This window comes from Zootoca vivipara, chromosome 1 (genome assembly GCF_965207765.1).
Source record: "Zootoca vivipara chromosome 1, rZooViv2.hap1.1, whole genome shotgun sequence".
Taxonomy (NCBI): Eukaryota; Metazoa; Chordata; class Lepidosauria; order Squamata; family Lacertidae; genus Zootoca; species Zootoca vivipara.
Genome location: NC_142582.1, coordinates 49,481,413 through 49,685,795, shown reverse-complemented (window position 1 = coordinate 49,685,795; position 204,383 = coordinate 49,481,413). Strand labels below are relative to the sequence as shown.

At 44.7% G+C, this 204,383-nt stretch overlaps 9 protein-coding genes across 28 annotated transcripts; 4 read left to right on the top strand and 5 right to left on the bottom strand.

Annotated features, from left to right (window-relative positions):
* The first annotated feature begins 562 nt into the window (after positions 1–562).
* On the top strand, positions 563–9,946 carry LOC118082506 (olfactomedin-like). 2 transcript variants are annotated; one of them, XM_088663142.1, is made up of 6 exons: positions 643–703; positions 2,043–2,111; positions 3,343–3,513; positions 5,296–5,511; positions 6,354–6,525; positions 8,463–9,946. In XM_088663142.1, exons 3-6 carry the CDS (start codon positions 3,505–3,507, stop codon positions 9,569–9,571), a joined length of 1,506 nt encoding a protein of 501 aa, XP_088519268.1. In that variant the 5' UTR covers positions 643–703; positions 2,043–2,111; positions 3,343–3,504; the 3' UTR covers positions 9,572–9,946. The 2 variants fall into 2 exon arrangements, with proteins under 2 accessions (XP_034966064.2, XP_088519268.1); XM_035110173.3 differs by lacking the exon at positions 2,043–2,111 and having other exon boundaries at positions 563–703.
* Positions 9,947–13,722: 3,776 nt separating this feature from the next.
* On the top strand, positions 13,723–22,625 carry LOC118082564 (olfactomedin-like). Its single transcript, XM_035110300.1, has 5 exons — positions 13,723–13,761; positions 15,119–15,292; positions 15,763–15,972; positions 20,334–20,505; positions 21,700–22,625. Exons 1-5 carry the CDS (start codon positions 13,723–13,725, stop codon positions 22,623–22,625), a joined length of 1,521 nt encoding a protein of 506 aa, XP_034966191.1.
* A 487-nt stretch (positions 22,626–23,112) lies between these two features.
* On the bottom strand, positions 23,113–32,323 carry BCS1L (BCS1 ubiquinol-cytochrome c reductase complex chaperone). Its single transcript, XM_035127478.3, has 9 exons — positions 32,183–32,323; positions 31,895–31,977; positions 29,442–29,818; positions 29,155–29,294; positions 28,343–28,537; positions 27,563–27,626; positions 27,211–27,380; positions 25,708–25,825; positions 23,113–23,536 (listed from the first exon to the last, which is right to left on the bottom strand). Exons 3-9 carry the CDS (start codon positions 29,759–29,761, stop codon positions 23,284–23,286), a joined length of 1,260 nt encoding a protein of 419 aa, XP_034983369.1. The 5' UTR covers positions 29,762–29,818; positions 31,895–31,977; positions 32,183–32,323; the 3' UTR covers positions 23,113–23,283.
* Positions 32,263–48,752, top strand: ZNF142 (zinc finger protein 142). 9 transcript variants are annotated; one of them, XM_035127491.3, is made up of 10 exons: positions 32,263–32,406; positions 32,987–33,070; positions 35,510–35,820; positions 37,304–38,017; positions 38,577–38,813; positions 39,346–40,158; positions 41,202–41,379; positions 42,900–46,116; positions 46,827–46,932; positions 48,011–48,752. In XM_035127491.3, the coding sequence occupies exons 3-10, from the start codon at positions 35,559–35,561 to the stop codon at positions 48,496–48,498; spliced, it is 6,015 nt and encodes a 2,004-aa protein (XP_034983382.1). In that variant the 5' UTR covers positions 32,263–32,406; positions 32,987–33,070; positions 35,510–35,558; the 3' UTR covers positions 48,499–48,752. The 9 variants fall into 9 exon arrangements, with proteins under 9 accessions (XP_034983382.1, XP_034983393.1, XP_060134209.1 ...); XM_035127502.3 differs by having other exon boundaries at positions 32,987–33,074; XM_035127521.3 differs by lacking the exon at positions 32,263–32,406 and adding an exon at positions 32,476–32,497.
* Positions 48,753–50,470: 1,718 nt separating this feature from the next.
* PLCD4 (phospholipase C delta 4) lies at positions 50,471–84,898 on the bottom strand. Of its 6 annotated transcripts, none has more exons than XM_088663125.1 (16): positions 84,641–84,898; positions 72,689–72,747; positions 71,344–71,502; positions 68,516–70,256; positions 67,428–67,557; positions 66,334–66,565; positions 65,764–65,965; positions 62,765–62,909; positions 62,051–62,203; positions 61,306–61,476; positions 60,177–60,333; positions 59,552–59,668; positions 58,066–58,244; positions 57,162–57,297; positions 55,835–55,984; positions 50,471–54,230 (listed from the first exon to the last, which is right to left on the bottom strand). In XM_088663125.1, exons 4-16 carry the CDS (start codon positions 68,539–68,541, stop codon positions 54,127–54,129), a joined length of 1,902 nt encoding a protein of 633 aa, XP_088519251.1. In that variant the 5' UTR covers positions 68,542–70,256; positions 71,344–71,502; positions 72,689–72,747; positions 84,641–84,898; the 3' UTR covers positions 50,471–54,126. The 6 variants fall into 6 exon arrangements, with proteins under 6 accessions (XP_088519251.1, XP_088519235.1, XP_088519230.1 ...); XM_088663109.1 differs by having other exon boundaries at positions 68,516–68,744; positions 84,641–84,890; XM_088663104.1 differs by lacking the exon at positions 84,641–84,898 and adding an exon at positions 73,098–73,350 and having other exon boundaries at positions 68,516–68,744.
* A 6,501-nt stretch (positions 84,899–91,399) lies between these two features.
* On the bottom strand, positions 91,400–102,708 carry CNOT9 (CCR4-NOT transcription complex subunit 9). Of its 2 annotated transcripts, none has more exons than XM_035127701.3 (8): positions 102,527–102,708; positions 98,656–98,835; positions 98,176–98,291; positions 96,897–97,006; positions 95,325–95,434; positions 94,445–94,543; positions 93,853–93,944; positions 91,400–93,060 (listed from the first exon to the last, which is right to left on the bottom strand). In XM_035127701.3, the coding sequence occupies exons 1-8, from the start codon at positions 102,548–102,550 to the stop codon at positions 92,892–92,894; spliced, it is 900 nt and encodes a 299-aa protein (XP_034983592.1). In that variant the 5' UTR covers positions 102,551–102,708; the 3' UTR covers positions 91,400–92,891. The 2 variants fall into 2 exon arrangements, with proteins under 2 accessions (XP_034983592.1, XP_088519172.1); XM_088663046.1 differs by having other exon boundaries at positions 91,400–93,067; positions 93,854–93,944.
* A 91-nt stretch (positions 102,709–102,799) lies between these two features.
* On the top strand, positions 102,800–132,160 carry USP37 (ubiquitin specific peptidase 37). Of its 3 annotated transcripts, none has more exons than XM_060278237.2 (24): positions 102,800–102,899; positions 106,127–106,336; positions 107,376–107,544; positions 107,709–107,806; positions 109,663–109,844; positions 110,113–110,184; positions 112,088–112,185; positions 113,207–113,291; positions 114,942–115,103; positions 115,992–116,123; positions 116,668–116,791; positions 117,989–118,194; positions 118,977–119,094; positions 120,484–120,563; positions 121,002–121,166; positions 121,688–121,753; positions 122,821–122,965; positions 124,240–124,495; positions 125,485–125,651; positions 126,588–126,651; positions 127,940–128,055; positions 129,280–129,349; positions 129,801–129,939; positions 130,733–132,160. In XM_060278237.2, exons 2-24 carry the CDS (start codon positions 106,181–106,183, stop codon positions 130,818–130,820), a joined length of 2,958 nt encoding a protein of 985 aa, XP_060134220.1. In that variant the 5' UTR covers positions 102,800–102,899; positions 106,127–106,180; the 3' UTR covers positions 130,821–132,160. The 3 variants fall into 3 exon arrangements, with proteins under 3 accessions (XP_060134220.1, XP_060134216.1, XP_060134226.1); XM_060278233.2 differs by having other exon boundaries at positions 102,853–103,231; XM_060278243.2 differs by having other exon boundaries at positions 102,853–103,231; positions 126,591–126,651; positions 130,733–131,474.
* Positions 132,161–136,281: 4,121 nt separating this feature from the next.
* VIL1 (villin 1) lies at positions 136,282–167,592 on the bottom strand. Of its 3 annotated transcripts, XM_060278249.2 has the most exons (21): positions 167,470–167,592; positions 161,411–161,560; positions 157,393–157,498; positions 156,072–156,146; positions 153,157–153,353; positions 150,936–151,044; positions 149,936–150,046; positions 149,038–149,240; positions 148,128–148,206; positions 147,623–147,721; positions 146,148–146,301; positions 144,784–144,884; positions 143,325–143,462; positions 142,659–142,817; positions 141,367–141,546; positions 141,041–141,186; positions 140,007–140,151; positions 139,273–139,461; positions 138,785–138,853; positions 137,668–137,805; positions 136,282–136,468 (listed from the first exon to the last, which is right to left on the bottom strand). In XM_060278249.2, exons 2-21 carry the CDS (start codon positions 161,542–161,544, stop codon positions 136,355–136,357), a joined length of 2,646 nt encoding a protein of 881 aa, XP_060134232.1. In that variant the 5' UTR covers positions 161,545–161,560; positions 167,470–167,592; the 3' UTR covers positions 136,282–136,354. The 3 variants fall into 3 exon arrangements, with proteins under 3 accessions (XP_060134232.1, XP_034983603.2, XP_060134235.1); XM_035127712.3 differs by lacking the exon at positions 167,470–167,592 and having other exon boundaries at positions 161,411–161,697; XM_060278252.2 differs by lacking the exon at positions 167,470–167,592 and having other exon boundaries at positions 157,393–157,503; positions 161,411–161,559.
* Positions 167,593–170,066: 2,474 nt separating this feature from the next.
* On the bottom strand, positions 170,067–198,308 carry CTDSP1 (CTD small phosphatase 1). The gene is made up of 7 exons (XM_035127732.3): positions 197,321–198,308; positions 183,363–183,511; positions 180,191–180,292; positions 178,754–178,810; positions 177,364–177,456; positions 176,567–176,752; positions 170,067–175,608 (listed from the first exon to the last, which is right to left on the bottom strand). Exons 1-7 carry the CDS (start codon positions 197,385–197,387, stop codon positions 175,480–175,482), a joined length of 783 nt encoding a protein of 260 aa, XP_034983623.1. The 5' UTR covers positions 197,388–198,308; the 3' UTR covers positions 170,067–175,479.
* Between the last annotated feature and the right edge of the window lie 6,075 nt (positions 198,309–204,383).

Below are 204,383 nucleotides of genomic sequence, written 5' to 3'. Positions count from 1 at the left end.
TAGCTCCTCCAGACAGCAATAATAAGGTAGCATTGGGAAGTATCACGGAACAACTGATAAGCAGAATAAATAATTCACCACTAATGCACTATTATTGTGGCATGAACATTTTGAACACATTGCTGAATACAACTACAATAAAACACCAGTCTGGAGGAGGGACCTTTGGGCAAAATCATCACCATTTGAAAAAAGACATACTTTCTGATTTATAGTACATATCATGCATGTAATATTATTGGATTAAACAAGTCACAACCAGATAAATGCATAAAATCTTTTCTTGTATATCTAGCATCAAGACAGAAATCTAACCCGAGTTTCTTATCCCTGTTTAAAAGTAGGATAATGACTGGCATTTGAACTTCATTTTTTTCCAGTTTAAGGAGGCAGGAGAGATTTAGCGTGGGGTGCCCAGCTATAGCACACACAGCCATCAGCTTTAGTCATTTATTTGATCAATCCTAATTGCACACAGAGGAGGAGATAATCATTTGCAAGCAAGATCAAAGATACATATGCAAGCAAGATGACAGATGGTAACATTTTGTCCCTTCCCTGAAGCCATTCAAATCTGGATCGTACTGTTCATCCTCCCATCAACTTCCCTGCTATAAAGTATGCACAACCCACAATGCAAACATCACATACTCCAGTGAGGATGAAGACAATTCTGCAACAGCTGCTCTGTGTGGCTTCCTTTGTAAGTACAGTATATACTTCAAATAGCTTCTGGCTGACCTGGGGTGGCAAGACCTTGCTACATTGTAGAGGGTGAGGAGAATAATCTATTGACTTTCTGCAAAACTAACAGAATGAAACAACACACATATAATCCCTGAAGAATCTGAAGAAGTGTGCATGCACACGAAAGCTCATACCAAAATAAAAACTTAGTTGGTCTTTAAGGTGCTACTGAAGGAATTTTTTTTATTTTGCTTCGACTCAGACCAACACGGCTACCTACCTGTACATATAATCCCTGTTGAAGAAACATCTGCCCAGACATGATATACAAGGCAGTAGTGATATTTTCTGATAATGAAATACTGTACTAAGACAATTAAATAAGAACAGGGGGACTGTATATGTGTGCAGAACAAGGGAAAGAAGCTGAAAGAATACTGTATGTAGCAAGTAACCAAAGAACAAGTATTTAAAATATTTAAAATATAAACTTACATTTCATCTAAATGATAGTGAGGTTGATACCTGGTGGATTTCCTTGAGGAGGGAATCGCACAGATAGGATGGTACAGCTGATCACATCTTCTCTCTGGCCAGCACCCATCTCATCTCAGGTGTTAAGGGCATACTGAGGAACGCATCATCAGGTGACCTTTGCATCTAGGCAGGAGCAGTTGTCTAGAGATTTGATACATGTGATTTGACAACTGAGGTGTTCATAATCTGAAAGATAAAAGCACAGAATTAGCTGCAACTCTTAATGAGCGATGTTAGAAACAACAAGCCGGCATTTCACTATTTTTTCAAAGGAGAATTGTGACTGAAGTCACAGAACTCAGCTGGCTAGCAAGTTTGTAGAATCTTTTGATATTAAACATAAAAAGCAGGATGGTGGGCAGGCTTCCACCAAGGTAACTCTCAAGTATAATATAGTTGTCTAAAACAGCAAATTGGATTATATTTGTGTTTAACTCTTGCAGTCCAACTTTGTGCATGTTTACTCAAGAGATGGGGAGAAATTAGATTCAGTTTGCATTTAAAGGTGCATCTATCAAATTCACATTCACCAAAACACGGTCATCTTTCAAAATTTACACTTGTCCAAATTTTGTGATGCGGTTCTCCAACTAATGTTTTTAAAAATGTGTATATTAGGTGAAAGTGTGCATACAATGTATTACTGAAAATAACATACAAAAATGCAAAAATATTAGGGGGAAATGCTTGAAAAATGTGTACATTAGTCAAAACTGCATACAAACATCTGTTTGTTAGGAGGAATGCTTAAAAATGAGGGGGTTTTAAAAATTGAAAATTAATGAAGCTGTCAACATTAGGTCCATTAATTTCCATAGGTCTACTCTGAATAAATCTTAGTTGAATACCACCCAAAGTCCTACTGCTCACAATGACCAGGACAGAAGGTAGGAGATGGTTTTTCACTCTTTTTTGCTGCACCATCTCCAGCCTGATGCAGCTGAGGGATGCAAGGATCACAGGATCTGTCAAGCAGTGGATCAGGGGATCTGTAGATCCAAAAGATCCAAACCATCAATGCCCTCTCTTGATTATTGTACTTTGGGGCTTGCTTCAGGCTGCCACCAGCAGGAGAACCACCAGTGACCTATGGGAGAGCCATCCCACCTGCTAGGCCAAAACCTGAGTCATCCACTGTAGTAGAGCCATCAACACCACCACCAGCAGTCTCCTCTACTAGCAGAGAGTCCACAATGAACTCTCCTAATCCTCCCCAGCCATCAACATTGGGTGTGTGTTAGGACTACACTGCTACTAAAAAAAATAGAATCAAGCATTCTATTTTCTGTCACAGTGAGGTATGGCATATTCTTTCCACAACCCATATTTCTCCACACCCTTCATTTATTCTACTGATTAATCCCACTGCTGACACTTGTTCCACTGCCAGGGCCGACCCTCCAATAAGGCTGGGGGGGGGGGAAGGTAGCTGCCTTGGGTGATGGAAGCCCAAGAGTTGATGCTCCTGTGGGGACCCCATCCACCCAACCACTCCACTGCTGGTGGAGAAACAGTAGTGGTGCTGGCTTCCAGAAAAATCTCATAAGATCTCGCCAGAACCCACTGGTGCTGCTGCTTTGTGGGCAACATGTTCCCATTTTGCCTCAGGTGGTGAAACAGGGTGTACTACCCCTGCCCACTGCTTTTGGGATTATGAATGGAGCCTCCCATATATTTACATGGCTCCTTTTATCCTAGGATTGCAAACATTCATAGGTTAAAGAAAATAACAATTGGAGACTGAGATCCACAGAATGTCATGTCAGGACAAACCTCTGGTCTCTGTCACCAAAATTATACAAATTAGTATTAGGAAAAGGATGCTTATTAAATTTAGGACAGAGGTGCGCTCATCCTTGAGGGAAGTTCTTCAGAGAAAGGTTAAATTCGCCATTATTTATAGTCCTTAAATCAAATAGAATGTGACTCTAGACTTTTGAGTAAAGACAACTCAAGGTGCAACTGCTGATCAGATTTGTTGCAGAACTGTTCTTGATCCAAGCAAGTAAATAACATATCCATTAATGGCATTTGTATTTGGATGCCAGAGAGGAAGCTGCAAGAATGATTGACAGTACTTCCCCAGTCATCCTTCCTACTTCCAATCTACCTTACCAGGTCATAGTCAACGGTGGCCATATTCGGCAAGTAGTAGGTGTGAAGGATGCAAGAGGTCAGTGTCTTTGCAGCATAGAAGTCAATGATATTATCTTCCCTGTGGAAAAAGTGGAAACATTGGAGACTAACTTCTACAACTTGACAGGATTGCTACAGAATCTCATGAACCAGGTAAGTAGCAACTATATCACCATGGGGTAGTAGTTAAATGGTGCAATGTTTACAGTAATCAAATACTTATAATTCCACAGTCATGGAGAATGATAAATAAAGTGAAAGCCACCACAGAAGTCTACTTGGTTGGATTATGACAGGTCCCCAAGGACTACTGTAGTGCGTACGTATATTTATTCAGTTATACAAATACAGTATCTATATTCTGCTAATCCATTAAGAAATATCAAAGAAGTTCGCAACAATACATAAAAACATACAATCAAAACTAAGTTAAAAAATTATAACCATATTACTATTGTGGAAAGATGTGTCCTTAATTGTCTGCATAAGCCTGATGGAATAGAAAAGTTTTCAGCAGGCATTTAAAAGCTGAAACAGAAGATGCCTATACCAGCTATCTCCAAAATACAATGAAAAACACAACCCCCTATTTATCTCCCCCATTAACCATGGTGACAACTTTGGCCAGCAGGAAATAATCAAGCAGGCATGATAGCTGCTCCAACAGAAGCCTACTTGTGACCAATTGGAGCAGTCATGTTGGCAACAATGATGAGCATATTGGTGAAGTGGTGTGCACCCTGTCCCAGAAACATTTTAAATTATAAAAAGAGGAGCTATGCTGGATCAGGCCAAAAAGTGCACAAGCAGGACACAAGAAGTGCACAAGCAGGACACAAGAAGTGCAACAGCACTTTTCCCACATGTGATTCCCAGCAACTGCTTCCAACAGTGGTGAGAAAACGTAAACATTGTGGCCAGCAATCACTGATAGCTTTGTCCGTGAATATGTCTCACCCTTTTTAGAAGCCATCCAAGTTGGTGACCATCACTTTCTCTTGTGTTAGCAAATTCCACAGTTTAGCTTTGTGCTGTGTGAAGAAATGCCTCCTATTGTTTGTCCTTGATCTTCCAACTTTCATCTTTGTTGGGTGACCCCAAGTTCTAGAATTATGAGAGCGAAAAAAAGGTTCCACCCTACTTCCTTTTTTCTAAACTAAAAAGCCCCCAAGCCTTTCCCCACAGTGGAGTTTCTTCGGTTCTCACTATACCTCAGCTGCCTCATAGGAGAGACATAAAGGATGCAGAATCCACAAATATTCCACAGTACCTTCGCACAATGTATTTCCTTTTTGGTACCAGGTCTTGTCTTGTCTTCAACATGAAGTATTGTAATTTAGAACAGATATTTCATTAACATGAAAACACCCATATATGTACAACATCCAACAACTGAACTTAACCTTCTCTAACCGAGTAAGCTCACTGAGGGGTTTGCTCTATAGATTCCATTAATCATAAAGATACAGTAACATAATGGGACCCAGGTGGCGCTGTGGTTAAACCACTGAGCCTAGGGCTTGCTGATCAGAAGGTCGGCGGTTCGAATCCCTGTGACGGGGTGAACAGTTAAGCTGATCTAAAACTGATACACACTCACAGATCAACTGCACCCTCACATAATGAGCCATACACATCATAGTGTTATGTGACGCAAATTGATGGCAGTATTACAAGGCGACTGCAGCCAGTGTAGAGACATGGCCACAGATGGGTGGCATCATGACTCTGACCCAGTTAGAAACCTACAGTATGGTGTTGGTAACTGAAGAGAACCACAGATCTGCACCTGACCCTTACACTTAAACAGCTGCAATACACAAAGTCACAACCAACCTCTCAGGCTCACCAGTGTGCAGCAGTGCTCCTATGGAGCAGCTATAGGAGCCCTTGGGCTAACAAAGTGACCTGACCTTTTGTCTTCCTGGCTTCTAGATTGCTTTAGACAAAGCATCCATAGATAACACAGCAACAAACCTCACTGACCTGGAGAAGCGTGTGAAATATGCAAAGAGCTTTGGCTCCCACCATGACCTGAATTTCCAGCAGCTTATCAATGACATTCAGACAGTGGTGTCTCTAGCCATTTCTATGCAGAAGAATGCAACCTCACCCAGCACTAATCTAACAATTAACGATTTGATGAAAAAGGTAACTGCAAACCTTTCTTGGCATTGATCCTTGAGGGCTCCATGCAGGTTGATGGAGAGTTTCCTCTTTTTATTTCGGAGGCTCAGTAAGGCTGACTTCTTTATACTTCATTGCATACTGGAAGCCAGTGAAGGGACCTCAAGGACTGGAATCCACAATGAGTTAGAAAGCCATTAAGAACTAAGTCCTACACAGATTAGATCCACTGAAATTAGTGAACCTAGGTCAGTCATGTATATTAACTTCAATGGGTCTGAGTTGGACTAGCATTGAATACTTGTTTTCTTGATTCAAAATTAATGGAGTGGGAGCGGTAATTGGTCTGGGTATCAGGTACTTCGATTGAAAGTTATGGGAGGAATTCAATAACGTGCTAAGGCAGTTGTTCCTTCATGGCAAAATTCAACCTGCGCACTGTTCTGGGGGGATTCTCCCATCACCCCAAGCCAATGTTGGGAGCACATGGAGATGGGGGAGGGGGGAGCCCCATTGTGTAGGCATAAGTCATTCCACTGACAGGACTCAGTTGAATCCCACCCTATGTCAGGAACAGAAGCAAATCTCTGAGAACAATTATGACCCATCTGACCCTGACTCAATATGTTTGGCTAACAGGGTGGTATCTTCTGCTCCTGGTCATGGGGTATGGAGGGTATAGAAGATCAAGGATCAATCCGAGGTAGGAACACTTGAGCCCTGGAGCATTTAACTCAGGTTGAAGATAAATCTATCCATATCATCAGTTCCCAAGTACTGGCTCCTATTCATATAATTTCCTTTGGAAATGGTGCAAAACAGCTAATCTACGGTAGTCAGTTCTTATTCTATGTCTGGCATTTCAGATCAACAATATCAGCACATTAGTAACTACAATGCAACAGTTTGACAGAAAAAACATACTAACAGCACAACGTGAGATTATTGCTCTCCGGAAAAAGCTGCAGGAATGCGAGGAAGAAATTGTCCTTGCCTCCGGCATAGACACTGCCAAAGCGCCATCGTCATCACCAACTGGTTAGTATAATCAACCATGTTATTGCTTTGGGCTAAGCAAGAGAATCCGCAGTCGTACGCATTTCAGGTAGTGATACGGATAACACAGTTAAGGGTTATGGAACAAGTTTGATGTCTTTCATTTTGGAGTTATTTGAAGAGATGGGATTTGGCAACCACTATTCATGCTTTTGTGTATGGTCTTCCCCAAACAGATGCCCTTGAGATGTTTTGGGCCACAACTCGCATCAGCTCCAGCCCCCATGATCAGTGGTTAGAGCCACTAGACTAAAAGCCTTAGCTTGTATAGAAACTAAATTAATACAAGATGAATGGGATCATTAGGGGGGGTTTCTACAAATGTTTGCAGACAGTGATCTGGCCGGTTTATAAGGAAGGCCTTCGAATACCCTAGTCCTAGGCCATTTAGGGCTTCACAAACCTTGAACTTAGCTCAGTAATGTATTGGTAACCAGTGCAGAGCTTTCAGCATTGGTGTAATATGCTGCCAGACTGCAGCATTCTGCACAATTTCTGAACCAACCTTAAGGGTAGCCCCATGTTGAGTGCATTGCAATAGTACAATGCAGAGGTTACCAAGGTCCAAACTAGCTGAGTTGTAGTCCAGTTTATATAGAGTGCACCAGTGCAGGGAAGGCTGCTTTTGTATATCCACAGTTGGTCAACCTGCAGCATTTTCTTCATTGAACTGATCACAAAGAGTGTATGTACACCTTTACAAAGGGCAATTATCACCCATAACTTAGGAGAGGCAGGGCTATTTTTATGATTGTCCTACTCTAAAAAGGGACCCATACCAGGAAGGCCCAGATGTCTGTACAGCATTAGAGCTATTCAGGGAGCAAGTGAAGTAAGGTGAAGAGAAATGTTATGTTAAGAACAGCTTTGAATTTTCTGTAAAGAAACGGGGTACAAATAAAAATCCTGTTCATTTTACCCATACTGTGCTAGTATCTCAGCACATCACTGATGCCCAATGCCTAATTATTCCCTTCAAGGTATACAAGTAACAGAAGCTTGATGAGATGGACAAGCATTTCCCACAGTCATGCAAGTTGCATGCTTGCGTAATTTGCACTGTCCTATTCATGCCTCTTTCTAACAGCCTTTGAGGGGGCAGTAGAAGCGGGGGAGATTCCCCAGGCCCATCTCTCCAAATGGACCAGCTTAACCCCATGCCTCCTACACCCTCCAGGAAGAGGAGAGAAGCTAAGAATTTGGGGTGAGGGGAGGACTCAGACTCTTTCCTGGAGGGTTCATTTCTTGGGATTGGCTGACAGGAAATCCTCTGGGCTTTGCCTTCCCTTCCCTGATTACTGAAAAGGCACAGTTCCTCAGAAGTAGGGTTGGCACATCTATAAGAAGAAAAAAAATCAAAGTAACTGTTCTATTCATTTCACCCACACCCACACACAGTGGGATATATCAATTATTTGATATTTATGAATGGATTCTTCGTCTATCCAGACTGAAATACATGAATGTTCAACAAGAAAAAGATAACTTTTGCTATTCTTATAGTTGCTTAGTTCCAACTGTGTAATAGCTGCCCTGGTGATAGTATCTTTGGTTTGTGGAGGTAGGAGGGGCAGCTTCCCTGAGTGGTTCTGGGAAGGCATGTGTGAACTAAGAAGGATGGAGACCTAGCAAGGAAATGGGAGCTTCAGGGTGCATGGCAGCACATCCAACCATATGTGGGCAGCAATAAATTCCACTCTAGAAGAAATGGGACCACCCTGCAGCTCTTTAAAGGGCCTTTCAGGGTTAGCACAATGGATGCAGGAAGGACTAACATTACCATGCCAACTTTTCAAACAGCCATCACAGGAGGAGAACTCTTATTCTTCCTCTTCAGCCCTCCTAAGTTTGCAGAGAAGCAGGACACAGTTATTTAGGTATAATAAAAATAAATAAACCCACTCCTTATTCCCCTACAGGTAAATGTGACCATCAAGGGATACAGAAGATCAGTGACCCAGTTCTAGAGAAGCTCAACTGGAAAGGTTCAAATTTTAAAGCTGGATCCTGGGGGAAAGATTTTGCCCTGGGGACCAAATTCTCAGACTACTATTGGGTTTTCCCAGCCAACCAAGATGGGCGCACAATGGAGAACTATCGCCTGTATGCTTCACACAAAAAAATGTTACTTTACTCCCCCATCCGGGAATTTAGCCTCAATAATGACGATAAGTGTGAATATTGTGGACAGGGGGGTGGGGTGGTTTTTTTCAATGGCTCATTTTTTTACAACTGTTTGGATAGTCGGGCCCTATGCAGGGCAGATCCATTTAACATGCGAATGGCTCATCAGGAGTTGAAGGACCAGGATCCTACTTCTTTCAATAACTGGTTTTCCTATAAGGGTGTAAAATATCAGGACATGGACTTGGCAGGAGATGAAAAGGGCCTCTGGCTTATTCATGGCTCCACAGCAGCGAATGGCAATGTAGTCATCAAGAAAGTAGACCCTGTCACCTTGACTGTAGGGCCATCTTGGAATACTACACAACAAAAGGTCACCATGACCAATGCCTTCATGATCTGTGGGGTCCTGTATGCCACCAGGAAAAAGAACACAACTCATGAGGAAATATATTACATGTACGACACCAACACATCTAAGGAACGCAACATACAAATATTTATGGAGAAACCTCTTCCTAATGTGCAGAGTTTAAATTACAATCCCAATGACCAGAAACTCTACTTGTTCAATGATGGCTATCTTGTTTGGTACAATCTCGCATTCACAACTCGCAGAGCGGGCAGGTTAGGAGAGCCTCCTGCTGTTGAGCAAGGTCAGGATTCGAACATACAAATAGGAGGACCAAGCATGGTGCATGAGGGAGAGGCAGCTTTGGTTAGCATGGGACAGCCCAGTTCAAATAGTAACCAGCAGCAAGACTCAGCACACCAAAGAGAAAGCAGTGCCAATCAGGAGGAAAAATCTATGCCTATGACCCCAGTAAGGCAAGACACTGCGAAGGAAGAAGGCCAGAATGCTGTTAGCGAGGGAAAGTTTCATGAGGGAAGGCAGGTGCAGTGAGCAAAGCAATCTATGTTGAGGTTGGTGAAGTGCAGACATCTTTTGTAAATAAAGGGATTATATGTAGATACCAAAGAAGCATGGGTGTTGTTACCCCCATTCCCCAAACTGCCACAATGATCTATAAAAAGAAATGCAGCACACAACACATACATACTTACCAAAGGTATGTTCATGGTTCTCTCATTGGTTGCTTCGGCTGCAGCAAATGTTCAACTATCACAACAGCAAAACTCAAGAATGGGACAAAATCTGATCTGTTTTCTTGCATAAGCCATCCAATGTCTTAATAAAAAATAAAATATTGCAGTGGTGAGGCACATCATTCTCATTTGAAAAAAAAATATTTTACAAATAAAATGCTTTTATCTGGTATTTTGCTTAATGTTTTCCTTATTTGCAACTTAGTCTACTTCTGTTACATATTTCTTCTAGTAGCACATTGCTCAAAGTCATCCTTATTCAAACTGAGCACTTCCTTAAAAAGAAGGAAAAAAAGAGCTGTCATGGTGGCAGCTGTCCCAATGTTGCAGTCCGTAAGTTTTTGGACTACCGCTTCCATCATCCATGGCCATTAGCTAAGCCACCTGGGGATGGTGGGTTTTGTAGTCCAAGAATATCTGGGGACCCAAAGTTAAAGAACACTGACCTAGTGGGAGTGCAGATGGACTACTAGTGACGCCCTCTGTTTTGCTGCCTGCCGCATTATCCTTTCAGTGCATTGGGTGCTCTATGACGGAGAGGATTTATTGTCATCATTGATTCCTATGATAGTGCTTCTCGCTTTCCCCTTCATGAATAAGGGGAATTAAAGTGTGTGTGTGTGTGTTTGTGTGGCCAAGAGATGCAAGCAGTCCTCAGGAGGAATCATAATTGTCCAAATATCTAACCTTTAAAAACATCACCTTTCTTTCTGTGTCCAATCTTACCCACCCATTCCTCTGCATTGGGAGGAAATATTTGACCACCTCTTGAAATCTCACCATCAAACCCGGCACAAGGATTCCTGAGGTGGGGGTGGTAGACTCCATTACCTTTTGGGGGCTGGGCACCATTTTGAATCAAGAATGTGGACCAAAACATCACTATGGCATGACTTGGCTTGTGTTTTTTTAATATAGGCTGCCTCTTGAAATATCATTGTCAAACTTGGCATGTGGGCGGCAGTGGACTTTGTCACTGTTTAGACACAAGACGCCATTTTTAATCAAGATGGTGGACTGATACCTCACTTTGGTGTGACATAGATTTGATTCCCTCTTGAGACGTCATCCCTAAATTCGACACAAGTATTTCCAAGGTGGGAAGAGTGAGGGTGTACATTGATGTTTGGGTGCTGGGCACCATTCTGAATGAAAATTGTGAACCAAGACATTATTTTGGTGTGACTTTGCCCATTTTTGGCACAGGTTCAGTCATCTGTCGAGATCATAATGAAATGTTGCACAAGGGTTCCCAAGATGGGAGCAGCAATCTTTGGCAATGTTTGGATGCTGGATGCCAGGCCTGTGCAGAGCTTGTCTGAGACCCATGGCAGAAGTCCCCAGTTGGCTGGGAGGAATGGGGTATTATTGTCATGACAGTGTATGTCCAGCAAGCCCCTGCCCTGCCCCCCCAGCCGGCTTAGCCCTCTGAGGCCCGGGGCAGGTATGCCTGGCTCCCCCCACTCTACACAAGCTTCCTGGACACCATCTTGAATCATGATGGCAGACCAAAACATGACTTCACCCAATTTTTAGTGTGACATGTATAAACTAACAAATTACACTATCTGTTTAAAAATAACAACAACAACAGGTTTCTAAAAATCCACAGGCAGTGCCAGGCACACCCCGCTAATAAAAGTGGGGGAACCATCTTAGTGATTTGTTGTTGTTGTTTAGTCGTTTAGTCCTGTCCGACTCTTCGGGACCCCCATGGACCAGAGCACGCCAGGCACTCCTGTCTTCCACTGCCTCCCGCAGTTTGGTCAAACTCATGTTCGTAGCTTCGAGAACACTGTCCAACCATCTCATCCTCTGTCGTCCCCTTCTCCTAGTGCCCTCAATCTTTCCCAACATCAGGGTCTTTTCCAGGGAGTCTTCTCTTCTCATGAGGTGGCCAAAGTATTGGAGCCTCAGCTTCACGATCTGTCCTTCCAGTGAGCACTTGGGGCTGATTTCCTTCAGAATGGATAGGTTTGATCATCTTGCAGTCCATGGGACTCTCAAGAGTCTCCTCCAGCACCATAATTCAAAAGCATCAATTCTTCGGCGATCAGCCTTCTTTATGGTCCAGCTCTCACTTCCATACATCACTACTGGGAAAACCATAGCTTTAACTATACGGACCTTTGTTGTCAAGGTGATGTCTCTGCTTTTTAAGATGCTGTCTAGGTTTGTCATTGCTTTTCTCCCAAGAAGCAGGCGTCTTTTAATTTCGTGACTGCTGTCACCATCTGCAGTGATCAAGGAGCCCAAGAAAGTAAAATCTCTCACTGCCTCCATTTCTGATATTTTATATTAAATCCTGATGGGGTTGTGTGCCTTGTGTCTTACAAAACATTTCTTACATCTAATAGATAAGAGCACAGGTTAGACATAATGGTCACAAGTTATCTCTGCTTTGTTGCCTTTGCAGTAAGTTTCACTCACTGTAGGAAGCAGCATTGCCAGATCTCCAAGCCAAGTCACAATAAAGAGCTTCTCAGTCCTTTTGAAGTTAGCTAGCAGTTCCAATAACTGTAAGCAACCCTGGGCTAGTACATACTGTCTATGCTTCCATAGATAGCCAGGTTTCCCCTGCAATGAGTACCTATTGGCACCAGGAACAGAACAAACAGTGAGCTTCTTCTAAAAATATCCCATGCACACATAATGTGTAGGAAGTTCTCTCCATTCAAAATAGTGATTAGTAATGGACAATCGGTGTTATGTTTAATAAATATAATGAAACTAGTAAGGAAGTATCAACAGAGTTTCTATGGAATCTACAGTGCAATCCTATACTCAGAAGGGCAGTGAGCCTTGCTGAGTTCAATGGACCTTACTCCCAGCTCAGGCAAATGTGAATGGTATGACATCCTTAGAATCCCAGTATTTTTCAAGCTGACTAATCAGCTCTTTCCCCCATTAAATCTGGGCACCAAATTAACAAATGCATTCTATTCAGCTCAATATCCATTCCGTGTTTTTAATCATAATCTTGGCTGGCAGGGATGAGGGACTAGCCTTCAGAAATAGGTTATGGACTTAGGTTTGCTTGGCATTCATGGAATTGCCATGGTATGCAGGGGTATGCATACCCCTAAACATTTTGTGAATCTTTGTACTTTCGTAATTTACTGTTTATATTTTCCCCAATTTGAACTATAAAATGGTGATTTTCTTGAGTGAAAATGAGAGTACCCCAAATGGTGGGGTTTTTTTGGGGGGAGCCCTGATAATATGTTTGCATGGTATATAATAATTGCCTGAAATAGTGGGTTTTCGCCATGACACATGTGGAGTACGGAGCCGATGTGATGTGTGAGGTGGATTCCATTTGATACATTTCTACTCACAGAGAAGGCATTTGATAATGGAAGAGGTGGGGAGTTCATCAATTCTCTGTGTTCTAGAGGTTCTTCAACCCCCTGGAACGGATTATTTGGAGGTGCAGGGAGAACTAGCAAAAACTGCCATTCCCTCCTCCTCCATTGGGCACCATGGACATCTCTCCCAGACCCAAAGCCCTTCCACGAGCACAGGTACACCGACTGGATCCCACCATGTGTATTTTTTTGTTTTCTGGCCCACGTTTTTATCCTTCAAGGCCTAGCAAGGAGGACCGGATCAGGGTAAAATCTGAGGCATTAAAATATTCCAGTGTTCTTTGTTCTTTATTTCAAAATGTGGTCCTAACAGAGGCAGAGGAGGCACAGAGCACATGAAGACTTCTTGTAGCCCACTCACACATATTCTTATTTTATCTGATTGGGCCTAAACACCTCCTCAGAGGGGCAGATCAGTGTGCAAACAAAACTCAATTTGAAATGTTCATAAAATCCAGTCCAATCCCAGGAAATTCCACTCTGGCTCATTCTACTCCTTCCCCCAGTGCCGTCCCTTTTATAAAGAGGGTTCAACAAAAACTTCCCAGACCAACTTAGCAAACCCTCTGAAACAATTAGCATGTTTGGGCTGCTCCTGTGCCTCGCTGTGGCTTACTTGGTGAGTATTTTGTCCAGAGAGGGAATGCTAACCAGCTGGCGGAAGTGAGATAATCTAGGGTTGCCATTTTTCAAAAAGTAAAAACCAGGACACCCCGGAAATTGTTGTTGTTGGGGTTTTTTTTTTTTTTTTACAAAAATGCCCCAAACACATGATTTTTCGATTGACTTGCCTAAGATCCAGGACAAAGTGCTGCCTTTCGGAAATTCCCTTGGACATCAATCCTGCCTTTGAAATCCCTAGATACCCCAACCCACCCTTCAAAATGTAGTACTTCCAGAAAGTGGCTTAATATTGTAAATGGGTTGTTCAGATATCACCAATGTAGTGGTGTTTTTTTTAACTTACCAGATTTTCTGTAGCAAGGATAAATCCAGATTAACTAGGAGGGAAATACAGGCTAACAATCTGATGCTGATGTACCGGGGATGCTGTGAAAATTATTCCATGCATGAATGAGGAACACTTACCTGTGATTCCTGCATAGCAGGGGTGGAATAAATGACCTTTGGAATCCCTTCCAAGTCTACAATTCTATGACCCCACAATAAACACCCATCTGGAAGCACCCCAAGAGCCCAAGACATAGGAGAAAACAAATTATTATTTCCCTTTGGCTTTGACACATCAAACAGGGTTTTAAATGCAATAATTCCTACTTGGTGGTATAAAGAGCATAAAACAATGCAAAGACATGTGGGAGCAAAGAAGGCATGACATGGGTTGGGATATTCTTGCATTTCATTCAATGTTGTGAAACAATGTTTTTGTTCAGGAATCACATGAGATGCAACCAGAACTTAGTACTAAAGCAAGTTACTTAAGCTGCATATATACCTTTAAAGCATATTCTGCTTCTAGGCACTGTCCTTTACTCCTTGCAGAGTTACAATGCCCAGCAACCCTTAAAAAACTGCAGTAGCTAGAATTCATTGAGGGAAGGAATGTGCTTCGAATATAAAGGTGTAGTGGATATACTCCGGTGGGATGGGAAGGGCAGGAGAGTAGAGTGAGAAGGGATTGTGGTTTAGCACCAGCATGCGTAGTTTGAACGGAGCGGATTGAGGCTGTAGGAAAGCAATCAGCTAATAGGCCAAATGAACTAGAAGCTTTACTCTTTCAAATGGTAACTACCTAGACTCAGTACAATCTGTTGGAAGAGACTTTGCCCAAAAAACACAATGTAGAAGGCTCAGCTTAGTGCTGAAGGGGGAGCATTTGCTGGCTAAAGGATGTGGTGGGGACTGGTTGCTGTTCTCAGGAAACTATCCTGACCTTAGTTGACTATCAGGTTATGAGAAAGGGCTCAATCAAGTGATAAAGCATCCCGTTTGTATTTCTGCACCCATCACCCCAGGTTGCTGCAGATCAGATCATCTTCCACGATGGACCAATAGAAAGTTATGATGAAGACAATAAATGTATCTGCAGCATAGAGCTCCCCGACACTACTTTCCCTTCACATCTGATGGTTATCCTGGAAAACGCTTACAAGAACCTGACTGGTATTTCTGAAGAAGAGGCGCTCAAGGTAAGGCACGTAGACAGCATGCCAAATATTTATTCCCTGCCTTGAAACACTAATTCTGTCTAGTTCTGACTGTTTCCAGCAGCTGGCAACACTACACAGGGGAATGTTACTGGTGAGGGTGTGTGTGTGTGACAGAATGTGGCTCTTGCAAGGCATGTTAACCCTTCCTTCAAACCACTGTTACTGGATAGCCCTGGTAAGATAGTCCACCACCACCCACTATAAACTAAACTTGTCAGTCACAGAAGTGCTCCGAGTTCTCCCCTCTCCCCACCCTAATGTTTGTGAAAGCGCAAAGTTGAAGTCTACTCATTGTCTGGATACACCTTCAAAACTGAGTGATAAAAGAATGGTTGTTCCAGAGAAAAGGACAAGCGTGGAAGCAACAATTGTAATGAAATGGTTGTTCATGATTTGTGGAAAGATGTTTTCAGTATCCTGCTAAGTGTGTGTCCTGCAAATTTCTTTAGGTTATGAAACTCCAGACAGACTTGGCAGCATTTAATGAAACTATGAAGAAATTAACCGCAACAGTGGAGAAGATTGAGATGGAAGGTGTCAAGGACGATGAAGCTTATAAAGACATCCTAGAAAAAATTAATAATACGAAGCGATGGGCTCGGGATCTGTCTCAAGCTCTAAGTGAAGCTGGTGTGGGCATTGCAGCTTTATCCGATCAGGTAGGTACAAAACGTTTGGGAGCACAGAAGTTTGAATTGTGCTTGGACATTGTACCGAATACACTAAGAGTGGTGCTCCTGTTTGGGAAGATTCAAACCTGCTTTAGAAAGGGCATTTGGGGGACTGTTTGGGGCTCTCAAAGGAAACTTTTAAAATATTTCTGCGCAATGCTGAGTTTTCCATGGCTAGAGAGCTGCTTCAGGGAGCAGGAAAACATAGGTCAGATCACTACCTGGTGCAACTGGACTTCTCCGCGACCCTTCCCCTCTGCAGGGAGGTGGGACCTATTCGGATGGTCCGCCCCCACCACTTAATGGATCCAAATGGTTTCCAGAGAGTGGTAGGGGATGCTTTATCCCATGTTGATGGCCTCTCAGCCGATTCCCTGGTGGCCCGCTGGAATGTGGAGTTAAACAGGGCTATTGACTGTTTGGCTCTGAAGCGCCCTCTCTGATTGCATGGAGCCCGGACAGCCCCGTGGTTTTCCCCAGACATAGCTGCCAAGTTTTCCCTTTTCTCGCGAGGAAGCCTATTCAGCATAAGGGAAAATCCCTTTAAAAAAGGGATAACTTGGCAGCTATGTCCCCAGAGCTGAGGGTGATGAAACAGTCGCCAGGAATGGCTAGAGCACTGGTGGCGGAAAACTCATTCTGAATCTGACCGAACACGGGCTAGAGCTCAACTTCGAGCCTACCAAGTGGCAATAGCGACGGCGAAGAGGACCTTCTTCGCCATTTCTATCGCATCTGCAGAAAACAGCAGCAGAGGACTGTTCCAGGTGGTTCGCAATCTATCCGAACCACCTTCGGCATCGGGGCCTGATAGGGACCCCAATATCTCCTGCAATGCTTTTGCAAAGTTTTTTGCAGATAAAGTTGCTCAGATTCAGAGGGAGGTAGACTCCACCGTGGGAGCAGGGCCGGGGCGGGAGAGTGCTGGAGCCCTGTCTAGTCATGTTTCATGGGATCAATTTCAATCTGTTACCTCCAAGGATGTGGACAGGCTGCGTGGACGAGTGAAACCAACCACCTGTCTCCTTGACCCTTGCCCATCCTGGCTAATAAAAGCGAGTCGGGAAGGGCTGGGCGATGGACTCCGCGGGTTGGTAAATGCTTCTCTCCATGAGGGAGCCTTCCCAGACCCGCTGAAAGAGGCGGTCATTAATCTCTTCTTAAAAAACCATCTTTAGATGCGGCTAATATGGCCAACTATCGCCCAGTCTCAAATCTTCCATTCTTGGGCAAGGTGATTGAGCGAGTGGTTGCTGAACAACTCCAGGCACGCCTGGAAGAAGCGGACCATTTGGATCCCTTCCTGTCGGGGTTCAGGCCTCATCATGGGACTGAAACTGCCCTGGTCGCACTGGTTGATGATCTCCGGCGGGCTAGGGACAAAGGCGAGAGCTGTTTCCTAGTTCTGCTGGATCTTTCAGCGGCTTTTGACACCATCAACCATAACATCCTTCTGGACTGTCTAGAGGGGTTGGGAGCTGGGGGCACTGTTATACAGTGGTTCCGCTCCTTCCTCCTGGGCTGTGTTCAGAAAGTGGTGGTAGGGGATGAGTGTTCAGACCCCTGGGCTGTCACTTGTGGGGTGCCTCAGGGTTCTGTCCTCTCCCCCATGCTTTTTAACATCTACATGCAGCCGCTCGGAGAGATCATCAGGGGGTTTGGGCTGGGTGTTCATCAGTATGCGGATGATACCCAGCTCTACCTTTCTTTCAAATCAGAACCAGTGAAGGCAGTGAAGGTCCTGTCTGAGTGCCTGGAGGCGGTTGGAGGATGGATGGTGGCTAACAGATTGAGGTTGAATCCTGACAAGACAGAAGTACTGTTCGTGGGGGACAGGAGGCGGGCAGGTGTGGAGGATTCCCTGGTTCTGAATGGGGTAACTGTGTCCTTGAAGGACCAGGTGCGCAACCTGGGAGTCATTTTGGACTCACAGCTTTCCATGGAGGTGCAGGTCAATTCTGTGTCCAGGGCAGCTGTCTATCAGCTCCATCTGGTACGCAGGCTGAGACCCTACCTGCCTGCAGACTGTCTAGCAAGAGTGGTGCATGCTCTGGTTATCTCCCGCTTGGACTACTGCAATGCGCTCTATGTGGGGCTACCTTTGAAGGTGACTCGGAAACTACAACTAATCCAGAATGCGGCAGCTAGACTGGTGACTGGGAGCGGCCGCCAAGTCCACATAACACTGGCCTTGAAAGATCTACATTGGCTCCCAGTACGTTTCCGAGCACAATTCAAAGTGTTGGTGCTGACCTTTAAAGCCCTAAATGGTCTCGGTCCAGTATACCTGAAGGAGCGTCTCCACCTCCATCATTCTGCCCGGACACTGAGGTCCAGCACCGAGGGCCTTCTGGCGGTTCCCTCATTGTGAGAAGCCAAGTTGCAGGGAACTAGGCAGAGGGCCTTCTCGGTGGTGGCGCCTGCCCTGTGGAACGCCCTCCCAACAGATGTCAAAGAGGAAAACAACTACCAGACTTTTAGAAGACATCTGAAGGCAGCCCTGTTCAGGGAGGCTTTTAATGTTTAATAGATTACTGTGTTTTATTTTTCTGTTGGAAGCCGCCCAGAGTGGCTGGGGAAACCCAGCCAGATGGGCGGGGTATAAATAATAAATTATTATTATTATTATTATTATTATTATTATTATTATTATTATTATTATTATTGGATGAGAATTTTGCCTATTTTAATGCTTACCTCTAGCATAAAGTCTCAAAAGAGGTTATTCCTTCCTTACCTCTCCCCATTTTTTATTTTTAAAAAACCAGACACTTTCAACATTCCCATGGCTCATGGACCTAATTAAGAATGTTGTGAGCAAAAGCAAGAACCTCTGCTCTTGCATGTAAGATGGAGCCAAGCATCATTTTCATCAGGGATTTTGGGACTGGTAGTCCTACTAACTTAGTAGTACCAAGCCCATCCCTGTGCCAAAGAATGCCCTGCCAAGGCTCTTTGAGCACCTGCTGCCACAACCACTACCCTCTTTCGTGGCCTCAAAGGTGATTTCTTAGCAATTGAGGACAGGGAAGTGAGGTGGGAGGCCGTGCAGAACACAAGTGCCTTCAAGCCTTTTGCAAGTGCTTGCAATGACTTCTTGCAGAAAGCTTAAGCTCACAAAAGTGCAATCCTTTGGAATTCAAACAGTGAGATATTCATGCATACCTAAACTTAATGACTAGATGCACCTAAGTCCTGTTCAAATGTTCTTCAAAAGTGGGTGAGAATAGCATGTGGAGGGGAGTTGGGGCCATGCACTCACATCTCCACCCACAGCATCCCCACTGCCCCTCCTCTGACATACAAACATTGAATGAGGAGGTCTGAAAAGGGGACTCAGTGGCTGAGCATACCGTAGATCCTCCCTGCAATTGGAAAACCAGTACTAGCAGGTTTCCTGATCTCAAGGAGGATTCTAAGGGCATTCCCTTAGGCAACATCCACACCATACATTTGAAGCACATGGCTTCCCCCAGAGAATCCCCCAGGAAATGTGTTTTGTGAAAGGTACTGGGAATTGTAGCTCTGGGCGGTGTAAACTACAGTTCCCAGGACACTAACTGCCCAATTTCTGGTTGAAGCCAATTGAGCCTCTGGTTGATCTCAGTGATGGGCTGAGATATAAGGGCTCAGGCAGGCCTTAAGACATCCTGGACCCAAGTTGTTCAGGGTTTTGAATTTTTGTGAAAACTGCAGGTTCTTTTCACACATAGTACATCTTTATTGTATGATGCTTAGCTGGTGTGTGTGTGTGTGTGTGTGTGTGTGTGTGTGTGTGTGTGTGTGTAGGATTTGAGAAATAAAGGCATGCCCCCTTAGCACCTTTGAGATATTTCCCAGCCATTCAGTAACCTTGAAGAAGATCCAGCTATTAAGAACAATCAGTCAATGTCCCTGGGTCATAGAATTATAGTGTTGGAAGGGAACGCAAAAGTCATCTAGCCCAACTTCCTGCAATGCAGGATCTTTTTGCCCAATGTGGGGCTCGAACACATGTCCCAGAGATTAAGAGTCTCATGCTTAATCTATACATTAACAAGAGAGGTACCGGTACTTGGTAACATTGCCAGGACTGTTTAAAGGAGCTTCCAGCAGTAATTCTGACTCCACTAACTTCCTACTTTCCAAACTCCCCATCTTACATCATCTCTCTCTCTCTCTCTCTCTCTCTCTCTCTCTCTCTCTCTCTCTCTCTCTCTCTCTCTCTCTCTCGTGTGTGTGCATGCTTTACTGTCTCTCATTCAATCACTCATGAAGTTGTCAAACACATCTACTACCACAACACACAGGGAGATGCTGCAGTAGAAAATTGCTTGGGGCTATATTAAACATGTGCTAATATGTTTCAGGTCTCCAATATCTCCAGTATTGTGTGGGAACTAGAAAAGTTTGATGACAACAAAGTGTTGCTGACACATAGGGAAATAGCCTCTCTCAAGAAACAACTGGCCGATTGCGAAGACTCTCTTAGAAATCCCAATTCTGGCCTCTCTGCCTCTGGAAACTGGACTCCAGAGTTTGGTGAGTCCTACTGTGTGATTGTGGGCTGGAACTTCCTTGGAGACTCCTTACGTTGGCTTGTCTATGAGCTACATTATTATCATCATCATCATTATCACCATTATCACCGTCACCAGTATTAACATTTATGTGTTGCTTTTTTCACAAAAGTGACCGAAAGCAGCTTGCGCTGTAAAAACCACCATTAAAAACAAATCTAAGAACAAGGATAACATCACAACATAAAATGCTTGTTGTATATAAAAGCAGATCCAAGTCAATCTGCCCCACTAAAAATGTGAGTGGAAGAAGACACCACAAACATATTTAAGTACTCTCCCAAATCAAGGGCCAAAAGCCTAGGAGAATAAAAAAATGTTTTTGCCTGGGACCTAAAAGCAGATACTGTAACGATACCAGGCATGCCTCCCTGGGGAAAGCGCTCTACAAATGGGGAGCCACCACCGAGAAGGCTTGTTTCAGTCTGGACACCCCACAAACTTAACCCAGCTTCTTCTCATAACTGGCACATCCTTAGCGAGCTTTTTGAGGCACCACCTGACCCAGGAAAACTTTACGGTCATTTAAGCCTTGAGCTCTTTCACTAGATCACTTCTTAGTCTGTCCTGGTAGAGATCAGGGTAAAAGGAATTTCCTAATAATTACTGGATTACCTCCCACTTAATAGTTCTTTATATTATAAAGAGGCCTGCAGGGCCCTTCTGGTGCCACAGGGTCCCCCATGCCATTTGACATTAGACTTGAAAGAAGCATTTAGTAGAATAGAATGCAGCATGTGCTTGTGCTTAGTGCTCACGGCAGTTCTCAGGTTTGCAAATGAGCCCCCAAAGGGATGATGACCACCTGCTTTACTGAGAACTTTGGAAGGCAAACATGTAATGAACAGGTGATCAATGACAGTACAGAGGAGGAATTAGGAAGCATTATGCAGAGAAAACACGGCAGGGCAGGGGAGTCTGGGTTGGGGGCCTGACCTGTTTTCTAAACGCAGTGGGATAAAATTTGGCAGAGCTTTTGAAACCAGCAGAATGCCTAACATGGTCACAGAAAACAAAGATGATCTTGTAAAATTTATGCACCGCTTGATTGTAAAAAAGCAAAAACAAATACAAACCTCGGAGCAGTTTGAAGGCGGAGAAAAACATGCCAAGAGGAGCCATGAACAAAAGTAATTCCCTTTCTATTCTCTGGCAGGTAAATGCGACAACAAGGTGATGTTAAACATTAGCAAGCCACTTATAGTGAAACTCAACTGGCGAGGTTTAAGCTACAAATTCGGAGCTTGGGGAAAGGACTTTGCTGTTGGAAACAAGAATCCGGATAAATACTGGGTTGCCCCGCTCAACACAGACGAGCGTTTGTTGGAAACCTACCGCATCTACAACTCCTATTCCGAACTGCTGCTCTACAAAAACCAAATAGAGAAAACCCTTTCTCAATTTGTTGGGTTCACCTGGAACTACATCAACTGCGGGCAGGGAAGCGGAACCATTTTGTACAACGGCAGCTTCTATTACAACTGCTACAACTCCAGGAACCTGTGCAAGCTGGATTTGGCAACCAACAAGGTCCAGCGCAAGGTCGTCGAAGACGCCGTGTTCAACAACTGGTACTCTTATAATGGTGTCAATTGGCAGGACTTTGATTTCTCCGGGGATGAGAATGGACTGTGGATCATTTACTCCTCGGAAAAAAGCAAGGGGAAAATAAAGATTGGGCAGCTGGATCCCAATACTCTGACAATAGTCAAGTCGTGGCAAACTTCACTGTACAAGCCTAAGGCAACCGGCACCTTCATGATCTGTGGGGTGATGTATGCCTTGATGCGGGAGAGTGACCACAAGGAGAAGATCTTTTACAAATACGACACTAACACGGCCACAGAAGGCACTATGGACATCATCCTGGAAAAGCTCACAGGCACACCGCAAAGCATAAACTACAACCCCAATGACCACAAGCTATACATGTACAACGATGGCTACTTGGTCAGTTATGATGTGATATTCCGACGCGTACCCCTGTTCCAAAAGAGGAGCGTGGTCAGTGTGGAAGAGCCAGATACTTTTGCGGTGGTCGGTAAAAACCACTTCAGCTCGCGAGACTTTGCCATAGCCTGAAAGAGAAACAAGGCCAGGCACAACATTTACCTAATGGCAAATACGTATTTTAAATGGTAAAAGTCTTGATTGTAAGGCCAGCAGACAGATTCTATCTTTAAAGGGTATAATTAAACAAGCCCTTTTCTTCACAGCGCAATCAAGTGTCTACCTGTGTGAAGAGAACGTGTCACAGGGCTGGCTGCTCTCACCACTGAACCTCCACTGCTTTCCCTCACACCAAATGATTCTGGCAGTAACAGGATTAGGGCTTTGGTGTGGAATCTGCTGTGGGTCATGCCACTGAGTAACTAGGAGTGCATAACAGCAGACATACACCCTGAAGTCACCTTGCGTGTGTTGTGTATGTGTGTGTGTGTGTCCCCTCCGCCTAGTTATGACACCTTTTGGGCCTCTCCTCGGGTGTTAACATTTGCCATCTGGAGGACATAGTTCCACAACACCTGAACTTCACATTTATTCATTTTCAAGAGGTGCAATGGAGGAGTTATGTTGGTTTGCTCTTTATTTTCTTTACAAAAAGGTGACCTTACTGAGGTGGACATGCGGATGGCATCATCCTCATGATTATCTTGTCCCGTGTAAACAAATCCATGCATGCAAACAACCCTTTTCCTGGGAAAGCAGTATGCACAGCGCTCTCGGGGTTTGTTCAACATCAGGATATAAGAGCTTGCACGTTCTTAAGGGCTGCGTCCGGATCCGCCTTGTATAGCATGAAGTGGCCCTGGACTTGTGCGGCACTGATCCGATCAGAGGCAGACACGGCCCGTTTGGCAAACTCCTCGGCCGCAGCTGCTGGCTGGTCTGGGTAGAACCTCTGGAACATGCGCCCGAGCTGCCACTCTGAGCAGTGCCCCACGTACTGCTTCAGGTCCACCCGGCCAGGGCGAACCAGGGCTGGATCGAGCCTACAGGGAAAGAGGAGAAGACAAATGAGGCTCAGCAAATGCTCAGGTGGAAAATATGGTTCTCTATGCTTCTCTCGCTTGGAGTATCATCTCATTGTTCTCTCTCCAACTCCAGGAAGACACGGGGCTAGGGGAACCTGTTCTCCCCTTTATTTCCTTTGAGCTAATCTCTAAAAGAATATAAAGTAACAGTGCCTTGTAATTTAACTACTGTACACCCATGTCTTGCTGCACTCACCCATCATGCTCCTCTTTCTCCATACCTGCTGTGTCCTTGCCAAGTTACCCATCCCCTCCTACAATCTCAGAGGAGCCTGCATGGAACCAGGAACAGTAAACAAGGACAGAACCAGATCTTCACGCTTCTGTGTTAAATGCTGCAAACCAGCATGACCAGAGGATGCCAAAGTCCATACTTATACGCATATATTCCCCAGACCACTCTCTAGCAAGCATTACCCCAGCCTAATAATAATAATAATAATAATAATAATAATAATAATAATAATAATAATAATAATAATATATTTATACCCCGCCCATCTGGCCGGGTTCCCCCAGCCACTCTGGGCGGCTTCCAACAAATTATTACAATACAGAAATCCATCAGACATTAAACATTAAACATTAAAAGCTTCCCTAAACAGGGCTGCCTTGAGATGCCTTCTAAAGGTCTGGTAGTCTTACCCAAATTAAGTTGTAACTGGCTGACCCTGCATGTTGAGCCTTTGCTTTCCTACGCTGCACATGGCTCCTTCAGCACCAGGCTACAAGAATGGCAGAGGTCCCGTGCTTGTGGGAGAGGATTTGTCACAGGTCTTGGAGACTACAAAAGCCCCAATATAAGCTTCTCTTCCGTCTTCTCCTATATAGTACCATCTTTTGGAACAGGAAGTGTGTCTTCATTCCTGCTGCCTTCCTCCTTTTTATACTTAAAATAGTTACCAGCTGGTCCCCAGAAAGGTAGATGTTGCCTCATAAAGACAGCACTTCCAAGGGGTGGGAAGCAAACTGCCCTCCTCTGTTACTCACTGCAATCTCCTTGACTGAGTTACAAGGAACCTCATGGAGTTGCCTTGTGTGAGCTAGGGATGGACGGATCAGTTTATTTGGGGTCCATGTCCAAAGTGTTACAGGTGTTAAGTCTGCTCTGTTGCTTTTCCACTTTAAGAACTGTATTTTTTTTATTTAAAAAATCCATATAAAAATTTGTATTTAAAAATGCATTTGATCATAAATGCATATTTAAATAGTATTTATCACAGGGTATGCATCTCTAAATGCATTTCCTCCTTAAAAAACCCACAAATCTTAATGCATTTTGGGAGCCAAGGATTGTATTGCAAAATTTGGAGGAGTGGGGAAGCTGGAGGATAATTGTGAATTTGTCTGGGAGGTACAAATTTGGCTAGCTTGCTTGAAAATGCAGACAAAACAAAACTCTCCTCCACCCCGAGCTTGTCTTCACCTCAAAAACACCAATGGAGAAATCTTAGGCACTGTGTTACTTGAGGAATCCTTGGTCCCACCAACGGAAGTGAACCCTTTGGATCGAAGCGACTTACCACCAAAGGGACTCCATTTGCAGGCTTCCTCCCAGCCACTGAGCGATGAAGTAGGCTGATTTTCTGGAATACTGGCCCTTCCTTTGTGTGTGTGTGTGTGTGTGTGTGTGTGTAGCTGTTTCCCTGGCAAAACAACAGTCCTGCTGCTGTCTGCGCTTGGGCTACCAAGGGATTCAAACACCTGCCTCAGGAGATCCCTAGCTTCTCCTTGTGGCATGCTTCGGCACTGAATGTGTGAGGGTTGCGTGGAATGGGTTGGCGAGGTTATCATGGTGTTAGCATCACATGCCAGCTGGTGCTTTCAATATGTCACCAGTGTGGGACTTCATTGGGAGTGACGTTGTGAGGGGAAGGTGATGAAGGAATTTCTCTATGGGACTGTCAGTTGTTCCTACATCGTCTCCTTCCCCTGCCCCTTCCCCCTTCCTACTTCTATTACAACAGTTTTGATTTAGCTGCTGGAGGAATGTGGAATCCTAAACCACTGTAGACTCCAGCCACTATCTTCCTTGGGTGCCATTAAATGGATCCTTCCCAAGCAAAAGGTTATCTTCTGCAGCTAACAACCTCTCTATCTGCCCCCATTTTCTGTGCAACGCTTCTGACCTGTCCACATGATTGGTGGTCATGAATACAATCCTTGCTTCGGAGGAAGCCACACCATCCAGCGCGTTGAGAAGGCCACTGAAAGTCAGGCGTCCCATGCCTTGGTATGCGGTGGGGTCTGGAGGGAAACACAGCGGCACAGAGACAGCTCAGAGGGAGATCAAAGAGGAGTGACACTATAGGTACAGTTGTGAAAAGGGGCTGCCCAAATTCTGCCTAGGTTTATAGCCTTCCAGGGGAAGGGCAACAACCCCACTGCCATGGTCTTATGTGGCATTAGTACCAGCTTTATGTTCTCTGCCTGATGTGCAGTGGCTTGTGAAATGTTCCTGACACACTGCTGTCCAAATAGATACATGAAGGGGTCAGAGAAAATCAAGCCACCTGGTGGCAAAATGCAAGTCGATAGAAAGCAGGACAATAAACAGTCAGGATCCTATGTCAAAAGAATGCTGGCAAAAAGAATTGCCTCTAGACCAGGCATCCCCAAACTGCGGCCCTCCAGATTTTTTGGCCTACAACTCCCATGATCCCTAGCTAACAGGGCCAGTGGTCAGGGATGATGGGAATTGTAGTCCAAAACATCTGGAGGGCCGAAGTTTGGGGATGCCTGCTCTAGGATCTCTGCTGGCACACCTCTTCCACAGTGCGAAAGCTGCAAACTTGTCCCCAAGCTCCTGTCTTGTTTCAAGTCTCTCTTTGTATATTGATAACTTATTTGGAATAGGTGTCACATTAAAGCCTGCAGATAATTATTTATCATTATATTTACTCAATCTGTTGGTAGCTTGCTACGTAAAAAGTATCTAAGTAACTCACAAAGTTTTAAAGACATACATAAACAAAAGACACAAAAAAACTCAATAAGAAGAAAAGAGAGCAATACGTTGCACTTTAAAAAAAACTGTACAAAAATCCAGAGAACAGACACTGTAAAGCAGCAGGGGGGAAAACTTGGCGGCAAAGCATATCATCCAGCAAATCATCACCATCTGTCAAATGCCTGAGTTAAGTTTTTACCTAGTGCCAAAAGAATTTTAATGATGGCCCCAGGAGGACCCCACTGTGAAGAGCATTCCACAAGTGGGGAGCCCTAACTGAAACACCCTCTTCCTTCTCACCACACTCCAAACCTCCCTCAGAGTGGGCACCAGTAGGGGAATCAAAGATCAAAGGGTCTGGGTAGGTTCGTAAGGGAAGACGTTTTCCAAAAGACATTGGTGTCCTGAGTCATTGACTCCTCTTTGTCAGCACCAGGTCACCAACCCGAATCCCATTGCAAAGTGCAGCTTGGAGGAAGGAGCTGCTATTCAGGTCTCATTCCCCCCACTCTGAATGAACGATTAGCTTGGGGAAGTTGCTGCAGTGCAGCACTTAATGAGGATGCCTCCACAGAGTTACAACACAGGGGTGATGAACGCTTGGTCCCAGGTCAGTCAGAGGCGGCAGAAAAGGGCAGCCTGGAACAAAAGAGTGGGGAGGCGCCATCTGCCTGTCACTCACTTTCGGCAGCAAGATCCCGGCTGACGAAAGCAGCATCCACGTCCTCCAGGAGGATGATGCTCTGTTGAGGAGCTACGCTCAGGAGGTGGTTAAGACGATCATCAGAGAGGCTGCGGTCGCTCAGGCTCATGAGACAGATGCTGTACTGAAGTTCTCCAGCAAGGGCTGTGCTGTGATAGACAGAGGACAATGTTTCCATTGAAGAAAACAGGGTAAGCTGGAGGGGAGTGATTCCTAACCAGGAGCTACACAAGGTGTCCAGAGAGGTATCCCCAGAGACTGTATCCATGGTCAACACCCTTGAGAAAAGGGGTGTTTTTTGTTGAAGGAAAGCTGAGGACATAGTACTCACATGAAACTGCTCTTTCCACAACCTGGGGGCCCGTATAGCAGGTATCCTCTCCGATAGGGGATTCCTACAGACAAAGAGGCTAGTTTCAAAAGGCAGAAAACTCAGCCTATTCCAACTTCTTATGGAATCTGAGCTACCATCATCACACCCGAGAATAAGAATGAGCTGATCAATGATGCCTTGAGCTCACTCCACAGTGGCCAATTCCAGTTGCGAGAAAGAAATATATTGCACAGGGCCCTGACAGAGTACCCAGTTTCCTGCCACCCTAAAGGTTTAGGGCATCTTGAACAAAAGCACTACTTTAACCAACTTGGCAAAGAGCTGATACAAAGTTTTGTGGCAAATGCTAGAAACTTGGTAAACATTTGGTTTATCAGTACTTGGCTGTGCAGAGACTAGCCAGCACAGTCTCTCTCGTGGGAAAGTAAGAGGTAGTTCCTAATTCTCAAGGACTGGGACTATGCAGGGGCTGTTGTAGAGACAGCAATGAGGTTAGAAGAGGCTTCCTGCTGCATGCATCAGAACAGAGAGGCATCAGCACCATTGAGAGTCCAAAGCAGGAAGAAGGCACAGACAGGTTGGAAATGACAGGGATGCAGAAGGCAGCAGGGATGCCTTTGGGCGCAATAGCAGAGGGCATTGGGAATGATAATCTGGGCTAAATAATGCGATATGCTGGCTCCATAAGTGGCATCCCATGTGCCTTAATTTAGCTCATAAAGGAAAAGCTCAGGTTGTGAGGGTATCTGAATGTCGCTCCCTGAAAAGGAAACTCACCTCGATCAATGTACCACTTGGGGTTACCAGTGAACTCTTTCACATCCTGCACAATTCTCTCGGACACTCCTTTCTCGAGCACTACAGAGGTGAGCGGACGTCGACGTCGTGGGAAACCAAATGGCCGCCATTCAGTCCCCATGGCTGTGTACATGACCGTCTTTCCTTCTTGCTGCCTGAGAGCCAATTCTTTGGCTGCAGAGAAAGGAACAAGGCTGAGGAAAGGGAGATAACTGCACATCTGGACACAGATGGGAAGGAGGAAGAGGGAAATTGCCTGTCTGCTAAATATAACTAAGAAGCAAGGAAACATCACCAAAGAGGACGGCCCCAGCTCTAAGTAGGGGTACCTGAGGCATGGGAGTTCTGTGAATTCTGATGCAGAGTGATATAATTTGTACCTCCTGGAATCAGGTGCAGAACAGAACATAACTAGTCAGTCATCAGACTTTGGCCTTCTCTAAATTTTGAAATACAGTTTTCAGTTCAAAAAATGCCCAAAGGCATGAAAAATGCATAATTTTGAATAAAATACATTTAGAAATGCATACAATGAGCTACATTTGTAGCTACTTCATAAAAATATATTTAGGTATGTATTTAAACATGATTTTTTGCATATTAATTTTTTTAAAAAATTGCAGATTAATGCAGAAAAATGGAATGGGCTTATGAAAGAACACATGTAAAACAAACCTGGGCCCAGAAATAGACAGATCTATTTATCCCTAGCGCCATCATCATCATCATCATTAAATGTATTACCCACCCTTGCCAGCAGGTCCCACTACAACCAAGGAGTGCTATTGTACCTTCCTGCAGGATGTTGAAGAAAACTTCTCGGTTGCTACCGATTGCTGTGAAGGTGACAGATTCCCAGGGGGTGCCCGTATGCAGGTCAATCATTTGTTTCTCCCGGTTCCGTTCTACGCGGATCCACTTCCTTTTATACCTGGAAGCAGAGCAGGGAACATGTGAACAGGAACTGGTGGTGGGGAGACAACTGGACGAGCAAGTGTGCAATATTCATGACCACCACTTCCTTATTAGCCTTGCAATACTTCTGCCCCTCCCAAAGACATTCCATGGCCTCACTTACCAAATGAAATGGTTCCCAGGGCTGGGGATAAAGTCAAACTTGGTACTGATACGGCCACTCTCATGCTGCAGGTATGAGGTCTCCACACTCAGGTGCTGGGTGTGCTTTGCATGGTGAGAGATCCAGCTCAGCAGCCAGTGGTAACTCTTGTCCTTGCTTGGCACCTCTAGGGTGATCATACAATGACGCCTGAAAGCCACCAAGCCAAACTGTGCCCCTTTACGGGCCAGGGCCAACGCTGTACCTACACCCACCAGGCCAAAGCCTGCTCCGAAGTATGGATTGTCCTTCAGGGCCGAGAAAAAGTCAGAAAAGGGCATTGTTGTGGATGGGGAAACAACTCCAGTGCTAAAGACCCATTCCCAGGAGCATTGCTTCTAAACATCATAACAACACATGGAGAGGAAGAGAAAAAAACAACAAATTAATTATGAAGTTATGAGTGGCAAGTGCATTGGTCACCTAATTACTTCTTCCAGAAGAAGAGCTTTCTTAACAAATTCTCTTTAGCCCAGGTGTGGGGAACTTTGACCCTCCAGATGTTGCTGAACTACAACTCCTTCCCTGGCCATTGGCCATGCTTGCTGGGGCTGATGGGAGTTGGAGTTCAGCAACATCTGGAGAGCCAAAGTCTCACCACCCCTGCTTTAGCCTCTTCCATGCTACCTTATTTTAGAAAAATAAATACCCTGGCAGATCCCTCCCCACTGAAAAACCAGAATACAAATAATTATGCATACATACTCACAAATTCAGCTTCCCTCTCTATAGTAATTTGAAATATTGCAAAGCAAGGTTGCCGCTATTTTGGCTTTTGTAAAGAAAACTGGATATTCCCTAGCTTGCTTTTGTTGGAAAAATTGGTGAAATTGCACTCCGTGCTTGGGCTATGTCTTCAGCAGCCCATTCCCCATTCTGTTAAGTTAGCACACTGGCTAACTTACAAACAGTCGAAGGCTAAATGCCTGGAGCATCACTCATTCATCTTCCCTTTCTCTAATGTGTGTACGTGCAGAGATGGGTATAAAGCCAAGGCTGCAGAAGCATTGGCAGGAGTATGAGGTATTCACTGAGAAGAGGTTTTGCTCAGTGCAAGGTACCAGCAGAGAAGCTGAAGGTTATATGTTGTGTGGTTCCATATAGCATGCTGAGCTAGCATGGTAAAGTGCTAGTGGAGCTCTCTGTATACTTGTACCTTTACAAGGTTTACTTCTAATTACAGTCAAACCTTGGTTGTTGAACATAACCTGTTCTGGACGACCGTTCAACTTATGAAACGTTCGATAACCGAAGTGTGGCTTCCGATTGGTTGCAAGAGCTCCCTTGCACTCAAGCAGAAGCTGCGTCAGACGCTTGGGTTCCAAAAAACATTTGAAAACCGGAGCATTTACTTTCGGGTTTGACTGTATAGTAGAAAGGTTCACAATGTACCAGCATCTCTTAAAAGTTTGTGTAGCTCGGGAGTTTATGCTAATCTTGTACCATGAGACAGTAAACACTTTATACTGTACTTTGAATTGAGCTGAATGGGGAAGGAGTCTTCTTAACCAGGAATTCTATCTGTTTTCTCCACATCATGTATAATCTTATATCCGACCCCCACTCCCACCATTGTAGCTCTTCATCATAGGGAAGTTGCTTAATTGGTACTGCCTTTCTAGCATAAATGCTTAAGACGTGCCCAATGAAGCTTTTGATTTTTTCGGCAGGACCCCCCCCCCATGCCACCACAATCAACTTTTGAAAGGTCACTCAAAAGTAGCTTGTTGTGTGGCCCAGAGAGCTGGTTATTTGAGAAACATAATCCGAAAGTGGTTCCTCGGAACTCAGGAACTAGTCACTTGAGTAAAGACTGTAACAGTTCTAAGATGTGACCTCCACCAAATACATGGGTGCCAAATTGTAGATCAATCATGTTTTGCAGCACATATTCTTCTGTTTGTGAGTTAGCATTATGTCTGCTCTGTGGAGCTTGATGTTTATTTCCAATACCATTTGTGAAAGTAGAAACGGAAAAGATGCTCTCTTAACAATTTCATTAGTGTGTGTGTGTGTGTGTTTTTGGAAGCCCAAATATTGGTTGCTGGTATGGAAACATTTGCCTACCACGACTAGAGATAGGAAGATTTACAATACTTTTCTCCACACTTTTAAAAGGGGTGCGATGCTGAGGAGGAAACCTCTCTATGGAGTTAAGCCCCACTGAGTCCAATGGAACTGACTCCCGGCTGAAATGATGCAGGATCTCAGGCTCAATTTCCTGTCTGGAAAGTAGAACCGCCTGAACCTGCCGCCCTTTTCTCTTGCAGCACTTAATCGCCCCCATAGCATCAAGAGGGTCGTCTCCTTCGTGCCCCCTTCCACACGCCTGGCATAAAGGAATAACACCCGCAGACATGGACTATGGAACACGCTCTCTACGCATTAAAGATCGCCTCCCCAATAGACCTCACCTCCGGATAGCGCCTCTCTTGCCTTGCTTTTCTCTATGGTTCTTTTGACCGGAAACAATTCTTTTCTCTACTCTATCGTCCCCCTAGAAATAGAGATATGAAAAGAGTTACAGTAAACTTATACTGCAAATGTATAAACCTATTAATGTATATTAGCATAAATATACTTTGATGCATAATGACAGTCGTTTTGACATCTTCGGGGTGAATCATATGTATATCTTGCAGCAGGAATGAGAATTCGATCCTAAATCAGAAGTTACGATAAGCGTAGTGCGCAACTCTCACCTTTTTCTATCTCTACGATAACCCCCCAGCTTCAGAAGGCGGAAGTTGGACCGAAGTCGGCATTTCCTGTGCTTATATGTGACAGGAGAGCGGACGCGTTTTCCGGCACTCTATGGTCCCTGAGGGAGCGTTACGTGTCTATATTTTTTCCTTCGCGGTCGCGCCAGCCCAACCATTTGCCTCTGGATTTGCCTGCCTGCCTGCCTGGGTTCTGGACTTGCGAGGTGAAGATTAACCCCTTTAAAGCGGTTACGGCAATCCCTGGAAGTCGCTCTGGAAAGCTTCCCTTTATGGTGCCGCCTCTGGTCCTGGAACGTCAGTCAGCAGTTACCATAGAGTTGCGGGGTGGGAGCGGGCTCTGGGCCACACAAAGGTGGGAGGGGGGATGAGTCTCGCTCTTCCTTCTGGGTGGGGGGGGGTGGAGAAGTGAAAGGAAGAGCTTTTGTTTTGTTTTAATTGGGGAGGGGCTGTGGGGGAAGGCGGTGGGCAAGCAAGCCAAAGAGGGAAAGGGAAGGAGGTGCCCGGTGGTGAGTTGACTTGGGTGGCCCCTCCAAGACTCGCGGAGGGGTGCAAGGAAGGCAAAAGGTGCTCCCAAAGACTCGTTGGCCCCCTAATGCTATTGTATGTGTGCTTTGTAATGGGGTCGGGGTGGGTGGATCATGGCCTGAAAAGGAAGCCCCCCCCCCCCGGACTAAGCTGAGTCCTGGAGTTGGATACTGGTCATTCTGCCTCAGGCATCCTCGTTCATTCTTTCCCTCAAAATATCCGTGTTTTTTCCTCTCTTTCTCTTCTCTTGCACTTCAGAGAGCAGTAAAGATGGCCCACGCCTGGCACCGGGAGCCTGGGCGGCTGCAGAAGAAGCCCACCAGGAGGAGGAGAGGAAACTGGGTGTGTAAGTTCAGCCTCATTGCCTTAAAGCCCGCTTCATCACCCAGTCAGGTGGCTAGATTCCTGCAGGGCTGCTTTACCCCAGCTAGTTGGGATCACTTGCCAGCTGCTATCCAAAAACATGCAAGAGAGGGGATATGGTAAGATGTGTATAAAACGATGCATGGTGTAGAGAAGGCAAACAGAAAAATGCTTTTCTCCTTCCCTCCTAATACTGGAACCTGTGGCCATCTAACAGAGCTGAAGGGTAGGAGATTCAGGATATACTGTACAGAAGGAAGGACTTCTTTATACAGTGTGTAATTAAGGTATGGAACTCACTTCCACAATATGTACTGGTGGCCAGCAGTTCGTGTTACTTTAATAGGGAAGCTAGACAAATTCACAGACAATAAGGCTATTAGTGGTTTCTAGGCGTGATGGCTATATTCTGCATCCAGGTCCAGGGATATCATGTTTCTAAATACCATTTACAGGGGAACAACAGTGGGAGAAAGTTTGGCAGAAGCTGACAGGACTTTTAATTCTAAATGGGCAGTACCCTTCATTTTTTCTGGAAGTTTTATTAATCATAGAAATAACTATATCATCAAGCATACATGGCACTTGCATATCTAGCACGCTGTTACTTATGTTAATTTGGTCTGGAATCTTTCCTCTAAACCAGGCATAGGCAAACTCGGCCCTCCAGATGTTTTGGGACTACAAGTCCCATGATCCCTAGCTAACAGGGCCAGTAGTCAGGGATGATGGGAGTTGTAGTCCCAAAACATCTGGAGGGCCGAGTTTGCCCATGCCTGCTCTAAACAGTCTTGGGGGTGATTATCTGCAGATGCATGCCAAAATGATTAGATAGTTGTGGTTTTTACTGTGTGCCAGTAGGCAGTTCTGTGTGCTGTTCTTACAAGAAGCTAATTCAAACCCCCAAAATGTATGTCCCAGTGTGAGTCTAATCCTGGAAATTAGCTTTTCATCCAGTTACAACTGCCCATCTCTGAGCCAGGTTTATCTGGAATGAATGCAGTGGAGTTCAGCTGTAAATGAAACTATTACCAAGGTGTTTAGACTCCAAGCTTTGAAGAAAGAAATCTGGAGAGAGTGTTCCTGATTGATTAAAGTACTGGGCTTTACACACGAAGAATTAACATACCTTTACCAGCTAGAGTGAAGAAGAACAGCTTGGTATTCTATATATAATCTAGTTCAGGAAGAAGTATGCAGGATTGTAGTGTTGGGCTCTGCTGTGTTGCTAAAGCAGAACATTCTGCATATTGGTTCTGGGATGTAAAATGTTTTGCAGTAATGGAGATGCTTTTAACTGAGCTAATAGAAGACAGTAGACTGTGCTGGCCAGTGGAAGTAGTCTGGCAAAACCTCTTCAGGCTGTGAGGGTGGGCTGGAAATATCCCAATAAATTGCTGTCTTATCTAATGGAAGAGCAAGCCCTATTATGTTTTGACAGCCTAGATGCTGTGATAAAGACTATCAAAGTGTTTTCAGCAAGTGTTTTCAGCTCTAAATTCTTCAGCAATTTGCCTTAAGCCTCCATACAGTTGGGTTTTGGTCTGTTCCATAGTTCAGTGATAGGCAACCTTTTGAGCTTGGTGTGTCAAAATTCACCAAAAAACCGAGCATAACTTGGGTGGTGTGTCACTTCGAGAAAAAAAACCATAATTTCGTGATATTTATAGTTTAAATAACAAAAATGTATAATTGTAATATATAACTGCAGCATTCCACTGCTCCCTTCTCCCTGACCAAAGTTTTGGAGCTTTGGGGGGGGGGGAGAGAGAACAGAAATAAATGACGAATAATACCTTCACTGGAACTAACATGCAGCACCGACATAGTCTGCCAAAGCGCCAAAAAACCAGCACAGAAAGGGTTAAATCAGAAACAGCCACTGACTCAGCAAATTGAAAAACAGACCAATTGCCGAACAGAATCTCTGGCTACCAGCAACAACAACAAAAAGGATCCGGGGGTTTTACGTGAGGAGGAGCAGGAGAACAAATGGGGAAAAAACAACAGCAGCAGCAGCGTGAATGGGCCATCACGTGTGCCGGCAGTGAGGGCTCTGTGTGTCACGTCTGACACGCGTGTCATAGGTTCACCATCACTGCCATAGTTGATTATAAAAACCACTGACCTAGCTGCATAAACTTTCATCTTTCCTCTGTGCTTCTCTTCTGCAGGAAAGCAAATCCATGACTATCCTGAATTTTCCCAACCTGAGCCAAATACTGTCCTGTTGAGCTTTCTACTTAAGCAGACATGGTTTCCAACTCCAACAACTGCCTAATACTAACAAAGCTAACAGTTAATATTGGGCATTACAAAACCACCCATACTCATTTATTTTGAAAAATCCTTGTTTAATCCTTGGTTGCTTCTCTTCAGGAAAGCAATGGTACCATTTTCTTGCTATGTTTTTAACAGGAGCCGTACCCCACTTTATGTCATGGTGCAAGACTACATTGAGGAGTGAATGACAATGAGCACGGGAGCAGTTACAACGGAACCTGTGGGAGGAGACAAGATGAACACACTATGCCAGGAGCTCTTGCTACCCGGCTCAACAGATGCAGGAAATGAGAACAACCATAGCATCTCCAGTGAGAACTTAGTGGTGGGACAAAGCTTGCTTTTAACAGAGGCTTCTGTGGTAGGAACAGAAACTGCTGGTGTTGAAATATTTGTAGAAGCCGTGACTAGCAGCATGTCCCTCAGCAATCCTGGCAGCACTACAGGTATGTTGTGCCCAGATAGGTCTTCGTAACCATGTAACAATGAACCACTTTGTCACTGTCATCTTTTAGTGTGAGTGGTTTCTGTCATGTAGCATTTGTATTCTAAAGGAGCAGCAGAGAGAAGCCGTAGGATCTTAGGTATGGTACAAAAGAGACTTGTGGAAGAGTAGCCTGGCTTTTCTGCACCTGATGCTGTATTCTGTAATGAAGGTTGCTTTGAGACATTTTAAGTAGTCAGCAGTGAATAAATGCAGGAAATAATGAGGGTAAGGTTTGTACATCTGTTATCTGGGAGAAGGGATACCTGCCACATTCTGTTATCTGCTCTAGAAGTGGAGGGAATGGAGATTGTGTTCTAATCGGGGTTCCTGGGTCCTTGTTATTATCAATTGTCCAGCAAGTCACCATGATAAACTATGACTGTGGCTAGATTTGCTTGAGGCACTGTGAGCAGCTGAGATGGAAAAGGTGCAAGGTGTATTTGCCTAATAGGAGGAGGCAGGGATTTATTTTCATCATATTTGATGGGATAGTGCTGAGCTTGCAATAGGCATGAAGCTTACCTTGGATCTGTTTGCTGCACCTTCATAAGGCTGCTTATGGGAGCTACCTTTCAATGCCGTGGTGATAAGTATTGGACCAATGCCATGGAATTTAAGGACCAGAGGCCTTAGTATGTTCTTTGAGGTCTGCAGTTTTGTCTGCAGTGCCTCTGCCATACTCAGTACAAATGACTGAACTATCTTTAGGGCTAAGAAGTTTATGTCAGGCAGCTTGCAAAGGGGCTAAAACTGTGTGCTTCAACACCATCCTCTGCCCCTGTCTCTTTTAGCAGCACAGGTGCTGAGGAGCATGAGGGGTACAGGAGATGGGAGAGTACAGTGCAGTGCCCTGGAGCACATCAAGACCATAGGATTTGCTAGGGTACCATATTTATAGCAAAGTAGGGTAGGGTGTTTAATGGAGGAGAAGACACCACTAGCAGGGATGTTTCGGTGGTGGCATGTGGGAAGGGGGCTTGGGTGTTAAGGAGTTGGAAGCTTACAAGGGAGTGATTGGTCTTGTAAAGGAATTTGAGAGGCAAGATTCATATAGGTGGTGCACACTGAGACAGGATAGTAAGGGACACATTTGAAAATTAAGTACTGGGCCTACCATTGCCCTCCTTCCAACCAAACTGGTGATCTTTTCCTGTGAAAATGTTTGGGCATGGTTCTAAACACCTGAAGCATGGAGAGTGCCCCCCACTCAGCCCATTTGAATTAAATCCTGTGTTCTGATAACAGTTCTTATAGATGACTCTCCACCTATATGCTGATGGCTGTGACAGAGCTTTGGAGAATCCTTGCCTGTAAGCTGACACGATTTTTAGTAAATTTTGCCTCGGACAAAATTTGAACTGAGGCATGAGGTAGGTGTGTGTGGATTTTTTTCTACCTTATTCTCAGCTGGTTTTTGGTTTTTTAAAAATATCTCCTTGCAGAGGTTTTGGTCAAAGTTGTGGAGCTCTATTTCTGCGAACGGTGTGGGCAGAGCTTCTCTGACCCCGGCCTGCTTTCCCAGCATCAGTGCATTGAGCTCCCCAGAGGACAACTTGCAAGCATTCCTCAGCTCCAAGAGCTACCACTGGGCCTTACAAGCCAGAGCCTGGCTGTCTCTGGAGAGCAGTCTGCAGTCCACGAGGTACAAGCACAGGGCTTGCTGGATAGAAGCAGGCAGGACCCTGAATTCTGCACCGATCCCCTTTTGTGCCCCGTTTGCCAGGTGGAGTTTGCCTTGCCCACTGAGCTGAAGGAGCATTTTAGGGACCACCAAAAACCTATGGGTCCCCAAGTCTGCTTTGAGGAAGGCTGTCATTTCAGCTCGGAGGATCGCAAGCAACTCCGGGGGCACCTGCGTCACATCCACCAGGTGTGCCCGGTCACCTGCAGCTACCGTGGCTGCTCACTCTTGTTCCGAAGCCGAGAGGACATGGACCTTCACCGAAGAAGCCACTTCCCATTTCACTGTAGGCGCTGTGACTTCATCAGTGGAAACACCAAGCAGTTTGGGCAGCACCGACACAGCCATCTGCAGGAGGCCACACAGCAGGATGTGGAGGCAGTGCTGGAGACGGGAGCAGTTGCTGAGAACAGTGAGCACAGCTTCACTGCCATAGTGGGAAAGCGGCTCGCCCATCATCTGCTTCTAACATCAGGTACTTGGGGCTGAGGAAGAGACTAGGGTGGGCAGAAGGGGGAATGCTTTGGAGTGATGCCAGCCACCTACTTCTTAAAAAACCCCACTGGATCCTAGGGGTCTCTTAACTCACTTTTGTGACAGCTTCCACGTCACTTAGAGACAATGCCATAGGCAGGGGTAAAGGGGTGAAGTTCCATTAGCCAGCCGGCTTTGTGGAATGATATTATTTGTGGATGTGGAAAATTATAGCATGAAAAGGTGGTGGTAGATTCTGAAAGGTGAACAATGGCAGGGAAAGGGATTTGAAACGGTGGGAAAGTTGGGGGAATGCAGTAGCCGAGAGCAGCTCTCCCTTTGAAAATGCCTAAAGTTTAATCCTCCTCTCTGTCAAACCATGAAGGTCTTATCCCAACTTTTTATGTGTCTTACTTTTAACCCTCTTTTCTAGTTCCTGTTCTACTTCCCTTTGCCTGGTTCTCAATTTGCATTTATTTGCATGTTATCATTTGCTCATCTCAAGCCTTTTCTCTATAAACAAATCAAGTCCCTGGTTTATGTTTCATTTTCTTTCCAAGGAAGGGAAGAACCACTGAGCAAGGCTGAGAATTGCTTGGAAGTTCAGAGTGGTTGGAATGTGACTGAAATGCAGCCTGACCTGGGGGCACATGTTGGTAGCAGTCATGTGCCCCCTGAGGACTCAGGACCCAAGGAAGACACAGGGGATGAATTTCAGGAGGAGGAGGAGGTGGTGGTGAAGGAGAGCTTTGAGAAGAAAGCGTCTTCTAAAAGAACAAAGGCTCAGCTGATCAAAGGTAGAGACTTGCATTCATTTGCAAGCAGTACAGTTTCTGGCATTTCTTAGAAAAGCTTTGCCAAACAGCAAATGCACAGGCATATTACAGCATGCCCTATATTTGAAGAGGGTCTGCCTGCCTGAACTGCTTGTTTTCTTTCCTGAGTTCAGAGGCAAACTATTTCACACATTAGTTCCCACTTCTGCTTGGAAATCTATTCGTGATGCTTTCTTTTCTTTGGAGTGGGATGGAGCATTGAATGCATTGGCTATTCTCTAGTGGGTGCTAACTGATTCCCAATTATCCCAAAATCTCAAAATCATAGGGTGGGGGTTCTAGATAAATTTTACATCTGTAAAAAAAAATCTCTACTGTTATAGGCCGTTGCAATAAATCTTTATTGTAGGGTAGAGAGAACACGGGAAGAGATTGCAGTTCAGAACAACTATTATTGCTAGAGATGAGAGGCAGGCAAAATAGACTTCTGGAGCATTACCAAAGGCCCTTTTATTCATTCCTCTGCACTTAAGGCATGCTCCTCTCATTGCAGAAGGTGCGGTCGAGGACTCCAAATACCTGTTCAAGACCCACATGTGTCCAGAGTGCAAGCGTTGCTTCAAGAAGCGGACTCACCTGGTGGAACACCTTCACCTCCACTTCCCTGACCCCAGGCTGCAGTGCCCAAACTGCCAGAAGTTCTTCACCAGCAAGAGCAAGCTGAAGATCCACATGATGCGTGAGAATGGGGAGAAGGCCCACCGCTGCCCGCTCTGCCACTACAGCTCCGTGGAGAAGAATGCCCTCAACAGGCACATGGCCAGCATGCACGAGGACATCTCCAACTTCTACTCGGACGTTTACTCCTGTCCTGTGTGCAAGGAGACGTTCAAGCTCAGCCACGCCCTCAAAGAGCACCTGAAGACCCACAAGGCAGAGCCCAAGCAGCTGAGCTGCTTCCAGGCTGACTGCGGCTACTGCACTGAGGACCGCAAGGACTTCCTGCGGCACGTCAGGGAGGCGCATTACATCAAAGCGGTGGAGTGCAAGTACTATGCCTGCTCCCTGCTCTTCCCCACCGCAGAGGCCATGGAAGCGCATCGCAAGACGCACTACGCCTTCCACTGCCAGCAGTGTGACTTCATCTGCTCCAACAAGCACGTCTTCCGCAAGCATAAGAAGCAAGGGCACCCGGGGAGCGAGCAGCTCCAGTGCAGCTTCTGCCCCTTTGCCACATTCAACTCTGTGGAATTCCACGACCACGTGGGCAAGATGCACGCCAGCGAAAAGATCCACAAGTGCACCGAGTGCAACTTCGCCACGGCGCACAAGAGGGTCCTCATCCGCCACATGCTGCTCCACACAGGCAAGTTTGCTAACCTGCATAGGGACTCCTAGGGAAGTTCTGGAACGTGTCTGCTTGTTTGCTTGTCCCCTTTGTCTCCTGCTCTCTCATAGTGCTCTGAATGGCATGCCTGTAGTCCTAATTTTCCTACCTGCTCCTACTTCTTTAGTTCTACCCTTTCCCACTATGGAGTCGGTTGCCTTATTTGTATACTGCAGGACTAGGGAGACCTAGGTTCATATTCCTGATTCTCTGAAGCTTTCACTGGGTTTTTCTTGGGCCAGTCACATATTCTCAGACTTAACTAGCCTCACAGGGTTTTTGTGGGGGCTGGGGGGGGGGAACTACAGGTGCCGCCTCATGCTCCTTAGAGGAAAGGTGTGAAATAATGAAATTCATATATTCTAAACTTGAAATGAAACGCCTTCCAGACCTCTGACTACTTTGATCATTGTGATGAAGGGAGACTTAAATTCAGATATAGATTGATCACCCACAGGTTAGACTTGTTCTTCTTGTACAGAATTTCCCAGCAGCCTTTCCCTTTCCCAGCTAGCAGCCTTGGATGCAGCTAGGTGAAGGTGCTTAGGGCACTGCCGCATTTACCTGCCCACCCCAACCTCCCAGCAAGCCCCTCCAGAGCAGGAAGGGGCAGAAACGTGGAGGACTTTCCAGTTTGTGGCCCTGCATGGCGAAGGCACTCGCAGTGCCGTGGTAATGCAGCGGCCAAGCAGCATTAGTCTTCCTCCCTGCTTTGGAGTGAGAAAGAGGCAGGGATTGCTGCTTAGCCAATGGGATCATTGCCACTCACCTCTACACTTACACTGTGGGAAGGCATGATGGTTGAGGGCAGTGCCACACATGGCTGAAACCTGGGCGGCATCCATTTGCAGTGACAGTATAGCAATATGCTGTGGGAAGGAAATGCTACTGTTTATTTTGAGGTTTTTTGTGGGGCGGGGCAAAGTAGTAGGGCCTCATTTTAAATTGAAATCTGCTGCCCTCAAGGGGCACGGCGGGCAGGACTGTCAGTCCACAGCTTCTGGTTTGCTCTGTGACTGTAGGAGAGAAGCCTCACAAATGCCAGCTGTGCGACTTCACTTGCCGAGACGTGAGCTACCTTTCCAAGCATATGCTGACCCACTCTGACGACAAGAACTACATGTGCACCGAGTGTGGCTATGTGACAAAGTGGAAGCACTACCTGAATGTTCACATGCGGAAGCACACAGGAGATCTGAGGTACTGAGAGACCCCCTTCCCCTTCCCCTGGCTTGTTTCCTGTATCAGGAAGTAATCCGTACACAGAGCTGAAGCCATGTTTGGGTCAGTAGACATGTCTGTGGATCAAAGAAACCACAGGTGCCATGATATTTTAATGGTGGATTCAAGGGCTGAGCTGGAGTAGTAGTTATGCTGAATTAACCTATTACATAAATTGGATGATAGCTGCTAGCATCTGGGTAGACTTGACTAATATGAAGCCACCAAAGGCTGACTTGATGTGTGTGTGTGTGTGTGTGTGTGTAAACCTGTAAACTACACAAGCACATGGTGAGACTGTTGCTCCCCTGTTAGTCTCACCATGTGCTTGTGAAGTTATCACTCAACCCCATTTTCTTAAGTTCACTGCCATTTAAATCTACCCCAAGTCACCAAAGACCATTGTTTCTCAGGTAGTGATACAGAATGGGGCCCCAGCCTGGGAAATTATATGAGGTCATTGTATCTTTATTTGCCGTGTAATGATTTAAGTTGGCAACCTGAATGTGTGAATTAGATTCAGAAACCAGTCTGCATACATTCAAGCAGGACTGATGTGAGACAACTTGGGAGCAATTCCTAAATGCTGTGACTGGCAACTTGGATTCTACTCAAGATGTCTGTGATTGATGGTGGACTTAGTCTTGGAAGATCCATCAGCATTTGATGGTTGGTAGCACTAGAGCACTAAGAGGCAAAACTAAATGGATTAAAAACAACAATTTAGCATGCCTTTTTGATGGATTTGTTTTATTTAAGGGCTTGTCACATGGCAGAGTTTCAGAGCTGTGGAAATGCTCTTCAAGCCCCTTCCAATCTGGATGGTAGTGGTGGTGTTTTCTGTAAGGATAACAAACATAACACTCTAGAAACAAGATTGCAAAGTTATAAGTTCCTTACCAGGTCCCCACATTTCAAAATCTATTCTTTGAAATACTTTTTATATATATATAAAAAAACCAGTCCACCCCTTGTCTCCTGTACCAGAGTGTATATTAAGTCTTTTTGAATAAGAGGAGTGCATAGACTTCCCCCCATTGCATACAAAGACTATTCCACTCCTTCATTAGAATGGTTGCATGACTGTTACAGAAGGAGAACCAAAAGGGAAGCCACTCCCATTGTTCAGAAAAAATGAGCCTTTGCTTACAAACTCAGAATTTGCCAGGGACACCTATCCCTGGGCCTGGAACCAAGGTCTACTAGATTCCACAAGCTGGCATGAGAGCCATGAGGTTTCGCTGTGGGGAAACCCAGATTCAAATTCCGGCTTAGCTGTGAAGTTTTTGGGTGGTCCTTTATTAAGTATTTCCCCACTCTCGCCTCCTTTTGCCCAGTTTTCAAAATGGGATTTAATTACTGGCTTCACAGGGTTGTTGGTGGGTGACAATTACCGGGAAGTGTTCTCTTTGCTTGAAAGAGCTGTGTGAAGCAGCTCTGCGCCGGCAATTCTTTCTCCTTCCACAGCCTTGACCCACTCTTGTTTTGTGTCCAACCAGGTATCAGTGTAACCAGTGTTCCTACCGCTGCCACCGGGCCGACCAGCTGAGCAGCCACAAGCTGCGCCACCAGGGCAAGTCCTTGATCTGTGAGGTGTGTGGCTTTGCTTGCAAGCGCAAGTATGAGCTGCAGAAGCACATGCAGGCGAAACACTCCCAGAACTACCAGTCTCCCATCTTCCAGTGTCAGTACTGCAGCTACCAGACCAAATACAAGCAAGCCCTGCTCAACCATGAGAATTGCAAGCACACCAAGCAGAGGGAGTTCCGTTGCGCCCTGTGCCCTTACCGCACCTTCAGCAATACCAGCCTTTTCTTCCACAAGCGCAAGGTCCACGGCTATGTGCCCGGTGACAAGGGCTGGCAGGAGAACTATGCCAGCAAGGAGCTGGAGGTCACCTCGACCGAGGTGCTGTTCAGTTACAACCTGGCAATGACTCTCCATGCTGAGCCCAGCCCCTCCCTCCCCAGGAGGCATGACAACACCAAGGCCCTTGTTTCAGAGGTCCAGGAGGAGGATGGCCCCCAGGAGACTTTCATCATGTCTCTCTTTGGGAGTGAAGGCAGTGCTGAGACCGGGAGAGAGGAAGTGGTGGGAGGGCAAGACCATAGCAAGACAGATGCAGCCCCTTCAGAGGAACACTCAACCAAAGCCTTTCCTAAGGGCTCAGGGGAATCGGGCAGTACGACTTGCACACTGCATCTGGAGACCCTGTGCAGCTCTCACCCAGAGCAGCTGGCTGAGGAGATGCCCACAGCAATGCCAGACAGTGGGGAGGCCCTGAATTGTAAGGCGGTGGAATCGGCCTATGAAGCATTAGGTTCCAAGGAGTCCCTCCTCTTGGAGGACAGCGAATCTGCTCTCGACGACATCCCTGACTTTGAGGAGGAGGCAGAGGTCCATGAGGACAGAGAGATGGAGCTGGAGAAAGGTGCTGGGTCAAGGACTGGTGAAGAGAGCAAAAAAGATGCTCAGCAGGATCTGGGGAACAGCAAGGATGATGGGCGGGACTCTGAACTTCAGCAGGCACCACCCAGCCCTGAGCAGGGACTGGGGTGCAAAGAACCGAGTATACAGGAAGCTTGGCCAAAGGGGTCAAAGCAAGATTCTCTTCGACCTGTTACTGGCCATGAGACTCTCCTTGCCCCAGAAGATATGCTTCCTCCCTCTGAAGAAGGCTCCGATTCAGAATCTGTGCTGAAAGCTCTAAGGAGGCAGGACAAGGACCAAGCGGAAACCCTGGTCCTGGAAGGCAGGGTGCAGATGTTGGTGGTTCAGTCCGAGAGCCGCGTCTTCAAGTGCGAGAAATGCTCTTACATCACCAGGAAGGAGAAGTCCATGCTGGTACACTGCAAAGCTGGCTGTCAGGGCAGGAAATGCCCCTTGGTGTGCCAGGAGTGTGGGGCCATTTTCAAGCAGCAGAGAGGCCTGAATACCCACCTCCTTAAGAAATGTCCGGCCCTCGTGAAGAAGACTGGCGGGAAAGTATCCTGCTTAGACCAGCCTGCTGTTGTACAGCCCAATGGCAAGAGCCTGGAAATAGCGGAGGTTAAGAAGAATGGGACAGGAGTCCCGGACGAGGAAGTGAGCAAGCTTCAAAAAGCTTCCTGGGAAGCAGAACCGAGGCCTGTGAATGCTGAGTCTATGGTCGCTGTCCTTCCCAACACACAGCCCTTGGCCATCAGTTTGCAAGAGAAGCCATCTCAGGATGTCCCTGAAACCATGGTAGAAGAACAGTTGCCAGGAGCTACCGCTGACACAGCTAGCTATTCCTTGGAGAAATACTATGTGGAGCAGAACAAGTTCCGCTGCAAAGCCTGTTCTTTTGCCTGTTCACGGGCATCCACCATCCGCTCCCATGTAGAGGATGGCTGCCGTGGCTCAGAGCAGTTCTGCTGCCCGTTGTGCTCTAAGCCGTTCCGTTCTAAGAGGGCTGTTAAGATCCACCAGTTGGAGGGGCACGTTGAAGCTCATCCCACCCAGCTGCTGGAAAGGACCAAGCACACGGCGGACTCAGAGGGCGGAGATCAGCAAGCAAATGGACAAATCATCTGCAAGGAGATGGGTCGGGCCAATGAGCCAGAGGGAGCAAGCTCTCCCCGCCCTGTGACCGCACACAAGAAGCGACACTTCTCCTGCCCCTCCTGCCCCTTCACGTGCCACCAGGAGCGCGCCCTGAAGACCCACAAGAAGCGGGGCTGCCTGAAGCTGGGCGAGTTCCGCTGTGCGCTGTGCCCCTTTACCTCCAAGGCCGCGGCAGCGCTCCGACTGCACCGCAAGCTCCACCGCAAGTACTACAGCAGCCGGCCGCAGCTGGCCTGCCGCCAGTGCGACTTCACCTGCAAGCAGGTGCGCTGCCTGCGCCAGCACGTGCGCATTAAGCACGAGGGCGAGAAGCCCCACAAGTGCCCTTACTGTGAGTTCAGCACCACCCGGCGCTACCGGTTGGATGCCCACCAGTCCTTGCACACAGGTGTGGGCCGCATCGCCTGCCCCACCTGTGGCCAGACTTTCGGCACCAACTCCAAGCTGCGCATCCACCGCCTGCGGGTCCACGAGAAGAAGCCCACCCACTTCTGCCCGCTCTGCGACTACAGCGGCTACATCCAGAACGACATCACCCGCCACGTCAACAGCTGCCACCAGGGGGAGCTGAACTTTGCCTGCGCCCACTGCCAAGCCCGCTTCAGCTCGGAGACTGCCCTCAAGCAGCATGCCCTGCGCCAGCACGAGGAGAAGGTCTCCTACGCCTGCCCTCGCTGCGCCTTCGTCTGCCACAGCGAGGCTACCCTCAAGTGCCATGTCCAGAAGCAGCACCCGCACCTGGAGTGCGCCACCTGCAAGGCCACGCTGGGCACCCGCGAGGAGCTGGAGGAGCACAAGAAGCTGCACTTCAGCCACCGCTGCGACATCTGCAGCTACGCAGCCAAGGAGCGGCAGCAGCTGGTGAGCCACTACTTGGAGGCCCATGAGCCCCCCGCGGCCAGCGAGAGGCCGCTCAGGTGCTCCTTCTGTGACTTTGGCTGCTGCCACCAGCTGGTCCTGGACCACCACATGAAGGGCCACGGTGGCACCCGCATCTACAAGTGCTCCGACTGCGAGTACGCCACCAAGAACAAGCAGAAGATCACGTGGCACATCCGCATCCACACCGGGGAGAAGCCTTACAAGTGCCACCTGTGCCAGTACGCCTGCGCTGATCCTTCGCGCCTCAAGGTGAGAGCCATCCATGCTTGGGATGATGGATGATAATGATTGCCTTGCCTGATTTGTCCACCCCCTGCCCAATATGTACCTATCTGTTTTCCCTTTCGGAGGGACTTAACTTTAGCTTCATTTGTTCTGGTTTTAACCTATCCAGTAATTGTCTAATATGATCGCCATTTAGTGACAGACCATATGAAACATCTGTTGCTATCTGGGGTTTTTTCAGCCCAGCTAGACTGGCTGCTTCCAGTCTGTGATTCTGATCTCTTCCTCCTCTCTTGAAATCTTACAACTCTCTCTTATGCTTCAGCCAATCTTGCCCCTCTCCTGCATGCATTTTGAAAGGTGGAAATGAAAAACAAAAACAAAAAACAAGACTAGGGAGTGCCTCAGATGCGGTGTGTAAGTCTGGCCTTTGTTACTGTGACTTTTCAGTGCCTTACTGTGCGTAGAATTCCCTCTCTGTCCTCATGCAAGAAGACTATCATCCAGGTTGCCTTCTAGGTCCACTGGGTGAATTGTTTTTCTTTATTCAGTTTATCTCCTGCCCTTCTTCCCAAAATGTACCTTTTGATACATTTGCTTCACTGTTTGGTCTTCCTTGTTTCCTGGGTTCATAATAATGTTCCAATCAAGTACCTGGATTAAACCACTTCTGAGGTTGGTGTCCCACATGTTTGACCCCCCCCCCGTTTGTTTGTCTCCCTCTCTCTGCCCAGTATCACATGCGCATACACAAGGAGGAGAGGAAGTACCTTTGCCCGGAATGTGGCTACAAGTGCAAGTGGGTGAATCAACTGAAGTACCACATGACAAAGCATACAGGCAAGTGATTCACTGGAATGTGGAGGTCTGGGCACTCAGGAGCTAGAAAAGGCAGCCTCTGTCCCTCTTGGGGGATAAAGCCTTGCAGGGCCATGTGTTTTGTTCACATGATGTGAAGAACAGATCCTCTTGTAAGCTTTCAGAAGCTGTATGCAGAGGCAAACAGTTGGCATGGTCCAGATTTGATAGAAATTTCTTTTGTCACAATTAGATTTATGAGAGTAGGCACGGTGATCTGTAGATTCTTGAAGAAATGTGACAGTAGTCTGTTCTGTGAATAACTAGACAGATTATTGTCCCTTGTGAGATGGTGCTGGTCCACCAATGCATCTATTTTGGGTGGGGACATCAGAGTAAAGAACTGACTGTAGCTTTTGGAAGTGTTGGTACACATCAATTTTTGAAATATGTATTTCAAAAGGCATATGTATTTCAAGGCATTCCTTACATGTATATGTACATGAAATATGTATTTCAAGGCATTCCTTACATGCTAACAAGTTTAGTCCTTACCAGTTTCATGGCTGTGCCTGGGAGCCATTGTTGGACCCTTGCAGGCCTCTTGCTTTCATTGTTCCATCTCCAATCCTTCTGGTTAATAATGCACTGACTGCCACACTGATGAAACTTGGGCCGTGCTTAGAGTTGTTGTTGAGTAGTCATTTAGTCGTGTCCGACTCTTCGTGACCCCATGGACCAGAGCACGCCAGGCACTCATATACCCATTGAAATCAACAGGCTTAAGTTAGCCATGTCCATTGATTTAATAGGCCTGCTCTGAGTCTGATACAACCGCTTATTTCCATTTGAGAGCATTTCTGCCTGGTAGCGTTTGGGCTGCTGAAAGAGTTTTCATTAGAATATTGTAGCCATAGTTCAAGGCCAACATATGAGGCTGCAGTACTGGGTGGAGATTTGGGGACATTTCTTTCGCCAGGGCATGCACCATCCTGCAGAACATGGATGAGCGGCAATGTTGAGCACTGTTGAGGTGGAAGACACATGGGCTGTGGCTTGGTTTCGATGGTCTGGCATCTCCCACCTGCTTCCAATGTGTTGCTCTCTGCTTTCTACACAGGGATCAAGCCATATCAGTGTGACGAGTGCGAGTACTGCACCAACCGTGCCGATGCCCTGCGCATCCACAAGGAGACGCGCCACCGCGAGGCCCGCTCTTTCATCTGTGAGCAGTGTGGGAAGGCCTTTAAGACTCGCTTCCTCCTCAAGACGCACCTGAAGAAGCACAGCGAGGAAAAGCCGTACGTCTGCAACGTCTGCTACCGGGGTTTCCGGTGGGCAGCCGGCTTGCGGCATCACTATCTCACGCACACCAACGAGCACCCTTTCTTCTGCCGCTACTGCAGCTACAAAGCCAAGCAGAAGTTCCAAGTGATCAAGCATCTGCAGAGGCACCACCCTGAGCAGGGCGGGACGGAGGGGGATCTCAGCAAAGGGGTGGGCAAGGACCCTAGTACACTTCCTGTCCACCTGCATGATGCTCAGCTGGAGATTCCTCCCTCCAAGCACCCAGAGGTGATCGAGGCCCAGGTGTCACCACATGGCTAAGTCAATCCTGGGGGGGGAAATGGACTTTGCACATTGAGGTGACACTTTGCTGTGGTTTCCATGAACTGGAAGTGGGTGGAAGCCCTTGGCCTGGAAGCACATGATGTGCCCATCCAAGTTGTTTGAAGCCCGCTAGGACAAACACTGGCCTCTATAGGTCAGGCGTATGCCATTGTGTATATTTTATAGTCATATCTGTACATGGGATGTAAAATATGTGACTGTATAAAAGGGATCTCCAGCTTTCTTTGCAATTTTGATGGTGTTGAATTCTTTGCTTTGTCCAATAAGGCAGTCAAGGTGAAGGGGTGAGTGCTGGGAGAAACAATATTTTATAGAAGTTGGGAGGGAGGATTGAGCCTGGCTTCTGAAGAAGGGTCTTGGTATGAGAAGAGTTACTCATAAGGTCCCATGTTTTCTAATAAGTCTGCACTATTGGGAAATGGTCTCCCCACTGAAAGTTGCATCCAAGGACCTCAGGACAGAGCTTTGTGGTGCATAAAGTACATTTTTGTGCTACCAGCCTTCTGCCTGATCCATTTAAAAAATGAAGCTACTCCTTTCATATCCACTTGGACTTAACCATCCAGGAGTCCTTTACCTTTACCTTTTTTCACCTCAGACATTTGTGTTACTGTGGAATGATGTTCAGACAGTGCTAATTTGCAAGAGCTGCTTTCTGCTTGCAGGAATTTCAAAATTAGCATGGAAAGTCTTGTATATTCTTCTTGCCAGTGGGTATAGTGGGAAAGGCTTGGCATTTTCTTCCATTCTTCTAGGGAGTGCCGGGACGCATGTCAATCTTACTTGGAAGTAATCAGTTTGTTCCAGCTTGCAAATGATGAGAGCAGGCCAGGAGCACTTAGCTCCTTATGACAGGCCAGGAGCACTTAGCAGGTTGCTGTCTTGGAAACCCTTATGACCAAATGAGATTATAGGTGCACTTAATTGATTTTTGACATCGTAGTACTGTGCTGCAAGCCTTTCTGGGCAGCTTTCCTAAACTAAGCCTTGCCTTTCAGGTTCACGTACCCCCCCCCCAAGTGTTTCCTATGAAGATTGTTCATGACGTGTGTGTTCGCTTTTGCTGAAAGGCAAGTTAGGTGCTGAGGCTGCAGAACACTGAGAGTTGTAAAGCTTTTGAGCAATAAGGTCATGGCATACTTGTCCATTTTTTAAATTTCATGTGTGTTTACTAACTCTCGTGTCCACTGTGATATGCACAGATAAGACACTCGCCCATCCCTTATTTCCCCATAAATGATGTGTTTGAGACCAGAAATGTTCATTCTGGGCAACAGAACTGGCACCAGGACCCAGAGTCATCCTTTGCCTCCTAGTTTGAGCTGCTACTACAACAGCTGTGTTATGAGTGTGAGTGTGCGATGCACAAAAAGAGAGTCTCCCTCTTGTTCTTGTATATGCATATAGTTGCTGTGAATGAAAGATGTCCCCTTCTATGGAAACTCAGCTAAGCCCAGTCTTCCTCATTGTATGGTAAACTCCAGGGGTTTGTGTTTCCTCTTTTTCTGTGGCCCACAACATTTACGAAAGGCTTTTCAGCTATGATTATGTCATGGAATGGATGTCTTCTAACAGAAAATTGAGTAGGTACTGCCATTTCCTAAGAATTGCGAATTTAAGGTTGATTTCTGCTGCTGTGGTAGTCTTAAACATTGCTTTTTTGTTCCTACATGCTCATGTTTTGCTTGTGGGTTTCTCATTTCTCATGGGAAATGGAATGCTGGACAACACAGGACTTCTTTGCTTCTTTTCTACAGCTCTTCATTTTTCCTGTGTTTTAATCTTTATTCTCAACCTTCAATTAGCCAAAATCTAAATTGTGCAATGAAACGAAGCCATGAAAATGTGCATAAATTATCCCATGGCAGAATTGTATGTCTCCTCACTTTACAGTGTTTGTAACTCCCAGCATTCTAGGCACATTTTGCAACGGAGAATTTCAGACCATTTTTAACTTGTCTTTTTTATTATTTTGATAAAACCAGTTTGCATATGTAGGGTCTTGGCCCTTTACAAAGTAGGAGTATTTGCGAAGTAGATGACATTCCATGCATTGCTATAGATATTTTTAGACATATATTGCACCTGTAAACATACCTGAGTTAAACAAAGATGTACAAGTAGGAGGGTTGTGACTAGGGAACAAGACAAGCTGACTGGATGCATAGGCATGCTGTAAACAGGCAAGCTAGCTTGCAGGTAACTGTGTCACATCTGTCACAGCCAAAGTGCTGCTTCCACATGAATTAGGTTTCTGTTCTGTGAGACTCTAGCCCAAGGGCAGCCAACATGGCACTTTCCAGATATAGTTGAACAACATCTCCCATCATCATTAGCAGATAGCATGCTAGGAGTTGGAGTCCAGCATTGAGGGCATCATGCTGACTATCCCTGATCTGGGACTGGCAAAGTCCAACTGGCCTCCTGTGGGGTCATACTGGGTGTACTTCAAATGTTGAGGAACTACAACTCCCATAATCCCTGGCCAACAGTTAAGGATAATGGGAGTTGTAGTTCAGCAGCCACCACATTGGCTGCCTCGCTGCTCTAGCCCATTTAGACTTAAGATGGAGACAGCTTTTATAGTATCAAATTCCTCTTCTCTTGGTTACCTTAGTGTTGCGGTGAGTTATCCTGCCTTTTGATTTTTGAACCAGCAGGCCTCTGTAGTTCTATCTGCTATTTCTGCTTCCCGGCAAAAATCATTCCACACAAAAGGGTTGCCTTTCAGGGGCAGAAGCCTGTGGCTGCTATGTGGAAGTTGTACATGCACTATTTTGTGTGACTGGATAATTTAACAACTGAAATTGCTAGAGCATAAAAGCATTGGAGTATACCTACTGCGAGATCAGACTAAATGGTAAGCTGCTGAGACATGGCTATAGGGGCAAGCAACCTTGTTTTGCCTTGGTAATGGACTGGATGAGAGCAAACAAACTGAAGCCCAATCCAGCTAAGACTGAAGCACTGTTAGTGGGCGATTCCCTAGACCAGATGGATGGGAGGTTCTTGATGGGGTTACACTCCCTCTGAAGGAGCAGATACATAGCTTGGGGGTACTTCAGGGTCCTTTGCTGTCGCTTGAGGCTCAGGTGGCCTGAGCGACCCAGAATGCCTTCCATCAGCTTTGGCTGATGGCCCTGCCCCTATGCCCCTATCTGGACAGGGATAGCCTAACTTCTTTCATCTATGTTCTGGTAGTTTATTGCAACGCATTACATGTAGGGCTGCCTTTGAAGATTGTTCGGAAACTTCAGCTGGTGCAGAATTTGGCAGCCAGGTTGCTCACTGGGGCAAAACAGGTTGAGCATATTACATCAATCCTGGCCCGACTGCACTGGCTGCCAATTAGTTTCCAGGCCCAATTCTAAGTGCTGGTTTTGATCTATAAAGCCCTAAACTGCTGAAGACTGCAATACCTCAAGGACTGCCCCTCCCCACACAAACCAATGTGATCATAATCTGAGGCCTTTCTATGTGTGCCTCCACAAGAGGTCAATAGGGTGTCAACATGAGAACAGGCATTTTCTGTGGTGGCTCCTTCTTTGTGAAATGCTCTCCCCAGGGAAGGCCACCTGGAACCTAGGTGCCAGGCGGAAACGTTTCTCTTCAACCAGGCATTCAAGTGATTAACATTCTATAGCCTTTTAAATGTATTTGTGGGAGGGGAGTTAATGGTTTGCTTTTGTTCACGTTTTATTATGCAGTTTGTATTATCATTTTGTATTTTTATATCGTGAACTGCCCTGGGATTTTTGGATGAAGGGCGGGATACAAAATTTATTAATAACAGTAATAAGAATTGTGCCGTTGGGTACATTTTTTGAGGAAGCGCTGCAGGTACCAGTCACAAAAGGGCTCCTGTAGGAGTGTGGCATAACAGAAAATGACTACCACATGACTAAGAACAGACAAGGAAGACCACAAATGGTACAGATAGCCCAGCCTCCCCACCCATCATATTAGGGGGACACCAAAAGTGTGTACAATCCTAGTATCTAATGAAAAAGGGTTGAACAAGAAGCTCAAACAGTCTCTTGCACATTATGGATTTTTTAGATGTTTACTGAGACCTTTTTTGAGCACCATAGGAGGAGCTAGTTGGTGCACTGTCTCCTGTGGGTTCTGTGTTGGTGACCACTGTTCTCATCACATTTTTGTGGGGCTAGCATCTTAATTGCATCAGAAAAAAGGTGTTATGTTTATGGAGGCTTTGAGAATGCCAAGGCATTCCTACTGTGGAAGAATTCTTGAGTCAGTTGTATGAATATTATTAGTGCCGATGTAGAAAAAGACAAGTTCATCTATAAGAATCTTATCACTTCCTACTTGGAGTTGATTTAGAGGATGTTTCAAGTCTAGCCAACATCTTTCTATATAAAGGCAGAATTAGACTGTCAGAGCTCCTTGGCCAACACATACTTGACAGGAAGCCAATGGTTCCTGAGCTGAGAAAAGGAGTTGTTGGCATTCCTTCCATCTTGGTGGCAGTCCTCAAGGAATCAGTGGGATAAGTCCTTTCTACTCTTTCCCTGAGGACTGATGATCATAGGCACACACTGTACATCATTTGGTGGCTTCTACCTAGCTGTGCAAACTGCCTCCATTGGAAAGTATTGTTAGTGACACAGTGGAAGGCTTTTCATGTGCCGATGTCAGTTTCCCAGATGCATGTTGTCAAATGTTCGCTAAGCAATGCAACATCCATATATACAAGCACCCTATTAGCTGCTAACTGGGTGGCGGCAACTAGGAGATGAGGAAGGGAAAATCTTGGCAGTATCTCAGTACCATTCAGATTGGGCAAGGGGAATAAATTGAGCAGGGTTTCCCCTTTCTCATATGCAATCTGCAAGGAAAAAGCATGTGGTCCAACAGCTTAGCTTCTTCCTGTCTCTCTTGCTCAGTTAGAGATGCTGCCACAAGAGTCAACACCGGAATCCTTTCTCTCTTCTCTCGGTTATTGCCAAATCTTGTCAGGAGCATCCAGGAAAAGCTGATAAGCTTCATCAGCTACATTCTGATTCTGCTTTAAAGCTGGCTGGCAGACTGGGCCCAGATCAGGAGAGTTGCTCTTGAAGACAGGTGGAAAAATAAAGCCCTTTGGAAAGACTTGATGGTTGGCTGATGTTATTGAAAGAAATTCACTCTTCCTTTTGGATATCGTTCATTCTGCCTTGGTGTAGGTGCCATTTGCGGCTGCAGTAGCCTATCCTGTCCTTTTTGCACAACGGAGGTAGATTTTAAAACTGAACCATAAAAGTGGACAGATTTAGTTGGAGGGTCTGGGAACTGTGCAAATCACAATAGTTTAAATTCTTTCTTTTAAAAAAATAGCAGCAAAATGATACAAAACTGTTGGGTTTTTGTTTTGAAAATAATAATAATAATAATAATAATAATAATAATAATAATAATAATATATAGTAGTGCAAAGTAACTCTTCAGTCCAGTGCTGTGTAGGAACAAGAGAGGCAGGCAGATGGAGTGGGGTATGGCATCCATTCTTAAGAAAGCTCTTGTCCCCTTCCCTCCCCCTCCCCCCACATTTTACAACCTAAATGGGGCAGAGAGGAAAGAGCTGTATTTGGAGACACAGTTGCTTTAGTCGCTCTCTGTTGACAACTCCCTGATTCGGATATGGACAAATAGGGAGGCTGGTGGTATCCCCGTCCCATCCTTGGAAAGAAGGTGGATGTGGCGGTATCCTGCATGGGAGACAAAAAGAAAAAGAAAAAGCCACACACAGTGTTTGAAGCTGCCTTGTGTTGAGTTAGGCCCAAGGGTAGCCAACCATGTTGTTGGGCTCCAGCTGCCATCAGCCCCAGCCAGCATGGCCAATGGCCAGGGATTGTGGGAGCTGTACTTCAACAACACCTGCTATCCCTGAGTTAAACTACAGGTCCATCCTGCCCAACTCTGCCTACTATAACCAGCAGAGCCCTGGTGGGATCCTAAAAACACACACAAACCTAGATGCCAGGGCTCATCTGCATGCATAGCCTGTGCTTTCCTGCTGAGCTCTGAATAATGATACAGGCAGAGACATGGGTGTAGCAAAGGGGGGATCGGGGGCAGCCACCACCCCAATCCACAAAAAATATTGTAAAGCATTGAAAGTCCTTAATTGATTGAGGTCCCTGGCTACACCCAGGGGCAGAGAGCACATTTGTCTCTAGAGTCAGCTTTTCCTGGCTGTCTCTCGAACTTCTGGATGGTTACAAATTCTGGGTTTCTCCCATTCCTTTGAGTAGATTTGATGTTTTATATATTCTGCTGTGCCCTGCAGCAGATGCATTTATTCGGTTGATCGCAACTACAGCCTGTAGAAGTCTGTATTCTAGCACCGATACAGGGCACAGTATTTCTCTTCTCCACTAGATGGAGGCAACATGAGCTCCCTCCCTCCCCCTACAAAATAAATAAATAAATGTATGTACACGGGATGGGGATGCAAAACTCTGCAGTGTGATCTAGGAGCAGCTACAAGTATGGTAATAACTAATCCAAATACTAAGGAAGCAAATCCATTGACTCTGAGGATGGAATCATATACAGTCTCCTCCCCCCCCCCCATCTTGCAAAGTGAGTTGTACTTCTCATGGGGAGTGTTAACTTGTGGGCTGTGATAAACTTCAGGCCTGCTTTGGAATTAAAAGTAAAAATAAAAAATCAGGGAGCAGCTGTACAAGTTTAAAAGGGCAACAGCTTTAACTGCATCTCAATCAAACTGATTGATTGAATCCAGATTTAACAATGCACTCCTAATTCCACTTACTGGGTAAGCCTCACTAAACTCAGTGGGATTTACTTCTGAGAAGACATGGTTAGAAGGCCCCTGGTAGTCATTAAGGGCTCCTCCACACTTTCACTTGTCTTGTGCCTGGAAAATGGGTCCAAGCCCCTTTGCCTTTGCCCCACTGCTTTCCCCTGGAAAACCTGCTCTTTACTGCTGATTTGGAACAAATGGCAATTCAACAAAAACCTGATTGCTGTTTGGTTCCATTTAGCAGTAAACCACAGGTTTCTCCAGGGAAAGTGGCAGGGCAAACGGAGTGTGAATGAGCCCAGAGTCTGGATCTAATCCTATGTACTTTTGTGTTGTGCTGTGGTCATAATATCCATGTGCTGATTTACTGAGTTGTTACAGTCTCTGTTGAAGGGGGTAACTTAGTCTGTCTTCCTTATGTACACAAATAACTGTCTCTGGCTAACCTTGACTGATCTGCCAGGGATGCATTCGTCTCTTGATCTTGGCAGCAGACTGGCACAAGGTAGTCACACCCCACAGGGCAAAGAGGGAGATTCTCACCTGATTTGACACTAGTAAGAGGTAGAGTGTACTGTCCCACAAAGTCATTCCGAGATGCCTTGTCATAATCCTCCACCACAAAGCGCAGAAGTGCCAGCTCTGGTACCCAAACCTGGAACTGAAAGGCCTCATTCCATTGTGGGTTAAAACCTATCCAGGGAAATTAAAGTGAAAAGAGGGTGTTGTCACAGCACATAATCTGTATGTGTCCCCCAGCCTCTCTCCATCGTCACCTCCATAAAATCTCACACAACTTCCCTCTGCATTGCTGCTTCTGAGACTCCTAAACTGCTCTGGTCAGTTTATTGTCTTACCTCAAAAAATCTGCCCTCTTTGCATCACTTTTCTCCCACTCTGAATGGTCCAACTGGGTTTTTGGCGTTTTGAATGCCCCAGGAAAAAAGAGAGAAGATGCCTTTAAGTGGGAAACCAATGTCCCCACTGTGGAAGGACATGTGGATCCAGAATTGGCCTCCACAGTCACTTACGGACTAATTGTTAAAACCATGTTTATGGAAGACAATCTTACTCGGCTACGAGTGGTGCCAAAAAAGAAGAAAGAAGATATGCATATACAGTACTATTGTAGGACCTTGGTGGGGAATTTGCCTTTTTGCAAAGTTCAACTTCCTTTTCATAATGACTCTGCACATTTCTAACCTGTCAGAGTGCAGAGGAAAATATTAAAATGTAATGGAGAATGGACACATGTTAGTCATGAGGCGAAGCTTCACTGAAGTCAATGGGACAAATCGGCTGCAACTCATTTTATTTGTTTTACTTTAATGTATTTATGGGCTGCTCTTTGGGTAAAACCTTTCAAATTGGCTAAAATAATAAATACAACACAACACTAAGAACAGCATAAGAACATCAGCACATACCAATCCACTGTTTTCAAAGAGGCTTAGTCATTCAACTAACTTTTGCTGCATTGTGCCCAGCGTGGTAGGCCACAGACATGGAAACCCTACACATGAGTTCTTTGGGGCTCCAAGTCCCCCTAGTAAATCCTTCCCCTGTTATCTGTTTCCACCTCTGCTGCTTCCTTGCACTTCACCACCCCAGCTCTTACCAAAAACAAAAACATCACAATTTAAAATCATGCCTGACATGCCTAGTATTTTAAGGACATTCATTCCTATGGAATAATTTGGTTTTTTTAAAATGTAGAATCTGAGTTCCCTTGGCACAGATAACACCAGGATATTCATTCATTCATCCTTAAGTAATTAAGAATGAGGGGCATCTGTGTTGACACATGCATGAGGTCCACGTAAAACCCCATCTCAGCAGTTCTTTACAATGACCAAGAGAATTGCCTCACCGTTATCATCGATATATTTGGTCTCCTGCTTGGCACTATCAGCAGGGACCCCATGGATCTCCACCCGCACTAGTGGATCGATGATGGAGCCTTCTTTGCTGTTGGGCATCTTGGGGAGTTGCTGCCCACTAATGATCTGGAAGAGAAGATTATGGTGAGCATAGAAGAGCAGTCAAGTCCACATGTGCAAACTGCAATGTGTCAGCAGCTGCACCCTGCAACTCACGCAGCTCAAAACAGTGACAAAGGAAGTTGGTCACTATGGCATATAAGCCCAAAGACACAAAGGACTTGGAACAACACTCTGCCTGCTTGATGCAGTGGTACCTCGGTTTTCAAACATAATCTGCTCCGGAACACAGTTCGAATTCCCAAACGTTCAAAAACCGAAAACTCAATAGGGAAAACTCAAAACGGAAGCCGTGTGGCATATTCAACTTCCAAAAAGTGCTCAAAAACTGAAGCATTTACTTCCGGGTTTACGGTGTTTGAAAACCAAAATGTTCATCAAGGAGACATTTGAAAACTGAGGTACCACTTTATCCCGAACTCAGCTTTCCCAACAGAAGTTGATCTTTGACTCAATCAGGTATGGGGAAACTTTGGCCCTCCAGATATGGCTGACCTACGACTCTCATCAGCTCCAAGAAGCATGGCCAGTGGCCATGTTAGTTCAGCAACATGAGAGTCAAATATTCCCCACATCTGCAGTAGGATAGTAACACTGAGTAGCTATTAAAAGATAGCAGTGTAGATAGAGCCTCTCTCTAGGTCAGATGGAAATTTTTCAAGATGGGGGCCACATTCTCTCATGGACATCTGGAAGCTTCTTATTCCAATGTTATTCTCTAAAATCCTAAAAGCCCTGTTAGGTTAAGGTATGGGCAACAAGCTCACACAGTACCTTAATGGCTATGTTCAGGGGGCTACCATTCTCCCTGCTTTGGGGGTTCTCAGGACTGAAGGCTGTCTCTGGGTCTTTCATGAAGCTCGGCTTTAAGACGTAGCCACAGCGGCCATTTTTACTGAAGAGCCCATCGCACAAGTCCATCTCTGTACCAGCCGTTTGAAAATTCAAGGCCACTGAGAGGAGGAGGAGGAGGAGACAGGAATCTTTCAGACCAGCAGCAATTGGAGGCAAACGAGAGAGCTTCTTCCATGCAAGGTATCTTAGAAATACAATTTAAAGCCCAAACTGCACATTGTGGAGAGACGGCCATCAACCCACATCTCCCTAATAATGGGGGGACGACGACGACACACACATGACATATCATTGTCTTAGTGTTTCCTTCCCTACACCCACTTTCACTGGCTGCTGCTTATTCCATTTCTGGATCTCTTATCTTCCCTCAGTTCCTGCCTTTCAAATCTGCATTTGCTAGCTTGAAGAAAGCTGAGGAAACCAACATTCTGAAGAGTTTGGGGAAAACCCTTCCGCCATATAAGAACAGCCATGCTGTAAAGCCCAGTTTTGACGGCTAAGGCTTGGCAATAGCAGAATAAATAACAACTACTATTTATATAAAGCACCACTTTGAACACACTAAAGCACATTGCATTTTTGTTTTACATCTTGCCTTTCTGCCATCATAGAACCCAGTGTGGCATACATATAGCTCCTAGACAGTCACCCCCAGACCTGCAATGTCATAAACTTATGTGCCTTCAGACGCTGGGATCAGGTTTACTTATTTACTTACAATACCCAAGGGCGGAACTGCATGCTACTTCAGCAAAACATGACCCTACACCTGTGTTCTCTGAGACACAAATGCAGGAGGGGACTTCCAGGAGAGGATCGGTGTAGTGGGAGTAGTTAACCCTTTCCTAGATTGCCATCAGCAGGAGTCTGGTCACTAGGCAAACGAAGGGGAGGCAGCATTTATGGGAATAAGTGGATAAATAGAGCCCTGTTGGCTCAAGCTAAAAGCCTGTTTAATCAGCCTCCTGTTTCCCACAATGGTCAATCAGATGCGCAAGTGTGCGCTCTCTGTCTCTCTGTGTCTGTGTCTGCATCTCCCTCTCCTTCCCCAGAGGAAAGCTGCTGCTGATTCTCAGGTAGCAGTCAGACATTATGACTCATAGCCATCAATGGCCTTATCCCCCAGCAGTTTGTCTAATCTCCCTTTTGCCCCATCTGCGCTTAAAGCAGTATTGCACCACTTTAGTCCTGGCTTCCCACACACACACACAAAATCCTGCAGTCTGTTAGAGGTGCCAAGAGATGCTAAGCTAGGAGACTCTCTATTCCCTTCACAATCCCCATAGTTCCTGGGGAAGAGGGACTGATGGTTAGACCACTCTGGGAGCTGCAGCTCTGGAAAAAAAACACACAAGGGTGACTTCCTCACCCACCCACCCCTTAAATCCTTCTGGCGCTGGCATACCCAGCTGGCACCCCACATTCCACATTGCCTGGGGGTTGTAATTGGAGGAGTCCGTCCGCAGACCGTGGGGGAAGATGCGTGTCAGCTGCCAGGCATTATGGCGGATGAAGTCATTTCCTGCAGGAGGTAGTTAGCACATCAAAAGTTTAGAAATCTGGTATTTGGGGAACCCCATCTCCAGTTATTAGTCCTTGGAGAATGTGACCATCTGCAACTAAGTGGGGTGCATGCGTGTCAGAGAAAAAGTTTGCATCCAGTTTACCTAAAATGTAGACAGAGAACGTGGAATTTCTAGCTGGTTAGTTGGAATTAGGGTGCGCACCCCACCCCAATGCACGTGCAGGTCTTCACAAACTGCTTTCTGGGAATTTGATGCAGAATTAGAGTGGCTTTGCTGCCTGCTTACGAGAGGTTGTTTGCTTCCACTATCCTGTGCTGGTATGTTCTCTGACCCACAGGAAACTGAATCGGGGAGTGCTGCCTCTGACTTTCTCACTGTTTGGCAATATGGGGCAAATAATTAACATCTTTGTGTATGTTGGGGACGAGTCAGAGGAGTCACGGGCCCATCAATGCATGTTTCTAATGTCTTGCCTGCTGGCTGCCTCCATCCCCGGTTTCTCACCAGCCTCTCGGATGAGCTTGCGGGCCTTGGATTCAGCAAAGGAGGACATCTCGTAAGACTTGTAGTGGCTGCGGGAGTGCTGGAAGCTGTGAAAGGGCACGCTCTTGCAGTAGATAATGCAGTCAGAAAGCTCCTGGGAGAGGGACTGTTTGGCCTTCTGCAAAGAACGTGAGACCAACTTGTAAATGATGACCATGTGTACTGCAGACACGGGAGTAAGATTGAGTCCCACACCTGCTAAAAATAAAATCAAAATATCAGGCTTTGTGTGTGAGAGGGGGAGGCTTCTTTTGCCTTTAACTGGTGAGGGGCAGGTAGAGTTTTGGCCCCGGGAACTTTACCTGTCTTTTGTTAGAATGTTTGGGAGGAGGAGTCATACCTCAGCGGGTATCCCTGGCATTTCATCCCTGGCATTTTGCATCCCTGGCATTTCAAATTTTTAAAAAGAGTAATTAAAAACCCTGCCTGGGAGCTTGGAGAGAGCTGCTAGTCAGAGAACACAATGGACCAGTGGTCTGGCTCACATACAAAGGCAGCTTCACATATTCCTGCAATAGGAGAAGAGCCCCTTTTTGCTTCTGAGAAAGAGCCACTATCTCCAAATGGTTCAAAGGCTGTAGTGCAGTGTAAGCACGTTTGCCCTCTCTTCACATCGGGGTCTCGGGGTTTCCCAGTAGAATCAATGTAGCTCACATTCTATCAAAAATTCACCTGTATGTGTGTATTGTCACCAGTCACTCCTGCTTATGAGGGCAAGTGCCTCCCACCTGTCAGTATCTGGCAGGTGAGGTTCAAGCACATATCGCTCTACGGTGCTAGTGCAACCATTTTTTAAAGCAAACAAACCTCAGACTTTTAGCAGTTTGGGAAATGATGGCGAAATGCATTGAAATTGTGGGATGAGCAAACAATTAATGGGAATACGTATCAACACTTGGCTGGCAAATTGTTGCATAACCTCCCCACAAACACATGGCAATGAATGCTCAATAAAGACCGGACGAATTTTAACTGTTTTGTAAGCTTTGCATAGGCAACTCCAGGATGGATGCTGAAAACATAGGTTGTCTGGCGGAACCCTGAGCTGCCATTACCTCTAAAGAGCCAACTAACCAGGGTTTCCATGTACCTTCTCTTTCTTCTTGTCTTCATTGCGCAGGACTTCTTCCTCTGCCTCTGGTCCCTCTTCCTCCTCCTCCTCCTCCTCTTCCCGCTCAGGCGGCTCATCCAGATGCCCGTTCAAAGAATCCTCCAGGTGTCCAATCTTCTTCCCTTTCAGGATGATCTTGCCCTTCAGTTCCTGCATGAGGACACAGGGTGGGTCATATCAGGGCAGACATGGTGGTGCCTTGAGTTCAGGTGATGGGGAAGGTCCTCTAGCAACACCAGCTCAGGTAGGCTGTCCTGTAAAACTCTGCCTTTCTCCACAAGTATGCAGCCTCTTAAATATGCTCACAGCAAACATCCTGCTCAATTAAAGGTCCCCCGATGCACTTTCACTCAATCTTTCACCATGACTTCAACTATCAACCACTAAGTGTCCCCAATACGTCTCCCTCCAGTACCTCTGCTCCTCCAGTGCAACTGCTCCTTTCCGCCTTTATTTCTCTTCTTGAAGTTCCCCTTAGTGGTTCTGACAAAAAAATGCTTTAATTCCCACAATAAGCTCCTTTGGAACCCCCTCCAGTCCCTTCATCTGCCTTGACCTTCACCCCTCACCTCTGGCTCCTCCCCTTCCTATGGCCACCATTTTAATACTTCAGACTAATAAAAGAATTTGGGTGACCTGAGTGTTAACATAACAGTCCTAGGATTGCAATCAAGCTCTGTAAGCCCATGTTAAGGGAAGACAATTGACAACACCATGTCTCCACCTCTGGTGAAGGCAACTGCACTGGGACACGTCCATCAATGGTGGTGGTGAGGAGCTTCTCTCCCAGAATCCCCCTCAGCTGCTGTGCCATGATGTCCTGCTGCTCTATGCTGCAGTGGTTCTCAAGAGACAGGATAATGGGGTATTTAGAAGCCTGGGAGAATGGAGACATAAGAAGTTAGAGGCAGTAATAGCCCTAAAGTGTGGGAGGTTGAAGGTGGAGTCTGGTGACATAAAGAGGGGAATGGAGCTGTTTGAGGGATAGCGAGCCACCTTCAACTCAGGATTCCCGGAGAGCAGACAAGTAGGATAGAGGGAAACGAAGCCACTGCTGGGATGTGGCAAAACTGTGGAACCACAGCTGTTTGGAACAACAAGAAGGAAAGATGGTGTGCCGAATTTAAATCTAAAAAAAGGGATGGGTTTGGGGACAACGGGAACTAAAATTAGGCTCTCACAACTTTGATGTTCTGTCTGGAGGATGGGGGAATTTAATAAAAACAACACCTTGATTAAATGAGGGTGGATTTGTGTGTATTGGGGGGTGGGAGGTTTGTGTTATGTTGTAAATAAAATTCCAATAAAAATAATTTTTTTTAAAAAAAACAAGAAACAAAAACAAAAAAAGCAACTCCTTGAATTGGATAACAAATCAGCAGCCTTCACAATTCCACCCTACTGACCCCATTCCTTCTGGCAGAAAAGTCCAACCTACCCGGAAGGCATATTTATCGAGGGTTGTCACAACTTCCCGGAAGGGGATCTTAGAGGTGAAGGTATGGCCGTGGTAGACAATGGGCTCCCCATTAGCTCCGTCCCAACAGTCCACCTCTAGGCACCGGCAGCCCCGCTTCAGAGCCCTGCAGAGGAAAAGAAGGCAATTCACGAGCCCTTCCTAGCCTCTCAGTTTGTGAGCAGCACCCTTTGCTGCTAGTCTGAAACATGGGTTTGGGGGAATCACTTTTTACAATGCCAAATCCTTTGAGGCAAAAAGGCTCTCAGGTCATACTCTGCCTCATAGCTGCCAAGTTTTCCCTTTTCTCGCGAGGAAGCCTATTCAGCATAAGGGAAAATCCCTTTAAAAAAAGGGATAACTTGGCAGCTATGCTCTGCCTGTGCTTGCCTGAAACTAGTATTGGTTGCACCAGGCATTTCTCCACTTTGGGGGCATTTCCAAATAGCAATTTCCTGTGCTCTCAGCTCGGTGCTTGAATATTAAAGTAGAGGGGGTGAAGACCGAGGTAATATTAAAAAAAGAGGTCTGAGTGGGTCCCTGAGTTACAGGGTGAGAGCCCAGCTTCCTTCCAACTTCATCACTGAAATAACAGGTGCACACGCCAGCAAATCAAATAATATCAAATGCTGGGTCACCTACTAATTTTCCCTTCTCACCAGGGTTCAGCTGGGGTATTATTATTTTTAAGTGTTGCATGAATTTTCATGCATTTTATCCATTCATTAATCACCTTATTACTTCAAAATGGGCACTTCTGAAAGTACAAAACTGCTCCAGGGATTGAAGGGTCTTGGTAACATTACAGGAATGGGTGGGGAAGCCAGTCAGCACTGTACAAAGCTATATTCTACTTGAAACTTGCGGAACCATTTTTCAGAGGAAATAATAAGTAGCATTTCCAGCTCAGCTCCTCCCCTCTGTACACATTACATCTGTCTTCAGTCTAAAGGCAGGAAGTAAACATTGTGGATAACATGAAAATGTGGGTACTTTTTTGTGAGCCCATAATTCACACTTTTCAAAACAATACACAAACTGAAACATAGGTAGTGTTTCTTTGAAATTCACATATCTCTGAATTTTGCAGTGTAGTTCTCCAACCATGTAATGTGTACAAAAATGTAAAGTAAGCATAAAAATGCATATATTCATGAAAATAGCACACCAAGATGCATTATAGTAAGGAAGGTGCTTTGCAATGACCGCTCCACACATCAAATGGGGGGCGACTTTTGCGTGGTCGCGTGCAGCCCCCTGATCCCATAGGGCGACTCCCTGGTATTTCGGGGCTGGCACCGCCTTCCCAGGTAGGATGCCAGGGGTCTCCGCCTACCCAAGCCTAGCGTCCAATCCTGCCTTGGGAGGTGTTGCCAGGGGATGGCCAGGTAAGGGGAGGGACTTAGATTAGGCATAATGTATTTTGGAAGAAATCATCACTAAAATGCTGGTAGATTTTCATGAAGACATTTAAAAAACAAACAAATGCAAACTGATGTGGAAATATGATGTGGAACTGAACTTAAAATTTTAAAAATTAGAAATTGAGAGAAATTGACAGATTTCTCCAACCTTAGATTTGCTGAACCAGGAAGTGAAGAAGAAAGTCCGAAGAGTAAAACAGCTGTGGGGAACATCTGACCCTCCAGATATTGCTGAACTACAACTTTCATCATCCCTGGACATTGGCTATACTTGCTGGGACAGATGGGTGTTATAGTTCAGCAACATCTGGAGAACCAAAAATTCTGCACACTTCGAACTAGTGGCTGTTCTAACCCCACAAGGGCCAGTTATTTAGTGATAGCAAACCTGTGTATTGGTATTAGGAAGAAGGGATGACAATGCTGCCCCTTTATGAAAAGATAGTGCCTTTTAGTGGATTTTGACTTCTTGTAACCCTACCCTAGAAGGCCTGTGGCTTCCAACACACAAGCAATGGTTCTGGAAACTGGGCTCCAGGCCTGGTTCTGGAAGGCCCAGAATTGAATCCATACCACCAGTAGCTGACTTCTCTGGTATTCTGGTGCCTTTGTCATGTCATTGCTTTACTGTAGAGGAACTGCACTCTCAGGCATAATAAGTGAGGAAAGTTTTTTGGGGGAAGAGGTTGTAATGTTGAGGGGATCCAATCTATGCATGAGGTTCACCAGTGTCTGAAGCAATTCCAGTCAGTTTTTAATAAAAAGCTCAGGAGATCTGGGGACTAGGCCTTGAGATGTAGATTTCTAGTGGGCTTTTCTCCTACTTAAACATGTACAGTGGTACCTCAGTTTACAACCACAATTGGTTCCGAAAGTGCACTTAACCTGAAGCGTTCTTAACCTGAAGCGAACTTTCCCATTGAAAGTAATGGAAAGTGGATTAATCCATTCCAGACGGGTCCGTGGAGTACTCAACCTGAAGCGTACTTAACCCAAAGTATGAGTGTAATTGGTTCTGGAAGTCTGTACTTAAACTGAAGCGAACTTTCCCATTGAAAGTAATGGAAAGTGAATTAATCCATTTCAGATGGGTCCACGGTGTTTGTAAACCGAGGTGGTTGTAAACCGAGGCGGTTGTAAACCGAGGTATGACTGTACAGTGGTGCCTCGCTAGACGAATTTAATTTGTTCCACGGGTCTTTTCTTATAACGAAAAATTCGTCTAGCGAATCCCATAGGAATGCATTGAAATTTTTTTGAAATTTTTTTTGCCCATAGGAACACATTAATTGAATTTCAATGCATTGCTATGGGAAACCGTGATTCGCTAGACAAATTTTTCATAAAATGAATTCGTCTAGCGAGGCAACCTCCGGTCGAAAAATCATTTCGTTAAGCAGAAATTTCGTTAAGCAGGGCATTCGTTAAGCGAGGCACCACTGTATTTGAATTTGCTCAAGTGGTTTGGTCACCAAGCTTTGTGTAAAGAGTACATCTTACAGAGGTCATAATTGTGAAAGGTATCTTCTGAGTCAACTGCCTTTTGATTGTGATTACCTGATATATCCCTCCACGCTGCTTTGTCCTCTCAGCTGGTCCTCCATCAGGTATGTGTTGTGGGAGGAGGAGATGAAGTAATGACAGAGGGGCTGAGACATATCCTGAAAGACTGTCCTGTGCTCAGGGTTGAAGATGGAGCCATCGGGGGAGCAGAGGTACGTGAGGAACCCATCAATGCTCAGGATGTGGCGAGCCTTGGCTGTGGGAAGAGAGAGCCAGTTGGAGAGAGAACAATATTGAGGAGGAATTAGCCTCCAGAAAAACAAAAGACACTGAACTGGACAAAGCCAGTGAAAGAGGAGCCATTGGAGTGCTGGGGGAAAGCATCAGTTTCTATGGCAATAGGTGTCATGAAACTGATGCAGGTGGTGATAAGTGCTTTGTGGAGATCTAGTGGGACAAGAGAGACACACAGACACCCTCTCCCCCTCAATGCCTGGGAGCTCCTATTCTGAGAGAGGATTTGGCACTATTCAAGGGCCAACCTGTGCTAACCGTGGGCACTTGTTCAAGTTGTGGGCACGCCAGCTCTCCCTCCTCCTCCTCCTCCACCCCCACCCCGCCAACCTGTCTCAGACGGCTCATATCTGTCAATCAGCTCCATGGCGAGCTCATCAATGCCAGCCCCCTCCATCTGCTCCTGTTGCAAGAAGTCCACAAACTCCAACAGTGTCAGCTTTTTGCCATCCTCGGAGTACTCCTGGAATAACTCGAGCACCTCGTCCCGCTGAGTCAGTGCTTTGTAGAAGAGCACAAACTCCTCCCCTTCCAGTGTACCTGTCTCTGATTTGTCGGCAATCTGCAAGGAATGGAAGGGTCTCTGACCAAGGGGGTCCTTTGTGCAGAAAGGAGAACATTGCGATAAAAGCAATGGGGTGAGGCAGAGCCAGCCAATGTGAGGCCTTCTAGATGGCTTGGACTACAACTCCAACCTGTCAGCTTGGCCAGTGGTTGAAGGATGGTGATGGGAGTTGGCAGTCCACAACATCTGGAAGGCACCACATTGGCTACACAGGGCATACAGGATCGGAGGTTTACTCATGAGGATTCTTGAGACACACTACTGCTGCTGCTGCTACTACTACTACTACAGCACTAAATGTGCACTGGCTGATGCATAGTACATCATAGCCATGTGGTCCTTGCCCAAGGAGCTTTAAACTACCACAAAATGACTAGATGGAGGCAGGAGTAGTAAAGGGTCAGGGATTAAATGAAGAGTGTGGGTAGAATGGGGGGGGCAGCTTCTGGATCTGGGGTGATCCACCACTGCTCTTGCCAGAGTCCATTGTCAGCCCCCACTGAGATCAACAACATGATGGAGAGACTTGGGGATGCCATGAGATGTCTTTGCAGGTGACCTGCCGTGATTTCTGTTCTATATCACTGAGTTTGACTAGACAACAGACAACACACAGAGATGGGCAAGGAGCCACAGCCAGGTGGGTGATGCTTTGACGGAGAGATATCATGATACTGTACAACAGAATAGCCATGTTTGGGGGCACAGCGTGTAAGCAAAGAAAAACAGAAGTGAATATATGTGCACTAGGGTGTATCATGGGTGGAAATGAGGTGCTGTTATCTTTTGAAGAGCAAGCTCAGGGATCCCTCTGTGTAACCCAGTACCGTAACTTCCCCACCCCGGCACCCAAATTTACCTGGAAGAGCCGGAAGGCATGGTCTTCATTCATAGCCACGTTCATCATCCTGAGCAAGTGCTGCACCTCCTTGAAATTCATACGCCCATCCTTGTCCTTATCAGCTTTCATGAACCAGTCACAGATCCATGTGCAGCCCAAGACATTGGTCAAGGAAAACAGTATCATAGTGGCCGAGCAAAGCTAAGTCTTCAAAACTAGCCATAGCGCAAAAGCACACTCTAGTGTTGCCAAGCCAAGATGCTTCGAGAAACGTGCTTGTGTGTACTCCTCATCAGTCTAATAATCCCTAGAATTTGGCAACTATTAACAATTGCACCTTGTTGAGATGCACCAACACGGGTTTAATTTTCATAACATTCATTCAAAATGTTACCTATTTATTTGCCAGTTCATTTATGTATTATTCTCCATTTAAGATTGCAGAGTAGTTCACAGCAGAAATCAATAAAATACAACAACTGGCACCACCTTCCCCCTCCCATACATTCTATTCAGAATCTGTTATTTGCAGTTTTGCATGGCTTCAAGTAGTGTATATAAAAAGAGGAAAAGCCAGAACCAAAGCAGACTGGAACAATGGGCAGTTCAGGCAAGATATGGCTGGGTGGTAGTGAAGAAAGTTTGGTTCATTGCAGGGAGAGGGACACGGTGTGACTGCAGAAGTACAGTAATGAATTGATAGGGAAGCACCACAGAAGAGATAGTGGAGACAGCTGAAGCTGTGAAGGGAGGGAGAGAAAGAGATCCAAGTGTCAGAAATTGAACACAGGAAATTACCTTATCTCAGGTCAGATCCACTGGCCCTCTAGTTCAGGATCATTCACATGGGCTGACAGCAGCAGTCCAGGATTTAAGGCAGGAGTATTTGCTAGCGCTACCTGGAGACACCAGAAATTGAACCCAGTATTTCTGTGCGCAAAGCTTGTGCTCTGCTACCAAGGTACAGTTGATACCAACCTCATATTTGATATGGATCCTGAGTCGTATGACCAGTATTGGAGAACAAATACTGTACAAAGTTGAGCTCTCGAGGGCAGGCTTTCCAGGCATGGAAATGGACAATGAATAATTCAACGTAAGGATATTGATCCATCTTCTCCTTCTGGTCCATGTTAGTGACAATCTCCACAAGGCGCCGCAGGCCTTGGATCCAGCACTGAGCTTCCTCCGCTGAGCTGGCAATTAGGTCTAGATTGTTACGGCGCCCATGGAAGACGACCGTGAAGCAGCATTCGGCTGGGAACTCCTCCGCCAGACTTTGCAGGACCTCCGACTGGTATCCCTCGCGCACGGTCTCCACATCACTCACTGAGACTTGAGAGAGAGGGATAACCGCCAAGAAACATCAGCCTTCATGCAAAGGTTAGAGCTTAAGGTACAAAATTAGACCCTTGCTTCTTAGGTTGGACCCTGCACGTAGCAGCATCAGCATCATTACCTAGCATTCATCTATTCACATATTCATCTTATTTAGTCTGTATGTCTGTCTGTCTATTCACCCAACTCTTAACTAGCGGTTGTCAGAGCAGCCTCGCACCTGGATTTTTCTGTAACACGGTTATATCCAAAGCAGCACTACATGAAGATGCCATCAGCACAAGGATTTCAGCTTGTGCAGTGGAACCCTCTCCACTTCTTCTCCCCCTGTGCATGCTCCCTAAATATGTTCTAGGGGTTTTTCCCCAACCCTCTGGAACTGATTTTGTGGGGCGCAGGACCCACATTGGGGGAGCAATGGGGTGTGTCCTGTTGCAGAAGTGGAAATCCTTGCCATAGCTGCCAAGTTCTCCCTTTTTTTAAGGGAAATTCCCTTATGCTGAATAGGCTTCCTCGTGAGAAAAGGGAAAACTTGGCAGCTATGATCCTTGCACTGATGAGATGTGGTAATGGGCTTAACCGCCATGGGGTCCTTTATCTTTACCTTAGTTCAACAACCCTGTAAGAGCATAGAAATCTGCCTTAGACTGAGTCAGATCATTGGTCCATTTAGGCCTTTATTGTCTATATTGGCTTGCCAGGATTTCAGATAGGGGTCTTTCCCAGTCCAATTTAGAGATGCTGGGGATTGACCCTAGGATTTTCTGCACACAAGCCCTTCCTATCCTGTCCTGAGCTACTGTGCTGTCACAGAGTTTTGTCCTCCGCAGATCACAGGGGAAGAGATGCAAAAGCATTTTATTGGATCAATTAATGTTGGGACATAATGTACATCCAGCATAAACTGATGGCAGAAGACATCTTAAAGTTGCAGTTGTGGGCAAGATGGTTTCACCCAGTGGACCATTAGCCTGGAGAAGTTCCAGCAGCAGGGCGGGCATTCAGAGAAACTCCAAGAGAAAATTAAACATCTCTGTGGATGACAGAACGAAAACATCCAGTACTAGAACAGATTATGCAACAAACAGAGGATAACTTCCAGCACTCAAGGCTAAATCCAAATATAGTATATTCTCTTCCTGTGAAACATATTTTAATGACTAAGGTAGAAAATCTAAATTGCACCATATGCATAAAAACTTCAATTAAATTGGCTGGCAATTTGATATTCAATTCCTGCTGCCTGAGGTCATCACCTCACTTTACTTCGTGATAGGATCAGTCCCCCTTCCAGTGGCACCATATAGGAAAGTCAGGTTCAGTACACCATACCCAGTGCTCTTTTAGTTTTCAGATAGGCACATCTAAAATGCCCCTTGCAAGACATTCAGAACATAACATGCACACAAGCAGATGCACACAAACATTTCCCTTTGTAGTACACATTGTGATGATCTGTTGCTGGATATCAGATGATGACAGGGACTTGCAAGTAAGTATTGGCAACAGCTGGATGGAGAAAAAGCACACACACACACGAAAGAAAGAGAAATCATATTAGATGTCAGACAAGACTTGCAGTTTTAATAAGTACATAGGCAGCAGTATGTTGAACCAAAGGGGAATTGTTCTGGAAGGCATGCAGACACCATCTTGGTAGTTGAGATAACCCCAAACTAACTGGTAGTTGTTGCAAGAATGAGCTCATGTGTGTTTACACTTGCTTTGATGTATACTAAGTGGCTTGCTTCGATGCTATGCTTTTCTGTGAGCCTTGGGATGCTGGGCTCTAGCCCCTGAGAGGGGAGAAGCCTTGGATAGCTGCCATCCATGGTCTCACTGGCCAGGTGTGATGAGCGCTTCTGAGTAAACTGATGTATGTTGTTTTGTACATAAAGGATGTCTACATGTTTGCTTGGGTGCGGACAAGCCATCGCCTTGCTGCAGTGTCCATCCAGCATCTGTAAAGGCTAGGAGACCTGGCAGGTTGATTTGCTGTAAGTCTACACCTTCTTTTAATAAAGCACTAGAACTGATCACTCTGGCGTTTTTTGACATCCTTCTTTGGTATCCCTGCAACCAACCACTCCCACAAGCCTTCTTTTCAGCTGGTGGATCTTGCCAAGAGATTGAGGATGGGTCTAATCCAATTGTATTGTTCCCAGAACATCCTGTTGGCACAGTGTGACATCAAGAATCAGAGTTTTCACACCCCAATCTGAAATTCAATCTAAATTTGCATCTAAATTGGCATCTACGTTATGGGTCTGTGCCTTGAATCTCTTAAATACCTAGCAGTACTCTTGTTCCCCGGTGGAAGTCTGCTGCAGCCCAGCACTTTTTAAAAATCAAGTTAAGTAGTCTTTTGGCTTGGAATTGTGCAATTTTTGCATTCTGATCTCTTCCAATGACTGGTGTTGCCAGACTGTCATTAAACAGTTTCATGTGGGGGCTTCTGCAATCTGGACATTCTGCAACCCTTATGAAAGGATCCCCACATTGTGCTATATGCTTGCCTGAAAGTGCAAGCGCAAAGACAAGGTGACATGGAAACCAGCCTTGCTATCTATCATTCAGAGCAGGGAGTGGAACTCACAGGCAGACTTGGCTTTGCCAGACATCTTGGATTTGTACCAGACGGTCATGCAGTCATCCTGTAGCATGAAGTACCGGGGTTTCTTCCAGTTCTTGGACTTCACCTTGCGCATCATTGTCCCCTGTTGCATCTTCTCCAGGTTCTCATCCAGCTGAAGGCCTGAGCAGGAGATTGAGGGGACTGCATTTCACATCAGAAAGTGAGTGAGGGCCAGGGCCCATGTAGGATGGGCAACACAAGGAATATTTGTCTGTATATAAGCGTCCAGATAAGGAACAGAAACTGACCCTATTGAGATGGGATGTCAAATTCAAATAAAGACCCAGCATCTGGAGGAAACATTATGATCTGAATGAAACAGCCATTCCATAACATCCTTCTAAGCAGCCTACCCCAACCTGGATCCCTTTGGTTGTTGTTGGACTACAACTCCCACCATCCCTGTGCATTGGAGATGGAGTCCAACAAGATCTGGAAGGCACCAGGTTGGGGAAGGCTGCTGTAGGGCAAACATATTGATTCTACATTCAGATCTCCTTTTGCTTCCAGCAACAGTAGTCACAACTTGCCTTGGTCCCAGAGGGTGTGTGGGATGTATTATTACTAGAGCAGTCAAGTACAACATTTTCCTTTTGCCTAGAATGGACACACAGGGAGATGTGGCTCCAGACAGGGAGGACTTCCTGTCATACCTGCTCTGGAGCTTCCTCCCCCTGTGTATGACCAGGTAGATGGGCGTGAGTGACCCTAGCTGACCAGATAAAAGGGCTGGCCATGCAACCATCTCACTCTTTACCCTCTTACTCTTGATGGCTCTTAGCCAGCACATGGCTCAACCTTCACACAGAATGGAGCCCACAAGCAGAAAGTCTGAGATGAAGCTCAGACTTCTTTTCACTGTAACCACAAGATAAAGCCTGCCTTCGGATTCCTGCTGTGAACTGAATGTGAGTAAAACTTCTTACTTTTAACGAAGGCTGTTTTGTGTTGTTATTATTTTAAGAGGGAAATAAAGGGGAAACTTACCAGGAACAATCCAGACTGGACAACCCAGACTGGATTGCTTAATTAAAGGATTCAAACGAATCATCAACTTGCTTCCGATAAGTTGCAAAAGGAATGTTGCTCTGCTGTTTACTCACTAGTGTGAGTGAGGAGGGATAATATCAAAACAATATATCCTCTCTTACCTTCCTTAACATTCCCACAGGGATAGGATGAGCACCACTGATGGCTGCAAGGACTGTCACTGGGGGAAGAACTGCGGATGGCATGTTGCCGAAGGCTACCCAAAACCTGGAGGTAGCAATCTAGAGGTTCCCTGGAGACTCAAGAGAATACTCACGGACGCTGTAGAGAACTGAAGTCATGGTTCTTCTCCCCGTGGGTTGGCACAACGATCACCTAGAACACAAGAGAGTTCATTGGTTTCAGAATTGCCATATCCCGTAATTTGACCTAGCACTTTCTGAAGTCTCAGTATCTGATTTATTTTCTGATGTATTGCATAAGCAATTCTCGTTCCACATTCATACAGAAGTGTCTTTTTATCCTTAATCGCCTTATAAGTCCTTTGATAGAAGTCACAAAAATACCTTATGGTCAAGAAATGATTTATGGTAAAAAAAAGGGGGGGTAATTTGTTGTTGCTGCTAGGATTTATTTCCACAACCTCTTCGCATTACCATTAGCAGTGATAAAAAATATATATATTCTCTCTTCATAGCACTTCAGGAAAATATCACAATAAGCACCCTCATTTTGATGCAGTTTTCTCTCAGACGTGGAGCCGCTGCGTATTTATCTGTGTGGTTCCACATATGCTTTCATAATTGCAATGATGTATATTTTAGAAAATTCCCATTAAATTTCATGATACATCCTGGCTGATCCGTCTTAATGCTCAATGTAATACAAAAAAAAAACTGGGATAATGATTTCTTTGGTTTGTCCACTAAGACTTGTTCTAACTGGGTCAGTGATCAAAGGTTTCTTTACTTTGGTAACCCATCAATGCAAAAAGTGACTGATTTCAAAATACTGGGAGAGGGAGGGAGAGTGACAGGCCAAAGCACCACCCGTGACCAACCAGATGCCTATGAGAAGCCCACAAGCAGGAACTTCCCCTCCACCCACCAAGTTTTTATTAGGACTGCAGCACATAAAGAGAGAAGATTTAACCTTTTCCTCCACAGCTACAATTTTAATTAAAATAGCCCCCCAACCACAGTAATTAGCTTTTTTGGGGGGGGGATTTGCTCCACCAGGGCGACTTCTGTCTAGATCTCAGCTGGAAAACAAAACCAACTCTCTTTCAATGCAGAAAACCTTCCCAACCCTATCAGATAGAGATTTTTACTTGGCACTGGCCACTAGATGAATGGCCTGCTTTAGCATCTGTAGATTTAAAAATGGGCAGCACATTTACTTATTTAACCCCTTTCAAACTCCAAAGCAATTTAGAGAAGGAGAAGGCTATCCTTTTTACAAAGGCTTTCTTTTTTTACAAATTCCAAACAGGTGGCTATGCTAGTCTGGGTGCAGCAAAACAAGAGTCTTGCGGCAGCTTAAAAACTAACACATTTATAATGGCATAAGCTCTTGTGGACCACAGTCTACTTCCATCACATGCATCCATGAAAGCTCATGCCATTACTCTAATTTCTTTCTTTCTTTCTTTCTTTCTTTCTTTCTTTCTTTCTTTCTTTCTTTCTTTCTTTCTTGTCTCTGTCTCTGTCTCTGTCTCTGTCTCTGTCTCTGTCTCTGTCTCTGTCTCTGTCTCTGTCTCTGTCTCAAAAAATGCACTTCTCAGTCCCCCCAAGCAACAGAATGTTCCAGGACAGTCTTTCATGGGGTCTGTTTCCTTGTCAGGAGGGAATAACTGGAGGCACAAAAAAACCAAAATGCTAATTTAAAAGTACAGCAGGACAATTGGCAAACATGCAAGGAATACTAATTCTCTTGCTAAATACAAAGCTGACAAATTGTTTTTTCAGGCCCTACAGAGCAAAACATAACCCAAATCCCTGTAGCTGGAAGTAGTCACCAGCCATCAAGGGCCATTGAAGTAAGTGCTTTCCGCCATCAAGGGCTACAACAGCCTAGAGTGGGGGTGGGGACACCAGTTATGCATATGTAAAGTGTTCATTTGAGAAGCTGAAATGTACTTCAAACAAAGGATAGTGTCTAGAGAGGGCACACATTTGAGCAATCTTAACAGTTGCCTGGGATGTAGGGAAGGAGATGATCCAAGGAATGCATGAAAGCAAATTTCCCATCAAAACAGTGATTTGGGAAAACCAAATGCTTTACCCTGGAGTTGGGGGTGGAAAGAAAATAATTATTTTTTCAGCTGCTGAATAGACAGCAGAGAGCAATGGGGAAGGATCTCAATCATGGCAGAAAGCTCTGGTTATTTGCTTTTCCCATATAATTTGGCAAAGTGCATGTCCAATCATTCCAATAATGTACCACTTCATTAAATTAGACTGAGGAACAGGCTTCCTGCAGTGTCTTTCATTAAGGTAATCAAGGAATTGCAGCATCAAAAAGACTAGCTGTGTTAGTTTGGTAGAGCACAAACAGCAAGGTGTTTTGTGGCTCCTTCAAGGCCAACACATTTACTAGCTTTTGTGCACCACAGTCTGCTTCTGTCAGAAGCCTGAAGGGTAATCCTGACACGTGAGACCACCCTGAGACCTCTGGAACCGCCCTGAGACCTCTAGGTGTAGGGCAGTATATAAATTCAATAAATCATCATCATCATCCTGAATTAGCAAGCGTACTCTGGGAGGAAGAAATGTACAGGAGTGAGTTCAGACAGAAGTGAAATGCAAAAAGAGCAGGCAGTAATGTTTGCCTGAAAGCAAAATAGTTAGTGTCCAATTAACAAGGCAGTACAGGTAGTAAGACTAATGTTTTGTCATTGATAAGCTAATGAACCCATGTAGTGTGATGTCAACACAAAATCAAGCCTACAAGCTGGATTCAAGCTGCACTTGGCCTGAATGAATTGCCTGACAAACTGTAATGCAGCAGTTTCCTGGCAGAATTTCATTTTAAAGTCCATGTTCAGACTTCATCCCAGCTTGATGCTGCCTTTGCTTAGTATTAGCATTTCAGGAAAGGATGAGAAGTGGGCAGGGGACTGCGTCTCTGGAAATGAATTTGACTCTTGATGGTGACCCCTCTTTAAATGCTGAACCTTTCTCCTAATGTACCTACGGTAGGAGGTGGGTTTTTTTTTGGTATCCTCTCAAAAATGGGCTCTTAGGCAAAGAAGGTGCACTGGGGTATCAAAATTATGGGTGTGTGTTTAATGGAACGAAGCAGCCGACTTCTGGGAAGAGGTAAAAGTCTGTAGAACATGCAGTCCTTTCCCCTGTATGATGGCGAAAGGCAAGTGCAATGCTTTGCCATGAGAAACCATCATCTCCATGCATAAGCTCATTCTTTCCCATTGCAAAGCCAAGCTGTCTTCCCCAAGGAGATGGCTATCCAGAGAGAAAGAACCGAAAATGATATGAACCTTGAACAAGCCCCTGAACATGCGATCTTTGTGCGATGTGACAGCTGTGAGCTGACGCTGACCTTGAAACAGCTCAAGCAACAAAATATAGACCATGTCGGGAATTGCAAGGAGCACCCTAGGAGCACACTGGCAAAAGTAGGTTAAATTAATGTTAGTTTCTCTTGTTATTTTCCTTGCCTTGTCCAAGGCGCTTTGTAATCATTACTCTTAATAATTTATATAACGCTTTCCATGTACAAAAGTGTAATAATAATGATAATGATAATAAGAGGTATCATCTGAAAAAGCATCCCACCTATTGACTGGGACCAGTGCTTTAAAAATATTAAAAAATTAAATAGCCTATCCATGAGAACTAGTGGTTACAGTCTCAGATTTAGGTGGTGGAAACCTGAGTTGAAATCAGTGCTCAGCCACAAAGCTTACCGGGTGACCTCAGGTCAATCTGTCTCTCAGCCTAGCCTAAGCTCACAAGGTTGTCGTGAGAATAAATGTGATTTAGGGTGAGAGGAGAGGAGAGAGAGCAGTGTATACTGTCTCTTAGCAGGAAGAATGTTTAAAATCTGATACGCAGAATCCATTTCCACACACCCCTTTTTAAAAATCACATCTCTTTGATAGGGAAAAGGTTCCCTACCATGTGCTAAGCCAGGGTAGCCAATGTGATATCCCTCCAAGTGTTATTGAACCTCAACTCCCACTATCTCTACCCTTCGGCCAGACTGGCTGAGGCTTATGGAAATTGTAGTCCCCAACACCTAGAGAGCACCACATCTAACAGCATCAACATGTGCAGAGCACTACCACAGTTCTAAGGCTCCTATTGGTAACATGTAAGAGACAGGATGATACTTTTAAGGAACCAGGATATCTGTGCCACTATTCAGCTTTTCTTACGAATCTGGCTAGATGTAGCCTCATGGAAGACTCATACAGTAGATTGCTTACACACACCCCTCTCTCTTTTGGAAAGCAAATAAAATAAACCTTAAGAATAGGCACACAAAGGGGAACAGGTCCAGGTGGAAGGGAGAGAGTTCTGTTGCAAATGACATCACAAACAATGGCACAGGGATGTCCATAACACTCACGTAACAACATTCCACGCAGCAATAGCATCAGACATGCTATCAGGGTTTGAGGGGGATAACCATGTACACACCGCATTGAGCTCCTTGGAGAAGAGGTCTAAATGTAATTATAAAATGCATTTTCTCAGGCACAAGCTTCACACTTCAGATGCTCAGAAAAACAATGTAATACAACAACACAAGTACAGCACTACCTTTAGGGCAGATATGTAGATTTGGGAAGCACATATCTTATACAGTACTGCATAAAAATGATTGTGCGGAAGATCCCTGAGGAATAAGTATTTCCTCCAAAGCAACTGCATAGGTCCATGTCTAAGGTGGGTTCCAGGATTCAGCACTCTGCATAAAAGTGTGAAGGAGCCCCACTTTTGCTATATTCATTCTTCCATTGTTTCCATTGGGACCTCTGGAAATTGTCACACTGTGGTGTTGTTTTCCTCCAGAAGAAATCGCCTTACTTGAAAAACCTATTGGCTTGAATGCAATATACCTTATCTGGAAATAATGGCTCCTGTGCAGCAAAGGTTAGCCCTGACTAAATCTTGTTGGAGCCAATGAAATAAGTTAAGCCTAGCTCTGTACCTGGAATACTGTGGTGTCTACAGGTATATGCATAGTCAGTCATCAGCGCTCACCATCCATCAAGGATAGAAACCTCCACCCAAGTTATGCATCGGAAAATCCCTTTGCACCCTACTATCCATGGCAAGCAAACTTCGATTCAGAGAAAGCTCAAAATACCTTCCTCTCCCCCCTCCCTCTGTCCCAAGAAATGCTCTTCCTTAGATTATCAAACCTTTAAGAGTTTTTTCCCCCTAAGCTGTCAGTGTCCAGATTCAGGTTGCTCCATGCTGTCTATGTCAATAATCAATCCTCCTCTCTTTATGATAAACCACATATTCTTCAAATCCAACTCACCCTTGTATAAATTGTCCCATGGCATGCTGTGACTCAAACTAGCTAAAAACCCAAACATGTGTTCCTGCTGTAATCACAGACATGTGTGGACGAGGACATGCAGTAACAATCCAGGTTTATACCATAGTTTATTTCACACTGTCATCAGTAATGGATATTCCTAGGATCTGGACCTCAGTTGCCTGTGATCTGGAAGTGATTGATGAAAATGGAATTCTATTACAGCCCAGAGCTGATAAACATTTCATCTGCAGTACTCAGAATAATAGCCATTAGAGGATTCCAAAACCATAATGCTCCTGGCAAGACTATGTATATGCTGGGCTTCTTGGCTAGTAGCCATTTGATAACCGTATGTTCTTTACATTCATCTGGTCTGGGAGGATTTAACCTTGCAATCACCAATGGTCTTTGCCATTACTGTAAATGTCATTACAAAAACTGTTAAGGGGCTTCTAAGGACAAATGTTTTTAAACCCTGCATCATAATCAAGGTTGCCAGAGATGGAAGAATATTCAGGAAAATCCTATGGGCTTTTTAAAAATCAAAGGGATCTGTTGTCCCTCTTAAAAACAAAAATCTGACCCAGCGAGTGATACCTGCACAGGTGAGTCTTTCCTTCCACCACCAAATGTTTCTCAGGCTTACACTTGTATTTGTTTAATTGTGAAAGGAATGTGTTAAATCCATGAAAAGCATATTCATTTAAGCTACATTTCATTATCATGTTATTCTTTAAGCGGATACATTTGCAACTCTCTCACACCACAATCCTGTAAGACATTTCGGTGGTTCAGAAGTTCCTCAATTCTGTGGGATTGAAGAATAATGTCACAGATCTGTAGAATGCTGCTGTGTGTTTTCATCTGTTTTTAGATTATTGCCGGTTTTTATTTTTATTTTGTTTTAAATAGTTTTATGCTTTTCACTGATAATTTTAAAGTTTTATTTGTTCTGCAAAGTGCTTTGAGGTTTGTTTGTTTGTTTTTCCAAGCAGTGTATAAATTGTTATGAAATGAATGAATAAACTCTCTCTGAATATCAGCCTTTTCATGCATTAGCAGCAAGCTCACCAATTATGTGTCCAAGTCTGGTTCTTGGAAGTTCTGATGCTCTTAGTTTTGTACCGTTCAGTCCCTTTTCAAAACCCTGAGCTCTCTCTCTCTAGCTCTTCTCAATCTAATCACCTCCCTTGTGCAGTTTATTGATGCATCATTCATGTTACTAAGCATGTGGTTATGTTGCCTAAGGCTTCTCTGTGGCATTTGCATGTGGGCTTCCCCCAAGCACGTTCTCTTGCTTGCACACTGACACTTGCTATCAGGAGTGGGCTGCTTTGCTGTGAGACAGAAGCTGACACACACACAGTAGCGGCCCTTAGGGCATAGTGCTGTGAAAAAGATCCAAAATAGCTAACAGGGGATGGAAACCTTTGTGAAGATGGAAGAAGTCCAAAGAGATTAACGCTGAAAATATGGTGAATCCCAGCCTTTACCCTGAGGCCAGCATAGTGTGATTTCTGAACAAGACAGCTTTATTAGCGTAAGTAAAGTTTCCATTTTTTTACCCTGGTCAGGGTTCTGGCACGTGTATATTTTTGTCAGTGTAGACCAGGCATCCCCAAACTGCGGCCCTCCAGGTGTTTTGGCCTACAACTCCCATGATCCCTAGCTAACAGGACCAGTGGTCAGGGATGATGGGAATTGTAGTCCAAAACATATGGAGGACCGAAGTTTGGGGATACCTGGTGTAGACAATACTGAGTTAGATGAAACAATGGTCTGATTCAGTGTAAGGCACTAAGGAGGCTTCCTAGTGTGGTGCCCCACTGCTGGTGTTGAACTGAGATTCAAATGCCACTCTGATCAGCTTCTGTACATGAAACAGGAGGTGCTACCTTGTTGTTGCTGCCTCAGGCAGCAGAATGCCTTGGGTTGGGTCAGCTTGCCAGGGATGCTCCCTGTTATCTGGTACCTGTTCCTGATAAAACAGTGAGACTATTTTGTCTCTAACTTTACATTTGGGGAGATGTTGGAGATACTTTTTAGATGTTGTTAGTTTGTACCCAAAGGCACTAGAGTGGTCTTGCCTCCCTCTCCCTGTTCTCTGCAAATCAAATGGGAAGCAGGGGAGCCCATCTCTAGTGAAGGTTGGTGGGCATAGCTGCCAAGTTTTCCCTTTTCTCGCGAGGAAGCCTATTCAGCATAAGGGAAAATCCCTTAAAATAAGGGATAACTTGGCAGCTATGTTGGTGGGGGGAACCTTTGGCTTTCCAATTGTTGCTGATTTAGGACTCTCATCCGCCCTAGCAAGCATGGCTAATGGCCAGGGATGTTGGGAAATGTATTTCAGAAAAATTGGAGGACCAAAGGTTCCCCACACCAGTTCTCGTACATGGGCATAAACAGGAAAATGCTTCCGTTTCCTCTCCCCCCCAATAACCAAAGCTCCAAAATGTATCTGAATGTGTCTAAGTATTATTATAGTGGCCATTCTGCAGCGATTACAGTGTAATCAACGCAAGCATTGTAAGAGCAAACTATTAAACATTCCTAAGGGGATGATCAGTATACTAACACACTCTGCTTCAGAATTTATTGCAGGACAAAAATAGCAGCTATTGTGGAATAAACAAATACAAAATTTAACAGCTAGCAAAGCATCTGCAGCAATACATAAAATGACTGGAGTGCAGGGAATTGTTAGGCTGATACGGTCATATAAGTAGCTGTAATCAGCGCCTTTTTTTGGCCAGAACTTTCTGGAACTAAGTTCCGGCACCTCTCAGGTGGGCACCATAAGAGTACAAGGGTGAGTTCCGGTACCTGTTTTTCTAGAAAAATAGCACTGAGTGCAAGGATCTGGAACAGGAATGAGTAAACTGTGGCCCTGAGGATGATGTTGGAGTATACTGATTTCGTTTGTGACACTGATCCCAGCCAGTCTACGAGCCACACCTGCAAAGGAAGAATTAGGAGCTCACTTTAAACTCCCCAACTGTTCCTTATGACAGATCCTTATGACAACATCACACATGACATCAGGTATGGAGCAGGTGGGTGTGGTTTGGGGAAAACAGCCTTGTGGACCAAATTGGGACTTGTGCTGGGCCAACTTAGAACCATAGGCTAGAGATTCCCTACTACTGGACTAGTATAAGGTTCATCATCATCTTCAACAGGTTATCAACCTCTGGTTTAAAACATAAGGAAACCCACGCTGGACCTGATCCAAGCTTCACCTAGGTCACATTCACACCATGCATATGAAGTACTATGATACCACTTTAAACAGTCACGGCTTCCCCCAAAGAGTCTTAGGAGCTGTAGTTTATTAAGGATGCTGAGAACAGTTAGAAGACATTTATTCCACTCAGAGCAACAATTCCCAGAGTTCCCTGGTAAGAAGGATTGACTGTTAGAAACAGAATCTACTGACCCTTTACTGTGCTGAAATTGCACAATAACTCTGGACCTCATAGCTGAAGGGCTCTTTTAGATGTCAAATGTGGTGAGCCATATCAAAATGTGGCGAGCCATTTTGACATTTCCCCAGAGTGGTTTGAGAGGGCAGTAAGGTGTACTGCGGTGAAACAGCAGAATGATCTGTACATGCCAGGCAAGAAAGTGGGTGGGTGGGTGAGAAGGAAGAAAGGAAGGAAGGAATTAGCTATTTTTTTGTGATGAAAGAGACAACAAAATTAATAAATACAGAGTCCCAAAACAAATTGAGCTGCCTTGCAGGATTCACTTTAGGATACCAAGTTTGCCTTGTCTCAAATGTGCCTTGCTTCAGGCTTTCCCAGAAGCTGAAAGCAATTTATCCTAGACTGAACTCCAGGGCTTATATTTAATTCCTCTGAGGTCTGGCATCAGTAATGCAATCTCCTGTCTCAATTCTGCAGGAGGGAGCAACGCACCTCCTCCCCTTTGCATACAAAAGAAAGGAAGGGGGACTCATCAATTTATTTCACATATTGGGCTGCATGGATTGTGAAAGCAGGAGGCCCAGGGTGCCTAGACATACAGCCATCTTAACAGCACGCACTGCTGCCTCAGTATAATGCAAAAGAGCAGGCTGTGCTTCTTGATCTTTTTATGAACAGCTTCTCCCAGGCTGGGTCAAGACATTCCACTGCCTGAGGCAAAGGGTGAGAATGGCAGCCTCTTCCATTCCATTTACAGAAGCTGACCAGACTGGGAGTTGAATCTCATGTCAGCACTGGTGATGGGCCATCCTCCACTGCATCTAAGGGCACCAGGCTTGCCTAAAGGGTGCACAGATAGACCAGTCCTCCAGCACCTCACTGCACACCAGCATTGGCCATCTGAAATAGCAGCCTCACTCTACCTAATGGTAGCGCCGGCCCCAACATCTCCTATCTTCTACCTTTTTGCTGTTTAGCTTCACATCCTATCTGATGAAGACCTGTGATGAACCCCGGAGGCCTGCTAGTTATTTTGTTAACAGCTTCCAAAGGCAGAGTCTGTCAGGATTGTATATTTTCAAGGGATCCATCTGAAGATTAATAGTTTGATGCAGCAAAAGCAACAGTCTTGTAGCACCTGAAAGACTAATGCATTTATTCTGACAGAAGCACTTGTGGACTAGATACAACACATTTGCTTAAGCCACAATAAACTGACTAGCTTTTCGGGTACAGCAAGATTGTTGCTGTTGTTTTTTTGTGATGTTTTAGTTGGTTCTATGAAAGGTGATGCCCTACTGTAGGATTTCAAGTGACACTAGCAGGAAGCAAAGATGGACTTTGCATGAATGCATAGTAATATTGTCATTTAAAAGCAACAACCAACATTTCAATGTTATGTGTATGCCAATAGGAGTATAAATGAAGAACAGCTTTTGGGATAGATGAACAAGTGTCACCTGGAGACTGTCTTTGCAAGAGGAAATCTAGGGGCTTGCCTAATAGAACAGCCTCACAATAACCTCATGAGTTTTGTAAGATCTCCAAGTAGTGATGAAATTGTTCCCTTGCCTTAACAGCTCTAGCTGTGCCTGATCCACAGTGGAACTCTGGTACACCCCAAACAAGAACTTTTACGGTAGTACCAGAGACAGAAAGAGATGGAAAAGTGCTCAAGGGCGTTTTGGTGTTCCTTACAACCTTATTCTGCTGCTCAGCAATCACTCTGACCACAAATCTCTGTTTCTAAACAGATGCAAAAAAAATATCTGTTTTTGGATCAGGGTTCAGATCCTACCTCTTGACAACTCATTGGCATGACATTACACAATCTTAGTCCTGTGTTCTTAAAATGGGGTGGGGGGGGGGCAATGACCCTATCTCTCAGAGTTGCTGCTAGGATGCAAACTTACTAGGAAGTAGATCCTACTTAAATCAATGAGGCTTACTTCTGAGTAAGCATAGAAAAAGTCGTTTTGAAATCTGAAAGACTGTAAAGCACTTTGTACATTAAAAGAAAGCAAAAGTACCCTTGGCCTCATTGGTCTCCACACACCACCCCTCTTTCCCAAAGCATTTTCTTGCCTTTTTAAAAAGCTTTTTCAAGCTCCTTCTTCTGTCCCCTCACATTTTTCTTCTTGAGGAAAATATAGCCATTCTCATTTCATTTCTCTCTCACAGCTCTCATCCTTCAGACTCACTATATTTCCCCATCCTAATTCCTTCCTGATTTTATTTATTATTCACAGATATGACAAAGGCCAGGAGGAAGATTTACTGACCCTTAAGTAGCAGCCAGCAGAACAAACTGCAGTGTTTCAAAAATGCCAGCTTTCCTTTACAAAACTCTCAGGGATTTAATCTCTCCCCTGAAACATTTGCCCTTTTCAAGGCAGGTTTCCAGGGATGAGGAGTCAGGCTCCTTTCTGAATTTAGTAGAACGCCATACAAATGCATGCATGAACCCCCAGAATTAAAAATGCACATTGGAACAAAAGCAGAGTTGAGGCGGCAAATACCTTCTCAAAGGCATTGCTACTATATGCGCCTTGTGGCTGTGAAGTGCCGTGATCAGTAATTAATTTAATTTGCTCTGTCCCCTTGTGGCTTGCTTCAGTGCTTCACTCTGTTTCATATCCTGGTACCCAGATGTTTGGGATTTTCTTATAATAAACAACCCATCCCTGCCTGATGCAAAATAGCTTCGGCTTTGTTCTGTCCACTTTTGTCTTCAACAGTCAAGAATCCAAGAAAGAAAGTTATTTCTAACTACTACGTTTGAGCACAGATGCTCGACATCCTGCCTCACATCAAACACTGAGCATCACCCATACGTGCTCCAAGTAAACATGCACACATTTCTCATCTCCATGCAAGCCCTCGGGTGAGCTTTAGAGCTCACATCCAGAGTGACACCTATGTGCATGCGTGCTCGGGAGCTCACATCTGATCAATAACCCACTCCACTCAAGGCTTTCATTTACCAGAACCCATTTTCTGGACTAACTGTGCCTCAGCCAGGGAATGGGAGAAAACAGCCATACCTCTGAACACACACAGAGTGCTTTTTCCTTGCCAACAAGTAACCACAACAAAATCCTGTGCATTCTGAATTAGGCTTGATGCTTTCCAGGGTAGATGGTGTCATTTCTGTGCACACCAGAGTAACATTGTCTCTCATTTTAGAAATATAGCACACACTCGTGGCTTGTCTTTGAGTGCTTGTTCCTCCTTCTCTCGCTGCCTCTCTGTTTCCAGCGAGCACTGCAGCAAAATGTCCCAATTTCCCCTAGTTGCACCAAGTTCTTGCAATACAGCTCTCTTACCAGTAGACAGAAGATCCCTGGGTTGGAACAAGGGCCCTGTTTCAAAGTGTCTCCAGGTCTTGGAGTGGCATGGTGGCGGCGGTGGAGGCAGATCCTGCTCTGGGTTCCCCGACTACTCTGCCTTACCACCTCATGCTGTTGGCACACAGGACTGCCACTGACGCAGAAGCTGAGCTTGCACGAAGGAAAAGGAAAAATGATCTCACAGCAGTTCAGCCCTGCCCAGTGCTTTGCCTCTTCACTTAAAGGCACAGAGCTAAAGGCTTACTTGTCACCCAGCTGGCAAAGCTGATCAGCCTTGGCTCAGAATTGGAGGAGACAAAAATAGCAGCTCTGACAGTTACAGCATTTGGATGAATACATATACCTATGTATAAATGTATACATGTGGATGCATCTAATCAGGCAGGTGTTCAGTCCAGTTTGAGGCACCTCCAGACTGCCACTGTTTTATGGGAGAGATTCACATGCATCCTGAGAAATTTAAGTGCCCAAGTGGGTTAATGTGTTCTGCCACTCTAGCGTGACTTAACACTGACTTTTTCCTGAGGTTAGGAACGTGACCAGGGAAAGGCATTAGAAAGGGTGGGATGAATGAATGACTAGCTGGAAGAAGTATAAACATGCGGCAAGCAAATTAGGATGGATGCTCATTGTTATATAGCCTCCCAGCAAACAAATCAGAACAAATACTCAGTAAAGACCAAATGTATGGTAATCTAACCTCCATGCAAGCTCACATCAGCAAGTGAATCAGGATGGAGGCTGAACAAGCAGGTCATCTGGTGGAGTCATTGTTTATTAGTTCTTGTGGAGCATTCCTGCCCATATTACCCAATTCTCTTTAGCTCTGCCACCACTTTAGATTTACCTAGGGGCAGTGAATTAGCAAATCCAGACGGCATTTGGGAATACAGGGACTAAGCAATTTAGTTCTGCCCTGAGCAATAAGTCATTTTAGAGTTGCATATATTAAAATGCATAGATATTTTTAAATGCATTAAATGAACAATAAACAACCAGTCTTTCCTACTGAAGATTTCTAGACTGTCAAATTAATGGGAATATTCCTTGAGGAAGCCTACACCAAAGGCCTCCAACGTGAAGAATTAATGCTTACCTCCAGTGCTTTCCTTCATGAATAACAGAGCCTTGAGTATCCCTGCTCACATGTTGAATTTCAGTATTGTTATATGCCACCGCAGCCACTCAGTGGTGTTAGATTCCCGGGGTCCAGGCGTTTACCCAGGGTCTGTGTTTCCTTTCGAAATGAGGCACAGGAGAGACTTGGTGTCTTTATGATATATAGTTTATTTATACATACTGTATATTCAATCTGAGCCCAGATGGAGGGAGTGCAGAGTATTTACATCCCATGAGGGTCCTGTTCCTTCCATTGCTGCAGCTTCAGACTCTCTCTGTAGCATCAAGCAGACTGCTTGACCACTGAACATGCTGGCTGGGGCAGATGGGAATTGGAGTCAACTGTTGGGGAGTGTAGGAGGAGGGAGAAGAGAAGGATAATGGCCCCCCCAAAGCATAAATCCTTAGGCTGATGAAATGTTGGCTTAGTGCTATATTTCAATCCACCCCCAAAATATTGGTGATCTACTGCAAATAACCCAACAATCCACCTCTCTACCTTCTGCCTGCCTTATATAGAAGGTAAGATGACAAATTACTTGCCCAAGCCTGACTCAGCTTTCTGCACTGTTGCCCAAGTCCAACGCACACACACACGGGTCGGGAGAAAGAACACACTACACCACACTCACTTGCAGTGGATTTCTAAATCCCTGCCCTACCCACTGGCAAACTATAAGTAGGCCTGTTGGACCATAGGACAAGTTCCAAGACCACCTTAGGGTGATACCTTCACTAGGGCAACCAAAGGAGTTTTTCTATTATCTGTAAAAAGAAAAAAACAGCTGTTTTGCAAATTTGTCTGCATCCGTAGGCAAACCACACAGGTTCCTTGCTATGTAGAAAATGGCAATAAAGAGAAACTTGCTTTACCGACTAGCTGGAGGGTTCTGAGCTGTTTGGCGGTGGTATCCTAAACTGGAGGAATAGGATTTTGCACCACCTGAAGATGGGGCTAGGCTCTCTGAGGCAACATGTTGTTTCCAAAGACCGAGAGGCAAACATTGTTATGCTTCTTTTCCCCAGTAGACCATGTGTGGGAAGCCTTGGCCCGCCCCCGCCCCCCAGCTGTTGCTGAACTACAACTGCCACCAGCCCCTGCAAGTATGGCAAAGAGGCATGCATGATGATGGGAGATTGGGAGGCATTGCTGCTCAGGGAAAGGAGAGGAAAGACAACCCCCATCTTGTGATATATTTATTGCATTGCATTGTATTATTTGGTCACTTTTTTCCTTCAAAAAATGAAAGTGACTCCCCCCCCCCCGCATTTCTCTTTTAAAGTGAGCCTCACATAACAGCTGCTCTCTGGAGGATTGTATCCAACTTCTACAGCCACAGGATGCATTTTCAGATATAATGTGTCAGATATAATGATGCAGCTCAAATGTCTCTGAGAGACCTCTGAGCTAATAATCATACGCTCAGCCCTCATATCCATAATCACCTTTATTCAGCTTGTGACAGTAGTGACACCTTTGTGGTAAGTTTGCTTTAAGTGGTCTATTACTTGATATAAAGTTGTACTGTCTCACTATAAAAACATTTCTGGAAAGCGCATGCCTCAGGTATGTGAGATCTAAAAGATCTCTTGCGATCTGAAAACTGAGTACCATTTAATATAATTCTTAAATAAATATTAGTTAGTGGAAACATGCTTATTCTTATTGTTTTTGTGAAAACCTCTTAAGAGTTTTATTATTTTAAGCAGTATAATTTTTTGAAAACTAAATATTTATTAGTACTAATTAATGAGGGTGTGTGTGTGCTTTGCAATGTATAAATGATTGTACCACACAGAAGGATCTGATCCAAGCAGACTAACCTTATTGGGCCATTGCTAGTACAATGGGGCTTCCCCACCTCTCCTCTCCACTGTTGCTACTCAGATTATTCATGCATGTAGGTTTAATATGCACATTGAAAGTTGACTTGAGTACAATCCAGTATATACAGTAATCTGGTATTGGGAACATGGGGAAATGCCTATTGTCTTTCTCTGCAACTCAACCCTCTGTATAAAGGTGTCCCAGTTTTATCTATGCCATCTGAAGTCTGTGTGTTATAAAGGTGTCCCAGTTTTATCTATGCCATCTGAAGTCTGCATGTCTGCCTTTGATAAGGAGATAGCCTTGTGCTGTGAGCCAGGGCAGTCTTAGGGCTTTAGAAGGCATCTTTTGTAGCAGCCAAGAATTAAGGGTCCGTTTTTGTGAGAATGGAACAATTGCCTCTAATCAAACACCAGTTTTCTTTTTTATTGTTCAGTTGTAGATCAAGAGATAGTTGACAGATAGCTACAGTGACACCTCAGGTTAAGTGCTTAATTGGTTCCGGAAGTCTGTACCTAACCTGAAGCGTACTTAACCTGAAGCGAACTTTCCCATTGAAAGTAATGGAAAGTGGATTAATCCGTTCCAGACAATGAAAAACACCCCCTAAAACAGCAATTTAACACAAATTTTACTGTCTAACGAGACCATTGATCCATAAAATGAAGGCAATAAGCAATGTACTGTACTATAAAATAAATAAGACAGTATTGTAGAAGAAAAATAAACAAACATTTACAGTGGTACCTTGGGTTAAGAACTTAATTGGTTCCGGGGTGCCATTTGTACCCCAAAAAGTATTTAACCCGAGCAGCGATAGTGCGTGTGCATGAAGCACGCAGAACACTTCTGCACATGCACGAAGCGTGCAGATTGCTTCTGCACATGCGTGCGCAGCGGAACCCGGAAGTAAACACTTTCGGGTCCACAGAGTACTTAACCTGAAAGTACTCAACCTGAAGTGTACTTAACCCGAGGTGTGACTGTACTGTACAATGATTCCAAATAGCTTGAGACATTATACACACACTGCTCTGGTCTGAAATCTGAGTGTCCTGATGACTGCTTTGTTACTTGTGGTGCTTTGAAAAGCTAGCTGGGAACAGAAACTTACAAGGAGCTTTCCAGGGAGTTTCATGAGCCTCATGACAAAGCTCACTACAGATATGCCATTCCCAAGGGGCTGGGAACACCCTCTGCTGCAAATGGCAGCTGCTTTTAGACCAATCGGAAAGCTACTTGATCAAATACCACCCATTAATTATAAAGTGCGAGTCTGTAACTCAAGAGGGGGAAAGCTTAGTGCCAGGGAACAGGAGGGGAAGGTAACACAGCCAACCTGGTTACTTGCGCACTTAGGATCTTCTCTTTCCCTAATCTCTGACACGGAGCTTAATCGGAGTCAGGACTCAACTCTAGAATCAGTTTTCTACCTAAGGGTTTTTTAAATAGAAATAATTGGACTGCTTCTGAGCATGCAGAGTAATCCCATATTAGAAAAGGTGGATTCCAGCTAAGAGATGAGATGTGCTTTGAGCATATTTTAGAAATTAAGCACTGATCACACCCACTGTAGTTTAGGAAGCATGACCTATTCAAGAAGGCAACTAGGAAGGCACTGTAACAATGTATATAAGATGACTGTGCGTATAAGACGACCCCCAACTTTTCCAGTTAAAATATAGTTTGGGATATACTCGCCGTATAAGAAATACGACCCGGCGTATAAGACGACCCCCAACTGTTGAGAAGATTTTCCTGGGTTAAAAAGTAGCCTTATACGCAGGAATATACAGTAGGTAGATTCGTATATGTACTGTATATGTAATATATGACCTTAATCACAAAGATGTGGCCTTTCCCCCATACCTGCTTTCGGATGCTAGTGGGCAAATTTTAGGACTTGCAATCCCTTTGCTCAGTTCAGGATGTAGTGTCACTTGGGTAATTCATTCATAAAATTGTAGTACTATTTTTGGGAGTGCAAGGAAAAGCAAAATAAAGGTTATTAAGAGCTTTCTACATTCATGTGCTATTAATGCATTAAGAAACAAATACACATCGGCTGCTGCAACAGATCACCCATGTATCTATTAAAAAAAGAACAAAGTAAATACTGTACTGGGCCGAAGCCAACATTGTGTGGACAGAAGGCTGTTCGGCTTGTACATGGGCAGTGTTGGATACAATCCGTTGAAAATTAATTAGCAAATGTTATGAGAAGTCTTTGTAGTCAGCGGTGATAAACAGAGTACATGTTGTGAACACATGTATGCACCCAGTTTATGTCATATGGTTAAGGTGACAATCCAGAACCTTAACATCAATGAACATTTTGCCAGTGGCTAGAGTGGGATGTGACTGTACCTCCAATGGTTTTAAATTTATTGATAATTTTAATATTTCTTGAAAACTGCTTAGGGGTTTTATTGCACTCAAATGGTATGTGTGTGTGTGTGTGTGTGTGTGTATATATATAGTTAAAAAATGGCACTATGCTCTTAATAAAATAAATAATAACAAACCTTTACTGTCACTACACCACTTGTGTGCAGTGAAATTAAACAAGCCCCCCCCCCCACATACAGTCTCTTGTTCGCACTCTGTGTGCTTGTCGAAAGTCAATTGCACCACTATTTTTTTTTTCATTCAGCTCTCCTGAGGCAGCGGTCTCCTGCGATGTCATCTAGCAAACTCAGGGGACAGCCCATGATATCATGTGCTGTATTCACCACCCTCTGTAGGGACTTCCTGTCCGTGGCTGTCAAATCAGCGTACCACACTGTAATACAGTATGAAAGGACGCTTTCTATTGTTGACTGGTAGAAAGAGATAATCAATTTTTGTCTGACATTGCTCTTATGCAAGACTCTGAGGAAATAGTCTCTGTTGGGCCTTCCTAACCACCTGGGTTGTATTGATTTTCCAAGTGAGGTCTTCACTAAGGTGAACTCTCAGGAACTTAAAGGAAGAGACTCTCTCCACACAGGCCCGCCCCCCCCCCCGATATACAATGGATCTAGTTCCCCTCTCTTCCTCCAAAAGTCCAACACCATCTCCTTTGTCTTACTTATTTAGGTGCAAGTTGTTCTCTAGGCACCACGTTGAGACATTTTGAACCTCCCTCTGTATACACTGATTCATCTCCACCTGTAATTAGACCATCCCTAGCTAGCAAGACCAGTGGTCAGGAATGATGGGAGTTGTAGTCCCAAAACATCTGGAGGCACACTGGTTGAGAAACACTGAATTAGACCCATTATGGTGGTATCATCTGCAAACTTAATAATTACAGTGGATGGATCAGATGAAATACAGTCATATGTATACGAGTACAGGTAGGGACTCAGCACGCATCCTTGTAGGGTGCCAGTGCTGAGCTTCAGAGAGGTAGATGTAACAGGCCCTATCTTCACTATTTGTGTGCGATCCCTCAGAAAGTCTTTAATCCAATCACAGGTGGTAGAAGAAAGGTCCAGGACGATGGTTCTCAAAATAAAGCAGTTGCTGAGCAGAAGCATGCGACTCCACCTTGGTTTACCAATATAGGCTATATGTGCAGCACATGCACACGCACACACACACAAAAGTTGTGAACTTCTACCCAGCATAGTGACACTCACTCCAACCCAACAGCTAAGGGCTCTCTGGGCAAAAAGCACAGCTCAACCGGAGGGAAATGCTATATTGCCCAGTGATAAAAGGCTTTGAGAGGACATTTTTGGTAATGTCTACAACCCTCCCTGCCATTCTTCCAAGCCATTATTTTAAGTCAAAGAGGATCCAGATTCATTTGGCTTATTTTTTATTCAAGTTACAAAACAGAAAGCAGTTGGTAAAGTCCACTCAAGGCAGGGATGGATAAAACAAGGCTGTTATAAAATGGAGCCGCTGTAAGAGCAAAAGCAGTCCATGGAGAGGGAAGAGTAAGACACCCTTGGCATGGCATGGCCAGCCATCAGCAAAGAAAAGAGAGGAAATAGAAGATAAGATTCCTACCCAAAACAGCAGCAGGTGCTGAGGCCAAGGGATCTGGCAAGGGACCAGAAGCCACCTGCTCCCAGCTTTGTTGTGCAACTGACAAACAGCTTGGATGATTTCCCCCTCCCTCAGAACTCCCTCCCCCCTTTTTTTGTTTGCTTCTCTCATTTAGAGGGCAGGGGAGAGGCTGTCTCTGCTGACTGCTTAATAGCTCCTCATCCATCGCAGACGCCAACAAACAGGAGCAGGTTCAAGGTGATAAATTGGATGCACTTAGCCTGGTAGCAGGGGAAGGATAAGATAAAGAGCATGAGAGCCCTTGCGTTTTGCAGCCATTATGCTTTCCAGCACTAGCCAGCAAGGCTGAAATACCTGCAGCCTTTACCGACTGCCTGAAATAGCTCTTGGTCCCTGTCTGTTTTGTTCACCCTTAGGGTTAACCCTACCCTAACTAGAAGCATGGGCTGCTACAAGTGGAAGGCCACATGGCTTGCCGGCCATGGCATCTATGCAACAACTTTTTCCTCTGGCACAGTTTGAATGCTGAAGGAATGTTTTGGTGGCATTCTGGATCTTACTGACTACGTGGTGGAGGATAATCCATAGAACATTTGACACTGGTTCAAATACAGTCACAGAGGCAGGGACTGTTCTAATGTGTGGCCAAAGGAATGGAGCCCAGGAAGTCTCTGCCTTCTGACATACCAGGAACAATCCTTTAAGAACTTGTGGATATACTATGTTATCATCCCTGTCCCAATCCCCCCGAGATTGGGCTTCAGCCCCAAATGCTGAACTTTTTTTTTAGGATCAGTGGGGCTTCTCTTATGAAAGCGCAATTCCCAGTTGGAAAAAGGGAAACAGGCTTCCTCTGCTTAGAGCTAGATTCAGCTCAAAAGGTACTCCTAAGAGGGTCAAATGATCAGACCAACCTTTATTGAACTTACATGTAAACACTGAATAACAAAGAAACTGAGGAATACTTCCCAAGCCTGCCGCACTGAACCAGAAAGGTAGATACGCCATTGGTAGCAGCACTGCCCAGCTTGGTACTCAACTGATCATCGCAACAAAGCCCACCCTAAAAGAGGGCTTCTCTGTCCCAACTGTGTTTGCTGGTGTCATAATCCTCAGAGGCATGGTGAGACGTTGCTATAGAAAGGGCCTGCAGTCCAGGTAGCTACTGACAGTCCAAGGAGCTGCCCAACCATGCCTGACAGGATCTGGAAGAGGTCATTGGTTCCTGGCTCTCTGTAAACCTGAGCTGTTTCCTCCTGGGTTCTGCCACCTCCTTGGCTGTCACTGTGGAGGAAGGGGGATGCCCCTGGGGTCGGTGACTTGGCCTTCCTGCAGATTCTTGACCAGCTGTGCCAGCCAACGCTTGGTGGTAGTATCGTCTTTCAGAACCTGGGCAAAGGTGGTGTCTTTCAGCTGGTCAGGAAGGCACTGCCTGAGGGCTTCCCGTGCCCTACATCAGGAGACAAGAAAGAGGGGGGCCAACAAATAAACTCACATGGACAAGAGGGGAGCAAGCCCCCCTCTTGAATACTTAAGGCTACAATTGCTGTCCTTTGTATCAGAGGCACCTCACATACCTGCAGGCTACGACCACATTCTTTATACCAGGGGTGGCTAAACTGTGACCACAGACATTTGCTGGACTACAACTCACAGCATCCCTGACCACTGGCTATGCTAACTGCCACTGATGGAGGTTGGAGTCCAATAACATTTGGAGACCACAGGATAGTCACTTCAACTCCATATGCTATCCTGCATCTTCTCCACCCTGACCAATGGAGCCAGAATGTGACTTATGAAGAAAGATTAATGACTTGCCTAATGTTAGGCATCCAGAGCAGTCAAGCACATGATGACTGCTGGCTGGCTTAATAAACAAAGACATGTTTGCAGTTAGAGATTGAAGGGGTAAAGATTATAAACTCTCTCATAATTACTGTCAATACATGTTCCTGAACAGTGAGAAGACTCTGGTGCTAAAATAAATTTGCTTAAATAAGTATAATCTTACATGATCTTGCTTCAGTCTTCAGGATCTTGATGAGGTGGTCAGAAGAAACTAGTTGGAATCTAAGCTCCTGGCATTTATTGTATTATGCTTGATTTGCTCTGGAGATACAGAAGGAGCTGGACTCCCATCATGGCACTGCAAAGTGCAACTGTCCCTGGTTCTGCAGTGCAACACCAACCTACACCCCACCCCTATCAAGAGATCCCAAGAAACTTCTAAGGTGTCTACCTTGGATTATCAGAAAGGCGGAGGTAACAACGGACCACATGTTTCAGCAGCCTGGCAGAAGGCTCCTTGGAAAGCTGCAGGACCATTTTACCCTGGTTTAAAAACAGAGAATTTAGAACAAGGACATTTGGTAATTAAGTATGTGTAACAGCATTTGTTCACGTTTATCCCTTGTTACCTTTTGCTGCTCCTCATCCCCACCCCAGTTTAATTTAGATTGTATAGTATAAGCTCCTAAAAAGCAAGGCAAATGTCTGGAAAGCTAATTCTGTCTCTAATATGTCTCACCCCATGAAACACTGTCAAGCATTAGCACTGACTTGCTCCTCAGGTGTTGGAAAACCAGTCTCCTCAAAAATGGGAGTGCTTTCACACAGCCATAACACCATGAATTGTGTTGCTATGTAATGCTCTGGCATATTTCTTCATTGAGATTAGGAGTATGAAGAGGTGGCCCTGTTGTTATGATTAGATGTGTCTACTACAAAGATCCAAACTACATTCACTACACTTTCCACCAAAGAGCATTTAGCTCCCCTAAAGGCAGGAGCAATGCTGAGTTATCAAGCCCTTTACAATCAAAGCCACATACCAATATCATTGCAACATGAGAAAATCGTTCGTAAGTCTGACAGATATAAGCCAACCCCGTATCATCCAATAAGATCTTTTGTAGAATAAAAGTAGCAACCTGAAAGACAGAAGAGAATAGGGTTGAACAAACACTTGAATTGCAGACTGTGCAGGATTAGGGTGGGGTGTCGCATTACTAAAAACTCAGTGAAGCTGGAGGACAAGGAGCTTGTTGGGAGAAGACCTATGAGAAGAGATTTTGCCCACTATGAAACCAAATAAAAACCTCATATTGCACTGACAAGAGGAGAAGCAGGTACTGCAATTATCTATCTTGGTGCTAGCAACTAAAATTTTATTGATCCTGTTGACCAAAGGAAGAAACCTGCTTAAATTTTGCAGACAAATGGTGACAGGTTGGTGGCTAGCTAAAATTAATAACCTAATGAAGAGTGACAGATGCATAAAGGTGTGACTAGGAATAAACTGACTCATGTGGCATAAAAGATGCTAAGGATCTTGAGAAGCACACAGGCACCACCTGCAGGCTTCTCAAATAACTGATACTGGGACACAATAATAGATCCTTCTCATGCAGTTGCTGGAAAAAGTACTGCAGAGTTGCAGCAAGAAATGAGTACAAAAGCACCTTGGGTGAGAAACTGCACAAAAAGAGAATAAATGTCCTATCCCTATTCCTCTCATAGTACAGTAGTGTTTTGAAAGAGGCAGCCAATCATGACAATTTGAAGTGGGTACATCTGCAATCACTCCTCAGAGAGAAACAGCCAGCTAACCTCAGATGGAGAAGTCTGCTGCATGCAGGAACATGATGCATTGGAAAGTAAAGAGAAAACAGTCAAGAAACTAGAACCACTTCATTACACTAAAAGCAATACCGTTTTGGAAAGTTCGCTGCCAGACTCCATGATGCGTAAGCACAAAGGGATAATTTCTGTTGTCAGTAAGAAGTTGATTACTTCTTGCTCATCTGTCTTCACCAGGGCCCCTTTGAAATATAAGCAAAAAACACAAACAAACACCAAACTGCTTCATATAACTTTGCGAAGACCTAACAGGAACATACATATAGGAAACAACCAGGGCTAACAGAAAATCAGTGCAGTCTGGAGAAGTAGAAAATTACTGGGTAAGCACATGGTTGAGCTCCCAAGAACTCAGGAGCAAATACTAAGCGTTGGCTGGCTATGTGGCTTCTCAATGCCTGTAAAAAGGCAGCTTTGTTGCATGCTGCACCAAATACAGCTTCCTGAAAAATTTCAGGTGTGGTCCATGAGGTTACAATACATAGTTGAAAGTACTAACCATTACAGTGGTGCCTCGCTAGACGAATTTAATTCGTTCCAGGACTCAATTCGTCTTACGAAAAATTCGTCTGGCGAGTCCCGGTTTCCCATAGGAATGCACTGAAACTTAATCAATGTGTTCCTATGGGCTCCGGGGGACTGGCGGCGGGGAAGGCAGGCAGGCAGGCGCTTGCTCTCTTGCCTGCCTGCCTTCCCCACCGCCTGTCACACGAAGATCGTTGGGCGCTGCTTGCCGGGGCTTGTCAAACCCGGCAAGCAGCGCCCACCGATCTTCGGCTCTGTCCCCCGGCTGTGTGACAGACCGTTCCTCCGCCTTTCCCCCACCCCACCCGACAGAGCCGGGATCGGACGAGGGTCTTCCCGCACTAGTGTTCCGCTGCTCGCGGCAACTGGCAGAGACCAGCAGAACACAAAGGGGAACCAGCTTCAGCGCGGGAAGAAGGCAAAGGAAGATCAGCTGAGAGGCGCTGACAGCTCATCTTCCTTTGCCTTCTTCCCCCGCTACAGCTGGTTCCCCTTTCGCTAGAGGAATGCCCTGTAGGTTTTGTGTTCGGAGGTTTTTATGGCCATGCTTCGCAGGATGAAGTGGCGGCCATAGAAAACCTCGTCGTCTTGCGAGGCAACATCTGATCACAAAATCTCTTCGTTAAGCGAAAAATTCGTCTAACAGGGCATTCAACTAGTGAGGCACCACTGTACCTCTATGAGCACACTGAAGTTGTGTACAATATTTGATTGGATAGATAGGGTGCGCATCAGTAATGATCCCTTCAGTGTTATAGGATTCCCAGCCCTGTTATTTCCATCTTTCCCTAAGGTAATTTGGGAGCATGAGACTGGAAATTTGTCATTCATCCGAGGATCACAGGGTGATTTACAATATAAAAACACAAAAGTACATAACTTTGAACTGGGCCCAGGAGTGGTGTACTTCCCAAAATCCCAGGTGCTAACAACAGTAAAGAGGAACAACATGGAAATTATTTCTAGAAATGAGAGTCTGCTACATGATTCTGTATTTCTCTGGAATGTTAGAATTCCCTCTTTTACAATGCATGGCTGAAGAGCTCAAATCAGATCAAAACCCCTTTCTGACCTACAAACTGATGAGGACTTACCATTCCCAGTATCACAGTCACTTACCAATTACTCCAAGACTTGTGAGTCGTAGGTACTCAAAGGGTCGAGTCTTGCTGACAGTGTGCAAGAAGGGATACAAGAAGAGAGGGATGTGAGCAGCAAGGAAGGCTGACCTACACAAAGGGAGAAAAAAAGCATTTGGCAAAAGAGCAAATATGGAAGATACCATTTGGTAACATAATAGCCAAGAGCTGTTACAGGTGTTTGTAGTTATTAATACTCAACACCACTGCGGCAGCAAAAACAATAAAGAGGAAGTATCACTAAGTATTAGACCATGGACAGTGTTAACAGGAAGATCCCAAAGTGGGAAAGTGGACACAAATTCATGTGAACTGGGACATTCTTTGTCTGGAACCACCCTTTATTCTGCTGGTTGCACTGAGATATTAATTCTACTTCAGTTCTCACAGAACACAGCTCCCTATCCTGTGCTACTTATCTGATGTCATACTAGCCTTGATCATTACTGGGAAAACTTAAGGAGTGTAATGTCACGCAAGCTATTCTAGAACCAGAAAAGTACAAATGAATGTTGCTGATGTGCTTTCAGCTAGTCTACGTGTCCCTAGCGAGGGACTATAGTTCGATAGTAGTTCATACCATTTGCAGGCAAGTACCCTGTTTCAACCCCTGGCATATCAAGATAAAAAGGACCAAGTGGCCAACTAACCGGGTATTAAGGCAGATTCCTAGGGCCCTAGCTCCTTGCCCTTAAAGCTTTCCAATACCTTATCTCACCTTTTTGCTCCTATATCCCTCCACATGACATTTATTTCTGCTTTACTACCATAAACCATCTTCCTATTCTGGGAACTCCCTCCTAGAACATATATATATATATATATATATATATATATATATATATATATATATATATATATATATGAGAGATTCAGAGCTAGAATGTATCTTTTGGAACTGAATTAGGACCTCACCTTTAGAAAGAGAAGAAATATGAGGAAATATGCCTGTAAAACATTTCTTACTGACAAACTGACCAGTAAGACATGCAGCTTGACTGTTTTATTCACTGAGTTGGCTCAAGTCACTAATGCACTCTAAAAGCAGTGTAAAAACCAGGAAGTTACAGATACCATGTGCTTTTAATGTATGGTGTGGATGTGACTGAGAATATAGTTCTGTTGATGTACTTGATATGGATACAGAACCCTGCAGATAAAGAGGCTTGGCGGCAGCATATTTTCTCTAGTCTGGGCATATCCCTCACTAACCAAAAGTTATTTTTTTCCAGAGATCCAATACACCCAAGTATATTAACCTTGTTTCTGGATGCGATGCAACACACTGCAGAAGTGCCAGAGCATTGCAGACTCTGTTGGACTGATGAGCTGTCAGAGTTGGTGGATTTATAGATGGATAGATATTTACAATTTCCTATGAAAGAAAAAAATAAACAGGAAATATTCCACACATTTAAACACTCCAATATTCAGTCAAAATCCTCTCACTAATAACTTATGATCTCTGATAGAATTTTTGCCTCCACACTAACAGCACAGAGCTAGCTACAAAAGCTGTAACATAATAGACAGGAACTAAAATACATATGCCCCATTAAGATGTGCTAACTTGGGTGGCTCAAGTTCTTCATTGCTGTCTTCTATTGTCCCAAACTTTTATTAGGTCAGGAGACAGAATTTCAAGACCCTCAGTATCTCAAGACATTCAGAAAGACATCTAGCAGATTGCTTGTAAGAGTCTAGCAAGCTATTTCAGTTAAAAGTAATATTCTACCCACCTGTAAGAGAGCTGCAATTGTACCAAAAGAGTGCCACAACATTGGAGCGAGATCAGGGACAGACTCTCGCTTTTTACTTAGCTCCAGCAGTGCATTCTCACGAGTCTCTGGGCTGGAAAGCTCATTGATCCACTGATAAATCTTCTCTCGATCAACCTGAGCCAGTGCCGTTGGCACAGGCTTTAAAGGAAGACAAAAGGTTCAAGTCAAGGTCTTTGGTCCCAAGTCAAATCAGTATAAACAGTAATAGAACCTTAATAGAATAGGAGAAGGGGACGACAGAGGACAAGATGGTTGGACAGTGTTCTCGAAGCTACGAACATGAGTTTGACCAAACTGCGGGAGGCAGTGCAAGACAGGAGTGCCTGGTGTGCTATGGTCCATGGGGTCACGAAGAGTCGGACACGACTAAACGACTAAACAACAAAAGAACCTTGTACAAAACTTCAAGGGTGATCAGGAGTGATTAGGAGACACTTCCAAGTACAGTGGTACCTCGGTTTGCGACCACAATCCGTTCCGTGGAGGTGATTGCTCGCCGAAGGCACGCTTCTGCGCGTGCGCAAAGCGCCGATAGAGCACTTCTGCGGACATGTGCGCTGCGCAGATCGCTTCTGTGCACGCATGAGCTGCGCAGATTGTGTCTGCGCATCCAATGCCGCAGAACCCAGATGTAAACACTTCTGGGTTCGCGGCGGTCACTCGCTGAAGCGGTCATAAACAGAGGTAGGTGTAAACTGAGGTTTGACTGTAAACATAGTTGAGATTAAGTCCCACGTACTTTAGTGGGACTTGCTTCTAGCCAAGGCACAATTTATATGTCACAGCAGGAAAAAAAGTTGCTGGATGATAGTTCCAATGGTGTGTGTGTGTTCTCACTGCAGCTGTGCAATCATTTTACCATACTGTAGCAGCTGATTTATTAAAATCATCATTGTTAAATATAATAATAAAGAAGTAAACAAAGTCGTTTGGGCACCAAACAAAAATAATATACAGTAGCACTTAAAATGACTATCAACAAAACTAGTTACCGGTAATACTGTACAGCACAAAAGGCTACACATCCATTACAACAAAAACAAAGCAATCAATACCAATTCAACTTCAGTAACTATCATAAAACTATCAGCAACTACCATAAAGAGCATAAAAGCCTTCCATGCCTAAGATCTTGAGATACAGTCCCTCTCTCATAGCCACCACTCTTTTATCTCACTCTGCTCCAAATTAGCTAATCCAGAACATTTCTGTTTATGGCTCTGCTTCTGCCCATTGCTGCTGATGCTTCTCCCTCCCTCAATACCTGACAGAAAAAGGTTGCCCACTCCTGCTTCAGGAGGGTGCAAAGTGATGATTAAATTTAATAAATGAAATATTCCTCTACTACTGCATCTAATGATGAGTTGTAGTCCAAAGCACTGCACACTTTTTCATCAGCTGTGCAAAAATCCCTTGTTCAAAACTCTAGGGCTGCTCCACAGCAAAGGAATCACCAGTGCTTTATGTCTGCTTTGTTAACACATTCCTCCTATTATGGGACTCTGGTTTCTTTGGGGACTTTATTAAAGGCCCAACATCTCTTACCCAGAAAACTATCAGTGTCACGAGGTTTATTTATATGCCACTTTTCTGTGAAATAATGAAATGGCTCATAGTGTCACTATGTTGGCTCCAGTCACAGAACAATAGATTCAGGGACAAATACAGGAGTGGAAAGCTGCAGGAAAGAAAGGCTGATAACACCCCATGATCCAACTGTGGCAGTTCAACAAGAAGATCAGAGCCTGAAAATATGCTTTATCTGAGCAGCAGCATAAGAGACGAGCTTATCTTTCCATTACTTATAGAAATTCAGGCAACCACAGTAATAAAAAATTGAATATATGAGACCTTTTTCAGCATAATTGCTACAGTATTGCTTTTGTAAGCTAGACGTTTCTAGTCACTTACTATTTCACTTTCCTTAAAGCATATGAAGGTACTTTGCAAAGGAAATTATTTTTATAGCCCTTCAAGAGGCCTCATTTCATAATTACCTTCATGGTAAATGGAAAGATCTTTAAAATCATTTTTCCAGTGACAGATGCTGTAGTGGTACGCCTACCCTATCCATTAAATATCCACAGTTCCAGAACGTCAGCATGAACTTGATAAAAATAAATGCACTAATTAGACTAAAGTCTGCTATTAAGACTGTCAAGACCTGAAAAAGTCAAGTGTTCACCATCTGAAGTAGCAGATCCACTTAAAACTACAATAAGTATAATACAAGTAAGAAAATTCCTAAATATTATGTCAGACAGGAGTACAAATTCTGAGTGAACTGTCAAAGACCAGAATTAGGTGAGATAGAGCTGCCACAAAAAAAACAGCAAACCTGTGTGAAGTTCTCTCTACCTCCTATATAACATGATCAGCGATATGTATTGCAATATTATTCTATCCAAAGTTAGTCACACTCAGAGCAGACACATTAAGGTTAGTGGACATGGCTAACTTATGCTCATAATTTTCAGTGGGTCTACTGAGTAGAACCTAGTTGGATACAATTCATTACATGTTTATTATTTTATTAATTTTATTTATTTAATTTCTATACCAAATTTCAATTACTGTACAATATAGAAAAGATAAGGAGGATTTTTAACATGAAACTGCAGTTTTTAGAAGCAGTTCCATGTTCTTCGTTATGTAGTTTCACCCAAAGTTGATATAGTGTTTACTATACAGTATATGTTGAAAGCTGCCCAGAGTGGCTGGGACAACCCAGTCAGATGGGCAGGGTACAACTAATTAAATTGGTATTATTATTATTATTATTATTATTACTAGTAGTAGTAGTGATTTTTACTGGACAAAACCCATAAACACCAACTGAGCCAGAAGAGACAAACTAGCTAAGCCAGCCTAGCAAAATAAATCAAGATATTTACAGATCTCTAGAGTATTAAACTCAAAGCCTACAAGTGCTCAAACTGAATCATTCTGGATTCATTCGCCTACTGGTGGCTAGAAAGGAAACAGTTGCACAGCAAGTCCTGTGAAGATGTTGCAAAGGGGTACCTAGTTCTCTAATATGGATTTTTGACTACTACTAACCAAGTTATTTTACTTCCCATTATCATCACCACTTGTCTCATTACAAGCAATGCACATGAGTCACGCCACTGTTAAATTAAAACATGAATGAGTGTCCCACGTGGAATTTTTGCATTTTCAGGCTGCAGTCATAAACACCGAGAGAAAAATCGTGTGGGGCTTACTTTCATGCAAGCGCGGTTATAAACGGACTTCCCAGACAACAGATGGAGAAGTAAACTCTGCTTTGTGGCGGTACATTATTGCAGCTGTGAAACTCTAGAAGAGAGAAGCTCGGCAAGCCTTGTTGAGAGGCGCTTTAATGAGAGTGGTCGGGGTGCGCCCGTCAGGAAACGGGAGATACATGTCTGTCTATATCCATCTGCATTCAGCCTCTCGAGCCACCTTTTTATCCAACAGCATTGAGCAATGGGAAATTAGAAACCCGCATAGATTAGCATATGGAAAACGCACACAAGCGACGCCTGGCTCATGCAAGAGCACCTGAAGGAAGAAACCCGCGGAGAAGCTCCCTTTGCCTTCCCTTAGAGGACAGCAAAGGCCGCCGCCTCGCGCAGGAGGAAAGCCGTTAGGAGACGCCCGTTCCTTAGGAGGGCAATTTGGCGGGAAAATAGAGCCCCGCTCCATTCTGTGCCCCCCTCCCCATATCTCTCCGACCAATGAGGAGAGAGAGAGGGAGAGAGAAGGGGAAGGATGCACCTCACGCTTCTCAGCCAAGGCCCTCGTCGCCCTGCGTGGAAACGGCAAACGGCATGGGGCCTGGACTTACCGCGGCCGTTGCCAAGCTGTGCATGGTCGGAACTTCTGCGCGAAGTAGAGCTCAGGAGGCCTCTTCTACTTCAGCTGCCGCCATCATGGATCGAAGCAGAGGTCGCCGCCTCTTCCTCCTCCTCCTGCCTCTGCCGCCGCCGCAGCTGCTCCTGCTACCGCCGCAACCTCTGACCTCTCTCTGGGCCTCAGCGGTAGGCCCAAAGAGACTGACCGGGCGCATGCGCCATGATAACTTTAAGCGAATTGGGGGAGCACGAGTTTGCGCGTGCGCAGAAGTTACGAGCGCCGTCGTCACTTTTCGAGTAAAAGTTGCTTCTTTCGCTAAGGCTTGTCGACGGCGGAGAAAGCCAGCCAGCCGTCGCCGTGATGACGTAGGGATTCCCCCCTCGTCGCTCCTCTTCCTCCCCCCGCCGCGCAGTTGTTTTTTTTCCTTTTTGCGTACTGCGTGCTTGCGTCAGGCGGACCGTGGCGCGGCTGATCTGGTTCCCGCCATCTGCCCTTTCCACTAAGCTAAGAGGAGGCAGGGCCGCGGTGGGTCAAGCCGAGCCAGGCCAGGCCGGCGCTAAAGTGGAGAATAACTCCGAAGAAGGAAGGAAGGAAGGAAGCGGCGGCAGCAGCAGCAGCAGGGAGACAACGTCCAGGCCGGGACTGGCCTGTGAGGAAGCGGGAGGTGGAAGGGAAAGCCGCCCGCCCGCCATCGCCGGTGAGCGCGCCCGGGCAGTGGTGGCGGGTCTTGGGGCTTCTTCGGACCGGCTGACTGCGGGCGAGGACACGAGGGAGTCCCATTGGTACTCGCGGAGCAGGGAAGGGTCGGGGAGGGGGGAAGCAGCGCGTGAGGGCGGCGGCCGGCCGTGGAGGCGGAGGTGGGGTCTCCGTAGTAGAAGCTGAGTGAGGGTGGTGAGGAGGGTCGCCGCGCTTCAGCGTCTCCCCCCCCCCATCCCGCGCCCTTGACCTTAGCCTGGACCCTTTCGCTTCCTCAGGCCCAGCCGGCTAGCCGCTCTCCCGACTACGGTGCGGCTGCTCCAAAGCTGACCCTCGGCCCTCCTTCCTCTGTTGCTATTCCCCCGCTGGTTTAGCTGCCCCTCCCAGGCGCACCCAAGGCCCCAAGACGCAGCGGCCGGTCGGGTAGCCAGCTTTCTAGCCTTGCCCCAGGCAGCACGTAGAGATGGTACGAGAGAAGCTGCTGCTTCTTCCTCGTGGGGAATTTCTGCCTGCTGGGCTGCTCGCAAACACACACGACAAAAGGCTAAGAACAACGCAGCTTCGGCAACTAGTGCCGTCCTCTTCTTCGGTTGCTTTCGCGTTCCCGCTCCGTTCCTCCTGGGATTGTTCACGTCTCCCTTCTGAAATGTAGACTTGGCTGGTTTTAACTTTGTCTCGCTGATCAGAAATTTACTTGCAGGGGTCCAGCAGCCACTTTCCAAGTCACTGTACCAGGTGCTGTACAGTATTCAGGTGACTGGGTTCCTGCTGGCTTTGCAATGAAAGCATTCACAAATACCGGAAATGATAGTAAGGGCACAGATCTCCATTAGGGCTCCACCATGTCTTTCATCACCATTTCTTTGTTTGCCTTGAACTCTTTGCTGAGGTGATATAGGTGTTGAAAATCCACCCAACATTCTTTACTGTTGCCCTTGCAAGTACCATGTTTGCCCTAAACAGTTGTTGTAGGAAACAGTTGCTGTATGGAATAAGTGGCTCCTATTTTGTGGAAATAGGCCGGGCTGAAAACTTCAATGTCTCTTGTACCTGTTAAAATAATGGATTGTAATGCTGTTATATTTAGAACATTAAGGCTTCTGATTGTCTTTTTGAATGCTGTGGAGTGTAGGCACTTTTTGTGGATAGTTCTAGTGCATTTTAAGGATTTACACTCCACTTTTTTCAGTACAGTATGTGCTCACTTATGGTGCAATTCTGTACATGCCTGCTCTGAAGTAAGTCCCACTGAATTCAGTGATGCTTACTCCTAAGTAAGGATTGCAGCTTTAATTTTCCCTTTTTATTTGTTAAATACACATATCAGGTTTTATGGTCCCAGAAGGCTCTCAAAGTAACTTGCAGAATTCACAATACTGTAAAATAAAATGCTAAAGAAACAACTGTTTATAGTACATGCTGATATACTCAAATTCTAATAATGAACCAGACAAGCCAGAAGACAGGACTTGGCACATGCCTACTGTTCCCTTAACATATTTTCACTGAACTTCATGTAGTTGGGTTTCAACTTGGGTGGCTAAACATCTGGAAGATGTTGTATGTCCCCCCTGAAATTGGGGATATACTCCTAACTTTGAGGGAACTAGTTACAGGTAGGTAGCCGTGTTGGTCTGGTATAGTCAAAACAAAATAAAAAAATTCCTTCCAGTAGCACCTTAGAGACCAACTAAGTTTGTCATTGGTATGAGCTTTTGTGTGCATGCACACTTCTTCAGATACACTGAAGATACTTCTGTTTCAGTGTATCTGAAGAAGTGTGCATGCACACGAAAGCCCATACCAATGACAAACTTAGTTGGTCTCTAAGGTGCTACTGGAAGGAATTTTTTTTATTTTGAGGGAACTGTCATTATTGAATTTTAAAACATTAATAGTATTTATAGGGCAGTCACATTTGTGCAACAGGGAATCAGTTCAATTTTTTGCAGCTTGAGAGTATGCAGTGGTTTTAACCACCATGGCTTATGGCTAACAAGAGCTAGATCAGAGTGGTGAATGCATCATTGCATCAGGAGAAATTTCCCACTGCCTTGAAGGATGCAATGACATGATCCCTGTAAAAGCCCTCCCTGGACTTATTGTCAGTCACAAACCTTACCTTTCTGGGCAAGATGCCTGAGAGGGTGGTGGCCACTCAGCTGCAAATGCTCATGAAAAAGACTGGTTATCTTGATCACTTTTAGTCTGGTTTCAGACCTTGTTTGGGACTGAAATTGCTTTGGTCACCCTGATAGATGACCTCTGGGAGTGAGGCAGAGTAGTGTGACCTTGTTGAGTCTGCTGGATTTCAGTGGCTTTTGATTAGTGGAGGATATGATGTTGCACTGGTTGTACTTCAATTTATGGGACAGTACTAGAGGGGTGTAGTGTTGGAAACTAAGATATGAAAGCCAGGAGCTTAATGGCCCTTAAACCTAGGTTATGGGCGCAACAACAGAATGTCTAGGCAAGCTTTTTTTAATAACAAGAAAACAAAGCTGAAAATGAATGAACTGCAGCTAAAATATTATGTTCCTTTTTCACATGGTCTAGTCCAGGCATCCCCAAACAAGTGTTGACAAGTGGGTCAAGTTGACAAGTAAATTGACAAGTGTTATCAAGTTTAATTCCATACCCTCTTGGGGTCTTTTTGTGATACCTGTTCTCAGTTACTTTGATTTTTTAAAAAAGACTTTAACATAGAGCAGATTTAATAATCTTTGGGAGGCCAATACTCCTATTTCAAAAAGAGTCCGTGCACACTGAGTACATACCCTGAAAGATGGGATAACAATCTGTAAAAATAATATAGCTCTTTGATTTAAAACAGTTGCTTAGTTTTGAAGATGGTTATTGAGAAGCTGCTAACTTTGTTCCTTTCTTTCTAAAACAGGATTTGTGTTTAAAAGCAAACTTGATTATTTTCATAAACTAGTTGTATGAAAAGATGGCTCCACTGAAATTACGTGGGTCTATTCGCTTGCGCAGCATACAGACTGGGACTACAAAATGGAAAGAAGGGACATTCGAAGTAGTTGATAAGGATAGCAAAGTGACTCTGGCGATTCACTACAATGCTGGAGGAATGCCAAAGATATTTCAGGTACCTCAGAAATACAAAGAGTTTTTGTTTTGAAGTCGTACAGGAGCTGTGTGCCTCTGAACAACTGTCCTTTTCAAGTCCATTTAGCTGTCACTTGAACTTTCCTTAGAGACTTATTCTTTTTTCTGCTTTCTAGAACACTGATCCTACTGTATTGCACTGTGAATTATTGAGGTGTACTGTTCACTGTACATGTAGAGCAAGGATGATTTTTTTTTTAAAAAAAACCCTCTAAACCTTGGGAGAAAATAATACCTAGATGTTTCATTATTTAGTTATTTAGAATATTTTAATCCTGTTTTGTGGCTCCAGGAGGCCCTCAAACTGACTTACAAAAGATTATCAATGAGATAAAATATTTTAGGTATTAGGATACTACTGGCACTGGTAATAAAGAAAAGTTTATTTGTTGTCTGTTTCATTTTCTGCTGGTTATAGTATTGAAAATTCTTAATGTAGATTCATTGTTAGATTATTCCTCTGTATACACTCTTCCCATAATTAGGTGTGAGTCATAGTGGCATTTTATATTCATGGGGATTTTGTATCCAAGGCTACAGTCTTATCACACTAATCTGGGAGTAAGCCCCAATGGCCACAGTAAGACTCCTGCATAAGATTTCACTGCATGTCTAGCTGGCTGCTGGTGCACAGCTCATCTCTTTTCTTCTATTTACAACATTTATATGTAGTCTGGAAAGATAACCAGCATTGCTGCTATTGCTTTTTTTGGGGGGGGGAGAAATTCTAGAGACTAAAACAAATCTATTATGGTTTAAAAGTCCTTCATAAATGGAAACTAAAATTTTCTTTAGTAAGTGTTTTTTGTTATATTCACTATCCTTAATGTGTACATGTGAGTGTTGGAAAAATGCAAAGATATGAGCTGAGGGAATTGTTTTTAAAAGTGTACTGAGTAGGAATTGTTTACTGGTGTGGAATAGCATATGAACATACATAGTCTATGTCAGTGTGAAGCAAATTTAAATGCATCTTTCTTAGTATGGAAACTATCCATATGATACTTATTGTTTTACAGCTAAACCATAACATAAAAAATGTGGCTGTGCGACCAAGTAGAGGGAAACTGTGTTGCTTGATGATACAATTAAAGGATTCTAGTTTCCTGACTGTGGATAAAATACCACCTAAGGATGCAGAGGAAATGAAGCAGTTTCTGGAAGCTGTTCAAAATGGAGTTCATGCAGGTTAGTGTTAATTGTAGATTTGTTGTGTGGGGAAATGACTTCACTACTTGTTTAGGCTAAAATCAACCTTTATAAACAAAGTACTGTTAGTGAAAAAATAAAATGCTAGTAAAACGTCTTGTATATACATGTAAAAATCATAAAATGGTGTATTTTTATTGTAGCTGTGAAATCATCCCAAGGGTCTGGCAGTTTTGGTGTTCTGGGCAGTAGAACCACACAGAAGGATTCTAATAGGCAATTCCCATATATTGAAAACCAGGTATTTTAATCTGTTTCCTTCTTTTCTTATGCTCCTTTTTCTATATCTGCTGTATACAATAAATATTATCTGTCCACATATTTAGTAGTGATAAATGGGGGAACTTTGAATTTGTGTATTTAATAATCTTTGATATCTCCTGATAAATTTCATTCCAGAATAAAACAGCCTGTGGGCAATCCCACCAGATATGGAAAAATTCCCTTTATTCCCACAGGCTGATGATTTCACTGATCTCAAAGGTTAAAACTATATTCTACAGAATACAGTAACTTTGCTTCCTGTCCTTCTGCCCCAAATTGTTGCACCTAAAAGAGATTAGGCAGAACCTTCTTGGTGTCTGTAGCAAAGAACAAAAGTTTTTTATTTCATTCATGTCAATGAGTTGTTGCGGCTACTCCCGGGTAAAGACGCTCCAGTCCGTTGTATCTTTAAAGGTTTTATTGTGCATACTATTTACAGTGCAGAAATAGCAGAAAACATGACCTCCTAGTCACTCTCAGTACCTGGCAACGGCGCGCGTCGGCTTCGGGGCCAGCATAATAACTTGGGCACCCCAAAACGCTGCCCCTTCGCCCTGTTTTTGGGCGCGCACTTCAATTTGGGCACTGGAAGGAGCGGTGTCCCTTCTTCCCCTGGCCGGCTGGGGCAGTGCCTGGGCTCCGACGTCTCCCTGAGCCGTCCCTCCTCCACTTGTTGTGGTGTAGGGGCTCTGATGCCTCGCTGAGCCCTTCCTCCACCGTCTGTTCCCCAGAGCGTTGTCAGGGCTCTGATGCCTCGCTGAGCCTTCCCTCCATTCCGCTTCCCCCTTACCTGCTGCTAGTGCTGTTGCTGGGCGAAGTGCTGGTCAGGATGATGGGGGGAGGGTCCCTGTAGGGACTCCCTCTGAAAATTCATCTATTCAGGGAGATGACGTTTCTAAGTTCACCTTCAGTAGGTGGGTCTGTCAGCCTTGGCTACCAGTTTCGACTTCTTCCAATCCCAGAAGGTCTCTTGTCCTGCTCAGTGTGGGGAGCAGCCATATTGGTGGCCCCTGACACAAATGCTTTCCTTTTCCTGAAGTTCCGGGTCAATTTAGAATGCCACACTGGACACATTTGGGGCAATTGTTTCTAAATTTTGTCTTCAAACTGGGAGGAGACAGCCCCACCCACCCACCAAGAGTGGAGATAGGATGTTCAGTGTAGCCCTTCATCTGGAGTCTGATGGGTGGAGTAACTCTTGCAGGATGCCCTCCCATCTCCAAGGAGAAGGAACACTCACGATAAGTTCAAGGTTCCGTTTCAGGCCACTGTTCTTAAAGAATATATATTGCTTCTGACTCTGTAGCACTTGTAGTCTAGTCCGCCAAATAAAGGAATAGTAGTTAGAGGCTGATTGAGACTAAATCTGAATACCACACCTGTATCTTAACTTTATTTGGATGGTAAGGAGGTGCCTCCTGAGATTTGGTTCTTCAAACTGTTCTACTATTCTTTTTGCATTTCATTTACAATATGCAACCCGGCCAAAGAGGATTTCTCGTGTGAGGTGGTTACATATAGCCAGGCATCTGGTGAGCCTACACAGGTAATCTAGCAGGTTCACAGTCCATTTGGGATCCTGTGCGTGAATCAGTGAGTGCAGCGAAGTCTGTCATCATGGCAACTTGAAATATGGCTATTGCAGTAAAATTATGGCAGCTGTTTATAAGTTCTGTATGAAAGTTCCAGTTACCACTTATGTAATCCATATGCAGTCTTTGCTGGGTTGCAAGGTGGCCTGCTGATAGCATATGTGCCACTGACTCTCTGAAATGGGTCCATGATTTGAAATACTGTATGCTGTACTGATTACAGTGTTTATGATTCCCATAGACTCCTTCAAAAAAAGGGACTGTAGAAAATAAAGATGAAACTCAACTTCGCAAGGTGCTGGGCAACCCAGGAAGGGCATCAATTAAGAATTCTTCAGTAACTGGAATGCCTGGCTACCGAGTTACCATTTCTAGTCCTTCTGCTGCTTCAACACCTCACAGAACAGGGCTGTTGGAAAACCGGTATGAAATAAACTTTTAAGGCACTGCAGCCTTCGGTATGCATTCATTAAAACATGAATAGCTTTGAACATGGTATTAGTAAGCTGCTTTTTCATGTCTTTATTAACACTCTTTGGAAAATGTACTAAAAGCTTTAACTCTAAACTAGTTGGAAGGCAGTTAACCATTTTTACATTTTATGATAAGGCTTATGGAGGTTGCATAAGAATGTGAGTTGGGCTCACATTGTTTCCCAGTTGACTAAATAATTTCCCCCCTAATAAAACAGTGAAAGAAGGAAAAGGACACCACCTACCTCTGAGATGAATGAAGATTACCCAAAAGAGAATGATTCATCAACGTATGTTGTTATGATTCTTACTTTTTATTCCCCTCCCCCCATATTAATTCTGTTGAAAAAATCTTAATCTTAAACTTCACTCTTATTTCATAATGCCTTGGAAACATGAAGTGTTAGTGTACTTGAAAATTGTAAGGATTCAGAAATATGGAATGTTTTATGTTTTTAGTTTGGTATGCCAGTTAAAAATGTTCTTCATAGTTGCCCTTCATGGTGATTACTGAATGAGTGATTTGAATCTAATGGTCTTTTATAATTTTACTATTAAAATGTAAGGCTAGATTATTATTTTTTGGAATCAGTGAGTGTAGTTATGGTATTTTTAACAAGATGTATTGCTGTGTGGTTGCCAGTGGAATCAGTGGCATCATTGAGGACTTCCCCTGAGGAAGTCTTTATACCTTCTCCTCACTCCTGCAAACTATATAGAGCTTAAAATGAAGTTAGAAGAGCAACACCCTTTCCTTTTAATTTAAGCTCTCTGGCTTTTCAAAGTTATGAACATACACCTAAGCAGCTGAACAGAAAGAAGAATGACTGAGTAGGATAAAGGGAAAAATTCCTTCAGTAGCACCTTAAAGACCAACTAAGTTTATATTTTGGTATGAGCTTTCGTGTGCATGCACACTTCTTCAGATAAAGGGAGTGATCTGTAACCAGAGGGGAGGCAGGAATATGAGTTGGAGAGAGCACAAATGGGAGAGTGCTGTTGCAGTCAGTTCTTGCTTGTGGACTTCTTGGAAGCATTTTGTTGGCCACTGTGAGACCAGAATGCTGGACCAGATGGATCATTGTTTTCATCCAGCAACGCTTCCTATGCTTTTTAAGTTGTAGATGGAAAGAAGAAAGTGGGATCCTATATGAGTCAGGAGGGAGAGCATGCCAAATAGAAAAAGAATGGACTGTCAGAAGTAATGTGTGCATACACACAAGTTGGATCTACAAAAATGATTCTCTTGAAATTGTTTTATGATTTTTCAGGAGTCCCCCAAACCACTGGTGTGTCCCTTCACTAAAACAAAAATCATGTTGCAGATATGTTGTAAAAACGTGGATCAGAGGCGCAGATCCTTATAAATCATAATTTTTACAATGTATCTCCTCAAAATTACAATCATATCATAGGTCAGCTTAGTGTCCAGAGGTGTGTTTTGTTTTTCATTATAGTATCCTATACAAAAATCATAAACCATAAATTTCTATGCCTTGGGTCATTATTTTTGTGGTGTTAGCAGTTTCTGGATCTCTGACTTTAGTTTTAGATTTTATTTATTGTGTGCTCTGCCATTGTAAGCTGCAATTTGATGCTATTTTTGGTAAAACCATGCAAATTCAAGAGGATCCATTTTAGTTTCACTAGATCTGACATTTACTCAGACCCTATGGAAAAGCAAAAGTGTGTGTGTACACACTGTCTGTCTGAGGGAGTGGTGGGGAGACAAGTGAGCAGACAGGCTGGTGCACCCAGTGGTACCTCCAGTTATGAACTTAATTTGTTCTGGAGGTCCATTCTTAACCCAAACCCGTTCTTAACATGAGGTGCGTTTTTGCTAATGGGGCCTCCCACTGCTGCCATGCCATCGGCGCACGACTTCTGCTCGCATCCCTGGGCAAAGTTCGCAACTAGGGGCATCTACTTCCGGGTTAGCGGAGCTGGTTACCGAAAGCATTCGTAAGGAGGACGGTACGTAACCCGACATTCCACTGTACCTGAGATTTTAGGGAACTTGTGGTGGTGGTTAATAAATGTAACCCAATGTTTTAATGTTTTGTTGGAAGCCGCCCAGAGTGGCTGGGGGAACCCGGCCAGATGGGCGGGGTATAAATAATAAATTATTATTATGTAAAACAATATTGTACACCTTATAATAACTTATTTAAAGTTGTATGGGTTTATCTGCAGCAATAACAAAGCCATGACTGATCCAGCACGGAAATTCTTATATAGCAGCAGGGAAAAACAGATGAGCTTGAAACAGACTGAGGAGAATAGGACATCAGGTAAAAAAATGATACTGTTTTTGACAATCTTGTACAATGGCTAACTAGTCAAAACTAAACACATTTTGTTTGTATTTTGAAAACTAAGCTTCTAAAAGTCTCTGTATAATGAAATTATCTTTGTTCTCACTTGAGAAACGTTAGAAGGGCAAAAATTAAAATGTAAACCATATGCTTGAGGATAGCTGAAAGTAAGGAATTCCAAATGAGAGTTTTATCTTGCTAATTGTTTAAATGGGGGATTAGGAGGAGAGAGTGCTACAATTGCATATTACATAAATGAGTCTGCAATTTTTTTCTGACTTCCCACTGATTTTCCTTATTATTCCACCATGGTGATCAATAAATTAATTCCCCTTAGAGATAGTAACTAAATTAGACATTCCGTACTTACATTGAAATTTGGGAGATGGTATTTTAAATTGATTGTGATAAACAATGCACTCTGTATTTTCAGTAAAAAGTAAGGCTAAAGTTGACTGTTCCAGGTGTAATTATAATCACTCAGTAGATGTTTTCTGGAAACTATGTTGGGGAAAGGCATTCTTCTTTCTTCTTCTGGCTTTGAATCTGAAGTTTCCAGATTAGCAAAGCAACCCTAATAGTCTACATTGTGCCTCCACATATAATATAAAAGTGCATGTGCCCTGTCTTTGAGGGTTTTAAAATACTTTGTGTGTACTATAGTTAGACAATCACCCACTTATATTACATAAAACTAAGCTTTCTGGAGGTTAAGTGAAGCCATGATGTAGCTTATAAATCTCATTGCTGTAGCCAAGGCATAGAGTTTTGAGAAGTGATAAGGGCAAAAGATTCCCAAGTTTCATATGATGTGAAATAACTGTATTTTGCCTAGCAGATATATCCATTGCAGTATTTTATAGCAGGGATGAAGCCTTTGGCAGAAACCAATCACAATTTAATTGTTGCATCTCCTTTGAAATGTTGGCTGTTGGACAGTTGTATAGTTACTTTCAAAGACAGTTCTTACAGAAATTGATTTCTTTTTCCTTTTAAGGAGTTTTGCCTTTACAATCCTCTTCATTTTATGGCAGCAGATCATCTTCAAAGGATTATTCAGCTGGGAGTTCTAATGTGGACAGGTAAGTACAGCATTCCTTAGCTATTTTCTTTCAAATTCTTTGTCATTGGAGTGCTCCATTCATCAAATAGTGTAGTTTGTTTGTGAAAATAGCTTCTTATGTTACTCTTAGCACCATTTCAAAAGTTTTCTGCACAGGAGTAAGCAAATCATAAAATGGTAGGTGCTGTGCTAATTGAATACATCCAGGTGATATAAGAGTGCATGCCCTGTCCTGTATAAATAGGTAAATACACACATGCAGATCAGCCCTACTAGTCAGCAAGACCTTTTGGCAGACCTTTGTACCCAAGCAAAAATAATTGTGGCTTTCGGGTTGTTGCATCTTCCTCATCTATTAGCTGCGGCCAGGGAAGCTACATTTCTACAGTGACAGAAAACCTCTTGGTTGTTTAGTGCGTACAAGACTAGAATACCTAATGGTGCATATGGCTTATGGCTGCCATCTAATGCCTTGTCCAAAAGGGAGTAATCAGGCACTACAGTCAGGGAAAACCTTTATGTTAAGCTTTCTTGGATAGAGTAATATTGATTGTAGTCTAATGTGCACACCATGTTGGTGTAGCTAGGAGGAGATTAGAGCAGGGGTGGTAACCTGTGGCCTGCCAAGGGTGCAGCAATAAAACTGCTAGTACATTTGCAAAGCTAAGCAAGGTCTAGTATAGTTTCAGATTGGCTGGGGGGGGGGGCGTGTTGAGATTCCTGCATTGTAGGGGATTGGACTAGGGGTCCCTTCCAGCTCTACAATTCTATGATTCTATGACTACAACTCCCTTCAGCCTCATCCAGTATGACCAGTAATCACATCCATGGGTTAAAGAGATAGAAAGCAGGTATTATTTTTTGCTAAGACTGGTCTAGCCTGCTTCATCTAGTATCTGCTACAACTATGTATTATGCTTCAAACTCACATGCCTGTGGGGTATTCAGAATGCTAGCCAAATTTGATTTCTGCTCATCTTCTGCGGGAGTATGTTTAGCACTGTGAGCAACAATGGAAGTATACATATTTTAAGTGTTTGGGGAACAGATGACATTTATTTAATGGGGGGATTATTGGTTTTTGTTTTACTGTATTATGTATTTTGTATTCAGTTTTGAACCACCCTGGGATCTTTGGATGAAGGGTGGAATACAAATTTAATAAATGATGTTGTTGTTGTTGTTGTTAATAATAATAATAATTCACAATGCTTTATTCCAAAAGTGTGATCTTCAAGTGTAAACTATTTTCAAGGGTAACTTTTTATACATGCTTAAAAACTGTGCAAATTGAAAAATGAATTTAGAATTATTTTTACTTCTACTTCCAGCAGGTTTATCTATAACAGGGAGCTGGAAATGTGTTGCTCTTTAGTGGGGTCTGTGATTAATATTCAGAGGAGTCTTTGTAGGCTGTATAAATGTGATTCATAATCACATATGGCCCTTCTATGGATGCAAAGCATCCTGTGTGTGTGAAAGGAAGAGGAAGAATGAACAAACATTTTGGGAGGTTGACCACCTTGTGATAACTTCCTTTTGATGTATCCCCATTCGAAGCATCCTCAATGCTGATGGAATATGACTGCTGCTATATTACTGGTGGCAGTAACTGGCATTGTTATTCTTGAGATGGATTTGATGGCCATTTCTCCATCTCACCTTGTAGGACTAATCTGTTGAATCAGACTCCTTCTGCGAAAAGAAGCTTGGGGTTTCTCTCTCAGCCAGCCCCTCTCTCTGTTAAAAAAATGAGACCTAACCAGGATTACATGGGATGGAACAAGCCACGAGTCCCCCTTTCCACTCACCCACAGCAGCAACTGCAAGGGTAAGTTTTTAGATTTTCAGTATCTGTGTGTGGGCACACTGTGTGCTCAGTTTAGGTATTGGTTACATAGAAACAAATCCAACTTGTCAGCTTTTTCTACAACTAGATATCCTTCCAACACCATCTCTCCATGTCTTCATTTTTAAAAACTATTATTCTTCATGTTTGTGCTGTGTGTTTAACATTAAGGTAGAGTCCCTTTGAGCATGGGCTGCCGCTTATGTTCGTGCAAACTCAGTATTTAACAATTTAATAGCTTTGTAGATTGTTAAGACAGTGAGCAAGGGTGGACCAGAGTTACCGTATTTTTTCGTGTATAAGACTAGGTTTTTCCCCTTAAAAATAATGTCAAAAATTAGGGGGTGTCTTATACACAGCTACATCTCCCCCCATTTTCTTAAACCTAAGTCCCCCAAAACAGGGGGCATCTTATACATGGGGGCGTCTTATCGATGGAAAAATACGGTACTTACATTCTTACAACATGCCCTGTTGTAAGAATTTTTTTTTGTTATGTTTGAAGAAAATTAATAGCATCTTCAGATTGATTTGTCACAAGCATCTTCTGGGTAGTTTGGTTGACAGTTTATAAGATCATGCTTATAGACCTTACAAGTACAGGTCTGCTACTTGAGATACCTAAATGGAATCTGGGGTCTAATTGGCTCTTATCTATAAACATCATACAAAGGTTTGTTTAGAAATCTTTCCACACTCTGTTGTGTAATGTTATGATTGTTATTCATTGCATACTCCAAGCAGACAGACTCCTACTCCTACTCCTAATCAGTGTGTGTATACATCTATGTGCACATTGTAGTCAGTGTAAAATATCTGTGTTGGAAATGTTCCAATGTAACAACTGTGTCACCTTGTGCTTCTTCACAGGTTTACAAACTTGGGGAATACCTGTTACATGAATGCTATTTTACAGTCTCTCTTTTCAATTCAATCATTTGCTAATGATCTTTTGAAACAAAATATCCCATGGAAAAAAGTTCCAAACAATGCACTTATCAGGTAAGCACCAGCTTTGTGAGTTAAGTAAACATTTTTCCTAGTACAGCTTCAAAAGAAGCATTCAGATTTGGCTTGCTATTTGTAACTGTCCTTGCATATATTTTTGATAAAGTCCTATATTTTCTAATTTTGCTGCTTTTATTACTGTAGTTTCTCATTTATTGAGCCTCTGCTCTTTCCTCTTTCTTTGCTATGGTAATGAATAGATGTGTGCATTGTATTGGAAAAGGTTTTGCAAACACAATAAATGGATGCTTAGAAAAACAGTAAGTCATAAGTTTCCTGGTTATGTCGAGAGGGGCATACCAAATTTGAATAATTCATTCCTATAAAAAGGGTATTGGGCCAGTCTTTTTTTTTTTACTGCTCATACAAAATCCTACTAATAAGCATAACAAATTTTATGTGAGTTGATTTTAAAATACATGCAATATAATGGGAGGGAGTGCGAACAAATTTCTAAAGGTATATTAACTTTGCAGATATTTTTAGCATGCCTAACCTGCTTTTTGACATTTAAATGTCACTGCATTAATTTGTCCAGGCGCTTTACCCATCTACTTGCTAAAAAAGATGTTTGTAGCCCTGAAGTAAAGAAAGACCTACTTAAGAAGGTGAAAAATGCAATTTCAGCTACTGCAGAGAGATTCTCTGGTTACATGCAAAATGTAAGTATTTCTTTTTCTAGCAGCTGAAGTATTTTAAGGAGTGATGTGACCAGCTATGAAAATATTGATGCAAAAAGAGCTGCATAACAAGAGTTTGTAGCTTTTCTAGGCAGGTCAGGAAACTTGCAGAATTAGTGGCATGTGACTGACTATTGACAAGCAGTGGCAGATGCTACAAGGACAGGAGGGCTCATGGATAGATTTTTTCAGTGATCACTGAATCCTGAAATCCTACTTGGTTGTTACACTTATATGTTTTGCTGTTCACAAAAGAAAAGTACAGTGGAAGCATGTTTTTCAAAAACTTAATTCTTTCCCTGAATTTTGATGATACAACATTTCAAAAAGAAAAGAGAGATATGGAAGGTCCGTTCTCTTTTCGTTACTTTTGCTGAGTTCTCTTCTCTTTCTCCCTCCCCCAAGCCCTTTGACAGTTACAAATTGCATGTTGATAAGTTAAAGGTTTGTATTCAACCAAAATATCAATATACAATAAATTACACTGTAGAACCTAATAATATAATAATGTGATACCGAAAACATATCAAAGGCCTGAATACATCTCAGCTTCAAAAGGTTTATCCTTCTCCTCTGGTTTTTCTTAACAGCAGCTGGTAACTTGATTTAGGCACTACAAATGTTACCAGACTTTTTACTTGTTGGCTTTGGGTTTTTCAGTAATTTATGGGTTTGCTTTTTAAAAATTGTATACTTTCCCACTGAAAAATATCCTTTAAGAATGAGATGCATTTGGTCCCATGGTATCTTTCTGTATACATGTAATGTGTGTTAGGTTTAGTAAATATTTTTAGTTCGTTATTTTTTGCATTTTTTTTATTCACCTCTCTCTTGATTTGCTTTTATTTGGTTAAAGCTAGATCGTTTTTGTGTTTTCTTGTTTTTCACCTTAAATAAACAAAGTTGTGATTATTGGGGGGGGGAAACCACAAGTACGCAGACCTAGTAAGGAGGAGAATTTTAGGTTTCATTAAAACTATGTTTTAAAACTTAGTTATTTGGGATATTTGAAATTCAGATAGAGTTGAGTGTGTGGATTCTGGTATGAATGTATTGCTTGGGACCTCACCCTCTTTAAGAAATTGAGGTAAATTTGGTTTATATGTAAGATACATTTAAATAAATGTGTGAATTTGCCTGGAAAGTCACTATTCTAAGGAAATGTATACATGGTTTTAGGATGCTCATGAATTCTTAAGTCAGTGCTTGGATCAACTGAAGGAGGACGTGGAGAAGCTGAACAAAACTTGGAAGACTGAGCCAATATCTGGTGAAGACAGCTCTCTAGGACGTATATCTGATGACTTGTCAGCCACCAGAGTGTACACATGCCCAGTAATTACAAACTTAGAATTTGAAGTTCAACATTCTATCATATGTAAAATGTAAGTATTTTAACAGTTTTTTTCCTTGTTTCCTTGTTCTACACTTCTGTCTTCTCCCTTCTTTCTCTTTTCTCTGCTCCCCCAAAATCTGCTCCAGAGGTCAGGGTGGGTGAGGAAGAGGAATTCCATCACATCCATTGGTGTGGTGCTGGATCTCATGCCTAGATATCTAGACCATCTATACTGCTATCATGTAATACCCATTACTCCTAGGCATTCCATTTGTAATTCCAGCTCTTTTGCCCCAAATGATAAATACTTTTCTACTTTTCTCCCATCCTTCTATCCCTTCTTTTGGAATATTAATGTTAATGTTAGAAACAACTACTTCATTTTAATAAGTGCTATTGTTGTCAAAGAAGTTTGTAGTTTGGACCTCTTTTTGATATCCTTTTCTATTTTTTAATGTTTATTTTGTTTTTTATAATATTAAAGTAACTACAAAATACAGCAATATACAATTCCTATCAATACTGTATAAATTACATGTTTCATTGGTTCAATTACATATCCTCTTCTATCTTTGGTAGTTAATTCAGTGAGAATAATGATCTTACCTCTTCCACTAAATATATGCCAAAATATGTATTTATTTATTTATTCTACTTTGTTTTTTATAGAATGGTATTACATCTTTTTTGTAATGTTTATTCTTAAGATATCTGAGTATAACTCATATACTCAGAAATTTGGATATATTTATGAGTTCCTAAAACAACTTGTAATGAATGGGGAATATGTGGGTAGACTAAAATACACAAGGACATTTCTTTTCAATGCAGGTGTGGTGAAACAGTCACCAAACGGGAACAGTTTAATGACCTTTCAATTGACTTGCCAAGAAGAAAAAAACTTCATCCATCTCGATCTATCCAGGATTCCTTGGATCTCTTTTTTAGGGTATGTAATATAAAGGGCTTTTTAATATCATTCAGGATATCTTTCATTAACAGATTTTCCCCATCATTCCACCATTGAAGTGTCTGAATACTTCTTGTTATCCATTTTCTTCATGCAAAGCTAAGGATGAATGTGGAGTAAAAGTACAACATGGTAGTAAATACATACAAAGTTGCAAGAAAAACTGCTAGGGTGAAAGAAATCTGCATTTTGAAGGCCTGTCAGAATAGCACAGTTTTCAGGAAACACCTAAAAGAAGGCTGGGATGATTCCTGACAAGTCTTTACTAGCAAAGAAATCCATTAGGGCCTGCCACATTAAAATCTTGGTTCCTAGTAAAGGCCAACTGAATCACAGGGGCATGGGAAGCCACCAGAAGTGCCCCATCAGAGGATCTCAGTGATCCAGGTAGAGCACGAGGAACTGGATGGTTTTTAAGTTACTTTGGGTCTAAGTAATTTAGGCTTTGTGAATTATGCATGGAGATGGGGAGTGGGATGAGAGAGAGAGTGTCAATGAAAATTGGTATATAAATCTACCTTTGACACTGAGTGGCCAAGTACAGGAGACGTTGTCCTTGGTTAGGAGTATTAGAATCATCTGTCCAGTTTTTGTGCTTGAATCTCGGATAAGCGAGTATTCGAATCATCTGTCCAGTTTTTGTGTTTGAATCTCGGATAAGCGACACTTCTCCAAGTATATTGTAATACTTTGGGCAATAGCGCAGAGAACACATATCGAGAAGAAATAACTTTATTATTCTATGCCGCTCAGCTTTGACCCCACACATGGCAAGGCTACCTTTCCAATGCTAAGCTTATTTGTCCCACTATAATTATTTATTGAATTTATATACCGCCCTATACCTGAGGGTCTCAGGGTGGTTCACAGAATAGCTAGTTGGAACATTCAAGGCAACTCATGTAACCATTTAGAGACCAGTAGCAAAATTCTAACCAACAATATCTAACACATATGCTGATCAGACCTCAGCAGTATCCAATCACATTAATAAAAATATGCTGCAATCGTGCACATTTACCTGGGAGTAAACCCCATTCAAAGCAGTACAATTGCTGAATGAAGATGCATGGATTTGCACTGATTGATAGAACAAAACACTTCTTTCAATGCTGCCATATGTTGGGTTTAGTCATATATCTGAGCTGATTATAGTTCCCATAAAGCTGGAGTCTACAGGGTAGCCTCTGCGCTAGACAAACATCAGCCTCCTGCAGAGCACTATAATCGATGTGAACCATACAATTTATTTGCCAATTGCATTCTGTAATAGAAAGTGGGTCTCTGCACTTCTGAGATAGAAAGTTACCTGTTTCTAAAATAAGGTTTGATAGATTACAATCCTTCTTTTGTATTCATTGTTTGTAGGCAGAGGAGATAGAATATTCTTGCGAGAAATGCAATGGAAAATCGGCACTTGTTACACACAAATTCAGTCGGTTTCCCAGGTAGGTATATGGCCTTGGTACAAAATTGTATGAAAATACTAGTAACTTTCAGGATATATAGAAGATGAACAAAATGAATGATGGGTAAAAGTTTAATACTGGTTTAAAAGTGGCTGCCTTGCTCGACTGTAAATGTAGAACAAAATAATATTAGCCCTGAAAATAGGAGTTCAGTAGATGGCCTTGAGGATGCTTTATAGCATCCCTGTTTGACAGAAGGGACTTGCAGCTGCAGAATTCTTATTCTAACAAAAATTCTGGCATACTTTGATGCTAGATGAAAAACTATATATTCCCATGACCTTTCGCACCCACACAGTTTTATTATGTATTGATAGCAAGCTGGGGAAAGAGCATTCTGTCTGGGAATAAACAACTCCTTTGTATCTATGTTAAAAAGACATTTATGAAGTTTCCAACTGTTTTTGTGTCTTGAAGGGTCTTGATTCTTCACCTGAAACGATACAGCTTCAATGTGGCACACTCCCTCAATCACAAAGTTGGACAGCAAGTGGTTATACCAAGATTTTTAACCCTGCAGGCACACTGTACAGAAAGCACAAGGTCCCCACTTAATCTGGGGTGGAGTGCACAATCAGCAATGTAAGCTATGCATTTTATTCCACCTTTACCTACAAGCCTTCAAACATCTTTGAAATACTTCGTGATAGATACTTTTCTTTAGGAAAAGGTCGTGATCATTTCCTTTTTATATTGCGTTTAACCAACTTGATCTTAGAGGTTTGACTCAGCTGTCCTGTTCTGCAGGTCATTCTCGCTGGTCTATGACTTGCAGGGCATAACAAGGAACTTGAATAAAGTTAATTGAAGGTGCTAGTGGGGGGTTGCTCAAGAATGAAGATAACTATAAAGTGTAGATTTGGAAAAATGAGTTGGACAGGAACAGGCTTCAGCAGTGCCCTACTGAGAACCATTGCAAAAAGTGTAAAGGGATAAGGTATCTTAACATATATTTTGTAGCATTGTATTGTTAATCCAATACAAAGGTTTTTTGTCACATTGTTTTAAAGATATAAACTAGAGTTTGGGGTCACCATCAAAATGGTCATGCATAGTAGGCTTTCAAATGTCATACAGTAAACACCTGCTTTTGTTTTAATTAGCTCTCGACCACTGAAAGTATCCCAAATGGTGAATTCCTGTTCTGCCAGCATTTTCATGCCCTGTCGGTAAGTAACTGTTTACATGGCTATGGAACTTGCAGTGAGTAAGTATAGAAAAACAACCCTGATTCCCCTTACTTTTTTATTGTACATCCTTGCTTTTATAATCAGATTAATTCAGTGTGGGGATTAGCGAGCAGGCTGAAGCATGTTGGACATTTGGTAGCTATATTTTCCCCACTTGGTTAAATTGTAGATAAAAGTAATATTTAATTCATTAACCTTTTACTGCTGCTGCTGTTTCAAGCTAAGACCCTGTCTGAAATAATCCCAGTCTGACAAAATGTTTCTCCTCACTGTGGGAATGAGCCACGTTCCTGTGTGCCCCCTCTTCGCCCCTCCCAAACGTGCCTGGCTTCAGCAAAACATTTTGGCTTCTTAATGCACAGCTTTCCATGCCGACTGACCCAGCTCATTTCATATTCATGAAGACAATTGAAAAGGATGTGTCATGTATTTTATATGGGTTACACTGAAATAGTAAATTTTAGCATGAAGCATTCTATGAGTAGATCCACACCATACACTTAAAGCATATTTACTGCACATGGCTTCCCCCAACAAATCCTGGGAACTGTAGTTTGTTAAGGGTGCTTGGACTTTTAGCTCTGTTTGTGAGGGAGGAATTACAGTGGATTCTTTGGGGAAGGTCATGTGCTTTACACGTAGGATATGGATTTGCCCTATGTATATTGTATCTGAACCAGTTCAAACTTGCTGAGCTGGTTACCAAACCATTTTTTTTAAGTTGTTAAGTGACCACCATCAAACCAGTGACTTGGAAAATGCCATTGAACCAGACAGAAGTTTGTAATCTTGGTGCTCAAGAGCTGCAGGAATGCTAACTCTTACTTTGTGCAGAACATTCTAAATGTGGATTAAGAAATTTTTAAAACCTTATTGATAAGGGTCAATGTTAACTGTAGAATTGCTGTAGGTTGATGGATTTATTTGAATTCGTGTATTAAAACTGTATAGCTGTTATGTGAAGCCTCCTTTTTTAACCTGATGTTATTTGTCCCTGGCAGATTTTTTCAAAGGTAAGGAATAAAGGTTCTGTGTTTACTTTTCAGAAAGTACTCGTTCAAGTTTAAATGTCCTAATCTAAACACCCTGGATTCAGACAGTGAAGATGAACCACTGAAACGTCCCGTTGCAAACAGCCAAAAACAATGTGATTTCCAAAGCAGGGAACAGCAACGAGAAGAACTAGAGAAAGTAAGGAGAGGGTTAGGGTCAGGGGAAGAAAACATGCTCTGTTACCTGTCTTTCCCAATCTAGTGCTCTTCATATACTTTGGGCCACAACTTCCATCGGCCCCAGCCAGTATGGCCTAGTTGGGGAAGCTAGAAGTTGGAATCCAAAACAACTGGAGGACATCAGGTTGAGGAAAGCTGTTCTATTGCCCATATGCAAAGCTGATGATTGAGAAGACAGGCATAGGGGAAAGTGCACTTGTGCTCTGCCTGTCTTTTCTGCCTGTCTCTGTGTGGGTGTGCACAACTGTGAAAAGCTATTGCCGGTGCCAGCCCAGTTGGGAGCACGTGGCACTAAAGCCTGAAGAGGAATGAACAATCCAGGCCCATAAAAAATGGTTCACATTTCCAGACATCTCATTGCTGCAGAGGCGTCTTTGCCATAGGCATAGGGCATAGTGGCGCGTTGTGCCAGGGCGCCAGCCAGGCGCAACCAGCCACTAAGTCCTGTGCTGGTCTCGCCGCCATGCTGTGCGTGGTGGTGAAGCCTCTCCGGAGGCCGGGCTCTCCCCTTCCCGGGCCTGTTGCGTGGCGGCGGCGGAGTATAAGGCACCGTGGTCGGGGCCTGGCGGGAAGGTGCACCGCACTCCCCAGGAGGCTTCGGTGCTGCTCTTCCCCGGCCAAGGCAGCTGCTGATGAAAATGCAGGCAAGGCGGCAGGTGTGTGTGTGGGAGGGTGGGGGGGACCCGGGGGGGGGGGTTGGGGCACCCTAGGGATCCCTGCACCAGGGCGCGAGACAAGCTTTAGACGCTACTGCATTGCTGGCACCTTCTGGCTCTTTTCCACATTCTTCTTTTCATCTTGAGCTGCTTTGTGTGGAGAGATTTTCAAACATTTGAAGTGGCTCATGGACTGGTGTAAATACTAGAGTAGTTCCTAATAGCATAGCTGCCAAGTTATCCCTTTTTTACAGGGATTTTCCCTTATGCTGAATAGGCTTCCTCGCGAGAAAAGCGAAAACTTGGCAGCTATGCCTAATAGCCATAAGTTGGTGTGGATATGCACTGAAAAGAGGCAGTGTATGCAGCAATGCATCAGGTGGTAACAAATGGAGAAGCCCTTCTGAGGGCATAACTGTGCCTCTTCAGTCCTGAAAACCCGACACTTGTAGATCTATTGATCAGAGACTGCTTTGGCCCTCAAGATAATGTTGCATTAGTTTTGTAAGTACTGTAGCTAGCTCAGCCTCTGAGGTAGTGATACATACCCAAACCATTGTGCCTTTATCACCTGCAGAGTGCAAAGAAAATCAAAACGGAGAGTGATAAGGCTTCAGAGCCAACAAATGCTGGCTTTGATGGAATGAGTGAGGAGGAACTTCTAGCAGCAGTCCTGGAAATCAGTAAGAGGGAAACATCACTGTCACTGAGTCATGATGAAGACAAGCCCACAAATAGTCCAGACACTGGCTTTGGAGATGATGAGCTGCAGGAATTGCCAGATCATATGGAACCTATGGATGTGGAGAAGCCTAAAGCACTTGCAGAGCCAGGTAAAAGTAATGTTTCAAACAGTTTTTTTAAATAGTATATCATTTTTCAAACTTTAAAATAGCCAATGACTTCCCTTCTTCTCTTTCCATGGTTCATATTATATATCATACTTTCCTGCATATTTTACTATAACCATTCAAATCAATTTTCCACTTTTACATCAATCAAATATTGTTTACTCTGTTACTCAAGATAATGTTTTTTCCTTTTCTTCTTTGACATTTGTCTGAGAGAATATTATTTACTAATATGATGAGAGTTACCCGTAGCTCCATAACTCTATTCTGTTGGTTCTCCCAACACTCTGAAGGAGATTTGGGGAGGGCACAGGGAGAGGAGAGGTAGAGGAAGTAGAAGGTTTTTTTAATGCAAACACAAATCCTTGCACTAACAGAACCATTTTGGATACTGTCCTATGTTGATCTTTTCTCATGTAAAAATATGGCTACCCATTTTAAGTTTAACTTTTATTATAAAAATAACCATAGGTTACTTAACTGTGTTGGCTTATAATTGGAAAGGGAAAAGAAGACACATAAAAGACAACCCATGTGAAGATTCATGCAAAAATTGCCTTCTATTTCTCTTCATTCTTAGAAACTTAAATAAAAAATGGGAATACCAAATTAAGTCACAAGTCCAGAAAGGCAAAGTTTAGCGTGAACTTGGTTTCTCATGCTGCATACTTCAGGCACCTAGGTGCAAATAATCTTTGCTCAGTGTGATCTTTTTAAAATGTGTACAATAAAATACTTAATACTACTAATTTTTAAAGGCTTGATCAAGTGAGAAAACGTTCTTCACTGCAGAAAACACTCTCCCCGCCCCCTTGATAGAATTCATCCTGAAATACCAGTAGATGTCACTCTGCTCCTGAAACTCGGGTAGAATGAAAAGGACTTATCTGGTGACCACCAAGAAAAGTTCCCCCTGCAACTGCTGCTAAAAACAAAATTAAAGCATCAACGTGGTACTTTTGTTTCCATAGGTTTTGCCAACTTCCCTGAGATAACGAAAGATTTTGATGAGAATAAGGAAAATAAAACTCCGGAAGGCACTCAAGGGGAGGTTGATTGGCTGCAACAGTATGACATGGAGCGAGAAAGAGAGGAACAGGAGCTACAGCAGGCTTTGGCTCAGAGCCTCCAAGAACAAGTAAGAGCCAATGCTCTTTCACAAGCACTTGGAAACCAAAACAGCCAACCAGAGATTCCTTCTCTGGTGATAGGAAATCACAAGGCACAGTTAGTGTCTCCTTTAAGAAGACTTATACGAGGGGTTATTTTAGCCTGCTCCATAACATGGCACAAGAGACCTTTGTTTACTAATCTGGGGGGGGGCATTGAAGAGATGATAGATAGATAGATAGATAGATAGATAGATAGATAGATAGATAGATAGATAGATAGATACTTTATTGTCATTGTACTTTAAATAGTACAACGAAATTGAATGCCCTCCCTTAAAAACAAAACAAAAACACAATACACATACGTACACAACCCCCTATTCTGTTACACTGTCTTTGTTTAGAGCTTATGAGGGGGGATACTCTAAAAATAAAGGGGTTTGTCTTATAACTGCCCTGATTGAAGTAAGTGAGAGGGCTTCTGGGGAATACAGAGCCACCTACCCATGAAATCTGTTAAGCTGCAAGCACTGACACTCTTAGAATTCTTCTTAAATGCAGTAGATTTCTCCATTCTTCATTAATGGTTTGTGTCCTCATTTAGCTTTAGGCAGAGAGTAGCATACGTTTTGCCGCATTGTGGGAAATTTTGTTCAAAACTATTGTGCTTTGCAAGCAGTTCACATTCATTTCAAGACTTTTCAAAGGAAAAGCTGTATAAAGCTGCTTTTGGCACTTGGGGACTTGCTGTGTTGCATACCAAACTTGAGCAACTTGAACAACCTTTTAATTAAGGCTGGCCCTATGGAACATTTGGGCTCTGGCTGGTCTCAAACGTGCCTGCACAGGGAATTAGGTTTGTTGTAGAAACTGGAGTTGCATAGTTCTCAGTGGCAGTAACAGAGAACCTATAAAAAGAACAGGAAGTGTCTCAGTGAACTAAGTTTGGTTCTCTACCTCAGCAGGAGGCGCGGGAACAAAAAGAAGATGATGACCTTAAACGAGCCACGGAATTAAGTCTGCAAGGTGAGATGTACAGGAGAAAATAGGGATGAGTTTCAATATCATTCCACGATTGCTCACAGTACTTGAAAGGAAGCTGGTGTTTTGTTCTATGCCTCATTTGCATTACCTTGTGCTCTAGTCCTTCCAGTTAAGGTTCAATATAAAAGCCCATTCAGCTAGTAAATTCTGAAACACAACATGCAGATCAGTGGAATTGTTTTATTATTATTTCTTTTTTTCTTCCCTTGAAATTCCTCATTTTCTGAACCCTCTTAAGTTCGCATTCCAATTTCATTTTCTGCAAATTTTTAGCAGCAACTCTGCATTTGTAAAAAGTAAATGGTTTAAGTTCTCCCCCAAGTGAGTTTTCTTCCAATGGATACAACGGGTGTGTGTGTGTGTGTGTGTGTGCTTTTGTTTGGTAGACAGTTACAGGACATAAAGGAATTGACTCATATCATTGCTGCATGAAAGCACAGATAGTTAAGAGATGGAAAGTACTGATTTTCTACTGAAGGCTTTTGCCATTAGAGAGAGGTAGATACAATGCTGGTAGGATTTGTGGGCGTAGCAAAATCATAGCTTGTTTTCTGTGGTTCCTTCTCCCTTTTAGTTTGTTCTGCTGACCAACTGTACTGTGCCTTGTATGTAGGCTGATCTGTGATCCGCCAATCCTGACCTGTGAATGTCAAATTTCCAAATCCGTAAAACTTAACAACATGGGGTTTAATCCTGGTTTAGGTCATCTACAGCAAAAGCTATAAGAAGTGGCATAACTTTCGTATGCAAGTAACTCAGTCAAAGCAGAACTGTTTTATTTAGCAGTAAGCAGAGTTGGCTTCAGAGTATTATTATTGCGGTGGTGGTGGTGGTGATATTTATGTGAAAACTAAAGGTGAAATGTTACAGAACCTCGAAGCTTAAAATTTCCTGCTGCTTAAAAAAAGTTGCATGTATTTTGCTCAGTCCAGCAACTATTAAATTTCTATATTTTGATCACTTCTTGCCGTGAGTGAAGAGGTAAGATGCTAACACACTGGTTGCATTCCACCTTTTAACTGGAGCAGCAACATTTGAGAGCAGTATCTCAATGAAGCTTTAAAAGGATGTTTCCTTGCCTAAAATTAAAAATAAATAGAAACTATTTACTGTGTGTATATAGCATATTTACTTGATGCCCATTATTACAGTGCTTTATTTAGCAAAGGAGAGGCAAATATTTTGGATAAATGGTGTGCTGGCATATTGTCAGTTTTGTGATATGCTTATGATCAAGGGTCTTAAACAGTATCATTTTCATGGTGTTTAGAGTTTAACAGCTCTCTTCTGGACAGCCTTGGCTCTGATGAGGACTCTGGGAATGAGGATGTTCTGGACATGGAGTACTCAGAAGCAGAAGCTGAGGAATTGAAAAGAAATGCTGAGGTGATGGTCTGGGCTATTGGGACTAGCTCCCATTTTATTACTCTACATGGAGTAAAAGCATATATAAATGCTTAAGGGGGGCTTTTCTGTTTTGATAGTTCAGGTTGTTAGGTATGATATCCTTAGCTATCTTTGAGAGTGTTTGTAAAGTTCCCTCGGTGGGTGGTGTTAGATGCTGGTCCTTGGGAGACTTGGGTTCAAATGCCTGCCTCATCATTTGGATGAGTTCCTCTTCCTCTTGGAGATGAGGGTGGAGAAATAGTTATTTCCCTTAAGGGAGAAGGATGGAGTGGGGGAAATGCACATCTTGATTTGTTGGCTAAGCAGTCTTGTGGCCTTGTATAGATTGTTGAACTCCAGTTTTTATCAGCTCTAGCCAGCATGACCAGTGGTCAGAAACTAAGGGAGCTGTAGTGTAGCAATGTCTGGAGGACCACAGGCTCTGCATCCCTGGGTTAATTAAGCTGGTATTTCATGCAGCACAGTAATTACATTATTGGTAACACAAGTTTCTTAATTGTGAAGTAATCATACAAGCACCTGCTTAGTATTATGTTGAAGACTTGTTTTGTTTGCTGCATAATTTGAAAAGGTTATTTTTATACTCAAAAGAGAAAGATTTTACAAGCCCTTCAACCTGCATTCCTAAAACCCAATTTTTAACATAGTGAAGTGTGACAGTAACTAGCCTTCCCCTTTAAAAAATGCAGGCAAACAATTATTTTTCCACTGTTGCTTCATACATCTTGAATATTGTTGTAGAGATGTTTGAGACAATCTTCTTCCTCACAATTTTCTGGCTATTGTGCCTGCTGTATTCTTTTGAACTTTCAGAATACTGTAGTATCTTTGTGCTGTCTCTCTCCCTGCTGGTTTACACATGCCCTCTAGGAAATCTTCCTGTTAGTCCATTGTAAGCTGTGACCTAGGTAACACCCAGTAAGGAGCCTTTTGGAGCTCTGCAGTGGCACATTGACGGCATACCAGTTTCTGGGGTTTTAACAAAGATGAGAGCTGGTTTAAAAATGAGAGGAAGTTAAGGCTGTATGTTCTCTGCTCCTGAGTTACCCGAAAGCTTTGACTTGAACAAATTAGCAATATCTCAAAAGGATTGCTCCAGTGTTTGGTGCAATAAAGATTTTATGGTAGCTAAACCATAATCTACCTACCTTTCTCAGTCTGGTAGAAGAGCAAACTTAAACTAATAATTGACTTTTTCCACAGACAGGAGAGCTGCCCAACTCTTATCGACTCATTAGTGTTGTCAGCCATATTGGAGACACTTCCTCCTCAGGTAAGGCAAACATTACTTCCTTGATAGCTCTGCTCTCTGCAGGAAAAGTGTGTCTCTTGTGTTTTTTCAACAACCAAAACCACAAAGGAGAAAGAAGATTGTTAATATTTCATTTTGTGTGCTTGGGGGAAAAACCCAGTTTTCCCAGAACCAACAGGGTTGTTGCCTAAATTCAGCAATTGAGTTAAGCTCACTGAAGCCCATAGAAATAATTATCTATGAGAAACCAGCTATTTAAAGTGGAATTCATCTTGCTAGTTTAAATCAATCATTTTCAAAATAGCAAAATGCAGTTAGTACTAGGGAGTGTTGTTGTCTTTCAGTTTATTAATTAATTAATTAATAAACAAATTGGCTTGAAAATACTTCTGATACTTAATGTAGTCTAGAAGCTACAGTCTATGGTGTTCTAAGATTTTCTTTCTCTCTCCCCCCCCCCATCATATTGAAGGTCACTATATTAGTGATGTATATGACATTCGCAAGCAAGTATGGTTCACATACAATGACTTGGAAGTATCCAGAACTCAAGAAGCCTCTGTGCAGAGTGACAGAGACCGGAGTGGCTACATCTTCTTTTATATGCACAAGTAAATGTACTTTATGTGTCCTCCCCATATGGCCCAAACCTTTTTTATTTGCATTTGCATTCTCTAAAATGGGCTCATGTGTTTCTAATTCCCGTTTTCCTATTTGCTAGTTATAGTATGGTCCTGAATAGCTTATAAGAATTATTGCAACCTGTTTTATAGCCCTTTGACTGGGAATGTGCAAAATAGCCAGGCTGTAACTCTGGAACCTGAGCAGATTCTCTTGCATGCAGTTGCCTGTCTTTTCAACCCTCTACATCAGGGGTGGGGAATCTCCAGTCGACAGGCCAATCTTGACCCGCCAGGAGGCCCAGTTTTTTCCTTGAGGCCATCCCCATTTATCAGCCAACTGACATCACTGTGTGATGGCAGCTGATTGATTGGGTGGAACAGGGTTCAATCCTACTGGATACTGCTTCACCAGCACATTCCCTGTAGTCCCCTGCAGAGAATAGGATTGAACCCTACACTCAGCAGCTGGTGTGCAGAGAATTCAGTGCTGCTAGGTGCTGCTTTGCTTGCAGGTTTCTTGTGGGGAAAGCAGACCTAACCTTGGCTAGCCAGCTTTGACTAGTAAATGGGACCTCTCACCTCTCACTCATCTAATGTAATCATGAAGTCAGCTGGTTGACAGGTGAGTGGCCCCGCCCACCTATTAAAGTTCATCCGTGGGGTACAGGAAGATAAACATCTGGCTCACTAGGCCCAGAAGGTTTCCTACTCCTGCTCTACAACTTTGCTTCCCCATTAAAAGCTTTCCCTCTTTGACGTGAACATCTTTTGTGTTTCCCAGGGAGATATTTGATGAGTTGCTAGAAACGGAAAAGAATATGCAGCTGCCTTGCACGGAGGTGGGGAAGCTAGTTCGGCAGCCCATATGAAGAATGTCGCTTTAACTGAGCACAAGTGATTCCTGAACTTTTGCCTGACATGCAAGAGGCACAAACCCCGAGAACTCAGGGCATAGTTGAGACAACCCCATGGAATAGGAGGAATGGACCAATTCACGCCTTCCTTTTGAACTTCAACCATGCAGCTAAGCTTCTTTTACCTGGAGTTTCCTTCTTTTTTGTTTTAAATAGTCAAGAAATAATTGTGCCAGCAGCCATGGCATTAATCAGGCCAGAGGATTTAATGGCTCCTTCAGAAACCCATAAAAGGATGGTGTGAGAAGCAACTGCAAGTTCGCCCATTTACCTCTCACAGGGAAACTGAGAAGATGCTACATATTGGGTGGCTTTCTATGCCTTCCCTACACGAGAGCAAAATAAGCAATAGTCTCAAATCTGGTGAATATTGTGTCCATAATGTGAATTGGAAAGTGCTGAAGGCTGACTCAGCTAAATGGAGTACCCTGGCATCGCTGAAACTGGGACACCCATGATCTTTAATACAGGATCACACAGATCCAGGAAACAAACTGTCGGTGCTTTGGAACCCATTGATTACTACTTCACATAGTTCACTTTCATCCTTGTTTTTAAAGTTAAAATATATACTATATAAATATATATATATAATTTTTAAAGTTTTTATTCTTTTTTGACTGAGTTCTTTTCTAAGTACTGCCATTTACAGAACAGTTTTATTTCTCTGTGAGCGTTTGTGTGTATAATCTGTATTAGTCTGTGTAGAGATTTATATATATATATATATGCTGTTTCACTGAAGACTGTCCCGGTTTGGCAATGAGAGAAGCAGCTAACTGGAAGTGCAAGTCCTGGCTTTTGGCGGGCCTTTTTTGACCAGTGCCCAGCTAGTACTAATCGGTAAATGAAGCACGAACGAGAGTTCTGTGTTCTCTGTGTTTGTGTTGGCTTTCAGCCCTGAAAAACTGCACGTGCTTGAAAGGTGTATGTGTGTGATATCTTTCCCAACTTTACTCTGTTGGGCAAGAGTTGTATGCAAACATGAAATATAAAAATGTACCTGGATTTATTCTAGTTTTGTGATAAGTGCAGTTAAATCAGTTGAAAAAAATCAGAGAACTCTCAAAAGTGGTTATTTGATGTTTTTGAGACATTTCAGGGTGTAGATGTTAGGGTTTTGTTATTTAATAGTATTTGGATAAGACAAAACTCATTTTGTAGCTTGTTTGACAAAAAGGACGAACAAGAAAAATACTATCTAGAATTTGTTTCAGTTCCTCATTTTAATACTGGAAATTTATTCCAGTTTTTTTCACTTTTACTTTTGTGGCAATAAAATTGCTAATAATTGAGGTGCCTCTTGGTTTGCTCGTAACTCGAACTTTTCTTTGGAAAAGGTTAACAGGTGTTGAGAGGGTTGTCTGCCCCCCTTCTTGGCAATTGTTTTTAGTTACAATTAGAACTTCCTAAGAAATATAATCCTTTGACTAGAAGACACAAACCATGGGCATTAGTAGGCAACAGGTATTACCTGTTGCAGAAGGATTTCCCTGCAGGGCTTATAGAATTACAGGCTGTGTTGGTCAACTGTAAATGACATTTGCTGTGTCAGGGGTAGTAGTAGGGTGATAACTTTAATTATTATTTGCTTGGCTAATCTGCCAAACCAAACAAAAGTTCTCCCAAGTCACACTGCCTAAAGCATAGTGTTTAAATTTATTCTATCATTGTGATTTTGCACTGTTGATGGTCAGAGTTATTTGAATGCGCTTTTTAGTAAGGAATAAGGGGATTTTCTTTAGGTGTAAAAGAGGAGCCTCAAAATGAAATACTGTTCTGGAGTAAGGATGTACATCTCTTACTGATTCTGAGGTAGTGCTCTCCATCTCCCCCCCCCCCCCCCCCGGAAACTCCCAGATAAATGCATTAAGTAGTTGTCATGACACCTACAGATTCATGTTGATAGCTTGGTCAAGATAAATTAACTCCCATATTTACAGTCAAAATATTGTAGGTAGGTGTCATAATAAGACAGTATAGAGCGTCCAGGTTCAGAGTCATCCAAATTGTCAGGAATATAGGATCATTAGAGCAATCAAATGTTTTTGCTTCATCTAGTATTGAAAATGCAATTTGGCCAGAAGTGAGTGTAAGCCAGTGATTATGTCAAGCTATGGCAACTTTCTAAATAGTTTTTTGTCCCCTAAGGTGAAATGTGCTGGCAAGGAAGGGACTACCGGTATCTAGTGCTCCCTCTATGTTTGTAAATTTACATCCTTGTTGGCATTTGCAGTCCATTAAAATCTGTAGAATGTGTTGTGCGACGGGGATTCTAAGCTCAATCAATTTTTATTGTCTACTGCTTTAACATGAAGTGCTGAAACTGTGCAAGAGTTTACATTTGTACAGTTTTCTCGACCATTCAGGATTACATTTAGAACCAAATTTAAAGTATGCTGTTTATAGCATCTTGTACTATAGGTAATCTTGAGACATATAGAAACTTTGGGGACCTAAACAGCAGTGGCTTACTAATGCTGTTTAGAATGCTGTTGCCTGCTAAAGGGAAGGTTTGTTTTTAGAGCAGTGTGATATGTAACTTTCTGAGACATTATTCTTGGTTTCAAAAGAAGGAAGCAACTAAACATGAGTTCACCCAATATAATTTATAGTTTTATGCATGCGTGCATATTTTAAATCTCACTTTTCTACATTTCTACATTTGCCCTATTTTTGCAGTATCTTTCTGCTATATTTACTTTTTGATAAAGAAAAATAGCCATATATGTGTTTGCACTAAGTAACTAAACTCTCCATAACCTCCACCCCTCCCCAACAAATCTTGTATATAGCTGGATTAATAAAATAGCTCAGGTTGTTTGCTAAAGAAAACTTTAGAAATCACCATGCACCTATTTTTTAATGAATATTTTTTCCTTATATAAAAAAAGCTTGTTCTTTCTAGCCATGGGCTAGAAATTGAAAACCTAGGCATGAAAATATAGGGCATTAGGCATCAGTGTTTCACTTAAGGTTAAATCTGTCCATCAGTTTTGCCCTCACTACTGGAAGATGAATGCTCAGTGTTTTATAAATTGAGTCTGTTGAAATAACCTTGAAGATACAGAGGATTCCAGTGATTTCGCTGTCCTAGGCTCCCCCTCCCTTCCACCATGGGGGAGTCAACAGCATAAGGCGTACTACCTGTTTCAGGCATGCAGGGTCTTTCAAGTGCTAGATGGGTTAACAAAACCTGCTTGCCTTGCAGCTAATTAAAGGCTGGATTAATTATAATTAAATAGTATTTCATTGGAAATCCATGGAATTTTTCAGATCCCTGTGATGGGAGTTTGGGGTAAGATGCAGAGCTGAGTTTCTGGACAAGAATTTGTGTTCTTTTTGAACCAATGTAACATGGGGAGTGAACAGTCTTGGAATGAAAATGAAGTGGGTGGGTTGTTGCCCCTATGCTACTTCCCGGTGTTAACCTACTTCTTTGCTCCCCTGCTTCTTTAATAAGTTATTCTCTAAAAACTTAGGGGGCGTGAGTGAGTTGGGGCAAGAGTTCTTGTCATGTGTGTTTGAGGCAGTTGTCTTGGGGAATTTTTTTTAATGTTGGGAGTCACTTTGTGTCCTTTGACACTTAATGTGGAGCAGCACTTTTCTGTGTTTTAGCAGACTTGTTTCTATGTATTCTTTACTAAATTCTGCCTTCTTTTCTTCCTCTTTAAATGATGTGTAGATTGATTTCAGAGAAATTAAACACTCTTCATTAATGCTGAATCTTGTTTCTTTATTTTTTAAAAAAGAAGATGCAGGTATCTTAAAGCTTTGTTTAGCACAGTTACATTCCTCTCCTCCCTCTGCAGTGCATTGCACACCCTCATAATATACTTGAGAGGGTTAGATGGTTCTCAAGTTTTCACTGCTGTTTATTATTATTATTGTTGTTGTTGTTGCAGTTGCCTCCCAATTTTATAATTCTTCAAAACGTATTCCATTCCTTGGGGTTTGTATCCAACACAGCTGTTTTGCTAGTGCAGCAGGCTTCTGCTTGCGTGATGGACTTCCCCCCTCCTCTCCCCTCTAGCCCCCCACAGACCCTCAATATCTGCTCCAGAGGATTGGAGGACTCTTCAGAGCAGATTTTGAGAGCATATGGGCAGAGGAGAGGAAGGAGAAGTCCTGCTTTGCATAAAAGCTTTTAATACAATATTTTGTGTGCTTGGCTTAGTTTCATTTTAAGTGTAAAGCTATTAGAGAAGATACGTTTCGAAAAGCCATTTTGATCCACAGAGGAAAGAAATGTGCATTAGAAAGCTGACTTTCTCAGAAAGTCACCAGGCCACCAAATGTGCAGTTGTTCTTGCAATTCCCTTCAGAGAAATGAAGCACTACTTCTGCCAGTGTGGAACATAGCTGCCAAGTTTTCCCTTTTCTTGCGAGGAAGCCTATTCAGCATAAGGGAATTTCCCTTAAAAAAAGGGAGAACTTGGCAGCTATGGTGTGGAATAGGTACCGGTATAAACCATTCTCTGAACAAAGTCTGGCTCCTTGAGACACAACAGCAATTACCTGAGGGAAATCCATCCTAGTTATGCTTTTGTCCTGTAAGGTAAGGTGTGGTAAGTTGCTTCTCAAGTGGGGGCAAATCCTCATTTTGAAGACCTATGTATCTGCATTATAAAATGCGTATGGTAAGCCATATGGAATAGTTTTCATTAAGGAAACTTCAGCTCGCTGTTCTACTCATTGCTTAAAGCCTGATAAATGGAAGTAACTGCAGTTGCTGGTGCTTTTGTTGGAATTTTCATGTGTGATTATTGAATAATGGGAATTTGGAGTCATGAATTTTCTGTAAAATTTATTTGAATTGCCTACGATTAGCCCTAGCTCATCATCAAAAACCACACTTGTGTGTGCAGGCAAATTGGAATTCACTCTGCACTTCTGGATTCAGAGAAAAACCATGGAAAGTGTTGTGTATGTAAAGAAACAATTTTAAATTTTGTGGAAATGTAGCTACATCAGTTCTTGTTTCACAGGGGCAGGGTAGGGAGATTGGGGTTGGTAAAGCAAAACTGCAGAAATTTGTCAACACTGAGCATACATAATGTAGATCTTAGTGATGTCATTGCAGACACATTGGGGGAAGCAATGTGGAAGTGCCAAATTTTATTCAGGAATTCAGAGGAGGCAATATCAAGTGGGGAAATGGAGTGATCAGCTACAAGACAGCCTGATGTTGGTGACTCACTAGAATAAATCACTACCTCGTTTCATAGGTGGAGAAAGATGAGACTCAAGTGGGCAGACACAAGTTTTAAAGGCTCTTTTTTCCTGCCTGGGCTGCCCTGTGTTTCTATTGACTCAGAATAAGACCACCTGTAGGGTTAATGACTAAAATCCCTTTTGTAACTGCAAATAATCCAGTGACAGAAAATGCTTGATTGTTCATTCTGGGACACTCCAATCAAACTTGGAATTATTTTTATTTTAAGTAAAAATATCCACTTTGAGGCAATGACAGCAGAAAGTTTACATTTTTAGAAAAGTCCTTTTTCCTTCTTGAGAGTCTGTTGCTTCCATTGAGGAAGGGCAGCAAAGTTTTGTCGCGATATTCCAAAGACAGAAAGAAAATCTTCATCTGATATGTAGTCCTATGGAATGGGGGGGGGCAATGATGAGAGAGAGAGCAAGTCCAATCATAAATGTAACACACTGTGGTGAAAACTTTATGTCCAGATTTCCTGTGAGTATTTGGGGGCACAGCCCTTTAACACTTAGACAAGATGGCATGCTCAGAAAAAGTCTAAGGAAACTGGAGTTGGTTCTGTATTTTCCTCAAGTTGTCACTTTATGCTGGAGCAGAATGAATGAACAGTGGGAGGTATTCAGCTAACTTCTTATGCCAGTGCAAAAATTAGCACTGGCACAAATTTTCTTCCTCCTCCTCCTCCCACACCATCTCCAAATCAGCTCTGGAGGATCAGGGGAACCACCAGAACAGATTAAGGGGGAACACATGGGGAAAAGAGGGGGATAATGTTCCATCTCTCTCACACACAAATCCTTGTGCTGATGATATCCCAGCCTTAACACTATATTGAATACAACCTAATATTAATTGGGGCAGATTTGGATGGCTACCAGTATGGAAAGGAACTGTGCATATCTAATACTTGTCCAGCCTTCAAATGCTTCAGCACACTAGCAAGCTTTTATTCCTACACCCATTAGATGTTTATAGCCCTGATTTAGCATACACTAGCCTATTCTGTATCTGGATTTGGTGATGTGAGATTAAGCTGTACCAAGATCTGTATACAGCTTCTGCCCTGACCATTGGGCTAGCAAGGTTCCTACTAAAGGATGCTACATTTCTGAGAGAAAGGCAGATTTTTTTTGAAGCCTGCATTTCCAATATCACTATCGATGATACAATAAATGTCTGAAAATGTGTGTGTAGGTCAGACAAAGCTAATATTTGCTTCTATGCTTCTAAGGTTGTTTATATTCATTCATTTAGAGCCACTTTTTAGCCTCACATGAAAGCGGTGAAAGTCACTTGCTCAAAGCCATCTAGGGAGCTTTTGTAGTGAATAATAACAACAGAAACCCAACATGACAAAACTAGATACCATATAGCATGTTGGACTAGGACCTGAGAAAATGGGGTTCAAGTGACGCAGCTCACTGGATGAGCTTGGAACAGTCACCCTCATCCTCACAACAAACCTGTGAAGTACGTTAAACTAAAATGGGAATAACTATGTACACCACCACCCTGAGCTCTTTGGAGGAAAGGCAGGATGATGCAATAAATAGGAGAAATGTGAATGCAGCCCTGGGATCTCACCTCCTTCCTGCTGGGGTTTACATCGCTGGGTAGTTCCTCTGCAGACACATTCATCAATTTCTCCAGAGGGTAGGTAGACAGTGAGATACCACCCAAGGTTGTGTTGGCAGTGAAAACTGTTTTTGCATCAAGGATTTCCTGAAAGAGAAAGTGGAAGGGGGTATTCCCAAAGCTCAAATGTGTCTTGTATCTATTTAAACAAGAGTTGAGGCAAGACTTTTTTTCAGCCTTGACAGAATTCAGTTCTGGCACCTCTCAGGTGGGTGCCATTGCCATTATGGGAGAACAAGGGAAGTGTTCATGGTGATTTCCAACACCTCTTTTTCTAGAAAAATAGCACTGAGTTGAGGGAAGGTAAATTGGCATTGTAAGCTGAACTGTTTTAGATCATTAAATGCATTCATTGATCTAAAATGCAGTATTGTGGGTTCTGATGCACTTTGTAAGAAAGGAATTTAAAAATTCTAGCACCATCCAGAGGAATAAGAATTGTAGAGTTGGAAGGGACATTATGGTCTGTTGCGGCAGAAACAGTCTAGTGCAGGCATGTCAAACCTGCGGCCCTCCAGATGTTTTGGACTACAATTCCCATCTTCCCCAACCACTGGTCCTGCTAGCTAGGGATCATGGGAGTTGTAGGCCAAAACATCTGGAGGGCCGCAGGTTTGACATGCCTGGTCTAGTGCACAATCACTTGTGCCATAATGTTCTTTAAGGTGCTGCAAGAAAATCAGTCACTACAACATCAGAGGAACAGTGAGGGAGGTGGAGAGGGTAATGTTCTCTAGAAGCAGTTAGCCTCATTCTTAAAGAGGAATGCAACTCAGTTGCTCCTCAGCTGTGATCATACTTACTATCCCTCAAAAGGGAAGTTTTTGTGGAGTAAGTATTGCAGCCTTTTATACTGAAATAACTTTAAAATAAAGGCCTTACATCCCCCCAGATAGTACAGGCATGAAAAGCTATGCAGCAGTTACTGCTTTAAAATGAACTTGGGTCCTATTGTTCCTGGTTTCCCAGAAATTAAATGGCAACTGCCACCTGCACTTGTATATGATCAAACACGTGTTCTCCTCCCTGCTTTCTATCCCACTCTTGCCTCTTCAGTAATACTTACAGAAGTGATCTGGCCAAGGTTGTCCTCATCTACAAGTTCAGCTTTTAACTCTTCATAGGATTTCTTCTCCTGCATGAAGATAGACCAATAAAACCCTGGGAGTACCGGACTACACACACATGAACATTTTGATTTGACTGAAGGCTAGAGAGTTAAAATAGGATTCCTTAAAAAGAAGATTACAGAATCTTAAGCCTGGTAACCTATGTGCTCATCATCATTTGTGGATACAGACAGACAGTCTGGATGTAGCTAGCTACACTTCATGTTGAAAGTTCATGATACCAAAGGCTGAGGTTGATGGCAACATCTGGAAGGTTAGAGGAGAGCTCTAACAAGCCAGATCAATTAGAGGGAAAGTAGTGTTTTCTACACATTTCAAACAGATGTCTTTGAATTCATGTGGGATTAACCTTTGTTGCATGACGTGGTGGTCTTAGCTGCCTTTTTTTTAGACCTGAAAGAATAAGGGCCACTAGGTCACTTACTGTCCCTTTGAGGGGGTCCCATGCTAGGAACCAGCCAGTGAATGTCGGAGGCTCATAGCCTTGCTTCACAATCACAATGGGAGTTTCAAGGTCACGTCCACCCGGGTGAGTTCGCAGGTACTCCTGCACCGTTACGGCTGCTGCCTCCTTCTCGGCCTCATTTGCATCTTTGCCGATCCAGAAGTAAACCTGGCCGGAGAAAAAGCTCTTATGAATGGAAGCGGACATGCAGCTCATGTGCCGGTAGCTGGATCAAGGATCAAAAGTGAGAAAAAAGGTTCAGGGAATTCTGCCCTTGCATTTGTGTTTGCCTGCATATATCTCTCAACCGTAGACTTAAAGCTTCTGTGGCAGACCATAACCCCTAAACCTTAGGGAAGGAGATAGCTAACAAAGTTTCTAGAGGGGTAGTGGTCATATTAATTTCTTACCCAAAAAAACAACAAAATTGTGGCACTTTAAAGGCTAACCAGTTGGTTAAGAGAAGGTTTCGTGGACTATAGTCCACATCATCAGCTGCATGGAGTGTTAATATAGCGCAGTAATTATATCAGATGAGAAGTGTGTGTGCGCAAACAAAGCAGCTGTAAAATTCTAGCATGCAATATTAGCCGCGAAAGTAAAATTCAATAGCATTATTATGGGGAGCGGGGGCATTCATCTGCCAATGTGCTTCATTGAGCAGCAAATGCTTCCTCTACCTATTCATTCTTCACCCCCCACCTCAGACCCACCTGATCCCAGGCATCCAGTAGGAACACATCATCTTCTTCCAAGTCATCTTGAGTAAAATTTGTGATCTCCATGGCAAGGAAGCGCCCTGTCTTATTGGAGCACTGAAAAAGCCGAGGTGTGATGGCAATCGTTTCCTCCTGTAATCTGCACAAAAAGAGGGAGAGAGACAGGCCAGGTGGCAGGTCAGCTCCATATTTACACACAAGCAGATGGAGAAAAAGCCATATAACCAGCTTTTCTACCAGGCCACATCAGATTGGAGCAATCTAGAGTAGAGAAGCAGCCAGAAAGAGTGTGTGAGGGTTTCATTTCCCCCTGAAACTCCCCCTTGCCATTTGCCTCTAAAATAACCACCCTCTGCAAGTGGATTTGCAGGGAGGGAGAAGTGAAACTGACACTTGAGGTTTTCTCGCACATGCCTTAAAAAGCCACCAGCGTTTTCCGATTTTGAGTGGAGATGGAGGTTGTGGCTTCTTCCATCCAATTTAGACTTTGGCATTAGGAGAGTAAGGATTGGCATGTAAGAGTGCATCACCTAGGCAGGACTGGCCCTGCCATTAGCCAGTGTGAAGTAGCTGTTTCAGGCAATGGAGGCTGGGAGAGATTGCAACCACACTAAGAAAATTTAACTATGAACCCCAAAATTTGGAATCCTGTTCCAAACCTGTGCCAAAGGTTTGCAGGTCTTTTACTGCAAAATCCCAGCACTTTGCAGCATGCCATAAATTGAGCAATTGATACATCAAACACAGGCTTCATGCTTTATATTAACTATGAAACCCAAATTAGCCCCCCTGAGTGGAAACCTCAGTAACAGCTATGCTGCCTTGTTGGTGCCCTGGGCTGGTTGGCTTACTTGCCTAGGGTCACCTCCCCACAGTATTCTGCAACCAGCATGACTGGAAAGGGCCCCTTGCCCAAGTGATCAGCTATAAGGTGAGGCCATGCATTCTGGTAGCCATGGTGTGCGCGCATGTGTTGCTCTGATTTTGTGATGCAGGCAGACAGCACTTCCTCAGGTGCGAGATGTTACCTTTTGTTGTTGGCGTATTGGGACTTCCCACCTAGTGCAATCCAGAACTCCGCAGGCTCCTGTCCTTCTGCGATCACTGCTTTCTCAGTCCTGGAGATCAGGTCAGCCACACTCCTGGCCATCTCCCTCTCATCCCCACTGCAACCCTGCAGGAAGGAAAACCAGACTGTGGTGTGGGGATTGTGGGGGGGGGGTCAGCCTTTCAATTAACTAAATTCCACTCCCTCTTCCAAAGCTGAGGATGTTTGTTTTGGATCACACATGCTAGTGCCCTCCGCCTCCAAATCACCCACCCGCTGTTCACTTCTCCCGGAAAGAATGCCTACCTTCCCATACCAGAGGTAGCAGCAACTCTGAGTCTTGAGGATAAAGACATCGTTGGAATTGAGGGAGGAGGCCTGAGGAGGCACCTCAAAGGCCTTGGTGTTGAACTCATTGGTCCCATGCACCTGGAAAAGGCGAGTGGTGGGCACTGGAGCTGTGCTGCCAGCTCGGGAGGTACCGCCCTAGGTGTAAGGAGGAGGGGAAAAATTTGTTTAGACATCTATGAGAGTCCAGGCATCACTCTAGGCTTCTAGGGCTTGGATACTGCAAGAGCAAGAGAAATTATGCAAAATTTATGCACACTTTCTGAATGGGTGCTTGTGTTGAGGAATTCCACAGCCTCTCAGCCATGCTTCTATAGAGCATGAACATCACTGCACTCCAAAGCCCAGTGCATTGGTTATATCATCTCAAATAAAGGTCACAGGACTGCATGAAAGCAAGATCTATTTGTTAAGCCTCAACCCTCCTCCAGATACATAAACTATTTTGTACAAGCTTTGTTCCATCTAACATCTCACCATCCACTGCAGTACTATGGGAACTGGTCCCAAAAGGCCCCTTTCCTGACACAGGTGAGGTCAGGACACCCATTCCACAGTAGCCTTTTCCGCCACTGGAACTTAAACCCGCTGCCCCTTGTCCTGTTCAGGGCATGGAACGAATGGGATATTTCCCCTCTCCCCTTTCTGAAATCTGACAGGAGGGTCACATCCGCTCAATATACAAAGTGCCGCCACCAAAGGAAAAGGGATGAGGAAGCGATGGAGTGCTCAACCACAAACAGCTTACAAAGTGGCAACAAGAATACAGCCTGTCATAAAACTCTCTTGAAGTGGTATAACTCTAGATTAGGAAGATTTGAGACCAAAAGACATGTGAAGTGGGGAAGATGTGGGTTTTGATCTCCCAGTGGGCTTTTAATATTATTATTTAAAGCCCCTCTGGGATCTCAGATTTTGATCGGAGCAGTGCTGCTGGTAGAGCAAGTGTTCACTTCTCTGTTATTTTCCTAGTCTAAATTGCTCCCCCATCCCCAAAACTATGATCATCTCCACTGGGGAAAGGGAAATAAGGGAACCTGCATTGTGCCTATTATTCCCCATCCCCCCAAAATACCTACTTGGATACAAAACCTAAATCCCCCTTAGAACTATTGTTCTGATCAAAATTAGAGCCACCACCAGATACTTTAACGTTCTCTTTGGATTTCCTGTCTCTTCTCCCCTTTGTACAGTTGGGAAATGGAAAGGGAGACAATTTTAACCACAGAGTCTGTCCCTCTTGTGCTCACCGAATACACCACCATGCGTCCCTTGAAGATGGCCATAAGATGAGCAGGCTCCTTGCCCATGGTCACTCGCACCTGCACAGGTTCACCATTATACTGTTGGTCCAGAATGACAGCCTGGTAAGCAGAGGCAGTGATCTCATCGGGGGTGGCGTGGCGACCCTAGAAAGCAGCAACAGAGTAGGCTGACTTAAAAGGCTGGGGTACAGTTCCAACTGTCCCTCGGCTACAATTCAATGGAGAGAGGACTTAAAAACTCGTGACTGTGTTGTGAGCAATGGAACGCAGTCTCCTACAGCAGAATCCAGTGGAATCTTTACGGTCCTGAGAACTTCAGGTTCCTTTTGAAAGGCAAATTCCTAGTACTTCTTCTTCTTCTTGTTGTTGTTGTTGTTGTTGACGACATGCAAACGGTTTCTACTGCTCCTTGGTGACATATGGCAGGTCTTTATTCTCTCTCCATCTTCTTGGCCTATACCAGGCATAGGCAACCTTGGCTCTCCAGATGTTTTGGAACTACAACTCCCATGATGCATGACCATTGGCCCTGTTAGCTAGGGATCATGGGAGTTGTAGTTCCAAAACATCTGGAGAGCCAAGGTTGCCTATGCCTGGCCTATACTCTGCTTCCTTTGCCGTAATCCCTCCTGCCCACCTCCACCTGCTCACCTGCCAAATGTAGATCATGTAGTGCATTTTACTGGAGACTAGATACTTGTAGAGGATAAGGTAGCAGTCGCCGCTGTAGAAATGACCAAGCCAGCGACCCTCCACTGGTACTGGTTCCAAGTCCTCAATTCGCCAGACCTGTCAAGGCAAGTGCAATATGAGCAACAGGGTAGCAATAGACATTCAAGGGGTGGGCAGGGGTTGGTGCGTGGAAGTTTCCTCAGTATAGTCAGGAATATGGTGCTTGGCAAAGCTAGCTCGGTTAGCAGTTAGGTCCACCACTACTGGACACAACAGATTCTGCGATAAAGAGTAAGGTTTCCTGGGAGAAAACAGCAGGGCAAGTGGAAGTGTGAGAAAGCCCCTTGAGAGGAAGGCACGCTTGGCAAATCCACACCATCATCAACTCCTGCCTGGAAACCAATGTCCCCACTGTGGAAGGACGTGTGGATCCAGAATTGGCCTCCACAGTCACTTATGGACCCATTGTTAAAACCGTGTTTATGGAAGACAATCTTACTCGGCTACGAGTGATCGCCAAAGAAGAAAAAAGGTGTATAACTGAATTTCTCAACTGTGTACATTTGGGGTGATGGTGGAAGGAAATGTGGCACTGCATACAGAATTCAGCCTTCTAAGGATCTCGATTCTCATTTAAAACGCCACCAAGGCATCACTTTTCAAGTCCTTATGGCTATGGTGATATGCTTCAACTTTACTGCGTGATGCCTTGTGAAGTCCCAGAGAAAGAAGTAGTGATGAAGATGGTCCTCAGTTCCCTTACATTCCTGCTGATGTTGTCCTTACAGGGCCTGTGGTGAGCCCAGGGCAAAGACCTTCCCCAGCCTACAAACCTAAGGAGCACCAAAGCATGCCCCACAGCCCTACCAAAGTTATAATTGAATGGTATTGAATTTATATCCCACCCTTCCTCTCAAAAGTGTCCAGGGCATTATGTTATGTGGCATTCATGATGCTGTTCCCAAACTAGCCAAGTCTAGCAAACTAGCACTGGATATAATTGTGCAGCTTGTTGTCCTTTCAGAAGGGCAAATTTGGACAGCTGTAACCAAGGCGATTTTCAGTCCTTTTGTTGCCACAGGTTCAAAAGGTGTGGCTAGTTTGGGGCTGGTCCTTTAACTCCAGCTCTACTTTCATAATGCTAGCATGGCAATTCATTTTGCATATTTGCAGAGCTGAGGCCAAGAGGAAGCCTTTGAGATAGAACTGTCTTCTGCTCTTGTGTCTCACAACAGGTTATCCCACTAAAGTCAAAAGGGGGTGGAGACTTTGGTGGGCCTGGTCCTTACCCAGGGCTTTTGTTTCCAGCCGAAACTCTCCTGTTCCGGAGAGTTCTGGAACCTCTCAGGTGGGCACCATTGCCATTACAAGAGAACAAGTGAAGAGTTCGTGGTGATTTTTGGCACCTCTTTTTCTAGAAACAGGGCACTGTCCTCACCTCTACTTCTCCAGAGCCGTCATCCACCATCTTGTGCAGGGCAGCCATCTCCGGCTTGGCGTGGAGAGTGGTGGCATCAAACTTCACCTGCTCTACTTTGGCTGTTGGGCAGCCAGGGAAGAAAGTAGGTAGGTTTGGTCTTAACCAGCACATCTGCATTGAGGGACCGTGTGGCCCCAAGGATGGGCAATTGCATGCTAAAATATAAACTTTGATGGGATGGATGGAAACTGCACGTGTTACTCCTATAGGAAGGGGGCACCACCATGTATGGTTTCCACAGCAGAAAGCAGAGGATAGCAACCCACATGCTTACAAAACCCAACGTTTGGTGTTCTGCTGTGAACTGCCCTGGGTTCGTCAGATGCAGGGCAGTATGCAAATTTTAACAACCAAAGCAACAACGACGTTTCATTCTAAAGGTGTGTTTGTTCATCTACAACACAAACCCTCAGCAGCTCATGTCAAGGATGCTGCCAATATTAAGAAGGGGGTTCACAATAAATGCTTCCTTCAACCCACATTCAAGGCCACAAGTACCCAGTGTGCTGCTCTCCCATCATTCCTAACCATTACCGGCCATTCGTCATGCACCTTGTGGATGACAGGAACTGGAATCCCACAGCTAGAGGGCACCATGTTGCCACTGCACTAGACCTCCATAGTGGTGTGTGTGTGTGTGTGTGTGTGTGTGTGTGTGTGTGTGTAAACAAGAATGAGTCTTTAGCTGAACTTTAGCTCCAGAATTCCCAGAATGGTTCAACAACCAATTCCTCTTCCCAAAGGACTCTGGGAACTGCACCTCTGTGAGGGGAAGAGGGGTCGCATAAAAACAACTCTAAGCAACCTAAATGAACTACAGTTCCCAGGATCCTCTGTGAAAAGCCATGACTCTTAAAGTGGTATAATAGTGTTTTTAAGGTATTGTGCAGATGTGGCCCATGTTAACCATGTACTTAACTACATATTTAATTGTGGATTTTCAATTTTCTTTGCAAATTGAAATTGTGGGCTTTCAAATTTCTTTGCAAATAGATACCTAAACAGGAGAGAATGAATTGAGGAATGAACACAGAAACTGACAGAGAACAGACTGATCTGTCTACTCACAGGCAGGCCAAAACAACATTCTTTCCCACCTCTTCTTGTGGGGCCCATACCTGTCAGAAGCAGCCTCTAAACCAGGCATCCCCAAACTTCGGCCCTCCAGATGTTTTGGACTACAATTCCCATCTTCCCCGACCACTGGTCCTTTTAGCTAGGGATCATGGGAGTTGTAGGCCAAAACATCTGGAGGACCGCAGTTTGGGGATGCCTGCTCTAAACCATCAGCTCCACTAAGTTGATCAGGCTTCAGCACTTACCTATTTTCCCAACAGTGTTGGTTTTGCCAAAGCCAGTGCTTTGATGGGGGAGAGTCCATTTCTGAAAGAGCTGCCTAAAGACAGCAGATTCAGAACCGTCATTTTCAGTCTCCACGCTGGTGCTGGGTGGGTAGTTCTTTGCCTTGATGTAACCCTGAGATGACAAAGAGAAGACCAGAACAGAGCAACTTTCACAACAAGGTGAGGAAGGACTCTACAGAGACTTCATTAAACAGAGCATATTTGGAAGTATCCTAGACTATCACCCTCAACAGGCCCAGTGTTATCTCTTTAACAACTGCGGCCTGCAACAAAAAAATCATGTGTATTCCTAGCCTACTATAACAGCAGTGTTCATGTACATGGTGCCAGCCAGCCAGCAATGCCCCCGGTAGAATGCTCCATTCCATCCCCCTGCCACCAGTTTTCTTTTTCAACTAACACTCAACATTCTGTGGTTACTGAGCATGCTTGGTCCTCATTGGTCGGGGTATTTTTTTTTTGAGGGGGAGGGAGTGTTGCCCCTTACATTTTGTTGGTTTTTAAAGCTCTATTTTGCTGTATGATAGCTTCCTCATGTTTCTCATTAGCCCGCTTTGGCTCTAGAGCTGTTGGCCCTCACCACCTGCTTTGGCTATCAGAGGAGCTAAAGATCGCTTTGCTCTTACATTGGCTTAGGATAAAAAGGAAACAATGTAGAACACAAACTAGCTTGAGCTTCAGTTATTTGCACCCCTGATTTCTAGTGTAGCAGATGCAATGCGAGACAGAATCGCTGCATTTTTAAATACTGTATATTCTTCAAACTGGAAAACAGAAGGTCTAAAAAAGAGAGAGGCATTAGTTGTTAGTTAGTTAGTTAGTTAGTTAGTTAGTTAGTTAGTTAGTTAGTTTGTTTGTTTGTTTGTTTGTTTGTTTGTTTGTTTGTTGCAAATGGTGTCCTGCTTAATAATATCCATCAAGAATTTTCTGTAATTTATATGATTTATTGGGGCATTTGTCTGCATTGGTACAGTCATCCCCCCCCCGGTAGATGGAACATTAAACAAAGGACTGGTGGAAGAAGTCCTTCCCAGAATATGCCATCCAACACCACAATTTCACTTTGCTTCCTTATAAGGACTGTGGTTAAATGATTTTTTTAAAAGCCTATAAAGTTTTTTTTTCTGTTTTATATACTTGCTTGCCTGATACCCTCCTCAAGCCTATGAAATGAATGAGGCTAAAAGGAAGACAGGCAGGTAGGCAGAAGGTAATATCCAAGCCCTGGTCCAAAATCCAGAAAGAGAATCTAAAAGAGTTGGTAGCATTCATGTTAGTCAAGGTCTGGAATCATGGAGCCAAAAATAGCTTCGATCCCTTGTAATGGCAGAAGAGAGAGATTGGAGGCACTCTGTTACAGTATCTCCAAGAAGTTCTGACACATTGCAAAAGGAGACTGCATGGGCTCAGCTTTGCCATATCCTCTCACTCACCAGGGCCCGTGTCATCGCTTGCCGCTTCTCCTCCTTGCTTGAATTCCTACCCTTCCACACAAAGATCTTCACACCACCTTGGTCCAAGATGAAGCAGTCCTGACAGGAGACAAAACAAGATCCAGTTGTTTCATTACAAAGAAGCTGTTTAGGCAAGTATAGCCTTCTTCCATTACCAGGCTCTCTCTTACAGCATAGGTGGGCAGCCAGCAATCCTCTAGATGTTGATGGACTCCAGCTCCCATCAACCTCAACCACCATGGTCGGTGGTCAGGGATGATGGGCACTGTAGTACAGCAACACCTGGAAGGCCACAGACTCACCATTTTAGACTCAAGCCATTCAATATTATAATTTTGGGGTTGGAATGGCAATAGGCAGAACGGCTACAACTGTGTTAGATGACACTGGAATAAAGTCTCCTCTAGTCTTCCCTTCCCTCCAACCCCCAGCCTACGCTTTAAGCTTGTCATGGCGCAACCAATCCCACAGGGCTGAGTCTTACGTCATTCTTGAGGAGGTCCTGGGTGAGGGGCTGGATGGCAACTTCTTGGATAAGAAGGTTCCCTTCTATCTCAGAGACTCTGGGAGAGGAACAAGAGGGTAGTCATGGGACCAGCTCTCCAAAGTGATGTTACTAGTCTACACTATGGGATGAAGATCATGCAAACCAATAATGGTCTTAAAAGCTGAAAATCAGGACTGGGCCTATTCAATATATGAAATATATGAAACCTTGCAGAATTCAAGGGGGGTGGAAATAACAATGATAAATTACTCCTGCTTCTTCTTTTCTGTATTTCTTCTATCAGAACTCCTGCATCTCACCTGCAGTGACATCACTGAACCCCAAATTGCCTTGGTTTAAAAAAGGAAACTAGGAGGATATTTTCTTACCTTCACGGTTACAAGAAAATATTTGAAAATGGGGGCATTTTGGCCAAAAACAGCCCAAAAGCCCAGGTGCCCAACTGTAGTCCTTCCCTTTTGAGATTTATCTCTAGTTTATTTCCTTTCCTTCATAGTTCCAGGCTCCTGCCCTATTCCTGATCTCCCCATTGTCCTCCCTCATACATCCCTTCTGGGTGTCTTTTGCAGTTCTTTCCAAATCATTTTGAATCTGCAAGAAAAAACCCAAACACGACAAACAGAATTGTACTCATTAAGGAAGGTCACACAGGTGCTCTCGGGAGCAGCAATGATCCCAAGAACAGAATAAATGGGCAAAATGCCCAATATGGAACATTTGCTTTCTTGACCAGTGTGCGTACTTCCATCAGAGGCTTTCTTTCCCACATTCCCCTGTTCCTGCTTCCATCAAAGAGAAGTTTGCTCCTCTCTCCTGCAATTCTGCATCTTTCCACGCAACCTCTTTGCCTCATCATAGTCCCCACCACACACCAAATGTCACTCACTGGTAGAGCTTGAGAGAAGATTTCAGCTTCTGGTCCACCACAGCATCTGGGATGGCTGGCTGAATGTTCCTCTTCTCCCCCAGCACATACTCCATGATCTTCATGAGAATAGGAGATGCAGCTTCGTCCTCCCCATCCACCACACCTACCTGTGCTCGACCCCCACGCTCCCGGTCACGAATGTCCTTGGCTAGGGTCATCCCCTGCAGGAAACAGGTCACAATCACAAGCCAAGGTCAGGGGTGGCAGGAGAAAGCCTGGATGGCATTAGAAGAATGAGAAAACCCACAAATAAGAGCATGGTGGGTGTGAACAAGAAACCCCATGCAGGATCAGGCCTAAGGCTTATCTAGTCCAGCATTCTAGCCTCACTTCAGCTATCACCCAATTAATTTATTTCCCTTTTTGTCATGGCCAACTCAGACACAGAACTGACGCTATTAACACCTTTAAGCACCTTGTAGTCACGAATTATACCTGCCACCCTTCCCAGGAAGGCGATATATACTAAAAAGAATGATGCCCGATGGCCATTTTAATATGCTGAATTTATGAATGCCTACATGGAACCATGAGTTGATCACCACACAGTGAATCCATCAATGTAATATAATCTCAAGGCTATTAGGAAGGCCATTCAGTGTCTTCAGCACGTTCCACCGCCGGGTTGTTATGTGCTAAGTTGGTGGCTTCACTTGATCCTGATTCTCCCATTTCCTCCCAATCCATATTTTTTTTGGTCAGGAAAACAACCCTCCTTTTCTTATAACAGAAATGTTACATTTGGATTTCAAATGATGCCCCACCTAAGAAAGGACAGGCACCAAATTCCTCCTTCCTTGCACAACTCCCGTCTCCCCTGCTTCCCCACTTCCACCACCCGTAGCAGACTTTGCACCTTCAGTCGCTCCAGGCGGTTGCTCTCTGGACCGTTCCATTGGATGATGAGCTTCCCCAGGTCTAGCAGAAACACATCGCCCAAGTTGAAACTGCTCCAACTCAGCTCCACCTTTGCAAGAGGGGGAAAAAACAGCTGGTGGGAAAGTCTATGCGAGTTTACTGAAAGACAGTCATACCTGGATTCTATCAGTCTGGGGACCTCACACAAGATGATCCCTGTTAGATCAGGCCAAAAAACACATCTAGTTCTCATTATGGCCAACCAGATGCCCGTGGAAAATCTGGGAGCAGTGCAAGATTCATGCACAAGCTGTGTAAGCTACAGTTCAGGGCCTCAGATTACAACGGACCTCTAAATACAAATACAAAATTGCATATTTATTTCATAGATAGACCATTGGCTTGCAGTTTGTTGGTTTGTAAATATAAAAGTTATTTCCATTTCCGATGTCCTTTCTATTAATAGAACAGTGTTTCCCAACCTTGTGCCTCCAGATGTTTTGGGACTACAACTCCCATCATCCCTAGCTAGCAAGACCAGTGGTCAGGAATGATGGGAGTTGTAGTCCCAAAACATCTGGAGGCACAAGGTTGGGAAACACTGTAATAGAACACCTATACTGTAGTAATACAGGTGTCGAAACAGGATGGGCTGCCCCTGCCAGTAGCTGGTATGCAGAAGCACACCACCTCCGACAGTGGAAGTAGAAACATAGCCATTGTGGCTTCAGTAGCCACTGATGACCCCCACAAGCACATCATTAAAAGTGCATCTTCTGTACTGCTCCAACAAGAGGACAAAAGCACTGCAAAATGTTTAATTTTCATAAGATCTGAGTGCACCTTCATAAGCTGCAACACTGTGATGAATCTTGTCTTCATGATCACCCATAAGTGTTCAAAGACCCCCAGTGTCAGGATCTGACAGTTTTACCAGGAGCTAAGCGGCCAGCCCTGGCCAGCCCTTTCCCAACATTGCCAGCCCATCTTTGACCCACCTCTCCTGCAATCACATTCTTCTTGCCCTTGACGTGCAGCAGGCGTCGTACGTTGTACGTGTTGGTCTCCACATGCTTCATGCCAGATGCCACTCCACCCTTCTTATAGCTGCAGAGGAGAGGCAGGGTCAGGGTCTGGACTGTGGAGGAGAGCACCAACATTCCCAAACAGCTAAGGCACATATAAAGCAAACAACATCCCCCAAGGAATCCTGGGAAGTGTAGGTCATTATGGGTGCTGGGAATTGCAGCTCTGTGAGGGGTAAATTACAGCTCCCAGGATTCTTAGGGGGAAGCCATGTGCTTTAAATATAGAGTGTGTATGCAGGCCTCCCATAGAGGATAGGGTTGACCTCTAGCCAGTATGCCTCATTGAAGCATGGGGCAGAAAGGGGTGGGGGAAGACCTGCTGCCTTCCGCAGCCACTCTGCTTTAGTTTCTCTAGAGCCTCTGATGTTAAGAACATTATGTTGGCTACAACACACATTTCAGGCCCTTAAATGGACACACTTTGGTTCTATACAGTGGGGTGGAGGGCAACCTTCTGCTGAGGGTTACATTCCCCTAAGTGTAATCTGTTGGGGGCTGGATATCAGCAGTGGGCATAGCTGAAGCCAAATGTGGGTTGGGACCCCCCCCACACACATTTCACCCCTCTTTGCCACTCTCATGAAACTAGGACTGAGGACCTCATGAAATTGGACCACAGGCTTCCAAGTTTCCTACCGCTGCTATAAGGTGTCAACTTTAGACATTTTTGTCCCCAAAGCAAAAGTCAAAATGATGCCCTTTGCTTTGGAACCCATTTTATGATTTTATTATATGTAGTCCTGGTTCAAACATAAGATGAGCCCCACATATATTCAGGCTCCCATTCCTCTCCCCCACCCGTCCCGGCTCTCCTTCACATGCAAGGGGGGAAAGATTGAAAGGATCCATTGTTGGTTTTGAACAAACCACAGTTTATGTCTGCAGTTGGGACAGGATGGTTTATTTGCACTGCGGTTAGTTCAAACAAACCTAGATCAGAAACTACAGTTAGATCCTTATTTGAACTCCCCAGCAATAAGAATAAGCAGCAGTTTTTCAAGTTTAGAATAAGACAGGAGTGCCTGGCGTGCAGTGGTCCATGGGGTCACGAAGAGTCGGACAGGACTAAACGACTAAACAACAACAAGAAAATGGCTTATTCGAAACCAAAAAAGGAAGCTTTCATTAACCTCTTACATACAAGGAGCAGAGGGCAACATACAAGGCCAAGTCTCACTGTGGTTCTTTTTAAATGCTAAACAAGGAGCGGCAAATCTCTTTCAGCTGAAGTCTGAAGTTGGCCACCCCTCCAGTGACGTGTGCCAGTGAGAGGTGTGGTCAAAGCACACTTAACACACACACACACACACACACACACACACACACACACACACACACACACTATGCAAGCAGGGACATACACTCACATGCCCGGCAGAGGGGAAGAGACACAGAGACACACATATATTCAGGCAGGCAGGCAGATTTACATAGCAGATGGGGGGTCACACAAGCAGGCAATCACACCCACACTTTCAAGTAGACAGTCACATACAATCCACAGAGGAAGGACAGGCAGGATTGCTAAACCATGGTTTAGTGTCATGTCCTCTGAACCTGGCCATACAGACAGAGAAGAAATGTAGTGCAATGGAACCCTCTCTGGAATCTGCCACTTTGAAACAACTACTTTGTAGTAAGGACAACATTGTTCCTGTCCCTATCTATTTTTGCTTTTGACCAGTTATCTCCAGTTCCTCTCAGCTGCCCCTTTTCCTCCAGCTGCTCACTTTAGGCAAATAGATTGCTTTGTGTTAGGCTGCCTGCAGGGATTTGTCAAAATCTGCTGGGCTTCATTCCCCAGCTCTATCACTGAACTGGCACCAAGCCCTGTCCCCTCGGCCCATATGGCCCCACCCCACTAGTCCCCACCCAGATATCCAGATTTTTTATTTATTTCAAGAGTTGTCAAGTACCTATAGGAAATAGCGGAAGGGCTGATGTGTGTTTCTAAACACACAGTGGACATGTACCAGAGGAACGGTTGCCAACTGAGACTATTTAGCATGTGTCTCTTAACACAGGCACAACTGTCAAATTTGAGTCGCATAAAAATGTAAAGTGTCTCAAGGAATAAGAAGCTGTAGTTGCCTGGATAAGCCACCAGAAGGCAATAAGGAGCATTACGTACATTAGCCCCTGTTTGAAGTAGCTCCGGAAGGCGTCACTCTCGTAGCCCTGGACCTCACGATGCTGTACAGCTACTCCTCCCAGGTAGTCGTCCATCTGGGTAGTGTAGATGGCAGCTGAGCCCTGCTCATCCTGAGATGATGAACTGCCCAGCCAGAAGTGGATGTCGTAGGTGAAGTTGTTCCCAGTCTTATGTGTCTAGTTGGAAAATTAAAGCTGGTTAGCAGGCCCACCGAAATTCCAGAGACCTCTCTGTCCCACGGTGCTCAGTCAATGCCACAATGATGGGCATTTTGATTCACACACTCAGCTCTCCAAGTCCACCTACTAGAAAGGGACATTGACTCAGATCTCTACTCTCAAACACAAAAGGGTTTCCTCATGCATGGGCGGATCAGTATCACTATCCTAGCCCCATATCTGTGCTGAATGTAAAAGCAATGGGGAAAGTAGCTAATTCTAATACAAAAGCAAAAACATTAAGAAAAGTCACGCTGTGACATTTCAAGGCCAGAAAGCAAACAGAAATCTTTGAGGATGGAGCTGTTCTGCTCTCTTAGAAACCTTGCAATGTTTATCCTCCTTCTATAACATATAATATATCACGCAGAGGAGCAGGGTTCTTGCAAGGAGTTCTGCTTTGATCTACCCACTCAGCTCATTCACCTTCTCATTCATCTATCCATGCCTTATCCTCATATCCAAACCATATGCCATTATCCAGTTATCCAGAATATGTGCAGTACAACGAGACAGTTGTTCACAAACAGGCAGGGCATGAGAACAGAGAAGGGTTGGGAATGGGAGGGTAGGATGTGAAATACTGTATTATTTATTGTTTTATATCTACCCTACCTTTTGACCAAAGCCAGCTTTCAAGGCAGCTTCCAATACACAGAAATGCAAGAACAGCAATTAAAAAACATGATAATAAGTGACTGTGTTAAAGCAGCTAATATAAAAACAGCTCTGAAATGAAGCAATCTTTAAAATAGATCAGCAACAAAATAAAAAATACTTAGCATTTTATGTATCATTTGAGAATGAAGTGTACTTTATCTTGTTATCCCTGAGCTGAGAAGAAGTGACGCTTAAGCCCACCTTATTATAAGATCATGGCAGAATTGAACTGGCGATGTTTTGATTCAGAGCTCCATGTCTTCTCTTAACTACTATGTGACATCAGCTCTCAAAAGGTATTTAAAACATTTCACTCTCCAAATAGGGTTGATGTAATAATTGGTCCTGTTTCCTGCATTACGAGCTCTTTCATATCAGTATTAAATCAATAAAGTGGGTAATTGTTTTAAAATCCCAAACTTGCCTTGCTTACGCTAATATATGATGTTTGAGAGGGAAGCAAATCCATTGCAACAGATGCTGAGCAAATGATTACAGCAAACCCAGACATTTTCGGATGCACAAAGTGGCGTGAATCAAGGCCAGCTCCTTTCGTACCTAAGGCACCCCCTCCCCATTCTAGGTACAGGTGCTAATTGGACTGGCAACTGAATATCACTTCAACGCTGGTCAGGGGACAGTGTTAGGGGAATGGCCATAGGGATAGAGCACCTGCTTTGCCTGCAAAAGGTCACAGGTTCAATCCCTGCCATCTTGAAGCAGGGATGGGAAAGATCCCTTGTTTGAAACCCTGGAGAGCCACTGCCAGTCAACATTAACAATATTTAGCTAGATGGACCGTTGGTCTGACTCAATATAAAGCAGCTTCCTATGTCTTCTAATGCACCTAAGGCAGCAGACGACAGGTAGTTTAGAGGAGGCTAGGAAAGGACCCAGGGGACCCAGGTGGCGCTGTGGGTTAAACCACAGAGTCTAGGGCTTGCTGATCAGAAGGTTGGCGGTTCGAATCCCTGCAATGGGGTGAGCTCCCGTTGCTCGGTCCCTGCTCCTGCCCACCTAGCAGTTCGAAAGCACACCAAAGTGCAAGTAGATAAATAGGGACCGCTCCGACGGGAAGGTAAACGGCGTTTCCGTGCGCTGCTCTGGTTCGCCAGAAGCAGCTTTGTCATGCTGGCCACATGACCCGGAAGCTGTCTGCGGACAAACGCCGGCTCCCTCGGCCTATAGAGCGAGATGAGCGCCGCAATCCCAGAGTCAGACACAACTGGACCTGATGGTCAGGGGCCCCTTTACCGTTACCTTAAGAAAGGACACATTGCTGTCCTCTTACCAGTGGCGGTGCTTCATGCTCCGGCACTGGGGTGGGTGGGTGGAGAGCAGGCGGGGTCGGGGTGGGCACACATCCTGGGGGCGTGGCACGCATCCTGGGGGCATGGCGTGGTGCGCCGCCCACAGGGGCGTGGCGCCCAGCGCGGGTGGGGGACAGCCGTAATGGCACCCTACCAGGATCGTGCTGCCGGGGGCGGTGTGCTCCCCCCCGCACTCCTCTTCCTCCGCCAGTTCCTCTTACAGAAGAGAATGGTTAGTGAGGGGCAAAGGGGGTTGCCGCTGCTGTTCCCCAGCATCTGCTGCCTGAGATGGTCACTTCACTTTACCCAATGGTAGGGCCAGCCCTGGTCTGAAGGCACATAATGCAGTTCTAATGCTGAAGACAGCCCATCTCTGGGAACCGCTCCTGACTTCAACTCTTAGGTATTAATGTTGTTGCTGCTGTTGTTAAAATGTAAGTAATAGCAACTTAGTCCGGCCTTTAGGGCGGTAGCCTACTGTATAAGTAAGTTTGACAGGACTGGAGTACATTTATTCCTACACACACATGACCTCTCCTTGAAGCATCCTCTCTTGACCTCATCATGCTCCATGGTGCACCTCCCATACGTTACATGAGGCAAGTTCCCGCTTTTTTCTTGGGCTGAGCCTCGTCCTTTTCTCCAGCTGTTTTGTCCCATCAAGAGTAATGATACAAAGGCCTCCACCATTCTTAATTCCTCTTACCGAGAGAATGATATAAGCATCTCCTTCGTAGAAGTTCCCATACGTTTTTGGTGGAATAGGCACCATCTCCATATTCTGGAAGGGAAGGGGGTGGTGGAATTAGCTGGAATTATATACTAAAGATCATCACATACCCTTGTGTTGTGTAAAGAGCATTCTTCCTGCCTTTATCTTCATTTTAAAATATTTGTCCTCCCTTCCTTTCTTCAATAGTCTATTTTTTACTAAGTTCCATCACCTTAATTTCTTTAGTTTTGCCAAATCCCATCACCTCAATCTTCTGAGGAAAGCCCATAGCTCAGGGTAGAACCACAGATGAAGAGAAACAATAATTATCAGGATCAAAGAACAGGAGGGAAAGGGGGAAATTAACCCTATCCTCCCCTGTTGCAGTCTTGATGAAAATCCATCATCCAAAGCTGCTATTTGCATTGGCAGAAAATCCCCCATTGGTGCCCAGCTGTAAACACCTTCTTTTGCCCCAGCTCAGCTGGTGGAGGCTTCCCAGTGCTTACAGCAGCTTCTGGATCAGGGAGTATTTGGGACCATGGCTGTAAGTGAAAGGATTAACCCCCTCTCCCCCTATGTGATCCTAATGTTGACCAGCCTCTCCCACAGCTGCTACTTCATGCACATCAATTACATTTATATACCGTAATTAATATCAATCTAGTTTGGCCCACATAATAGGAGATTCAATACAAGAACTCTACACCACTGAGCTGGGAGTCTAGAGCAGGGCTAGGAAACCTTTTGCAACCTGAGGGCCACATTCCCTTCTCGCAGTTGTGGACAGGGCAAGAGACAAAAACTGGGCGGAGCAACAAATGTTTGCTTTTTCTTTTGCTAGTTTATACATATTAATACACACACACACACACACACACACACACACACACACACACACACTGTCTTTCCTCCCCACCCCGACAGGGACTGAAGGCTGCATATAGAACCACATACTCTCACACCCCTGTGTATCCTCCACCCAGGCAAGGTAGCAGCATTATTAGAGTTCAAAGACACATTCCAGCCAGGCAAAAATACTCAGGGTGCAGAGCAGAACCAGTGAGGAGTGTGACCCATGGAGAGTTCTGAGACCAGGTAGAGAAGCCAAAGGGGCTACATTTGGCCTCCCAGGCCTGACATCCCCCCCTCCCCCGGCCTAGAGTGAATCATGTTTCAGCTCTTCCTTTTCCTCCTTTGAAAGGCAGGAGATCCCAGGAGAAGGTGGACTTGTGGGAAGAGAGGAAACACATACAGAGACAATGCTGGTCTCTTTCTCACCTTTATACTATCACATACCTAAACAAACACTCACCTCAATTCTCCATATCTGGAGTCCGGGTGTGGTTTTGTTCAGAGTCCTGGTCACTTTGGCATTAAGTTCTGCTGACATGGTGATGGTCAGTGTTTTGTGGGGGGATCTGCCCTTACGAATGGGAAAGTTCATTAGCAATGCAGCCAGGTTACAAACAATATATATATACCAACCAATGTATAAAAATTGCAGAATGGTCTATGCTCCGTCCCCAAACTTCACATCACTACTCCCCCCCCCACATTAATGTTGTTAAGAAAACCAGACTATTACTCCTTGCATTCATTCAGATCACATTCCTAAAAGTGTGCTAAAGGGGGGAAGTATTAAGATGGTTCACGCTGCTGTGCTTTAGGACTTTGCTCAACCTGAGCTGCTAGGTAACTTCCAGATCTAATTTCTACTCGCAATAATTTAGAACGGAACTAACCAGTTGGTAGCTACCAGTAGCTTAAAGGAAAATAGACATCTTAACTACAGTATCATGCAGATGAACTGAGATCTTGTGATGCCTGTGTGTGTCAAAAGCTCAAGGGCTTTGCTTAAATCAAACTAATTCAGCTCTTGCCAAAAGACTTGTTTTGGTAACAACGTTATTATTACCAAAAACATTGTTTGGGTTCACTCAAATGAAAGGTAAAGATTTTTACAGCTGGTGGGAAATCAGCCTTAAACCTGTGTCTCCTGAATGAGTAATTATGTATGTACACACATGCTTTCAACATTGCCAAGGATGTCACAGCTGATTTCCTTTAAGTTTATGTCCTATTTCCAGAAGAGAGAGCAAGTGAGTGTGTAGGTGTAGAAACAGAAACATTGGAAGTTATTGAGTAAGATAGTTGGTCCATCTAGCTCAGTATTGCCAACACTGCCTAGAAGCAGCTCTCTGAGGTTTCAGACACGGAGATGGTGGGAACTGAGACTGGGTCCTTCCCCAAAGACTATGTGAGAGAACGGTTGAGGGGGAGAGGGCATGAGTCTCAGCCCCCTTCATTCCCACAGTGAGTAGGACGGAGCCATGTGTCCTACTTTACACAGTAAAGAGTTTTCATCTGAGGACAGTCTGGTCCAAGCCCAGTTTAAAGAGAAATAATCTCCAGAAGGGACAGCAGAGTTGGACCTTGAAGTTGCCCATCCTAAGTGAGCACCTGGACAACAAACTGACTTGAGCAGGCACACACAGGTCACCTGATCCAAGTCTTCTCCACTATGGTGAGATGTACTTTATTTCAATTTAAATTGTAGTAATGTTTTCTAAATTTGAATCTATGCACATGAATCAACCTATGCAAATCTTATGGAAATTGGTGCCCTGGGAAAATGATTTACTGTGCTTCAAACCTAAACCTGTCTCTCATAACAAAATACACCCCCAGCTCTCCAGCTCCTCTTCACTTGAGCTCTGTGTGTTTCCCTAGTAAGCTAATTGGCTTTTAAGGGACGAAAAAGGCAGCAGTCGCTTTCCACAGGCCAACTCAGGATATTAGGGAGTGCGGTGCAGTCTAGCTCAGGCACGTAAATCATAAAGTCCATAGAGGTGATGCACACCTGTAATTTCTCTGCCTGGTGCTAAAATCTGAATGCTTATAGGCAAACTATAGGCAGGCCTGTATGCATGCTGGAAGAAAGGCAGAAAAACCATTAGACATACCATTGGTCACTGAAGTCAGCTTCTTAAAGAATCTTAAAATTTGCTTAAGGGGAAAGCAGCTTTCTAAACCTTAAGATTGCAGAGCTATGCTTGGAAGTATGATGGCAAAAATGCTATGAGGAATAAAAGTCAGAAAATGGACTGAATTAGATTTTTAAGGGTCATTGGGGAGGAGGACTTCTGTGTGGGTTCCTTGCTCCTCTTCATGATTAGCAAAAGCAAAATAAATTATGCAAAACAAAACAAAACCCAACAGTTTGCATAATTCAGCTTTCATCAGAATTTGGGATATCTTGGTTCAAACCCTTTTTGTTTTTTAAGTGCTATGCATGCACAAAGCTCTGGATTTGAGAATCTGATAAGGCTTGGAAAAGGGATTTCCATTTACCCCTTTACATCACTGCCACAGATTTCACTTCCAGGCAATGGGTTTTAAGATGAATGTGTTAAATTGGGCAATGAACATGAAACTTGAGTTCAGGTTTGCAAGAAAAGGGCCATAGCTCAATGGCAGCATACATGGCTTGCGAACCAAATGTCTGGCAGCCTCCAGTTGGAGTCTCAAAGATTAGAGCTTAGAAAGACTTGCCTAAGACAAGGAATTCTTATGCCCTCTAGATGATGATGAGCTGCAGCTCCCACCACAGCAGCTGTCAGCATGGCCAATGACCAAGGGTGATGGGAGGTGTAATCCAGCAACATCTGAAGGACCACAAGTTTCCAATCCTGGTACAGCAAATACAGGACTAGATGGGCCAATAGTTTGATCAGTTATAAGGCAGACTTGTGTTTTTATCAATTAATTGATTGCATTTTTTATCCCTGTTCCGTTAAAAGGAGCTCAGAGGGACGTACAATAAAAGTTTAAAAACAACAGAATCCAGTCAAAATAACTTAAATACTCTCACAAGTACTTCAACATTTCAAAAACCGTAGCACAATCACAAAACCAGCATTAGATTAATAGAACTGTAGAACTGGAAGGGACCCAGAGGGTCATCTAGTCCAACCCACTGCAATGCAGGAATCCTGCCCATAGCAATCCCTGGGTGGGCTTGAACCACCAACCTTCTGGTTAACAGCCAGACACAATTAGCATGCCTTCATTCTGTTAAGGCTTAAGTAAACAGATGCATCTTTAACTGATGCTTAAATGTTAAACGCAAGGAGGAGAACCACAGCTCTAAGGAGAGGGAGTGCCATAGTCAGGGTGCCACAGTGAAGAAGACTCTGCCATGTGTCTTTAAGATAGGCAGGGGAAGCATATTAGAGGTGAATCCTAGCAAGGAACATGAGTGAGAGCTTCTCCTGCCTATCTTAAAGACTAGATCCGCAGATATAGAGGGACTCCTGTGGGTATTTGGGCCTTGAGCCATTTAAAGCTTTGCAAGTTAATACAAAGCTTTAAATTGGGCCCAGTAGCTCACAGGCAGCCATTGCTGCCTTTCTAGGATCAATGTTTTATGTTCCCATTTTGCTGCTCAACAACCGGGCACTCTCATGCAGTTCTTCACATTTGCTCCTGATCCCAAATGCCCCCTGGTTCTTATTAACACTTTTAAAAACTAGGAGAGGTCCTCTTTACCAGGGACAGGGGAGAAATTCAATTCAGTTTGCATTTAAAACTGAATTGATCAGAGCCCAATTTCTGAAATAATATGAGAACGGAAACACCGCCACCCTTCAAAATCCACACTTTCCCAAATTTTGTAATGCAGTTCTCCAGCGTTTACTCAAACATGTGTGCTAGGGGGAAATGAGCATAAAAATGAATGTATTAGTGGAAATAAGATACAAGAAGGCATTACATTAGGAGAAATTTGCACAAAAATGCTGAATAATTTTCATGAGGATTTTTTTAAAAAACAAATTGCTGCAGAAATGTGAAATGCTGTGAAAAGAACAAATTGCTGCAGAAATGTTTCCACTTTCCCCCCTGGTCTTCACACCTCTAACCTCATGCAGTGTGGAGTCCATAGAAAAATGAGTTCAGTGCAAGCAGGAGGCTTAAACATCATTTTTTCCTCAGGAGAAACCTTGAAATTGGGGTCCCGGACCCTAGCTTCACTATAAAGGCTCAGAACCCTTCTCGCCCCTCAGAAACCTCAAATCATGTGACAATAAAAGCCACCCAGACTAAGCAGAGGGGGGAAGGAGCCTTCTTCAAGCTGGTGCTCTCCTTGTCTTTTGAACTACAGCTGCCACCTGCTCTTGCCTGCACATTCTGCTACCCCCAAAGATCTAGACGGCACCAGCCTGGGGAAGGCTGCTTTGGGCAAGACAATGCTGGCATGAAGCCGAGCACTAGAGCAAGGACTGGTGTGAGTCCAAAGCAGGCCCTGGATCTCCCCGGAACCACCTCCTTACCTTTGCTGCGGTGTCTGTTTGGTGGGCACACAGCACCTTGGAGACGGACTGTGCCTGAACAGAGCAAGCAGTGGGGTGACCTTTGGACCCTCCTTCTCTCGGCACGAAATGCCATCGCCACCTGCCTTCGCCATATAAGGGCAATCGTGTCTAAGAACGGAAGAATGGCAGAGTGAGCCCAAGGTCCTTTGACACAGGAGCATTGGCACACGACCCTCATCTCACTCCCCATGTGTGCTTACACACCTGAGCAAAAATTGCTGAAATGTCCAGATGCATGGCAGTCCATGTCTGTTAGTACATTTCAGCGAAGTTCATTAAAAAAGCTCAACAACTTTTGTGTCCTGATTTGAAATATGGCAACCCTAGCCCAACCTCCTACAATGCAGGAATCTCAACTAAAGCATCCATGACAGATGGCCACCTAACCTCTGCTTAAAAACCTCCAAGGAAGGAGAGTCCACAAATAGAAACATTGGAAGAAATAACTGGGCAAACCTTTGCAGTTTTGATTTTTTTAAAAAATGACAGCAAGTTTTGGCAACAAATTAAGATGCAGGTGGAAATATATCACAATCAATGCACCAGGCTTGTAGATGTGGGGGACGGGAGTAGGGGAATAGTGGGAAAGTATTATTAACAGCCATGAGCCAGCAATCCGTAGACTCTTTGAACTGCACCCTTCTTCTAAACACATTCTATCTTGTACCCCTAACATCAGTCAGCACCAACTGTCCATTCTGCAGTGGATTATAGGGTGATCCTTGCACACAGTCATAAAAAAAATCTGTAGGGTATGGCATGCTCATCTTAAATTTTCAAATTAAATTGTCCTTCAGCCAGTTAATGTTGCATATTAAGATGCATTTATAATTCATATACATTCTGAAGAGTCATACCGTAATTAAATTTATTTTCATAATCATGTTTCATCTCTAATCAGAAGGTTGGACCCTCTGTGTAGATGAGTTCTCTTATAAAATTTAGGGAACTTCCAGACCACCTGTTTGGTGAACATTCATCCTTGCGTGGGAGATTTGCATGATGACATGGCTAACCCATCCTGACCCTGGTGAACTGGATCACACACGAAACATGGACTGGGTTCCCCAGCTTTGTACTCATTACACAGCAGCCCATCTGGAAGTGCCCTTCTACTCCTGGCAGAAGCAGTATCTTCCTTTGCAGCCACACCTAGCTCCAAAAGTCTCCCTCAGTCATCCTACGGCTTTAACCATGCGATTAACAGCTGTCAGTGACCCCCGTGAAGGGCCAAAGGCCTTCTCTTACTCTGGCAGTGATCTCTTTATGGCTGTGGGGAAACGCTCCATTTATCTTATCTCTGCTGTTGAGCTAGCAGAAATAAATCTCTCTCCAATACAACTCTTGCCGTCACCCGCTCATTCCTATCTGCCTAACTGACACTGTACTAGAAGGGAAGGAGTTTTCACAATTTTCAAACCACAGTTCAAGCCACGATCAAGGCAGCTTACAACATTGGGTCTGGCGGAGGAGTTAACTACAACATAACAAAAGTAAGGTAAAGGTAAAGGGGCCCCTGACCATCAGGTCCAGTCGTGTCCAACTCTGGGGTTGCGGCGCTCATCTCGCTCTATAGACCGAGGGAGCCGGCGTTTGTCCGGGTCATGTGGCCAGCATGACAAAGCTGCTTCTGGCAAACCAGAGCAGCACATGGAAACGCCATTTACCTTCCCGCCGGAGCGGTCCCTATTTATCTACTTGAACTCTGATGTGCTTTCGAACTGCTAGGTGGGCAGGAGCTGGGACCGAGCAACGGGGGCTCACCCCGTTGCAGGGATTCGAACCGCCGACCTTCTGATCAGCAAGCCCTAGACTCTGTGGTTTAACCCACAGCACCAAACAAAACATTAAAAAAGCCAACAACCAATCTGAAAGCATTTCCTAATAAATCTCAAGATCTAAAACAAAGCTACAACAACAACAACAACACCCAAGAGCAACAATACCCACCATCCCACAAACAAACAGGACCCCAGCCCAAGACTCTGTATTTGCTTATAAGGAAATGCCAAGCGAGAAGGGATTGATTGGTGGAAACGATCAGGACTCTCATAAGCAATGCTCAGAACAGCATTGTAACTTAAAATAATTTCAGCCCTCTCTGGCCCAAACCAGCCCTGAAAGGGAAATCTGCAATTAGGCTCTCCCATGGCTACTGTTTTGCTAACTGGCAACCCCACTGAGTGGTTCTGAAGATCAAGGACAAGGGTGTGGTGCCTGTTATCCTGTTGCTCCAGGACAGGGCATTTAACTCTTTCCTCAGTGAAAATTTCCCCACCTCCCAAGCTGCTATGAGTGGGAGGGGCATGGAAAAGAGAGGAGCAGATGAGATTCTACATCTGCAGTGCTAATAGGTAGAGGGTGGGAGGAGGAAACAGCCTCTCCCAGAGCACAAAGTCCCAATCTTCAAAGCAACAACTGAAAATAAATCACCAACACCACTGTACTGTACAGCAGAGTCCCATTCAGAAAAGCCTTCTCTGGTAACCAGCAGCCTTGATTGCTACAATGTGTTATATGTGGGGATGCCTTTGAATACATTTTAAGGAACTTCAGTTAGTATAAATAAAGCAGCCATGCTGCTAACTGGCATCTGTCCTAAGGAACGTATCCTGCCAGTTTGGAAGTTGCTTCACTGGCTGCTGATCTGTTTCTATTGAGCTTCTTGTCAACTGCAGATTTCAACCCAGATCTTACTCCATGGTCAGCCCCACATTCTACCCCTGGCACCACTCCAGCTCATTGAACTATTGCATCAGCCTAATGCAGACGAAAACATTATCTAGGCATCATTTGTAAGAACGTGATTCCATGCAGGGCAAAGAGGAAGAATCTTATAGGACAGGTGACTGAATAGGCTTGCCATACCTCTGGGAAATCCTGGGCGTGTCCTCTTTTGGGGGGCCAACATGCCCATCTGGGGGGATTTTTACATTTTAAAGGGAATGTCCAGAATTTTTGTTATTTTGTACCATGGCTTGAACGCAGGCGCTCAGGCATGGGCTGTCCGGTTTTTTGCTTTTCAAGGTATGGCAATCCTATGACTGAAACCTTTGGCCCTCTAGATCAGGTATCCCCAAACTGTGGCCCTCCAGATGTTTTGGCCTACAACTCCCATGATCCGTAGCTAAGAGGACCAGTGGTCAGGGATTATGGGAACTTTAGTCCAAAACATCTGGAGGGCTGAAGTTTGGGGATGCCTGCTCTAGATGGTGCTGAAGTACAACTCCCACCATCCTTGGCCATTGGCCATGCTTGCTGGGGCTGATGGGAGTTGTAGTTCAGCAACATCTGGATGGCCAGAGGTTTTCCACATTTGGTTACTGACAAGGTTACTGACGGGAAGACCAGGTTCTAGGATACTCACGGGTGAGGGGAGGATGCTGGAGTGATCTTATTTAGGAGAATACCAGTGGTTTCAGATGGGAAGAAAGTCTGTTCCCCATTACCTAGTTGATTCTCAGCAGCTTATTCAAATATTAACAAGCAATTTCCTACTTTTATTACTTTGTTCGCATAAGGGAAAACAAACAGTGTATGGAGAAGAGAAACCATTTATGATGTCGACTCTGCCCCTGGCCTGTGGACTATCATCTTTTGCAATGCCTTGGAAGGATAAAAGAATTACAGCATGTGTCTTTGGACACCCACACTAGAGACAGGATAAAATTTGAACTAAGATTTTTGGCCTATTAAAGGGACACTGTACACAAGGGAATACTGATACAGTACTGATACAGTACTGATACAGCATGTTGACTGTTTCTGAATACTCAAGAGGCACGGTTGCTGACACTACCCTCTGACACTACCTCGGCCGAATACTCCCACAACTCAGTCCAGCTACTAGGGACAATCTGTCTCTGTAGCCCAAATCTTCTCTAGTTGTACCTCTCACTGCTTGGACAGTTTAGATATTTATGCAGTGCACCCTCTCAGACTAACTCAGCTGCCAGCTCCCTTTCTTCATCTTCTCTAGGCGAGTGTTGATAAAACACAGAGTATTAATATATAGACCTCAATTGCTGCCTGGAGCTAATGGGAACTGGAGTGCAAGACCATCCGAAGGGCCACAGCTTTCCCACCTCTGCTTCAAGGCCCAATTAACCCAACTATATTTCTTAAGCAATTACCGTTACTACAACTCCTACTAGCAGTATTTTTTAAAAAAACAAATATGCAATAGCTCAGGAGTATGAATCGTCAAACATCAGATAGTATCTTGGTTCCATAGGGATGCAGTCTCTAACCTTGAAGACAACCCTATCAGCCAACAACCTGGCAATTGCATCTACAGCTATGAATTGGCCTTTGTTACTCACAGTGCAGAGCACTACATTACAATGATCAATTGTGAATGGTGGGGGGAATATTTTTTTGCCATCTGAACATTACTGTGTTAGTTTAATCTTTTTGCATTATGGTAAATGAATGCATCTTCTAGTTTCCTCATTCTGCTCATGCTTCTTAGACCTTTAGAATATATTCCTGCCTTGGGTGTGTGCATGCCAGATAATGACTGTTGGGTCAAGCACCCTCATTTAAGAAAATGGGTGATGGAGAAATCCCAGGGTGAAATGCTTTGCTGCATTTCCATTACCGGTAATTTGAAGGGTGCACATCCCTCAATCCATTGTAGAAAATGCTGGAGACAACTCTCAAATGGCATGCTGATGCTTCAGTGGCTACATGGAAGATACGGCATACCAGTGCCAACTTGAATAACATATTGTGGGGGCCTAAGTAAGCCCCGCCCTGCATAATCGATCACATGACATGGTGCACACACACCATTTGAATGACAATGCCCATCATCTTTGTGGGGGCCTCAGCCCCCTGAAATATTTTATTGTAGAGCCCCCACGGCCCCTAGGAGTTGGCTCCTATGTGGCATACAATGGAGCTGCTTCCACTTGAGTTGTTTCTGCAGTCAGGCCTGCCCCTCTCCTCTTTCCCCTGGCAGTCTGGACCGCTGTTTGGTCACCCACTCTTGTTGATCTCCCACATGTTGTTGTTGTTTAGTCGTTTAGTCGTGTCCGACTCTTCGTGACCCCATGGACCATAGCACGCCAGGCACTCCTGTCTTGCACTGCCTCCCGCAGTTTGGTGTCTCCCACATAAGAATCTTTTAAATACCTGCAACATCTCAACAAAAATGCATGTCCTCCAATGACCCCTATTTCCTGCTAGTTAAATCATAGTTCCTATTTGGGGAGGAGGGTGCTTTTCAAAATGCTGTCTGAATGAACTGCTTCTCTACCATCTCACCCCATAACTGTCTATTCAGATAAGTAAAGGTGCTGATTATGTTTCTGAGTTGTCACTATTCTGTAATTAGAGCAAGCAGAATAAATTTCTTTCCTTCCTTCCTTCCTTCCTTCTTTCTTTCTTGCATAGCAAACACCAGTTTAAACCTCTCAAGGGTGAAAAAGTGAGGCATACATTAAAAATAAAAAGTAAAACTTATTATCCATGTACTAAGATGTCCACTTTCAGAAGTCAGTACAAGGTGAGTTGTGGGCTGTCAATATGATTTAATATTGCATAGTGAGCAAAGAGCCTCTAGCAATGTGTAGTGGAAGGGCTGTAGCTTAGTGAGAGAGCCTCTGATTTGCATGCAGAAAGTTCCAGATTCAATTCCCAGCATCCCCAGAAAAGGCTGGTAATGTCCCCTGTCTGAAATCCTGGAGAGCTGCTGCCAATCGCCATTTTCCTGCAAAATTCTGGTTTTCCAGTGATTGCCATCTGACCAACCCATGGGTTGCCAACTCACAAGTAAACATAAAACAGCTGGCCTGCTCTTGTGATTTTAACAACAGCCTGATATGAAGAAATTAGAAGGTGACGCTTTTCATAGCAGAGAGATAAACAGCACTATTGGCTATCTGGATCCTAAGCTGTTTTCCAGAGAGACAGCTACAGTGGCCAGCGGAAAAGTTGGCAATCCTACCTGCCCCACCTTTTGACATTCCAGCTCATGACCCCTTCAGTGCAAAGACAACAGCCTCACAGCTTACCTGATGCAGGAGCAGATGCCAAATGTTTTCAATACTCCCAAATTACTAATTCGGTTCTATAGTTTGTTGCTGGTTGTTGTTGCTATGCCCTGTCTGTGTGGGAGAAGCAGAACGGTCTGGGTGAGGGAGGGTGGCAAAGCCAACAGCCTAGGCATGGATTATTCCTGCTCCAGTAGACAGCCAGTTAACACCCCCCTTTGTGGCCCCCAATGAGCTGAATTCCAGCAAACACTATTTAAAAGGCAGTGTGGGGAAGACAGAAGCTCATGCGGTTGTGGGGGGGGGGGGAGAGAGAACACAGAAAACAAAGGCCAAGTCAAGCCTAACTAGGAGGAACAGAGCCAGACAGAGACTGAGGAACAAACAAACAAGATGAAGAAAATTGGCCTTTCTGCAGCCTCTGGGTGGAACTAATGGGTTAGATCCAAAGCACAATAGAAAAGATGAACTGAATGTGCAGGAAAAAAACTTCCAAGGCTGAACCATCCCTCTTCATTTGACTGGCCCTATCATTAGGCAGAGGGAGGCATCTGCCATAGGCAGCTGGTTTGTGGTGTCATGAAAGGGCTACAGATTTGTTTGTTTTTGCCTTAGGTGCCAAAGTAACCCCTGTACTGGCCTTGGGTACTATGGCCCTTGATTAGGGGTGGGGGCAGCAAAATGCCTTCGTCCAGAACATGGTTGAAGTTGATTCCTGGTTCCGTATTCTGAGCATGGACTCTTCAGAGGCATGGTGGGTTAAACCATTGCACCCAGACTCCCAAACAGGTGCAGAGAGGGACACCCAAGCTTGTAGGATTGTTGGGTCCAGACCCTCAGGCAGCTTCTGTAAATTAGAAAGTTACTTAGCAAGGAAAACCATGCATGACTTCTCTCATCATCATGAGAGAAGAATGTGCAACAGGTGAAATTCTCCCCACTAAGATGTCTGAATGTGAAACACACTTAGCCCTGTGATGAAAGAGGCCAACCTCACTCATCCCAATGCTGGGCAATGGGCACAAACTCTCTCACAGAGAAGCAGCAACAACAACTTTGCAGTAAGCTGACGCGGGTGGTGCTGTGGTCTAAACCACTGAGCCTCTTGGGCTTGCCGATCAGAAGGTCAGCGGTTTGAATTCCCATGACAGGGTGAGCTCCCATTACTGGGTCCCAGCTCCTACCAGCCTAGCAGTTTGAAAGCGCATCAAAGTCAAGAAGATAAATAGGTACCGCTCTGGCAGGAAAGTAAACAGCGTTTCCATGCGCTGCTCTGGTTTTGGTATTCCGTTGCGCTAGAAGTGGCTTAGTCATGCTGGCCACATGACCCAGAAAAACTGTCTGCAGACAAACCCCGGCTCCATCGGCCTATAAAGCAAGATGAGTGCTGCAACCCCAGAGTCATCTGTCAGGGGTCCTTTACCTTTCTTTTTTTTACCCTCTTCTGTAATGCAGTAAAACTATTATCATTTTCTGGGAGGGGCATGTGTGTTTCCCTGTGTGCAAAATGACCTGGCCCATAAGTCAGTGGTTGTTTTCTTCTTTTGTAATCCAGTCCCATCCAGCACCCTTACCTCTCTGTTGCAAAATTGGGTTACTTCTGTTGGCCAGCTGAGTCTTTCTGAAGGTCATCCCAAAGTCCAGTTCAAATTGAAAGCATATGCTCCACCACTGACCTACAGTCCCTCTCCACCTCTAAATACATCACGAAAATGGTTAAATATCCTGCCTGTAATGAGTTCCAGATTATCAAATAACTTGTCACTCACTTTGTCAACAGTTTTAAGTTGTTACCTCCAGGACTTTCTACACACGTCAATTTGGATTTGGTTTGTTCAGTTCCAAAGTTGGGAAGCTCTGCCTCCACCACCAGTTCTTCATTTCTCATCATTCCTGACCATTGTCCAATTACGGGGATGGGAAATGGGGTCTGGCAACACCTGGAGGGCCACGGGTTCTCCATCAATATTTCATTCATTTTTATTTGATTTCTCACCAAAAAAAGGCTATCCAACAACTTTTTCATTCTTGTTGCTCTTTTGTGCATTTTTTCCAGTTATAGTGAGAGATTTTTAAAAGATGGGGTGACTCTACACAACATTGCAAATGCAGCCACACCACAGGTTTATATAAAGATACTGACGATCCTGCCTTTTTCATTTTCAACCCCTTCTCTAAAAATTCCTAACATATAATTTGCCATTTTTTTTTGCTGCTGAGCACTCAAGATGAATTTCAGACATCTTCCAAATATGACCCAAAGATCTTTCATGTCCTGCCACAGCCAATTTAGACTCCGTCTGTGTGTTCTCAGTTTCTCAGAGGGCTTCCAGTATTCAAATGTGGAGGGAATAGTTGGCCAATGAATATTCATGTGTGAAGAAACAAGCCTTCATAACTGGCTTTATACTTTCAAACTGCTCTTTTGACAAGTAAGCAATATATAAATTAAACAGTAACAATAACGATCCTAAAGCATAACCCTGTTTTAAGGACTATTGCACTAATAAAATGAAATTCCCTTACCTGTATTGCATTTCTTTTTATCACCCACGATCAGCAAAGAAACAACAGCTTATGCTTTATGTTACACAGGAAAAAACAAGAGGCTGTTCTCATGAGTTTGTAATTTTTTTTCTTTAAAGATTATTTTACAGTTTGAATCACACAAAAAGGCACTTTTGATCTGGAATTGTGATTTTCTTACACTCTCTTCCATTTGTTAAAAAAGATCAGTTTGTGGTCAACAGAAGATACATAGCATGAGTCTGAACAGGTGTGAGTGGAGAGGCTCTCCATCTCCTCCTCCAAAGGCAATCACTCGTGGCGGGGGGGGGGGGGAACTAGGCATTGAGGCAGGGATGGGGAAACCTGTTGGACTCCATCTACCATCAGCCTCGGCAAATAGCCAGGGATGATGGGAGTTGTAGTCTAGCAACATCTGAAGTGCCACATTCTATCCCTTGCCAACCTGCAATAAGGACTTCCAGAGGGCAGTAAGGCATAAAAGCTTGTGGCATGAGAATCTGAAGGGACAACTTTCTCTGCCACCCCAGAAAACTCAAGAGGGCAAAATGAGCCATAGTTGCAGTGACATGGCTAGTTGAAAATTTGTGGCTCTTTGTAGTTTCCAGGTTGGCACTGAAAAGGTTATCAGCTTTTACTTTTCCCAATCAAGCGTGGAGTTTTCCCAATACTGCGTTAAACTTGCTCGCTGTCACTGAATCACTGCCCCAGGCATGAGGAACCTGTGACTCTCTCTTGCTGGACTCCAACTCCCATTGGCCCCAGCCAGCACTGCCGATGGTCAGGAATGATGGGAGTCAGAGTCCAGCAAGGCCTGGAGGGCTTCAGGTTCTCTCTCCTTTGCTGCAAAGAAACTAAATGAAAGGAGATAGGGGTGCAATTTAACGGAAAAAGGAGACTAGCTTCACTCTTGAGCAAAAGCCATTCCCCTGTAAGGATGGGCTTGCTAGCTACTACCTCCGCAAATATCATTTTGGGTGTAAATAGCTAGCATCCAGTGAGAAGGGGTAGAGGTGGATGGAAAGAAACAGAGAGTGTGTCTGTAGCGAAACAGGGAAAGGGGTGGGGGTGGGAAAGGGAGATGCGAACAGGTTTGGATCTTCCCTATTCCGATGCAGGTGGAAAAACAAATTAAAAGTGGAATAAGTGTCTTATCCTAACTGTGGAATAAGTGTCTTATCCTAACTACTGGCGAACTACCTTCGTAAGCTTAATTCATGCTGAGCCTATTGATGTGTTAAAAACGAGGAAGGGGAAATCGGCAGGCATTTGGAGAAGGGGGAGCGTACTCTCTGACTCATGGGCAAAGATCACTCGCACCTTTTACACTGAGAATAATGGCAACCAACCACACAAAAACAATCACCATCTCCCAGGAACGTTGTTAAAAATACAGCTATAAAAATCCTCAGATGGTTCCCCCCCCTCCCAATCCCGCTTCATTGTTTTTTATTTTCCATTTTTCCTAAAATATATACACATTATACATATTTATATAATCTAAAAATGTGCCCAGTTAAAATTCTTCTTTCCACATTCTGTAAAAAATAAAAATATTTTTTTTTCTGCGGGGGTGCACAGCGCAACTCCCCACACAGAGGGCTTGTCTGGATGAACCTCAGACTAGGAGCATTTTGTCTGTTGGGCATTGCAGATCATGAGTGACTCACGGCCTCAAGCAAACGAGCACCTCAACACTGTCAGACTAGAACAATTGCTGGATGTTCTGTGCAGAAGGATGAAGAGTTTTTGGTCACACCACGCTGCAAGAGATTGGAGAGGCCAGTGGCATTTGATGCATTTCGGATGGTACAAACTTGGCCAAATGTAGCTACTCCAATGGGAGAGCACTGGGTAGAGGAGACTGGCGTTTGTGGCATCTTCAACTCAGAGGCAAAAACAAAGAGATATGCAGAGCAACTCCATGGAAATTTAATCCATTAAATGGAAAATGTCTCTCAAGAAAGGGTGCCGCAATCCCCCCCCAAGCCCCAAGAGTGGTTTGCACCTTAGACTGTTGCTGTAAAAACAACAGTGTTAGCACCTAAGGAACCACAAAACTCTTTGTTGTTTATTTCACTTGACTTTGATACAGATTAGATTAAAAAATATGCCTAGGAATCTTCTCTATTTCGTTTTGTGTCACTTTGGCATGATTTTACCCTTGCTTTTAAATAAAAAAAGTCATTTGAAAGTTAACTATTTAAATGTGCATTTTCTCTCAAAATACCTATTTATACATTTGAAATGCTGAGAGAACTGTGTTGCACATTCAAAGAATGGCTGTGGGGAGCTGTTTCGATCCATCCGTGAGCCTAGGAGGTGCAGAGCAGGGCTTTTCATATAAGAACCTGCAACATTCCTCAGGCATCCCAAGGAGTGACTATGGATTTTGGGTATCCTGCATCCTACTGGCAATAAATGCCACAAATAGGCAAGCAGCAAAAAGGAACAAAAAAGGAGGGATAATTGTTTGTGTGTTTAAGAACATTTTCTTTCTGGGGAACGCTTGGGATTTCAATGGAGAGGGGAGGTGTATGTGTATGTTATGTTAGTCTTATTTTTACTGTTCCACTAAAAAAAAACAACTTTTATACACAAGAAACTTTTTTCTGAAAAGATATTTCCCTCCTGCCTGTTCTCATTGCTTGGCTTTAAATTTGGCAATACTAAACATTACACATTCCAGAGGGATAAATCCAGCAGCAGCTCAGGTGTGGGGAAGCTTTGCCATTCCAGGTGTTGCAAGCATGGCCAATGGCTGGGGATGCTGGGGGTTGTAGTTCAGCAACATCTAGAGGGGCAAAGGCTCCCCACACCTGCAGTAGCTGCTAGAAGCAGGAACGACCCTCCAATTGTTCCTGGACTGCAACTCCCATTGGGCCAGGGCTGGTGGGAATTGAAGTCCAACAGCATTCGGAAGGGCAGAGGTTCCCTACTGCTGTGTTAGTGAATGCCACCCCATGCTCAAAGGTTTCTAAGCATCCAGTATCCCCCATAATGTCCAATCTGGCAGTGATGAGGTACTTCAACTATACTCTGTTACAACAGCAATTTAGTAAGATTTAAATAGAAGGTCATAGTGTGCTGCAAAGGACTGCTTGCTTGCACCCTGGCAGTGAGGTTCGGCATGGCGCTTTGCTCTGACTCAATGGGCTACTCCAGGAGCCGCTATTGAGAGCCAAATCCTGCCCCATTCCTGAAACATTCCATCCTGAATGGGCTAAGGCTCTGAAGAGCCCTGGCATCATGTTCCTTTCTTAACAAAACAGCCAAGAACAATAGTGTTTTTTTTAAAGGCACAAGGTTTTCTTGTATCCAAAAAACATTTTAAGGCAAATTCAGAGTGGCACTGGAAAGAAACCAAGGCAAATCCATTATCTTGCAGAACTGATTGGCGGAGGACCAAGGCAATTCTACTCTGACTTAAAGATTCTCTTTTCTTTCTTTCTTTCTTTTTTTAAAAAACAGGCTTTCAAAGCTGCTGGGCAAAGTGGGGAGAAAATATGGTTCAAAGGGAAGGAACGGCCAGCTTGATTTTGGCCAAAACCACCTTTGGGAACTTGAAGTGGCTGGACTGTCGGCAAAGCACTGGAAACAGAGGCGCCAGCCGCCAGCACAACCCAGCATTGTGTGTCCATCCACTCTTGACTCTTTCGGATACCATCAGGTCCATCACTTCCAAAAGGCACAATTTCCCCCCACATGCCTCAAAAGTCCAGGAGGAGAATTCCAACCACAGCCCAAAGGCAAGAGTTGCACCTCAATGCCCTGTAAGGTTTGAAGGCACTACAGCATAAGAGGAAAACAAACAAACAAACCCACAGCGGCAGAGAAAGAGATTGACCCCTCTCCCTGTATGGCCTATGCGTATGTGATTTATGGTCACAGGAAGGGCTGAGTTGAAGGAGCTGAAGAATGGGCCTTGGAAAAGCCAGAGGCTAAAAGAAGAAAAGCTCAGGGCTGGCGCAGAATATAGAAAAGCAACAAGGAGGAAAACTGGAGTGAGTCATACATGGGTACGGCAGGTCAGTGTCACCAACCCACTCTTAAGCCTCAGAGTCTTTGAAAAATTTATTCTGGGTCAAACCTGATTGTTCAAGGTGGCGGCCTTCCTCCCTAGCACAGATCAACCAGCAGTGCTTAACTTTCCTCTCAGCCATCTTCACAAACCCATCTCTCATCTCAGATCCCCTTCACTACTAGCGACTGATATTGTGAACCATCTTTCTCTTGCTCCAAGAAATCACAGAACTAGCTTCAGGCATTTTCTCCAGATAGAATGAAGGATGGGGTTAAGGCAGGCGATCTGGGGCTGGTATCACCACTGGATTGGTCAACTCCCTCCCCTCTCAAGGCACCTGTCACAGTGCCCTGTTGACAAAACTGACAGAGCTAGTTTTATCTTGCCTCTCAGCGGAGGAAATCTCCTCTCCTCCCCAAACACACCAATTTCTTCCCTCTCGCTCCTCAAGTATCTCTTTCCCCCCTCTGTTGGGTTGCCACCAGTTCCAAAAAATTAAGTAAAGCTTGAGATTTCCCTCTCCAAATTAGGATTTACTCCACCAAGGGGAGGGAGAAACGACTCCAATCCAGTATGCACCCCAAAGGAGATAACTTATTCAACAGTGGCAATATATGCAGTTCCACAACCACTACTAGTAAGTTGCATCCAGTTTAGGATCTCTCAAACGTTCAGCCAAAACCCACCGGCTTAGCCTGTCTTTATGAAGCAGAAATGCCCTCTCTCTTTGACAAGATGCAACAGGAGTCCCTCTAAATGTTCCATCCGCTTTGTATCTCCCCACATCTTTCCAGCCCCCGCTTCACCCTGAGTCCTGCCTGTTCTTTTTCGTCTCCCCATCCCCACTTCTCTCAGATACTTTCCACCTGGGGTTTCTCCCTGCCTCCAGTCAAGTCAGTGACAGCCACCACCACAAACAGAGCTGGGACACTTATAAGCCCAGAAACCTAGGCCTCAACACCTAATAAAGAAGCAGGAGGAGAAGATGCAAACAGTGGCGAGATGCAGTGGGTACCTGGGACCGGTTCTTATGTGGCACCCCCGACCTGGTGGCAGGGGAATGGGGTAGGGTTCTGGTTTCCCTCCCCCCCCCTTGATTAGAGGCGAACGGACCACAGGTTTGGTCCCACTTGGTATGAGAGGGGCAGGGGAAAGTGGACTGAGGTCCTAGTCTGCTCAGCCCATTACTCAAGGGGGCAAACCGTTAAAAACACAGCGTTGAAAGGGGTTTCCTCTCTCTGGAGATGAAGGTCGCACTCGGACACTGAGAGAGGGGAGGGTCCTGTCCTGCTGCACCACGGAAACAAGCGCTCTCTGATGATGCCCCCTGCATGGTTTCTTGTGCTCTGCACTGTGCGTTGAGGCTGCCAGGGGCTAGGCTGAGGGAAGGAGCAGGCTGCCCTGCTCAATGAAAGGGAAGCAGCTGAGACGGGCAAACGCCCCTCCTCTCCTCTCCCTTGCCCAAAGCTGCCCTGCGGTCACTAGCTGCTAGTCCGGTGCTGCTTTAGCACTGTATAGACGTCGTCCACTTTGCTGAGTCTCTCAAAGAACGGCAGCAGGTCAAGGAGCTCCGTGTCAGCCATGTTGTCAAACCACGAAGCCACAGGCACCTGCCATGGTGGGAGAAGGGAAGCGATTAGGAGGCAAGTATGTCATACATACAACAATGATAATGAGTTGTAGGTAGGCGTGTGCTTTGAGCCCAGAACAGTGCTCTAGCTGTCACCAGTGTGCAAACAGCGGGAACAGTGGGGCCAAGGCCAGGCGGCAGAGCCCCACTCTCCCCATCATGGTGCATTGTGGGAATAGAAGAATGCCGGCCTAGTGCTAGAGCAGCCCAGACACACAGAGCCACCCTCCGCCTTTTGTTGAGGGAGCTCTGCATAAACTGAGTCTGACCAAATATAAGGGGAATCTTGTAGAGCTGCTTTTGCCAACCTGGCACCCTCCAGCTCTTTCTGGAGCAATTTTAAAACATCCCTGTTTTAAATGCCCAGGCATTTGATGTCTGAAATATGCTGCTCCCGGCAACCGCTGGCTGAGAGTGTGTGGTTGTTCTTAGCTATTTTTTAAATGCTTTACTACGAGGTTCTTACAGGGCTCCTGTGAGAGGAAGGGTGGGATGTAAATTGAATAAATTCGGTGATCCTAGTAATCCAACTCCCATCGGCCGCAGGCAATGAGAGTTGTAGTCCAAAAGGGCTGGACGGCACCAACTTGGTGAAGAGCAAAAGGGAAACCACTGCAGCCGAGTGCGAGAGGTCATCCCAAAGAATGGGCATGTGCACCATCGCACTGAGGTCCCCCCTCATAGCTGTCAAGTTTTTCCTTTTCTCGCGAGGAAGCCTATTCAGCATAAGGGAATTTCCTTTTTAGAAAGGGAGAACTTGACAGCTATGGTCCCCCCTTGCTCTGTTCTCCACCTGTATATTTTAAGCTTTGTGCAGCAGGGTGGAGAAAGTGAGCCCGTACAGCTTTTTTTTTTTTTAATTCTGCCTACACAACCCCCTCCTCCCGCTCGGCATTTCCAGCTAAATCCAGGAAGCTGCTGTCTACCTGGCCACTTACAGCATTATCAGGGTGGAAGACATAAGAAGCAGGCGAATTGTCCACTATGATGACCCGCGTGAGGTCGCGGCCCAGGCGGCTGAGGTCCTTGACGTAGTTTCCACGGTGGAAGACACACGACTCGCGGAAGAGGCGGGCACGGAAGGCTCCCCACTTATCCAGCAGGTCAGCCACGGGGTCTGCATACTGGGGTTGGGAGGAGAAGGGGAGTCAGTACGACCACACTCAGGTGGTGCATTGGTGTGTGTGCCTATTGCAGGGGATGGGACAGGATGGAACTGCTCCACTGGCATCCACGGAAGCCCACATCCCCTTCCTCTGATTAGATTTCCGTTTCTCCCATCCCAGCAGGTAAGTGTGTGTATTCGCAGGGTTCTTGGCCAGTTTCCCTTTCCCAGGTAGAAGACCCGGGGCTGGGTTAGAGGAAAAGGATCGCTACAAACCCTTTCCTTGGAGTGCTCATGTTTTACGTTCAAGCTCCTTCAAATGCTTTATTGCAACACACTCACTTTAAAAAGTTGTCTTCTCCTGATGATAATCCAGCTCTAATCCTGGATGGGAGGCTAACCCTCTCTACTCAGGCTTACAGGAGGGATGAAGGGCTCTGTATTTCTGTTGGACTACGGAAGAAAAATCAGTGCTTGCCTGCCCAATGCAGCTTGCTTTCCCCCCCCCCAGTGCCTCAAGTATCCCCAATGGAGCCCACTATCCTGATCTGGGTGTGGTAGGAGCAGGGGAGGAGTCTGAAGTCAACAATCACCCTTTTCAGTGTGGAGGTGGGAGGAGGAGAATCTCACCTTTGCCAGACTAGCGGTGAAGAGCACACACTCGAAGAGCTCACCCATCCGTCGTAGAAACTCATCCACATGCGGTCGCTTCAGGACATACACCTGGGGAGGTGAAGGGAGAGTATGGAGGTGGGGTCGCAGGGCACAGATCCGCTCACTAGCTAGCTGAAGCATGGGGAGTCCCCACCCAGTCTTCCTGGCTAGCGAATACCATGGGTAGCATGTTGTTCTTCTCTTCAGCAGGTTTAGGTTGAGCATCAACCCCAAGAGTGGAAGAAGAGACTGGCTGGTGGAAAAAAGTTGCCCAAGGAGCACACAGAGATCTTGGAAGGTGCCTTTCATACCAAATCAGGCTATTTGTCCATTGAGCCCAGTGCTCCGTACTCTGACTGGCAGTGGCTTGGGGAGTGAGGTGTTTGTCACATTATCCTTCCAGACTGGAAATGATGGGGACTGAACCCGGGGCAGGTGCTCTGTCCCCTAAGCTATGACTCAACCGCAGCATGCGGCTGTTCAGGTACAGACGCCCAAGTCCAAAACACATATGTCCGGCGTCAAGTGCCACAAAAATCAGACAGTCTCCAAAGCTTCAGTGGGAAGAACTTGGAAAAGGAGGATACAACACAGATTTAATATTAGTTCTTAGTATTCGAGGACAGGTTGGAGAAACTTCCGCGAAGGATAGTTTATCCAGGCCTACATGAAAGATTGGCACTAGCGGTCTTTCTTAGCCTTTGGAATCCAACTCTAGAATCTCACACACCAAGACAAGATATTCTATGAGTTTTCATCTAGTATCCTGATTCCACCCAGTATCCTGGGGCTGGCTTCCATGCATGGGCAACTTGGTACATCAGAGCAAGAGGTTCCTTTACTTCCTACATTTCAACATGCAGCGCTCCACGGTTAGATGTCCGCTCTGAGGTACGAAGTGTGTGATATGAAATGGTGTGGCTGGTTTAGATCACCCAGGAGCCATTCAAAGCACCTGGAAAGTGTCTTCAGTGGTTAAGTTCCTCTTCAAAGGCTGATGGTACGGAGCTGTTGTATCCATCCTGGCTGGTGCTGCTGGCTGCCTCCAAGGCCAAGTAATCGAGAACAGGCTGACTGCCGTATTCACAGCCTATCCTGGATTACTTGAACCTGGCCACCGCCTTTCTAAGTAGGGATGGCAAACATGAACGAAAGTGGTGCAAAAGCTCAGCCCCATCCTCCACCACAACTGACCCCCAAGTGGTTTCCTTCATTTTCCTGAGCACTGCATACCAGTGACTGCCCCATAGTCACCTTTGGTGATTCAACATCAGCTAGGAAATGAAGCAACCCCCTTTTGAGAATAGCACTGCCAATACCAGAACCCCTCTTTTTACCCATTAGGCTCTCCCGACAGCATCCATACCTGGTGCATGACCCCGTCAATCTCCACTGGGATGATGAAATCTGCATTGCTCACCGGCTGGGAAGGGACAGAGTTGGGAAGTTAGACCTCCTCTACTGGGTTCCTCTGCTCTTCACATCTTCCCCACTACCAGGGTTGATTCTCATAGCCGTACTATACTCTCTCATCATATAAGATTAGGTTTCTGCAACAAGGCCATCTCTAGACTTTGGTGCTTCCTGCAAGTGAGCCATTTTCTCCCTCGCACTGTACTTCCTCTCCACCTGCCGCCGTCCCTCAAGGCAACTGGCACTAGCACACATCTTTGGCAGCAGGAACTGAAGATGGCTCCTCTCTTACAGAGTTGTAAAGGGAGCCTTCGCCTGGCCAGCAGAGCTAATGGTCAGCGTCGGTGTGAGTCTGGCAGCATCTGGAGGGACAGGTTCCTCACCCCTGCCTTACCCACTGCTCCAGAAGAGCTGGTTAACCAGCTGCTAAAAGGCAGCACAAGGTCTGTACGGTGTAGCTAGGGCTGTTCCTGGGCAAAGCACAACCAGGGCTCTTGGGGTTGCCAGGAAAGGAATCCAGAGGCCTTTACTTCCAGGATTTATATGCTACCCAATAACAAAAGGTGGCTTACAACAAAGAGAAACTATTACATTTTTAGTTACAGGTCGGTAGTCTTGTTGGTCTGCCGTAGTCGAAACAAAATTAAAAAAAATCCTTCCAGTAGCACCTTAGAGACCAACTCAGTTTGTCGTTGGTATGAGCTTTCATGTGCATGTGTATCTGAAGAAGTGTGCATGCACACGAAAGCTCATACCAATAACAAACTTAGTTGGTCTCTAAGGTGCTACTGGAAGGAATTTTGTTATTTTGTTATTGCATCTTTTAAAATGTTGTCATGGTAGGAGAATGGGTAAAGGCAAAAACAACAACAACAACACCCCTCCAGATTTTGCAAAGCTGAACGGCAGATTCCATTACCCAGGAAATATCAAATTGTGGCAGCCTGGTTATATCATGAAACTAAAGACAGCTACCAGTAGGTATAAATGTACTTAAAATGCGGCGCAACTCAGGATGAGCAAGCTGATAAATGGAGCTACACATTCTGTAAGTGCTTCACCTAGCTCTGGACCAGAAGGATGAGAATATTGGATTAGGGAAGAGAAAGGGGGAAGTGACACCTCTGGATTTTATTCCCAAACTTGGGAAGCGGAGGAAGGGGGGGCGCTAGTCATTAAAGGGACGGAGGCAGGAGTTAAATGGTGTCTTGGATTCTGCACTAAGGAGAGGATAATCATGTGAACCTCCTTGATTTCCAAAGAGTGGGGATGTGGAGTATAAAGTCTCTTAAAATTTATAAATAAATAAAGCCATCTGGATGGAGAGTCAACAAAGGGCTAGAGCAGGTAGTGGGGTGTTTGTGCGCAAAACAGTTGAGAATGGACTAACCTTAAAGGAGCTATGTACCAATGTCTCATCCAGGTCAATGACCACACAGATTTTGCTGGAATCTTGAGGCTTGATTTCTGGCAGGAGGTATTTGACAGTAGCCTGCAGAAGCACATACACACACAGGGGGAAATATTGTGAGAAGGTGTGCAGGGCACAGAGTCATGCTGCAAGGGAAACTGACAGCTAGCAGGGTGGTAGTAGTGGTGGGTTCAGAACCTGTGCTGACTCCCAAGTCCCAAATCAGTATTAAGGGATGCTGTGGCTGATATAAAGACCTTAGACACAGTTCTCCTGGGAAGCAATGATGAAGTCCAAGGTAGCACGAAGATAAAGGGACTGGGGGCTGGAGCATCTTTTTACAACAAAAACAAAAAAACACCTCCAATCTATTCCCCATCTTGTGAACCTGCAGTCACAAGTTCTACTTTGGGGAGGAGCAGCAGCTGCATTGGGCTCACATTGGGGTGGGAGTAGGTTCTGCTCTGAAACAAAGCACAGACATTTGCAATTATACAACTGGGCACCAGTTGCCCAGTTGGGGACCCAGGTGGCGCTGTGGTTAAACCACTGAGCCTAGGGCTTGCTGATCAGAAGGTCGGCGGTTCGAATCCCTGTGACGGGGTGAGCTCCTGTTGCTTGGTCCCAGCTCCTGCCAACCTAGCAGTTCGAAAGCATGTCAAAATGCAAGTAGATAAATAGGAACCGCTACAGCGGGAAGGTAAACGGCGTTTCCGTGTGCTGCCCTGGTTCGCCAGAAGCGGCTTTGTCATGCTGGCCACATGACCTGGAAGCTGTACGCCGGCTCCCTCGGCCAATAATGCGAGATGAGCGCGCAACCCCAGAGTCGGTCACGACTGGACCTAATGGTCAGGGGTCCCTTTACCTTTTTAACTGGGCACCAGAGGGCACTAGCGACAAGGATCAAGATGCTCTACTATAGAATCCACTGGACTTTTGACTACCAGTTTGAAAAGAGCTGATAGTTCTGCAGTGCTGGGCTAACAAAAACCCCAGTGCTCTTCCTAACTTGGCTGGCAACCTAACCCAAGCAGCATGCCATGTGTTTAGGCCCCTGGCTTCATGAAAAGAGGAAATCTAACCCAACAACAAACCTGGAAAGGACAAATAAGAAGATGGCTTAAATAGTACTTAACCAAGGGGGTAGGCTCTCTTTCATTAGGTAAAGGTAAAGGTACCTACCCCTGACCATTAGGTCCAGTCGCGAACGACTCTGGGGTTGCGGTGCTCATCTCGCTCTATAGGCCGAGGTAGCCGGCGTTTGTCCGCAGGCAGCTTCCAGGTCATGTGGCCAGCATGACTAAGCCGCTTCTGGTGAACCAGAGCAGCGCACGGAAACACCATTTACCTTCCTTCTGGAGCGGTACCTATTTATTTACTTGCACTTTGACATGCTTTTGAACTGCTAGGTTGGCAGGAGCTGGGACTGAGGAACAGGAGCTCCCCCTGGTGCGGGGTTTTTAAAAAGAGGTTGGATGGCCATATGTTAGGGCAGGGGTAGGCAACCTAAAGCCCGTGGGCTGGATGCAGCCCAATCGCCTTCTCAATCCAACGCGCAGACGGTCTGGGAATCAGCATGTTTTTACATGAGTAGAATGTGTCCTTTTATTTAAAATGCATCTCTGGGTTATTTGTGGGGCAAAGGAGTTCGTTCATCCCTCCCCCATATAGTCCGGCCCACCACATGGGCTAAGGGACGGTGCACCGGCCCACGGCTGAAAAAGGTTGCTGACCCCTGTGTTAGGGATTCCTTAGCTCTGACTCTTGCATTGTAGTGGGTTGGACTAAATGAACCTTGGAGCCCCTTCCAAATTCCATGATTCTATAAATGCAAAAGCTCCATGTTATACCAATGGTTAAAAATCCTTAAAACATCAGAGCACTACAAAGATTAAAAACAGACAAAAGCTAGTCATGGATTTGCCTAAGAGAGCCACCAAAGGATATTTGTTTCACCTGCAGCAAAATTGTGTTTATTCCTTTGGGGGTGGCTCATCCGTTATTTGTCAGTTTTCATACTCCATAGTTATAAAATGTCTGCACAGTGTTTGTGTAACTGGAGAGCTCTGCATTTCTTAATCATTAGCCCCCCCCCACTTTTCTTGCTTCTCCTTTTTTAAAATTCAAGGCAGCTGCATCTGGGGCACTCATCCATTTCCTTCTCCCCCCATCCTGTCACCTGCCCCCCTCCCCCTTACCTGTCATGTGGCACATTGGACATCCTGCTGAGCTCAGCAAGGGAGTGCAGAGGGCATGTGACAGGACCAGCAGGGGGGTGGAAAGAGGAGCTGAGCCTGCCTCAGCTCCTACAGCAAAGGAAAATGTAAAGGTCTATTGCCCCGATGCCTGGGGTACCAAGGTAGAAACCTTGCCTCTGTAGAATGCAAGTGCCCTCACTGCAAGGACGAGAGGCCAGTTAATGTGTGGAAAAGGGTCACTAATGCATATCAAATGATCTGTAATGTGCACTCCAAGTCTCTTGCAAGGCGCACAGGGGGCTTCATCATGCCACATGACCAAGCCCATTAAGATTTCTAAGCACTCTCCTAGCTGCAGCCTGGTCTGAATGGTTTTGACACTGAAAATATTTGCATCCATTCAAAAGGCTTGGGAATTTTGCCCAAAATGAAATTTAAAAAAGCACCACGACTATGAATGGATGGGGAGAAGCAGAGACTGGGAGTTGGAGGGGAAAGGAAAGGGAGGCAATGTTCCTTTTTTGTAAAATCTTGGAACTCCTGTAATCAACCAAGTTTGCTGCCCTAAAGGGAGGGGTGAGCAGAGGGGCAGATCAGGATTGAATGGTAGATCTTTGGGTCATCTGCAGCGGATTGACAAGGCTTCTTACTCCCCAAATGTTTATCAGCAAGAACAGCAAAATGGCAACATCTAAATTAGGCTGCTAAAATGAAGGAGGCTAACCAGAAACGAACTTTTGTGCGAAATGGCTATGAGGTCCGTTCACTTCTGGTGCTGAAAACTAATTCCTAGGCTCAAAGGCCCCCTTGCTCTTTAATTCCAACTGGGTGTCTTTTGCAAAAGTCTAAATAGTTGGTTCGCCCAAGAAACCAGCCCTGGCCTGCCCCACTAGATACTTAACCCTTCCCTTGGTCAATTAAAGCAAGGGATCTGCCAGCCAGCTGGGGCCTACCTTGGGCACCGATCCATTTTCCTCCACCAGGAGTGGGGCATTGTTGTTGACAGGGATAGGCTCCGAGTTGTCATGGCAAAGGCAGCAGAAGAGGGACTGGAAGATGCTACGGTTCCTGGGCTTCTTGGAAGGTGATGGGTTCTGAGCACCTGCATGAGAAGGAGGGGAGGGGGATGAAGGAATAAAAAGACAGAGATAAGTAGAAATAAGAAGGGAGTGCTATGCTGTCAAACCCTCTTCTTTATTCTCCCCGCTCCCAGGCCTGGCTGCTTCAGAGGTATTTTTCCACAGCCCAGCCCATAAGACTCAGTCTCGCAGGTGAGACATGGTACAGGTTGGGCCACTGTTGAATATACTCTGCGCTTTGTCCATCTTATCCCTTTGGTCCTTTGCAGAGTTCAGAAGTGCCCTAAACACAGTTGGAAAACTCCTGCAAGTGTCTTAAAACAGGGGGTGCTAACAACAAGAGGTTCCTGGCCCAAGGGATATCTGCTTTCCCTCCCCTTTGTGGGTCATAGTTTTAAGGCGCACACCAAATAAACACTTTGCACGTGCACAAAGCAGGTGTGTTTTCAACTGTGTGTATGAGAAGGACACATCTGCCATGGAACCAGTATTGGCTGTGGCTTCCTGCACAAGGTCAAGAACGTACACTTGCCATTCTGAGAGAGAAAAGACTAAACCATGGGAAGTAGAATCAGCCACAGGTCCTTGGAAGACACCCAAATCAACCCATCACCAAAAGCAGGCCACAGTTCTGTCAGCTAGAGAGATCCATGCATCCGGCTGACTAGAGAGGAAGATGGGAGATGGGAGGTGCCAAATATAGGCAGGCCAACTGCTCTGACACAGATGGGGAGCCTGTAGCCCTCCGGATGTGGCGCCAAAACTCCCATCAGCCCTGAACCAGAAAGGTCAATGGATGATAGCAGCTGAGGAAAAGGTGAATTTCATGCTAGGGAGCACTAGGAAAGGAAATCAAAACTGCCAATATCATAACGCCATTGTAGAAATCTATGGTGCAACCGCACTTTGAATACTGCATACAGGTCAGGTTGTGTCACCTCAAAATGGAGTGCACAGAATTTGAAAAGTTTCAAAAAAAGGGGGGCAGCAAAAATGATCAAGGGCATGGAGCACAAGGAAAGGTTACAGCATTTGGAGACTTTTGGTTTAGAGGAAAGGTGACAACAGAGCTCTATGAAATTATGCATGGTATGGAGAAAGCAGATCGAGAAAAGTTTTGCGCTCTCTCTCGCCATCCGACACCTCGTAGGCATCCAGCGAAGATGAATTGTGGAAGATTCAGGACACATAAAAGAAAGCACTGCTTCACACAGAGCACAGTTAAACTATGGAACTCACTCCCCCAAGAAACAGCGGTAGCCACCAACTTAGATGGATTTGAAAGAGGATTAGACAAATTGGTGGAGAAGGCTCTCGATGGCTACTAGCCATGATGGCTCTGCTCTGCTTCTACAATCAGAGGCAGGAATGCTGGATGCTGGAAACCACAAGAGGGGAGAGGGCTCTTGTGCTCGGTTTCCCCTTGAGGGCTTCTTCCCCCAGGAATCTGGTTGGCCCCTGTGAGAACAGGATGCTGGACTAGAGGGGCCACTGGGTGGGATGTTGATACAATCTAGGTAAGGGAGGAGGGTCTGTGGGTGGGATGGGCAGTGAAGGAACAAACCGACTAAAAAGGCTCAAATCCTACCTGGTAAAAGACCCACCAGGATTCAAATATTTGCTATTATTTCCATGGTTTTGGCTTTTTCAATGGAACGGAAGTGCTGCAGAGGCCCCTTCCTTTTGTCTATCACAACAACAACAACAACAACAACACACACACACACAAATCACCCCATGTTATCTTCCTACTTCTCACACAAACATCCTCTTCTGGGTCTAGGCAGATGGGAAATATGGTCTCGCTCTTCCTGCCACCTGCCAATCTCTCTCCTGTCACACACATGCTCCAGGCACCTGGAGTACTTGAGGAGTTTTTAATCACATGCCATTGCCAAGGTTCTGGATTAAATTCACTTTCACATCTAATCCCTTTGCTTGTGAGCAGCTCCCGCTCCATAATCCGGGCCCCAGATAATGAGATTCTCCTCTTGGAACGGCCTGGATCTTAAGACACCAAAGCTGTGGGCTGGGAGTGAGCGGCCAAGGAAGCCAGCCAGGCAAGGAGGTGCAAGGGGGCGGGGAGCTGGCAGGCCCTCCTGCAATCCCCATCTCTGCAGTCGCTGCCTTTTCAGCTCCCTGCTGTTCCAGGTCCCCAATTCTGCCAGTCCCAACCAATGGAGCTCTTGCTATTCCGGCAACATGCCAAGATGCAAAGGAGGAGCCATAGCTCACTGGCAGGGGACCTACCTTGTGCGTAGAAGGTCCCGGGTTCAGCTACTGTCCCCTCCGGTTTTAAAAAGGAAAAAGGCAGCAGCAGGTGATGGGAAAAGGTCCCCTTGGCTTGAGATCCTGGAGAACTGTGGGCTGCTAGTCCCAATAGCTATGTTCTACCTTTACTGACAAGAGGCAGTATTGCCCTCCAAATACCAGTTGCTGGGAATCACAAGCAGGGAGAGGTGTCCTGCTTTCCGTAGGCATCTGGTTGGCCACTGTGGGAACAGGATGCTGGATTAGATGGGCTGTTGGCCTGATCCAGGAGGGGTCTTCTTATGGTCATCAATGGGGAAGAAATCTGAGCTGGATGGACAAGGGCAGCACTGGCATCTGAACCAGCTACTTAGCCAGCTATATGGAAGCCGCAATGAAGGCTCATGCAACCCTGCGTCAAGGTAGGTTCCTCTGCCTTTACTTCTCAACTTTACTGCCTCAACACCATGTGAAGAACAAAAGCAGGTGTTCCCCAAAGATTAGTCAGTAGCCACGAGGGAGAGGTTGAAGATGGGTGCAAGCGGGTGAAGTGTAGGCAAAGAGGGGGACAACCTTTCAAATACTGCAAGATCAGAGAAGACACGGCTTCGGATATCGAGAGTTGCCATCGGCCCTATGTCGCTGCAAGTAAGATGGGGTGTGGAGCTCTTTTAACGAGTAAGGTCGTAAACTGATGCACACAAACAAAAATGGAGGGAAGGACTAGCCAGAGGTAACACACGCCTTGCAATTTTATCTCTTACTGGTTTTGCTCATATACATTATCTTCCATGTGTGAAGGAGGAAAGGGGTATTGCTTCTCTGCATTTCAGAGCTCCCACTGAGGTGGCAAAGCTGGGGTGCAGAGATGTACCACTTCAGGCTGTAGGTGGAGGCTCACAAGACTGAGTGTTCCTCTTTGTGTGTGTGGGGGGGGGGAATGCCCAGAAAGACAACTAAATGTCAAGGTGAATTCTAGCTTACACTTCTCTCAGACAAGCTAGCTTTCTATGCACAATGCTTGCTTTCTTTATTTGCTTGCTTGCTTGCTTGTTTTCAAGTTATGTTAGCTCCCATGTGCAGGCTAATGGAGCACAGTTCAGTTGCAGGTTTACTACCACAGTGAGGGCCAAAATGAATGTAAAAGCAGCAGGGGCACAAACTCCAGGGAGTTGAGCTCTTTTAGCCTCTCCAATAATATTTTTTTTTGGGGGGGTAGATGCCCCAATGTTCCCAACTGTCGGGAGACAGAGGAGGCTGAGTGTGGTGCCAAGCGTGGCTTCAAGGTCTGGCTGCCAAGTGTGAGAGAGGAGGAGCTGCCGGCTACTGCATTCAGCCCCGCCCTCTGGTTGCCCATTGCGTGCATGATGTTGTGCGCATGATCTGGGCCCCTCAGTCTTTGGCACAAGTTGGCATCTCTGAACAGCAGCAAATCTGTGTGCAAAGTAGCAGCCTGCCACCTAATCCCCATAAAGCAGCGGGGGCACATATGCATGAGGTTTGGCTTTAGGTTCAGTTGCAGCAAGTGTCGTTAACTGGGGGGGGGGGGAAAGTACCGAATTAGGGGAAGAACAGCATCAGGCTATCCTAGTGACTTATGCATTAATGCCCACTTGTAGTTGGCAGGTTATACAAGTGGTGTTTCAGGACAAGCAGTGAGATGTCAGAAGGCAGAATGGCAATATTGGACATGTTGATCCAGAGGTGACACATTGTTCCTATGCCAGCGTATTTGCAATCTCGAGAACTGTTTGTCTTGTATACTTAATCACCATCACTGCATTTGGCATATTTTATTAGGTACACCATGTTCTTTGGTTGGCAGATATACATTGTAAATATGCAGCAAGGGGGAGGGCTATCCCTCTTCCTGTTTGGTCCTCATTTTTGCAACAACACGGTTGTTGTTCTTTTTACTGTCAAGGGCAACCGGAAGGAAACAGCACAACCTTTTCAGCCCCTGCTGCTGGGGAATTTTTTAAATAAAAAAAAACATTTCTGCATTTAAACCAGAAGGCCGAGTAAAGCAGTTTCAGCTAACCACCTATACAGCCTTTTAAAAAAGAAAGGGAAAAGAGAGACCTGGGACGTGTAACATGAATACAAAACAACACCGGAATATTTGCTGGGGCTTCAAAGCATGAATACTGAGCAGCTGCTGAAGCATAAATGCAAGGCAATGTGTCAGTCACTGGCCAGACACTTGTGAAATAGTCTCTCTCTCTCTCTCTCTCTCTCTCTCTCTCTCTCTCTCTCTCTCTCTCTCTCTCTCTCTCTCACACACACACACACACACACACGCAAAAGCACAGCTCCACCACCTCCTCACTGCCTGCCATCCTGGTTGAGAAACAACATCCCAACTCAGAATCTGCTGTAACATTTGATCCTTACAAAAAAAAATCACCAGGGAGAAATCACTTCTGATTTCCCAATACAAACCAGACTACTGCTATTGTAAGAGGGTGGTGTGGATATTATACATCGAGTTTCCCCAGGCTGGATAACAAAATGATACATAGGAAGCTGCTTCATACCGAGTGAGATCACTGGTCCATCTAGAGTAGCATTGTCTACACTGATTGAAACGGGGACCTTCTGAATGCAAACCTGGTGCTCTATTCCTGAGCTACAGCCCCTTTCCCCTCTTCATTTTGTTTTTGTTGTTCCACATCCGGCTCATGGCCACTCTTTTCAGCAGATGTCACAAATTTATTTCTGGGGGGAAGAAATCAAAAGAAAAGGTGGCACCACCACAGAGAACTATGCCAAATTATGTCCCCATAGCGCAATATGCAAATCTAAACCAATATCTCATTAAGAGCAGAACGCAAAGCAGGTGACCATAATGATTCCTTAGAACAGTGTTTCTCAACCAGTGTGCCTCCAGATGTTTTGGGACTACAACTCCCATCATTCCTGACCACTGGTCTTGCTAGCTAGGGATGATGGGAGTTGTAGTCCCAAAACATCTGGAGGCACACTGGTTGAGAAACACTGCCTTAGAAGACAAGGCCTGTGCACTCAAAAGAAAACAAAATCTTTATCATTTACACTTCAGACATAAAAGCAGGCAAGCCCAGTTTCTGACCCAACAAGCTGTGTTTTATCATTGAATTGTGTTTTTAAAAAATAATTGTACGTTCAATTGTTGTAACGTACCACCTTATGCAGAAGGGCAGGATAAGAAATCTTATAAATAAATCAATAAGCAAATGGATCCAGCTCACTAGGCCTCTGACCACTCCGCTGCAGCAAGCATCCCATCAAGGAACACTGAGAATTCATGCTCCACAGTCAGAATTCTTAGCAAGGTAGAGAAGCAGTGTGTGTGTGTGTGTGTGTGTGAGAGAGAGAGAGAGAGAGAGAGAGAGAGAGAGAGAGAGAGAGAGAGTGCCAGTGTTGTTTAATGGATGTATATTGGGTCTCTCTCCTTTGCTGCTTTATTAAATTGGGAAAATAAAAGAGTCTCACTCTCTCAATATTCTGGGTGACAGTCAAGTCCTTGGGCTTGGGGGTGAACAAAATCTTGAGTTTGTCATACTACACATTTGTGACATTTTGAGAAACCAAAAGGCTGAATCACTGAGGGATGAGATTAAAGAGTGCTGAAAGACTCACAGGAATGTGGAGTTTGTTGATGTCTCACAAGATTCCTGCTGCTCTGCTTTATGTCTAATAATAGTGGTACTAAATATTTTAATAGCATACTTCAAGTTTTCAAAGGGTTTCAAACAAACCTTCTAAGTAATTTTCACAAACAGCCCTGTAAGGCAGGCCAATATTATCATTCCCATCTTCAGTATAATAGCAATTTGCCTTTAGCCACCTCAAATGTTAAAAAATTATTGTCTGAAATCCTGGAGACCCACTGCCTGTCAGTGTAGACAATGCTGAGCTATGAATTTGAGGACGAGTCTCATATTCAATTCCCATCTCACAGTGCTGGGGACACAAACAAAAAACTGTGCAGGGTGTCCTGCTGAGCACTGTGTGCCAATGAGCAGAGCCACTCCCAACAGTCCACCATGTGCCCAGGTGGTCTGCAAATTTGCCCTAAGGAACAAAGGTTCCACTTATATACGATGCAATTCATGTGAGTGAAGTAGCATGTCATAAGCTGTACATAAACCAAAACCCAGTGGTACTGGTTAGAATACTGGATTAGGACCTGGCAGACCAGGGTTCTAATTGACCTTGGGCCAATCCCTATCACTCAGACTATCTGACGTCACCGGCTTGTTGTGAGGATGAAATGGGGAGTAGGAAAACCATGTGTGTCACTTTGAGCTTGGAGAAAAAGTGGAATATATTTTTTAAAAAAGAAGTGAAGGATGAAAATAATTTGTAAAAGCAACCCCTTGTGTGGCAGACCTCCAAGTTTTAAACCCATGCAATCTGTGTGGAGGTTTACAAAAAGGTTTATCGCATGGAGCTCTGTCCGTTTGGTTGCTTTGCAGATACCCACATGGACCATTGCATCTATTAGCTGTTCATCACTACGTATCTACAAAATTGGTAGTAATCTTGGGTGTTATCCAGTTCAATTCCTTGGCCTTAGGTAATAGCCCCTACAATTATACTGTGCCTCAAAGGCACTGATCCAGATTCTTAATACAAATCCCCATAGAAGGAGATGCAAATATCATTTCCCCTGGAATGCAATAATCAGAGTGTGGCTGGATGTAAACAAGTCTGGAAGATCATTTAATCCTTTGCCAGCCCAGTTCCTTCCAGATGTTTTGGACTACAATTCCAATCACCCCTGGCCAGCCCCGGAATGAGGTTGGCAAAGGCAGCTTAAGATATAGAGAGAAGCAACTGTCTTTTGACAGCTCTTCTGCCTCACACAAACATGCATGACCCTTGAAAAGGTCCGTTCAAGGACACACGTCCTTCCGCAGCCCATCACTTGACCTGGTTGGCTTGAGAAAGGAGGAGGAGACCAAATTACCATGATCAAGGGGATAGGAGTTACCCGACAAGAGTCCAAGCCCAGCACAAAGCCCTGACCATCCCAATCAGAGATACAAAGTGTCTGAGGATTTGGAAGGCATGACAGTGGTGGCAGGTGGGGGTGGCATATTGTGGGGAAAGGGAAATATTTGCCGTACTAATGAACTGAATTATGAAATACAAAATGTACTACTTTGAGAATGTGAGAGGCACTTACTACTATTTAGTAAACAGCACATAAAATTGTGCTTGTGCTATTTGGTAAATTTTTGAAGGAGAGACACACACACACAGAAAGAGAGAGGGGGGAGGGAGGGAGGGAAAGAAAGACAGAAAGAAAGAAAGAAAGAAAGAAAGAAAGAAAGAAAGAAAGAAAGAAAGAAAGAAAGAACACATTCTTTCATTTTAATGGAAACAGAAACATTCAATGCTCTGGTAAACAAAAGTGAAAGTTATACTTTGGGCTTTGAAATACAGCAGCCTTGCCTAACCAAGTACTTTTCTGACACTGACACTTCAGCTGCCATCTCCTTGTCCAACACAACCAATGGTGAGTGACTGTGTGAGCTGTAGTCTGATAATATCCATAGGTTCATAGGTAATGAGAATGATGATGATGATGATGATAATAATAATAATAATAATAATAATAATAATAATAATAATAATATTGTACCCCAGCCACTTTGGACAACTTCCAACAGGATATCAAAGAACACATCAAAATATCAAACATTAAAAGCTTCCTGAAACAGAGCTGCCTTCCGGTGTCTGCAAAAAGTCATATAATTGTTTATCTCTGACATCTGACGGGAGGGTGTGCCACAGGGCACACAGAACTACCAAAAAGGCCCTCTGCCCGATTCCCTGTAACTTCACCAGAAGGGCCTTGGAGCTGGACCTCGGGTTCTTCAACTTGGGCCTAAACAGACCTAGAAGAATGCTGAACTCTCTGTCTTAGCCAGCCCTCCTCAACCTGATGCCCTCTAGATGTTTTGGCATACCACCCCCATCAGCCTCGGGCTCAACATGGACATACTGATTGGGACTGATGGGGCCATAGTCCCAAATATCTGCCATGTACCGAGATGGGAATTGCCCATACATAGTATGCCAACCGCTGGATTATCATGCATCTCCCGACAACATTTCTATTTTTTCCATATTGGACTTTGGGGCTGGGAAAATGGCACACTCTCAATGAAATTTGCCACTTTGCAGATAATCATCTCCTGCAGGTTGGGCTGAGGCAGGGAGGTTAATTCAATCAATTAAGGGTTCCAACATCAACTTGCCTAGACATTAGCAGGAAGGTAGTTGTTGTTGTTGTTTGTTGAATTTATGTCCCACCCTATACTCGCAGGTCTCAGGTCAGCTCATAGGTTATTATTATTCTCACACACTTTGCGTAGAATGAAGCTGCAGACTGAGGTGGTGGGACTCTGGGGCACTTGCTTCAGAATGTAGATGAGGAGCTTGTAGCTTAATGCCCTTTCACATTTAAAATGTGATAAACTAGCATATCATGGTGGAAGGTTAATAACAGCTTCCTCCACCCCATCTGATAATTTATTAAAATAATATTTAACATAGCGCTTTCAACGTACTTCGCTCAGTTGTAACCCTTTCAGCACCCCTGCAAGGTTAATTCCGTATTATGCTATTCACTGTTGCAGGTAGGGAGAGATCCTGAGGGGCTGAGAGGCCTTTTCCAAAGCCTGTCTAGTGACTTTGTGGCAGAGGTCAGACTCAAACTAGGGACTTCCCGACTTGCAGCTCAGCCTGCAGTGCAACAGCACAGAATTCTGCCACAACTCATAAGTCATCATAATATATTTGGAGAGCTCGATTTGTGTGGGGTGGGAAGAGAGGCTACAAAAGGCTATCCAGAGGCCTGAAAGTTGGCTGAGCGGTGAGACACAGAAGGAGAACCTACAGAAAAGCAGGTAAAAGAGCTGTATTGAATGATTAATCACCATTTAGAGAAGGTGGGAGACAGAACTGGGCATTAAACAACTTTCTGGTCAAGCAAGAGAAAACAGAACAGGAATTGAGTGGGAGTTACAAACATGGGCACTTCCCCATTAACATTCATAAAGTACTTTTTAAAACACACACACACACACACACACACCCCCTTTGGAACAGGCGCCTTAAGACTGGGGCACCCTTCAAAAAGAGTCTCTTTGGTCAGCTACTGTTCCACTCACAAAACGCAGCCAGCTCTGCTTGCATGGACAGTGTGGCCTCTTGGGCGTCTCCTCTGATCTCATTACTACAGACTTCGCATGGCACTTTTGGAAACCAGAATCGCACTGGCAGGTCCAGATTCAAGAACAAGGGGACTGTATGTGGGCAATAAGAGAAGTCTGCTATATTCTGTGTTCCTGTGACATTTAGAATTACAGCCAATCCTCTAAAATAGGGTGAAGCTTTTAAATAAAGAACGTTTGGGCTATCTGGGCAGTGTCTGCTCTGGAAGCAGAACCATCCTTTGAGTCCTTTCCTGAAGATCCTGTGCCTAGACCTGACGCTGCAGGACACTGCTTCATACAGGACCAGTATTGCGTACTTTAACTGGGAACAGCTCTCCAGGGCCTCAGGAACCACCTGCTCCCCGCTACTCTTTTAACTGGAGAAGCTGGTAAAATGTGGGCTGGGTGAGGTAACTGTTAGGTGGATTTTTAGCTGGTTGACTGACCGAACCCAAATACTGCTCACTAATGGTTCCTCGCCTTCCTGGAAAAAGTGACAAGTGGGATGCCGCAGGGTTTTGTCCTGAGCCGGTTGTTGTTCAACGTCTTTATAAATGACTTGGATGAAGGAATTGAGGGGATGCTCATCAAATTTGCAGACGACACCAAACAGGGGTTAGCTAATGTCGCAAAAGACAGAATCAGGATTCAGTATGATCTTAACAGATTGGAGAACTAGGCCAAAACTAATTAAAAATGAATTTCAGTAAGAACAAATGTAAGCTTCTACACTTGGGCAGGAAAAACCAGCTGCACAAATATAAGATGGGGGACACTTGGCTTGCCAGTAGTACATGTGAAAAGGTGGTCTTAGTAGACCACAAGCTTAACAGGAGTCAACAGTGTGATGCAGCAGCAAAGAAAGTTAATGCAATTCCAGGGCATCAACAGAAGTACAGAAGTATAGCATCCAGATCAAGGGAAGTAATAGTACCACTCCATTCTGCCTTGATCAAACCACACCTGGAATACTGTGTCCAGTTCTAGACACCACGATTTAGGAAGGATATATTGACAAGCTGGAACATGTGCAGAGGAGGGTGACCAAGATGATCAAGGGTCTGGAAAGTAAGCCTTATGAGGAACAATTGAGGGAGCTGGGTATGTTTAGCCTGGATAAGAAGAAACTGAGAGGATATATGATAGCCATCTTCAAATATCTAAAAGTCTTTCACTAGGAAGATGGAGCAAACTTGTTTTCTCCTGCTCTGGAGGGTAGAACCCGAACCAATGGCTTCAGGTTTCAAGAAAGGAGATTCCAGCTAAACATCAGGATGAAATTTCTGACAATAAGAAATGTTTGACAGTGCAATGGACTCCCTCAGAAAGTGGTGGACTCTCCTTCATTGGAGGCTTTTAAGCAGAGGCTGAGTGGCCCTTTGTCAAGGATGCTTTAGCTGAGATTCAGAACTGGACTAGATGACCCTCGGTGTCCCAACCTTACAATTCTATGGTTCTCTGATTCTATGCCAGGAAATGAATCTAGGAAGTTGCCCTATACTGAGATAGACCATTGGCCCATCTAGCTCAGCATCGTCTACACTGACTGGCAGTGGCTCTCAAAGCATTGTGGGGATTCCTAGCCCTACGTGGAGATGCTGGGGATTGAACCTGCAACCTTCTGTGTTCAAAGCAGATGCTCTACCACTGAGCTACAGCCCCTTCCCTCTCTTTGTTTTGTTCCACATCAGGTTCATGGGCAATCTTTTAGGGAAGAAGAACAGCTCAAGGGCAGAGGGCATGTTTTGCATCAGAGATATTTCAGATTCAACCCTTGACCTCTCTCTCTCTCTCTCTCAAAAAAAAAAAGGCTGGAGAAAATCTCTTTCTGAAATTCTGGGACTGTTGCTAGACAGTGTAGACCTAGGGTAGCCAACAGGAAGCCCTCCATATGTTTTTGGACTACACCTCCCATCAGCCCTGACTAATGGCCATGTAGGCTGGTGCTGATGAAAGTTTAAGGATCCACCAATATTCAGAGGGGACCACGTTGACCATCCTTGTAAACACATCATTGAGCCAAATGGTTTAACTCAGTATACGGCAGCTACAGTGCTAGGACAGTACCCCACAGATTGTAGTGTGGCTCAAACTAAACACAACTGACCAGCCACATATAGTGGCAAGATAAAGCCCCCATTTTGGTTGCCTGCTCAGAACATTTAACACAAGAAGAGCCCAGGTGGATCAGGCCAAAAGCCCATCTCATCTTCTCCCAGTGGCCAGCCAGATACCTACAGGAAACCTGCAAACAAGAGCTGAGCACCACAGCAGTCTCCCAACCTGCAATTACCATAAACTGTCCCACAAATAAGTGTCTGCCAGGATGCATTTTTCTGTTCCATTGTGCATAAACCTCTAGCTTTAGGCTCTACCTTCTTGCTTCAGACAGAGCGTTTGCAAAATATCACCAGTGAAAAGGATGGCTGATAGCACCCCAGAACCCTGTCACACAGGCCTGCTCATGCCCAACCTCTCACCCATCAAACCATACACACACCACCAGCCATTTATTGTCAGATATCTTAGTAGCCCAAGAGAAATGCCTGCGCCTCCCCCATTCAGAACAAATGTTGTCTTGCACCAAGGTCGGTTCACTGGCCCATCTCTCTCTACTAAATGGCATTGGCTCTGCCCAACTCACCCCACCAGCCTTCAGCCAGAAGGCGTTGTTGTTGTTGTGCTTTTAAAGATGGCCGAAAGCAAATGGTCCAAGTGGGCACATGAGCATGGGGGAGCAGCATCCCCTTTCTCACCTGCCACCAACACATCTGACCCAAGAAATGCCCCAATTTCTCAGTGAAAAGGCCTCAGGATTTCTTAACCTTGCCAGCCAGCTTCCTTTCTGACAGAGCCGAGATCACCAGGAAGCAGTGGGAGAAAAGCTAAAAGCAGCTAGCAAAACACCACACCACACACACACACACACACCATCTTGGGCTATTCCATTCCCCCCACCTTCCACCAGCAATGTTTACAACTCACCAGCACCGAGAGAGGGTGCTAGGAATGACATCTTTCCTCAGCCCTATCAGAGCAACTCCTTCATAATCGCCTATCTAGTGAGCCCACCTGTGCCTCACCTAGAATGGAAAAAAGGGAGGTGTAAGCTAACACCCAGGGTCAAGAAAATGCTGCTCTTGCTAGTAAGTCAGGCGAAATCTCTGGATCCCCAGGAAGTCAGAGAGAGCCACCCTGAGTCTCAATCCTGAAATAATGTTGAATTGGGAACAGCTCCCTATCTAACATCTCTGGCACCATCAAACAAGACTCCTCCTACAGACGTGTGTTTACTAACACCTGGAACAAGTCTGGGTGCAGCCCGCCCCACACCTGCTCATAGGGGGCTTTCCCCTGCTCAAAATCTCCCATAGCAGCAAACAGCCGAACCAGAAAACCTCACCGGTGAAAAACGCACTTTCGCTTTAAAATCCTCTAAAGCAACAACAACAACAACTGCCCATAACACGCAAAGGGAAAGATGGAGGGAGATGCATTCAGGATATGGGGTGTGGGGGTTTTGTGGGGGGGGGGCAAAAATAAAAAGGGATTCCTTATATGCCTCCTTAATGAAGCCTGTTGCCGAAGCACAGCTTCCTCTTCGCTCAATAATGCCACACACAGTGAGGAAATCGGGGTAGGGGCAGGAAAGCTATGGGGATCCAGAATATAGAAGGGAATGGAAGTAGGACCCCGCCAAAGAAAACAAACCACCCAGTTTTTCTCCTCACCCCCCAAAGCCCTTAAGGAACTCGAAGGAGCTACTGCGCCAAGCCAGCATTTCAGGGCACCCTCCAACCCCATGGGGCGAGGCGGTTATTTCGAGAACCAATACACACAGACAACACATACACGTGTGCAACGCGCCGCGCTCGCTACCTCGGTGCCTCCGTGTCCAGGGCTCAGAGGTGGACCGGACGCAACAAATCGGATAGATTTCCTGCTTCTTGGGCCGACCACGCACCAGGGCGTTGCACTGTGGATCGATATATCCGCGCAAGAGAATGGGGGGACGGCGGGGTGAGGTGGGCAGCCGGAGGCAGCGCGCGTCGCCAGAAAAGCGGCTTGGCCACTGTTTTTTTCCTGCCACCGGAACCTGAGCCCGGCGTGGATTGATTTTGCGCGTCCGAGAAGGGCACGCAGGCTCCCTCAACACCCCGCTACACCCGCTTGTAGACGCGCGCAGGGCGATCCTACGCTCCCTTGTCACCTTGTCACCGATCTGTCAAGCTGAAAAAGGTGGCGCGTTATGGGAACAAGTGGCTCCGATCGTTTCTTGGCGATCTGAAGGTGGGCACCGAGAAGATGCCCCCCCGGCCCCGTCTTTGACCTCTACCCCTCGGGGAGGGCAGTTCGCGCGGGTCTCTTTACCTTTCTCCTGCAGAGGCGTGTTCACCTCTTCCTTGCTAACCTGGGTGATAATGGACCCGCTGTCCATTAGACCAGAAGGACAGAGCGCTCTCTCTCTTCCCTCCTTCCAATTGTGTCTCCGCCGCTTTGAGGAATTTTCCAGGAGTTAACAGATTGTTGTTGGGGTGGTGGGGTGGTTTTTTTTTTGGTGGCGGGGAGGTTTTTTTAAAAAGAAAAGGAAATGAAAACGGAAGGGGGGAAATAAAAGGGTGGGGGAGGGGCGGGGGGAGATGGGGAAAGGGGAAAAACAAAACAAAAAAGGGGGGAAAAGAAAAAGGCAGCGGCGGAGGAAACTTTGTTACAACATGGAGTTCCCTCTTCACGATTTTCTGATACAAACATGGAGCCCAGGCGCGGTTTCAAGCTACCCCTTAAAAGGGCAATGGCTGCGGGCCGCCTGGGATAGCCAGCGGCGGCGGCCTCCGGAGCGACCCCTCTTGGCCACCATCCGAGGGGAGGGGAGGGATTTTGTCCCCCTCTGGTTCTGGGGAGGTGGGAGAGATCCGTTTGATCCGAGTTTGAGATCGACCCGGATCGGACCACAAAGCCGCTTTCATCCTAGTGTTCCGTCTGTTCCCATTCTGCAAGGCGACGCTCGCGGGCCCCGCCAACGGGATTAGTCGTCGTAGTAAAAACTGCTGATTTCTCCAAGGATCTTTCCCTGCCCATGCTCGTCGCTGTGACGCCGCCACCTCTGCGCCTCTGTAAAGAGACCCGCCGCCTCCCTGTTGAGAGGGGGTCGTTTTAATGAAAGAGATACTGGATGGAAACCATCGATCCAGATGAAAATGACCCTTGCCCCGTGTAGAGCAGGGTCGCTCTGGACTAAACGCACCAGAGAGGGATGCAATTGTGAAGTGATGCAGCCTTTTCTCCTTTGCTCACTCCTGCTCAGATAATATGAGACCCATGCAGGACCCTGCGTATCTGGGGGGGGGGAGGCAGAATAGTCATGCTAGTCTGTGGGAACCCTGATATTTGGGTGTGACCCTCTACCAGGCAATGTTATCAGATTATCAAATTGGAATTCCTGGAACCAGAGAAGGAGCCTCAAAATCCTCCCTGGGGAGGGAAGCTTGAAACCAACCACCAGGAACCTGAAGTGTACAGTCCAGGACAAACTTCACTTCAGTCTGACCCTTAAAATCTCAAAGAGGTTTGTCATAGCAGGAGCTTTCATAACAGGTGCTTACATCACTTAATACCTGAAACAGGTACCTAGATATTGTTACTCATCACCCCAATGTCTGAGCAGTGTGAGATTCCAGGGGTCCAGGCACTCACCTAGGGGCTGTGTTTCCTTGGGAAATGAGGTACATATAAAGACCGTGATGTTTTTATGACATGTGGTTTATTTATACATACATGCAGTATATACAACCTGAGCCTACGATGGAGGGGCTCACAGCATTGACACCCCTAGAGGTTCTTGCTTCTCCCAATAGCCACAGCAGCCTTGGATTCAAATAGAATTCAAGCAGGCTCCAGAACGTGGCTCTGGCCCTCTCTCCAGCTTGCTGACTTTAACAGAGTGACACTTTTTCCTCACATCGCAGCAAAAACTCTTAAAAGTCTACTGCATGGGCTTTTGTCTTTCTATTTTTGGGTTGAGGGAGAGACCCCTCTGTTGCCCTCTGGGGCACAGAGCCACTCCCTTTGTCCCCTAAAGAGCCATTTTAGCAGGCCTGACCTGGCAATCCAACATTTGAATCTGTGCTGGATCCAGGAATTAGAAGAGGGACAAGGCATTCAGCCTAACCCCTTCCTCTGAACATGATCTCCTGAATATGGGAAGCCAGCATGACTTGTTTTTAACATGCAAAACCCAGTACCTGGCACCCAGGAATTAGAAGAGGAGGTCCAGGCACCCCACAACACACATAATAGAGGGTAGATAGAATTGTGTATTGCACAGTGTATAAAACCCAGGAGATCCTTCTGGATCCTCATATGTGTGCTTGTTTCTGGGGTTGAGAGAACTGTTCTGCTGCTGTGGTGAAGTTAGGTGGTTTCAGAGAGGTCTTGTAACCAGCCTTCCCACCCAGCTGTGTAGGTGGGACTGTTTCAGAATTCCATCCTTGGCAGCAATATTAAAAGCATAGGAATAACGCTGTAAAACCTTGTTTTGAGCAAGTCCAGCTATGAAGCAAGCTGGCGTCCCCCTTCTTCCTTCACTTAACAGAGAATCAGGCAACAACTTGTAAATTTAAAAACAAGATTTACTTACTTTGTTCTCATGCATTGGTTCACAGCAATGGCACCAGTAAAAAAAAGATGGAAGCAAAATACTTATATTTACAGTATAACCAGCTTCAGGCATGTGCCTAAAGCTGGAGTAGGTGAAGGCATGTCTGCATCCTATAGGTCAAAGTAAGAGAGAGAAGAACGAGAAACACTACATGCTCCTTCCTCTCCAGGAAAGCAGCAGAAATGACATCACACAGAGCCCTCTCTACTACTGTAATTGTACTTCTATGGTCTGAGTATCTGCCCATTAGCAATACAGCTCTGTGGACTTGGCCCCTTCTCATGCTGAATAGCAAGAATATGTATTTGTTAGGGTTGACTGCCGATCTCCCACACATATAAGAACCAGTGCTCAGATATTGGCTCTGCTGTTTCATGTTAAAAAGACCCATTGGAACAAGCCAAAAAACCCATCTAGTCCAGCATCCAGTTTGCCACAGTGGCACAAGGGCAAGAGTGCACACCTGCTGTTGTTTATCAAGACTGGTACCCAGAGGGATGCTGCTCAGGGCAGTGCACCTGTTTTGCATTATTTACTGCTCCCCCCCCCCCCTACACCCATGCGCCAGTCTATTAAATTTTACACCTCATGCCACGCTTTATCTTAAGACGAAGACCAAGGCAAGCTTCAACATCAAGCCAGATTTCCCTCCCGCAAAAAGAATTCCGTTTAGTTTGCCATCTTGTAGCCTGATGAAGGGCTCTGTAGGACTCTGAAGCTTGCTCACTATTTTGTGACATTATGTTTGTCTGAATAAAGGTATGGCCCCACTTCGGATTTGGTTTTTTCCCCCCTTATCTCTTTTTTTGCGGTGGCGCCCACGCGAGGACACACCAGAAACGTTTTTGCCGAGTTCGACCTCGCCGCCGACTGGCGCCTAGCGCAACAGAGCCATTGCCCTTTTAAGGAAGAAGAAATTCTTCGCATAAACAAGCTTTTGGGCCTGGAAGCTGGGTGCCGCGTCCTCGCAAGATTCCGGAGCGATGGGGAAGGCGGCGGTGCGAGGGTCGCTGGGTGCTAGGAGCGCGGGAAACTTTATCTTCCCCGAGAGACCCGGCGGCGTAAGAGGAGCAAATCCGGGGCGCCTTTGGAAGTTGATCGGGAAGGGGAGGGAACAGGAGGGGGGCGCAGGGGAAGACTTGAAACGGGCAAGGGAGCGTCGGGCAAGAGCGAACCCAGGCCATGGGTGAAGCGGCTGTTTTGGGTGGGGAGGAGCAACGGCACAGGCCGGGAAAGTGGGACGCCCCTGGGCACAAGAGCACGTTTCTCAGCCAGACAGTCCCTACGAAACCCGAAAGGCCTTTCCTCCGCGCCCAGCTGGCGCCAGTCCCGCGCGCCTCCGCTCCCTTTTCTATTGGGAAGGCGCCAGGCGCGGTTCTCTCTCAAATTTCCCCGCTCGAAAGAAGAAAAAAAAAGGCAAGTTTCACCCCGACGTGATCGATTGTGGAAAAGCAAGAATCCCTTTGTACCCTTTGAAAGCCTTGCTGTCCCGGAGTTAGCAAAAAGCAGGGAAGGTTTTTACAACCACAGGAATGACGTATTTTTTAAAAAGGGAAAGTGGGTGGGGGGGAGGAGGGAGAGAGAGACTCGCAATCTTATCAAAGTTCCCTATTAACCGGTATGCCTTAATGGCCCCCTCTACCGGCGAGTCCAGGTACAGCAGGGTCCCTCGCGGGTCCCGCGCTTCTTGTTGCTTCGAGTTTACTTGGTCGTATCCCATCCTGCTTGTCTCCACGTAGAGGTTTTTTTTTTCACCGTAAGGGACCGGATAAAAGTTCCTTTCCTGATTCTCGAGCGCAGAAGTGCTAGCTTCCCGGGTTAGCTGTCGCTGCCCCGCTAGAGGGTGATACGTTTTTAATTTTTCCTTTTCGAGATCCCCGTTTTCCCGAATCTCAGAGGCACTTGGAAGGAATCCATGTGTGGGCGAGCGGGGACTAGCCTGTGTTTACAACCCATCCGACCCAACGCGATCCAATAAGCTTCTATGTCTGTGCGCAGCGCTAGCCCTGAAGGTCTGGGCTCCTCACTTCGGCTATGATCAAAGAAGGCCTCCAGCAGCCGGTCCCTGAATAACAGGGTTACGCTGCACCTGGCCGCTTCTGCTCCAGTTGTGACCCAAGGCAGAGGAACACGCCCCTGGGTGGGGCATAATTGGGCTGTGGCGGATGTCCCCAGGGGCTTTGCCGCTTTAATTGCGCCCACGCTTAATTCTAGCGCTGCTCTTCCCAAACCGCTTGCATGGTTGCCTCTTATAGCGAGCAGTTCTACAGTTGCCTACATCCCACGCGCGTCTTAAGGAGCAAACGGTTCAGCGGGCTGTTGTAGGAACGCTGCTTTATACTGAGTCAGCCCATCATCCATGTAGCTGCTATTGCCTGCACTGACTGGCAGTGGCAGTGGCTCTCCGGGGTCCGGAAACCCACCCAGACGGGCGGGTTAATAATAATAATAATAATAATAATAATAAATTTTCAAACAGGAAGCTTTCCCACCCCAACCTGGAGATGCTGGGAGTCGCATTTTACAGGCAAAGCAGATGGTCTAGCTACAGTAGAAATTGGCAGGATAAATTGGAGCCAAGCTGGTATTTAAAGGAAAATCGGTGCCCCCCCTTTCAGAATGCATTCTTATTTGGCATTGTTATTCTTTATCATCTAAAATCTAAAGGGGGGGAAATCAGGCTCCAAACTGCTCCATTCAGGTTGCAGACTATTTGGTGTTTGGGGGTGGGTGGGTGGATCAATGGTCAGTTTCTCCTGCTTCCCTTTACATGCCCACTACTTCCTTAGTGCTTTCATTTCTTTCCTGGCTGTGCTTGTAACTCTTCAGTGCACTCCTGGAGGAATTCCTTCCTGTTCTTTTGATTCTTCAGAGTTGCACAAAACCAGAAAACTGCACGAGCTAGTTTACAGTTGCCTGGCTGTGTGCTTTTGCACACTTCTTGTATGCGATTTAAACAAAAATAACATGTGCATGCAGCTACCTGCATGTATCCCTTGCTGGTTCTTGTTTGGCATAATGGAATAAACAAATTAGGAGGCAGAGACAAACACCAAAGGGAACTCCTATTGGAGTAGGAAATATCAAGTTGCTCTTCATATACAAATTCAAATATGCAGAGCTGTGGACTACTTAGGTCTAATTAGAATATGGAGGGGGGGGTGGATTAATGCTCAAATGTGGACAAGCGTTAAGTGTAATTAACTTAGTCTGGATACAACACACCCTCTTTTATTTTATGTTTTGGTTATTGAAGGGCATTGATTTAACACAGTATAATAAAACACAGTTTCAAGAATTCTCTGTCACAGTTAACTGTAGCTGCTGAACACTGTTCTACTGTACTCCGGCCACAGTCTGCTACCCAGTACTATTCATGAAGACACCTTTTGATGAAACACAATTGCTGGCTATCTTTCCCTCTTTGGAGCTCCAGCAGACAGCAAAACTGGTTTACAGGACCTCAGGACGCAGCCTGCAAGTGATACTTTGTGTGATTGGATTCCATTTTGTTTCTATCATTCCCTTTGTTTGTGAGGTCAGCTGGGTTGTCCTGCACAACTTCCTGATTCTTCCCAATGCTAACAATGCCTCTCTGCTTCTCACAATCACCCGATTTCATCCACCCTCTTATTTCACTACTACTAATGAAAACATTGAATAGATTGCTCATGAGCTAGACTTTTTTGCTTGCCTTATCCAGCTTTTGCTGCTTCTTAGTTCTTACAATACCTATATTGACACCTGTCTCTGTTCTGTTTAAGTTGTCATAATTGTACTGTGTTGGGTCTGAATACTTTTGAAAAAGTCCAAACACATGAAACAATCTGCACATTTTTCCTATGCCTGGAAAAATCATTTTATACATTCAATAGAACCAAGTGGTAAAGTTTTTCCTGAGCTTCAGCATCACTTTAGGCTATAAGTGTGCCAATCATATATTTACATGTTTTTCCATATGAAACCACTCCCACCCCCAAATATTAATAATAATAATAATGACTAAACTTATCCTTTAAAGAAGATATTTCCTGGCAGGTAGTTGTGTCACCTTCCCAGCTTCAGTTCAATTTCCCTGATGACCATCTGCAACGTGGGGCTGGTGATACTTGACTTTACAAGGCCATAGCTGCCAAGTTTTCCCTTTTCTCGCGAGGAAGCCTATTCAGCATAAGGGAAAATCCCTTTTAAAAAGGGATAACTTGGCAGCTATGCAAGGCTGCTGTAAGGATTTACTGAGACAATGTACAAAAATGACTTCAAATATTTGAAATGCTGGTGCCAAACACATTGCTCTGCTCTCCTTTGGACCACATCAGTGAGGCCGAGAGCAGGGTCTTGTCGTCTGGGCAGCCCAGGATCTCCAGACATACTGCCCAGGCTTGCACCCTAGAGAGATCACTTTAGCACACTCCATTCTCTCCCCAAACAGACAGTTGCCAACAACTCTATAAGTGCTGCTGCTGCTATTATTATTATTATTATTACTAGTAGTAGTAGTAGTAGTAGTCGCAGTAGTCGCAGTATTAGGAAAACTGTTTGGCACAACTGCACACAGCCTTTCCATGTTCTTCGGACTGCTATAGGTGTTCAGTCTTTGAATCTCTCTGTCCTGGGATTTTGGGTTTCCTTTTGGTTCAGAGAGAATTGGGATATATCCCTTAACTATGTTTATTTATACGACTACATTTACCACTAGGAACAAGGAGTAAGGTAAAGGTAAAAGGACCCCTGACCATTAGGTCCAGCCGTGACCGACTCTGGGGTTGCGGCGCT

Coding starts and splice junctions, on each gene's coding strand:
- LOC118082506 (XM_035110173.3), top strand. CDS start 635: ATGCAAACATCACATACTCCAGTGAGGATGAAGACAATTCTGCAACAG. Junction 704..3,342: donor TGCTCTGTGTGGCTTCCTTT/GTAAGTACAGTA, acceptor CTACCTTACCAG/GTCATAGTCAACGGTGGCCA. Junction 6,526..8,462: donor GCCATCGTCATCACCAACTG/GTTAGTATAATC, acceptor ATTCCCCTACAG/GTAAATGTGACCATCAAGGG.
- LOC118082564 (XM_035110300.1), top strand. CDS start 13,723: ATGTTTGGGCTGCTCCTGTGCCTCGCTGTGGCTTACTTG. Junction 13,762..15,118: donor GCCTCGCTGTGGCTTACTTG/GTGAGTATTTTG, acceptor CCATCACCCCAG/GTTGCTGCAGATCAGATCAT. Junction 20,506..21,699: donor AAACTGGACTCCAGAGTTTG/GTGAGTCCTACT, acceptor ATTCTCTGGCAG/GTAAATGCGACAACAAGGTG.
- BCS1L (XM_035127478.3), bottom strand. CDS start 29,761: ATGCCCTTTTCTGACTTTTTCTCGGCCCTGAAGGACAATCCATACTTC. Junction 27,627..28,342: donor CAAGTGGTACATTGATCGAG/GTGAGTTTCCTT, acceptor CTTTGTCTGTAG/GAATCCCCTATCGGAGAGGA. Junction 25,826..27,210: donor CCGGGATCTTGCTGCCGAAA/GTGAGTGACAGG, acceptor GTTTCCCTCCAG/ACCCCACCGCATACCAAGGC.
- ZNF142 (XM_035127491.3), top strand. CDS start 35,559: ATGACAATGAGCACGGGAGCAGTTACAACGGAACCTGTGGGAGGAGAC. Junction 46,117..46,826: donor CTGATCCTTCGCGCCTCAAG/GTGAGAGCCATC, acceptor CTCTCTGCCCAG/TATCACATGCGCATACACAA. Junction 46,933..48,010: donor CCACATGACAAAGCATACAG/GCAAGTGATTCA, acceptor CTTTCTACACAG/GGATCAAGCCATATCAGTGT.
- PLCD4 (XM_088663109.1), bottom strand. CDS start 72,713: ATGACTTCAGTTCTCTACAGCGTCC. Junction 62,910..65,763: donor AGCGTGGAGGGATATATCAG/GTAATCACAATC, acceptor TTTCCTCTGCAG/GGCTCTGAAGCGGGGCTGCC. Junction 61,477..62,050: donor TGCAGTTGCCTTCACCAGAG/GTGGAGACATGG, acceptor GTCCTCATGCAG/GAACTGAAGGGCAAGATCAT.
- CNOT9 (XM_088663046.1), bottom strand. CDS start 102,550: ATGCACAGCTTGGCAACGGCCGCG. Junction 95,435..96,896: donor CACAAGTCTTGGAGTAATTG/GTAAGTGACTGT, acceptor TATATTTCAAAG/GGGCCCTGGTGAAGACAGAT. Junction 93,945..94,444: donor CTCATGTTGCAATGATATTG/GTATGTGGCTTT, acceptor TTTTTAAACCAG/GGTAAAATGGTCCTGCAGCT.
- USP37 (XM_060278237.2), top strand. CDS start 106,181: ATGGCTCCACTGAAATTACGTGGGTCTATTCGCTTGCGCAGCATACAG. Junction 121,754..122,820: donor AGCATTTTCATGCCCTGTCG/GTAAGTAACTGT, acceptor TTTACTTTTCAG/AAAGTACTCGTTCAAGTTTA. Junction 124,496..125,484: donor TAAAGCACTTGCAGAGCCAG/GTAAAAGTAATG, acceptor TTGTTTCCATAG/GTTTTGCCAACTTCCCTGAG.
- VIL1 (XM_035127712.3), bottom strand. CDS start 161,613: ATGCTCCTGTGTCAAAGGACCTTGGGCTCACTCTGCCATTCTTCCGTT. Junction 150,047..150,935: donor AGAATGTGATTGCAGGAGAG/GTGGGTCAAAGA, acceptor CCTCTTGCAAAG/GTGGAGCTGAGTTGGAGCAG. Junction 144,885..146,147: donor CAACACTGTTGGGAAAATAG/GTAAGTGCTGAA, acceptor GCTGCCCAACAG/CCAAAGTAGAGCAGGTGAAG.
- CTDSP1 (XM_035127732.3), bottom strand. CDS start 197,387: ATGGACAGCGGGTCCATTATCACCCAGGTTAGCAAGGAAGAGGTGAAC. Junction 183,512..197,320: donor CACGCCTCTGCAGGAGAAAG/GTAAAGAGACCC, acceptor CTTCTCATGCAG/GTGCTCAGAACCCATCACCT. Junction 178,811..180,190: donor TGGTACATAGCTCCTTTAAG/GTTAGTCCATTC, acceptor GTCCCTTCCCAG/CCGGTGAGCAATGCAGATTT.